This window comes from Rousettus aegyptiacus, unplaced genomic scaffold (assembly GCF_014176215.1).
Source record: "Rousettus aegyptiacus isolate mRouAeg1 unplaced genomic scaffold, mRouAeg1.p scaffold_m13_p_14, whole genome shotgun sequence".
NCBI classification, from domain to species: domain Eukaryota; kingdom Metazoa; phylum Chordata; class Mammalia; order Chiroptera; family Pteropodidae; genus Rousettus; species Rousettus aegyptiacus.
The window spans coordinates 39,296,651-39,555,936 of NW_023416289.1; the positions used below are offsets into that span (position 1 = coordinate 39,296,651).

The following is a 259,286-nucleotide window of genomic DNA, read 5'->3' on the forward strand; positions in this document are numbered from 1 at the left end:
TTCTTGTTTCTTTTATACTTAGTTTAGTCTTAATAATACCATTTATATCCCAGAAAACATTTCACTTTATTACTTTTATTGTAACAAACCTTTATGTAGTGTTTACTGTATACCACACACTTCTAAGGGTTTTTTAAATATTAGCTCATTTAATCCTCACACAATCTTAAAGACTGTTACCTTGTTATGGAAACATCAGAGCTGGAGATAAACCATCTGGGAGCCCCTTCCCCAACCCACTTTTCTTATACAGGAGCAACCAATATCAGATGTATTTGTATTTCATCTGATCTGTTGGTTGTGTGTTTGTTCAGGTTCTTTGAATATGTGCTTTTTGTTTGTTTGTTTCCGTGTTTTTTCTTGTACCTATATGTGTCATGCTTGACATATTTTTTAACTGATTTACAAGAAAGAGCACAAATCATAAGTGTTTAGGTTGGTGAATTGTGACAAAATGCATATCCATACGACAGTCACACAAATCAAGAAAGAGAACATCCCCATCCCTTACCAACCCCTCAAGCCCCTCCCCATGGCTACCTCTCAAAACATAACCACCAGCCTGGTTTCTAGCAGAGTAGTTCTGCCTGGTTTTGAACGGAATAATTTATGTTGTATAAATTAGTATATAAATTGGCTAATTTATCGTTTCTGGCTTCTGTCATTCATCATCTTGTCTTTGTGATTCTTCCATGTTATTATATTTGGCTATAGCTCATTCCTTTGTGTTGCTGTGTAATCTTCCTTCGTGGGACTATTCTATGACTTACCAATAGGTTTTTCCTGCGATGGGCATTTGAGTTGTGTCCAGTTTGGAACTGTTGTGAATATTGCTGCTGTGAACATTCTGGCTCCTGTCTTTTGATGAACAAAGTGTGCAGTTCTGCAGGGTAGATACCTAGGAGAGGAATAAATAGGTCATAGTAATTAACATGATTCTGCCAAACTGGTATGTCAGTTAAAAAATATGATTCTGTCAATTCAGCCAAAGCTCTCTTCGAGTTTTTTGTTTTTTTTTTAGCTCTTTTCTTTTTTTCACTAAATGAAGTCACCATGGATTTTTTTTCACACTAGAACATTTAGCTTTACTGTCACATGATGTATCATGTAGCTTCGGAGCTTCTCTCTGCATCTATTCTTCTTCCTGCTTCTTTTTCCTTCTCTCTCAAGCTGTGCTCTCCACAACGTGCTGTCTGTCTGTCTGTCTCCAGCCTATCTCCTCAGCACCTGCATCTCATGGGGTAACACGGTAACGATCCTGGCTGACCCAAGCTCGTGGTGTGAGAGTGTCTCCAGGTTCCCGGGGGAGGTGGTGGGTGGGGAGCCTCAGGGAGGGAGGGGCTTGGAAAAGGCCCTGGCACCTGTATATTCTCTTGAGGCCCAAGGGGATGGTTAATACTAACAATAACACCGACAACCACAAAGGAAAAGATTTCTGAGGCAAACCACAAAAACTCATATGGCAGAAAAAGGATGCACTTGATAACATGCAAATAACGAGGACACCATGGGACAAATATCAGATGATAGAGCGAGGATAGGTATTTACAACATCTGAAATCAATGAGACATCACTACCTGGAACATATGTGAACAGCTGCAAATCAGCAAGAAGAGAAGAAGGCAACACTGATAGAAAAGTGGGCAGAGTATAAGCAGGTAATGAGGACATGCAAAACTCTGACAGACACCTGAGAAGATGCTAGAAATTATTGGCAACTGATCAGGGAAGAGCAAATTAAAACAACAGTGAGTCATCCAACTGGTCTGGTAAAAATGAGAGGTTGTAATGTAGGGAGGAGGCAAGAGAACTAAAATGTTCAATCAAGCTATATTCAGAGACTGCGATGCTGATCAGCTCTGCAGCCAGGCCAGGAGGTCACCTGTGGAACACAGGGAGATGTCTTCTGGGATTGCTAACAACTCATTTCCCCACACCATGAAAGGAGAAGGGGAAAAAGAGAGTATTTAAGTGGTGCCCTACACACAATAAAATTATTTATTCCCTATGGCTAAAACCATGCGAACCTATGGGCTGAAGCCTGGGGACTGCCAGCACCCCTTCCCGCGACTAACTTTACCTTTACTGCTGCATACTCTTCTCCTTCCTCACTGTATGTCCACATCAAAGGAAATGGGTAAATAAAATCTTTAAACTGTAACTCACAGTAACTAAAGAATGATATACAAACTGAACCCCGCCCCCAACACTTGGGGTCTTTTTTTCCTTGTCTTGGCTTTTCATCTTTGCTTTCTTAATCTTTGCTTTTCCCCTTCTTTAATAAACTTTCTTTTTGGCGCGTGTTTAAATTCTTCCTACACTCTCCGCCAAGAGCCCTCTTCTCTCTCGGTGCTGAGCTTGGTCTCCCCATGACTTGCAGGAATTTACTGCGTCCTGCATCAGTTGGGGATGTGAGACCTAGGTACCCTCACACAGTTAGTGGGCAGCCATTTCTCAGAGGCCACTTGGCAATTACCTCCTGGGTGTGCATACCGAGACATTCTCCCTCAATTCCATAAGGGAACATGTACTAGGATGTTCACTGCAATGTTAGTTTTGGGAGCTGGGGGCAGCCTGGATATCCATCCCTAGAGGAGTGGGTAGATAAACAGAAAGGTACAGTCACCAGGGAGCCCTGCGAAGCCCCCGCCACAGCCCAGGAGTCCACAGAGCAACGTGGCTAGGCCTTAAAACACATAATATTGACTGACAAAAAAAGAAACACTATTAATATCTTATGATGCACAATGACAGAATAATTTTATATTACATATAAACTTAAAGAAAAATTTGATATTTAGTATACATGTGTGTATTACATAATGTACAATAGATAGACATATAACTGTATTGTACTATGTAATTATATTGGCCTAAATATATAATTATGCATTATATAATTCAATAACATGGTACAAACTTATGTGCTATGTTACAATTGTATCAATATATCAATATATATGTAACACATAGCAACTTATTATACATTTAACATTATATATATAATTTTATTAAACTGCAAGATTTTGTTTTGTATAACTCAGTAGATACCATTATGTGTTAATAATTTAATAGACCTATGTATCAGTTGGTTACCATGTAGTAGCCTCTAATTGGTTTCCTCATGTAATCTTCCCCAGGACCCCAGAAGGTGGGAACTATTCCAAATTAGCTCAGTTGACAGATGAGGAAACTGAGGCCCAGAGACATGAAGCTGTCCACCTGGCAGGAGGCCCAGGTGTATGTGGCCTCCTGCGTTGGGCCTCCAGGCTTCACAGCTGCATTTTTTAGGGAACTGAAGAGGCCGTCCACCAGGGCTCCTAGGAAGAAGCTGGTTATCCTTCTTAGACCTCCCCTATTTACAAGCTCAGGACACCCATCTGCACAAAAGGGTGGCCCAGCTAGTAGCCTTCAGTGGCTTAGGTGGCCCCTGGAGAGAGGGAGGGTTAGAACTCTAGGGACAGGGCTTGGCCCTGGGGAAGTGGGTTTTTGTTATAATTAGTAGATTTTATGCAAATAATGAGACAGTAAAGCAGAATGTTTAAGAACCTTGTGCCGGGGTCTGAATCCCCTTCTTAGCCTCTGCAGGATCCTGGACAAGTTGCTCCACCTCTCTGTGCTCAGCTTTCCTCACCTGTAAGAGTACCGTCATCACAAGGTCATCGTGAGAACTACATCATTTATTCTGGTCATGTCCTTAAAACTATACTTGGTAAGGACCACACATTTTTATTTCCTCCTCTAAACCATGTGAATTGTTCAGCAGGATTGTTGTGAGAACTAAATGAGATGCAGTAAAAAGATCTTAGCTCAGGGGCTGAAATGCAAGAGACATGCAAAAGACATCTGCTATGGCTATTATTCATGCCTCACAGTTCTGATGATGATGATGATGATGGCGATGATGATGATGATGAAGATGATGATGATAGCAACACCTCTACAACATTTACTGTGCACTGGTATTGTTTTAAGTGCTGTAAATAAATGATATCATTTAATCCTTGCAACAGTCCTGTGAGATGGGTACTATAAATATCCTCCTTATCAGGTGGGGAATCTGAGGCAAGGAGAAGCGAAATGAATTCTCCAAGGTCACACAAAGGAGTGACAAGACTGGGACTCGGATCCGGACTGTTTGGCTCAGAGTCCTTGTTTTTAATCACTACGTACGCTGCTTTTTAAAGTCTGGAGACTTGGTGCATATCCTGGCTCTGCTGTATGACATCAAACAGGGGCTCCCCGCTCAGCGCTTCAGTTCGCAATCTGTGAAATGGGAGAATGATGACCTCTTTACAGTGGAGGTGGAGAGAGGATAGCTAGCTGTGTTCTAGAAGCTCCTCCTTAGCCCCGCCCCACCCAACGCATGCTTCAGGGACAGGTTTGGGGTCTGTGGGAGGGGCTCCGGCAAAGGGCGTGGCCTGGGTCGTCCTGGCCCAATGAGGACGGAGGGGACGGGTACCTCCTCCCGGCTCTGTCCAGCACGCGCATCCTCCTCGCAGTTCCATCTGCCACGCGGGCGCCTCTGACGTCCCCTGAGGTCTCCGACCCCAGCCCACCCCCAGCCCGCCCGCCCAGTCTGAGTCCATCCTATTCTTCGACCTTAGCGCCGGCCCCTCGGGCCTCGACATCATGGGTGACGGAGGAGAGGGTGAGGATGAGGTGCAGTTCCTGAGAACGGTGCGTACCTGTGTTAGGGGTCTCTGGGGCTGTCTTTCCGGTTCCTCTGAGCGTCTCTCTGTCTCCGATGTCTCTGTCCTGATCGCTGATAGTCTCTGAAACTCGGGGTCTCTTCCTCTCCCGTTGGGTGACTGTCACTCTGTCTTTCTCAGTTTTTGTCTATCTTCGTCCCCCTGCCACCTTTCTCACCACAGAGAATTAGCAGGATTTGGGACTGCAGAATGAGTAAAGAGATCTTCCGCCACCATCTCTTCTGATGCTAGTGATTTGTCCCGGGGACGGGGGCGGGGGGCAGCGATGAGGCAGCACCCCCTCCCACCACCCTGGAAGCAGGCACTTGGGGAAAGTGGTTCTAATTCCTGAGCTTAATTTAGCTGCCCCCTCCCTCCCCCACTAGCCTTAATTTTCTCCTTGCTCCAGACTCTGACCTATTTAAATTCTTGGGAAGGGGGCTGGGGTGGGGTGGAAGACCCAACTCCTTTGAACTCCTAGCCCTTGAGGGTCTCCTGGGGGTCCCTCAGGTTCTGGGTCTTCTTTCTTTCCCCCTTTGTTTTTTTGAGGGGGGGTCAAATATGGCTGTTAATGGTCTATGGATGATGTCTGTCTATCAGTCTCCTTGAGTTGTCTATGTCTCCCTGTTTCTGTCTTTGTCTGTTTTTTGGCTTCAGGCCCTTGCATTTCACTCTGCCTCTCTAGCTCTGTCTCTCCCTGCATCTCTGATCCCCCACTGGGGGCAGGGATGGGAATTGGAACAACAGGTGTCTCTCCCAGAATAGCCTGCTTTTCTGGGGCCTGGGCAGGGGATGGGGAGATGGGGGAGGGGATGCCCATCTCGGAGTCCTTCCCACTTTTCCTTTCCAGTGGCTCAGCTGGATGTGGGGTCTGAGTATGGGAGATGTTCTCTCTTTTGGGCCAGGTCTGCTGACCCTGTACTAGCCCCTCTCCTCCTGCTCTGGGCTCTGAGAAATGCTGACACAGCATTCTGGCCCCAGAATAGGGCCCTGGTGAACAGGTCTGGTTTCCTGTGAGGGAGGAACAAACAACTGGGCTGATAATGAAGGATAGGGACAGCTGGACATTTAGCCATGGGAGAAGGCCTGGTTTCACCCTAGACTCTTGCTTCAGCTCCAGTCCCTTAGCAGATACCATGGGTTGGGCTCACCCCTCCTCCTGGCCCTAATAAGACATGGCCATGGCCATCAGCCCCTGAGCCACTCTGCGTCAGGACCTGTGCCCAGGGCCTTGGCCTTCTGAGGCGTCTAATTATATCCTTGCTGCCCTATCTTCTGAGGTAAGGCCCTATCTTTATCTCCCTGGGAGATCTGAGGGAAACCAAAGCCTAAGTGGTAGAGTCATTCGCCCAAGGTCAAGGCCAGGAAGTGTCATCTCTGGATGCCCCTGGGGCTCAGCCCTCCTGCTTTCACAAGAGGAAAACTGAGCTCAGACTTGCCAAGGCAGTCAGTGTCAGGTTCTAGGGGCCCGGCCCTGGCATCTCTTGGGTGCAGGTTCGGTGTGTTTCCTTGAACTTTATTGAAGTGTGTATGGTGGCCTCATCCCAGCAGTAAGAAATATACTTCATATTGCAACTCAGTACATGCATGTACATACATTATAAAAATTAACTTCATTGAAGTAAAATTGATGAGTGGTAGTTGCACCCATTTTAGGTGTTACAGTTCAATGAGTTTTGACAAACTGTACACAGTTATGTACCTACCATCATAATCAAGACAAAACATTTCCTTTACCCCAGAAAGTTCCCTCTCGCTCTTTGCAGTGATCACTCTGCCCATCTGCTTTATGTCACTGTGGATTCCATTAGTCATTCTAGTGTTTGTATACAGTGCATGCTCATTTGTCTTGCTTCTTTTGCTCAGCATAACACCTTTGACGTTCATCCATGTAGCATGTATCAAAAGTTCATCTCCTTTTGGCGCCAAGTAGTGTTCCATTGTGCGAATGTGGCACAATTTATTGATCAGTTCACCTGTGGATGAACATCAGGTTGCCTCCAATTCACACTACTATGGATGAATTATGTGCATTTACACACACATGCAGACACACACACACACACACACACACACACACACACCTATTTTTGACTGAAACAAGTTTCAAAAAATGAAGATAGCCAGCTCTTAGAACACAAGGAGCATGTTGCATGTTCTGTTCTTGCTCTACTTATTTCCCTTTTTAATTGTAGTGACTATAGTCCCCAAACTGATTTCATTTCACTTTGATGGGTGGCAACCTCTAGCCCACCCTGCCTGGGTTTCTCAAAGCATGCCGTATGTCAGAACCTCCTGAGGACTGGTTGATGGTCCAGATTCCCTGCTCTCCTCAACGCCACTGAAGCAGGCTTCTGGTGTTGGGGTGGGGAGGGGCAGGGGGACTGGGGCAGCAAGTTCTGATGCAGGAAAAGGTTAGAGGATCACTGGTGTGGTGATGAGGCCCCTGTCTCTGGTTTATACCCTGGCTTGCCTGCTTCCTAACTTGGGGCAAGAGATTTTTTGTTTTCTCTCTAGCCTCAATTCTCTAATCTGAAAAACAGGGTCAGTGCTCACTGCAGCATCACATAGACTAAAATTGAACAATGAGGAGAAAAAATATGTGCCATAAGGATTCGAGGGGTCCATGCACAATCTCTCTGAGCTCATCTCCTCCCAGCCTTGCCCTCACTCCTGCTGCCACGGCCGTCCTGACCCCTTTGCTATTTCTCAGCACCCTCTGCTCCTCCAGCTACAGGACTTTGCACATGCCGTCCCCTCTCCCTGGAATGTTCTTCTCACAGAGACCACCAGGCCTGATTCCTTCTCATTATTTGGATAAGGTTTATGGTTTAGAATAGAGTGTTAGGCTCTGCTCAAATGTCACCTCTTTGGAGAAGCTAACACTTCTCCCCGCCCCCCCAACACACTGATGTCATCCCTACCCCAAAAGCCGCTCTCTTACGTCACCCTGGATAATTTTTTCCCATTACACTTATCACTGAACTTAAAATTCTGAAGCTATTCACCTTTTTTTGCATCTCCCCCCACAGATGTCAGCTCCTTGAGGACAAGGATTCTGTCTGTTTTATGTGCTGCTCTATATCCATTGCTTAGATCAGTGCCTGGTAATAGTTGGTGCTCAATAGGTGTCTATCAAATGAATGTAAAGCCCTGAGCATAGGGTCTAGCAGACAGTGGTGCTTAGTAAGTGCAAGCTATATGATTCCTATGAATACATGCACGTCAGGATGTCACAGTTGAGGGTTACAGAATAGAGCAGTTGTGGGGCTCCCTGCCAGGAAGTCGACTCTCCGTCCTTCTTCCTAGGCTGGATAGACAGACTGAGGGCTGCCAGTGGGGATCGAAGCTGAAGACTGGAATGTTTGTGTGATATGCTGGAAGGGCTAGAGGCTGTGTGACCTCGGGTGGGATGCCTAAGCTCCTTGAAACTGTTTCTTCCGCTGTAAAAAGGAGTAACCACTGCCTTCCTCAGCAGTTAAGGGCTGTGGTCTCCATCACTTTTGACTGAGACTTTATCAGTGAAAACATTGAGCACTCTCCATGTACACTTACACTAGTTATAAATGTCGATGTAGGCTACTATAGTAATATATTAAGAGGTGGTCTAGTGTTCTAAGAGTGTGACACATAGAACCACAGAGTTGGGATCAAATACCAGCTATGCCGTATGCCAGCTGTGTGACTTCAGGCAAGTTGCTTTCCCTCGCTGGGCCTCAGTTTCCACAGGTTCACATAATAACATTTACCTCAGCAGATTGTTGTGGATTAAATGAGTAATGCATGTTAAGTTCTTGGAATGGGACATTCCAAGACATAGAAGATGCTTCTATTTTACTTAAATTTTAATTTATAATCTTGAAATTATTTCAGACTTAGAGAAAAGTTGCAAGGTTAGTTCAGAGAATTCTCACGCAGCCTTCAGTCACTTTCCCCAGATGTTAACATCTGGCACATCTGCTCTCCTCTCCTCTCCTCTCCTCTCCTCTTCTCTTCTCTCTCCATCTTCATATTTTTTTCCTGAGTAAGTTGTGGGCCTCATACCCTTAATCCTTAAATACTTCAGTGTCTATTTCCTATAAAACAGGCCGGTCTCTTACAAAGCACAGTAGTTATAAAAATCAGGGAATTTAGTATCGCAATGATACCACTGTCTAATTTACAGCCCTTATTCAGCTTTGACCAGTGGCTACATGGCCATCCTTTGTGGCATTTCCCCTCCATCCAGGATCCAGTCCAGGCTCTGGTATCTCATTCACATGTTGTTAGAAAGAGCCCCTTAAATGATAACAATTTTTAAGATGATACACAAAAGATAAATTAGAGAAGGCTGAGTTTAGAAGCCATTGAACTGATACTTTCCACCCTCTGATGGTTCACCTTGCGAACCCCATTCGGGAGGCCTCTGGAGCCAGCTGGGTTCAAATCCCAGTCCCTCCCCTTATCAGCCATGTCCCCTCTTTGAGCCTCAGTTTCCCTGTTTTAAAATAGAGATGACATGGGCTCCTATCTCATGGAGATGTTAGAAGTATGCGGAATACTCAGCACAGGCTCAGACTTGAAAAATTCTCTTTCATGAGAAGTGGGGGGTGGGGCGGGAGGGGGTGAGTGGCCCTGATTCGCCTTGTCTGTGAGGTGCCGGCAGGCGCCAGCCGGCCCTGACCCCTGGTCCCGCCCCCAGGACGACGAAGTGGTCCTGCAGTGCAGCGCCACGGTGCTCAAGGAGCAGCTCAAACTCTGCCTGGCCGCCGAGGGCTTCGGCAACCGCCTCTGCTTCCTGGAGCCCACCAGCAATGCCCAGGTCTGCTCCCAAGGGGGCCAGGGCCAGGGAACGAGGGGCTCTGAAGGGGCACAGAGTTTGGGGTTCAAAGAACAGGGCTCTAGGGGTCTGAAAAGGGGGTGCTGACAGGAAAGAAAACAGGGAGGGAGCTAAGAGGGAAAGGGGGCTGGAAGTCTGAGGTGGGTAAAGAGGAGGTCTGAGGATGGAGGGCAAGGGGGCCCAGGGGTCTTAGGAGGCAAGTGTCTGAGGGGGAAGAGGGCCTTGGATCCAAGGTGGCAGGGCCTGGAGGGTCGAGGGGAGTGTAGCAGAGGCCTGACTGGGAAGTGAGTGGTGGCTGAGAGGCAGAAGGAGCCTGGGGCCTGAGGGTGAGGTGGACTCAGGGTCTGAGAGAGAAGGCAACCTGGGGGGATGTGGCAGGGATTGGGAGAGAGAGTCCTGGAGTTTCTTGGGGGAAGAGGCAGGGGTCTGCAGGGGGCAGAGAGTCTTGGGTACAAGGTGGAGGGTGGGAGATTGAGGAGGGCGGTCAAGGGTGCCCTCCTGTGATTCTGAAGCAGTGTTCACAGGCAGGAATTGGGGCTGCACTGGTGATGGCAGGAAGTGGGGCTCCCTCTGAGGTTGGTGAGATTTGGGTTACTTGCAGGGGAAGCTGGAAGCGCCTCTTGGAGTTGGGTTGGGTGGGCACACTGTGTCTGAGGATAGAGGCATGGGATGAGGTTTCCTCCAAGATTAGGTGGGGTTTGGGGCACCCGAGTTGGAGTGTAGTGTGGAAGCTTCTGTGAGGTTTGGGTGGGGTTCAGTTGTGAGGGAGGAGGCACAGCAGAGGCGTTTTCTGTGGCATTGGTGAGGATTCAGGGTGTCTGAAGCGGGTGGCAGAGGGCAGGGCTTCTTGGGGGACTGGGCTTGGGTCTAGATATCTAAGAGGAGCAGGTATTTAGACTATGGGCAGGGAGTGCACCGGGTCTCCGGGCTTTCAGGCTCCCCAATCACATCTCCTCCCCCAGAATGTGCCCCCCGATCTGGCCATCTGCTGCTTCGTCTTGGAGCAATCCCTGTCTGTCCGAGCCCTGCAGGAGATGCTGGCCAACACTGTGGAGGCCGGCGTGGAGGTGAGGCTCCCACCACAGGCTAGATGGGTGGCAGGGATGGGTGGGAGGACCTGGGGTCATTTACTATCTGCTCTTCTTCCTCCTCTCTCTGCCCCGCCCCCCACAGGCCCTCAATTTGGATAAGTGGGTAGGTCTGGCCTTGGGTGTCACCTGTCTTGCCCACCTCTCCTGACCTCAGGCCTGTCTCTCGGGCCCACATCCTGCACACAGGGGGTGGGGATCTCCCCCACCCTTGTTGTCAGGGGCTGCGGAGACCAGAACAGGCCAGGAAGGAAGAAAGGAAGGAAGGGGGTTGGGGCTTCTGAGCCCCTGGCTTCCTTTGCTCCTTCCTTCTCTTTCTCATCCTTTCCCCCACCGATTCCGGCTCTTCTCTGCATGGGACCTCTCCCTTCACCTCCCCCATCCCAAGTGTGGGTCCCCTCCAGTCCAGGAGTGGGTCCGCCATGTGATCTCGTGGCTCCATCACATGGCACCCTCAGAGCATGGGCATGTGAGAGCTGGGATGGGAGGCCCAGTGCCAATGGGTGACGGGGTGTCACGCCCCCAAGAGGGCTGAGTCTCCCTGTGCTCGAGGTGTGTGGCAGCACTGGGCAGTTCCCTATGGGTGGTGTTCAAGTCTTTACCAATGGGTAGGGCTGCACCAGTGCACGCCAGCCGCAGCCCGGCCGTGTTGTGACAGGTGAGAGCAGAGGGGGCCGAGGTCCATGGAGCATGAGATACTGGGGCTTGCCTGAGTGTCCCTAATACCAAGCAGAGATATCCAGCCACCCCGAGTGACTTTGGGGCCTGGTTAACAAGGTGAAGGCAGCAGAGAGGAGAAATGGGTTTTGAGGGACGTAGACATCCTCGTCCACAGGCTTCTCAGGGACAGAGTCCCTGCTTCCACAGGTGGGGACCTGAGGCAGTGGGTCTGCTGAGTGTCTGAACTGAAGTTTTCTCATGTCCAGGCCTGAGCATGGTATTTCATGGGGAGCATATTCCCACTTGGGATAGGCCAGATGTGTCAGGGGGGGCCTATTCTCACTCTGTGCCCTCTCTTCCTGCCCCCCACAGTCGTCCCAGGGTGGGGGACACAGGACACTCCTGTACGGCCATGCCATCCTGCTCCGGCACGCACACAGCGGCATGGTGAGTGCATCGGCGAGGGGGAGCGGGGGCAGGGAGTGCAGTGTCTGCCAGGAGGAGGCTGACCATCCTCTACTCTACGCCCCTAGTACCTGAGCTGCCTCACCACCTCCCGCTCCATGACTGACAAACTGGCCTTTGATGTGGGACTGCAGGAGGATGCAACAGGTGCAGGGGCTGGAGGCGGCGGCAGGGTGTGATGGGACAGGGCGGGCAGGGAGCCGGGGTGCAGAAGGTCTGCAGAACTATAAGGGTGAGCACAGGAATGTCCTGGGGACAGCAATGGGGGCTTTGAGGCAGTCTGGGGCATGGATGGGGAGACTTGGGTAGTAATGGGGGCTTTGGGGCAGTCTGGGGTGTGGATGGGGAGACTTGGGAAAGCATGGGGAACAGTGAGGCAGAGAGTTGGTAGCAATAGAAGAATTTGGGGCAGAAGGCTTGGGAGCCTGAAGGCTGGGAATGGCTTGGGGAAGAGCATTGTGGGCAGCCATCATTCTGACAGCCCTGAACTGCCCCCTTCACCCCCGCCCAGGAGAGGCCTGTTGGTGGACAATGCACCCAGCCTCCAAGCAGAGGTCTGAAGGAGAAAAGGTCCGCGTTGGGGATGACCTCATTCTCGTTAGTGTCTCCTCTGAGCGCTACCTGGTGAGCAATCCCACCTCGTCACAGCTGCTACTACCCCCGAGGCTGGAGGCACACGGGGTCAGCCCCAGCTCCTCACTAGTTAGCCTGGTTTCTGACCTCACCGTCCTGATCCCCGTTTTCCAGTTTCCTGACCTTTGACATCCAGTTGCTGGTTTTCGATGCCCCATTTCCCAACTCCATGCCTCTTTTCTGACCTGTAACCTCTAATTTTCTGTCTCCCATCTGCTGCTTTCCTGGCTTCCACCCCTTGGTTTTTGGCCTCTGCCTCTGGAACTATTGTCCCCACCACCTTCACCTCTGGCTGCCATCTCCTGGCTGCCCCCAGCACCTGTCAACGGCCAGTGGGGAGCTCCAGGTTGACGCCTCCTTCATGCAGACACTGTGGAACATGAACCCCATCTCCTCTGGCTGCGAAGAGGGTGAGGGCCCCAGACTTCTAGCCCCCAAACAGGCCTCCCACACTGCCCCTCAGGTGCATCCAGACTGAGTCCTGTAACCTCAGACCCCAAACTATGACCCTCACACTTAGATCTCCAGCTGAACCCAAATCCAGAACTCAGCATCAGATTCCCAAAATATTGGTCCTTAAAACTCAAGTCCTGGAGGCCAGACCCCTAAACTCAGATTGAAGCTTAGAACATCAAATTTAGAGTTATCCCTGACCTCAAACCTCAGTCAGATGACAAGCACAGATAGTGACCTCAGCCCTCAAACCCGGACCCCCAAATTCAAACCCAGATCCCTAAACCAAGACCTCCTAATTCAGACCCCAAACTTCATCCAACCCACCTCGGTCCTCCAACTTTAACCTCAGATCTCCAAAGTCATCTTTGGATTCAGATCCCCATGCCTGGCCCCAGAACTTTGACTTCAACTCTCACACCCCAAACCTCAAAACCTTAAACCAGATCTGAGCCGAGACTCAGCGCAGATCACAAAATTCAGGCCTGAATCTCAGATCCACCAACTTCCAACTGCAAAGTTTGGATCTCTCCAAACTCAAGGCCCCAAAGTTCAGATATCAGCTTCAGAGCTCCAAAATCACACTCAAAATGCAGACCCCTGCTTCCAAGCCAGCCATCATACCGCTAAACCCAGATCTCCAAGTTCAGCCCTGGAACTCAGACTCCAGTATCAGGGAACATGAAACCCAAACCTCTAACGCCAACCTCAAAAATCCAAACTCAAACTCACAAATCCCCCAACCTCAGCTTTTCACACCCAGACCCCAAACCTCAGACCCAAAATTTTATACTTCGACTTCAGGCCTCAAACTTAACCCAAATCTCAGATTTCTAGCTGCAGACCCTAACCCAGCCCCCAGCTCCTACAGGAGAGAAGCAGGTCCCCAGACCCACCTCGGGTCCCAGGCCTGCCTGGGGCTCTAGCTTTCCCTTGCTCTTCTCCAGGTTATGTGACTGGAGGCCATGTCCTCCGCCTCTTTCATGGACACATGGATGAGTGTCTGACTATCTCCTCCGCTGACAGTGATGACCAGCGCAGGTCTGCGTGGAAGACAAGAGGGCCTGGGGCCTCAGGGTGGGGGTAGGGGTGGCGAGGGAGTGCAAAGGCCAGCTGGGAGGCCAGGGCCCTACGAGTGGGGTTAGGGATCCTATTCTGGGGGACTGGGACCTGAACCCCTGACCTCTCTCCCATGTCCCCAGACTCGTCCATTACGAGGGAGGAGCTGTGTGTACCCATGCTCGGTCCCTCTGGAGACTGGAGCCTCTGAGAATCAGGTGAGGGCGGTGGGGCTGGACTGGGGGAGGGCCTAGGTGCTGAAGGGGGGCTAAGAGGGGAGGAAGGATCTTGAAGGAAGAACTAAGAAAAAGACTGGAGGATTTTGAGGGAAAATCTGGGGAGCTCAAGAAAGCAATGAGGTCCTTAGGGTCCTAGAATCCTGGAGGAAAAGGTCTTGGGGGATGGTGGGAGGCTTCTGAGGGGGAGATCGGGGTGGGGTCCCAAGTGAAGATGTGGAGAGTAGAGGGGGAGAAAATGACAGGTCTAGGAAAACTGGAGCCATCTGGGGAGCCCAAAGGAAGCTGTGAGGGCCCACAAGGACTAGGGGTCCTGAGGGAAGCTCAGGCTCCTAAGAAAGATTTGAGGCCCTGAAGAAGGTCTGGGGCTGGGAAGAGGGCTGGGGCTTGAGGAGGTTTAGACCAAGACTGTGGTGTCCATGGGAGGATTAGAGGTTCCTCTGACCCCCTTGCCCTCACCCTCTGCAGCTGGAGTGGGAGCCACCTGCGCTGGGGCCAGCCGCTTCGCATCCGGCATGTCACCACAGGGCGCTACCTGGCGCTCACTGAGGACCAGGGCCTGGTGGTGGTTGACGCCAGCAAAGCCCACACCAAGGCGACCTCCTTCTGTTTTCGTATCTCCAAGGTTGGTGGGGTCAGGGCGCCCTCCCTCCCTCCAATGGAGCTCCAAATCCCACCGCAGGCCTCACTGTGCAGTCTGTCAGTGGGATCCCCCATTAAATGCACAGGTAGAGGAGGCTGACCTCTGTCCTCTGCCCCTGCAGGAAAAGCTGGATATGGCCCCCAAGCGGGATGTAGAAGGCATGGGGCCCCCCGAGATCAAGTATGGAGAGTCACTGTGCTTCGTGCAGCATGTGGCCTCAGGCCTGTGGCTCACCTATGCTGCCCCGGACCCCAAGGCCCTGCGGCTCGGCGTGCTCAAGAGGAAGGTGGGCTCCTAGTAGGGGGAGGGGTGGGTAGGGGAAGGAAGGAGGGTGGTCAGACTTGAGCCTTCAGAAGTCTGAGGACAAGACTGAGAGAAAGACACAGGCTGAGAGAGAAACAGATTGAGAGAGACAGGAAAAAAGAAAGAGGGATATCTGTTCATGTATATGCATAAGAGAGAGAAATACAGACAGAGACATGGAAAGACAGAGACAAAGAGATATGGAGACAGAAAAATACAGAAAGATAGAGACAGAGGGACAGAGATGGAAAAGACAGATAAACAGACTGAGAATAACATTCAACAAATTAATTTGTATCTGAGTTGTTTTGGATTTGTGTGTGGAAAAAATAGGCAAGCTATACAGACCTGTTCCCTGCCCTCCCAGTGCACTGAAAAGTGGGAAAGCTACTTTTGACAGAGGGAAGAGCATGTGCAAAGGCCCTGAGGTTGAAATGAGGTTGATTTGTTGTAATAACAGAAAGAAGGTCCAGTTTGGCTGGAGCAGAGTTAGTGAGGGGCTAGTGGAGGGGCAAGATGAGGACAGAGATGGTACAGGAGCAGACGATGCAGGGCCTCGTGGGCAATGAGGAGGGTCCTGGCTGTTACTTTGTATGAGGTTGAACCCACAAGAGAGTTTTGAGCATTCCAAGGAGTTAACCTGACTCAGGTTCACAGGGTTCCTTAGCGGCTTGTGGGGGTGGGGGACAAAAGCTGGAGTAGAAACACCAGGGAGGAGATTGCTGCAAGGGTACAGGGTAATGGCTAGAACTGGGGCCAGGGGCCTGCGGAACGGGGAAAGATGGCAGATTCTGTTTGTATTTTGAGGATTGAGCCAATAGGGTTTTCTGACAGGTTGCATGTCCAGGTGAGAAAGAGATGAGTTGAGGATGGTGCCATGATATTTGCCCTGAGCAACTGGAAGATTGGAAACGCCATTAACCAAGTTGGGGACAGTCAAATGTCAGCACAGGAAGATAGGGATCTGAAGTTTTACCTTCAATGTCTAGTACAGAGCCACTCAATAAAGACTTGCCGAGTGAATGAGTAGGAAGACTAGGGAGGCACTTGTTTGCAAAAAACAAACAAACAAACAAACAAATGAAAACAAGACTTGTGGTTGGAAACATGAGCGGGGATATTTACAGCTACAGGACTGGACAGGGCCTTGGGGAGCTCAGCTCAGGGGAAAGCCGGCACTGCGATGGCCTCAGCTCACAGAGGGGTGGTCAGGCGGTCTGTCTGGGACATGTTAACTTTGGGTTGCCATTAGAGCGCTGTGGTGGGCGAATGTTAAGTCGGTTAGTAGATACGAGTGGAGAGGATCCCGTCTAGACATAGACAGGATAAGCGAGAGAAAAGGAGAAAGAGAGGGAGAGAGGGAGGGAGGTAGACAGACAGAGAGAGAGACTCAGAGAAAAAGAGACAAAAGTGTGGGATAGAGGTGAGAGATAAGGATAGAGACAGCGAGAAACAAAGAGAGATAGAGAAATAGAGACATAGACAGAGACGAAGGGGCAAAGACAGCATGAAAGTCAGAAAGAGGGATAGAAAGAGAGGAGACTGGTAGAGAGATTTTGTGGAGGAAGGAGGCAGCTTCAGGGCTAGAGTCTGGGTCTCATGGTCCTGGGTGGTTGGGCCCCCTCCTGACTTCTGTGTCCCCCCACTGCCAGGCCATGCTGCACCAGGAAGGCCACATGGATGATGCGCTGTCGCTGACCCGCTGCCAGCAGGAGGAGTCCCAGGCTGCCCGTATGATCTACAGCACTGCTGGCCTGTACAACCAGTTCATCAAGTGAGCGACCTGCCTGCTCTGCCCACGGTGCCAGGCCACACCTCGAATCTCATGCTCCTGGTGTTCAGGCACCTGACCCCACTTATCTCTACCTCTGACAGCCACACTCCTAACATGACCACTAACCTCTGAACTCCCGACCTCTATATACTTGACCCTTAATCTGACCTCGACAACCATGACTTTGACCTCGCACTCCTGACCACTACCCTCACTTACACATCCACGACACCCAGACCCCTGACCCTGACTCTCCCCATCCTTGACTCCTGCTTCCAAGAACCCCCTGTGCCTACACAGGCGTGAGTCCTAGTTCCAGCTCTGCTCTTGGCCACAATGTGACTTCAGGCCAATGCCCTTCTCTCTCTGCGTCTCAGTCTCTCTGTTAAATAGATGTGTCTGTGGCAGAACCGTGGGACAGGGGGTGGTACTTGAGAGAGCGCTTCACGGACAGTCAGCGCTCCAGGCCTCTGGCTGACAAGTGCGTGGTTCCCGCAGAGGCCTGGATAGCTTCAGCGGGAAGCCGCGGGGCTCAGGGCCACCGGCTGGCACAGCGCTGCCCATCGAGGGCGTCATCCTGAGCCTGCAAGACCTCATCGGCTACTTCGAACCACCCTCCGAGGAGCTGCAGCACGAGGAGAAGCAGAGCAAACTGCGCAGCTTGCGCAACCGCCAGAGCCTCTTCCAGGAGGAGGTGAAGGAGGGACGCGGTCTGTGAGCGTCGGGGGCGGGGCCTGAGGGAGGGGTGGGGCCGCGGGGCGGGGCAGGGCCAGAGGGACGAAGAAGTAGAGGTCTGAGAGAGTCAGGAGTGCGGAAAGGCACGCGGAAGGACCGCGACTGTGCCAACTGGCAGGGGCGGAGGGTCTTGAGAGATACGCGAGGAGGCGGGGCCTTGGCGGGGCGGGGCAGCGTTTGTGGGCGGAGCCTCGAGGGGCGGGGTGTACAGCGGAGCGGGGGCGCGGCCTGTGACAGGCGGGGTCTGAGTGCGAGGGGTTGAAGAGTTGGAGGAGGGGGTTGGACAAAGATCGGGGGTCTGATGTCTCCACTAGGTGGTGGGGGCACATGTTCATTCAAAGGCTTCCAACTTGGTCTCCATCCTCTCCGAGGGCTCCCAGTCTGATGGGGGAGGCAGACCCAGAAATGATAATAGTAACAATAATGAAACTTACTTACAGAGTGGAGTTAGTTAATGGAAATTGCTTAAAACAGAGCCGGCGCATAGTAGATGCTGTCAGCGGTTATTATTACCTTGAATTTAGCCCTTATTATGTTTTAAGAGCTCTATCTACATGACATCCTCCGATAGCCCTATAGGGGATTGTAATTTCCATATTACAGATAGGTCGCTGAAGCTCAGAGAGGTTACAAAAACCTCTTTTGCTCAATAAATATGCAAGGAGATATGGCTGTTAACAAAACGGACAAAATCCCTGTCCTTATGGAGTTGACGTGCGGAGGACAGATAGCCAATAAGAAAATTATTATTTTTTTTTTTTTAAAAAAAAGGTAGTTATATGGTGTAGTAGATGATGATAAGTGCTCAGCAGAAAAGTAAAGCAGGGAAGCAGTAAGGAGGGCTACGGGTGTTGCAATTTAAAACAGAGAGGTCAATGCACATCTGAAACTAGTACAATATCGTATGTTAGCGACATTTTAATAAATTTTTTTTTAAAAAAACTAAACTAAAATAAAATAAAATAGAGAGGTCAAGAAAGGTAACCTGAACGAAGGGAGGGCGCCACGTGGAGAAAGGATAGAGAAGAGACAGAGGGGTGAGCAAGTGCTCAGGCCCTTGGTGGGGTGTGCTTGGCGTGTTCCAGAACAGCGAGGAGGCTGCTAGTGCAACTGGAACAGAGTAAGCTGGGCAGAGTGGGAGGAGATGAGGGCGGAGAGGCGACAAGGGCCAGGCCATGGTGAGGACTTGGGCTTTGGGAGCCGCAAGAGGGTTAGGTTTCTAAAGTCACAACTGGTTAGTGGCAGAGCCAGTCCGTGTGACTCCAACCTGGTTGTGCTCTGAACCATGATACACTGCCTCTCTTCATGGTGATATGGGCCCTAAGGTATAGATACAATCATCACAGCAGCACTGTTTGTAACAGCCTACAACTAGAAACAGTGCAAATGTCCACATTACTAGAATGAACTCACAAATGTGGCATATCTGGACAATGGGTATGAATATACTCAGCAGTGAAGATGAACAAACAACAGCCACATGCAACAATGGTCTTGAATCTTAAACCATAATATTGATAAAGAGAATCCATATACAAACGAATGCTTACTTTATATCCCAAGTTCAAAGACAGGCAAAAGTCAATTAGATGGTTTACTGATGCATACATAGGTGGTAAAAATAGAAAAGCAAGGAAAGGATTTCCATAAAAGTCAGGATGATGGTTTATCCCTAGCAGAGAGAGTTGTGTAATCAGAACAGCATCCAGGCAACTCCTGGGTGGCTGGCAATGTTCTCTTTCTTGGCCTGGGTCATGGTTACACAGGTGTTCTTGACGTTGGTTTATTAAAACATACATATTCAATCTTTATCATGTGCAGATTCTGTATTTGAAAATTTGCTTGCTTTCTAAAATTTATTTGTAATACCCAAATTAATACTAGCAGCACATTTGTGGCCATGTGCAGAGTGGCAAAAAATTTGAATCATCTGACATGCATGTTGCTGGCTGAGGTTGAACAAGGAGACACTCTGCCTTCTTGTTTTAGCTCCCATGTCGTAAACAAGTGTCCTTTTCACTGTAAGTTTAGTGCCATGTTTTTTTGCATTTGGGGGCTTTTTGTTGACTTTGCTGTTTAAAATGGCCCCTAAGTGCAAATAAATAAATAAATAAATAAATAAATAAATAAATAAATAAATAAAAAGAGAGAGAGAATAAATAAATAAGTAAATAAATACATGAATAAATAAATAAATAAAATGGCCCCTATGTGTACTGCTGAATTGCTGTCGGGTTCTAAGCACAAGAAGCTGTAATGTGCCTTATTGACAGAATGCCTGTGAGATAAGCTTTATTCAAATATCAGTTAGAGTGCTGTTAGCTGTGAATTTAATGTTAATGAATCAGAAATACATATTAAATCACTGCCTTTAAACAGAAACGCACATAAACCAAGAGTGTGTATGGATTGATGAAAATGTTGTGACAGAGACTCAGAGGCACTAACTGCCTGCGTTTCCTCCAGGAGCCATGGTTGTGTATTCACTAATTCAGTACTCACAGTGACTTTACAGAACCCAGATACCACAAGTAATGGTTGACTGTATATGTTTTATGTGCTTTTCTGTCTGTCTGTTATGATGCACAATAAAAAATAAGATAAAAGAGTAAAATGTATAAAAACAAGTGAAAGTGAAAAAACCTCTCTGATGGTTGGTCTGGAGAGTGAAGTGGGCCAACTGGGACCAGGAGTGGGGTGCTTGGAGGTGGAAAAGATAGAAAGAAAACTATGGAAAGAGAAGCACAAATTCAATCCTGGTATTAATAAAGCTGTGTTCTGTTGGGGACAGAGGCACAGAGGACAAGGACCGATGCTAAGGAGGAGAGGAGGGTGATTGGAGTGAAGGGGAACATGGAGCTAATGGCGCCGGTTTAGATCTGGAACTCACAGTCACTAGTCGTTGAAGAAATAAGAATTAGTAAATCCAAGAAAGGCAAGGAAGGGGGGGCTTGGGACTCCTGAGGTGACCCCTTTGTTTTTCCCACCTCAGGGGATGCTCTCCCTGGTCCTGAATTGCATCGACCGCCTAAATGTCTACACCACAGCTGCCCACTTTGCTGAATTTGCCGGGGAGGAGGCAGCCGAGTCCTGGAAAGAGATTGTGAACCTGCTCTATGAACTCCTGGGTAAGGGGCCCTAGTCCTGAGCCCCCTAGAGCTCCCCAGGTCCCCAGTCCCATTGGGTCTGACCCCTCTTTACATCCTCAGCTTCTCTGATCCGTGGCAATCGTACCAACTGTGCCCTCTTCTCCACCAACTTGGATTGGTTGGTCAGCAAGCTGGATAGGCTGGAGGCCTCATCTGGTAAGAGAACCCAGGGGAAGGGACAGGGACTTGGGGGAGGGAAGGGCTGCAGCCATCTCACCTCTCACTCTGATATCCGTGCAGGGATCCTGGAAGTGCTATACTGTGTCCTGATTGAGAGTCCTGAGGTCCTGAACATCATCCAAGAGAACCACATCAAGTCAATCATCTCACTCCTGGACAAACATGGGAGGAACCACAAGGTCAGCCCCTCACTCCTGACCTATCGATCATCCTCTGAACTCTGAACCCTGACCTCTTCTCACAGTCCCAAAACGCCCCACTCTCCTCCCCCATCTTAACTCTTACCTGGACTTCTCTTCCATGTGCTCCCATTGCAACACAATGGTCTTCAACTCATGGTTCTTAAATGGGTTCTGGGCCACAGATGTGCTTCATTAGATCTCTGAAATATATGTTTTAAATTTCCTATAATTTTCCAGTTGTATTCCCTTTAGATTGGGTGCATATTGCTCTCCACCTTGCCACAGGCTCTACCAGTTCTCAATGCATTATTCGTAACCATTTCACAGATGTACATAATCCATCTGGCCCCTGAAGACACAAGTTTGCAAACCCTGCCCATCTCAAATCTCATCCGGACACCTGTGCTCTTTCACTGACCTGACTTTTTCACTCTTCCCCTGACCTCTGACCTCTTACCTCTTATTCCAGTCTCTTTTTTCTTATATTGCCAATGCTTTACCTTAACTTGTATGGCTCCAGACTCTCGCCTGACCTATCTCTTTGATGCTTGACCTTTGTGATCCCTGACCTCCCACTTTATTCACCTTCTCTCAGTCAAAATCCCCATGTCCTTCCCTGACTCTTAGCTTCCCACCTAGGGACTCCCCTAAACCCCTGCCCTGGTGCTCTTGCATTCTAACCTCTGACCTTCACCTCCAGGTGCTGGATGTGCTGTGTTCCCTGTGTGTGTGTAATGGCGTGGCTGTGCGCTCCAATCAAGATCTCATTACTGAGAACTTACTCCCTGGCCGCGAGCTTCTGCTCCAGACAAACCTCATCAACTATGTCACCAGGTCTGGCCCCTAAACCCTGTTCCCACACTGATCTTACCGCAACTCAGAGACCCCACACTCAGGTGGATGTCCCTTCCTCCATCTCTCACCCTGGACTTAACATCCAGTCCTCACAAATGTCTGCTCTTGCCCCAGCTCAGCTGGCTCCCCATTCTTGGCCTCTCTCTCTGCTCCATTTCTGCCTCTGTCTTTTCTCTCATTCTCTCTCTCTCTCTCTCTCTCTCTCTCTCTCTCTCTCTCTCTCTCTCTCTCTCTGTCTCTCTCTCTCTCCCTCCTTCCCTCCCCCACCCTGTTTCTGTTTCTGTCTATCTGTTTTCCCCATCTGTCTTTCTTGTCTCTCTCTTCTCTATCCGTCTTTGATGTCTCTCTGTCTCTGTCTCTGCTTTCTCTCTGTCTCTTACTCTCTATCTCCATGTCTCTTCCTCTCTGTTTTTCCTGTGTATACATCTCTTTCTTCTCCATCTTTCTTTTTCTCTCCCTCTCCCTGCTACCCCACAACAACCTGGCTCTCTTCTCCTCCACCCCGCCCCCCTCATGCCCTCTCCTATCTTGTCTCTCCTGCAGCATCCGCCCTAACATCTTTGTGGGCCGAGCAGAGGGCACCACGCAATACAGCAAATGGTACTTTGAGGTGATGGTGGATGAAGTGGCTCCATTCCTGACAGCTCAGGCCACCCACCTACGGGTGGGCTGGGCCCTCACTGAGGGCTACAGCCCCTACCCAGGGGGCGGCGAGGGCTGGGGCGGCAACGGGGTTGGCGACGATCTCTATTCCTACGGCTTTGATGGGCTGCATCTCTGGACAGGTACCTAGACCCTTCCAGGGGACCCTCAACCCTGACCACTGACCCCAGAATTTCCAAGCCTTTCACCACACACCTTGGGGTTCTTGAGATCCTGATGCCCCAAACAAACAAACTTTTGACACTTTATTCCTCATTTCCCAAGACCCTAACCCTGGAGCTTCCACATTTCTTCACAGTCTCCAGAACCCTGACCCCAGAGAATATATAACCCTAGAGATCTCAGAAAACTGCCCATTTATGACCTCTGCTCTTTGACTTCTGACCCCCAAGGGTCCAGGATCCTAATTTCATGAGGGCTTTAATTTCTGGTCCCACAGCTCTCAGGATTCTAACCTCAGGGGAACCTCGACCTCTGCCCCTGATCAAAGAGATATCAGACCCTCCAATAGGAACACTTAACCTTAGGGTCTCCAGGATCCAGACCCCATAGGATCCCTTAATATCTATCTGCCCCTTGTCTCTCGAGATCATTGGTCCAATGGGACCTCTGACTTCTGACTCCTCCCTGGTGACCCTGGTGCAGGACATGTGGCACGGCTGGTAACTTCTCCAGGGCAGCACCTCCTGGCCCCCGAGGATGTGGTCAGTTGCTGCTTGGATCTCAGTGTTCCATCCATCTCCTTCCGCATCAATGGATGTCCTGTGCAGGGTGTCTTTGAGGCCTTCAACCTTGATGGGCTTTTCTTCCCTGTTGTCAGCTTCTCAGCCGGTGTCAAGTAAGGATTTGGGTTGCTCCTTTGCCAGTCCCCAGACCTGGGACTATCTTGAGACAGCTTCCCCAAGCACTCATAGACTCATCTGAGGCCAGGATCCAGCTGCCTCCCCTCAGGACTGACTGGTCAGACCACCCCCCTTGAAGGTCCCAGTAACCTCTACATGATCCCAGACACTCTCAGTGTCTTCCCAATGACCCAGACCCTCCCAATGACCTCAGTTTCTCCCCAACTCCGTGTCCTTTTGGCGACATCCAGATGTCCTCAAAATTTCACAATTACCTTCTAATAACTCCAGACTCTCCCAGTGATCTCTTAAGTGACCTCAGACTGTCCCAGTGACTGACTCTATGCCATTCTAATGATCTTCAAACGACTTCAGAATCTGATAGTGATCTTCTAATGACCCCAACCCCTCCTAATGATCTTGGACTCTCCTAGCGACTCCATGTTCTTAACAAGTTCTCAGTGACCCCAGCATCTCCCAATGATCTTCCAGTCATTCCATAATCTCCCAGTGACCACTCAGTGACTCTAGTATTTCAAAGACCTCTCTATAACTCAGTCTTTTCCCAATGACCTCAAGCTCTGTGAATGACTTCCCAATCACTATTTAGTGGCAATTATGGTTTTCTCACAGTTATACCAGATTCTTGGGGACTCCCAAATCACTTCCTTTTTGGTTTCCCCAAAACCTTACAATATCTCCAAATACTCTATTGGCCCAGCTCCCTCAAAAGGCCTTCTTGTAACCTTGCATTAACTCCCCAATGACCCTACATTTTCTTTTTTTAATCTTTCGATGATTCCTATTGGCCTCGGATATTCTCTTTGACCTTAGAATTTCCTTTCTGACTTCTAAATGGCCTCCATTAGCCTATGACTGCCCAGTGACCTCAGATCTCCCCAGAACCTTCCACTGATCCCAGGATTTCTCCCTCACCCCCACTGAGCATAGACTCTTCCCTATAAGCTGCCCCACCAGTGACCCTGTTCTCCCATCCAGGGTGCGGTTCCTCCTTGGTGGCCGCCACGGTGAATTTAAGTTCCTTCCCCCGCCTGGCTATGCCCCATGCCATGAGGCTGTTCTCCCTCGAGATCGACTCCACCTGGAACCCATCAAGGAATACCGGCGGGAGGGGCCAAGAGGGCCACACCTGGTGGGCCCCAGCCGCTGCCTCTCACACACCGACTTTGTGCCCTGCCCCGTGGACACTGTCCAGGTACTGTTGGCCCTGCAAGAGTTCTGGGTGAGGTAGACTTCCTTAGGAGGGGGGAGGGGAAGCTGAACTGGAAATTGGGAGCCTTATTGCTTAACAGGTAGGGAAACTGAGGTAGAGAGGAGACAAAGAACTCTTTCAAGGCAGACTCCCAGTTTCAGGGAGTCTTCACTATAGCTCCCTAAAGAAAGGACTATTATTACCCCTAATTTACAGTTGAGGAAAGCAAGGCCCAGAGAGGTTAAGCACCCAGTACAAGTCATACTGATGGGAACACAGGTTGTCTGATTCCAAAGCCTACAATTTGTTGGGCACCTCTTCTATCCCAGGCCTCTTCCACTCCTATTATCCCAACCCAAATTCTCTGCTTTCCTTCCAAGCATGTCCCTATAGGAGCAGAAGTAAGTCATGTTCAAGAGCCTGACCATCAGGTTTGATTTTCACTGTGTCACTTAGGCAACTTGGGAAACTGGGTGCTTCAGTTTCTTCATCCGAGGAAAAGAGGGTAACAATAGAACCTCCTTTGTAGCGTTGCCATGACGATTAGATGAATTAATGTATGTGAAGGGCTTAATACAGTCCCAAGTAAATAGTAGTACTCAATACAGTTCCTGTCAGTAGTAGTAGTAATATTATTTTAGGATGAACTTGCAGTCCCTCCTGTAGCCAGGCCAGAGCCCTGGACCTCCTCCTGGATGTCTCCTTCCCCCTTGTCCCCCCTTATCAGCCTCATGAACTATTCATTTGGCTTCTTGGATGTCACTCCATCCATTTCCTCTCCTTTTTATTGTTCACCCGGACCCAAGCATCACCACTTCTTGCCTGCGGAACAGCAACAATGTAATGTTTATTAGGCATCTACCATGTGTCAGGCATTTCTATAAACTACAAAACATTTAGTAGTTTATGGAAATGACTTCACTGAATCCTTATGAAGTAAGTATTATGAGTTAAGTAATGTTCAGATCCTCACTGTACAGGAAAAGGAAAGAGACTCATCCATTTGTTCAGCAAATATTTCCTAAACATCTCCTCTGGGCCCAGCTCTAGGCTGGGCAGGCCTGAGAAAAAGGCAGAAACTTAGGAGGCTCCAGGTCCTGTCCTCTTGGAGCTCCCAGGACATGGGGGAGATAGACGCATTCCCAGGTAATCCCTTAATTCTGACGATGCTAAGTCCTTACGCAGCAGGGTGTCAGTCCTGCAGTCAGGGTGAGGTGATGGGGAGCAGGGCTCAGAATAGCAAGCGAGGTCAGAGGAGTGTGCTGGTGGACTGTTCTCTACAAGAAGGGTCACCGTGCAGGCTGGAGGGAACTCAGAGACTCATGAACATCCCCTGCCCCCAGATTGTCCTGCCTCCCCATCTGGAGCGTATTCGGGAGAAGCTGGCAGAGAACATTCATGAACTCTGGGCACTGACTCGCATTGAGCAGGGATGGACTTATGGCCCGGTGAGGGAGTCAGGCGGGGAGGGGACAGTGGCTGGGGGAAGGGCCTTTTGGGCACTGGGGGGTCCTTGGGTTTTGGATAGCAGAACTAAGGGGGGAGGTCAAGGGTTGTAGTCTGAGAGTGTTGGGGGGAGGGAAGAGGAACGGAAGACTTGACCCGGGGTTTCTCCAGGTTCGGGATGACAATAAGAGGCTGCACCCATGTCTTGTGAACTTCCACAGCCTACCAGAGCCGGAGAGGAATTACAACCTGCAGATGTCAGGGGAGACGCTCAAGTGAGGGGGACACCGTGGAGCTGGGGGCTGGGCCCACTTTCTGATGGGGAGGAAGGCAAGGAGAGACAGGAAGAGTTAGACAGAGACTGAGAGAGAGGATGAGAGAGAGACAAAATGAGAGACAGAGAGAGAAGAAGGAAGAGATTGTGAGGCAGAAACTGACAGAGGGCAGAGGAAGGCAGAAAGTGGGATGGTCAACAAGTGAGAGAGAGAAGCAGAAAGAGACAGAAAGAGGCAGATGGGAAAAGATGGACATAGTCAAAGAGATACAGAGACAGAAACAGGGAAATACAGGAGTCAGAGAGAGACTAAGAGAGAAAGGTGGGGGTCAAAGACACCCAGAAAGCCTGGGAAGAGCTATGGAGAGAGCCAGAGTTCCAGATGAGGCAACAGGGGCTGTGGGGGAGGGGCCAGGGGAAGGAGGCTGTGTGGTATGACTGTCTCCTGCCCCCGCCCTGCCCCCACCCCAGGACACTGCTGGCGCTGGGCTGCCACGTGGGCATGGCAGATGAGAAGGCAGAGGACAACCTAAAGAAGACGAAACTCCCCAAGACGTGAGTGCGGGCAGCAGGGTGCCACCTGGGTGAGGGCTGGGTGGTTGAGGGGTCTTGTGGGGAGGCTGGGGTCAGAGAAGACGGGGCTGCAGGTTAGAGTGAAGGTCATAGGGTCAGGGGTCAGGGCTCTGGAGTCAGTGGTGAGTGTTCCAGGTGGGTGTTAGAGTTGTGAAGCCAAGAGTTTCAGAGAGAGTGGGAGTGAGTCAAGACCCAGGGTCAGACTCTACCATGGAGGCAGGAAAATGAGAGAGCAGAGGTTGTTTCTCTAAGTTAGAGGCCAGGGAATCAATGGAAAGAGATAAGAAGTTGTTATAGGGATACTAAAATTATAGGTGAGAGGTCAAAGGTCTTGGTGATAGAGGCTCGGTTTCAGAGGTCAAGGACTCCCAGGGGTCTGGAGCAATAGGGTCCTGTGGTCAGAGGTAAGAAACTTCAAAACTGGAGGTAAGAGGTCAGATCATTCCAGGGTCAGAGATGAAGCTCCCAAAATCAAAATGAAAAGGTCACAGAGGCCAGAGGTCAATGAAGTCACAGCCACTGCTAGGGTCACAGGATCCTGGGTTTCAGAGGTCAGGTATCTCAAAGCTTATTCAAGGGAGTCATATAACCCTCATGTCAGAGATCAAAGGCCAGAAATTCCCAAACTCAGGGCTCCTGGGATCCTGGGAACAAGGGTCAGTTAGAGCCCAGAGTGGAGGGGGAGCTTTCCTCACCATCCCCGCCACACCCACAGGTATATGATGAGCAATGGGTACAAACCAGCGCCCCTGGACCTGAGCCACGTGCGGCTGACACCGGCGCAGACGACGTTGGTGGACAGGCTGGCAGAAAATGGGCACAACGTGTGGGCACGAGACCGTGTGGCCCAGGGCTGGAGCTACAGTGCTGTGCAGGACATCCCCGCACGCCGAAACCCTCGCCTCGTGCCCTACCGCCTACTGGACGAGGCCACCAAGCGCAGCAACAGGGACAGCCTCTGCCAGGCCGTGCGCACCCTGCTGGGCTATGGCTACAACATTGAGCCACCTGACCAGGAGCCCAGTGAGTGTTGACCTCTAGCCCATGACCCTGGCGCCTACCCTGACCCTGACCACTGATCTCTGACCCAACTCAGTCCTTGGATGGGCTACATCTGCAACAATGATCCTCTCTCCCCAACCCTGACCCTTACTCTGACCCGGACCCTGAATCCTATCTTGACTACTGACCTTGACCTAACTCAAGCTTTGCCTGGGCTATGGCTACAACACCAAGCTGCCAGACCAGGAGCCCAGTGAGTAGTACTGACCCTGACCTCTGACCTCTGATTCCAGTCCCTGACCCTGCCCCCCCAGCTATGACCCCTTAACCCCTAACCTCTGGACTATAGCTACAACATGGAGCCACCCAACCAAAGATTCAGCCTCTAACCCCATCCATTACCTAACTTTGATCCCTAACCCTGATTGTGGTCCCCAGTTCAATTTCTCAACCCCTGGTCTCAACCCCAATTTCTATCCTTTCCCTGATCCTAACTCTAATTTCCTCTCTCTGATCCAGCTCTCAACCCTTGATTCTAAACTTCGAACTTAATCTTGACCCTTACGCCAGACTATGACCATGACTAACCCAACTGTCTCCCTCTATGTCTGTCAGTATCTTCTGTGAGAGCTCTGGCTGCTAAAGACAAAAAGGAAGGAGTCTCACTCAGTAGGTCCCTCCTGCCTTTCTCTGACTAGTCTGAGATCCCCCAGTTCTTCTCCTCTAACACCAAGAAACTGGCCCTATTCCCCCAAGCCGCTCAAGGTCTTTCCCTTCTCTGGTGTCTCCCATCATCCTCTTGGTATTTGGGAATCCACTCCCCACCCAGTCTCTCTGACTCTGCCTGGCCCCGTGTGTAGGTCTGGTGGAGAGCCAGTCTCGCTGGGACCGCGTGCGCATCTTCCGGGCAGAGAAATCCTATGTGGTGCAGAGCGGCCGCTGGTACTTCGAGTTTGAGGCGGTCACCACGGGCGAGATGCGAGTGGGCTGGGCGAGGCCCGAGCTGCGGCCTGACGTGGAGCTGGGAGCTGATGAGCTGGCCTATGTCTTCAACGGGCACCGTGTAGGTACTTCCTTGGGCTCCATCCTGCCAGGCCCTGTAGTCTCTCCCACAGCATTCATCAATTCATCTATTTATCTACCCATCCATCCATTCACATACTTGCTCTTCCATCCATACACACATACATCCACTTATCTATTTGTCTGTCTTTACCTTCTTCCTTCCCTGTTAATACATGTAAACCCAACTTTCGTTCTAATCTTTCATCCAGCCAAACCCCTGCTCCCATCCATCCTTCTCATTATTCATTTACCTATTTGGGGGGCATGTGGGTAGATATGGGTCTATGTGAAGGACACTGATAGGCTTCTTTTTCCCTTTTATTCCTCTACTTGCTGCTGCCCCGAAGTCCCCACTTCTGCTTTGGGTATCTGCATAACCCCAGCCTCAGCCATGAACACTGCAGAGAACCCAGGCAGAAGGGATGAGATACAGAGATTAGTGGGAAACGACAGCATGAAAACCTGTCCTTTACATTCTGGATCATAGATGCAAATGTGGGAAAAGATGGGGGACACTGTGGGGGTGACGTCTCTTCTGTCTCACTGGCTTGCATGTGTATCTTTACATGTCTCTCCTTGCTTCCATTTCTCTGTACATCTCCATTTCTCTATATGTCTCTCCCACACCACGACGTCCCCTTGCCTCTTCACAGGGCCAGCGCTGGCACTTGGGCAGTGAACCATTTGGGCGCCCCTGGCAGTCGGGTGATGTCGTGGGTTGCATGATCGACCTCACAGAGAACACCATTATCTTCACCCTCAATGGCGAGATCCTCATGTCCGATTCAGGCTCCGAAACAGCCTTCCGGGATATTGAGATTGGGGACGGTGAGGGCTGGCCTCACGGCCCCTTTCTGGTTTTCTTCTACCTCACCTGACCCTACACTGACCCCTCCAACCTCCTACTCTTCCATTGCTTCCTTTCACAGTACCTCTCCCCCTGACTGCCTATGCTCACTCCTGCCCATCCACCCCCTCCCACCAGGCTTCCTGCCCGTGTGCAGCTTGGGACCTGGCCAGGTGGGTCACCTGAATCTGGGTCAGGACGTGAGCTCCCTGCGGTTCTTTGCCATCTGCGGTCTCCAAGAAGGCTTCGAGCCATTCGCCATCAACATGCAGCGCCCGGTCACCACCTGGTTCAGCAAAAGCCTTCCCCAGTTTGAGGCTGTGCCCCTTGAGCACCCCCACTATGAGGTGAGGACTGACTCCACTTAATACCCTCTGCTCTGCCCCAACCCTTATTCTTCTCACAGTTCTCTTCCCTAAGTTTCTCCCTTCCTTCCACGTTAGCCCACAAGCTGTGTACCAGGGGGTGACAGGGGTAATGGGCTCCCAGGGCTACCTTGCAGGGTGTAACCTTGGCAAACCATAACCTTTCTGAGCTCTGGGTACCTCGCCTGTAAAGTGAGGGAAGAGAGAAAAGAGATGCTGGATTAAGTGACCCCAGTGGAAATTCCCAGTCCTTATAATGATCTGATCCTAGAACAAGATGTAAAGAAATATCAATCCTTGGGTACATTTTAACGGCTTCCTTACTAATTGTTATGTTTGTTTGTTAGTTTGTTTTTAGTAGTTCTTCATTAATCCGGACATCCTGATTTTTAGCCTCTAGTGCTTCTCTTTCCCAAGGTTTAACCCAAGGTCACACTCTGACCATAGGTACCCCACATAGCCCGAAGTGATAGTCCTTCTCTCCCGGAAACAACTGGAGTTCTATGCGACTGAGGCTCAGCCTTAGAATCAGACTGACCCGGACTTGGCCTCTTACTGTGGGCATGTGACCATCTCTTGCTGAGGCTCAGTTTTCCCATCTGTGGCATTGTTCGAATCGTTCTCTCACATAATCTTCCTCTTTCTCTTTTCTGAATCATCTGAGTAAGTCAGAGCCATCATGCCTTTTTACCCCCAAATATTTCGATGTACATTTCTTTAGAACAGGCTATGCTCTTACAGAGCTGCATGCAGTACAGTTATGAAAATCAGAAAATTTAACATTGACACACACTATCACCTAATTTATAGTCCATATTCAAAAATTTTAAATTATGGTAATAATAATGTCCTTTGTTATTTTTATGGTCCAATCCAGGAATACATGTCACATTTAGTTGTTACATCTTTTGAGCCTTAAAATAGAATGTTTCCGAATCTTTCTTGGTCTTTCATGGCACTGACATTTTTTTGAAGGGTATAGGCCAGTTATTTTGCAGACTATTCCTCAATTCTGGTTTGTCCAATGTTTCCTCATATTTAGGTTCAGCCTCTGCATATTTGGTAGGAACACCTTGGCAGCGATGCTGTGCCCTGCCTAATGCAGGATACCGGGAGGCATCTGATGTCACTTTATCTTATTACTACTAATCATGTTAACATTCACTGTTTGATTGAAATGTTATCTGCCAGGTTTCTGCACTGAAAAGTTACTATCTTCTCTTTGTAATTACAAAGTAATTTGGGGAGGCATTTTAAAACAAAGTAAAAATGGGAGGGTTTTAAGCAGGGAATATCCAGTTTTGATTTGGGTGTTGGAAAGGTCCCTATTGACAGTGGATTGTAGGAGGGAGGAGTGGAGGCAGGTAGACCAGAGAGGTAGCTGGGGTAGGAGAGGATTTGGAATAGATCTGAACTTCCCAATTCCTGCCACTGCCAGATGATGTTCTCAACCCAAAGACCAGAACGCTAGATGATAGTGAGAACGAATAAACTCACATACACACAACCATATGGATGACTCTCACAGACATAACTAAAAGAAGTCAGACGCAAAAAGAGCACAGACTATGGGATTCCATCTGTACATAGATCAAGAACAGGCAAAGATAATCTGTGGTTTGATAAGTCAGGAGAGTGTTACTTTGAAAATAACTCATAGACATTTAGTTACTTCGCGCACAGATCACAGGAGGGAGACAGTCAATGGACTGTTGTCAAGAAGTAAAGGCCGAACAGGATTTATGAGAGAGCGGAGACCCCACAGACAGTGTGAGAACAGCCAACTTTGGTTATACAGTTTTAGGGTGAATTCTTTGGCTGGTGAGGAGCACAGAGGTCTATCTCAGCAATCAGTCCTTGAGGAGGTCAATTTAGAGAGGGCATCAAAGAAGGGAAATTGCTCCATCTGGTTACGGAGTCTCCAGAAAACTTTTGAGAGTCTGTACTTAGAGGGCACAGGACATGCATCTGTCCTCTACCAGTTCCAGTCTCTCGTTCAGGCCAGAATCCCTCATGGTCTTTGGGAAGGTGGTGACGAAACAGGCAGCAAGGGGGCTCCAGGGGGCTTGGCTGTGCTCTGTTTCTCCTTCTGAGTGCTGGACACACAGGCGTGTTTGCTCTGAAAACTCACTTTCCTGTTCACTTATGATGTGTGCACTTTTCTGAGTGTCATATTTCCACATACAAGTTTAACAAGAATTTTTCTGGGGAGGCTTTGCATAACTCTAATCCTTCTGGGCTGCTCTCCCTGGAGATCAGGATGGCAAGGTCTTTGTTTTGTCCACTGCTGTGTTTCCAGCACTTGGAACAGTACCTGACACAAAGTAGGTACTCAGTAAATATTTGTAGAATGGACAGGTGGACAGGTGGATGGATGGACAGGTGGATAGGTGGATAGATGTGTGAACAGGTGGATAGGTGGGTGGATGGATGGATTGATGGATGGGTGGGGGGATGACTTGGTCTGGAGTAAGCCCTGTGCATAAGTAGGTTTTGAAAGCTCCCCAAGTGATCCTAGTGTCTGACCAGGACTGCCACTGCACTAGGTGCCCAGACAAAGGTTGACAGAGGGCTGAACATACCCTCTGGTCAAGCTGTGTGCCCCATGGGGAGCTCACCCACCCAGAGGAGGGGATACCTTTGGCTGACTCTCTCACAGGTGCTCTTAAGGCCTAATGGTTGCTCTGTGTGAAACCAGGCTTAGGACAATAGCTTAGCCCACCCACCAAGCTCCGTGCTTCCTGCCCCTCCCATAGGTGGCCCGTGTGGACGGCACTGTGGACACTCCCCCCTGCCTGCGCCTGAGCCACCGCACCTGGGGCTCCCAGAACAGCCTGGTGGAGATGCTCTTCCTCCGGCTGAGCCTTCCAGTCCAGTTCCACCAGCACTTCCGCTGCACTGCAGGGGCCACCCCGCTGGCTTCCCCCGGCCTGCAGCCCCCAGCCGAGGATGAGGCCCGGGCAGCGGAACCGGACACCGACTATGAAAACCTGCGCCGCTCTGCTGGGCGCTGGGGCGAGACCGAAGGGGGCAAAGAGGGAACTGCCAAAGAGGGGCTGCCTGGGGGCACCTCCCAGGCTGGGGTAGAGGCCCAACCTGTCAGGGCAGAGAATGAGAAGGACGCCACCACAGAGAAGAACAAGAAGAGAGGGTGAGTCAAGGGCGGGGCAGGATGGAGCCTGCTGTCTGTCCAGGACCCCAGTTAGGTAGCCTCAATAATTTGAGAAACCTCATTGTATCCTAAAGTGGCCCCATATACTCTAAGTGAGTCAGAGTACTCAGAGAGCCTTTCATATCTCTAGTGAATGCCATATTTCCTGAGAAGCTCTAATTTCCCTGAGAATGTAAAATCAGGTACCATACTATACCTATGGAGAAGTTCACTGTCCTTGGGGTACCTGGTGGGCCTTAAAGCATTTCACCCAATGGGAGTCATTAACCATGGACACTAAAGGGGGAATATTATTTTCTTGGGAGAGCTAACCATACCCTAAGGTATCCTGGTGAACACTAGTGGCCTTCTAAATTAAGGTCATTTCTGTGTCCCAAATGTACCCCCAAAAAACTACTTCAGGGGAGACCTTCAAAAGGCATTAAACTTGAATTGAAATGAAATCTGCTTTCCCACTTCCTTGGTGGTGATTTTCAATGGGATGTAGCTCTGTGTCTTTTGAGGGATGTTTAGAAATGGAAGATTCTGGTTACCATAGTTTCAGGGGTGCTGCTGCTGGGGTCTCCAAGGATTCTACCTGCCTTCAGAGCACAAGATGGTGCCACACATGAAGAATTGACCTTTCCCAAATTCCTTTAGCACCTATCTGAGAAATGCTGACTTGGGGAGCCACTGTATGCCCTAAAGGGTACCTCTGAATTTGAGTTACCAAACATCCATAAGCACAGCACCTCCAGAATGGATTAGGCTGACACAGCTGGAAATCATTCTTCTAGAAGCAAGGCCTTGGAGAACAGATGGGGGACATGAATGTTGTGGTGGGGAGGTTGGGGGGCTGGGCTTGAGATATGGTTTTTACACAACCTCTCCCCACCACTAGGTTCTTATTCAAGGCCAAGAAGGCCGCCATGATGACTCAGACGCCAGCCACCCCTGCTCTGCCCCGACTCCCTCGCGAAGTGGTGCCCGCCGATGACCGTGATGACCCTGAGATCATCCTCAACACCACCACGGTGTGAACTGGGGACCTTCAACTTTGGGGACCCTTCAGCTTCCCAAATTCCATGCTCTGATCCACAGTAACTGCCCGTACCTGGAAACATATCGATATGTACCAGAGATCCCCAAATATAGCACACTCCGATTTAATCCTTTGGACCCCTAAATCCATAGAGCTAGGGGCCTAAATATTGCTGGGAACACTGTGAAGCTATAAGGCACATTGCTATAACTCCCAGGGATCCAAAAATTCAAGGGATAAACCAATATGGACTTGGGACCCCAACTTTACCCATGTAAACTCAATACCTCCAAATTTGATAGCTATTCTAGTATATTCCTGGGAACCAAAATTCACAATTATCCCAATATAGTTTTGAGATTCCCCAAATCTAGAATATTTCCTGAGACAAACGGCCTAATGGTCGGGATCATAGGTGAGCTGGGTGCCACTCAGGTAAGTCACATGTTCGCTGTATGTTTTCTTGTCTACGGAAGCTCCATGGTTTTCCCATCAGCAAAATGGGAATAGAAATTATACCAACATGATGGTGATTGTCAGGATTAAGTGATTTAATTTGGAAGCTAATCGGTGAGCTATTCGTCAGTCTTTGTTAATAACTTTGCTGTAAGCTAGGGAGGGATTCAAATTTGGGCATATAACAAAATTGTCCCAAAGGATTCCCAAATTTAGAAGTATCTCAGTAGATACAGAAACAAAAGGACATAGATCCAATGGTTCTCAAATCTGGCTACTTCTTGTTCAACCACCAGAAGACACTGAGAATCCAGAGAAACCCACTAAGAGTCCCAGGGAAGTCCTGTGTCACCTTTCTTTTGAACTGACCGCTGGTTCCTCCTTTGTCTCTCCAGTACTATTACTCCGTGAGGGTCTTTGCTGGTCAGGAGCCCAGCTGCGTGTGGGTGGGCTGGGTCACCCCCGATTACCATCAGCACGACATGAACTTCGACCTCAGCAAGGTCCGAGCAGTGACGGTGACGATGGGGGACGAACAAGGCAACATCCACAGCAGGTGCCAGGGAGGTGTGGGCACTGTGGGGGGTGGGAGGTCAGCGCTGGGCACCTGGCTCAGAAGATTTCATGTTCCTTCTTCTCCTCTCTTCCTGTTTATTTTCCTACAATGGCTCCTGCTCTGTTTTTTCCCTCCTCTCCTTTTTCCATTTCTTCTTTTCTGTTTACTCTTCCTTTGTCATCTCACCCTCCTCTTTCTACATGACCACCCTCCTCTGTTCTCTCCTCCTGCTCCCCTTCCTTCTCCTCCTTCCAGAATCCTCCACCAGCTCCTAAGAATTCTAGCTCCAAGGGGCTCAGGGTCTGGGGTGAGAGCTTCAGTGCGCATGTCTGCAGGTGGTAAGAGTTTGAGGATGGGCTCTGAGGTCATGGTATTCTAGGAGCTCAGGGAAGTGGGTGTCCAGGGTCCAAAAGCCTCTGCTGAGGATCTCTGTACTGACCACCTCTGTCTCCTCCAGCCTCAAGTGCAGCAACTGCTACATGGTGTGGGGCGGGGACTTCGTGAGCTCTGGGCAGCAGGGCCGGATCAGCCACACAGACCTTGTCATTGGCTGCCTGGTGGACTTGGCCACTGGCTTAATGACCTTTACAGCCAATGGCAAGGAGAGCAACACCTTTTTCCAGGTGAGACCAGCCTTGTGCTGTAGCACTCTTATGTCCCAGTATCCTGGGACAGCCCTCTCAGATACCCCTGGAGGCCAGATCCCAGAAAGACGGGACAAAAATAGCACCTAGTCTGCCCTCAGGAGGAGCCAGAACTGGGAGGCCCCTGGGAGACTTCTTCATTGAACTACCCATTGAACTGAGGCCCAGAAATAAGGAGGCAGAGCCTTGACCTTAGAGAGAGGTCTGTATCCCCTGTTAGGCTGGGTGCCACCAGTTGCCAATCAGGGTGGGCCAGAATCCTAATGTGGGCTTTTCCCTTTTAACATTTTATTACAGAAAGTTTATAACATAACACAAAATGAAAGGAATTGTACAGTGAACTCTCATACACCCACTACCAAGAATCTACCACCCACATTTACTACACTGGCTTTATCACATATTCATTCATCTACCATCCATTAATCCATCTAAGTTGGATGTTTAAAAACTTTACTTTGAATGGAAAACTTCAAAAATATACAAAAATAGAATAGCATAATGAGCCTTCATGTTCCCATATCACAGCTTTAATTATCACCCGTTCACAGCCAGTCTTCCTCCATCCTTACCCTCATTCCCGCCCTCACTCCCACACCAACCAGATAACTTTAAAGGAGATCCCAGACTTCATATCACTTCATCTCTTTTCAGTATGCATCTCTAAAAGATAAAGCATAACTGCAATACTATTATCATCTTCTAAAAACTGTAATAATTCTTAAATATCATCAAATATCCAGGCCATGTTCAGATTTCTGTCTCAAAAAGGTCTTTTTACCATTTGTTTGTTTGAATTGGAATCAAAATTACATCATATATTTTAATTAGTTGTGATGTCCTTTGATTCTCTTTTCATATGTATATTTCTCCATCCACCCCACCCTCTTTCTTTGACATGTATTTGTCGAAGAAACCAGGCTGTCTGTCTTTAGAGCTTTGTTCCTCAAAATGTGGTCCTTGGACCAGCAGAGTCTGCATCAACTGGGAACTCGTTAGAAATGTAGAATCTCTATGAAAAGATGCTCAACATCACTAGTCATCAGGGAAATGCAAATTAAAACCACAATGAGATATCATCATGCGCCTATCAGAATGGCTATCATTAATGAATCTACAAACAATAAGTGCTGGTGAGGATGTGGAGAAAAATGTGCACTGTTGGTGGGACTGCGAAGTGGTGCAGCCACTATGGAAAACAATATGGAGGTTCCTCAAAAAATTAAGAGAAATACTACCATATTACCCAGCAATTCCACTTCTGGGTATTATTTATCAGAATAAATCCAAAACACTGATTTGCAAAGATATATGCACCTCTATGTTCATCGTAGCATTATTTACAATAGCCAAGATATAGAAGCAACCTAAGTGGCCATCAATTTACAAATGGATAAAGAAGGTGTGGTACATATACACAATATAATATTACTCATCCATACAAAAAAAAAAGAATGAAATCTTGCCCTTTGCGACAACATGCATGGACCTAGAGTTATTATGCTAAGTGAAATAAGTCAGACAGAGGAAGAAAAATATTGTATGATTTCAGTTATATGTGGAATCTAAAAACAAAACATGCAAACAAGCAAAACACAAACAAACTCATATACAGAGAACAACCTGATGGTCGCCTACTGGAAGCGGGGTGGGGGCTGGATGGTGAAGGTGAGGGGATGAAGTACAAACTGGCAGCTATAAAAACAGTCACGGGGGTGTAAAGTACAGCATAGGGAGCATAGTCAGTAATATTGTAATTACTGTGTGGGGTCAGATGGGTACTAGACTTATCAGGGTGATCCCTTGGTAAGATATATAATATCTAATCATTATATTATACACCTGAAACTAGTATAATATTGTACGTCAACTGTAACTTAAAAAATCTTTTTTAAAAATTCAGAATCTTAGGTCCCACCCTAGACCCACTGACTCAAATCTGCATTTTAACAAATCCCAAGAGATTCTTGTGTATGTTGCCGTCTGAACAGTGCTGGCCTAGTCTCCCACAGACATGATCTGGCTGCCGCATCTCTGTGGTGTCATTTTAACATTTTCCTCTGTCTCTTGTATTTCTTGGAAACTGGAAACTGGGTCCAGAGGTTAGATTAGATCAGCTTTGGTTTGGGCAAAACTGCTTCCCAGATGGTGGAGGCTGGATGGGTTCCACTGGGAGGATCGGAAAGGGCAGTCAGAGGGCACTTTCTGGATTTTAGAGAACGAGTACACTTGGGAGAGAAACAGGAATGGCACTTGTGGTAGTGTTGCAGAAAAATCAGACTGGTTAGAAACCAAGCACCACTCAGAGAGTTGGAGAAATCAGGTTTATTACACCAGCTGTCTTAGAAGAGCTAGCACTCTGAAGATCTGGGCCCTGAGCTCTGGGGTAACCTTGCTTTACAGACCATGGGAGTTGCTATGGGTTACAGAGAGTCACAGAGCTTGGGAGTTGCTATGGGTTACAGGCAGTCACAGAGCGCAAGATTTTCAGACAGGAACTTAGGCAATACATCTGTTATTTAGACAGAACAAGCAAAAGGGAGAATGAGCCTCTAGTTAATTTCGAGGTTACCTGCCCTTCAGCCTATGTGGCAAGCATATCTACAGAAGCAGAACAAAAAGCTGATTATAAGGTTAGCCTTTTGAGTGGAAAATTCCTCTTCAGTAGGAGGCATGATGTTCACAGAGGCCCAGGCAACAGGTTGACCCAGGGGAGTTGGAGGAGGTTGTCCCAGCTGGATCAGAAGTAGTGCATCCCAAGGGTGACCTCAAGGCCATTGTGGAGCCTGCAGTGGCCGAGCTTGGATCTGCAGACACCAGCAGGATCGGGATAGGGCAGTCAGCCCCTGGGGTTTGGGTTCCAGAGTCCACCCTTCCTCACACTGCCCTCTTCTCCCTTGCCAGGTGGAACCCAACACAAAGCTCTTTCCTGCCGTCTTTGTCCTGCCCACCCACCAGAATGTCATCCAGTTTGAGCTGGGGAAGCAGAAGGTAAGAGTGCAGTGATGGGGCAAGGCAGGAGGTGTGGCAGGTCAGGCTGGCAGAGTAGCTAAAGGGGAGGGGGCCATCCAGGAGGTATCTCCCTGGAAACAGGGTGGCAGGACAGAGGGCTGGGAATCCTGACCCATGTCCTGTGCCCCCAGAACATCATGCCACTGTCGGCCGCCATGTTTCTGAGTGAGCGCAAGAACCCAGCTCCACAGTGCCCGCCGCGGCTCGAGGTGCAGATGCTGATGCCCATCTCTTGGAGCCGCATGCCCAACCGCTTCCTGCAGGTGGAGACACAGCGAGCCGGCGAGCGGCTGGGCTGGGCCGTGCAGTGCCAGGAGCCGCTGATCATGATGGCACTGCACATCCCTGAGGAGAACCGGTCAGGGCCAGCCCAACCACCCTGGGATTGGGGGAGGTTCTGCAAGCCCCCTGAGGCCTGGGTCCAACTCAGTGCCCCCCATCACTACCTCAGGATTCCAGGCAACACCCCAGAAGGCCCTAGACCTACCTTACTAGCCCCAGAGAACACCCCAAGGCTCCTTAGATCCATCACAGTGGACCCCTGACCTATCTCAGGGGACCCTAGACCTTTCTCAGTAGACCACAGACAACATCTCAGGGTCCCAGACCCACATTATGGGGCTCCAAACCCATCATAGGGAGCCCAGACCCACATCGAAGAGCCCACACAACACCCTAGGGCCTCAAGTGCACCTCAAAGTGTCCCAGACATGACTCAGAGAGGCCTGGATGTATCCCAGGGCCTCTCAGACACACCCACGGGAACTTTGGATGTGTTCCGTGGAGCTCCCCAACCCACTCCAGGTGACCCAGACACACTTGGGTGGTGATATATTTGCATGGATGCAGGAATGCTCTTAGGACTGAGGACAGTCTGGGATCTCAGGCTCACCCCGGGTGGCTTCTGACATGTCTCATCTTTCCTTTATTCATTCATTCGACAAACAGCTCTAAATTCCTATGTGACTGGTGTCATTCTGGGCTCGAGACACCAAGCCCTTGTGAAAAGATATTCTAGTAATGCGCATCTACAACTCAGTGGGCTCAGACTCATCCTCAGGGGCCTAGACACACTCATTTAGTCATGTGATAAACATTTATTGAGCACTTACCATATGCTAAACCTTGCTTAGTTAGGTGCTAGGAATATAGCAACAAAATAAAAGAAGAAGAAGAAGAAAAAAAAACAGGCAGAAATATCCTGCCCCAGTGGCATTTACATTCCAGTGGTGCTCAGACATTACCCAGGTACTCAGACCTGCCAGAGAGGAGCTCAGGCCCAATCCCAGCTTCCCAGGTACATCTCACCAGATCTTCTCTGTGCAGTGTGATACCTGAGAGCGCCAGACCTTCTCAGGGCTTCCTCAGACCCCTTAGAGATTTCCAGAACCATTGAGAGACTCCTAGACCCAGCTCTACAGACCTCACATAACCCTGGCCCAGCAGAACACTGGAATTCCCTGCTGGGACCAGCAACACTCACCTAAAAGCCTCTTTTCCTTTCTGTGGTCCGCGTCTGTCTCCCGCCTCCTCTGCCCGCTCTGTCCCTGTTTGTGGCTCATCTCCCCTGCAGGTGCATGGACATCCTGGAGCTGTCCGAGCGCCTGAACCTGCAGCGGTTCCATTCCCACACCCTCCGCCTCTATCGCGCTGTGTGCGCCCTAGGCAACAACCGCGTGGCGCATGCTCTGTGCAGCCACGTGGACCAGGCGCAGCTGCTGCACGCGCTGGAGGACGCGCACCTGCCTGGCCCGCTGCGTGCTGGCTACTACGACCTCCTCATCAGCATCCACCTCGAAAGTGCCTGCCGCAGCCGCCGCTCTATGCTCTCCGAGTATATCGTACCCCTCACGCCTGAGACCCGCGCCATCACACTCTTCCCATCTGCAAAAAGCACAGATAATGGGCCCCGCCGCCACGGCCTGCCTGGCGTTGGCGTCACCACCTCGCTGCGGCCTCCACACCATTTCTCACCCCCCTGTTTCGTGGTTGCCCTGCCAGTTGCTGGGGTGGCAGAAGCCCCTGCCCGCCTCAGTCCCAGCATCCCTCTGGAGGCCCTGAGGGACAAAGCGCTGAGGATGCTGGGGGAGGCGGTGCGAGATGGCGGCCAGCACGCACGCGACCCTGTTGGGGGGTCTGTGGAGTTCCAGTTTGTGCCCGTGCTCAAGCTTGTGTCCACCCTGCTGGTAATGGCTTCTTCCTATTTCCTTCTGTCCCACCCTTCCACATTTCAAATAATTGGTTCATACAAACATCAACCCCCCTCCGATTTATACATCCAACCACCCATTTGTCTCCGCATCCATACATCCTCCACCTTTCAATTTTTCCCTCAATCATTTATTCATGCTTCATTCACTTTTTCTTCAATCCATTCATCTGTCATCTGTTCATGTTTATTAATCTCTTCTTTCTATTCATCTATCCAACCAGCCATCATCCATCCATCCATCGATCCATCCATTCTCCACTCCCCTTCCATCCATCCAACCATCTGTTCATTCAAACATACCCCTATCTTCCCATATGCATCTATATCTATTTATCCTTCCATTTCCACCCACATATCCATCCAGCCAGCCATCCATCCACCTATCCCATCCAGCCATCCATCCAGCCATTCCCAATCTATCCAGCTTTCAATCTAGTTTTCTATCCAGCCTTCCATTTATTCATACAATCAGTCCATCTACCCATTCATCCATCTAGCCATTTATTTATTAATCTATATTTCCTTTTATACAACTGGTCGTCATCTTCCATTCCACCTGTGCATCCATCCATCCACCCATCTACAGACCATCCTTTCTTTCATCTTTTACATACCTGTTCATCCATTCATGCATTTCTCTATTCATATGCATGCATACCAATCCACCTACTCACAAATCCATCCAGCCACCTACACCCATTCATCCACTCACCAATCTACCCATTCTCCAACCTTCTATTCATTCTTTATTTCATGTACCTTTTCATTCATATACCCATTCTAATAACTCATTTATATATCCATCTATCCAACTTTTTATACATGAACCTATTCACCATCCATCCATTCTAACCTCCTCATGGCTATTTACCCATCTATTTATTTACCTATCTACTAATTTACTTGCTCGTGCATCTATCAAACCACCTATCCACCTACCCCCCGATGCATCATTTATCATTTGTCATCCATCCACCCATATTTTCTCCACTTTTACTTTCACCTCTCTATCCATTACCCACCCCTCCACCCATCTCCCCTTTAAACTCCTACTATTCCATCTATTAATTCAGCCACCCAGCAACCCTGTCCTTCTCCCATTCATCCATCTCTCTCTTCCTTAACCAACTCTTCTTCCCTTTTCCACTTTCCTTCCATCTGTTAGCATTTTCATTATGTTGACTGAGAGCTGGCATATGCTAGGAGTCATAAAGGCCTCCATTGGGTATAGGTGTGTTCCAGAGTCACATATGCTCAAGCTTAGGCAAAAAGATACTTACTTGTGAAGAAAGAGGTGCTCATATTTGTATATATAGTCTGGGCCATGTTGGTGGGACACAGGGTGTGGATCTGGAGAAATCTTAAGGAAGATGGATGGCAAGGCGGGGGGATGCCATTCCTGCCTGTGGGGGGGGACCATATAGCCAATGCAGGAATGAATCTGGCAAGTGCAGAAGAAGCAGGTACGGAAAGGGGACTTAATTATGGAGGCTCTGCAGGCTGCGGTGAAGGACCCAGGCTTTCTCTTGTAGGTGATGGGTATCTTTGGTGACGAGGATGTGAAACAGATATTGAAAATGATTGAGCCTGAAGTATTCACTGAGGAAGAGGAGGAGGAAAAGGAAGAGGAGGAGGAAGAGGAAGATGAAGAGGAGAAGGAGGAGGATGAGGAGGAGGAGGCACAGGAGAAGGAAGATGAAGAAAAGGAGGAAGAGGAGACAGCAGAAGGGGAAAAAGAAGAAAGCTTGGAGGAAGGGCTGCTCCAGATGAAATTGCCAGAGTCTGTGAAATTACAGGTGGGCTAGTTCTTCCCATTTCCCTCCATCCATCTGGGCTGAGAGGCACAAGGTCCAGTAAAGTGTGAGCCTGGGCGTGTCCCCAGGCAGTGGGGAGCCGTGGGAGTGCATAAAGCAGTGGAGTGCTGCTGGCTCGAAATGATCTCTCTGGTTTCCAAATGGGATGTGAATTAGAGGGATGAGACCTTGGAGAAGTCTGGCTTAAGGATCCAGGCACAAGACGTGGTGGCTGGACCAGGGCAGAGCCATGGAGAGGGGAGAGAGAGCAAGAAAAATTTCAAGGAATTCCTAATGGTGTCACTACCATCCCTCCTATGCATGGCTGTCCACACAGATGTGCCACCTACTGGAGTATTTCTGTGACCAAGAGCTGCAGCACCGCGTAGAGTCTCTGGCAGCCTTTGCAGAGCGCTATGTGGACAGGCTCCAGGGCAACCAGCGAGACCGCTACAACCTCCTCATGAAAGCCTTCACCATGTCTGCAGCTGAGACTGCCCGACGTACCCGAGAGTTCCGCTCGCCACCCCAGGAGCAGGTCCTCTGACCCCAGGCCCCAGTCGGCCTTATTGTCTAAACCCCAGCCTCACCCCCTCCCTTACTCTGATTACTCTGTGCTTGATCTCTGACCCTACTGATTTGCTTATCTCTTACTCTCTTGCCTCTCTCTGAATCGACCTGACCTCTAAGTCATCCAGACTGACCCTGACCTCTTTCACACCTCTAGTCTCCCAGATATTCTTCATTAACTCACATTCGAATCACGACCTTAGGCAGGGACTCACAGTAAGGTCTTTGATCCTTGACCACAACATTCTTTTTCTGGGCCTCTGACCTTCATTTTCACCTTTGACCTTCTCCTAGATCAACATGCTAGTGCACTTCAAAGATGGTGAGGAAGTGGAAGATTGTCCTCTTCCTGAAGAGATTCGACAGGATTTGCTTGAATTTCATCAAGACCTGCTGGCTCACTGTGGTAAGGAGAGGGGATCATAAAACCCTCCTCCCGAACTTTCTCTTGAGACTTCTCCTGAAGTTTCCCTGAAGATTTCCTAATCTTAAACAGCTGTAGTATTGGTTATGTAACTGTTGGTTGGTTGCATGAATGAATGAATGAATGAATGAATGAATGAATAGGTGTATTAGTAAATAATGATGAGAGAAAGGATCTAGGATCTGTTAATATGGATATTTGGTGGATATGTATATAGATGGATGGCTATAGGCAAATGGATGAGAGCAGAGACGTGGTTGGCTAGAGGGAGGGATGGATGACCTTCATTGTTTCTGATGAGAAGTCAGTTGACAATCCTTCTGAGATTTCCTTATAATGTGTGGTTTTCCTCTGGCTGGCTTTCAAATTTTTCTCTTCGCCTTTGCCTTTTAAACAGTTTGAGTACCGGTGTCTAGGTGTGGAGCTCTTTGAATTTATCCTGCTTAGAGTTTGTTTAGTGTCTTGGATGTGCAGATTAACATTTTCCATCAAATTTAGGACTTTTTGGTCATATTTCTTCAAGGATTTTTCTGCCCCTTTCCCTTCTGGGATTCTCATTATGCATATATTGGTACATTGGATGGTGTCCCACAGGTTTCTGAGGCCCTGTTAGTTTTTCTTCCTTATTTTTCTGTTCTTCAGACTGGATAATCTCTATCGTCCTACCTTCCAGTTCATTGATTCTTTCTCCACCAGCTCAAATATGTGGCCTTATCACTCTAGTGATTTTTAAATTTGTTACTGTACTTTTCAACTCCAGAATTTTTATATTACCTACCTCTTTATTGATATTCTCTATTTGATGAGTCGTTGTCATCATACCTCTCTTTAATACTTTAGATATGGTTTCTTTTAGTTCTTCAAAGATATGTACAGTAGCTGATTTAAAAGACAAAGGCTTCAAAAGTGAATAAATGAACAAACATATGGATATATTAAGAAATGAAAAACTCCATGAATGCACACATGAGTGAATGAACAGATGAAGGACTGAAGAAGTAAATGATTAAGCAAGCAGATGAGTGACACACCCTCCTTTCTTGACCACCTCCAGGAATTCAGCTGGAGGGGGAAGAGGAGGAACCAGAGGAAGAGGCCACCCTGGGCAGCCGCCTGATGAGCCTGTTGGAGAAAGTACGGCTGGTGAAGAAGAAGGAGAAGAAACCTGAGGAGGAGCTGCCTGCTGAGGAGAGCAAACCCGGTGAGGCCTGGGCCATCAGGGAGGGGGCAGGGTGGGCTGTGGCCCAAACGTGGGGCCTGCGTAGTGTGTGTGTTGGACCAGGGTGGCATACAGCCTTCCAGAGCAGAGACATGTCCAACCTTGGGATGATGGTGTTGTAGCCGCCAGCCCCCGAGAGACATAAGGACCACCAGAACTCAGTGAGTGATAGGAAACACTCTTTATTCAGCCAGCTGGGTCTGCCAGGGGTATGCAGACCCCAAATTAAGCAGCCCCGAAATGCAGAGGTACAGGGTTTTTAAGCCCCAAATCCCATTCTTCGTTCTGTCTAAACACAAAGGGCTGGCTATCTTTCTTCTATTCACTACCTGTCAACTCATAGGTCAGGTGCGTAAGCGGGGTTACAGAAGCAGAAAGCTTGTTTAGAATGTTATGTTCCTATGGGTGACAGCCTGTGTTCCCATGGACATAGCCAAGCAGTAATTTTCCAGCCAGCACAATGGCAACTCCTGCACCACTGTGGCTCCCATGTCCTTCTGGCTTTTTGTTTTTCTTTTCTTTCTTGGCGAAATGATTACCAAGCTGAGGGATTAGAAAAGCAGTTATGCTTAATGTTGGGTCATTATGCGAACTATAGATTAGCCCCATCTAATAAGGATAGAGTCCCTGGCATTGGTACAGGGCTTATTCTACGACATTCATGAAACTTCTATTGGGCCAACTCTGGGCCAGGCACTGGTGGCGGGGCTGGAAAATACAGTAGGGGGAAGAGTCAATGCCCCTGTCCTCAAAGAGTTTAGAATATTATGACAGATACACATATACATAAACCACAGTGTCAGTGGCCATGGTGCTAAGAAGAAAAATAAAGTTGAGTGAGAGGAGAGAGAGGGACAAAGATGGAGGGGTCAGAGTGAGGGAGTGAGGTGTGCAAAGGTTTAGGGAAGGATGATTGGTACAGAGGAAATAGCTAGTGCAAAGGCCCTGAGGCAGGATCTTACTTGGTGCCTTTAGAGGTCACTGTGGCTGGAGCAGGGGGAGCAGGGGGAGAGGAGCAGAAGATGAGGTCAGAAGTGACAGGCCAGATTGTAGGGCTGCTGGAAGGAAGGTAGGATTAGCACGTCGCAAGTCATGAATTAACACCATCATTCAATGACAGCACCTAGAGGTTTTTCTTAACCCTGAGACACAGGAGACATCTGTCTTCTTCCCTGGAAATCCTGGGAAGGAAAAAGGTTGGGAGAGAAAGAGAGATAAATGAATGGTGGCTGTAGGAAAGGCAAGGCCCCGAGAGAGCCAGGGAAAAGAAAAATGAGTTGTTTTGACATCATTTTCAAATAATTCTGAAATCTTCATAGTCTGTTGATTCTTAGGATAAAACACTGGTGGTATTCTTACAGAGTAAATGGAATTGAGGCTCATGCTTTCAGAGGGGCATAGTGGAGTGTTTATTATAATAGTGATCTGGTGTTCTGTAGTAATTTAATTTCTTTTTCCTCTTGAAATTTGTAGGGGTATTAGGGTGAAGAGAACAGAGAGATTCCTTGGGCAATAGCAAAAAATCTGCCAGGATCCATGTACTCCTTGGCAGGTGGAGGATGGGGGCAGTTAGTAACTGAGAAGCCTCTGGAAATAGGGGCACCTTCTTCACTGTTCAGGTTCAAGGCCCTGGCCAGGCAGAGTGTTCCAACCCTTGTGTCCTCATCCTAGAGTCACTACAGGAACTGGTGTCCCACACAGTGGTGCGCTGGGCCCAGGAAGACTTTGTGCAGAGCCCCGAGCTGGTACGGGCCATGTTCAGCCTCCTGCACCGGCAGTATGACGGGCTCGGGGAGCTGCTGCGTGCCCTGCCCCGGGCGTACACCATCTCGCCCTCCTCCATGGAGGACACCATGAGCCTGCTCGAGTGCCTCGGCCAGATCCGCTCGCTGCTCATCGTGCAGATGGGCCCCCAGGAGGAGAACCTCATGATCCAGAGCATCGGGTGAGGCACCGCGCCCTCCCTTGACTCTGCACGGCTCTGGGGAAGGGTGGGGAGTCTTCCTAGCTCCAGCTGGTCCCCCTGGATCATGACCTCTGGATACAATCATGTCTCCTTTCCCCACTTCTGCCCCATCATATTCCTTATCCCAGCAGCTAGTCCATCTTCCTGAGTAATGTCCCCTCCCCTAATCTTTCCACCCACCCCCAGGGTAACAGCTCCCACTCACCTGTGACTCTTGGCACAAAGTTCACCCTCGCTGAGCCTCAGTTTCCTCATCTCAAGCGAGGCGGAGCCATGCCCACCTCGTAGGGCCGCAGCGCATCTTTAGTGAGCTCATGCTCATAGTAGTAGCAGTAATAATCATGGTATTGAGCGCTCACTCATCATCAAATGTGCCTCATTCATTCACTCGGCAAACATTTATCGAGCTCCTTCTGTGTGCCAGGCCCTTTATAGGAACTTGGGGATGGGCAGCATGACAAAGGCTCCCTCCTTAGGGGAGCCCACCTGGTGACAGCTTTCCCAAGGGTCTGGGAGCTCTCCCTGGACTTGGGCCCGGCCGGCCCCTGGTCGTGACCCCACGCACTCCACCGTCCACAGGAACATCATGAACAACAAAGTCTTTTACCAGCACCCGAACCTGATGCGGGCACTGGGCATGCATGAGACAGTCATGGAAGTCATGGTGAACGTCCTCGGGGGTGGTGAATCCAAGGTGAGGGGCCTGGATGGGCCGAGGGGTCAGGGAAGTGAACCATAGAAGGCAAGTGCTGACCACTGGCCCACCCTGCCTGGCCCAGGAGATCCGCTTCCCCAAGATGGTGACGAGCTGCTGCCGCTTCCTCTGCTACTTCTGTCGCATCAGCCGGCAGAACCAGCGCTCCATGTTCGACCACTTGAGCTACCTGCTGGAGAACAGCAGCATCGGCCTGGGTGAGAACCCTCAAACCCGGGCTGCCCCCCAGAGTCCACTCTTGGCAATGCACCAGGCCCGCCCTGTCTCGCTCACTCATTCATTCAGCACTCACTGCCCTGTAATGGCAGTGCTGGAGACACCCAGACAGCCCTGGGTCTGGCCCTCATGGGGCTCACAGTGCAGCGGAGAAGACAGACCCATCCCAGACAGCAACAGCCCAGAGTGATCAGGCCAGGCACAAAGAAGCACAAGCTAGAGTAGGCACTGGACCCACCCTGGAAAGGGGTGGTCAAGGAGGGCTTCCCAGTGGGGGTAAGACAGGTGGTTACTCACCTCCAAAGAGCATTCTCGCCACCTCTTGCCCCCACAGGCATGCAGGGCTCCACACCCCTGGACGTGGCAGCTGCCTCTGTCATTGACAACAACGAGCTGGCCTTGGCATTGCAGGAGCAGGACCTGGAGAAGGTGTGGAAGGGGAAGGCCTGGGTACTGGTGCACCTGCTGATTCAGGACCCATTCTGAGGGGTGATTCTGGAGGGTCCAGGACCAGATCAGAAGGGGAATAATTTTCAGGGAAAGAACAGGACCCAGACACTCATTCATGGGGCTGGGGGCAAATCCTCACTCCACTCCACTGGCTGTGTGGCCTTGGCACACTTCTTGGCCCTAGTGCCCCTGCTTCTGTGTGCAGTGGCAAAGGGCATGGGCTCTCGAGTTCAGCACCTTAGATTCAACTCTCTTCGCTTCTTTGCTGTGTGTGGCCTTGAACAAATGACCTAAATTCTTCGAGCTTCTATCTCCTCATCTTCAGAGGGAATATAATAACAAAAACAACTTAATAGAGTTGTTCTAAGGATTCAATGAGTTAATCTGTGAAAGCATTTACAAAACAGTAAGCACTCAATAACAGTTATCCACTATTATATTATTATTTATTTAACAAATATTTATTGAGCAAGTTCTATATGTCAGGACCTGTCCAAGGCAGCAAGGGTCTGACAGTGATTGAGGAAGTCAAAAATCTTTGTCCTCATGAAGCTGACATTTTAGCTGGGATTATAAAGAAGATGAATAAGTGAAATACATGATACAGGAGCTTGTGAAAGTGGTAAGGAGGAAAAAAGTGAGCAGGGGAGAGAAACATCAAGTGTCAGAAGGGTGTCCAAGCTGAGCCAAGAGTGGTCAGAAAAAGCCTCACCAAGAAAGTAGCATTTAGGTAAAGCTCTGATGGAGGGGAGGGGCCGTATAGAAATCAGGAGGAAGAGCATTCCAGACAGGGGGAACAGCCGGTGCAAAGGTCCTGAAGCAGGAGCATGAACTTCATGAGTTTGAGGAACAGCAAAGAGACCAGTGTGATTGGAGCAGAGAGAGCAAGGGGTGAGTGGTGGGAGGTGAGGGCAGGAGGTGACCGGGGCAGATTGTGTGGAGGGTCCTGTGGGCCACAGCGAAGGTTCTGGCTTTTGCGCTAAGTGAGGGTTCTGAGCAGGGGTAACACGGGACCTGATTCAGGTGTCTGCAGGGTCCCTCTGACTATGTGTTGGACAGCCTGAGGGGAGCAGGGAGCCCAGGGAGGAGGCCACTGCAATGGTCCAGGTGGGGGACAAGGATGGACGATGAGCATCATTGTTTGCTGAAGGATGGGAGATAAATCAGACTGTGGACTTCCAGGGATGGGCAGACCAGAACCTTGGGGAGGAAGATAGTGTGGATCTGGCCTCCAGCTGAGCCCCCCTCTGCCCCCAGGTGGTATCCTACCTGGCGGGCTGTGGCCTTCAGAGCTGCCCTATGCTCCTGGCCAAAGGATACCCGGATATCGGCTGGAACCCCTGCGGCGGTGAGCGCTACCTGGACTTCCTGCGCTTCGCTGTCTTTGTCAACGGTGAGGCAGGTGGTGGCGGTGGTGGGTCGGACGGTTGCGGTCACCGGCCAAAGCCTCCCTTGGGTGTGACCCACTTCTTGAGCCACAAGCCTGGGCAGGGGGCAGGTTCTGGAGGCAGACGGGGGCATGGTGTGAACCCTTGAGGTTCTGGGTTCTGGGCTGCCCAGGAAGGACCCCTGGGTGGTGGCTTACGAAGCCCCTGACCCTTCCCGCACCGCCAGGCGAGAGCGTGGAGGAGAACGCCAACGTGGTGGTGCGGCTGCTCATCCGCAAGCCTGAGTGCTTCGGGCCGGCCCTGCGGGGCGAGGGCGGCTCGGGGCTGCTGGCTGCCATCGAGGAGGCCATCCGCATCTCCGAGGACCCTGCGCGGGATGGCCCAGGCGTCCGCAGGGATCGGCGGAGGGAACAGTGAGTCTCGGGCCCACTCCACAACAGAACAACCTGCCCTCCTGTGCCCCTTGCCACCTCCCCCACATCACCCACCTTCCCGCGCAGCTTCGGGGAGGAGCCCCCTGAGGAAAACCGGGTGCACCTGGGACACGCTATCATGTCCTTCTATGCTGCCTTGATCGACCTGCTTGGACGCTGTGCACCAGAGATGCATGTGAGACCCGAGGACCAGAGGGGTGGGATGGGCCATGGCCAACCCAACCTTGAACCTCTTCATTCAGGCAGTCAGTAACGCTGGTTAAGCTCTCACTACGTGGGTGGTCTTGGGCTAAGCAATGCTGAGGACACACCAGTAACCAAGATAGCCCTCAGGCCCTGCTCTCCCAGAACTCACAGTTCAGTGGGGAAGGAGAGGAGACCTGGCCATGAGAGCCAGGTTGGTCAGGGCTGTAATGGAGAAGCAGAGGCAAGGGTCAGGGTTGGGACTCCCACAAGAAGGAGTCCTGCTCCATCTGCCAGAGGGTCAGGGAGGGATAGAATGGGGTAATGACCAAATGGGGCACAGGCACCCCAGTGACACGGCCCCCTCCCCCTTCAGTTAATCCAAGCTGGCAAGGGTGAGGCCCTGCGGATCCGTGCCATCCTGCGCTCCCTAGTGCCCCTGGACGACCTTGTAGGCATCATCAGCCTCCCGCTGCAGATCCCCACCCTGGGCAAAGGTGTGAAGGGGCGGGACTCAGCAAGGGAGTGATGCCTGATGCTGGGGAGGGGGTGGCTGGGTCTGAAGGGCATCCCTGACCCCCTGCATCCTTGCCCCCAGATGGAGCTCTGGTACAGCCAAAGATGTCAGCATCCTTTGTGCCGGACCACAAGGCGTCCATGGTGCTCTTCCTGGACCGTGTGTATGGCATCGAGAACCAGGAATTCTTGCTGCATGTGCTGGACGTGGGGTTCCTGCCAGACATGAGGGCAGCCGCCTCGCTGGACACGGTGAGCAGCTGGCCACTTCCCTCCCTCCAGCGTGGGAAGAGCAGCGGCACACTTGTTTGTTCTGAAATCGTATACATATTCTGATTCTCCCTTTCCCACCATCAAGATAGAAAACAAAAACCAAGAAAAACTCTGAGTTCTGTGAAAAGGGGAATGGAAATCTCCAGCACCTCAGGTTATAAGAAATAATCATTCTCAGTGATCACTCAGCATCATGTCAACACAAAGACCGATGCACAAAACAGTATGATTAACAGAAGGTGACAGGCCAAATAAGATGAGGACTGAGAACTGACCACTGGTTTGGCTAGATGGAGGTCACTGGTGACCTTGACAGGCAGTTTCAGTGAGGCAGTGGGTTGAAAGCCTTACCGGAGAGGATTTAAGGAGCCTGAGAAATGAGGTATGGGGGACGCTGAGTGTTCACAGTTTTTACACAGGTTGGTGACAGAGGAGGCAGAGGAATGGAGATGTGCTGGAGGGATCAAGAAAAGGCTCTTCTTAAGATGGGAGAAATAACAGAAATAACTGTTGGCCATTAACTGGGAAAGCAAACACAGGAACTTGAATCTATAACTACCAGTTTGTCAGAAATACAGGGGGCAGAGGAACAAGTTTTACTGACACCACCAGGAAGCGACTAGCAAAAGCCAAAATTATGAAATGACCTAGTTTCTTCAGCAAATAAATAGTATTTTAAAAGGGAGGAAAAAGGACAGTTACAAATGAAAAGATCCAAGAGACCCATCGACCAAATATAGTTTGTTGACCTTCCTGGGGCCCTGATCCAAACAACCCCTGTTAAACACAAAGCAATTTCGAGACAATTGGAGAAAGTGTATCATGAGTATTAAGACTGGTAATTCTGTGAGATGTGATAACGGCAGCATGGAATGTTAAATAGAAGTGCTTGTCTGAATGGAGATGCATTCTATATTTAAATATCTTTGGGCAAAATAGCATATGGCTGGGGATTGCATGGAAATATTACAGAAAAAAAGGGTGGAGTTAGAGGAAATAAACATGCCGAAAGTGGAAATCTGCAGAACAGTCTAATCTGGGTAATGGAGGCTTCCACACTTGTGGCTTCACATACTTTTGTGTGTGTTTGAAATTCACATAGTTCAAAGTAATAAGGAAGTAGAGACTGGGAGCAGCAGGTTTGGGGGTAAGATCAGAAGTGTGGGTCATTTGCCTAGAGTTGTCCTAGTGTGGTTGCCAGGGCAACCCCAGGAGCCTGCAGCGGGCCTGATGTCTCCACTCTGCGCCCCAGGCCACCTTCAGCACCACCGAGATGGCGCTGGCGCTTAACCGCTACCTGTGCCTGGCGGTGCTGCCGCTCATCACCAAATGTGCGCCACTGTTTGCGGGAACCGAGCACCGCGCCATCATGGTGGACTCCATGCTTCACACGGTGTACCGCCTTTCCCGTGGCCGCTCGCTCACCAAGGCACAGCGCGACGTCATCGAGGATTGCCTCATGGCACTCTGCAGGTGGGACGCGACCCAGGGGCGTGAGCCTGGCCATGCGGTGGGGCCTGCCTTCGGGTGAGAGCCCATCGCCCGCTGAACATCCCCGCAGGTACATCCGGCCGTCCATGCTGCAGCACCTGCTGCGGCGCCTGGTGTTTGACGTGCCCATCCTTAACGAGTTCGCCAAGATGCCGCTCAAGGTGAGGGCAGGTGCCCTTTAGAGTATTCATTTACATGCCCCGCCCACCCGCCTTCTCTGCCCTCCGACTTTGGGACTCATTTGATTGGCACTTCCCAGGCCAGTTAACCTGGGAATGTGAGGGCATTCTTTAGCATTTCATTTGCACACTGGGATTCCCAGGACATTCACTTTGCGTCATTAGTGCCTCTAACACTCCCTAATTAGCGTCCAATTTCCCTAACAGTGAGCCAGCCTACACCTAAATTAGCATATATTTGCATGGGACACACTACTTTTCCTAATTAGCTTGCTTATTCTCTTGCCCAGACCACCAACCTCCTACTATTTAAATGAGTGCTTTCATTTAAATAAACAGTACCACAGCCATTCTGAATATTTGCACACTGTCTCTCCTATTATTTTGCATAAGGAGATACCCCCAACTTCGATATTGTCACTATTTTGCATAACACATCTAAATCAGCTCCTCTTTCAAATTTGCAGATTGGATGTGGAGGCTCTCTTCCCAATTACCACATATTTGCATGGGGTGCCACTTATGTTTCTATTTGGCATGATTTACATAAGAGCAGATCACTGTATCCATATGCCCCTTTACTCAAGACCCTATTCATGGATTAATGTTAGCATGCTTATTTGTGTAAAGCAACACCAGACAGATCCAGTTCTTGTTTAATGCTCATCCCGACTCCAAATCAGAATGTTAAATTTGCATAATAAATTGTCCAGGACCACTCCCCAGTAAGCATAGCCTTCCCCTTCATTAACATATCACTTGCACCCATCCCTCCCTCAAAATATAAAAGCACCGGCAGCTTCCCTGGGCTTCCCTGGACCTTTATTTGCCTGCCAACTCTTTCCACCACCGTCATTGTGTGTCCCTTTCTTGCTCCCACCCAGCTCCTCACCAACCACTATGAGCGGTGTTGGAAATATTACTGCTTGCCCACGGGCTGGGCCAACTTTGGCATCACCTCGGAGGAAGAGCTGCACCTCACAAGGAAACTCTTCTGGGGCATCTTTGACTCGCTGGCCCACAAGGTCTGGGCATCCAGGGGGGCCTGAGAGGAGCTTATTTCTAGGGGTTGGGGTCCAAAGTTAGGATCCAGACTGAAATCTCCAACTCTGGAGTTTGCATCTGAATATGTGAGGTCTCTGGTTTGGGTGTCGTGAAAGAGAGGATGGGCCTCTCATTTGGGGGCTTAGAGAAATATAGGGGTGGTTTGAGGGTCCAGATGGGGCTAAGGGAAAAGAGATTATAATTCATGTCTGAAGGCTCAGGGCAGATAGTTGCTGATGGGAGGAATGAGTTTGAAGTCCTAGGGCTCCAGGATCTGAAGGCGCAGCCAGACCTGCAGTGACTCCTCCACCCCTGGCATCCCCAGAAGTATGACTCAGAGCTGTACCGCATGGCTATGCCGTGTCTATGCGCCATCGCAGGAGCCCTGCCCCCAGACTATGTAGACGCCTCATACTCATCGAAGGCTGAGAAAAAAGCCACAGTGGATGCTGAAGGCAACTTTGATCCTCGACCTGTGGAGACCCTCAAGTGAGGCCTAGGGAAAGGAAGGGGTGAAGACTGGGGGATGGGAGGAGAATGTGTCAGAGATGGAAGAAGGGGCCAGTCCCAATATCTGCTGACCCTCTCCCCCAATAGCGTGATCATTCCAGAGAAGCTGGACTCCTTCATTAACAAGTTTGCGGAGTACACACATGAGAAGTGGGCCTTTGATAAGGTTGGCATTGGGATCCTCCCCTCCCCAGGAACCTCCACCCTTGCCAACCTTCTTCAAGACCCCAGCTTTCCTGAGCCCCCTTAACTCTTCCGAAGCCCTCAGCTGCTCCAGGGTTCTGCTTCTGTGCCCCCTGGGCTGCTTTCTACACCTCTTCCTACCCCCATCCCAAGCCCCAAAGTGGCACTGCCTTGACCCGTCTCCTTCCCACCTTCAGATCCAGAACAACTGGTCCTACGGGGAGAACATAGATGAGGACCTGAAGACCCACCCCATGCTGAGGCCTTACAAGACCTTCTCGGAGAAGGTGACCAAGCCCTGGGGGGGTCCAAAATGAAACCTTAAAATTTGGGGGTTCAGGGATGAGTGAGTCTGCTCCATGGGCTTGGATCTAGCTGGGCCCCCCTCTATGGACGTGCCTTCCCTCGAACATAGTTACCTCCCCTAGACCCGGGACTCCTAGTGTTCCTTCTGGAAGAGTCGGAGAGACTGGGTTTTATTTCCTGATCATACAACTTAACTTCTCTGAGTCTCGTGTGTAAGATGGAGTAATGAGAATTTGTTTGGGAGGCCCTGGTACAGAACAGGGAAGAGACCTGGCTTCGAATCTGACTGGACCACTTCTTAGCCATGTCCTCAGGGCTTTCCCCCTTCTTGGGCACTGGAAGTCAGAGAAGCTGAGCCATGGGCTCCTACCTCCACCCCACTCTCACCCTGTTCCACCAACTTCACTCCCTTCTGTCCACCGCAGGACAAAGAGATTTACCGCTGGCCCATCAAGGAATCCTTGAAGGCCATGATTGCCTGGGAATGGACGATAGAGAAGGCCAGGGAGGGTGAGGAGGAGAAGGTGGAGAAGAAGAAGACTCGGAAGATCTCCCAAAGTGCTCAGGTGGAAGCGGGGCCTGCGGGGAGGGCAGGGTCGTGGAGGGGCGGTGAGAGGCTAGAATAAGGGGCGGGGCCAGGAGAGTATGGGGCCAGGAAGGAGGTGAGGTCAGGGGAAGGGGATAGGCCAGGAGAGGGGTGCAGGTGAAGGCCCAGAGGTCCGGGAAAGGAGAGAGCTTGGTCTGAAGAACTGCAAAGGGCAGAGGTGAGGGAGGGGGTAGCTCAGAGACAGGGCCTTAAGGAGAGGGCGCAAAGCAGGGGTCTAGGGCCAGGTGAGGCGGAGTTGGGGCTTGGACTTACTGTTAGTCCATCAACCGCCTCATCACTCCCTTATCCTCCCAGACTTACGATCCGCGAGAAGGCTACAACCCTCAGCCTCCTGACCTCAGCGGAGTTACCCTGTCCCGGGAGCTGCAGGTGAGACCCCAGATCCTTTATTTGAGGGCATGGAAGTGTCTGCTGGGGTGGGAGAGGTCATCCTCTCGATATTGGTCTTGACTCTATGCATCCACTCCCAGGCCATGGCGGAACAACTGGCGGAAAATTACCATAACACCTGGGGGCGGAAGAAGAAGCAGGAACTTGAGACCAAGGGTGAGAGCACCCGTCCGACCCCGGCACAGACCCCCTCCTTCGCAGCCCCTAGTTACAGGTTCCGGAATCATAAAGGACCCACCTTAGAGTTGTAGGGCTTTCATCTTCAACAATTGCTTTTACACTCCAGAACGTCCGTTTCTGCGTTTGTGCAGTGGGGATAACAGCGTTTACTACGTAGGGTTGTGGTGAGGCTGTGCGGGCATCGGAAAGCAGTGTTTTGATTATGCTTATCTTTGTCTTTATTACTATAATTATACAAACCCTCAACTGAAGGACCCACTTCAGTGCGAGCAGGTCCCTCCCAGCACCCTGATTTCTGGTCTTTGCCGCCCCAGGTGGCGGGACCCACCCCCTGCTGGTCCCCTATGACACGCTCACGGCCAAGGAGAAAGCACGAGATCGAGAGAAGGCCCAGGAGCTCCTGAAGTTCCTGCAGATGAACGGTTATGCGGTCACCAGGCACGTGGGCTGAGCCCTGGGCCTGGGAGCGGTGGGGAGCAGGGGCAGAACCTGCAGGGCAGAAGCTGGGAGAACCCAGGTCAGGGTGGCGGAGGAGGGGCCAAAGAGGGGAAGAGGCTAAGAGCGCGGGGACTGGAGCGTGGGGGCGGGGCCAGAGGGAGGCGGAGGCTCAGGGGGCGGGGCCTGGAGAACCGAAGTGAGTCCAGTCCAGGGAGGAGCTAGAAACTTTGGGGGACCCAGGATGAAGCAGAAGTCTGTAGACGCGGGGCCTAGGGGAGCAGGCGCGGAGCTGGAGGAGGGTGGGGAACGGCGTTCTTGGTTTAGGCTGACCCCTCCCGCCGCCTTTCCACGCAGAGGCCTTAAGGACATGGAGCTGGATACGTCTTCCATTGAGAAACGGTTCGCCTTTGGCTTCCTGCAGCAGTTGCTGCGCTGGATGGACATTTCCCAGGAGTTTATCGCCCACCTCGGTACGGAGAAGCCCCTCCCTGATGCCTTCCCTACCTGGGACCCAGTTCATGCATGTCTCCTTCCCCTCCTCATCTAATTGCTGTGCCAAACAGTGTTCTCAGTGTCGATAATAAACAGTGAACAAGACAAAGATCCCTGTCTTGCAACTTGCAATCCTGTGGGTGGAGTCAGACAATTAACATCAGAAATAACTAATCGCTTGGCATGCGAAAAGGTGGATAGTGTTATGGGAAGAAGAGCCAGCTGAGGGGTGTGGGGAGGGGAGGATTCCAGGGTGACCCCAAAGGAGCCAGGGAGGGGGCAGTGGGAGCAGTGGGGACGTCTGGGGAGAGTATTCCAGGCAGAAAAACAGCCAGTGCAAAGGCTCTGAGAGCTCCCTGCTATCAGTATTAGGCCCGTGTGGCTGCATTAGAGTGACTGAGAAGAAGAATGAGAGCAAATGGGGTCAGAGAGGCAACAGCGGCAGCTCCAAGAGTGGGGTTTCCTGAAAATATGTAGAGCTCACATTTATTTCAACATTTAATATTAGAAATGTTTGGGGTCTTTATTTAGAAGTTTGGTGATGTTTTTGTGATCAGAAATATGCCGTAGGAACTCAACCCTTCTTTATGTTATTTAGCCTATGGTCAAATTGGTTTCCTCATACACCGTTTTGCTTAGAGTCATGGTTTCTAAGAACCTGACGAGGATGTTAAGTGAGGACTTACTGTACACAGACCTCCAAGGTGGGAGGAGATGGTGCAAGGACTTTCTCACAGTGCCAGGGACATAGCAAGTGTTTAATAATTGAAGTCAGCATTATTGTTTTAATAGTATTAATTATTACTATCACAATTATTATGTTTGAAAATGATTTCTGCTTTAAATTTAATGGTGTCAACTTCTTGCTTCATTTGGTTCATCATTCCTTTATTCCAAATTTACCCAGTTCTGGGTATTGGTGTTCAGGAAGAAAAAGGCTTGTGATAGGTGAGGAGGGGGGTGGTCCATGGCCTTACCCCACCCCAGTTTGTCCTCTTTCCCATTTGCAGCCTCAGGAAGGGTTTAATCAAGGAGTTAGGGGAGCCAAAGAAAAGTAGGAGAGAGAAGTTTATTTCAAAGATAACAGAGGTGATTTCATGTCAAGAGTTTATTTCCCATCATATCCTAACTGCCCCATCAGAATACCCTGAGTTCCTTAGCCTTGAACCCACCATGACCCCTATTTGCCCTCCCCCACCAGAGGCTGTGGTCAGCAGTGGACGAGTGGAAAAGTCCCCACATGAACAAGAGATTAAATTCTTTGCCAAGGTCAGAGCTGGGCTCAGAAGCTGGAGGGGGCTGGAGACTGGGTGGGCTCTCATCATCTTTTATCTCCACCCCACCCCCAGATCCTGCTCCCTTTGATCAACCAGTACTTCACCAACCACTGCTTGTATTTCCTGTCCACACCTGCCAAAGTGCTGGGCAGTGGTGGCCACGCCTCCAACAAGGAGAAGGAAATGATCACCAGGTGGGCTGCCCTGTGCTCTCTGACCCAGCCCCCTGACCTCATAGCATTGTATTCCTGGACCTTTTACTCTCAACCTTGAACCTTAAAGGTTCTGTCCTGGGTACTGGGCACTGACTGCTCTACCTGCAGAGGTGATTAAAGAGCTAGGGTGACCAGCCATCCTGGTGTGCCCAGGACCGAGGGGTTTCCCAGGACACGGGACTTTCAGGCAAACTGGGATGAACTAGTTGCCCTGTCAGAAGGACAGACCTGCCTCCCCACCCCACAACATGCCAGCTGTTGCCCCGTGACTTTCAGGCTTGCTCATCCCTCTGCCCTTCCCCACCCCTTCTGTCTCCTTTGTTTTCTTCCCTATCATCCTACGTCCTCCTGGCTCTGTCTTCTGCCCCTCTTTCCCTGTCCCTGCCTCTAATTGTGTCACCACTGTTCTTGTCCCTTTGGAGTCCTCAATCTCAGTTTCTCTTGTCCTTCCATTCCTTTCTCTATCGTCAGCCTCTTCTGCAAGCTTGCCGCTCTTGTCCGTCACCGAGTCTCTCTCTTTGGTAAGTAGTTCTGCCTGAGCCCTTCTTCCTAATCTCCCTTCTCTTCCTCTCATCATCAACCCCACCCTGAAGAAATATGGCCCAGGTTTAAGCTTAATTTGAAGAACCTACACTGTGTTCTCCTTCTGGACCCGGCATGGGCTGGGTAGTTCTGAGGACAGGGCAGAGACTGGGACAGTCTTTGGACTTGCCCTCATTGAGCTTCCAGGCTGGTGGGGGAAACAGACTCATCACCAGACAGCGATGGCCTGAGGGGTCAGGGCTGGAACTGGGGAGGGTCAGACAGAGGGGTCAAAGCCTGGATGGGGAAAGAGGAGGGCCTTTGGGAGTCCGGGCAGGGTGGGGTGGATGTGGGGAGAGATCAGTCGGGGTGGATGTAGAGAGAGGTACTGTCCTTCAACCCTTCCTTCAGCCTGTACTGTCATCTTGCCTTAGGGACGGATGCCCCAGCTGTGGTCAACTGTCTTCACATCCTGGCACGCTCTCTGGATGCCAGGTAGGGCAACAGGTCATGGTTCCCACTCCTAGACTCTCTGAAATCTAGACTCCCAGATTCTAGAACTGGGGTGTCCCCGCTTCCCTCCTAGGACGGTGATGAAGTCAGGCCCTGAGATTGTGAAGGCTGGCCTTCGTTCCTTCTTTGAGAGTGCCTCGGAGGACATCGAGAAGATGGTGGAGAACCTGAGGCTAGGCAAAGTGTCACAGGCGCGCACACAAGTGAAGGGCGTGGGCCAGAACCTCACCTACACCACCGTGGCCCTGCTGCCTGTCCTCACCACCCTCTTCCAGCACATCGCCCAGCACCAGTTTGGAGATGATGTCATCTGTAAGGGCTCCTGACCCCGAGGGCAGGGGTTAGGGGGCCAGTTCAGCCACCACCACCCATTCCTGTGTGTCTGATAGAATCCTCGGGTGTTTAAGTGTGTATTTATTGGGTGGATTTACTGCTGTAAGCAAAGTGTGCATTCAGTAAATTAGTAGGTGATAGAATGAGTTTATTAGGATGTGAGTCCAGCAGCTCTAAATCACCATAGCTCAAGCAAGATAGAAGTGTATTTTCTTCTCATGTAACAATCTACTTGTAAGTGGATCATAATGTTAGAATCCCAGGTTCCCTCCATCTTGTCGCTCTGCCATCTCTGAAGTACTGCCTTTATCCATATGGTCCAAGATGGCATTAAGTCCTCATTCTAGCCAGCAGGAAAGGAGAAAAAGCAAAGAGGGGGGGGGGGCCTCAGTTCTTTAAAAGGAACAACCTAAAAGTGGTCCAATCGCTCCTGCCCACATCCATCCCATGGGCCAGAACTTAGAACGTGGCCCCGTGTTGCTGCAGGGAGGCTGGGAATTAGCCTTTATCTTGGGAGGTCACATGAGATCTATTACTAGGAAGAAGATAAGAACGAAAGAAGGTAAGAGCCCTCTGGAAGTCAATTAGCAGTGTCCGCCATATTTATCCAACCAAATGGCACCTACGGTATGTGACCTTGCCTGAGATCTCGTGACAGGTCACACAATGTGTAACGTAGTGTTGTTAAAGAGACACAGGCAAGGTGAACACCTAGTGGGATGTCATGACATTCTGTGTTCGGGTGCTCGAAGAGCCGTATAAGCTGTGGCTTGGACCTTAGCGGAGCCGAGAAAAGGGCAGGAAGGGCTGGTGGCAGAGGCGCTCAGAAGCCGTTCAGCGTGAGGCTCAAGGCCCTGGCCTGGGGACCTGGGGACAGTGGGGCCTCCAAGAGACAGACTGGAAGAAGTAACAAGTTTGTGGGAGAAGGAACAGTTTGGGACTCAGTGTTGTGAGGGGCCCAGGGGAGGTGACCAGGATAGCGTGTAGGGCCAATGGGCTGTGGGGATGGGGGGAGAGTGGAGCCACGTCTCAGCTCGCTGTCTGCTGGAAATTAGAACCTAGTGATAAAAGTAAGAAAGGTAGCGCCCAGATGGGTGTTCCTCTCACTCCAACATTTTATTTTGAAAATTTAAAAACATACAGAGAAGTTGAAGGAAGAGAGTTATGAATTTGCCCCATTTGCTTTACCTTTCACTTTATGGGTAAAAGGATCTGCAGACTTTTTTGTTAAACTTTTGAATCTGACATCCACACACAGTGACATCTCGTCCCTAAATATTCAGCCTGCACCTCCTGGTGTAAGAACCTTCTCTCACGTAAACACAGTGTCAGTATCACTCCTAGCTTGACTGTATTTAAGTTTCCCTATTACTCTCAAAATGTCTTCGAATTTTTTTGAGTCAGAATCCGGCGAAGTTTCTCTCGTGGCTCCATAGTCTCTTTTCAGTCTAGAACAGCTCCCCTGCCCTCCCTTTGCTTCGTGACACTTGTGAAGTTGATGAGGTTCTTATCCTGGCCCCCTGGGGAGGGGGTGGCCAACCTAAAGTTGTAGTCAGGGTTGCACGTTCGTTTGCAGTTTTCCAGAGAGTGTCCCTCACTATCATCGAAAAGGTCTATGACTCCCCTCCGAAGGGAGAACAGAACTAGCTTCTACTGAGTGCCTGCTGGGTACCTTGTTTTAATTGCTTTCTAAGTATTAACTCATTTGATCTTCACAACGACCTCCATGAAGAAGATACTATAATTATCCCCATTTTACAGATAAGAAAACTGAGGCCAAGAGTGTGGTATTTGCTTGAATCACAAAACTAGTAAATGGCAGGCTGGCTTTACAGCCCCTGCTGTTACCCACCACTCGGAGACAAGGGAGGGGGGAGGGGAGACTGGTATGGTAGGCGCATCCCTGACCCTCACACCCAGCCTCGCCCTGCTCTCTCCTTCAGTGGACGATGTCCAGGTCTCGTGCTACCGAACGCTGTGCAGCATTTACTCTCTAGGAACAACCAGGAACTCTTATGTGGAAAAGTAAGGAGGGAGAGCCATAGTTTGGGACTGTGGGGGCTCAGGGAAGGGTGGGGCACAGGAGAAGATGGTGGGGTGAAAAGCAGGGGAGATGTTCAGAGTCTTCAACAGCAAACATGTGCACGGTGGCAGCTGCAATTCCCCAAGGTGGCCACGTGAGGGAAGTCGGGGGAAGGCCAGTGAAGGACGCCGAGGCCACTGGCTGGAGCAGAGGCGGGCAGGTGGGCACAGGGACCAGGTTGTTTTCCACTGGGAAATAAGCTTGCCCTAGCAGGGGGCCCAAGTAACAAGGGTGACACACAGGAGCCACTGCACGCTGGGGACACGGGCGGGCCTTGGTAGTGCCCACGTGGGCCCTCCTGAGGCGGGATCACCTGTGGAGCAAGAGGGCACTCAGGAAGCCTGGTGCAAAAATGCTGAGTGGCAGCTCTGCTCTAAAAGGCGCTGGGGAACTGGGCCCCAGGTCTGTGCAAGCTGGGCCAGGTCCCAGGTATGGGCGGGGGATGCCTGGCAGCTGAGGACCCCCCTCTTTCAGGCTGCGGCCAGCGCTTGGGGAGTGCCTGGCCCGCCTGGCAGCGGCCATGCCGGTGGCGTTCCTGGAGCCTCAGCTGAATGAGTATAACGCCTGCTCGGTGTACACCACCAAGTCCCCCCGGGAGCGGGCCAGTAAGTTGTGCGGACTGGGGCAGCTGCTGGCATTCCGTTCCCCCCAGCACAGGGCCCGGTGAAAGCCTACTATGAGGGGGGTGGTATGGCCCAGTCTGGGCTCTGAGGGGCTGAGGATTGGGGGTGCTCCAGATTGGGAAATCCCAGAGTTTGTGAGGGCCCTGGTTTGTGGTATGGGCACTGAGGTCTGGGGGTGATAAGTTGGCATGCCCTGACCCCTCTCTGCACCCCAGTCTTGGGGCTCCCCAACAGCGTGGAAGAGATGTGTCCTGACATCCCAGTGCTGGAGCGGCTCATGGCAGACATCGGGGGGCTGGCCGAGTCGGGGGCCCGCTACACGGAGATGCCACACGTCATTGAGATAACACTGCCCATGCTGTGCAGCTATCTGCCCCGCTGGTGGGAGCGCGGACCTGAGATGCCCCCACCCGCCTTGCCTGCTGGGGCCCCCCCGCCCTGCACAGCTGTCACCTCTGACCACCTCAACTCCCTGCTGGGTAATATCTTGCGAATCATCGTCAACAACCTGGGCATCGATGAGGCCTCCTGGATGAAGCGGCTCGCTGGTGCGTCTATGGGGCATTGACTCTGAGTGCCGGGGCCCCTCGATCTGATGGTCTGAGCGGGAGATGCTGGCTTCTATAGTCTCCTGGAAGTTCGGGGGTCAAGGTCAAGGTTGTCTCAGGGTGAAAGGCCAAAGGTTATAGCGAGAGGTCAGAATCTCAGACTCAGAGGGTCTGGGGTGGATGGATGGGTCTGGGAAGTCCTCCAAGCTGGATTCTGAATTTCTGGAACCTTGGAGCCTTAGGTCAGGGGTAAGGAGCTGGGTCAGAGCCTGGGTTCCTTAGACAAAGGGTCAGAGGATGAGGTTAAGGTCCCTGATACGAAAGGGATTATAGATCAGAGATCAAGAAATGAGTCTTTAAAGGGTTGAGATTCCTGGTTCAGAAGTTCTGTGTTGAAAATTGGGTCAAACTAGAGATCAGGGCTGGGATCAGAGGCCAGAGTTGGGGGTCAGAGGCTGGGGCAGGAAGCCAGAGGTCATAGTCAGAAATCATGCAGTGAGGGAAGAGTCTGGGTTTGAGCCAGCTCAGAGGTTACAGACTGGGGTGAGAAGTCATGAGCTAGGGTAAGATATTAAATTAGATTCATTTGTTGGGGTCAGAGGTCAGGGGCTTGTGTCAGACTAGGGTCACAGGTTTAGGTCAGGTTCAGGGGCTATGTCAGAGGTTAGGGCCCAAGATCAGGAGTGGGATTGGAGGTAGTGCTGGTGCCAGAGGCCAGGGTCACGCCAGGGTCAATGATAGCTGCTGGGATGGGATGGGAGCAGAGAGGTCAAGGGGCGAGATCAGAGGTCTTAGGTCAGATGCTGTAGTCAGAGGCCAGCCAGCAGAGAGTGCCCCCCGTTTGCTTCTGCAGTGTTTGCTCAGCCTATTGTGAGCCGGGCCAGGCCCGAGCTCCTGCACTCGCACTTCATCCCGACCATCGGGCGGCTGTGCAAGCGGGCGGGGAAGGTGGTGGCCGAGGAGGAGCAGCTGCGCCTGGAGGCCAAGGCAGAAGCTGAGGAGGGCGAGCTCCTGGTGCGGGATGAGTTCTCTGTGCTCTGCCGGGACCTGTACGCTCTCTACCCACTGCTCATCCGCTACGTGGACAACAACAGGTCAGCACGTCCCCAGCCGTCCCCCCATACACACTGCGGCCTGACCTCTGGCTTCCCCAAACCCCAGCTGACCCCTCGCCTTCTGGCTCGTTATAAACTTCTTGCAGTTCTCATTTAACCATCTTTCCGTTGTCCCCATTGCTTCTGACCCCCCAAAATCCAGCCTGCTGCTGTTTGCTCCCCTCCTGCCCCTTGCACCTCCTGAATCTGAGCCCCCGAGTGGTTGCCGTGTCAACAGTAAGGAGCCTGCTTCTCCCTCCAGCACTGGGTCTCCAGGCTGGGTAGATGGGGGTGTCTGAAACTTGTGCAGTGAAGCCCAATCATCGGGCCTTCCTCCAATGTCGGGAGAAGAAAGGAAGATAGTCCAGATGTGACCAGCCTCATTTTCCCCAGAAACTCGATCTTTAATAAAAGGGCAAGTGCGGGTATCCACCAAGTGCTAACATCTCCCAAAATTAGAAGCATTGTTTAAAGAATATTTACTCCTGGGTGCAGCCTAATCCAGGGTTAGCGAATAAGTTTCAATTCCAAGTTCCATCCTGGCTGAAAAAGATTTTAAGGTTGTCCCAGGGCTTCGTGAAAAAGGGCGCTCCCCATCCATGAGCCATGTCTGTCAGGAAGCAGAAATGGGAAGTGGTGGCATGCATGCCGGACACCTACTTGCACATCTGTCTTTGTGCTCACCAGAGGGTACTGCTGTAGGGTAGATTCCTAGGAGCGGGATGCTGGTCGAAGAGTTTGAACAGTAAATTGTGGTATATTTACACAATGGAATACTACACAGCACCGTAACCACACAGCAATGAAAATGAACAACGTCGCAGCACACATCAATGCAATGAATCTCACAAATGTCAGGTTAAATGAAAGAAGCCAAGAAAATAAGAAATAGAATACATATTGTATCATGATTTATGTAACATTCAAGGACAGACAAAAATAATTCACAGTCCATGACTCAAGACAAGGGTCACTTTTCAAGAGGAAGGAAGGGGGAGTGGCTGGGAGGGGCACTTGGGCGCTAGTGGGGACTGGAAGTACGCCATTTCTTGACTTGGGTAGTGGTTACACAGTGTATTTATTTTGTGATAATTCATCAAGTTGACAGTTCATATGTATGTTGTACTTCAACAGAAAGGTTAAAGAAAAAAAATTTTAAAGGAATGGTCGTTCAAAAATTTTAAATCATCTGAATGGCCAGATGACCATGGAAAACTCCTGCCTCCCGTTGCAGTCTACTGGTCCCCTTGATCCCTTTCCCTGAGATCTCTGTGGCCCCCTCTCCTGTGTGTCCCACCCCCCATGCCTCACCAGCCCCTTTCCCACCACCCAGGGCCCACTGGCTGACAGAGCCTGACCCCAGTGCTGAGGAGCTGTTCAGGATGGTGGGCGAGATCTTCATCTACTGGTCCAAGTCCCACGTGAGTCCCCCCCACTCCACCCTCTTCGCCTTACCCAAGAAGCTGCTGCCCTGAGGTGCCCTTCCCTCCCCGCCATGGCCGTCTGACCCCCTACACACACACTGCCTCCCCCACCAGAACTTTAAGCGTGAGGAGCAGAACTTCGTGGTCCAGAATGAGATCAACAACATGTCATTTCTGACTGCCGACAACAAGAGTAAAATGGCCAAGGTGGGTGCTTTGCTCTGGGAGGTGGACTTAGCAGGGAGGGAGGGAACACCCCCTAGGGCTTCCTACGAACCCCTCCAGCTGCCCCATCCTGGTCACATTCCCTGCAGCCCTCACAGCTTCCTCCTCTCTCATGTCCCATTTCCTCTCAAGTCCCCCTTATCCCATGTCACCCTTTCCCCTCTCCTTACACTTCCCACTGAGTCAGGGTCTGGGAGTGCCCGGCTGGGGGATGTGTGTCGGGTGGGGCAGAGGGGCCAGGGTCGGGTCAACTTGCAGTTGGGCCTGGGGTTCTCTGAGGGACTGGGGTAACCCTTCTTGTCTCTGTCTGCCACCTGATGAAGCAGGCGGGAGACGTACAGGTCAGCCCCTCATCTGGAACCTTCTGCATGGTGGCTCTTGGCTAATACCTTGTTCCCCACAAGTCCCAGCCTCTGCACTCCCTCCAGAACACCCCTGCCCCGGTTCCCCACCCTCACCATGGCGCCCAGCTGTCATCCTCTTCTCTCCCCATGCCTTCCCCCTTGTCCCCAACCATCCATTCCCTTCCCTACCCTCAGCTTTGGGCAATTTCACTTTTTTTTTTTAACTTTTGTTAAAAAACAAAAAAAACAAACAAAAAAACCCCCTCTCAGCTTTCCCCAAAGCATTGAAGCATTGTGGGCTGAGGTCTTGAGGAACAGAAATGGGGGTGGGACGGGCATGCGCATGGTGGGTTTAAAGCTTGGGCTCTGGAATCAGACACACTTGGATTAGAATCCTGATTCTGACAGTTGGCTGTTGGTCAACAGTCTTATCCTTTGAGCCTCTGCTGGCCTTCAGCCAGCGGCCTGGCCCAGGGCGCTGCGAGGACTCAGTGAGATGCTGCATGTGCGGCCTCCACATTGTGGATGTGGCACTGGCCGAAGCTTGTTACCAGGGCTTCTCATTGGCATGACCAGGTGGCCTCAACCACAGGGCTGCACCCAAGGCTTCAGAACACGGCTGGGGGACACTGAACCCCGTGCTCCTGCTTCCAGATCTTTCAGGATCTCTCTTGCTTCTCTGTCTTCCCGTCTCCTTGTCAGTCTCAGTCTCTCGGTGTTTCTCTGTTTCTTCCAACTTCTCGTCTCTTGGAACGCTGTGGTTCTGCATCTTTCATTCTTGGGGACTCAGTTTCGGGATATGAAGTGTGGGGTTGTGCATGTTTTTTGAGGGTTGTATTGGTTGTTCTTATGGGATTCTAGGAGAAGACTGCCAGAGGTTGAGAAAGGCCTGGGATTTGGGAGGAATCCGGAAGGTGTGGGATAGAAGTTGGAAATTTGGGATAGGGCATGGGTCTGGGAGGGCCAGGGCTGGGGGTCTGAAGTGAAAGATCAGCAAAGTATGGGGTGGCTCTGAGATCGAGGAGGGGCTGCCTGGTGTCCAGGCAGGGGGCTGGAGTGTGGAGTGGGGCTGGAGCCTGGGGCCTGGCTGGGACTCAGGCTAGTACTGAGCCCCATGTCCCCACAGTCAGGTGGCTCAGACCAGGAACGCACGAAGAAGAAGCGCCGAGGGGACCGGTACTCTGTGCAGACGTCGCTGATTGTGGCCACACTCAAGAAGATGCTGCCCATTGGCCTGAACATGTGTGCACCCACTGACCAGGACCTCATCACGCTGGCCAAGACCCGCTACGCCCTGGTGCCTGCCCAGCCCCATTCTGGAAACCTGCCAGGATCCCGCTCAGCACCCCACAAGCCCCTGAGACTCTGCTGAACCCCAGGATCCCACTGGGAGCCCCCCTTTAAAATCCTCCAGGACTCTGAGGGTTCATGGGGCCCCTAGGATGCCCTGAGCTTTCCCCCAGGATGCTGAGGACCCCACTTGGGGTACTGCCAGAGCCCTGGAACTTAAGGACCTTCCCTGAAACCCAGAAATGCCACTAAGACCCCAGGACCCAAGGAACAGGTTGAGGCTTCAGGGATCCTCAACTGAACACCCTCCCCCAGAACTATACCAAACCCATTATGACTCTGAGGACCCCACCTGAGATACCATTGGCACCCCTGAAACTCTGAGCCTTCTACCAGGACCTCACCAAACTTGTTGGGGCCCACTGAGCCCCTCATGACTCCACTGGTCCTCCCCTGAGCCTCTGGGTCCCCACTGAGCCCTCCAGCTCACCACCTCTTTCCCTCAGAGCCCTGCTGGCCCCTCCCTCTGGACTCTGTTGACATCAACTGAGCCCTGCAAAACTCTCAGGGGCCCAGTGAGCACCCTGTGACCCTAAGTAGCCCTGCAGAATTCTAATGGCCCCTTCTCCAGGTCCACACCTAATCCCTCTGAGGTCACAACAATCCCAGGGATCAATTGACCCTGCCCCCGGACTCTGTTAAACCTTCTGGGACCCCAAGGAGGCCTCCCAGGACCCTATTTATCCTTTGTATGGGATAACGACCCCCTAATCCTTTTCAGCCTCAGAGACCCTAAGAAACCCTCCCAGTATCCTGCCTGAGACCCCCTAGAACCTCCCCCCAGCACCCTGCTATGCACCTTGACAACCTACTAACCCTCGCCCCCCCGGGGGGGCCTGAAGACCACTGACTTTTCCCCTTGTATCACAAGCACCTCCTTTCCTAGAATCTTAAAGTCTCCTTCCTTCAGGACCTCAAGCTCCTCTCAGGAAGTGTTGGGTCCTGCCAAGACTTCAAAGAGCCCTCCAGGGCCCCTTTGACCCTTTGACCTGGTCCTGGAGGGCCCCCATCTCCTAGGACCCTAGGGAACCCCCACCCTGCTGACCCTCACTTTGGCCTCCATGTCAACACCATGACCTCTGCTGACCTGGCCATCTCCCTTATAACCCCCCTCACCCCTCTGATCTTCCAAAACTCCCTGCCCATTTTTCACTTACTCGAAGCCCAACTCTGACCCTCCTCTGACTTCCAGTAATCCCTCTGTGGCCTTATTTGACCTTTGAGGATATCCTTGTGTCACCTCTACCTCCTCTCAGCCCCACGAGGCCCCTCTGATCCTTACTGTCTCTTCGAGGTGCTTCTGTGGCCTCTAAGACCCCTCACCCCCTAACCACTCCTGACTTTTGAATCCTTTGGTTTCTCTCAGATCCTTCCCACACAAACTTCTCACCAGCTGCTGGGGTGACAGGCCTAGGAATGAAAGGGTTGTGGGTCAAGGAGGATACTGGGTCCTCCAAAGTGACCCAGCCTGGTCATGTTTCCCCAGAAAGACACAGATGAGGAAGTCCGGGAATTTTTGCAAAACAACCTTCACCTTCAGGGAAAGGTACGCCTCCTTAATCTGCATCTGGGCACGTCAGGATAATAGCAACAATAATAGGCAACGTTTGAGCACTTACTACGTACCAAGCATCGAAAGAAGCACCTTACTTGTACTCCTTATCAAATCGTGACAGCACTAAAAGAGGGGCGGGACAGCCGGAGAAGGGAGCGGGCAGGGGAGAGGCCCTCACGCCGGCCGCCTGCCCTTTCTCCTCTCAGGTCGAAGGCTCCCCTTCTCTGCGCTGGCAGATGGCCCTGTACCGAGGCCTACCGGGCCGCGAGGAGGACGCCGACGACCCGGAGAAGATCGTGCGCAGAGTCCAGGAGGTGTCCGCGGTGCTCTATCATCTGGAGCAGGTGGGCGGGGAGGAGACGGTCTTACTGCTGAGTGGCCGAAGCTTGGGTCTTTGGGCGGGGCAAGGGGCGGGCCTTGGGGCTGTGGGTGGGACCTGAGTGGAGCTTTGAGTTTAAATCGAGGTTTAGATCGGAAACTTGAATTGGGGACGCGACCTGGTGCTCGATCTTCGGCCAGGTACGGAACCGTGGGTCCAGGAATGCGGCCGGTTGGAGACTCCTTGACTCTGTGGGCAGGACCTGGGGGAGAGGGGGGCTTGGCCTTGGGGAGGGGCCTTGGCCTGTGGGTAGGACAAAGGGGAGAAATTTTGGTTTGGAAGTAGAGTCTAGGTCGGATTTTGACTCTATTGGTGGCGCTAAGGTGTTCCTTTGGCCCTGTGAGTCGGCCTGAATTTGGACTGGGGCACAGACGGCAGTTTCACTTGGAGCTGAAAGTGGGGATCGGGCCAGGGGCTGAGTCTGGGGACATGACAGATTGTCTTGCCCTCAGGTTGAGCACCCTTACAAGTCTAAGAAGGCTGTGTGGCACAAGCTCTTGTCCAAGCAGCGCCGAAGGGCGGTTGTTGCCTGTTTCCGCATGACTCCCCTGTACAACCTGCCGACGTAAGACTCCCAGGGAGGAAGAGAGCTAACGGGGTGGTGGGGAAGGAGTGGCTGAGCAGGCAGGAGGATGGAAGCCAACCCGATGCGGTCCTGAGAAATGGTCGGGGGAGGCAGATGCGTGGGAAGTCAGAGGCGGCGTGGAGCCAAGAAGGTCCCACTTCACCCCACACCCTCCCCTTGCAGGCACCGGGCATGTAACATGTTCCTGGAGAGCTACAAGGCCACATGGATCCTGACTGAAGACCACAGTTTTGAGGACCGCATGATAGATGACCTTTCAGTGAGCTGGGGCCTGTCTGGGAATGTGGGGGCAGAGAGGGCTAGGGCCGGAGGCGAGGCTGCCCATTGCACACCTCCGGGGTTCGTCCTTCGCATTGAGGGGTATGGGAAAGGCATCCCCTGGCTTGGGTAGAAGAGAGGGAGGGTGCAAGATGTGAGGGAAGAAAAAAGCATCCAGCCCAGAAGGGCTTTGGGGGAGACAGGAGAGGACTCCAGAAGCCCCTCCCCTAAGTCTTACCCCTCCCCCCAGAAAGCAGGGGAGCAGGAGGAGGAAGAGGAGGAGGTGGAAGAGAAGAAGCCAGACCCCCTGCACCAGCTCGTCCTGCACTTCAGCCGCACAGCCCTGACTGAAAAGAGGTGAGAACCCTTTCTCCATCTCTGAAAGGAACCCTCTACCTCCCTGCCCCCAGCAACCTCTCTGTTCCTCAAGAGAGACCCTCTGTGTCCTAGGGGAGCTCCACAGCTGATCTTCCAATGTTACTTTACTGGGACAGTCAGGGCTACCATGTACCGTTGGGTAGCTGAGCCCTTTACAAGGCCATCTCTTCTGAAGGGATCACATCACAGGCAATATTGATTTGAGTTTTTCTAGAAGAAAATGTCTTGCTCAAACAATATCAGTATATTAGAGGGAACAAATCAGTATATTATGACACATTTTCAGCAAATAAAAGTGAAGAAGGGGGGCCTTTTTCTAATTCACACAGTCTTCATATGGGCTAATGGCAGTCTTGGGAATAAATAACATAATAAGGGCTCTGCTGCTGCTGCTGCTAACAGGTGACATTTAGCAAGAGCTTATTATGAGTCAGGCACAATGCTAAGCACTTGACATCTGTATTCTCTCACTTAATCCTCATGCTGTGAGATAGATACTGTTACCAACTCCTTTCTGTGGATGAGGAAATGGACGCACAGGGATTTATTTTTCTCATATAAAGTGAAGTCAGGAGGTAGAAAGTCCAGGCCCGGGCAGTGACACACAGTGACAGTCACAGGGTCATTCAGGCTGACAGACTTGTTCAGGCTTTGTGCACTGCTGTTCTGAGCGTTTGCCTTATGATCACAAGATGGATGCTGAACTTCCGGACACGACCACGTGCCAGGCAGAAAGAAGAGGAGAGGCTTTTTTTTCTCTCTAAGCAATATCAAGATCTTTTTATCCAAGACGAGAAGCCCTCTTTGCTGGGCTTCTGCACATATCTCATCAGCCAGAATTTTGATATCAGGCTACCACTTACTATTAGCTACCGGGGAGGCTGGGAAGCTAAGGGCCCTGTTTTCCATCCTCTGGGAAAGCAGTGACTCTGGAGTTAGACTATCCAGGTTTGAATTCTGATACAAGCTGCGTAACGTTAGCCCAGAAGGTTCTTTGTGCCTCAGTTTCCTCACTGGTAAAATGGAGTTAGAAATATTTCTGTGAGCATTAATTTGTTAATATATATGAAGCACTCAGAACAAGGATTAACATAGGATAAATATTTAATAGGTCATGGGTATTTAATAGGTCTTCTACTACTACTACTATTACTGTTATTATTATTATTAACATTGAGGAGACCCAAGGGCAAGGTGGTTGGCTATAGTTGTCAAGTGAGCCATCAGGTGGTAAGATGGACCCAGAAACTCCAGGCTTCCGTCACGCCATTTTAGCAATCCCAGTGGAAAGGGAGCGCCTCCACTAATAGTTCCAGCAAAACTCCTAAAATGAGTTTCCCTGGACCAGCCAGACCACATGACCGTTTCTGACCTGTTACTGTGGCCGAGCAGATAAAAGTGCTGATTGGCTCAGCCTTGATCACAGGCCCACTCTGGCCATGGACAGTCTACTCCACGGGAACCACACAGCTTGAGCGTGGACCGGGGTGACTTTCCAAAGGAAAACTGGAAGCTGCTATAAGATGGGGGTCCTCTCTCCTGGGTTCTGATGATCTCCTCAATTACTTCCTCAGCAAACTGGATGAGGATTTTCTGTATATGGCATATGCGGATATCATGGCAAAGGTGAGACCCTGCCCCCATCCAGGGCAGGTCCCCTTTTCCCCAGCTGCCATGCCTGCCCACTGAAAGGGCTGGGGGTGAACTGGGGTATCTCCTCTGTTCCCCATCACCCGTAACTGATGCTCTGTCCCCAGAGCTGCCACCTGGAGGAGGGAGCGGAGAACAGTGAAGCTGAAGAAGAGGCTGAGGTTTCTTTCGAGGTAGGTGGGATCAGGAGGTGCTGGAGGAAAGGGACAGGGGACCCTGATTTTGGTCATCCCCTTCCATTCACTAAGTGTAAACAGATCAAAGCTGGCCTGACTCTGTGCTTTGTGATGTTGGGGACACTGCAGTTACGAAGTCAGTTCATGCATCAGACAGTAACAGCACAGAGTACTCGTGGTGGTGATGAAGGGAGCTCAGGAAGAGTGGTCAGGGCTGGGATGGGGGGACATAGGCAGGGGGACCAGGGCTGGGAAAGCCAGAGAAGCTTATGGAGCTATGAGGAAAGTTCGGGTAGCCCAGGTAAGGCTGCTGACCCAGCCAGGGGGGCAGTGCGTCAGGAGGGCTTCTCAGAGGAGGGGATGTCTGAGCGGGATGAAAGGAGTTGAAGAAAAGGAAAAAGATGTTCCAGGTAGGGGATACAGCACTTGCAAAGGCCAAGCAGTGAGAAAGAGCTAGTAAACATACAACACATCCATTCATCATTAAGGCAATCAAGCATTTCCCTGAATCCCTTAACTTCTTTTGTGACAGGGTTCCTTTTGATATCTGGTAAAGCTTTTCTCAGAATCATATTTTTAGATGTAGAACACGAATTCATAACATTGGAAATAAGCATATTAAAACTTATTGGGGATAACTTTGTAAATTTTATAAATGTCTAACCATTATGCTGCACACCCAAAACTAATATAAAACAATAGTGAATGTCAAAAAATAGTTATCAAAATATTATTTAAATTTTTTTATATAGTAATATCTGTACTTCTTTATTAATCTACCAAATAGCAAGATCTAACAGTGGGTCCAATAGCTACTGTAATTGATAAGTAGTGATGAATATAAGTGGTATTTTGGATACCTACAAAAATGTGACATGGAAAGATCTGTGATCCTTATTGGTGACACGACCATGAGTTATGATAATATTGCTATGATTTATGGCCTCATCCATAACGGGAGAAAATACTACATTTCAGTTAGAGGGTGGCAAACATAAAAATATAACTTTTTTCCTCGTTTAAGTTCACATACTGCCTGGATTTTATCCATCGACCTCTTGGAGGTCTGTGGGCCCAGAATAAGATTGCACCATGCCCAGCCCTGACTAGGCACAAGAGGCAAATCACAGACTTCAGTCCCAAGGGCTAGAGGGGGGGTCACAGCTGAAAGAATGAACCAGCAGATGTGGCTGGAGCAGGAACACAGGGAAGAGGGACGAGTCTGTGAGGGGAAAGGCTGGGCTGGAGAGCCTGAACTCACTCAGCCCCGTGGGCCTGGCTCTGCCCCAGGAGAAAGAGATGGAGAAGCAGAGGCTCCTATACCAGCAGGCGCGGCTGCACAACCGGGGGGCTGCAGAGATGGTGCTCCAGATGATCAGTGCCTGCAAAGGTGTTCTCCACATGCATCCGGCTCCTCCTAAGCACACTCACTGTTCCTGTCTTCACTCTCCCTAACCCATCCGTTTCCTGTGGACCCAATGTGCTATGCTGCCACTCCCTCCCGCCTATGGTTTGCACACACACCCCAGCCCTTGCATGTTCCACTTGCCTTGCGATTTCTCATGCATCCTTCAGTCACAATCTCCCTTGCACACTCCTTCGCCCCCTTCTCTCACATCTTCTGGATGGCTGTTTTCTGGTGGATGGAGAATACAGCTCCCAAACTGATCAGACCATCTTTTGTCCCACGCCCCCTCCAGGAGAGACTGGTGCCATGGTGTCCTCTACCCTGAAGCTGGGCATCTCCATCTTAAATGGGGGCAATGCTGATGTGCAGCAGGTAACAGAAAGGACTAGGGAGGAGGACCAAAAAAGGTGGGAGGTTCCTGCGTGACTCCCAGCTCCTCCTCCTCTCCCGCCTCCTCTGCAGAAAATGTTGGATTATCTGAAGGACAAGAAGGAAGTTGGCTTCTTCCAGAGTATACAGGCGCTGATGCAGACATGCAGGTAGGCTCTAGTGCATACCTTTCAGTGAAACTGTTTGGTGTGGCTGTGCCCCCACCCCTGGTACCATTTCCAGTTCCAGTTCTACTATTGGTTCCAGGAACAGAGACCTACTCAGACCAGCTCAATGATAAGGAGTTTATAATAAGAATTCACACGCAACAATGAGGGAGGTAAAATGCCACTGCTTTAACAATGAGTTATATTAAGGACCCAGGCATCTGGAATCAGAGGTTGTTGAAAATTCAAGAGGCACCTGCCCCAGGGAATCTGGGTTCTCTCCGATGACGCCTATTAATGTGACTCTACAACTGTCTGCCTTTGTGCCCCTCTTGCTGTTGACTGACTTTCTCTACCCCTCTGAATGAAGCGTTTGCTGATTGATTATTTCTGTATCCTCCCGATTTCAATTTGTACATATTTCATCCTCGCCCCACATTACTTCATGGCCGCACAGCTTCTGCCAGCTCTTAGTTTCTGCTTCCTCTTCCTCTCTGTTCATTCACGGTTTACCATGGCTCTCCACCTTCCACTGTGGGGCGCTGCAGGGCTCTGGAAGAAAGAAGGGCAGAGGCCTCGGCACATCTCCCTGTCTCTCCTTTCTTTCCCTCAGCGTCCTGGATCTCAATGCATTCGAGAGACAGAACAAGGCAGAGGGGCTGGGCATGGTGAACGAGGATGGAACTGGTGAGGCCCTCTCTTGGGCTTCCCTCTCCCTGGGATATCCTCTTCCTTCAGGATCCGCCCCCTCCCCCAACACTGCTCAGAGCTCCCTTTCTCCAAGGCATCCCCTCCCCAAGAGCATCCCCAGGTCTCCCCCTCCCCTTCCCTGTGCAGTGGTCCCCGGTCCTGCCTCTGCCCCATTCCTCCAGGGTCTTCCTCCCCGTGGTCCCCACCCTTGGGTGTCTTTTCATCCTGGGTTCTCCTATCCATCATCACTTGGACTCCGCCCATCACGTACCCCAAATCCCCCGCCCTGGTTGCTGTTCTCTCATTAATGTCCCTAATCCGGGTTAATCGAGTCTCCTCTTTGCCGTGTTGTGACGTGTCTAACCTTTCTGCCCTGATCCTTGCCTCCTGCCTCTCCACCTCTACCTGTCTATCTCTTTCTCGTCATTCTTCATTCTTTCCCAATGCTTTTACTATCATTTCCCACTCTTTTTGTGGCTTCCTTCTGTCTCCTTATCGCTCTGTCTTTCACTCTGTTGTTTCTTTCTCCATGTCTGTCTTCATCCCTGATCGTGTGTCACTGTGTGTTTTTCTGTGTCTGTCTCCTTCTGTCTCTCTTTTTCCTCTTTTCTCCTGCTTCCTCCTCCCATCCTGTTGGCTGCCCCAGTCATCAACCGCCAGAACGGTAATTCCCCTACCCATTCCCCTTGCTGTGCTACGCTGCCACGCCCCCCTTCTAACCCCCATCGCCCCCTCCACCTGGGGGCTGAGGATCTGGGACATCCAGGGAGGGAGGAACCCTTCAGTGGGTCACCGTGTCGGCAGAAAGTCTTGAAGCCAGGGTCCAGAGCCCAAGATTCAGGTCCCAGATTAGCCGCTAACAACCTGGGACTATGAACAACTCACTTACCTTCCGTTGGCCTCAGTCTTCCCATTTGTAAAGTAGAAGCTAGAGAAGATGGCAAAGACCCCTTTCCAGATGGATGTTCTCGGACTTCCAGACCCAGATTCGCAGTCCCGGGGTGGGGTGATTCCCACTCCCATCCACCCTGCTGTCTGAACCATGACCTGGATTGGTCGGGTCAGCGGTTCCCATCAACCAACTGAATTGTTTGGCCCCAGCTTCCACTCCGATTGGTGTGTGTGCGGCCTCCGCGCCTGCTCTGGTTGGCCCATTCACTGTCTAGCCTCCCCCTCTCTCTTTCCTGCAGCCCTCCATGATTGGCTTCTTTCAGATTCCAGTTCCAATAGGCCCATGTTTACACGCCTCCTCTTCTGCTTCTCCTGGGTTGGCTGCTCTCAAGGCATCTGAGCCAATATGGCTGGCTTTCAATCCCATCACCCTCTGCTCAGAGCCTTAGCATGAAAGTGACCCCAACCCCATAACCCATTAACCCCACAGCCCTGGACTGGGGCTGTGGGAGATACCAGCTGCTTGAACCTCTGCTGGGTCAGGTATACACTCCTGGATGTCACATAAGTGGTGACATCAGAGTGACACTGATGTTGTATAAAGACCCCGGCTTCATGACTCAGGGCCCCTCGGGTCTCCTTGTGCTGATGTCATGGATTCTGAGATTGGGACCCCCTGGTGTCATGGATGTCCATGGCCCTCACAATGTGTTTGAGGTGGTGGCTGTTCCTCCCAGTGCCCCTGTGCTTTGTGCATGTGTGTGCAGTGTGCATGGGCAGTGCTGCATGCATGTACTGTGTCCTGGAGCATCTGACCCCTTCTGGGTCCTGCCCCGCTCTTCCACCCAGGAGAAAAGGTCATGGCAGATGACGAATTCACCCAAGACCTGTTCCGATTCCTGCAATTGCTCTGCGAGGGGCATAATAATGGTGAGGAGGAGGGGTGGGTGGGGTGTAAGGGAGATGGAGGTTTAGGGTCAGTCTGGAAGGGTTGCCTGAGTTCATCTCCAGCCCCTTCCTCCCCTTATCAGTGATGACCTCACCACTCATCCTTGACCCCATTGTCCTTCATCCTTTACTTTCACCCAGGGTCAAGCCCAGTCCACCCACCTCCCTAAATCTCTCTTGAATTTCTGGAATCTAGCCACTTAGCTTCACTTTCACTTCTTCTGGCTAGTCCAATACCCCAAAAGCAATCTGCCAAAAGCCAATTTGGCCAAATGAGCAATGCCATTTTATAATAACATGCCATTTTCCCATGGCTGCTTTGAAATTGAGCAAATGTGGTGGATTTCCAAACTCTGGATCTGTAGAGGGAAGGAAAAAAAAAAATCACAAGCATTTTTCAATGACTCTATTAGAATCACTAATTTCGCTTATAATATGCTTTGCCCAGAGGAAGGACCACAGAGTTTTTCCTTACTTAAACAAGAGTTTCCACAACATTTGCTCTGGTTCAGGCAGTTTAACCAGACCAAGGGTGACAAATTAATTAAACACACTGTTGGTGAGAAAATATAACCCCAAATGGCACGCATAGCTTACGACATTAAAGGAACAGCCCAAATTCTGTCAAACATTCTACCCAAGGCCGTTTCAATCTCAAGGTTGTGGTTGCGACACTTAGCAGGTGATTATGAAACCACAGACTTACCAGAAATTAGCCTTCATTACAAGAATGGGAGTAATTATAAATCTAACTTCCATAGAAGCTACACCCCACTTGGCTAGTGTTCTTTAGGGTAACAGATTTGTGACCATCTCTAACCTTCACTCCTTTCTTTTCAACAAAGGATAAAGCATGATCTGTTGCTTTACATTATCAAAAGCTCTTAGGTCCACAACTAGTTTTTCCTCAAGGTTTATTACCTCTGTGCCACATGTTCAGGGTTTCCTTTCCTGAAGTTTTACTAAGGTGGAATCGGACTTTGGGTTTAAAATGAATTTTATTCCCTGGGTCTATGAACTTTTGGAAATGAGAACATTCTTATGGGTGGGATTTCTCTCCCAAAAAGTTTGCAGTCCAGTCCTCTGCCTAAATTTGTTGATTTTATGAACCAGACCAATCAAATAAATATTTGAAGTATCTTTCAAATCTCACATGCCTTACATGTCTTTAGTATTCAATGCCATTCAAAGCAGACAAAAGGTTTGTCTCTTGCTCATTTGCACATGTCTTTGACAGTGTTCTCAGCTGACAGAGTTCTTTTCAAGAGTGGGAGCTGTATATCTAACCATTTACACATGTAGTCTGACTTAAATGAACACAAAGGGTTTAGAAAACAGGGTTGGTGAGAAAACCTGTACATTTGCTTATAAAATCTTGAATATTTGAATATACTCTTTGTCTATAATGTGAAACCAGGCGAAATGAATACTCAGCCTGCTACAGTGATTATGAAGTGGCTATAGGGAAATCAGGTGGAAAATAAGAGTTTGGGAGAAGGGGAAACCTTAACGGGCTGTTAAAGCCATTCCGTGCACCATGGCATTGCTATGAACATTAAAAGGACTTCACTGAAGTTTGTGTTTATTGCCTTGATAACTGACAAATGGGTTCACAGAGGTGGTTCTCAAACTTAAGCAGGCCTAAGAGTCACCTGGAGGCCTTGTTAAAATACAGACTTCTAGGCCTTACCCTAGAATTTATGTTTAGTATTTCTGGAGTGGAGCCCAGGACTGTGAATTTCTAACAGGTTCCAGGAAACTAAATCCTTTATGTATGCCTGGGGTCCCCAAACCCTGGGCCACAGACCGATACCGGTCCGTGGCCTGTTAGGAAATAAGGAGGCAAGCATGCAAAGCTTCATCTGTATTTGCAGCTGCCCCCTAGTGCCAGCATCACCGCCTCAGACCACTGGGCATTAGATTCTCATAGGAGAACCAGTCCCTGGTGCCCCAAAAGTTGGGAACTGCTGATGTATGCTAAAGCATTAAAACCTCATAACAGCTCTATAGCCTGCTGTGACCACCATGTTACATATGAGGAAACTGATGCAAGTCTGTGACACACAGAGAGGTTCAATAACTCGCCTGAGGTCGCACAGCTGGGAATTCATGCAGCCAACTCCTACTTATCTTTCAGGTCTCAGCTCACAGGAGCCTTCGCTGTCTACCCAGGCTGGGCCAGCCACCTCCCCTGGCTTCTCTGGCTCCCTGGGTTTTTCCCATCACAACCCTGATCATTCTGCCCAGTATTCCTCACTACCATCCCTGTCACCCATGAACAATGTTTTATTTTTATTATCATCATCATCATTCCCAAACTTCTCAACCACACACTGAAGTAGAGAATGGTCTAATAAACCTCCAAGTACCCATCACTCAGCTCTAACAGTTATCAGCTATCTGCCATAGAATAACATTTTTCAAATAATGAAAACCAGCGCACCAAGAGGGTTGTAAATCAGTTTATTGCAGAGATTATTGCCTTAATTGCACATTGGTATGCCCGGGCAGCTCTAAAGTGTTCTAAAGCCCAGGTTTCACCCTCCAGAGATTCTAATTCAATTGGTTTGGGGTGGGGCCTGATGATTGGGATTTTTTTTTTTTTTTAAAGCCTCCAGGTAATTCTAATGGGCAGCTAAAGTTGAGAAGTTGAGACCTACAGATTCAGTGGGTTGAGATCAGAATCCTTATAGTTACTGAGACCAGTACAGGACAAAAACTACCACAGTGTATGGCACATAGTAAGGGTATGTGAGACTTCTGTTCCAGGTGTACGGAAATATAAACGCATGTACTGGGTCTCAATGTAAAATGAATTTCCTATCGTAGGTTGCAGTTAGGAAAGATTGAAAATTACAACATGAGAATATAAGCTTCACAAGGGCAGGGATTTTGTTTCTTTTGTTTTCTTTCGCTGCTGTATCCTTAGGGCCTAGAACAGTGCCTGGCACATAGTAAATGCTGAAAAGATGAATAAACGATAGATGCTCATCTCCTCTGGCTTTTGGTAGACACTCAATAAATATTTGTTGGATAAACGAATAAAGAAATAACCAACCTTCCATCACCCCTAGCACATAGTAAGCATTCAATAAAAATTTTGGAAATGGAGGACTAAATCTCCATTTCCCTCTGCTACATTGTAAGGTGCTCAACAAACATATTCTGGGAAAAAAAAATCAATGAATAAACGACTGGCCCTCCACCACATCTGCCATGTAGTAGGCTCTCAATAAATATTTATGACATAAATGAGTAAATGATCCTCCCTCTTCCTCTGGCACAAAATAGGTACTTGATAAAAAGTTAATAAATTAATGATTACATGCCGTCTGGCATACAACAGGCACTCTATTTAAACACTAACTGCATAAATGGATAACTGTTCACCTCCCCCAGCACATGGTAGATTCTCAATAAATGAATGACTCTTCATCTCCCTAGATTTCCAAAACTACCTACGGACACAGACAGGGAACACGACCACTATTAACATCATCATCTGCACAGTGGACTACCTTCTGCGGCTGCAGGTGAGGATGTGAGGCTGTCCGCGTGTGACCTGGGGTCGAGGACTGGGGGGCCATCGTTGGCCCAGCCACCACCTCACACCGTGTCGGCCCCCCAGGAGTCCATCAGCGACTTCTACTGGTACTACTCCGGCAAGGATGTTATTGAGGAGCAAGGCAAGAGGAACTTTTCTAAGGCCATGTCGGTGGCTAAACAGGTGTTCAACAGTCTCACCGAGTACATCCAGGTAGGACCCGCCTGCTGGGGCAGGGCGGGGCAGTCCCGCATCGCGCGCGGGGCCTGGCTCTCACGCTGCGCTCTGCTCCCCCACCCTCACCCCACAGGGCCCCTGCACTGGGAACCAGCAGAGCTTGGCGCACAGCCGCCTCTGGGACGCCGTGGTGGGATTCCTGCACGTGTTTGCCCACATGATGATGAAACTCGCTCAGGTTCGGGCACCTCTGTTCTTCACCTAGCTGCTTCCGGGCACCCCCAACCGGCCCGTTTCCAAGTCCTGCCCTATCCACCATTTTCTCACCAAAACGCTCCGGGAGTGTTCCAGACTAGCTCCCTTGCCCAGGCCTAACCCCTCTTCCTTAGGGATTGTGTCTCTGCATGACCGCGCCTCCTCCTCTGCCCCCACCAATCGGATGGTTTTCCATCCACACTTCAATTGGTCTGACATTTGGGCCCGCCTCCTATGGCCCGGAGCGCCTCTATGATTGGTTGGTGTTCTTTTCTCTCTGATGAGATCGTGTCAGATTTGGACCGCCCTGGCGATAGGATATCCGCGGGCTTCTAGGTCAGGGTCTGAGACTGAAGGACTGTTTTGCTTCTTTATTTTGCCTGCGGCAGATGACGCCCATCCCGGGCATCCATGATGTAAGGTGCCTGTCGAGCCCCACCTCCCATCTCTAGAATCTTCGTGTTCCCCTTTTTCCACCGTCCGCGCCTCTTTGCAGCCTTGTCAGTGTTCCATGAACACCTTATCCATTTGCTCTGCTTGCGTCTGGTAAACATACTCGAAGCTGCCATGTACACTGCGCCGGGCTAACCATCTTAAGGAACACCACCCGCATCCTAGACATCGCATATCCGTGTATTTATTACAGTAGTTTTCCAGCAGATGGCAGAAAAGTATTCTGTATATTTATTATAATTTTCTAACAGGAAGCTGTCTTGAAAAGGGGAGCCTTTTTAAAATTTACTCAAATGTGCCACAGAAGCTGGCAGAAACCCTGTCTACTATCATCTGATTTTTTGAAAGGAATTGAACTTGGGAATGCAGTTCCTCAGTGGCAGTGCAGTTGAGGTCAGGCTGTGGGTGTAATCTTAAAATTCTAGAGACTGTTGTTATCTTAAGCGTAGAGTTCTCAACCCTTCAGTGTTAATTCATTACCCATGGTTAAGTGGTAAAGGCTAGAAATTCAATGCAAAGTGGGGGAGAATTTATAAGTTCACATCTCAGATCCAGGGCCTAGAGTGATATCAGCAGAAATATTTCTCTCTTGTCTGGCTTCCTTCTTAAGCAGGGATTGGAAAAATGGTGCCCTAGGCTTCCATGCACCCTGCTAACCGCTCCAGAGGGAAGAGAACCTCTCTCATGGGAGCTCCAGGAAAAGACCTGCAATTCTCTCTGATTGGGCTAATGGTCATATGCCCATCCCTGAATCAATCATGTGGCCAGGAGAAAGAAGGCTCTGATTGGCCAGACCTTAGAATCAGGAAGGCAGGTTTTGCCCCACACTCTCTGAAAGTGGAATTAAGAGCAGTAAGGGCTGGATCCTAGGCAGGCACACCATAGGTGCCCATCTATCTTAGGATCTTGAGATATTGAAATGTTGGAATGTTAGAGTCAGCTTGGAGCTATGGAAACGTGTTAGGATTAGAATCAGCAACTCTAGAACCAGCATTGGGGTAGAAGGAGCCTTACATCTCATTTCTCCGCTATCCTTCCACCGCCTCTATTTTATTAGATAGAACCATATGAAATCATATCTTTGTGGGTCAAAATGGTTGAATATTGGCAGCTTTATATAACTCAACCTAATACAAATTGGGACCATGAGGCAGAATTTTGACCATGTTAGAAGCTTCTGTGGGCCCAACATAAGGCACTATGACAGGGGAGGCAGTGTATCCCCACATTCTTCTCAGATGGCTAACTGGAAAGCACATGGCTGTGTCCTCCAGTCTTCTTCCCAGAGTCCCACTCTTTCCACCACACGTTTATTCAAAAAACATGTGTCAAACACCCATCAGAGGCCAGTCACAGTGCTCAGCTCCTATTCCTTTCAGATCTGTCTTTGATCCCAGTATTTGCCCCTGTCTGTCTCTGTCTGTCTCAACCCCAAGCGTCTGCTCCCTGAGCCCCATACTCCTCTCAGTCCTCCTTGTCTGCCAGATCCTTGCCCCCACACATCACCCACTGGGCCTGCTTTCCCCGAAATGCCAAACCCACCTCCACACTCTTGTCTCTTGCCCCTTCCCCTGCTTCCGAGGAACATGTCTGGACTCGGGTCCCCTCGGAGGTAAGAGGGGAGAAAAAAGAGGTCTTAGGCCCTGCTGGGTGGGTGAGGAGGGACAGAAGCAGCTGGAGGTGGCGAAGGCATCTCTGCATGAACCAGCCCTCATGTAGCTGGGATGTGGCATCTCTAGGACTCGAGCCAGATCGAGCTGTTGAAGGAGCTGCTGGATCTACAGAAGGACATGGTGGTGATGTTACTGTCACTACTGGAAGGTAAACAGCCAGTGGATGGGGAAAGGGGAGGGTACGAAGGTACAGACAAGCCCAAGAATGGCCCTTGGAGACCCAGGAAACCCCAACCTTCAACCCCCATCTGACATCATGTCAGGGTTGATGAGTTGATGAAAGTCACATTAATGAGCTTGGCAACACTGAGCACTTATTACGTTCCAGGCCTTGATTGTACATATATTAGTTTATTGAATCCCCAGAGAAATCTTAATAAGGTAGGTGGGCTGGACACTTTTTAAATTTATGTACTTAATAATTATTTAGTTATTTGCAAAATGTTTCAGTTAACTTTTGCTGCCTAACAAGTATCCCCACAACTTAGTGATTACTAATTTATTATTAATTAATAAAGCAATTTAACTAGTAGACAGAATTTTTTCTATACAGGTTAGTTCATAAAGAGTGTCCTCATTCTTTTATATGCCTTCATAGTGCTCCATCGTGTCAGTTATACCGATTCATTTAACCATACCCCTACTGATAGACATTCAAGTTTTTAAAAATATTTTGCTGTTACAATGTTGTGATGATTAATTCTCCTACAGTGTTTCAGCTTTTTTTGAACTAGTTATTAGCTTTTAAAGAATCAGAAGGTTTCCTTTAAACATCAGATTTCCAGCTTTTCTTGAAAAATTGAAAGATTTGGTGACTCTGGGCCCACATTCTCACATGACAAAAATCAGCTGGACTGAATTAAAGAGCTGGATTATATCAGTGTTAAATCGGACTTTGATGACTTACTAAAATTATATAAGAGAATGTTTTGTCTTTTAAGGCATATGAACTGAAATGGTTAGGGATAAAAAAGGTCTCATGCCTGCAGCTTACCCTCACATGGTTCAGGGAAGAGGGTGGGGCAGGGAAGAGAGAAGGAGAAAGAGAGAGAAAATTGTAAAGCAAATGTGGTAAAATATAAACAATTGGTGAATGTGGAACATATGAGGGTTCCCTTGCGCAATTTTTGCAACTCACATCTAAAATCGAAAGGTACAAAAAGAATCTTAAGCCAGTTTGCTTTAGAGGAATGTATGGGATCCCAGCTAGTCACAGCCTTCACCTCTCCCTTGCTGCCTTACCTTTGGCCTGCCTCCCTCATTTATGGACCCGCTTGGCCTCTGTGGGCTAATGGAAGGCTTAGTTGTGTGAGCTCTGAGGTCATTCATTTCTGGGTTCAAATCCTCACCCCCTTACTGGCTATGTGACTTTCCCTGAGTCTCAGTTTATATACCTGTAAAGCCAGATGGTAGCACACTTTTCTTACAAGGACGAGATCCTGCCAGCACAGCACTTGGCATAACATCTGTCACCTGCCGTTAGCTTTTGCCATTGTTATCTTTATTGATGACTCCTCCAGCTATCGGGGGAGGTGGACAAAGACAGGATCAGCCAAGTTCACACATGATGCTGATGCAGATCAGGAAGTGACCCATGCCCTTTGAGGGGAGGCTTAGGAGCTGGCAGGGAAGCTTCCACCAGCACAGTGGATCCTGGGGAGCCATAGGGGACTCCCAAGCTAGGGAGGGAGGCAAGCCATGGGACTCCAGAGTGGAGGCTCTGCCTAATGGAACTGACCTCGGGCTGCCCACAGGGAACGTGGTGAACGGCATGATTGCCCGGCAGATGGTAGACATGCTGGTGGAATCTTCATCCAACGTTGAGATGATCCTCAAGTTCTTCGACATGTTCCTGAAACTCAAGGACATAGTGGGCTCAGAGGCCTTCCAAGACTACGTCACTGATCCCCGTGGCCTCATCTCCAAGAAGGACTTCCAGAAGGTGGGTGCTGAAAGTAGATGAGTTGGGGTGCCAGGTGCCAGTCATGCTCTTCCTGGCTGCCTGCCTTGGGCAAGAGACTTCTCTGTGAGCCTCAGTTACCTTATCTGTGAAATGGGCTAAAACAGTCCTTGGGGGTGTTTTGAAGATGAAATACATCTATTATTTCTATTATTGTTGTTAATGGTTATAATGGTATTATTGTTATAAATAGAGATCAGGTATTTAGTTGGTAAACTTACTGGGTTTCTCCTCTGTGCTGGGCCCTGGGATGGTACCATGGACATAGCAATGACCGAGACACAGCCCCAGCTTCCTGAGACTTATAATCTAATGGGAGAGGCAGTCACCATGACCACGGCAGGTCAAAATAGTGGGGCCGTTAGGAAGGAAATGCAGGAACCTGCTTTATCCAATAGCCCATTCATCGGCCTGTCTCTTGCACCCCAGCTCTCCCTATGTAACTCCAGGTAAGTCACTCATCTGCTCTGAGCCTCAGTTTCCTCCTCAGTGAAATGGGGCTAGCATAATAACATTCACTGTCTCACAGGGCTGCTGGGAGAGTGGACAGTGCCTGGAACACAGGAGCACTCAAGGGATGTTAGGTACTATTTTTACAGGCATACCTGAAAGATATCGCGGGTTTGGTTCCAGACCACCGCAATAAAGCTAATATTGCAATAAAATGAGTCACGCAGTTTTTTAAATTTTCCAGTGCATATGAAAGTTTATGTTTACACTATACTGTAGTCTATAAAGTGTGCAATCGCATTATGTTTAAAACATGTATATACTTTAAAATCCATAATATCTGCAAAGCACAATAAAGTGAGATACGCCTGTCTTTATTACTGCCAGATTTGTTTCCAACACCATTTTGTTAACTTTTCTTTTGAAATAACTTCAGGCTGACAGAGAAATTACAAGAACAGTACATAAAATTTCTAAATACCATTCACCTAGATTGCCCAAATACTAACTTTTTACCATGTTTACTCCATCATGATTCCCCTTCACTGCTAAATACGTCTGTGTGTATCTCCGAGAACACGTTCATTCTCTTATGTAACCATGGGGCAGTTAGCAAACCAGGAAATTACCACTGACAGGGTGCTGCTGTGTCCAGGGCCTATTCAGTTTTCATTCATTAAAGATGTTCTTCTTCACTGTCAAACATCCAGTCCAGGATCAGGGATCGCATTTCAGCACCCTGTCTCTTTAGCTTCCTTCAATCCGGAACCTTTTCTTGGTCTGTTTGTGTTTTTCATGACCTTGCCATTCTTGAAGAACGGAGGCCGGTTGTGTTCTAGAGTGTCCCTCAGTGTGGGTTAGTCTGAGTTTTCGTCATGATTCAAGTCAGGTCACACATCTTTGGCAGGAATGTCGTAGGAACGATGCGTCCTCAGTGCACCGTATCAGGAGGCACGTGCTGCTGGTTCTTCCCATCACTCTTGGTGTCAGCCTGAATCATTTGGTTAAGGTGGTGTTTACCAGGGTCTCCACTGTAAAGATACTGTCATTCCCTTCAGTATCTTGCGAGGTCGAGCTATGAGACCATGTAAAATCTGTTCATCCTCTAGGATTAGCATTTATTTATGATTCTTGTCTGAAACGATTGTTACTATGGTAGTTGACAAATGGTGGTTTTCCACTTTTAGCATACTCTTTTACCTTTATGTGGTACCATTTTACTGTAAGAAAAATTTTTTCCTTCTCCACTTGTTTACTTACTTATTTACTTATTCGCTTATTTATTTATATCAGCATAGACTCATTGCTTTTTCTTTTATTCTAGGAGTTGCAATCACTACTGCTTTATCAGCATTTAAATAAGCTCAGGGTCTCCTGAGCTAAAAATAAAATGCCCCATGTCTCCTAGTTGCCCTTGGGGCCTCCCTGCATCTCTTCCCCACTCTCAGCCACTCCTCCCAAGAGATGTCTGCCTTCGCTCACTCCTTTCTCACCTCCCACTCCTTCTCTGATTCAGGGTTTGCTGGCTTCTGTCCCTGTCGCTCTCCTGAAACTACCCCAATATCATCGTTGACCTCCGCCCCTGAATTTCTCCTCTGACTTGTTGTCTTGGCGGCATTTGCCATCGTCGACCATTTCCTTCCCCCAGCAATGCCTGCTGACTTGGGCATCTGTGCCACACACTTCTGGGACCCCCACCTTTTCTGCCAATCACTCGCATCCTCTTAAACACTGCTGTCCCTGAGCCCTCTACCTTCCGAAAGAAGAGCTAATATGTATTGTTCTCTCACTTTGTGCCAGGTCCTGTGTATACATGAATCACAACTGAGCTTTGAACAACACAGGGCGAAACTGTGCAGATCTACTTCTATGCAGATTTTTCTCAGTAAATATAGAGTCAGCCCTCCATATCCCGGTTTCACATCCTCAGATTCAACCAGCCATGGATCAGAAACAGTATTTTCAATCCATGGTTGGGAATCTGCAGATGCAGAGGGCTGGCTGGCTGTATGCGGCATTCTGCGCCATTTTATATAAGAGACTTGAGCATCCAAAGATTTGGGTGTCTGTGGGGGTCCTGGAACCAGTCCCTTGAGTTCCTGAGGAACGACTAAAGTGTTCAGAGAGTAGGAAGTTATGGTCAGATTTTCAACGGGGCAGGAGGTTGATGCTCCTAACCCCTGTGTTGCTCACAGGTCAACTGTAGTTCATTTAACCCTTACAGCAACCTTACATGGTAACGATTTCTTTTTATTACTAGTTTAAAGAAGTGGAAACTGAGGCACAGCAGGTGAAGCGGTGTGCTTCAGGCCACACTGTTAGTAAATGACAAAGCTGGGATGAGAACTCAGGCAGTCTGGCTCCAGAGTTCACACCTCTGGAGTCATCCATTACGCTAGTCCAAAAAATAGTCAGTGAACACCTTCTCCTGGGAGCCCAGGCCTACTTTCAAGGCTGGCAGGTTTAGGGGGAGAGTGTCAGCGAGAGCTGCAAGAGAACCAGAAAGCGCCATGCAGGAACTAAAGTGCACATCATTCAGAATTTCAAAATGATTCTGCTCAGCGAAGGAAACTATCAACATGAAAAGGCAGCCTATGGAATGGGAGAAAATATTTGCAAACCATATATCTGATGAAGGGTTAACATCCAAAATAGACAAAGTATTCCTACAACTCAAAAACAATAAAACCAATAACCCAATTTAAAAATGGGCAAAGGACCAAATAGACGTTCGGCCAACGAGTACATAAAAAGGCGTTGAACAGCAGTAATGATCAGGGAAATGCAAGTCAAAACCACAGTGAGATATCACCTCATACCCGTTAGAATGGCTATTATTAAAAAGAGTTAACGAATGTTGGCGAGGATGGAGAAAAAGGGACCTATGTTCATGTTGGCAGAAATGTAAATTGGTGCAGACACTGCGGAAAGTGTTGTGGAGGTTCCTCAAGACATTAAAAATAATTAATTTAAAGTTGAAAATAGAACTACCATATGTTCCAGCAATCCCACTTCTGGGTTTTTATCCAAAGGAAACAAAACCATTATCTCAAAGAGAGATGTGCACTCCCATGTTTACTGCAGCATTATTCACAGCAGCCAGGATATGGAAGCAACCTAAGTGTCCATCAGTGGATGAATGGATATATATGTATAATGGAACATTATTCAGCCTTAAAAAAAGGGAAATCCTCTCATTTGCAGCAACATGAATGAACCCAGAGGGCATTGTGCTAAGTGAAATAAGCCAGTTAGAGAAAGACAAATACCGCATGGTATCACTTGTAAGTGGAATCTGAAAACAAAACAAACAAACAAAAAAACATCAAATTTACAGAAAGAGAGAGCAGAAAAGTGAGTGGTTTCCAGAGGCTGGGAGGGAGGCGTGGGGGTGAAGTAGAGAGAGGTTTGTCAAACAGTACAGACGTTCAGTTATAAGACAAATGTTTTTTAAATGGGTAAAGGTCCCTCCCAACGGTTCAGGGCTTCACAAATCACAAGATCGGACGGCGTACATCCAACTGTACACAACAGTTTTGTAGGTCAGTATCTCTGTTTCGCAAAGTTTCATTCTATAACTTTAAAAGCGCATTGGTTTTATTTTTGAAAAGATAATAACAGTGTATGAGGTGAGAAGCCTCACTCTCAGCCCGCTCTCCACCTACCCTCCCCCCACTGCCACTGCCGTAAGCATTCATTTCTCTTGTATTCCTCCATCATATTTTTGCACATACTGTTATTGTCCTCCTTTCTTACATAATAGGTAATGTTCTATACACACTACTCTATAGCACTTAACAATTTATTCTGGAGATACAGGGAGTGTCCTCATTGTTTTTGACAGGTGCCCAGTATTCTGCTTTGTATATATTATGGTTCATTTGATTATTCCCTGCTGATGGACACTTGCTTTGTTCCCGATCTTTTGTTATTACAACACATGCTGCAGTCAGAGGCGCAGTCTATAGCACAGGTACTGTAAATTTGTACTGCAGATTTCTAGCAGAGGAAAGTAAGTGTGCTAAGGAAGGCTCCCATGGGCTGCCAGCGATGCTGGCTACGGTTACCCTCGTACATAGGTCATTCTGTATGTGCACTTATATCCAAGGATAAACTTCTGAAAGTGACATTCTGGGTGGAAGTAAATGCATTCGTCATTTGGACAGATTTTGCCTTCTATTTTCCTCTCTTATTAGCAACATGTGAGAGTACCTGTTTCCCCACAGCCTCACCGCCAGACCACACTGTCAAATATTTGGGTTTTTGCCAATCTGATAGGTGAGAAATGGTATTGCATTGCAGTTTTAATTCACATTTAATTCACATTCTCCTGTTATGAGAACAGTTAAATCATCTTTTCATGTTATTTCTTTTACATTACTTGTTTCGTGAAATGACCGTGCCCTTGGATTTATTTTTCTATTGGGATGTTGCTATTTTTCTTCTTAATTTCTAGGAGTTCTTTATGTATTCACTAATTATAACTTTGTTAGTGACAGAAGCTGCACCTATTTTTCCAGATTCATCATTTGTCTTTGCTTATGGTGGATTCGTTGTTGTCGTTTTGTTTTGTTTTTGGCCACGCAGAATAGTTGATTTTTACGTAGAAAATTATTTAAAAGATTTTAAGAGTTTCCCCCCACCCCCCATGAAATAGATAATACAGGAATACATTCCTCTTGTGAAAAAAAATTCAGAACTTAGAGCTCTGGTCGATGTCTCTGTCAGCCCCCAGCCCCAGTCCTGTTCTCACCCCACCTCTCCGAAGGCCGCCACTGTTATCCCCTTGGTGTACATATCTCCAGTTCTCTAGTCCTGCATTTTTGTTCATGTGCATTTAAAAAATATGGCATCGTTGCATGGGTTCCCAAGTTTTCATGGTTGACAGAGTTCTTGACAGTTTGCAAAGCACATCTCCATTGAAAAGCACCGTCTGATAAACACATTCCAGGCTGCTAATGTATCGTTCTTAGTCAGTATCGTTTTGTGGTTTCCTTTACTTTTTTTAATCTGAAAATATTTTTGTATGTATCTCTAAATTAAGACTTTTTTTTTAAAAAAAAAATAGTCTTTGTGGAGATATAATTCACATACCATGAAATTCACCTATTTAAAACATAGCATTCGATGATTTTTTTAGTATATTCACAGAATTGTCCAACCATCCTTACAATCTAATTTTAGAATGTTTTAATCACCCCCAGAAAGAAACCCATTACCCTGAGCAGTCACTTCCCATTTCTCCTACCCAGGCCACTGGCAGCCACTAATCTACTTTCTGTCTCTATAGATTTGCCTATTCTGGACACTCCTTGTGCAATACATGGTCTTAAAAGGCTTTCCTTTTATTTAAGAAGCCGCAATGTCATTATCACTCCTAGCCAAAAGCAAAATGAAAAACATATACAGTTCTTTAATTCATCAAATATCTAGTTGGTATTAAAATTCCAAATCTCATAAATATTATATATAACTTTTTGCAACTTCTTTGCACCAGGATCCAAACAAATCCTACCCATTGCAATTGGTTCATATTTCTTTAAACCTCCTTTAATCTACTGCTTCGCCCCCATCACTTTCCCTTTTCCTGGCCATTTATCTGCTGGAGATCTGGGTTGTTGGTCCTGTTGAGCAGCACTGCCCAGCAGAAATACGATGTAAGCAACATGTATAAATTAACATTTTTCTAGTACCCACGCTTTAGAAAAAGTAAAAAGAAACATGTGAAATCATTTTTAACAATGTTTTATTTAGCCTAGTATATCCAACATGTAATTAATTTAACGTGTGATTAATTTAAAAATTATTAGATATTTCAACATGTAATTAATTTAAAAATGATTAGATATTTTACATTCATTTGTTCATACTAAGTCTTCAAAATCCAGAATGTGTTTTACACTGAGCACATCTCAGTTTACTCTGGCCATGACTCAAATTCAACATGTAATTAATTTAAAAATTATTAGATATTTTACATTCATTTGTTCATACTAAGTCTTCAAAATCCAGAATGTGTTTTACACTGTGAGCACATCTCAGTTTACTCCGGCCATGACTCAAATGCTCGGTAGCCACACGCGGCTTGTGGCAATCATTCGCTAGCGGTTTCTAAGTTGTAGAGTTTCCCACAGTTTGGATCTGGCCGATGCAACCTTAGGGTGTCACTTAATGCGTTCCCCTGTTCCCTGGGTTCCCTGTAAATTTGGACTTAGGTCGAGAAGGTTGATCAGGCTCAAGTGTGAAGGTTTTGTTTGTTGTTGCTAGCGCCTTCCTTTGTGGTGCTGCATCCGTCCATCAAGAGGCACATCCTGTCCCTTCATGTCTCCTTCTGTGATGTCAGCAGCCGTTCATGTCGATGCCCAGATACATTGGTTCATTAGAGATTGCATAATGGCGATCATATCATTTCTGAATGTTTGACCGCTTACCAAGCATCATGTGGTTTCCCGAACTCTTCACAAATATTTGTATTTTTACAACATGCTTTTCGGTTTCTCTACGATTTAAATGACAAGCTCACATTTTTTTAAAGGACTTTTTAATTTTCAAAAATCGTAACAGCTATAAATCATTCTCAGTTTTCAAGATTCGTTTGACAAATACGTTTTGAGCACCTACTGTGTGCAGCAGTAAGCAAAACAGAGATACTACCCTCAGAGCTGATGGCCCAGCGGGGAGGGGTGGATGAAAATAAGTAAATAAACAAAATAACTCCAGATTATAATCTGCGGTTTGAAGGAAATGAGCAGGGTGGCGTTTGAGAGAGAATGAGTGGAGTAAGCCCTGTAAACCAGGTGGTCAGGGAAGGTCTTTCCAGAAGAGGACACTGAAGCTGAACGTTGAAAGGTACCAGGTGAAGGTCGAGGGAGAGGTTGTGGCATCCCATGTGAAGAGGACAGCAAGTATAAAGGCTAAAAGGTAGAAAAAGGGATGCAAAAAAGGCTGTGTGGCTGCAAAGGGCTGTTGAGGGGGAGAGAGGAAGAAATCAAATCTGAGAGGTGGTGGGGGAGGCGTCCTGGGCATGGTCAGCTGTAGGGAGGACTTTGACTTTTAACCTGAATGAGATGGAGCCAAGGGAGGATTTTTAGAAGGGTGGGGTTGAGGGATGTTTCCAGGGTGCCTCGGGCTGTGCATAAGGAATGTACTATGGGGACAGAGGGGGAGCAGGCAAACCAGGAAGGTGGTTGCTGTGATAGTCTAATGGGAGATAATGGCAGTGGGCAAAGTCAGGGGGACCTGGAAGAGGCAGAAATGTGTATGTGTTAGATCTGTTGAAAGCAGAGCTGACAGATTTGCTGATGGATCAGGTGTGGGTGGTGAGATAAAAAGGAAATCAAGGATGACTCAAAGATTTTAGCTTAAGCACCTGGGTGGGTGGTGATGCTATTCCTGAGATGGGTAAGACTGTAGGAGGAGAGGTTTTGAAATCGAGTTCAGTTTTGGCCATTTCCAATTTAAGTTAAAGATCCACAAAGAGATGTCAGGTAGGGCTCAGCTGTAAATGTCTGGATTCTGGAGAACAGTCAGAAATGGGATGCATTCAGAGCCTGGGGTCAATCAAATCTTCATGGAGGGTGTAAAGAAAAGGGTATGCATTCCAGGTCTGGAGCCCCCCAACTTTTAGATGTCTGGAAGAGAAGATTTCAGTAAAGGATACTGATCAGTCAGAGAAGGTATTTAAAAAAAGGAGGGGGATGGAGTGGGTAAATGGACAATGACAAAGAGAGAGCAGCAAATCATGAGTCCAGGACTCCATGGAGGGGATGGAGTCCCAGGCTTCTGCGGCATGGGGCGGGGGGCGGGGGGGGGGGGGAGGGCGCTTTTAAGAAGAGCAGTGTCACACTGCATTATAAGGGTAGGAGGTAGTTCAGTGGAGGGAGGGCAGAAGGTAAGGAGTTCCTGTGTGTGATCATGTCTCCTCGCTCTGCGGTTTCTAGAGCCCTTTATAATTTGCAAAGCATGTTACTCATTTAGAAAGCATTTTGCAAAGTTCTTGGCTACAAAGCACTTTTCAGAGACAGAAAATTTCGCTTTTGTTCATACCCCAGAGCGGCATTTCTGAAACTGTATGTTGCAACTTACCTGTGGGTCATGAAATTAATTTAGTCGAGTCATGACCAACATCTTTAAAAATAAAATAGAACATTACAGAGTGTGTTGCACAGCGTTAAGTCAGAGTTGTGTCATGAAACCTTTTTTTTTTTTGTAAAATGTATTCTTACTGTAGATGTGGTCAAAACATTTGAAAAACTTCCCTAGAGAACCTCTTGCTAAAAGTGCATAGGAGATCAGCACTAGAATGTTCAGTGAAACTAGAAATGACCTCAATGTGCATCATCAGGAGGAGATAAAAAGTGTTATATATTTACAAAACAGGAATATTACACAGCAGTGAATTCATTTGATCTCTATATCAACATGTGTAGCTCTTGAAAGTTGAGTGAAAAAAGCAAGTTTCAAATTACATGATTATAATAAGAATTCTTTAAAAAAAAAAAAAAACAGGACACTGTGTGTGTGCGTGTGCGTGAGAGAGCGAGAGAGAGAGAGACAGACAGACAGACAGACAGACAGTGATGGGATATAGGTAGTATATGTTTGGAAGGATATACCAGCTCTGGGATAGTGGTTACCTTGGGGGAGGGGGAGGGGCGTGGACCAAGAGAAGGATACAGAGGGCTCCAATCATACCTTATTTTAATTCTTAAATATATAATATTCGAAAAACATGTCATCATGAGCATTTGTTAACTCTGGATAAATGGGCATATGACTCTGTTCCCAAGTGACATTCAGAGGCCTCCGCTGTATCAGGTGTCAATTATATAGTTGCTGGAAATGGTGGTATTGGGGGGTCCTTGGGAATGGGGCAGAGGTGGTGGCTCGTATCAGTCAGGGCCCTAGCCTGGAGGCAGCTGGCCTGGAGGGAAGAGTAATAACCTAACTTGGAGATAGAAGTTGCTGTGTGGACAGGGCTGTAGGACCCACCTTGCAAGGGACACAGCCAGCACAGAGAGGGAGCCAGGGCTGGGGAGAGAAACACCACAGCTTAATTCTCCTCCTGCTCCCTGACCCCAACTGGATGGACCCCATCTACAGCCAGAGGGCCAAGAGCGTCTCCAGTGCAGACCATGGGTGCCATCAAGTGGGCGAAGGGGGGAGGAAGGAGGGGTGGATCGCGGGCCTGCATGGGCATGTCAGGATGGCACATGAGGTAGCATCTCTTGCCACTTGCTACCCAAGCACTGAGTTTCATCAGTTCACATGGTAATCTCTGAAAATGGAATGTGTCTTACAGTGGATGGACAGCAGCTCAGCTTTGTGGAAATGAAGCATTTCAGTATTTTAATGGTTGGCAAAGCCTTGCCCATGCCAACCTGCTGAGTGTCAGCCTTGGGTGCTGGTGATGTGGTTCTGGACTTTTCTGTCTTTATGAAAAGTCCATAGTTGTTTTAAGAAGAGCATGAGGCTCCCTAGGCCATCCCTTTGACCTCCAACCTGCCCTCCCCAACCTCTGCCCACCTCCAGGCCATGGACAGCCAGAAGCAGTTCACTGGTCCAGAAATCCAGTTCCTGCTTTCGTGCTCTGAGGCGGATGAGAATGAGATGATCAACTGTGAGGAGTTTGCCAACCGTTTCCAGGAGCCAGCCCGTGAAATCGGCTTTAACGTGGCAGTACTGCTGACCAATCTGTCTGAGCACGTGCCCCATGACCCGCGCCTGCGCAACTTCCTAGAGCTGGCTGAGAGCATCCTCGAGTACTTCCGGCCCTACCTGGGTCGCATCGAGATCATGGGCGCCTCTCGCCGCATTGAGCGCATCTACTTTGAGATATCGGAGACCAACCGCGCCCAGTGGGAGATGCCGCAGGTCAGAGAGCCTAAGCGCGTGCATGCTGGCTTCCTGGGACTTCCGGCATGCTCCTCGCACTCTTGGACCCCACATGGGGCTGTGCACACTTTGCACATCTGCTCTGCAGGCCTTGGTGGGCCCTTGCTCTCCTTGTGCAAACTCATGCCCACCCTTTTCTCACATTTTCTGGGCCCTGCTGTGCCCTTGCACGTCCTTGGTTCTCCCTTGCCCACCTCTTGCAGCCTTGGCGCACACGTGGATGTGCACCTCTTGTACATGCAGCATCAGTGTGCCCTCACTGTGGCTGCTCACACACCGTGCCCACCACTTGCACACTCACCCTGGGAACCCTTATAGTCCTAATGTAACCACAACCAAAGCCTTGCCCACGTACTGGAATACATTTAGTTATATTCCGTGACTTGCTCACCTTCTCGGCAGCCCCTGGTGTGCCCACTCTTTTGCACACTCACCTTGGGGGCCCTAGGGAGCCCTGGTATGCTGGCTAGCCCTCACCAGTCACTATATATGGCCCCAGGTCCTGGCACACAATGCCCATCACACTTATTCTGGGCCTACATGTGTGCACATCACTTGCACACTCAGAGGACGCAGCCCCAGCATACCACATGGTTTCCCAACTGTCACTCATTCACCTCTCACGTGCTCTCACTTTAGCCCTGGCACACTCATGACCATCCATGCATACTTAGATCACCCTCTCAAACTCCCCCACAAGGAACCCCTGTGTGTCCTTGGCAGCCAAGCCTATTCCTTGACCTGATGTGCCCTGTCTCAGCCTCCCCTATGCCCAGCTCACCCATGAATGCTCCTTACACACTCATTTGCCTCAAGAGTACACTCATAGGGCCCTGGCACACTCCTGTCCACCTTACACACTTAGCTTGAATGTGGTTCCCACTGCCCACTTTCTCACATTCCCATATGCCCCTCACACACCAATTAGTCCTCAGCCCTGCCCCTGGTGGCCTTCTGCCCGCACACATATTGCACACCGGCCTGCATACCCCTTGCATGCTAAGCCTGCCTACTCCTTGCACACCACTTGAACTCACACTTCCATTTCGTTCCTCAGATGCTCCCAGGCACCTGCACACTCCTCCCGCATGCTCGTGTATGCATCTCCTCACTTCATACTTGCAGCCCATGGGGCTTGTACTCCCATCACTGTTAACAATCAGGCCCCTCATGCCTCTCCTCATCAGACACCTGGCTCATGCACACTTGGGCTCATGTCCTACACTGAGCCCTTTCTTCATGCCCGGGGTGCTCTCGAACTGACTCCCTAGTCCCCCTTGCACACTCATGCCTGCCTCACATGCACTGACCCCATGAATTGTAGACCCCTCCCACACTAACACTACCCAAGGCGCTTGCTGGCCTGCCCCACGAGCCCGTGTCTGCCCCACATGCTCGCATACTTCCTAGTCCTCCGATGCCTCCATGCCGTCCTCACACCCACGTCCTCCCTTAGTCCTTGGTGCCTTCTCTCAAGACTCTTGCACGTTGGCCGCCACACATATTCTACAAGAAACCTCGAGTTTGCACACTCACCTGTGTCCCTTGGGGTACCATTGCACACTCACCTCCAAAATCTGACATAAATGTGGTTGAACCATCCTTGCACCCAGATGTCTGCCACATCCCTTTATCTGTGGGAGGCTCAGACTCACCGCTGGCCCTTCACACTCCTGTCCACGTGTAGGAGCTCTGCCCTCCCCTTTGCCGGCCAGGTGCTCCTCATGTGACATTCATTCCCTTAGTGTCTTTCCTCCAAACAGGCACTTGTTTGCTCCCCCCTTCCCACTCCACTTTCCCCTGTGGGTCACGAGTCCCTGTATGTCTTCCTGGACCTGGAGCACGTGTACAGCAGTGTAATAATAGTGGACACCAGGTGTGCCAGGCGCTGTTCCAATCCTTCAGCATCTATTAACCTTCACACCAACCCTATAACGTAGGCCCTGCTATCATCCTCCAGTTTAGAGAGGGGGAAACTGAGGCCCAGAGTGTCCGTCTAAATCACCCAGCTTCTCAATGGCTGACAGGATTCGAACCCAGGCAGGCTGGTTGCAGAACCTTTGCACTTAAGCACTATGCTCTGTCTCTCTGAGAGGCTAACATCATCAATTCTGGGCCAGCTCGTTGGGAATTTCAATCCCACATCTGCTACCCCAGCTGTATTCTCCGGGGCACGTGACTTTCTGGGTCTCCATTTCCTCATCTATAAAACAGAGTTAAGAGGCCCTACGGGTTGTTTGTAGGGATTCAAGGAGATGATATATGTAAAATGCGTGGTCCAAGGACTGGCCTTGTTCTTACGAGAGGACCACAGCAAGAGCTAGTATATATTTGCTATTAATAACAAAAACTATTACTTTGCTTTAAACTATTAAAATTCAATTAGTAAGTATAAAATTAATATTGCTATTAATAACGATGCGGCTGCTGCTCCGGTGACCCCTCGCGCCCCACCCCGCCCCCCGCTGCAGGTGAAGGAGTCCAAGCGCCAGTTCATCTTCGACGTGGTGAACGAGGGCGGCGAGTCGGAGAAGATGGAGCTCTTCGTGAGCTTCTGCGAGGACACCATCTTCGAGATGCAGATCGCCGCGCAGATCTCGGAGCCCGAGGGCGAGCCCGAGGAGGACGACGACGAGGGCGCGGCCGAGGCGGGCGCCGAGGGCGCGGAGGACGGCGCGGCGGGGCCCGAGGGCTCAGCGGGGCCGGCGGCTGCGGGCGCGGCGGCGCGCGTGGCGGCGGCGGCGGCTCGGGCCCTGCGCGGGCTCAGCTACCGCGGGCTGCGGCGGCGCGTGCGGCGGCTGCGGCGGCTGACGGCGCGCGAGGCGGCGGCGGCGGCGGGCGCGCTCCTCTGGGCGGTGGTGGCGCGTGCGGGGGCGGCGGGCGCGGGGGCGGCAGCGGGCGCTCTGCGTCTGCTCTGGGGCTCCCTCTTCGGGGGCGGCCTCGTGGAGGGGGCCAAGAAGGTGACTGTGACCGAGCTGCTGGCCGGCATGCCCGACCCCACGGGCGACGAGGTGCATGGCGAGCAGCCGTCCGGGCCCGGCAGCGACGCAGACGGCGAGGGCGAGGGCGAGGGCGCGGGCGACGCCTCGGAGGGCGCGGGCGACGAGGAGGCGGCGGCACATGAGGCCGGTCCGGGAGGCGCTGACCGGGCCGTGGCGGTGGCCGACGGGGGACCTTTCCGGCCGGACGGGGCCCCGGGAGGCCTCGGGGACATGGGTGACACGACGCCAGCGGAGCCACCCACGCCCGAGGGCTCCCCCATCCTCAAGAGGAAGCTGGGGGTAAGAGCGCAGGCGGTGGGGGAGGGGACTTTGGGGTTTGGGAGAGATGGGGGTAGGAGGAACGAGAAGTGGGGAGACAGGCTGAGATACAGGGTTTCCCAGAGAGAGATGGAGGCGGAGTCCTGGAGAGAGGCTCCGAGTGAAAAAGGTGGTGGTTCTTGGGGAGACAAAACGTTATCTGGAGCCACAGAGCGCGAGAGACCAAATTAAAGGGGAAACGGGGCCAAGAACTAAAAAGATCCCAGATTAGGTCGGGTCGCTGGGAAAGACCCTCTGAGATGCAGATGTGACAGCAACCGCAGGCCCTCGGCTAGATGAGTGCGCCATGCGCCATGCGGTTGTCAAGGCCGTGAGAAGCTGAGGGAGAAGAACTCCATTTGGAGTCAGCCTGACCCTGAACAAGCTTGGGGAAGGCACTCTACTTTTCTGAGCCTCAGTTTCCCCTCTGTAAAGTGAGAGTCCTACTCCCTTTTCATTCTGGTGGGGGAAGAGTAAAACGCAGATGGCCCGGGGAAAATGACCCCAAAGACACAGAGAGGAGCCTCCAAGTCAGGGGTGGGGCTTGGCCCCTGATGCTTGCCCTGCCACCAGGTGGATGGAGAGGAAGAGGAAGTGCCTCCAGAACCAGAGCCCGAGCCGGAGCCTGAGAAAACTGAGTAAGTGGCTTTGGAGTCCAAGGGTCCCAGCCCCTATTACTGCCTCCCTCCTGGACTGGGAGCCTCCTGAGGTCTGGCCTGAGCCAGGAGGCTGTGTCTTCAGCTTCCCAGCCCAGGCCCAGCCAGAGGAGGGACTCTGAAAGGAGGGAGAAAAGCAAACTCTCTCTTGCCGCCAAACCTTTGCACAGCCTTCTCCGCTGCCCCTACCTCCCCCCATGCTTCATCTCAGTCTTCCTCATCCTCCCCATTTTGGCTGCATATCTCCTCTCCAGGAAGCCTACCTTGACATCACCCCCCTAGGTTGAAGAGGCATCTCCTCCAGGCTCCCACAACTCCCTGAGCTTCCCTCATGTGGGCCTTGACCGGACTTGGTTGCCACTGCGTTGTGGCAAGTCTGTACCTTATTAGATTGGAGCCCCATGAGGACAGGGGCTGAGGTTGTTTCATCACTATGTCCCCAGCACCATCTACACCTGGACCAGGCATGAGGGTGGGCCGCTGGTGCATGGCTTCGAATGAATGAATGAATGAACAAATGAACAAATGAATTGCCCAGGCACCTCCTCACTCTGTCCTGCTTTGCAGTGCGGAGAATGGGGAGAAGGAAGACGTTCCCGAGCCCGCGCCAGAGCCCCCCAAGAAGACAGCACCTCCTCCACCCCCTCCAAAGAAGGAGGAAGCCGGAGGTGGGGGCCTGGAATTTTGGGGAGAGCTGGAAGTGCAGAGGGTGAAGTTCTTGGTGAGGACCCAGCAAGGGCACACCTGTCCGCCCCAACCTGTTCTTGAGCTCACCTGTGCCTGGCTGGAGAAAGGGCAGAGATTTCCCAAACAGAGCCAGGACAAGGCAGCGTTTTCAGGGCGTCCCCACTTGCCTCCTCGGTCTCTTCCTGCTCACAATCCTATTCCAACCTCCACACCTTTGCTCATCTGAGACCTCCTGCCAGGCTTCCCACCCCCGTCTTCTCTCTGGAGCTAACTGCCATTGAGGCCGCAGCTCTGTACTTCCCAACATGGCCTATTTCTTGGCTGTCAGCCTCCAGGTTGGAGCCACCACACCAGCCCCAGCTACTCCTGTTGCGGGGACAACTCGTCTCATCCAGGCCAGGAAGAAGGGAGGGCAAAGCCCAGGGCTTCGCCTGACCTGTCTCCTCTCTGGGTCCAGCCTGACACAAGGGGATGAGGGAAACATGCTGGACAGAAGGTGGTTCAGTGAGAGTTTGTGGGAAGAGTGAGGGATGGAGAGAGAGGAGGAAGGGAGAAAGGAAAGTAGATGTGCTCTGCCTGGAGTAAAGCAGACAGGGAGCAGCAGAGCAGAGTGGTTGGGTGTGTAGACTTGAGCTTGACTGCCTGGCTTAAAATCCCAAGGTCTGCCACTCTTTGGCCATGTTACCTTGAGTAAGACATTTCACCTCCCTAAGCCTCAGTTTCCCCATCTGTAACATGGGCATATCAGCATGTCATAGGTTGTGGTGAGAATTAAACAAGTTCATGCAAATAAAGCTCTTAGCCTAGGACTTGGTCTAGGGTAAGCACTCAATAAATAGGTTGTGGGGCCAGGTATTAAGGCCCTGGGTGCTAGGATTGTGGGTGAACGATGGGATGAATTCTCTAGGGAAGAGGGTAGACTGTGAGCTCTGCTCTCTTTCTCTTTCTGTTTCTCTTTCATCTTAGAACTACCTCTCCCGGAATTTTTACACCCTGCGATTCCTTGCCCTCTTCTTGGCATTTGCCATCAACTTCATCTTGCTGTTTTATAAGGTGCCAATCATGAGAATCCAGGAGGATCTGGGCTGAGGGGTGGGAAGTTCAGCCCCCAACAGGTTCCCAGGGCCCCTGAAGCTCACCAGACAAGGTGTTGTGCTCAGAGTTCCCAAGAGGGTTGCGGCTGGACACCTGGATCTTGGGCCCCCTGTGGGTGTGTGTGGGTGTGTCTGGTCCATGGATAGATGCCTGAATTCCTATGGGAGTTAGAACAGGGATCCAGTTCTGGGTTCCCTGCTCAGCTCTGCCACTTGCCAGCCCTTTACCCCTGGGTGCAGGCCTTTGCCTCTGCAACGCCTGATTCAGTTAAGCTTCTTGGCTTTCATGGATGCTAAAGAGAAATTTGTGGGCATGAGGAAATGGGCAGCTCATGGAATGGAAGGAAAGGGCTAAGAACCAGGCCTCCTGAAGGACAAAGACCCTTGGGGTCTTGCCAGGGACCTAGATAACAGGACAGAGAGACAGTCTAGCAGAGTGATCAGAGCATGACTTCTGTGAGATCAAATCCTGACTCCACCATCTGCATGATAATTAAGCAAGGTGCTTAACCTCCCTGTGCCTCAATTTCCTCATCTGTAAAATGAGATAACAGTATCTGTCTCTTAGAGCTGTGGGGATTAAAAGTGGATTAACGTGTAAAACACTTAGTACCTGGTATACGGAAAATGCTATATAAACTTCAGCTACTACTAATTATAGTATCAATGTTAATATTAGTGGTCAGCCTCTTTAGTGCTCCACTATCAAGATGATCAGTTCTGTTTTCAGTTCCTGTTACTCAGTTCAGCAGTCAGATTCCCAGGACAGAGTCTGATTTGCTAGCTAGCCTCCTAGGCCCACCCCTCAGTCATGATTGACAGTCTTGCCACAACTATATCTGACAGGGGCCCAGTCTGACCTTAAAAATGGAGGCTGTTAATTTTGTTAGTGGGTTCTGGATATGGCAGACCGGGTACCAGGACACCAGGGTCCTTGTCTTGACTGACCTCTGCTCCCCTTCAGGTCTCAGACTCTCCACCAGGGGAGGATGACATGGAGGGCTCAGCAGCTGGGGACCTGGCAGGTGCTGGGTCTGGTGGTGGCTCTGGCTGGGGTTCAGGAGTTGGTGAGGAAGCAGAGGATGACGAGGATGAGAACATGGTGTACTACTTCCTGGAGGAGAGCACGGGCTACATGGAGCCTGCCTTGCGTTGCTTAAGCCTACTACATACACTGGTGGCCTTTCTCTGCATCATTGGCTACAACTGCCTCAAGGTGGGCCATGACCCTGGTTCTGGGCAGGGGCTTGTGTATTGTGGAGAGGGGTGTGGGGGCACTGGCCTGGGGCAGGGACTAGGGGACCTCACACAGTGGTTGGGATGGAGGAGGCCTGGAGTTGGGGGTAAATGCTCAGGGACTGGGTACAGGATTGGGGTCTTCAGCAAGGATGATATTCAAACTGGGAGCTGATGCGGGTCATAACTGAGGAGCCGAGTCCGGTGACTATGTTAGTTTCTGGATCAAGAGGCAAAATTTGTCATTGGGAATAGTGTTTTCTGTATGTTCATCAGTAGGTGAATTAAGATCTGTGGGGATCTGTGAAGTCTTAGACATAAAATGGGTGCTGGGGGGTGGCGCGCGGGGGAGGGGTTGGATTCTGACATCAATGATGCCTGAGGTTTGTGGTGCCCCAAAAGGAATGTTTTAAGAGTTTCAATTTAGATTCCATAAGATCTGACTGTTTTTTTTTTTTAGCAAATCTGGATAATTTATGATCGATGAACAGAGTGCTTTTTACTTAAAACTTGTGCATACACTGTTCCCTCTGCTTAGGTTGCTTGTCCCCACTTCTACCTCCCTTCACCTGCCTCTATTTTATTCATTCTTAAGGTCTGAGTTCAGACCTCTCTCCCTTGGGAAGCTCCAGGCACTACTTCTGGGCCCTTGCATTTTTTTTTTCCATCCCAGCCCTGACCCCTCTGCCCACGCTTTCCCATACCTCCCCTGATCCCTCCAGGAAGGCTTCCCGATGTGTGGGCTCACATGGCCTCCAGCAAGACCTCCTGACTCCTGCTGAGGCTGTGGTCTCCTGTGGTGCCTGATGCACACCCTTTTGCCTCCCTGCACAATCTAGGTACCCCTGGTGATCTTTAAGAGGGAGAAGGAGCTGGCCCGGAAGCTGGAGTTTGACGGCCTCTATATTACCGAGCAGCCTGAGGACGACGACGTGAAGGGGCAGTGGAACCGACTGGTGCTCAATACACCGTATGGGCCCAGCCTCCATCTTGGGGTGGGTGGGAGGAGGAGAGCTGGGCTTCCACTCCAGTCCAGGCCAGGGCCTCAAAAAACTGGCGTTCCAATTATTGCTGGCCCTGACTCATTCACCCAAGCCATGGTCTTTGTCTCTTAAACATAGCCACAGTTCCTGTGCATTAAAGTGCCCGTGTGGGTGCTGTTGACACATGGAGATTCCTGGGCTCTGGCCTTGGAGAGTCTGGTTCAGGGAGTCCAGGGTAGAGCCCAGGAACCTGCATTCTGAACCCTGCCCCCATGTAGGGTTCTCACCCAGCTGCCAGGAGTGGGAGATGTGAAGTCATTTGGTTTTTAAACTGAGCCCAGAGAGGGAGTAGGGGTGTGTGAGGGCAATGCAGTAGAACCATGAACCCCCAAAGTGCACTCCCAGCCCACTCCATTTCCCCGCCAGATCGAGTCCCATTTCACGTGTACATACAGCGGGGCGGCATCATTAGAAGGGAGACAGCTCTAGAATAAGAACACCAGGTCAGGTGTGAACCCTGGGTTGGCCACACCCTAGCTAGGAATTCTTGGTCAAGTCACTTAGCCTCTCTGTGCCTCAGTTGCTTCATCTGTAAAGTGGGGATAAGTAATAGCACCAACCTCACAAGTATCCTGTAACCATGAAATGAGTTAATGTATTTTCTAGGACATAGTAAGTCCTAGGTAAGGGTGGGAAGTTATTTTATTACAAGGCCTTGCCTTAGCAGAGGTGATGTGGGAATGAATGAAGCCAACCCAAGCACATCTTATGCTCTCATTGTCACCATCAAAGGCACTTTTAACTTATACACATTCAAGTACATGTGCTTAACAAAGAGAGAAGCACCTGTTTAAAATAGTGTCTGCCCAAGACCTTGATTTCTGAATACCATTTCCCATGAAAAAGAACCAAGCTCCTTGGTGAAGTGGCAGAGTTCAGGGCTGGGGAGGGCAAGTGCAGGAGGAGCCTGGATGATGATTCTGTTGTGTCAGAAAGCAAGGGTGTGCTCAATGAAAACTGGCGCTGTGCTGAGAGGACCTAGCCACCAGCTAGAGGGGCTCCTGCTGGACAAATCAGGAACAATGTGAGCATCAATTAAGGGTAGGTAGTGCCATGAATTGATGTGTTTCACATCAGATAGGTCTAAATCTATGGAGTCATTATAAATCTCAAAAAAAAACCCCAAAGTTCATTAGCCACCTTTGCAGGGTGCTAGGACATCAATGCGTCAATCAGAAAACTGGTAAATAAAAGGCCAGGATCATCAAATAAAATAATAAAACAGTGCGAGAAAGCACAGCACTCCCCAGGAGCTGGAGCAGGGCCAGGCTGCTGGTTCAGAGACCTTCCTGCCCTTCACACACAGGAGCCTCCTCATCCGAATGCAGGTCTGTGTCTTCATTCCTAGGCTCTGAAGGCAGGCCCGCTGCCCTACTGTGGTTCCACCAAAGATGGCAGTGTGGGTAATGGTTGGCCTGGGCAAACTTCGCCAGGCCTGAGGTCTCTAGAGCCTGACCCTGAGTGTGAGTGCAGGGTTCCCTGGGAGAAAAACATTGGGAGTTTTGAACCACCCTGGCCTGACTGGCGGCTCCTAGTCCTTCCTGCCCTACATCTTGTGGTCTCTCTCCCTTGGCAGGTCATTCCCCAGCAACTATTGGGACAAGTTTGTCAAGCGGAAGGTGAGAGGACATGGATGGGGAGGTGGCAGGGCTTCCTGGGGTGGGTCCCTTGCTGCCACCAGGCCATCCCAGCCCTATCAAGGACTTGCTTTGTGTGCAACCTCGGGCAAGGAGCACCTCAGTTTGCCCATCTGGAAATGGGTGTGATAATCACTCCTCCCTCTCTGTAATGCGATGATGCATGTAATGAGTCTAGCATCATTCCTGGTGCAGAGTACGTACTCAATATATATTAGTTTCGAGGGAGGAAGTGAGGCATACTCTTTTAAGCACACAGACTCTGGAGCCGGATTGCCTGCTTTTCTAGCTGTGTCAATCTGTGCCTCAGTTTCCCTCATATTCAAAGTGAGATAATATACACCTGACTCCACAGGGTTGCTGTAGAGATTATTATGACCTATTTCATGAACAGTATCTGGCATACAGGAAAAATTAGATAAGTGTTGACTGTTACCATCATTCATTCACTCAGCAAATGTTTATTGTGCACCTACTATGTGCCAAGAATCGTGTTAGGGACCCAGCAGTAAACATAAGAAAGTGGTTATGACACTCGTGTCAGAAAGAAGATGAACACATTTCTAATGTTCATGTGTTGATAGTAGAAGGAAAAACAGCAGTGAAGAGGTGTGTGTTGGCCGAGAGGTTGCTCTTTCACGTAGGGTGGTCAGGAAAGGGCACATTAATTAAAAAGGTGGTGACGGAGTGAGCCAGTGGAAATCTGGGGGAAGGATGTCTGGGAGACTAGCCAGTGCAAAGGCCCCGAGGCAGGAATGTGCTGGTGTATTTGAGGAACAGTGAGGAAGTCGGCGTCTGGAGCAGAGCGAGTGAAGGTGTGAGTGGGAGGAAAGGTCGCAGATGACAGGGACTCAGTTGTATAGGATTTTCGCCTACTTATCGAATAATAAGAAATTATCTCAACTAATTTGGCTAATGAATTAGCTGGACCTTTATCACTTTTGGACCCTCCTGAGGATCTGAACAAAGTTTTGGCCCATCCCTCCCCCCACACCAGGAAAAAAGGCACCCCCAATTTCTCACATAAAGTTCAAAGTGTCCCCAGAACCCCCCATTCTGGCCATGGCCCTCCCGCACTCCAGCCGTGTTTGCACGGCCCCACGCGCTCCCGTGCAGGTCCTGGACAAGCACGGGGACATCTTTGGGCGGGAGCGGATCGCTGAGCTGCTGGGCATGGATCTAGCCACGCTGGAGATCACAGCTCACAACGAGCGCAAGCCAGAACCACCGCCGGGGCTGCTTACCTGGTGAGCAGTGTGGACCCTGCTCAGGCCCGGGGCAGGCGGGGGCGTGGCCAGGGGCGGGCCTTCAACCTTAAGCATGGCGCCATGCACTCTCCCATCTCTCTCCCCCCACTCCAGGCTCATGTCCATCGACGTCAAGTACCAGATTTGGAAGTTCGGGGTCATCTTCACAGACAATGTGAGGAGGGGCCTGCAGGGAAGTGGCCCTAGGAGCACTGGGAGCTCCACTACCAGGTGTCCCTGACCGGGGACTGACTCCGGAGCCCCTGTGCACCTCTGAGGCTGGGGTACTCTCTGACCGACCCCCTAAGGCCCCTTGTTGCCCAGAGCACTCTTGAATTTGCAGACTATGCTCTTCGGTGGAGAGTTTCCCACCTCCCCCCAGGGTGGCATCTTTCCCAGAGTGCTCCCAGTCCTCTGAGTCCTCCCCAGCCAGAGATGGCACTCAAACCCTCAGAGCACTCCCAACCCCATGAATGTTCCTGGACCCCCTGGGCGTTCTGTTTCCCAGAGTGCTCCCCACGAACCCCTACATGCTCCCGACCCCCAACCCTGTGTGCCCACAGTCCTTCCTGTACCTGGGCTGGTACATGGTGATGTCCCTCCTTGGGCACTACAACAACTTCTTCTTTGCTGCCCACCTCCTGGACATCGCCATGGGGGTCAAGACACTGCGAACCATCCTCTCCTCTGTCACCCACAACGGGAAACAGGTGCAGAGAGGACCTGACATTGGGGTGTGAGCCCCACAGGGATGAGCTAAGCAGCCTGAGTAGGGGCGGAGGGGTGAGGGCTGGGAAGCAGGGGAGAAGGAGGTACAAGGCTGGGCCACAGAGCCAGGGTGGGTGAGAGAGGGCCACATGGGCTGCACCCAGGTAAGGACTAGGAAGGCTGGGTGGGGGGTGGTGGGGTAGAGGCAATTCAAGCACAGAGCTGATCGCCCCTGCCTGCCCCCAGCTGGTAATGACCGTGGGCCTCCTGGCAGTGGTGGTCTACCTGTACACTGTGGTGGCCTTCAACTTCTTCCGCAAATTCTACAACAAAAGCGAGGATGAGGATGAGCCTGACATGAAATGTGATGACATGATGACGGTGAGCCCCTCCCCCCAGTGCTCTGGTTGACCATTGCTGACCCTTAGTTTTCCCATCCATAAAAGGGGTTGATAATAGTACCTGTCTCGTAGATTTACTGTGAGGGTTTGGTGAGCTGATACTTGTGAGGTGCTTTGAACAGTACCAGGCACTTTATCGGTACTTGAAAAATGTCAGCCGTCTATGGCCATGCCACCCTGAACGTGCCTGATCTCATTTGATCTTGGAAGCAAAGCAGGGTCGGGCTTGGTTAGTACTTGGATGGGAGACCACCTTGGAAGACTGGGTGCTGTAGGCTTTAAAAAAGAAAAGAAAAAAATGTCAGCCACTGGTGCACTATTATCTGATCCTTTAAAGTTGTTATTATTAGAAAGGTGCTCAGGCAGAGTGCCCCTGCCAGTTACGAGCCATGGTTTGGGGTGGGTTACTCAATCTCCCATGCTCTGGTGTCCCCGCCTATCAAATGGGTATAACAGTGTTTGCAACCTAGGGTTGCTTTTAGGATTCAGTGGTACTTCTCGACCATCTAAGACTTAGAAGCCTGAGAATACAGGCTGCTATGTGTTAAGGATTACATAGGTGTTAGCTACCGTCGTCATTATTTATAATTAAAAGTTTCACCAAAGTACCAGCATTCCACATATGTTTATATTTTCTCTTCTGCTCGAATAATGGCGGTCATAACCCAAACCGAGTTTAAGCTACCAGAGGCATGGGTCACAGGGATAGATGTTCTATCTGAGAAGATGTCCTATAATCTGTCACCATGCTCTCGGGGCACAGTCTAGCTCCTCAAGCTGACATATGACACCCCACCAGACCTGGTTTTGCCACTCATAGCCTAGTTCCATCACAGCCACTGGCCTGAGCACCTCATTTCTCTCACTTCCTGGGGACACAGAGAGAACAAGTGCGAAGTCTCTCCCAAATGCCAGGCACTCATTAGCCAAATTAATCGAGATAATTTCTTATGTCCCCCACTCTTCTCAGAACTTCTTGTGGCTCCCCAGTGCCATGTGAGTGAAACCAAATCCTCTTACCATGGCTTACGAAGCCAGGGACAGAGAAGCTAGCCTTGCCTGAGTCTAACCACATTCTTTCTTGCTTTTTTCTCTCTGGCTGCCTAGTCCCCTTTCACTTCCCCTAAGACCATATGTTTCCTCCTGACTTAAAGCTTTGCTTCTGACATTCTCTCTGCCTCCCACCTTGGCCCTATGTGCACACACACCCCTTCGCTTGATACCTCACCTTTCAACTTAAATGCTGCCTCCTACAGGAAGCCCTCCCTAACCATTGGCTGGGTCTCATCTCTCTCCCTGCCCTTGTTCATGGGTGCTCTATTTTCTAGCCTCTCCAAACCTCTTTCAGTTCCTCTCAGGAGCAAAATTTAATCTTTCCTCCCCAGTGGTGACATAGCACATGTGATTTTCTCTGCCTGGAACACTCTCTCCCACCTAACACCTCCTTCAGGTTCCAACTCACGCATGTGCTCTTTTCCAGGAAGCCTTGGCTGATCATCCAGGCTGAGTCAGGCTTTCAAAGCTTCAAAACTTCCTGTGCTTCCCTATCTCACCCCTGATCACACAGTGCCTCCCTCTTCCCAGCCATGACCCCTCTGCCTGTGCTCTCTCTATCACAGCCCTGATCATTTCTGAGCTGTCACTGTGTGACGCCATGTTTGTGAGCCCTGTGAGGTAGGGGCCCAGGGCTGTCTCAGTCACTGCTGTCTTCTGCCCCCCAGTGAGGGCCCTGTAAGTACTCAGTGACTGTTGGATGATTGAATGCATGACCAACGTGCTTCTCACCCTCTCTCCGCAGTGTTACCTGTTTCACATGTACGTGGGTGTCCGAGCTGGTGGGGGCATTGGGGATGAGATTGAGGACCCAGCAGGTGATGAATATGAGCTGTACCGGGTGGTCTTCGACATCACCTTCTTCTTCTTCGTCATCATCATCCTGCTGGCCATCATCCAGGGTCAGTACTGGTTGTGGCTGTGGGAGTGGGGATCATTGCCCAGAGGCAGAATAGATTCTCTAAAACTGCAGGTCCAGGATCCAGTCTGCCCAGATACATATCCCAGTTCTGTCTCACCCACTGTGAGACTTTGGGCAAGTCATTTCTCTGAACCTCGGCTTCTCCATCTATAAAATGGGGTTGTTAATGAAACTAACTTCATAGAGTGATTGTGAAAATTAAGTCAATTCATAGGTATTAAGCGTCTGGCTCACAATAAGTGTTTAATGAACGCTAGGTATTAGTATTTTTAGGAAGCAGGGTGAGATTAGGGAGATGGGGTTAGGGGAGGGTCAGAGGTAGGTGGTCAGAACTGGGCCAGAGGTTGGGCTCTGACTTATGTCCTGCTACCCTAGGTCTGATCATTGATGCTTTTGGCGAGCTCCGAGACCAACAAGAGCAAGTGAAGGAAGATATGGAGGTAAGTCATGTCTGGGGGCAACCCAGAGGGATAATGGGACCCTGGGGGTCAAATAGGCCTTGACTCTAATGTCTCCCACCACCCACAGACCAAGTGCTTCATCTGCGGCATTGGCAGCGATTACTTTGACACCACACCACATGGGTTCGAGACCCACACGCTGGAAGAGCACAACCTGGCCAATTACATGTGAGCATGGGCCGACTGGCCAATCAGGAGGTTGGAGGCATGGCCGTCAACAGCTAGGTTGGGATACTGGGCCTTGGCCAGTTAGGGAGGGGAGTATGGTTCCATGTGTGGATTCCCAGCCACCCATCAGAATAAGGTAAGGGTGGTCCTGACCTATACATCGCTGCCCTCCCATCCCCAGGTTTTTCCTGATGTACCTGATAAACAAGGACAAGACAGAATACACGGGTCAGGTAAGGGTGTGTTAATGGGAGGACGATGGACAGGGACATTAAGTTTCAATATAAGGTCAATCAGCAGGTGGCAGTAAAAAAGCTCATGTCAATATCAGGCGTCTGAAGATGTGACCAACCCTGCTGTTCCCATTCCCCAACCCTAGGAGTCTTATGTTTGGAAGATGTACCAAGAGAGATGCTGGGACTTCTTCCCGGCTGGTGACTGTTTCCGCAAGCAGTACGAGGACCAGCTCAGCTGAGTCACCCCCAGCCAGCCCTTCACTGCCTCAAGTGCCTTATTCTTACGGCAACACCCTTAGCCCCCAAACCCCTCCCTCCAAGGTGCCTGGGGGAGGGTGACCATGTACTGGAGAAATAAAATCTGTGCTACACCCCTGACATCACTCGGTTGGATTGTTGACATTTTGGGGGGCATCCAGGAAATCTGCTCTCCCCCCAACCCCAGAAAAACAAGATGACAGCAGAGGTTGAAGTCATGTTTATTGGGAGACGGGCATGTCATGACCACTAATGTGTGTCCATGGGGGAAGGGGTGGTGGTGCAAGGATGGGTTCTTGACACCCCCCCAGGGACTCATTCCTGGATGTAGAGGTTGCTGGGGGCGGTAGGATCATCTGCTGGGCGTGTCTCCACCACCACAGGTCTGGGGAAGGGAAAGAGAAGTCAGTTCATTCATTCATTCAGTCAGTCAGTCACAAAGGAGTTAATAGAGGCTGTGCTGACATAATGCTGGGCTATAGCAGTGGTCCCTGCCCTTGGGGAGCTCAATCTAGAGTGGGAGACCAACATGGATCAGTGAATTACATGTATGCAAAGAAGCAAGGTACACACAGCAGGGACACCTAGCCCAAGGGGTCAGCCTGAGCAAGGCTCAGGAAGGAACTTGGTGAAAGGGCCGGGAAGAGTGTTCTAGGCAGAGAGAACAGTCCTTGCAAAGGCCGTGAGGTGGGAGAGAGCCTGGGGCTTGGCTGTAGAAGTCAGAACTGGGTATTTATCTTGAAGCCGCAGGAAGGTTTTAAACATGGGGAGAGTGACAAATTCAGATCTGGAATTTAAATGACCCCTCTGGCATGTCAAAGATCACAGGGGATCCTTGAAGGGGTCTCACTGGCTAATCTGGGAGTATTTGTGCTTCGAAAGAAATGACAGTAATAGAATATAACCCACAGAATAAAATGGACATCCATGAGACTATGCTGACATACATATATACATACATAAATGGTTGAGAAGGGAAAGCTCTTCTCTATAGTAGAATGCCAACTAGTAAATGTAGAAGGAATGATAAAAATAGAAAATCATCATTTAGTAACCATCCTAATAATAGATTCAGGCAAAAATCACCAATAGATGCTAAAACTAGCAGGTGAAAATCTAATTTGAAACAGTAGCCTCAACAAATTGCCCAAAAAGATACAGTAGTCTCCCCCTCCCCATCCGTGGTTTCCCTCTCCAAGCTTTCAGTTACCTGAGGTCAACTGCAGTCCAAAAATAGTCAATGGAAAATTCCAGAAGTAATTCATAAGTTTTAAATTGCGTACTGTTCTAAGTAATGTGATGAAATCTTGTGCTGTCCTGCTTTGTCCTACCTGGGACGCGAATCATCCCTCTTTGTCCAGTGTACTCACACTGTATACGCTATTCTCCCATTAGTCACTTAGTAGCCTTCTCTGTGATCAGATCAACTGTCATGGCGTCACAGTGCTCTTGTTCAGGTAACCTTTATAGTACCCTACTGCTATCACAATGCCTACATCATTCACCTCACTTCATCCCATCACGTAGGGATCGTATCATCTCACATCATCATAAGAAAGGTATGTACGGTATAATATTTTGAGAGAAAGATCACATTCATGTAACTTTTTAATTGTATATTATAATTGTTCTATTTTATTATTAATTTCTTACTGTGCCTATAATTAAACTTTATCATAGATATGTATGTATAGGGGAAAAACATAATGTATATAGGGTTCAATACTATCTGTGGTTTCAAGACAGGGGGTCTTAGAATGTATCCCCCACAGAAAAGGGGACTACTGTACTTAATACAAAGGAAAAAAGAGTTACTTTATAGTGGATAAACCTGGCTGACTGCACCTTAACCAAATGATCAAAGATAACATGACCAGTAATAAGACAAACTGACATGTGCCTTCTGATACAATGCACTGAGAAAGACACACCATCACTTCTTGCCCAAAAACCTCAACCCTAACTGAGGGACATTCTACTCTTCAAAAGTCTCAGGGTCATGAAAAACAAAGTATGAAAAATTGTTCCAGGCCAAAGGCTAAAGAAACATAAATCCTTCGTCTGGATCGTATCCCTGGCCAGAAGAAGAAAACTATTATTTTTTGGTTGAGTATCACTGGGACAACTGGTGAGACGTGAATGGGTGTGTGGATTAGAAAGTAGTCATGTCTCGGTCTTATTTTCCTGTTATTGACAGCTGCACCGTGGTTTGTCCTTGCCTGATTTAGTAAATATTCACTGAAAAAGTTAGGGGTAAATGGACAGCATGTCTACAACTCACATCCACATAGTCAAAAAAAATTACATACATAATTTTAATATGGAAGAGGAAAATAAAGCAAATGTGGTTAAAAAAAAAAAAGTTTACATCCAGGGAATCTGGGTGGAGATACAGACCTTTAAATCTATTTTTGCAACTTCTCTGCGAGTATAAATTTATGTCAAAATAAAAAAGTTAAAATAAAATAAAAAATGAAAATGCTCCCTTGGGTGCTATGTAGGGAATGAACTATAAGGGGTAGAAAGGGAAGCAGGGAGACCAGGTGAGAGAATATCCACGCCAAAAGATACAGGTGACTGGAGACACCTCAGGATGCCTTCTCCACAACAGAAGCTCCCTCCCTTGTCCTCTGTCCCCTTCCCCAAGTCCGTACCTGGGGGAGCCAAGCAGACGGAAGGTGAGGGTGGGGTCTCTCAGCTCCTGCAGCAGCTGAGGGAAAAGATGCGTGTCAATATCTCAAAGACCCCTCCCTCTCCCTTAAAGTGAGCAGGGGGCAGTTCTCTGAGCCTCACGTCCAGAAATGATCACTCTTTTCACCACTCGCCAGCCATCTGACCTCAACCAAGTTCCCTAACCTCTCTATGCTTCAGATGGCTAACCCAGGAAATCACAGTGCCTACGTGACAGGTGATCACAAAGACTGAATAAAATACAAACACATGAGGACAGAGTATGACACATAGTGTACTCTGAGCTAAGCAATATTTTTCACTCCATTTTCCAGATTTGAAAAGTAAGGCACAGGTAGGTTGAGTCAGTTTGCCTAAGGCCACTCAACTGGATTCCAACCCAAGCAATCTGGCCTATGCTTTTAAACACCCACATACCTCTATAGTGACCCCCATTCTATAGCTAGAAAGCTGTGGTTCATAGAGAAGCAAAGTCCCTTGCACAAGGTCACTCAATGGCCTGGAATGAGCTCTGGACACAAGAGACCCTGAGGTATAGAGGGGACCTGTCTGAACTGACACTGGAGGAAGCCTCTCCTTCAGGACTTCACACCCTGACTCAGTTCTCCTAGCCATTTCATGAATGAGATGACTGAGGTGGGGCGGTTGTGGGCCTTGGGATGGAGGAGCTTACCTGGTCAGAGCCTAGAGCCCACACCTGCACTCCATGCTTCCAGAAGGCCTGGAGCTGCCCCTTGACCAAAGCTGGGAGGAAAGCAGTGCCTGTTACCCTTGGGTATCACTTGAGCCTCCACCTGGGACCCTGGGCCCTCCCATCCCTCCACGTACCCACGGCCTCCACGGCTTCTGTCATCGGAATCTCTGAAGTTCGAAGACCCCGGACTGGGGTCCCCTCCAGAGTCACTAGCTTCAGGGACCCTAGAAGGGGGTAGACAGAGGGCTTAAAGACCAGGGCTTACAAGGTTATCCAGGAACTGGAAAATAAATTCAGTGTGAGATGCAAAGCACAACAGAGGCAAGGCTTGGAGGGGCTCTGTTTCTGGGAGACACAGGATCCAGGGGGCAGAGATCCAGGAGCAGTGAGGGAGAGGGAGGAGGGTCCTTACCGTCCATCAATACCATCACCTTGTCTTCCTCTACCTGGGTCACCTGTACTGGTCCCTTGTGCTCTGTTTGAGAGGAGGGTGTTCAAGGACTGATTCCACTGCATTCCACCTTCCTCCGCCAGGCACCTTCTCCATTCCCAAGCAAGTAAGCTAAACTCCGCCCATCATAGAGGCCCCGCGAGGTCGTGGATCTCATCAGTTGTTTTGATATTTCTCCCCGCCTTGTCCCCACCCCAGGTTCAACCCCCGTTCCAATTACACCTCAAGCTAAGTACCGCCCAGCCACCCAGACCCACCCACCCCAGCAGGTCCGCCCCCAGCGAGACCCTGCCCCACTCACGCGTGCTCATCTCGCCCAACCAGCAGGAAAGCGCGCCGAAGCGCACGGTGTGGAAGAGCACCGACTTTGCAGGCCGCCCGGGGCTCACGCCGATGCACACGGCAGGCAGCTCGGAGCCTGGCCCGGTCAGCAGAGCGAACACCGGCAGAGGTGTGGGTAGCGGGAACAGCACCTGCTGCGGAGCGCACGGGGAAGGGCCGCTCAGAGTCTTGGGGCGGGGCGTGAGAGGGACAGGGTCTGGCAGGAGAGCGGGTCTGGGGCTTCCCAAGTATTTCCCGGGTGCTCGGTCTTGGGAGGAGCCGCCTAGAAATTTCAGAGGGTTAAGGTGGTGCCTCCATAGAAATAGACGGCTGTGGCCCTAGAGTGGGCGTGGCTTTGGGGGCGTGCCGCCCTGGTGACCTAAAGGAAAGGCCACCGCGGAGGTAGGGGGTGGCCTCAAAGGCAGCAAAGTCTCCTAAGACGCTCAAAGGAGCTGAAGAGGTTTTCCTTAGAGACAAGGGAGGGGGGTTGGGGGCATAGGGCCTGAAGAAGAATTAGGCCAGGGGTGAGGGGCGGAACTTAGGGATAGGAAAGACCTCAGAAAGGGAAACTCTAGCACCTGCAGCAGATGGGAGGGACCTTGGGGAGGATAGGGTCGGGGCCACGAGTGGAAACGATGGTGTTTTAGAGCTCTTTACAGAAGCCAGCCTCTCCAGGCCCCCTACCCGGACCAGCAGGAACTTGTTCATAGGCTGGTACCACTGAAGAAGGACCACAGACATCTCCAAAGCCCCGCACAGGAAAGGGCCCCCCGAGCTCGCGGCCTCCGCTGTGGGAGTGGGTAAGGATGGGTTAAAGTCAATCCTCTCTCCCCTTGCCCGCCCACTCCCCAAAAGGCCACATATTTTTTCCTCAGCTCTGGACACCCTGCCTTAACTCAAACCCTCTCGAGTGGACGCAGCCCAAGCCGTGCCCTGGCCCCGCCCCCTCTCTGCACGTGCAGGGCCGTCTCTCTCACCCACACAACATGCCCGGCAGCCTTTGGTGTCCTGGATCTTGGTGGAGACCATGTTCTTCCTACAGAAGAAGGTAGGTATGAATGGAAGGTAGGCAGGAAGAGGGGACACCAAGGGCCATTGGGGTCTGGTACCTTGCCAGTAGCCGATGGGGACTAATGTGAGCGATCGGGCTTCCTGCCCTGGTCTCTTTCCGTTCCAGCAGGCCCAGGATGCTATGAGAATACAGGTGGGGGGTCTTTCCTGCAGTGTGTGTGTATGTAGGGGGAAGCAGGTAGTTATAGGACGCAGGACACTCCCACCTTTCCCCATAGCTTCACTAGACCCGATTGCTTTGTCCAAAATTTTCAAGTCTCAAGCACTTTTCATTTATTCATGTTTCACTCAACGTATTTTAAACACCCACTGTTGGGCAGGCCCTGTGCTAAGCCCCAGTGACCAGTGGTAAGTAAAATAAATGCAATTCCCTACCCTTTGGTGCTTGTCGCCACGTGAGAAACTATGGGCAGTTACCCAGTCAGATGAAGTTACACACGTTATGAAGTTTAAGAAGAAACCCATCTAGAAATTCTTTTAAAGTTTGTCATCACAGGCATGATATTAACTAACTAGCTCACAAATCCTATTTGGATTGGAGTTTCCCTATAAATTAGAAAATCTTTTACATAAAATATTGATAAAACAATGACAAAATATTAATTTATAACTTGCTCACTCTATTTTAGTAAAGTGTGGGACAAGTTCTAATTAACATCAAACATCAAAGAAATGTAAAGACAAACTTATTCTAGACATTCCCTCAAAACTGATTTGAGAGGTGGGGGCCATTGTGAGCCCCATTTTATAGATGGGAAAACTGAGGTTGAGGGATAAGTCTCTTGCCCCACAGTCCAAAGGTAAAGAGTAGGTGGAATTTGAACCATGAGCTCCGGGAAAGGGGACCCTAAGTTTTTATCATCTGTGCCCATCTCCCTCCCAACCCTCTAACCCTTGATTCCTTAACTTCTGGCCCCCACCCACCCCACAGCCAGACCTGAGAGAGACATGAGGACATTGTTGATGGAGTATACCCAGGTAGTCCGGCTAGAAAAGAGCTGCAGAGAGTGGAGGAGATGGCTCCTGTAAGACCCTAGCAATCCCCGACTCCAGCCCCCCACCTTTGGCCCACCCCGGAGGGGCTGTCTCTCACCATCTCCAGTGTGGCCTCCTGATCATTCCGGTTCAAGATGAAAATGCCTTCCTCTGCCCCCAGAATCAAGTGCTGGTCTGGGGATAGGGGGCGGAAAAGAACATGCTGGGACTTGTCTCATCCTGGGGGACCTCCTAGATCACCACATGGACTGACCCCGAACACTGGCACTCTGTCCCCCAGCCCTGGCCTTTAGTTCTCTAACTCTCACCCCCACCTCAACAATCCCATTCTCGGTCTCCCCAGATCTCACCTACCTCTGACTTACCATGTTCTGGTGGCTCTTCCATCTGTGATCCGCAAATCCTGACCCTCTGTCCCCCAATGCTGACCCAAACATTAGACATGCCTCCCCAGATAGCCCTCTAAGTTCTGTCCCTCTTTCTCCCTTCCTAGTTCTGGTCCCTGAAGGCAAATCCTGTCTCAAAATTGACCCTCAAACTCAAAGCCCCCTAAATATGGCTTTTTCTATCCAGTGTAACCCTCCCCAAACTCTATGCCGTTTAACATTTACCCCTCACTGATCTTGTCTACACATCTTTGAGCCCCAGACACTCTCCCTTTTTGCTACATTCTAATCCCTAACACTCCTGACTCCACTCAACCAACCATCCCCATTTTGTACTCCAAACTGACCGGTCTACTATAGCTGATACTCATGGCCCTCAAACTCTAATTTTCCTAGTTTTTACTCTCAAACATATCTTTGCTCTGCCCATCTTTGGTCCTCAGACACAATCTTAACTCCAGGCCCTGCCCCTGCCTCAGCTCTATTTAAAGCCTCCCCACTCGTTGCCTTTGCACCTTCCATGAAGGCCCCTCCCCACCCCCATGCTCTCCGTGGCCCTCCTGAATGCCCACCCTTGGTGGAGGGATGTGTCCAGGCGGCCGTGCTGTGGATCCGGAGGGGGCAGCCATTGAACAGCTTTACGAGAAGGGCACATCCCTAGGCAGGCCACGGGGAGCAGAGCAGATCCAGCAGAAAGGAGGAGGGGACAGGAAGGTACAGTGGTTAAGACTCTGGAGCAAGAGTGCCAGGGTTCAAATCCTGCCTCTGCCTCCTCAAAGGTTTATGGCCTTGGCAAGCTACCCTGTCTGCCTCCGTTTCCTCCTCTGTGGGGGATAATATCCACCTCCATCTGTGAAGGTTTACGCCACATAAAGACATGAGATCAGTGTCTGGCACAGAGGAACTGCTCCACAGATGTCACCTATTATCATAATTAGTCTTCCCACTCCCACCCCCACCCGGCATCCCCAGCCCCACCCAGAAATGTGAGCCCTCCGCATAGCTGGCCTCACCTTTCTCTTCATCTTTTCTTTCTTGGGGGGCAACAGTGGGGGTTGGTCAGGTTCCCGGGGGGCTGGGTTCCAGAGTGAGGGTTCTGAGACAGGGCGGGGAGAAATCAGCCCCCAGACCTCCCCACCCCTGCCCACCTCCCACCTCAGCCTGCCCCATTACCTGAATGAGCAGTTAGGTGGGGGCTTCGGGTGGCTGTGGGAGGCCCAAGATGCGGGGTGCGTGGAGGAGGCCCACTAGCACACCGGACCAGCACCCCTGGGCTCAGCTGTCCCTCCTCCACAGTCCCCTCGGGACCCTCGTCCGACGGAGAACGGAACTTGGGCTTTGGAGACAGAGAAGGGGGGTGAGTCACACATTAGATGACCTCAGAGAGAGGGCTCCCTGCATCCCAACCCTGCCACCGCCGGAACTGACGTTTGGTCACAGCCCTGACCCTCCCCATAATGTCCTGGCACAACCCAGCCCTCCCCTCTAACCGACCCTCAAACATCGACACACTCCAGCAGCTAACAGGTCACGCTAGGTGCACCAGCTGCTGCCCGGTGTCCATCAGTCTAATGTGAGTTACACCCCTAGGTTCTGGGATGCTGCTTCCAGATCCCAGTGTGCTCTCATCCCGTCTCCCAGACTTCGCGGGACTTGGAGTCCCAGACTCCAGCACCAGAGCACCCAGTATCCCAGCATCTGAGGACCCTGACCTCCCAAACTCCCAGCCCAGCCCTGGCTCAGGGCCTTACCTTGGGCGGTAGCGGAGGAGGTGTGTCCTCTGAAGGGGTGGGGCTGAAACACAAAGACCAGGTAAGCAGGTGGGAGTGTGGGGAACAAGGACAGGGGTGAGTTGGGGCTGGAAGTCAGCTCAGAAGGGTCAGGGGTGGCTAGGTCTGCACCGGAGCTGAGGACTAAAGGATGAATAATTGTGATGACAATAGTAACAGCAACTCTTGGAGATCAAGTGCTGACAAAGGTGTCAAGTCTAAATCTTTACAGCCACCTGGTAACACAAACCATTGCTCTCTCGGGGATCAGGTGCTCACCTGGTGCTCGGCAGCGCATGTGAGCCCATTACAGGCACAACGTGGGCCCTGAGGCTGACACTGGGCCTGGGGGCTGGACGGGGTCTGACTGTGGGGGTTGAGGTTGGGGTCTGAATGGGGGAATTCCCCAGAGTCAAAGTTCAGTCTGAGGGTGCATGAGAAGATGGGGAAAGATGAAGGCCTGTGGCTGAGGTCTGAGGGTTGGAGCAACATCTGGGAGAAGCTGGGGGCTGGGATGTGGCAGAGGGTCCAGGGCTGAGCCCGATAGGTGGGGAAAGGGCTCAGGCTGGAGCACAAGGGCATTCTGGAAGGAACCAGATTGAGGGCAGGTGGGGGCTGGAGTTGAGTCAGGTCATAGGTCATACTCGAAGGTGGAAGAAAGGTGGGGCTGGAGCTGGGGAGGGGTTGGCAGTCAGAGGTCTGAGGTGAGGTAAGGTGAAGGGTTGAGGTTTGGTGGGGTTAGGGAACAGGTAGAGCAGGAAGGAGAGTGGGACTGGGGTAGGTCAGGGTCATGGGCTGGGGATAAAGGAAAGCGGGGGTTGCACTGAGGTCCAGTCAGGGGTCCGAGATGAGTGGCAGGAGGAGAGTAGGGGCTGAGGGTGGGGTTGAGGTGGAAGCAAGGTGAGGGCTGTAGGGAGGCAAGGCCAGGCAAAGGCCTGAGTGGCTGAGGCCCGGCTCTCTTACATGTCCACGTCATCGTAGTCATCGTCGGACTCTGACAGGTGCCTCCTGTGGATTGACAGGCATGGGCCTCAGGTGATTCCCGCACATATGCCAGCCCCCTCCCCTCCCAGCCTGAGGGTCTCTGACCTAGGACTGTTGCTCCTAAAGTCTCCGGGTGGCTGTAAGTGAGCCTGTGGGATACAGGTCAGAGTCAGCAGTGGCCTAGGGGGAGGGGAGGGAGTCTGGGGCGAGCAGGGAGTGACATCTCACTGTGTCCGTTGTGGGTCTGGACTCCATTCCTCTGAGTTTCCTGAATTCTATGTGCCTCCCTGAAAGGAGGGAGGGGTGGGTGGAGAGATAACACACAGTGAGCTGAGGAGATGGATTTGGAACAGAAAATAAACTTGGGAGTTTTGGGGTCGGGCTCTTAGGATTGGAGCTATCCCAAAAGGGGAGGGATCTTGATTTACAGGGGTCTCATTTGGGGATCTGGATTTGAGATCAGGGAGGTGGGGGCTCAAAGTAGTGATAGAGGGTTTGTTTTCAGGTTCCATTTGGGTATCGGGGTCTGCTATATTTCTGAGGTCTCTTTGGGGGTCAGAGCAATGACTGGAAGTCTCACAGGGTATGTTTATAGGTCAAACAGGCAAGGTCTCTACAGTCGCCTCATGGGGCAGGTGGTGATGGAGCCTCTGGGGATCTGTTTGGAAGTGATAAGTGATGCAGGGGTGAAGGGGGTCTCTTGGAGCTACCATATGGTCAGTGTCCCAGGCTTAAGGACTCTACTCACGACAGCAGTCCGCATCTGGAATCCCCAGGGAGCTGGACCGGTGGGTGGATCTGATCCGCCGAGGGATGGCAGGGGGTGGCTGGGCAGAGCAGCAGCCACATCAGGCCATGGCCTCCATTAGCCCCACCATCCCGTGGGCCCAGCCTGGAGCCTTTGGCTGTCCCATAACCTCTGTACCAAGTTCCCCATCCTCCCGCCCTTTTTCCTTCCAAGAGAGGCAGCAGGAAGGTACCCCAGGCAGGGCGCACAGCCTGGGCAAGGCCAGCGGGCTCCAGGGCTTTTGGAATCCAGGGCCTCTCACCTCAGGCTCCTCATCTTCTATCTCCCCAATGGAGGTCCCCTTCCCTGGGTTCCTCAGTTTGTCAAGAAGATCTAGGATCAGGCCTCTGTTTAGCCCAGGCTGAGAGACCAGCTGATGCTGGGGAAAGAGAAAAGGGTGTCGGCAGACAGAGGGCTGGTGCGGAGGGAGAGGGCGGGACAGGGGCTTGAGAACTGTCTAGGGGGACAGGGAGAAGGCAGGGAACTCTGGGAACTGTGACTGGGCAATTCTGAATTTGAAAGGATTAAAAGAATTCAGGGAGCCTGGTGGGGGGCGCTCGGAGAACTAAACCATCACTGTCCTGGGGAGCCATGGGGCCCTGGGGAATTCTAGGATATGAGTCTGGAAAGGGCTTCCGGGAGGGGAGGTTTACGCTGAGCATCTTGGTGGCGCCGGGTCTTTTCTTGGGGCTCTTGGTAAGGGTGACTTTGACAAAGTTGTGGAAGGCGGCTGACCTTGGGAGGAAGGAACCAAGTTCTAGGGTGAGGGGACCAGAGACTTTTCCATCAGACCATCAGCCCTGGCTCTCTGCATCCTCGCATCCCCTGCTCCTACCATTTGCCTTTCTCCTTTAGCCGCGGGGGCTGGTAGCCACTCTTCGTCATGAGGAAGAGAACCCTAAAAGAGTAAGGGGGAGAACATGTGGTTTGGACTCCCAGTGGGGGCTTGAGGGGCCCCTAATAGCACTGAGGTCAGCAGAGAACACTTAAGGGACAGAATGAGAAGGAGGCTTGGGTTTTACAATGCACTGGGCTGCCCCTTCAAGGGAACACTGCTTATGACATTATAGAGCCACGGCAGTCACTGAGGGAGGCTCGAGATGGGCATCCCTGAGTTGAGAGTTCTTGATATAGAAGGCTGAAAAAAAGGCTTTCTGAGGGGATCCTCAAACTGGGCTTGGAAGAAGCAGGGTCTTCTGTGTGGGGGTCTTGATGTGGGGAAGGAGGCCGGGGGTATATTCAGGGTCAGGGCTAGGCAGGGTCTCTGGGCCCGGGGGGCCCTGCTCCATCCGTCTACCTGAGAGGGTGCACATCAAAGAGTGGTGGCTGGAGCTCGGCTAGCTCGATGGCAGTGATGCCCAGGGACCAGATGTCACACAGCTCGTTGTATCCCCCCTTCAGGGCCACAGCTGCCACTTCTGGAGCCATCCTGGGGGTAGAGACCCTCAGAGAGCCCGGGGTGACACACGAAGGGGGAGGGGAGACTCGCTGGTGTGGGCAGTTGGGGGAGGAAGAGAGCGAGAGTGGGACACAGAGAGAGCCAGATGCAGAGAGAATCATAAAGATGAAGAGAAAGATGGGAATAAAGATGAGATACAGAGACAGATGGGAAAAGAGGGAGACAGAGAGTGAGAGACATAGAAACAAAGAGACAAAGGAAGCCATACTGAGACAGGGAAAAGAGAAATTGACAGATAGAGGGAGACAGATCAGAATAAAAATCAATACAAACACTGGGTGAAACAGGCAGAGAGGCCCCAGGAGACCAAGGTAAACGGGAAACTCAAGAGAGAGCCGAAGGGAAGACGGAGTGTTCAACAGAGCAAGGCAGAGGCAGAGACAAGGAGCCAGAAGCGGACTCGCGGAGGTTGGGGTGGGAAAAGCCTCTGCCCCTCACCCCGTCCCTAGCTGCCCTCCGGGCACCCCTCACCAGTATGGTGTCCCAATGAAAGAGAGGCGTCGAGCCAGTGTTGCCCCAATCTGGGCCGAGATACCAAAGTCAGCTGCAGGCAGAGAGAAAGACAGAGTGACCTGGGCTCCCCGTCCCCTGGGCCACACGCCAGTCCACCTTCCCAACCCTCCCAGCGATACTCACCCAGCCTGACCTCCCCAGAGTCATTGATAAGGATGTTGGCTCCCTGTGGACAAGAGGGAGGGATTAGAGGTTGTCAGAGAGCACACCCTCCCCCAGCCTACAATTGCCTCCATACCTCACAGCTCAATGCCACCCTAGGCCCTCCAAATACCACTCCCACCTCCTGGGCCCCCCACCCACCAAGGCCACCTTTCTGTCACTAGACCACCTTAATGTCCCGGTGTATCTTCTTCTGTGAGTGCAGATAGGCCAGTCCCTAGAGAAGAGGAAGGGCATGGGGGCTGTGAGAGCCTGGGGGCTGGCAGGGCCCTGCCCCCACCCAGGCCCACCAGGCCTCCCCTCACCTGGAGTACTTCCCGGCAGACGTAGCTGATCTGGAGCTCTGACAGGGGCCCTGTCACTGCAAAGGTCACCCCAGGGCTGTTGGCTGGGAACCAGGAAATCTGGCCCCAGGAGCCCCTGGCCCCCACTCACACTGGCTGAGAGGGTGCTATGTGGGGAGGGGAATACACAATGGGACAGGTGGGTGGGGAGATGGAGGGGTAGTCATCAAAAGAGCAGGGAACCAGAGGACAGAGGAAGACGGAGATTTATTCAACAGACATTTACTGTGTGTCTGCTGTGTGGCAGGCACTGTGGTAGACATTGGGGACACAGCTGTGAATAAGAGAGACAGATCCCTGTCCTTTGGAGAGAGCATTCCAATGGGGGAGACCAGATAAGCCAGATAATTAAGTAAAACACATACACAGTATGCGAGATGCTCATAAGAAAAACCAAGCAAGAAAGGACGATGCGTGGGAAGGCTGTGACATTTTACACAGGCTGGCCAGTGAAGCCTACTCTGCAAAAATGACAGGATGAAAATGTGAGCGGTCCCATTCAGAGGGGGAACAAGATCCAGTGCAGAGGCTAGGAGGTAGGAGAGTGCCCAGTGGGTGGAGTGAGGAGTCAAGGACAGTAGATGAGGTCGTTCAGCTCGGGGAGCGGTGGTGGTCAGACTTGTGGGCCACAATGAGGAGCCTGGGCTTTTCTTTAGAGGGAAATAGAAGCCACGGGAGGGCTCTGAATGGCGGGTGATGGGACTGCAAAATGAGGAAAGGCAGAGAGACACAGAGACAGAGAAGCAGGAACAAATCCAAACTGAGACAGAAAGAGGATGGTTAGAGACCAAAACGTGGGAAGACCAACATACTGAGAAAGAGATAGAGAGGGTGGAGAGGGAACGACAGAGGGAGGCAAGAGACAGAGACGATCAGGGAGCAGGTCTGACAGTCTGGCTGTGTGAGTCGCTTCCTTTCTGTTGGCCTCAGTTTCCCCACTAAAGACTTAATAAAGTCCTTCCTTTAGTGACATTTGAGGTGTTGGGTTGGAAGGAGACAGGGCGATGGTCCAAGAGAGGTGGGCATCAGAAATCGAGAAGTGATCAGAGGCCACTCCGCCCCCACCCTCAAATTCTCCAAGAGAGTGAAAAGTAGGCTGAGAGAGAGAATCCGAAATTCATTCACTCACTCAATGAAAATGTGGGCACCTACTATCAGCCAAAAGTGCAGAAATACTCAAACACATGAATAGACAGTGAGAAAATGCAGACACAGGGGAAGATGGGGAGGGGGAGTAGAGGGGATCGTAATGTGCAGAAAGAGTGGGGCTGGACTGTCAGGTCCTGGAAAGCAGGGCCCAGAAAAGGAGTTGTGTGAAATATGGACCAGAAAAAAGGTCCCAGGAGACACAAACACAGCGACGAGAGAGGTGGAATGGAGGGACAGGGGCTGCCTGGATGCCCTTGCCCTTCCCCTTACCTTGGTAGATGTCTTGAAGAGAACCAGCCCCACAGAATTCCATGCAGATCCAGAGCTTCTGCAGCCTACAGCAGTTCAAGAGTAGTAATTACAACAGCAATAATAATCATGATAAGTTATCATTTATAGGACAGCCTCTGGCTCACTGTCTTGTTCTGAACTTTAACAGCTGTCATCTCTCTAGCTCCCTTTGCCCACCAGAGTGAGATTGTCCCACTTCCGTTTTATAGACAGGGAAGTTGAGGCTCAAAGAGGAAATGTGTTCAGGATCAACTGGACTCGAACCCAGGTCTTTGGGCTCCTAACCCCAGGGCATTCTCTGCCGTACCATGCTAACCTAGAAAACAGGGCAGAGATCTCACAGGTTGCAGAGGTTTGGAGGAGACACAGAAGTACCAAGTTGCCAGGTCTGGGGGACAGAGTTCATTACTGGAGCATGTGGGATATTAAATTGGGGGTCGGGGAATTTAGGAGTTGATATTGAAAGAGGAGGGAAACTGGGGGACCCGGAGGACAGGATGATGAAAGATTAGTTTTAGGAGACTTAGTTTCAGATTTGGTTACGATGAAGAGATCAATTTTGGGGACCCATGGTCAGAAATTGGAGTCAGAATTGGAGGTTAGATTAGGGGGTGTTTGGTCAGAAAAGTGAGACTTTGGACCAGGGATCAAGTTAGGAGTGCTCCAGTGAGAATTGGAGTCCAGGATTAGAGATCAGGTTAGGGGGTGCCCTGGTTAGGCATGGAGGTTGTGGGGTAGGGTTTGGGCTGGGTCCCAGGCAGGTCTGAGGCTCATCACCAGAGATAACTCCCATGGTAGGCCACGATGTTGGCGTGCCGGCAAGTTTGCAAGATGAGGATTTCCTTCTGAAGTGTGGAAACGTCGTCATCTGCGAGGAGGGGCAGAAGAGAAAAACCGCTGCAGGAAGGGAATATAGGGGCAATCCCAGTGTTCCAGGAGATGGAAGGGGTGGGGTGGGTAAGAAGCTCCTGGGTCCTCTCTCACCAGGCTCCATCTTCACCATCTTCAATGCCACCAGGTCCCCAGTCACCTTGTCTCGAGCCTTGGAAAGGGAAGTTGACAGTCAAACAGGCTCCGTCCCCCTGAATTCCACCTCAGCATCGCTGAGCCAATGCCAGGGAATGGGACCCTCTCTCATCCCCTTCCCTTCTTGGATCTCACCCCACAGGTCACTGGTTGAAGGGTGATGGAGGAGGGGGATCCTCACCTTGAAGACTTCCCCATAGGTGCCGCCACCCAGCCGCTGCAGCAGGTCATAGTGGTCCCGGGGGTCCCTATTAAAGATGTCAGGGCCCACGAGGTCCATTCCTGGCAGCCGGAGCTGGGCCTGCGCCCAGGGGCCAGCAGGGCCTCAGGGCTCAAGTGCTGGCACCTCCCTCCCTCCCCACACGCCCTGCACCCGCCTTGCCTGCACCGGCTGTGGCCTCCCCCTTCCCCACTCTCGCTTCCTGCCCTAGCTGCAGGCTGTGCAGCCAGCTCCACCCCCTGTCCCCTGGGCCCTGAAAGCCTGTGAGGGGCATCTTGCTTTGGGACCCAGGGGACCCACTCCACCTTTAGAGCCCTGGGCTGAATGTAAACCAGATGCAAACTATCTGAAGTGTGACCTGGTGGGCGCCTTAGCAGCCCCTCCCCCGTTCTGGGTGGTGGCTGAAAACCACCTTCGAACCTCTGCTGAGTGCTCGAGTTTGGCCACAACCTAGACATGGCAGGTCTGCACAGGGATGATCATGCAGTGTAGTGTACTTTACTGTTCACCGGGCACATACATGCAGTTAGTGATAACTCCGTGCGAGGCGCAGACTTGCCGACGTGCACATGCCTGGATATCCGTATGCACACATGTGGATGTACCCAGAGCACATACCCGTGCATTCAAGCTCGTAGTGTGCAGAATCTGTACCCACATAACTTAAGACAGCACACATGGGCGCTCGCCTTCACCCACAAGACTGGTGTCTATGCGGGGACTGGGTGCAATGATGCAGAGTCCAAGACCCCCTAAAACTCCAGTCCTTGCCGGGCAGAGCACAATAGCTTGGCGGGCCCCTAGTCCTGGAGTTAGAGTGAAGCGTAGGGACGGTTTAGGACTTGAGACTGCATTGCTCAGGACTCCAGCTCAGGGGTCCAGGCCTCGGGGAGAGGGGCCCTCGGAGAGCACCCGCCTCTGGACTTGGCCGTGGCCCAGAGGGAAGACTACTACGTGCATTCCAACACAGTTTTGTGAGTTCACCGATGCGTGAGTCCACCGGTCAGAGATCCGTTTCCTTCCCAAAGTTCGCGCGCAAGCGCGGGGAGGTAGAGCGCAAAGCCCGGGAAGAGCTTTGCCCCGCCTCCGCGCCCCGAGAAGGCGCGGGCGCACTGGGCTAGACGGAGCTTTTTCTCACGCTGATGGTCCGGCTCGGGCGGGGCGTATGCGCACGCGCCGACTGCGCCTGCTGGGAAGAAGTCACGTGGCAGCCAGGCAGCGTGGCGGCCGCGAGAGAGAGCTTTTCCCCTACACCGGCCCCGGGGCTGGGGAGAAAACAGTGACGTAGTTCCGTTTCCGCCACCATTTCCTTTTCCGGTCCTCGAGGACGCCGCGCCGGCCGGGACCTCAGCTCCACCCGGGTGTGGGGCGCGACAGCAGCTATGGCGATGTTTGAGCAGATGAGAGCGAACGTGGGCAAGTTGCTCAAGGGTATCGACAGGTCTGAGCCCGGTCTGAGGGAACGCGTCAGGCGGCCAGGCGGGGTGGAGGTGACAGGGGTGGTCAGGATCCTGGGTTTGCTCGGGGTGGGACTTCCCAGTCATCCTGGGGGAGATGTTTAAGTCAACAGCGCTGCAAAAGCCTTGAGGCAGGAGATAGCCTTGCCTACCACTCAGCTCCCCTCTTCAGTGGCGTTAAGGCCTCTCTCGGCTCCTCAGTTTCCTCTCTGTTTCTCAGCCTCTCACTGTGCCTCTCAGTGCCTCTTCGTCTTTCTCATCTTTCCTCCTCTTGTCATTCATTCAACTTAGGTACACTAAAATCTGTCAGTGCTGAGCAATGCTGGGGACCAAGAGGTGACCAAGACAGCCGCAGGCCATGCTTTCACGGAGTTCTCAGTTCAGAGTCCACACAAAACTGACAATAGACAGTGATAGCTGGGAGCAGTCAGAGCTATGGTAGGGGAAGCGCAGGCAGATTGGTCAGGATTGGAGTGGGGGAAGCTAGGGAGGCGAGGATGGGGCTAGACCAGAGCGAGGGCCTGGGAAGGGGAGGAAGGGATGGATGGCAAGATGTCCAGGAGGCCAGGTATACAGGCTGCAGTGACTGGTTGTCCGAGAGGTTGGGGAGGCATCCCAGGCTCTGAGGGAGTTTAGAGCTTAGACTCAGGTCTGGGATGTGGATAAGTTTTTTTAGAGTTTATATAGCTGATTCAGGATTTAGATAGAGCTAGTGGCCAGTGCCAGATTTAAAGGGAAGAAAGGAAATGGAGAGTAGCAGGTTACTGTGCCCACCCCCAATAAAGTGGCTGGCCTCAGCTCGTCTCCTCTCAGCTCACCCATCTCGATTCTCCTCTAGGTACAATCCTGAGAATCTGGCCACCCTGGAGCGCTATGTGGAGACACAGGCCAAGGAGAATGCCTATGATCTGGAAGCCAACCTGGCTGTCCTGAAGCTGTGAGTGTTTGCCTCCAACCCCACCCCCATGCCAGCAGCCAGCAGGGTACCGCTCCCAACACTGGGTGGAGTGGGAGTTGGGTGTAGCCTGCAGGATGTAGCTTCTTTTGGTGTGCACGACCAGGAAGCTAAGGAAGTTACGGCAGGAGGAAGGATGGTTTTCAAAAAATAATGACGAAACAAATATAGGCTAGTACGTAAAACAAATAGAGCCAACCCTCCAAATCCATGGGTTCTGCATCCATGGATTCGACTCACTGAAGACTGAAAATATTCCCCCCAAAATAGGATGTTGCTGATATATACTATGTAGGTTGGCCTACGTGGCTGTGTCTGTATTGAACAGGTACAGATTCTTGTCATTATTCCCTGAATAATACAGTGTAACTACTCTTTACTTAGTAGTTACATTATATTGGGTATTTTAAGTAATCAAGGGATGGTTTAAAGTATATGAGAGGATGTGCTTAGGTTATATGTAAATACTGTGCCATTTCATAAAAGGGACTTGGGCATCTGTGGAATTCAGTATGCACAAGTACTCCTGAAACCAATCTCTTGTGAATGCCAAGGGATTGTATATAGCTTAACAAGTAATTATAAGTGAATGCCCCTGTGATCACTATTCATATTGCAAAAGTGAGTGTTGCTAGTGCCCCAGGCCCTTTGCCCCATGTTTTGTGCTGGCCACCCCCACCACTCACCCTGGTAACCACTCTTATACTCTCATGGCCTGGCTTTATGTGAGTTTACTACACACATTCATCCCGATGAGCTTAGTTCAGGTTCGCTTGCTTTGAACTTGATACAAATGTAGTCCTACAGCACGAGCTCTTCTGCATCTGGCATCTTCCCCTCAGCACTGGGTTTGTGAGACCCACCCATTTCCCATGTGGCTGCGGTTTGCTTGTCATTGCTGTATAGTGTTCCGCTGTGTGGCTGTGTCCTAATTATCCGTGCTGTTGACGGATGCTTGGGTTCTTCCCCCTCAGTGCTTTGTTCACACACTACCAGCTGTGTAATTTTTATAGCTTGCAGAGCTTTGGTTTTGACGTCTGGAAAGTGGTGATAACAGCACTTGTATTTGTGGGGCTAGATAGATGGTTATCGTGGTGACAGCCGCTTAGCGCTCACTCTGGTAGCTGCTGTGCTTTGTATCTGTTAACTCAGATGCTCTCTTGCCCTTGCGAGGTAGATAAGGTTGTTATTGTCCCATTTTTCAAAGGAGGAAACTGATGTACAGAGAATTTATAATTAGTAGTCCAAGGTCACTCCTCAGGGAAGTTTAAACCTAAGCCGTCTGGCTCCAGAGCCTTGACCACTGCTCCAGACTGCTACTTATGTACACATTTGTGAGTCACCTAACAGTGTCTGCCTCATTGGGTGGTTGTGAGGACTAACTGTCTCTGTCTACAGGGCAGGAAAGTGGGGTCAGGGAGGGTAAGGTCACACAGCCAGAAAGTGTTGTACTTGAGATCAGAGTCCGGGCATGTCCAGCTCCTGCCTAGCACCTAGTGAGGCTCTGGGACCTGGTGATCCACTCTTACTATGTTTTCATTCTCCTTCCCAGGTACCAGTTCAACCCAGCCTTCTTTCAGACCACAGTCACCGCCCAGATCCTGCTAAAGGCCCTCACCAACCTTCCCCATACCGATTTCACGCTGTGCAAGTGCATGATCGACCAGGCACATGTATCCTTCCAGCTCCTGGGCCTGGGCGGATGCAGGAGGGCAGGCGCAGGGGAGTGTTGTGTGAGTTCAGCCACAAATCCTGAGTACCTGCCTACTCCGGGAGTGGCCTGGTGCTGGGTGGGGCTGGGACTCTTGTGGCTGAGACCAACTTGGCCCCTGCCCTCACAGAGCTCACAGTCCAGTGGAAGAGACAGGTCCCCTGTCAGTGACAGCTTGGAGTAGTCAGGGCATAGGGTTAGAGGGGCCAGAGGACGGGTCATTTGATAAATGGGTTAAGCAAAGCCTTAGGGAAGACAGATCCAGGCAGAAGGAACAGTATGTAGGGAGGCCTGGAGGCAAAGCAGAGCTCAGTGCTGTCTTTCAGAGGCTGTAGAAGAAGTTGGGCGTAGTCGTGCCACATTTCAAAATGGGTTTCAGACTCAGAAAAGGCATATTGGAAGGCTTTAATGCTACAGAGTGATAGGGGTGGATTTAATGCTTTAGAAAGAATCCCATGACCGTATATGTCCTCAGTGCCTGGCCCAGTACTGGCCTTCAGTGAGAAATATTAAATGAAAGTCAGTGAACTGGGTTCTCCCCTCCCCGCCCCCCAGCCGACCCACTTGCTTTGCTGCTGGTCCAACACTTGGCCAGATGAGTCTCCAGCTATTCCTTAATCACTTGAGAAAGTTGGCAGAGTCCCCCACCCATGCTGGCCCTGTGCTTGTAGCACTCACAGTCCCAAGGCTGTCACACCTACCTGCACATTAGTGGCTAAGAAATGGCAGCTTACTCATTGAGCCTTCTCTGCTAGGTAGGTCCATGGGAATGCCTGCCTCTGAGATATTGTCCACCTTCCCCAGGGGTCTGTTCTGGTGGCTTAAAAATATAGGCATATGATATCGTTAAAAGTACAAAAAAGTATAGAGTAAAAATAATAAGGCTTTTTTTCCCCCTCCCCTGTCCCACAGCAACCCCACATCCCTCCCAGGAGGCAACAGTTGTTTACAGCTCTTGGGGACCTGTCCCCAGATTCTGCAGACATGTAGGTGTGTGTTTATATCCATGTACGTCGCCCATCCAAATGGTAGGCTGTTAAGCGCACGGTTCTGCATCTTGGGTTTTTCATATCACAGTGCGTCATGTCACGTTCTCCATATCAGTTCTCTATGAGTTGGCTCAATCTCTGTGGGTGGACCATTGATATAATTGTCCCCCTCAATGGATGATTAGGTTGTTCTGTCACCTTTTGCCATTATAACCCAGCTGCAGTGAACAGAAGGAGGTGGGCGGGAAGGGCTGGTCCAGGACTCGGCAGCAGCCTCCCGGGGCTCCGTGGAAATTTGCCCTTAATGCGGCCTCCTCCAGCAAGAAGAACGGCCCATCCGGCAGATTTTGTACCTTGGAGACTTGCTGGAGACATGCCACTTCCAGGCCTTCTGGGTAAATTCCCTTGGGTTCAGGGGCGGAGTGGGTTTCTGGGCCACACAGCGAACTGCTATAAGTAAGGCCCACTCACACTGATTGGTCATGCGCGGCGATGGGCCCAGTGCTCACGGCTTTGCGAATGTGGTCTCATGGAATCGTCATCCTCACATGGAGCCAGGGTTCCCAGGTAGTCCCCTGTGCCCACAGGGCTGGGGCTGACACGTTTTTCCAGCAAAAACCTCCATGGCCTGAACGTTCTCTCTGTCCTGCTCTTCCACTCCTGCAGCTTCCCAAGTGGGAACCGCTGCTCTAGACTTGTCTTTATCAGTAATTGTTTCTTCCTCTGGCCATGAATGTTAGATGTTTCCACCCTCTGACCACACTCTAGCTTCCCAGCTCACCCCTTTGAGGTCTCCAAGCCGACATTCTCAGGCTGACCAGCGCCCCCAGTCCTCTGTTCTGCTTCCTCCTTTAGCATAAGCTGTGCATTTCCACCCCCCACCCCGCACCCCCATACACATATCCGAGATGATCAGCGAGGTTGGGGAAAAGGCCGTCGAGACTGTGATTGCCCAGGTCCATGGACCTTGGCCCCTCTGGCCTACTCTTTGCTTCCCTCCTCAGTGTTCCCTTACCCGCTCTGCTAGACAGCTTCACGCCTTCTCCCCTGCCCCCTTGTCACCTCAGCTTCTGGTCCAGCATCCTGCTGCAAAGGAAGACAGAAGCTGCCAGAGACCTCACGCCCCTGGCCCGGCCCTGCCGTCCATCACAGCCGACTGAGCACTTTTCTGTTTTAATGGACGCATTGTCCCTCTCAGGCCACCACCCCCTACCCCTCTGGTGCACCGACCCCTTTTCCTTGTGCCCACTTAGTGGTGTCACAACAGCAGTTTTCCCCATCATCTTATAACAGCAGATGTGGCCTTTCTTGGTTATTTCTGTCATCATTGAACACATCTCCCTTGTGTTAGTTCTAGCCTGAAAAAAAGTGCTCACTGACCTCCACATTCCCCCCCGCCCCACCCCGGTCTGCCTCCTACCCCCTTCTCTGCTCCCCTTTAGCCTCAGGGAACCAGCTGTCCCAGTTTTCCCGGGTCTTTCCTGGTTTTAAAACTGGAAGTCTCAAGTTCCTGGAAACCCTTCAGTCTCAGGCAACTTGTGACTGTCGGTCACCTGCTCCTGTGACAGCTTGCCTGTGCTCAGTCTCCCTGGCTCCCCATGCTCGCTCGAACCCACTTTACTTAGGCTTTTGTAACCAACCTTCTGTCCCACCCTCACCCCCCGGTTCCCAACATGAACACTCTGTGACAGACGCCTCCCTGGTGCTAGGCCCAGTAGGTCGTTTTCAGGCCCCGTCTTATGTGTCCTGTCAGCCCCTTTGACAGGGCAGTCATCCACTGCTCCCTCAAACCGTTCCTTCACTTGGCTCCAGGAGTGTCCTGGCTTTCCTCCCGCCTCACCGGCTGCTGCTCCTCATCCTGTGGCTTCCTCATTTCCCTCACTAATGTTGGCAGGAGCCCTTGCTGAGAAGGTGACATTTGAGCAGAGACCTGAAGGAAGTGAGGGTGCTAGCCACGGGGGAGAAGAGTTCCAGACACAAGAACAGGCAGTGCAAAGGCCCTGAGGCAGGCCGGTGCCTGGTGTGACTGAGGGAGTGAGGAGGCCCCTGTGACTGGATTGGGGGTGAATGGGTGGGGGCAAGGGCACAGTGAAGGACAGACCCTGCGGGGCCCCGTGGGCTGTGCGTGGCAGGCCTTTTCTCAGCGAAACAGCAAGGGCAGGTGGTTGAATGCAATTAGCTAATCTGTACCTATCCCCTCTCGTGGGTTCTGCCTGCCAGGTCAAACCCAGCTCTGTGATATTAACATTGTCACCATTGTCACTCCTCCTCTCACAGCAAGCCCTGGATGAAAACATGGACCTCTTGGAAGGTATAACTGGTTTTGAAGATTCTGTCCGGAAATGTAAGTCCCTCGCTGAGCCTGGGCTCCCCAGCAGGGGGAAGGCAGAGGGAGTGGCAGCGCTCTGGAAAGTGGCTCTTTACCATCTTTGTCCCTGACCTCCATAGTTATCTGCCATGTCGTGGGCATCACTTACCAGCACATTGATCGCTGGCTGCTGGCTGAGATGCTCGGAGACCTGACAGGTAAGGTCCTTGCTGGGTCCCCCTTGCCAGTCCAGGGGAGGTCAGGGTGGTCAGGGCAGTAGGCTTCAGCCAGCTCCTCCAATGGATGCACCCCAGCCCCGCCTGCTCATTAGCGAAAGCCCAGCCCAGAGATGAAGTAAGGACTCTGTATAAAACATTCCCTTCGTTGGGAGAGATCAGTGACATTCATTCTTTTTTTTTTTTTTTTTTTTTTTTTGCATAAATTATTGAATGTCTACTCTGCCAGACACTGTTTTTGGCCCTGGGGACACAGCAGTGAACAAACAAAATGGCTCAGATTTATTCTCACCGAGGTAGCATAACAGATAACAAATTGAGATGTACATGTCTAGTGACAAGTCTTTCAAGACAGCTTGTAGAGTGGGACAGGGTGTAGCTTCGGTGGAATGATGCGGGCAGCCCGAGGGCAGAGCAAATGTGAGGATCCTGTGGCAGGAGCATGTCTGTCATGTTCAACTAGAGGCTGAAGCAGAGTGAGTTGCAGGGAGCCAGGGCAGAGGGGCGCCGGTAGGAGTGAGATCTCCAGATAAAGCGGGGCCACCTGAGGACTTCGACCTTTACCCCGAGTGAGGTAGAGCCATAGAAGGGTTCTGAGCAGGGAGGGACGTGATCAATTTATGTTATTGAAAGATCCTTCCAAAAAGAAAAAAATAGCGTGTATGTATGTGTAAAGGAGTTGCTCATTTTTGCAAAACTAAACACAGGAAAATTTTTTGGAAACTAATGGGGCAGAAGTGAGGGGTGAGAACAGGCAGTAGAGGGGTAGGTTGAAGGTGAGATTCTCTGAGTACCTTAGTTTTGTCTTTGATCCAGGTAGTTTTTGTGGGATATTTGTTTTTGGGTTTTTGTTTGTTTTTTAGTGGAAGCTAACTTTTATTGGATACTTTGTGTCAGGCACTATGCTAAGTGTTTTACATCAGAGAGGTGTTTTACTTACTTAAAAGTGAAATTAGCCTTTTGGCCAGAACCTCTATCTTTCAGTGATTCATCAAAAATGGCCAACACAAAAAGAAAGAGGACAACCCCCTGCTATGTGTTCTCTAGGCCTTTTAGAAAACATGGAGTTATTCTTTTGGCTATGTACATGCGAATCTTCAAGAAAGGTGATCGCAGACATCAGGGGAATAGGCACTGTTCAAAAAAGAACTCCCCACCAGTGTTCCCATGGCAAAACTGGAGGAGTCTGCAGTGTTACCCAGCATGCACTTGGCATTGATGTAAACAAACAAGGGCACGATTCTTGCCGAGAGAATTAATGTTTGTATTGAGCGTATTAAGCACTCTAAGAGCAGAGGTGGCTTCCTGAAACATGTTAGGAAAAATGATCAAAGAAAGAAGGAAACCAAAGTGGAAGGTGTCTGGGTTCAGCTGAAGCACCAGCCTGCTCCACCCAGAAAAACACACTGTGAGAATGAATGGAAAGGAACATGAGCTGCTGGAGCCCATTCCCTAGGAATTCATGTAAAAAAAAAAAAAAAACAAATAAAAGACCTCCAATTGAGTAGGTACCCCTCCCCCAAATAAATATTTAAAGAAAACTGTCTTTTTTAAAAAAAGTGAAATTAAGTCAAAAGAAGATGAAACAACCCTTAAAATTGAAAATAAAAGGAAGCAGATGAATCTGTATCAAATTGGTGATAATTATGCAGAAAATAATTCTTTCAAGTAGCAGAGCAGTACACTGTCTGGCCCTACATCCCAAGTGGCATATTTTCTAAGAGCGAAAAAGAACTGCAAAGAAATTTCAAACCTGGTGCCATAGGCTTATTGTTAGTGGTAGTGATAACATGATTTTTAACCATTTCATGTTTGTTGTGGGAGAAAGCAAATAAGTAAATACACTGATGTTATTAGGAACCAAGGGTTGCTCTGGGAGGTAAAAGAGGTGCATTTAGAATAAAAGAAGCTAAAACAAAGCCCAGGTGTTGGTAAGGGTCTAAAAGCGAAAAAGCTCCCCCTGGCGGCCATTTGGATAATGAACTGTAAGCGCGGGGCTGGCACAGGGAAAAAGTCTGGCTGCTGCTGCTGCTTCCCAGACAGAAGATACTGGTAGTTTCTGAAGCAGTTAGGCAAGGAGGGTGCCCTGGCCTTTGCCTCTCAGGCCCCCTGGGGCTGTGGGATCTGAGTGACTGAGGCGCCTGTGCTGTCTGTGTCACCTGCAGACAGCCAGCTAAAGGTGTGGATGAGCAAGTATGGCTGGAGCGCCGATGAGTCGGGCCAGATCTTCATCTGTAGCCAGGAAGAGAGCATTAAGCCCAAGAACATCGTGGAGAAGATTGACTTTGACAGTGAGTGATGGCCCAAGGCCTTAGGCTGTGGGTCTAAGGGGGAGCCCTTCCACAGAGTCCGGGCCTGGGGCTCCCCAGGACCTGGAATGATTTGTTCTGGTTCAGGGCTGGGAAATCTGCATCTTCCAGACTCTCCTGACCTCTTCTGTCACAGGGCTGCCACTCAAGGAGGAATGACAGGGTGGTGCTTGGCGTCCTCCCCTGGGACTTCCAGGCCCTGTGTCACGCCCTGCTGCACTCAAGATTTCCCAGGGCCCGGAAGGGCCTTATGAAGTTTCCCCACACCCTTACTGGTCTCAGGGGCTCTATCCCATTATCTGTCATTTGTCCTCAGGGCTCCTAGGCCTCAGCCCTGGCGTCTGCTGAGATGCAGCAATTACCAGAAAGTGCAGGAGCCAAGTTGGCTGGTTGGGGATCTTGGTTCTCTGCTTTTTAGCTGCGTGACTTTGCGCAAGTGATTTCACTGCTCTGTGCTTTGGTTTTCTCATCTAAAAAATAGGGAAGACAGTACCAATAATTATGATGGATACTGTGACATTGTAGTTCCTTATACTTAAGTCCTTGGGTCCTCATATCACCCTTCAAGGTGGGTGCCATTAAAGGTTCACATTGGTACAGTGTGGTTTCTCAGTACAAATCAGTTAATGTGGTACTTCACTGAGGAACCAAATTGAGTGGACAGTCATCTCCACACTTGGGGACCATGGACCCTTGCTCTAAATGAGATGTACCCATTGTGTTGTGGTTCTGCAATGAGGAGATGCAGGCCTAGCACTCAGTATCTTTCAAAAACTGTGTTATTATGATAGCAATGAATAACACTCAGTACCAGGAATTGTTCTAATCATGTCGCTCAATCCTATGCTCCTGTGGGTAGATGCTTTGTACAGATGGGGAAGCTGATGTACCTGGTACGTAGCAAAGCTGAGATCTGAACCTAGGCCTCCTTACCTCAAAGTCCAGTTTTTAACGACTTCAAACTGCTTTTGTGATGGTGACTAAGGCCCAGAAGAGGGTTGTGATCTGCTGCTCAGTAGTTTGGGTGCTGTGGTTGTTCTCCCATTCTTCTCACACTGATGCTGGTCCCCACTTCTCTTCTCAACAGGTGTGTCCAGCATCATGGCCTCCTCCCAGTAAATTTGCTGGCGTTTAATAAAAGATTCGTTGACTTCTTAGTCTTGTAGTCTCCTCCTCGTTGGCTTCCTGCCTCTGCCCTTTGCCCACCAGAGGGCGCCCAGGAGCTGGCCTTTTGCTGGAACCCCCCCAGTGGCAGGGCTTCTACCTCCTTTTTTCTCTTCCAACACAGTCATCCGACTCTTAACCACATGAAGACTATGTATGACATTACACTCCTTCCCTGAGTTGTACATACAGTTCCTGAATTACGATTTTCAACTTTACAGTTGTGCGAAAGCAATACGCAGTAGAAACCGTGCTTCCAGTTTTGAACTTTTTTCTTTCCTGGACTGGCAATATGTGGTACAAAACTCTCATGATGCTGGGCAATCTCAGCCGTAGGCTAATATATGTGTTCTGAGCAGTTTAAGGTCAGCCAGCTGAGCTATGATGTTCCGATGGTTAGGCATCTTAAATGCCTTTTCAACTTAATGATATTTTGAACTTTATCAGGATGTAACCCCATTGTATGCAGAGAGGCACATGTGTGCAAGAAAGTCTTGCTCGCAGCTTGACTTCCTCCCCGGCTGGGCCTCAGCAGAGGACCTTCCACCCTCACTTCCTGACCTGTCCTGTCATCAGTGCAGGTCAGGTGTCCATGAGTGAGTCAGCAAGAAGGAGGACGAAGTGAATGAGACAGGAGCCCAGCCCTGCAGCTGGCCCTAGCCTGGGTTTTTCTGCCTTTGTGAAAATAGCCCGAGATTCCTGGTGAGGGGAGGCACACCTGTGCCCTTGGGCCTCACAGGTACAGGCACTAGTGGCCCAGGGCAGTGGCTGGAAGGGTGAATGGGGGAGGATTCTGGCCGCAGCCAATCCTGGATGCTACTCAACCCATTACGTGTCCTTGATTATGAGGATTTTAAGACCTTTGCCAGTAAAGGTCTCAAACAAGGTCCTTGCCTGTTCTTGGTGCATAGAAAACAGGAGTCGTTAATTTCAGACTCAGAAGAGTTTGTCTCCAAGGTTGCAAACTAGTCCCAGCGTTCTTAATCTTATTTGGAGAGACTTCACAAGAAATTTAGAATTTTCAGCCAGGCTATGTACCCCAGCTCCCATTTCCTGCTTGTGCCTGCCGGAGGCCTAGCTCATGTCACTGATCCGTAACTGGGTTTATCTTTCCCATTTTACACACAGGCATTCTGGCAGAGTGACCTTAGGCTAATGCCTTCCCCTCTGTGCCTATTATCTAGAGGAAGGGGATGGGGACAGCAGGAACTACCTTTGGGGAAAGAAGGAGGAAGTGAAATTCCATGATAGGTGCAGTCCTTAGTGTGGGCTGGCAGCTGCCTATGAGGGAGCTCTTCATTCTCCTATGACTCAACTTTGCCTACAGATAGGGAGCAGTGGCAGTGCCCAAGCTGCCAGCCCTGCCAACCCTGCCTGATCCACCTGCACTCACACCCATCCATCAGCAAGGACTTGGGAAGCCATGGCAGGGTGGGACACCCTTTGCCCTGGGTTCCAAACCCGAGCAGGAGCCAGGAACTAGGGCGTGTCCAAATCCTAGGACAGAGTGTACTTCTGCAGCTCAGGCCTGGGAGCCAGCTCAAGGCAGCAGGAGGGAGACGGATGCTGCTCTCCTCCTATTTGCATGGTTATCAAAAGGCGCCCCTCGGGGTGGGCACAGTTCCCACTCACCCACTTGTCAGGTACCCTTACATAGGACACAACCTGCACAACTGGCCGTGGCCCCAGTGGGGAAGAGGAAATGACTGTCTCTTTTGGAAGACACATCCTGTCCCGCTCTGCCGACCTGCGTTTGCTCCAAGAGGATCATCCTTTGAGCAGCAAAGAGGCCAAGCTCTGGTGGAGGACTGCCTGAAATCAGGCCCCAGCCTAGTGGCCTTTGGGCTTGTTAGCCCAGTGCCTCGCCTCAGTCTTCCAGCTGCGGGAGTGCTCACTTCAGTAGCTGCCATGAGTTAATGACCAGAGCACCTTGGCACGCAGTAAGAGATCTTGAACTTGTTACCCGTCTTGCTTGCTCAGGTTCAGAGCTGCTATTTTAGCTGCTTCGTAGTCACCTCAAGACATCCCAGTATCTGTTCAGGTTCCCACCCTGGGAGGACAGGGCCTCCTTTGTTTTGCTTAAGTAGCATACATAATGGGACAACCCTTAATCAGTTCTGACTGCCTTCCGGAGAATGCCGAGAAGTGGTGAGGAATTGGTGAACCTAAAGCTAGGGCCCATTGATCATACCCCTTCTCTCAGTGCCCCTTCCAGTCTCTTCCTGGCCCTCTGAGCCTCTGCGCTGCTGCCTCTTGACCCTCAACAGAGAGCAGCTGCTACTACTGTACTGGCAGTGGATGGCCTCAGGGAAATGACCTCAGCTGACTAAGGGAATCCTTAGTTTAAACATTGCCTTGTCTCTGCGCCCTAGGTCTGGGCGGTTTCTCTGTGATCACAGGGAGAGGCAGGGAGGAGCAGGTGGCCTGTCGCCTGAGGGCCTTTCCCTGCTGACCAGGCCCAGCATAGGAGTCCTGGGCTTGTTCACCAAGTCAGGCAGGAAGAGGCTGCCTGCCCAAACCCAGCCCAGCCAGCCTTAGCAACTGCCAACACTCCCAGGTCTTTGGCCAGGCCCTGGCTTCTCCTGGGAAAATGGGCTACTGCCCGGGTATTGTCCCCTTCCTTTGCTTCCCATTGGATCTCTTCTAGTGTCTTTGAGAAAGCTAGGGAGAGATCCTTGCAGCACCCGTACTTGAAGGAAACGTGTTTTCTAATCCACCCCAGTTACCTGTGACACAATTCCCTTTCATGCTGTCGGCCAGTTCCCGCTCTGGTCCAGCTCAAACCCTCATCTTCTTCTTACCTTCCCTGACAACCATTCCCTTCAAGCCCTTCCCTGAATTCAATAAAGATTTTTACACTCTGTTGCTCAGGTCCAAAACCTAGGAGCCATTCTGCATCTTGATTCTTCTCTCTCATTCCTGCGTTCACTCACCCTTAATCAAATTTATGGCAGTAAGTCACATCAGCTCCAGTTCCCCAAATCCTCTCACTGCCCCTGTGACACGGCTCTCTGCTCCAAGATCCTGGTCCTGTCCACCCACGTCTTGACAATTGTAGCAGCTTCCTCACTGGTCTTGTGCTCACTCCACCTTCTACAGCCTTTTTCCCTCGTGGGGCCAGGGGCACCCTGTGAACAGCTGAACCAGATCTTAGCCCTGTTTAAAATCCTTAACTTCCCATTGCCTTTAGAATAAAATCCATTGTATGTCAATCTTATTTCAATAAAAAAAAAATTCAAATTCCTCGCCATGGTTTTAAGTCCATTCGTTCATTCACCTAGGGTTTATTAAATTTCTTTCTTGAGCCAGATATTGCTTCAGGGACTAGGGATACAGCAATGGCCAAAACAAAGAGCCCCACTCTCACGGGTTGACATTCTTGGGAGGAAGACATAAATATAATAATCGTAGTAAGTTCAATGGTGATCAGTAGTCTGGAAAAGGTAAAGCATGAAAGGTGTGGGATGCTATTTTAAATAAGGTAGTCAGGGAAGGTCTCCCTGGGGAGGTGATGTTGCTGCAGAGACCTGCAGAAGAGGAGGCAGAGAGCCCTAGGGATCGAATATCTGGAGAAAGTGATCCAGGCTGTGGTAACAAGGCATCACCAAGTACAAAGGCTCTGAAGCTGGAGCATGCCCGGTGTATTCCAGAAAGAGCAAGGAGGTCTGCAGCGTGTTGTGGCGGGAGCTCAGCCAGGGGCAGAGTAGGAGGTGAGCTGGGAGGGGAAATGGGGACCAGGACAACCAGGACACAGAAGACCTTCCGTGTCTGGTTGATGCCACAAGAGTCACAGTTGTTTCAAAAGCTGGCTGGGCTGGGCCGGGCCGGGCCAGGGGAGACTACAGCCTTTCCTCTTAATCTTGACTTGTACTCTGAGTGTGGTGCGATGGGAGGGTTCTAGGCAGAGGAGGCAGAGACTTAATCTTACTCAGGTGTTCACAGGCTCCCTCTCTGGTCTCTTTGGGAAGGGGCTGGGGGAACAGGGAGCAATGGGGAGGCTGTTGCAGTGGTCCAAGCTAAGACAAGATTGAGGGTGGATGGGACCAGGGTGGGGCTATGGGGACAGGGGAAAGTGGGTGGATTCTGGATATACTTTGAAGATGGAACTAACAGTTTCCTGAAGGTTGTGGGCTGTGAAGACAAAGAGGAGTCGAGAACGATGCAGCTGGAAGCGTGGGAGCAGTCACTGAGATGGGGATGATTGGGGTTTGATCTGGGATTTTTTTGGAGGGAACCATCAGGAGCTTAGCTGTAGAGATTTAAATTTGAGGTGCCTATTAATGTGGCAATGTCATTTTTTTGCTTATTTATTGTTTCCTCCTCCAGTATTAGCCACTTAAGAACTAATCACATGTAGCATGCTCAGCATTGTATCCTCAGCACCCAAAAATAGTTCCTAGCACACAATAAGTGCTCAGTGAACGTTTGTTGAATGAATAAAGATAAGTCCAAAAAAATCCCCTACCTTCCCACTTAGCCAATATCTATTCCAATTTTCCTAACCCCATGTCTGTTTGGTGTATATTTCAGGTCCTTGTTCAAATGTCCTCCTCCACGGAGCGTATTCTACTTTATTTACACTTCAGCTCATGCTTGATTTTTCTCCGTAACATTAATCATCTTAGAATATTCTATATATATGTCTTAAAATTTTGTTGTCTCCCTTCACTAGAAAGTAGTTCCACGAAGGCAAAGATTTTTGTCTACCTTGTTTAGTGCCAATGTGTAAAACATGGCCTGGTACACAGTAGGCGTTTAATAAATATTTGTTGAATTCGTGTTGCTGAGTGGGACTACATTCCATCCCTAAGCAGAGTAAGGCCTGGAGGCGAGACCCGCCTTATGAATCATTTATAACCTGGCTCCGCCCACACGCGAAGAGGGGGCGTGGCTCGTACTAGAGCTGAGGGGTAGCGGGGAGTGGACTCTGCGCAGGCGCCGAGCTTCCCCAGGGCGGCGTGTCTCAGCGCCTTTCTGGTTTGAAGGCGCCTGCGTGCGGGAGGGCGGAGGCGGAGGCGGAGGCGCCGCGGTGCGCAAGCGCGGCGCAGTGCGCAGGCGCGGGCGCGGGCGTAGGGCGGGTCAACGCAGCTGAAGCGGCGGCGGCGGCGGCGGCAGCTCGGCCAGAGGGGCGGGAGCTGAGGCGGGAGCGGACGGACTGGTGGGCGAGCGAGAGGCGGCGGAATGGTGGACTACCACGCGGCGAACCAGCCGTACCAGTACGGCCCCAGCAGCGCGGGCAATGGCGCCGGCGGCGGAGGCAGCATGGGCGACTACATGGCTCAGGAGGACGACTGGGACCGGGACCTGCTGCTGGACCCGGCCTGGGAGAAGCAGCAGCGCAAGGTGCGCGGCCCGCGGGCCGGACAGGCTGTAGGGGGTACTTCGCAGGGAGGCTGGGGAGTGTTTGATGCGAACTGGGGGTCCTCAGAAGGAATTGGCGGGTTTGGGAAGGGGTGTGGAGTCCTGAAAAGGAATTGCAGGACTTGAACAAGGAATTGGGAGTCTGAAAAAATAATTGGCGGTAGAGTAAGGAATATGGAAGTAAAAAAAAAAAAAAAAGAGCACCGGGATCTCGATAAAGGAATTGGAGGGTCAGGGCGGGGAATGGAGAAACCGAGGAGATGATTGGAGAATCTAAAATGGAATTGGGATTTGAGGCGAAATTGAAAGGTCAGAGGATGGGTTGGGGTCCTGAGAGAAATGGAGTCTGGAGTTTGTGAGTCGGTACAGAATTAGGGTTCGGGGGAGTCTGAAGAAGAGCTGGAGGATGGAGAGGGTAATTTGGAGTACAGAAGGGTCTGAGGAGGATTGGAATTTGGGAGACTCAGGATGGGGGTGTTCTAAAGAGGATGAAGATTCTGGAAGCCTGAAATGGAGTAGGAGTAGTAAGGAGGGGCTCGTGGAGTCTGAAGAGTAGTAGGATGGCTAGGAGACTGGGAAGAGGAAAGGAAGAGGAGCCGAGGAAAGTAGCGGGTGTGAAAAGACGGGGCTTGGTTGTGAGGATGGGTAGGGGCGCGAAGGAGGTCTGGGACTAGGGGTCTGAAGAGAGAAGTCACGGGCCTATGAATAAGTTTTTGAAGGGGGTGAGATTTATTCGGGGTTGCCGCGTTTTAAAGGGAAGTAGGAATAAGAGGAATAAATGAGGGATGGAGAGGCCAAAAGAGGTACAGAGAATTTGGAGTGATTTGAGGCCAGGTTTCTGAAGAACTGATGGAAGGTTGAAAAGAGCAGCAAAGGGCTGGAGGAGCCTGAGGGAAAGGGCTAGAAAAGGTGAGATTAGTGGGAGGGAATATGAACTGGAATGGCGGCGGATAATGGGAGGGAGGTTAGTTTAGGAAAATGAAAGTCTCATTAGGAAGGAAGTATGTGATAGACTGAGAACGGAGGTTTTGTTTGTTTGTTTTTAGTGGGGAGGGGTAATTTCTGGAGCTGGAGATGCAGGTCCGGGACTGGAAGTGGATTTGTGTTGTGAAGGGAGCAAAAGTTCTGGGAGGAAGAGATGAGTCTGCAGGAAGAATTGTGTCTTTTGGGGGGACCCGGGAGCATGAAGAGCCTCTAAGGCAGGGTCTGTTTTCAGGTGGCACTTTGGGATGTGGAAGCAATTTAGGAGGGACTCACAGTAGTGAAAGGGAGATGAGAAGTAGTGCGAGGCCCAGAGAAGGTGTCATGTGTGTTGGAAATGGGGAGCCCTGAGCTGATATGAGAGGGTTTGAGTGTGTGCAGGAAGAGCTAAGGGGGTGCGTTGAGTGGGTATGTGTGGGAGGGGGTCCTTCAGAGGTGTTGTGTGAGAGGGGGTTGGGAGGTCCTTGGATTTAGAGGCATTTGCTGTGTTCTGGAGATGTGAATTTTCTTCCAGCTCCGTGGTCCTGGGCAAGACCCTTGATCTCTACATTTCTGTCATCTGCAGTTCTACAAAGATGGACATGTATGGTGTTAGGACTCTGGGAGGGTGGGCTTGATAGAGCTTTTTCGGGAATACAGGGGCAGGAGTGGAGAGAGTGACTAGAAGCCTCTGGAGGGTGTGAGTCGGTGCCCTGGGGCTCGGCCTGCCACCCTGTCTGGAGGGGAAAGGGTGAAAGGAACAGCTGTTCCAGGCTGTCCCTGGGGTGGGGCCTGGCATAACCTTGGGCAAATTACCAGCCTCTGCTTGAATTTCCTCATCAGTGGGGGTGGCATACTTATCCATTGTCCCATCTACCGCAGGGTGGCAGGTTGAGATAATCTGACATCACAGTGCTTTTTGAGGGAAAAAGGAGATCTAGTCTTCATTAAATCTGAACAATATGTGTTACCTGAGGCAGTGCCGGGTTGAAAATGGTTAAGAGCTGGCAAGAGACATGGAAAATTGGGGAGGGAACAGGGGCCAAGGGATTGTTATGAAGAATGTCTGGGATCTGTCTTCTCCCGCTCCAGGTACTTGAGCCCCTGACCCTTTTTTCTCAGGTGAAGGAAGTGGGGGACCTCCCTTCTCCCTCCCTTCCTGTGTTCTACCACTCCCCCAAATGACTCCTTTGCTAGCTCAGTTCCACTCCCTTCTGGGAGTTAGGGTGTGTGCAACTTCGTGGTCATAGTCTCCCTTGCACACCAGGTGAGGCTGGGGCACCGTTCAGGCCTTGGGTGGCAACCAGGACTCACCGGAACCCCAAGGCCTTGTCACTGTGTGTCATTCTCCCTCCTCCCTTCCTCAAGGACCAGGCAAAACTAAGGGAAAGGGTGGCTCACAGCATGTTCTGGTACCAGTGCTTTAGGGCCAGATTCCAGTATGTCCTGCTTTATACCTACTGCAGCAAATGTTTACACTTAAATGTTCTTTGGGGGAAAATATTGCTTCACTCCTGTGCACTTTCCTATTACGGGGTAGAGATCCCTTATGAAATGGGGAAGGCGTTTTGGGAAGGAATATATGCACAAATTTGTGCTGTTCTCTCCTTTCTCAGAGGAATCCTCAACCCCTAAACAGACTGAGTTTTTCTACGTCGGAGTGTTGCCTTAGTGAATGACATATTGTGTTTCTCTCTGAGGCTGAGCCACTGGACTCTGGGAGAGAGGCAGTCCTGTGAGTGTCCTGTGTATATTCACTCTAAAAGTCTGTGTCCAAGACAGCTGTCGACCCTTAAAGAATGTGGAATTGAATTCTAGGAATTAAGCAAGGGTTAGCCCAATGGAGAGGGGGGCTGTGCGGGTCCTGGGGGTTCTCACTTTTACCTGAAGCCTTTGCTTTGACTTGTAGGGAAGTAACCAAGGCGTTCCCTGATAAGTAGGTTGTGTGACGGTTCTGACATGAGAAGACCCTAAGTGTGCTCCTGGGGATGGGGGAACGACAGGTCTAATTTTTGAGCAAGTTCTTGATCAATTGTAGTTCTGGGCCACGGTTTCCTCTCCTGATTTCTGAACAGGGCTTAAGCAGCCTTGCTGCCCCACTCCCTGGGTGGCTGCCCCAGCAGGAGGAGCTGCCTCTGTCACCAGGCTTGTGGCCCATTGAATCACCGCTGCTAACAGGTCCCCTGTATTCTGACCCTGACCTTTGGCTCGGGCTGTATTAGGTATGAGTTAATTATTCGAAAGTTGTGGTGGTTTGATTTTCTCCAAGTAGGGGTTTTTTTGTTTGTTTGTTTTTTGTTTTTAAATGCTGATGGTGGAGACCCCAAAGTAGCCTTCTGTTATTTTATTCCATTACTCTAATTGCTTGCCTCTTAGGATCTGGCTAAGACTTAAGGGGTCCCTAACAGTTTTCTAAATTGAGTAATATACTTAACAAAAAAACAAAGCACAGTACAACCACCGCCACCACCCCCAGACTCGTTGTCATCTAGAGATGTTAGGGGAGCACGTATACTCTGCCTTCTTGGGAGAGGAGTAAGGGAAGCTACTTAGCTGCTAGCACTCTTTCCCCCTCCCCCCATGTGTTTTAGAACAGGGCTTTTCTGATGACTGCAGAAGAGGTGAGGTGTGGGAGGATAGCCAGGGAGAGCTGCACCTCTTGTCCACTCACTTTCATTTGGTTGAAAGCTGAACTCTGGTTGGTGCCATGGATGGCGCCTGCTGCTTCACCTAATACCTGTGGTCCAGGGCGTGGGCCCAGGGTTGCCCTACGCCTTTTGAAACACGCTCCCTGGTTCAGGCTTCCGAGACCAATAAGGAGGCTGCTTTGGCAGCAGGGAGCTGACTCACTCTCCCGTTGGAACTGGTGCTAAATGGTTTCATTTAATGGCAGCTGATTGCCTGGCCTCCCAGTGGGCTGCTGTATTGAGAAAATTTGGTGAAAGTGTTGGAGGAAAACAACCCAGGAAGTGAGAGTGGTGTTTTAATATCTAGGTGTTGCTGGTGCTATTAAACTTCTAAGATACAGTCAGGGAGGCCAGTGAATATATAGGCTTACATTCTCCAAATGTCCTCTTAATCAAATGTCAGGGCAGCAGGAACAAGTCTAGATTCCAGTCTTAAACCCCTGGAGGTGGGGGAGTTCTGCCGTTTAAACATATACTTTAGTCATGGCAGACTTTGGCCAGACAGCGCCCATTTTCAGAGTTAACTGAGTGAGTGGTACAAGTTATCTGGCAGTGCTATTTAGCAGATGACTGCAGAGAGAATGGAGCCAAAAAAGAATTGATTTGGGAAGGCTCAAGGAATTTCTGAGACTGTTGAGGCGAACACTTTAGTCTTTTGTTATGTTGATTTATAATGTGCTGGGACTTGTGCAAGCCGTTGACCAGATCTAAGGGCTGTTTTTTTTTTTTTTTTTAAATAACAACAACAACAACAACAAAAAAACGGTTTTCTTGCTGCTTTTATAGTGGAGGAGGTGAAGGGCAAAAATAATTAGCAAATAGCTATCTTAAAGTTTTTGGAATAGCTAAACTATCAATATGTTTATCTCTTCCCTGACATTTGTATATTCTAGATGACTATTATTCCCAGCTTTATTCCTGTTTCCTTCACTTAGTGATGTCCATCCATGGTCTCATCAGTCACATCAGTTCCCTTCCCTCAGTTTCCTTCCGCTGCCTTTGTTTATGTATTTATTTTGAAGAACAACAAAAGCACTCCTGTTGCCTTAAAGTCCTCCTGTCCCCCTTTTCTTTTTTCATGGAAATAGGAGGCAAATGATAGCAAGATGGTAATTCAATGGCAGTGGTAACTGAAACACTGACCTACTAAAAGGTAGGTGGAAGTTTCTGGTGGGTAGATACAGATCCTGTCATCCATGGAGGTTTGAAAGAAGTCTTTATATCATAGGTGGTTTGAGTCTCCTTTAGGATAAGTTTAAACTTTGAAACATCAAAGGGCAGTCAGTTATAAGGAAACGTAGTTTTACAATGTTGGCAGTCTAGGCACCAGGAATTTGTTATAAAGTGAAAGTGGCACAAGTAACACTTGCTTTTCTTTAAGAAGGTTTATGAGTTACAGTTTAGTCACTATCCCTGGTATCAAGGAGTGTAAGGTCCAGTGAATCAAAAGAAACAGAATCATTTTAAGATTCCAATCTCTGTTAAAAGAGTGATCTTATGGTGTGGGAATTAACGGACTGGCTGGGAGGAGAAGGATTTCACCTCCTTCAAGTAAGAAAGTGAAGTCTTTGAATGCATTTAACAGGCAAGAGTGTCTTGACCTCAGTGCTTGGGAAGTTCTATCCAAGTAGAGGTCTCCCTGGGGTCATAAAAATCCCCTAGACATTCGCCTTGGTGTTGTGCCTTTTTTGGTTGTGTTGTTCTTTCATGTCCTCCCCATCCCCTTTCCCTCGTAAACAACAGATGCCTTGACTTGGAATGTCCGTGGAAAGTCTTTAAAAGCTGCTTGGTGTAAGTCAGTCGCCTTCTCTTTCGTCTTAAGCAGCAGTTACTCTGAAAGAGTCCAGTGGCCTTTTTCTTCGATGTAATTTATCAAAGTTCTATCTAAAAGTGAGCGGATTGAGCCTACTTGAGACTTGCTATTTGCCACCTGTTTCTGTGCTGTCTCCTGCCTTCCCGGACCGAGAGCCCCATCCCTGCAAGAGTGAGGGACCATCCCGTGTTTCCAGAAGTGACAGTGGTTTTCCAGGCAGAACAGGCCCTCTGGCCTTATCTCCATATGTCGTAAACGTCATCATTTGTGATTTTTCCATGCCCACTTTTACTTTATATACTTAATAACCTTGCCTTTTTAAAGCTTTAAAAGGAAAAATTATCTGACTATTGTTAATAGAAAACCCATCTTCTGTGGCCACAGATAGAAGGAAACCGCAAGAATAAACAGGCTGAAAACAACAATTGCTAAATTCTAACTAGGTACTATTTCTACTGAAGGCTCCCAGCCTGAGGCCTGCTGCCTTTGCTAAAAGGGGTTTGGCAGGTGTTGGTGAGGTGCTTCAAGACCCAGGGCACTAGCCAGTAGATTTCTCTGAAGTAATCAGGTTTACAAGAGAATCAAAGGAAATAACCTTCTCACTGTGATTCAAGGTTTAATGTAGGGTGTGGATAAGCTTAAACTCTCCCCTGTGTGCATGCTACACTTGGAAAAACCTTATCTCATTTCACCTGGAAACATTCCATGACTGGCAGGGCAGAGTGATGTACCCAGAAACCCCATCTTGCTTGCCCAGTATCCCACTATATTAGACTTGAACATGTCACTCCGATTGGTTGGCACTGTATTTATCTTTGCTTCCAAATGTTAGGGTTTCTTTTTAAATTTTTGTTTTCAAGGAAACGTATGTAAGAATTGTGGGTTCATCACTTGCTCTTCACACAGCCTTTTGAAGACTCCAGCTTTCTTACACATATACACTTAAAGTTTGGCTGCCTCTATGAATAAACTACACTGCTACCCCCATTTGGGTAATTGAATCCTAAATTCTGAAAGGAGAGCAGCGCCCTCCTGCAGAGTTGAAAAAGGCTTATTTAAATGTTTTTCTTCCAAATATCAGAGCAGAACAGATACTTTGTCTTCTAGTGGAACTATCCACACAAGGAAGAAATAGTTGGAAGTGGCAGTTTCTACTCTGCAGAATGCAATGAAGTCATCTTGGGAAATATCGTTGACTGTGTTGAAATGTTTGAATGGGATGCTGGAACACCAGCAGTACAATAAATAGCATTTGTGTCTTCAGCTTTGGGTAGGAATAAAGAAGACCTTGTGGTTTGTTTTATGCTTTTTAAAGTCCCCCCCCCGCCCCCCTCCCGAAGGTGTGGGGCTGAGTGATGTCTGTCACTGGCTTTCTAGTGGGTTTTTCTTTTCATCTTTTCCCCTGTCCCTGGCGGCTTTTGAGAGTGGGTAGAAGCCACAATCTAGGTGGATGGGAGGCATTGCGCAAAACAGGCAGAACACCTTACTCCTTGTTCTCCACATGTAAGGGAACACGTTTGGTTTTTTAATATTCAAAAAGCCCAAGGTGAAGAGTTTTCATATCTTACCTTCTGAGCAGTAATGACTCTGATTCCAGCTCTAAAAATGTCTCAATTAGCAGCCATCCAGGATGGGTCACAGCAGGAAGTAATATAGATGCATTTCCTTCTTTCATTTTGGCTGAGAGGCCAATTTGAGGTTAGAAGAGACATCACAGGAGGAAGCTGGAAAGTGATTCAATAGCCAGACATGCTATGGAGGGTGCTTGAGGGAGTGTCACACACAGAGAGTTTGTAGGTCTTCAGCTTGCCTTATTGAAATGACAGGCATTCCTTTACCAAGCCTTCCTTCACCCGGACAGTGCTGGAAGTCTTCGGCCTCAGTGTATGGTGTGTTAACTGTCAACACATTAGTTCTCTACTATCAGTCTGAATCTGGGTGTGACCAAAAGGTATTCAGTTGTTATTACTATGGAAACTGAGTCGCTTCCTTACTGTTTTGGGGAGTGCCTCTGAAGCAGAGGCAGCACTAATGGTGGAATATTGGGCTGCTAGGCAGAAATTCGATGCTGTCAGCTAGTCTCACAGGAAAATATTCTCCTGCACGGTGGCCATGCTGGGAAGGTTCACTGCCACTGGAACCCTCCCAGTCCATTTTACCAATGAGGGGTGTGTGTGCATGAGAGAGGAAGAAGAAAAAGGAGAGTACACTACGAAAGCCACTGTTGGCTTTGCAGCTGGGACGTGCTCTTTTTCATTAGGCATTTAAAGTTGGAATCTCAACTATGTGACTTCTTAATAGCAGGGCAAAATATGCTTGCATCTTTTGCCTGCTTTCATAAACACTGACAAAAAAACTCAAGTTTCCAGCAAATCCCAAGCGCAGTTTATTCCATGATAACATTTTTTAAAAATCCACATCCTTCCTACCCCAGCTCTGACAGTGAATAAACCTTCTCCCCCATTCTTTATTTTAAGGAAGTGAGCATCTTCGCATTAGACTTTGTCTGATAAAAATATTAAATGCTTTTACGAAGTGCCGCTTTGGCTGTTGCTGGTATGGCTTGTGTTTGGAAGAGTCAGTTTTGTTTTGTTTTAGTTTTATTAGGCTTGTGTGATCTTCCAGATCTGGCCTATGAAATAAACTCACTTTCAGAATTCAAAATGTCTAGAAGCAGCCAGCTTGCCAGGCTGGTTCAAGGGCAGTCTGATGAATCAACCCTTCTTACAGGCTGTCTGCTAACCAGTCCTGGAAGGTATCCAGACAGTAAACATCACCAGGATTGTGAGGCAGTTATTTTTCATTTCATTTATTTATTTAATTTTGATCATTTGAGCTATGCTGCCAAGTCTGGTAGGATTTGACTTTCTGTAAAACAGAAAGGTCTGTATCAAGATGGTTTTTTCAGAGATGTCAGCCTTGTGGTTCACCCAGCACTGTGTCTACTAGTGGGGTTACCTAGACCAGTTAAGGGGGCCTTCGTGACTATTTTGAGGAACTTTTTCTTTTGTGGCTTTTATTAACTCAAACTCAGGGACAACCCAGAGAAGTCAATTAATTGAGAGTTATGAACCAGTTTAGAAATAACTAGTTAATGAATCGGGGCCCAAAGCTGTGGAAGGTCAAGGAGTGGCACTCAGTTCCTATCTGCTACACAGAAACATCCCAGAGATTCAAAAGGAACGAGCTTTGACCGTAAAAATAGACTCACAGCGAACTTAGTTTTCTTAGCAGCTACCTTAGATTTGAGACCGTTTGGGGTCTCTTTACTAAGCAACCACAAAGCAGCCAGCCCTTGCCAAATACGGCCTGCTCCAGGGCCATGGGGTCAGCTTAGGGGACAGCTTTCTCTCCTAAAAATAAATGCGTGTTCCTTTCGAGCATTCCAAGCCTGGTTTAAACATGAGACCTCTGGGTAGCAGTTGAGGTTCTGTGGGTTCAGTTATGTCAGAGTGTGGGCAGTTGAGGGGCTTTGGGGAGCTTGCTCCTTGCTTTGGGATTGGCCACTGGCCATTCAGGAAATCGGATAACCAAATGCAAATCATCTCCCATCCTGTTTCTGTATGTTCTTGATCTACTCACAGGCTGATGGGGAAAACAAAGCAAGCGTGTAAACAAGACAGTATTTTCAGATAGGATTATGTACTATGAAATAATAATAGTAGCCAGCATATTACTCTGCTAGACATTATTCTCAGTGCTTTACATGGGCTGACTTGTGTAATCCTGTGAGGTAGGTGTTGTTACCTTTACAGAACAGGTGCAGATATGAATCCATGGATGTTTAAGCCACTTGCCCAAGTGACAGTGCCAGAATTTGAAGCTAGGTCTGGCTTTCAAGCCTGTGCTCACTTCCCCATTATAGTCTGTTGATTGGGAATGGCCTAGGGAGAGGTCGGTGAGGGGAAGGGGGGGCAGTGCAGGCATTTCAGATCAAGAGGAAGATCCCTTGGCATGACATTTAAGCTGTTCTCTAAGAGAAAGCCTAGAGAAAGGTGAGAGCGAGGGAGCCAAGAGAGCACTAGGGGAAGGCTGTACCAAGCAGAGGGCACAAAAGTGTGGAGGCTCCGAGGAGCAGGAAAAAGCCAGAGCGGTTGAGAGCAGGGCCTGTAGAGAAGATGGGCTCAGCCAGATCTCTTAGAGCGTTGCTGTTGAAAATGGTATTGAGGCCTAGAGTCTGAAATTCAGTCCCTCTTTGACTCCAGTAGGCCAGGAACCTTCGTGCTTCCAGAACTATCATTGCAACCCTTTCCACTCAGGCCCCCTGGACGGGCCAAACCAGAACTGACTTCTAAAGTGGGAACCCCAGGACCGAAGAACATTAAACCAAACAAAAGCTTCAATTATCTCTGTGATCATTGCTGCGGGAGACACCTGTGTTTGATTAAAGCCTTGGTAACTTTTAAATCTGGAGTTTTACTGCACTGTGTACTCATATGGCTTTGTAGTGTCTCTCTTAGAGAGCTTAACTTTTACCCCATGAACAAATTCCAGCCTCCTTCAGTCCCATCAAGAGGCTGCTTGATTTACAAAGCATCTCTGCTAAAATGTTGTGTCTCTCTCTTTGAAGTGGGAAGCCAGGAAGCCTGATTAAACTGGCTCTTCTCCTGTCTCCTCTCCCCTTCTCTGTAAATCCCTCTTCCATTTACTCAGTATTTCCCCCCTTGTTTCCTTTGGTTAGGGGGTGGTGGTTCTAGTTTAGAGAGAGAGAGAGACATGCAGGCTGATTCACTCTGGGGCGTTCAGCTTTCCAGGCCCCACTGAAAGCCAATCCAGGAACAGGATAGATTTCATTTGGCCCATGGCTCCCCCATTTGAAGGCACACCTTGTCAAACTAGTTATGTGGCTTTTACTCAAGGAGGGAGGAACAGTGACAGAGCTGGGGACTATCAGTAGACACTCCTGACTCTGTACACACAGCACCCAGCAAGAAGCTAAATTCAAGTTCACGGATCATAAAGTGGCCATTGTGAACATGGGCTGAGATTCTTTTTGGCCTGCCTTTGATGTGATTTGCAGCAAAAAATCATCGCTGTCAACAGAATATAAAGGAGGGAATGAATATGATGGTGTCCTATAATAGTGTGGCCAGCCCAGCTGCTTCAGCTGGAAAGAAGATGGCGAGGTTTCCATTCTCCTGGCAGCATATACATGTGAACTCGTTAAATCTTTTAAGTAGCTATATAGGAGGGAAGATGTGTGTGTTTGTGTTTACTCCTTTAAGTACAAAAATAAAACTTCCCCTTTATAAAACTGACTCAGAATGGGAAGAAAGTATGGTGAATAGCAAATGTGTCCGATTATGTTGATTCCTGCTCCACATTTGAGATACAGCTGTGAGTTTCCACGGTGGCTGGCTTATTATGCATTTATGCTGAGCTGAACCTGTTCCAAGCTCTTCCTCCAGATAGAAAAGGCTTTCTTGTGGGGAAGTTGTCTCTTTCCATCACACTTTACTTAGAAGGTCTTTTGAAAGACTTAAGCAGTCATCATTTGGGTGGCAGAATTAGGGGCCCTGACTGAAGTGGGTCTGTGTTTTATAGCCAACCAGCATCTTGTGTAACATGAGTTGGCGCTTCGTGGGCCCTGGAGTCCAGCACTCAGGTAGAAACATGACCGCCAGGGCCAGACGACAGCCCTCGCAGGGCCCCTCCACAGCGTGGAGCTCCGCACTGAGCCTTTGGGGGTTTGAGAGAAACCGGAGACCCGACCCGAGCTCTCAAGGAGCTCACAAGGAGCTCGTCGGGGAGTGAGCAGAGCCACATGAGACCTCAGAAGGATACTAAGCAGCACACCGACAAGCCCACAGCACTCTAGCCGTGTCCTGGGAGAGGAAAGGGGTGAATAAGGGCAGGTGGGGTCAGTCATGGAAACTTTCATAAAGGAGGTGAGTGTGCAGAAGGGGTGAGACTTTATCCCACCTGTGGGCAGGTTTCTGGGGGCAAGTGTCAGGGAACCCTGTGTGTGCCATTGAATAGCTTTCCTTAGCCGCCTCTTCTGAGCAGTCCTGCCAGTTCCTTCTCCTGGTCCACATTGCCTTTGGGGAGTTTCACATTTGAGGCACCATGTTGGGTATTTTGTAGCCACGCCTTGGAACTTCCGAATAGCAAGAGCGCCCCCCACCCCTTCTGAATCTGTATCCATTCATAGATCTTGTTGCTTTCACCGCTATAGTGGGTAGGTCATATCCCTCCCGGGTGGGGTGGGAGTCTGCTCTGACTGATCCTTTTGAGGCATTTGCTTTCATCTTGCTGATGGTCCCTTTAGAATAAGCACAGGCTTCAGAAAAAGAGGAACAGAGAGACTCCCTTCTTTTGTCCAAGGGTCTCTCCAAGCCTTGTGCCTTATGGCCCCTCTGGCATGTGATGCCACCACTGCCTCCTAGTCCAGATGACCACTTAGCTGGGACCGAAATGCATGAGGTCAGCTCCCGACAGGCTGGCTGGTTTGATGTGCCACAGTTAACACGCGGTTTCTGGAATGATGGGAGCCTAGAAGTGTTCTGCCTTGGGAGTTTATTCTTGACTGCCAAGCTTAGCTTCCAGGTGCTGTTCTTTTTTCTAAATAAATGCCTTAGAGCTGGCCTATGGAACTTAGAATTCCCATCCCAGGAAATACTCCAGTGTGTTAAAAACAAAGAAACTCCCACCACCACCACCACCTGATTCAGATGCTCGTGGCCAAATGTGACTCAAATACTGCATCGCCTATATGTTTTCCCTAAATTGACGTATTCAAGTTGCGCTACGGCCCCACTGCAAGAGAAGGCTGGGGTGCTGGCTCATGCCTCTTCGTGTGGCTCAGGTTGGTTTTTTCCTCCATAGATGATGCTCGAGAGCCATGACATAGCTCAGCAAGTAAAGTAGTGGCTGAAATCATCCAGTAGAATCTGGCCTCCAGGACTGCCTGGGACCAGTAGGTTTGCCGTGGGAGGATTTGTTGGAGATGATGAGGGTGTCTCCTGGAATGAACCGGTCTCTGTATCCTGGGCACCTGGAGTTTATAGAGAGAGAGGCAGAGTTGGGAAATGCATTGCTCTACCCACATTTAAGTAGAGGTTTCTGGGGGAGACACTGCAGAATATTCAGGGTCAGAAAGTTTCTTGCATGAACCCAGGCCCTGGGAGGAGACGCCTGTTAGCCAGTGGGTTAGTCAGTAACACCCAGCCTACCCACCAGACGACAGGAGGAAGCTCAGATGTCACCGGAGTTCAGGCTGTCTCCTGGCCCTAGCAGCTGCAACCCGGGTTGGTGTGGTAGGGAGGGGGGTCGAGAGCACTGAAGCTCCTGTAGGAAGGTGCTTCTGGTGACAACCAGGAAGTAGTGAAAGGTGTGGGGTGGGAAGAGGGCCGCGTTGGAGCACCTAGACTCCCACCTCCTAACACCTACTGGCTGCACGGCCGTGGGCAAGTGTCCTTGAAAAAGGCCATCATCCTACCTCACAGATAGTGAGATAGTGTATGTGAAGCACTTGGCACAGCACTTGGTCGATCGTCAGTGCTCAATACATGTAGCCTCTCAAAATTATTTTAGCAGCTCACTATTCTATGGCCAGGTAGGGTCTGCTGCCTGAGCCACTCCCTTAAAGAAGCTGAAAGGGTCCACTGAAATGTACAGCTAAGCAGAAAGTCGAGTCATACACCCCCTTCCTGAAGTCCTCTCCCAGGGAGCTCCAAACCCAGCCAGCAACTTCAAAGAAGCAGCCTCTGTTAAGTGGCAGCTGGCACTTGAGCTGCAAGTGACATAATGTAGCCCTCTCGTCCCCCTCTGGGTCCATCTGGGCCTCATTACCTGGGTGCTTCTTGTTTCAGGGTCGCAAGCCTGGAACAGTTTTGTGTCTGGATGAGCCTTGCTGGCAAGCCTCTTTCATGAGTAACTCAGTTTGTTACTAAGTTTGGGATCAGCCAAGGGGCTCTTTCCCTGGGTCCCCGTCTTTCCCCTTCCCCCAAAACAATAACAAACAAAAACTATCAACTCAAGTTAGAAACAGCCCACAGCCTTGAGTCAGGCTGCCATCTCTCAACTGGTAATGATGTGGAAACAGGAAGGGCTTCCCACTGATAGCCCCCAAAATAGCTGCCCCAAAATGCTCTCACGAGGGGCCTCAAGGTGTGCAGGAGCTATGCCCAGCACTTAACCGGGCCAGGCCTCTTCCAGGCCTCCCTCCCCAGCACTTGTCACGCCTGCTGCTTTAGCCTCTCTTCCCCTTCCTCCTGCCCCACCCCCCAGGTCACTTCCTGATGCCATTCCTCATCTTAGTCTCTATCCCCCCAAAAGCAAGCAGATTCACAACCTAATAAGGCAGAAGAATGAAGAGAATGTCCGCCTCCCAGCCTCTCCCCTAACAGGGCGCAGGCCTGAAGCGAATTTGGAAAATGTTATGAGAGTGACAACTGACTGATGTTGGGGGAGCTGGTTCAGGAGCTGCCCGTCGGTGGACCCTGCGGGAAGGCCACCCGAGTTGTGCTTTTCTAGCCAGGCAGTTGACACCCTCTCACAGAGAAAAGGGCATGGAAAGTAACAGCCCAGGTCAGCTGCACCTTCGTTGAGATTCACACCCAGGAGCACTGGGCGCATGCGAGAAGAGTCTGCCCGGGGAGATCTCCTTTGTAAGGATTAGGCAAAGCCAAACACTTTCTGCCTCTGAGATGAGCAGTTTTCCTCCCCGTGATTGTGCCAGGGTTAAATTAGCCTTGGCTTTAATTAAAACTTGTCGGCACTTAGAGTGGGGCCCCCAGAAACCTGTCACCCCTCCTACATCATTATCCCAGGCAGATCAGCCCTCTCCAATGCACAGTTTCCATGAGGGAGAAGGAGGAACTAGCCCCTCTCACCTGGGGAGCCCTGGCGAAGGCGCTCTGACTGGCCAGACCTGCCTCGTGAGCTTAGTAATTAACCTGAGCACTTCGGGGAGGGGATAAAGGAGCCATCTAAGGATGGGCCAGGTCTTTCAAATTGCTAATTATCAGCAGGCATGAGGTCATCCGTAAATCTATCTAATTCTTTAGCTGTAATTAAGGTGTTTGTTAAAAGTGCTGGGAAGTTTTTTATTTTTATTTTTTTAAAGAAAAAACACAAAAAGTCTTTGTTTCAACCTGACAGGATGGCTCAGAACGGGCGAGGACTCAAGGCACAGGACTAGTTTCCTGTCTTAAGAGCCTTTACAGGAAATTTGCTCCAAACAATATTGGTGACCCTGCCAAAGAGGCAAACCTGGGGTGATGTCATTGTTCAGAGCTGTCACTGCCAAGCATGGCCTTGGGGGAGGAGGGTTGGTGGGATTAAAGCGGGGGGGGGGCGGTGAGGGGGAGCGTATGTGTGTCTCTAGAAAAAGCAAGTCACTGGGAAAGCTGGGCAGGAGAGCAATCACGGGGTGGGGTCTTTGAAATATTCTTAGCTAGGTTCAACTTTCCTTGTTTTTCCAAGTTAAAAAAAATTCTCTCACTATATTTGCTCCTCAAAATGCTACTGCTTTTTCAGAGACAGCCTTTTTTGAGCCATTTCCCATTTGGTGCTTTCTTGGGTAACTAGCTGTTATAGTCGGATTTGTGGCCCACAAGGCAGGGTGCTAAGTTAGGCACTAGGTAAATGCTGCTGTTCTCCGAGGATGAAAGGCGGCTCCATCATTAAAAAGTATGGAAACTGAGACACTGGACTAGTGTAAATATATCTGTTTCTTCCGTGGAAACCATTTTGGAAGACTATCCAATGCCAGTGAGCTGGCATCTAGGAGTTGTTAATCTTCCCAGGAACCGTCTGGAGCATCTTTGAAAAAGGCAAGCTTTGCATCTTGTCATTTTTCTTCTGGCTGGAAGTCTAACAGAGGCATAAACACAGTCTCAAAATGAAAGCAACAAAAATAAACTCGAACCAGCCCTGCGTGAAGACATTAATGCAAAATATGCAAGCTGACTTACTATTTATATGGCAGAAGGCAGTCATAAGAAGATCCAGGCTTGGTTGAGACTTACGTCTTTTGAGGTGCCTGTTCTTTAGAATTCCAAATAAACCACGGATAATTTACTCAGATTGGGTTATAATGCAGTTTCTCATTTCATGCTTTTGCACAGTCCATTTTCTTGATGAAACCTTTGAATTGCTAATGCAGGATCAGAATACAATTGAGAGTACCTCTTGCACCCTCCTCTCCTTAGAAAACATCCTAATAGCTTTAGAAGGAAGTTCTATGATTAAATAGGAGAGCCAATGTAAGTTTCCTGTGGTTTACATCCTATGATGTGTTAGTGTCCCACCCCCCACCCCCCACCCCCCATTCAGGTGACATTTACGCAGACACTGTTAGGCTTAGAGATAACAACAAGCAAGCAAGCCAACATAGCTCTTGTCCTTATAGCAGTTACGTTCTTGAGGGGAAGATGGACAATGAGGGAAATGATGGAAGTGAACCTAATGTTCGGGTGACATTTAGACTGAATGTGGTCTTTGGCTTACTGCTTACAGTCTAACTGAAATAGGCCCATTGACATTGCTTTCCTAGGTTTGGAAAGGATCTTCCCAACATGCTCTATGCATCGAGCCCAGGTGTCCAGGGCTGCCTCCCTTATAAGTCAACTCTCAGATGAGTCCTGAGTGTTTGGTCCTTAGCATGAGGTTTTACAAGCCTCCAAGGACTGAGGAGTCACCTTGCAATTCAGCTTTTCCTGAAACTGCCCTGGCTTGGGACATGTTGCTGGAAAGAGATGAACAATCTAGGCAAGAAGGATGCATCTCCTGGCCAAGGACACCAGGCTTTACAGGTGTCCCTCATCAAGGGCATCTAGAATTTCCATGTGGGAAAAGCTTAGGTGGCCCAGTCTTTTCTCGAGTGGATGGGTAGGGGACTAGTCTGGAAGCTGCAAGTATGCTATTTTTACTTAGATTGCGTGGGTATTTGCGGCAGCTGGGAAGGAGCTGGTGGAGATCATGGTGGGGATGGGGGGCGGCAAAAGCCACAGCTCTTGCCTGGAAATGGTTGCCCTTGGATTGCTTGAGCTGCTGCTTGATTCCAGAACTGCCTTGTGCGCTTGGAGCCACTTTTTTGTGGTAACTGCCAGGAAGCTGAGTCCCGTGTGGCCTCAGGAGGTTGGTGAGGTTAGTGCCACTTTTTTATGTGGGCTGGTAACAGTACCAGGGCTGACACCTCCTGGCCATATCCCTGGGGTCTTGTTTTTGGGGACACTTGGGAAATCGTCTCTGGGATTGCTCATTAGGTAGCGTGTAGCAGGAGTTTAGGGAAGAGCCAAAAATCTCCAGGCTGAGTCTCAGCGTATGGAAACTTTAATGCTTTTCTGATCTTTAGTGGAAATAGCTGTTCACTCCTCACCCCAATTAGAAATCGTTGGCAGCTGAAGGGGGTCCTTCCTCCAGGGCCCTGTGCAGAGCCTGTGTGTCTGGTGTTCCTAACATTTTCCTAATGGTGTCTTTCTCCTCCATTTGCCCCATCTCATCCTCCCAACCCCAACATTTGGATAGGGTACCTGGAAAGAGTGTCTCCTAGGCCCCTCAGAAAATTTGGTGTTTCCACTCAGGGGAGTTGGGGACCACATAACATCTTCCACGTACTCTCACCCAGGATTTTAGGCCATCTATGGGAGTGTAGGAGCATGGTGGGATGCAGGTTAAAGGCGGATGGAAACTGAGCTGGGGCATCGGACCCTTTTCAGGAATAGTAAGAATGGGTGGCCTCATCTTGACATGTAACTTGTCACTCTTGAGCTGTCGTGAGGTGAATGGATGTGAGTGCTCCTGGTTTTCATCTGTAGCTGACGAACCAATGAATTAGCCCGGGTAGGGTTGGGGCAGCCTAAGCAGCTTCAGTGGGTTAGGACCTGGGGCTTCATTTTCCAAGCATTTAGAAACCCAGAGTTTTATGGGGGTAATTAATTCAACTTAAAAGAAAAAAGAAAAAAATAACTTAAAACCCTGCAGGCTATACAAAATGGAGCCACTTTGGTCCCAAGAGCTACCCCCATTCGTGGCACCTGACCTTGGACATTTGCATGGTTTTGATTTTGTCCTTGCCTCTCCTTTAGTTCCTTCTTTCCCCTGGACTGGATTGCTGCTGCTTACTGGGAAGGAGAAAATAACATATTCTTCTGCTTCTTGGTGACAGCTCTGACAAAAGGTGGTTGACATGAATAGCAGTAAAAGGGGGTTACCTTATCTGTGGTTTTCCATCTCTGGATTCCTCCCTTTTTCTCATTATCATAGCTAATTAAGAGTCGACTCCTCAAAATTCCTCTTACACATATTTTTAGGGTCTGGCTCCATGTTTCTGCGAACAAAAATAGTGGGAAGTTTTTTGTTTTTGTTTTTTGAAGAATCCAAACAACACTTTGATACAAAGGCAGCTATTCTGCACACACAATAACCTAGTAAACAATGCTAGCCTTCAGAATTAACTGCCAGTTCAAAATTTGCCCCCAAGTGGCAGATGGACAGAAATACTCACTTAGGACGATCACTTCAATTTGACTTCTGAGAGATACTGACAGTCCAGGTTTTGTGAGAGAGATCAGTTTTAAGATCTGTATAGATAGAAAAAAACGGAACACTGCACTAATTGCTATGAAAGAGTAATGAGTTTCAGAAAAGTGGGATATAATAGGTGTGCAATAAGTTTGTTGACCTTTAAAGAAAAAAATGGCATTTATCTGAAAAATTCATGTAGGTTTTTTTTTTTTTTTTTCTTTCCTAAGCTCTAATCGAGCCCCCCTGTTAATGGGATTAATGGCCCCAAAGAAAAGAATCCTTATCGGACTTTGCATTTGGCCCTGTCTGTCTGGGAAAAGCCAGGAAATTCTCCCATAAAGGCATCGCCCTCAACTCTAACTTTTTTGGGCTCTGTTGCTTCAGCACTGGTTTGAGTATTTCCTGGCCCGATTGTTTTCTCAAGCTGGCCTTGAGTCCTTAGATATTATTTGTGTGCCTAGAAATAGCTAGAGGAAAAATGGTTGTCATGCTTTGCATTGCTCACTGCCTCTCTGTGGATGGAAACTGCAAGGGAAAGGGCTTTCCACCCAGAAAAACAGCTGGGCGGAGGAGACTGCATCGCCCAGCTGGTCCATCCCATTATGCCAGCAGGGCTGTCACTTTGCCACAGCGATTAGGATGTTTCTAGTTCTCCACAAATTGGCAGCCCCATGGTTCATTAGAGTAGAGGTCAGAGCCATGAGAGTTCTCCTACATGTGAACTGCAGGCCATATGGGCCACACAGGGGTGTTTATTATGTGAGGTTCTGTTTTTTGATCTGTTTCCCTTTTGGTGGATTTGGAATGAATGGAGGAGGAAGGAAATGAATTACAGAGGGGAAGGGGAGAGGTAGAGCAACAGATTAATAAGGAGGTGAAGCCCTCTCACCATTGTTTAATAACTGATCCCAGTGTGATTGATGAGGAAGATGGGTCCATCCATCCATTCAGCATTTATATTTAGCATTTATCCAGCATGTGCAATAAATATGGTACCAGGTAAAGAGATATGAATGAAACATTTGTTCCTGTCCTCATGGAGCTTATAGCCCAGTGGGGAAGAGAGGCATTAAACAGCAACAATAGAAATCCAAAATATATGGTGTTCCAAATTGTGATCATTGTTACATAGGAAAAGAGCAGAGCACTTTAAGAAGGTAGAGTGGGGAACTTGCCATAGATTGGGCAAGAGCTATTAGAGGAGCCCTTTCTGAGATGAGACCTGGAGGGTGAGCAGGAGCTAAGCTGAAGGAAGAGTGTCCCAGGCAGGAGACCTGAGGGGTGTGGGAGGAGAGAAATAGAAGTTGGGGCCGAAAGGGGTGGGTGATTTGAGATGTGGTCAGGAAGGTGACCTCTTAAATGTGCCTCCAGCGAGGATCGTGGATTTTATTCTAAATGCAACAAGGAAGCACGGGTTCCACTAATATTTATTTCATGCCAGTTACTGTTTTAGGCGCTGAGTATACAGCTGGGAAGAAAACAACCACCCTTGCCCTCATGGAGCTCCCTGTCAAGTGGAGCGCTAGGGAAGCGTGCCCTTTTTTGATGCTGGGATAGACCCCGTGACAGCTCATAAAGCACGTAGCACTTCCCATTTGTTCCTTCAGCTTATCCCTACATCAGCCTTGTGTTGTTTTCCCAACCTTAGAGATGAGGAAACAAATTCAGAGAAGTTACTTGACTTACTCAAAGTCAGCCAATAAACAACAACCAAATATCAAACCGTACTCTTCTCCTTTTAGCTTATTTCTCCCATGTCAGGGCTGAGTGATTCGTTCTCTTCCCTCTCACTTCAGACCCCCAGTAGTGAGACTCCGGGGCTCTCAGTGGTCCTTGGACTTCAGGCATGGGAGAGCATCAAAGCACCTACGATTCAGGTCCTGGAGGATGGGGTGTGGTGAAAGGACAGAGGTGTTGGTATCTATACTTCAGTAGCCTGGAGTCAGGCCAGTCCATGGTCTTTCACCTTCCCCTCAGCATCTCAGATTAGCATGCCTTTGACCGAGGGACACCTCTGAGGGAACCTGTCTAAACAGTGGTGTGAAGTTGGGGAGTTGACTTGGCTCTCTAGCCAAACCTGGGTGCAGCCTGCCTATATATGGCTTCCTCTCAAAGAACAGGTGATGGCAGTGGGAGTTGTTTCTATGTTGCTGGTGGGAGGTACCCAGCTACATTCCTTTGTAGACAAGCACAAACTAGATATTTTTGAAATTGAAGGTCTGAAACCAGCCAAAGAATGAATCCTGGTCTGAAAAGCATGTGGTGAGAGTAAGCCAATCTGGCTTGGGTGTTGCCTTTTCGACTTTGTTGCTTTTTAATAAGCCTAGAATTCTCTCAAGAGGGAGGATCTTTGTGAACATCTCAAGCGCGTTTTCTGTGGCCGACAGAGGAGGCCTCCGACTATCAGGAGGGCTCAAGTCCACCCTGCTGTTGTGTACACTCTGACTGATGAGGTGTTGGACCGAGGTTTCAGCCATTATCAGAGTGTTTCCTGTTGAAAGGTCAGCTGGATAGGCCCAGGTCTGTCGCCGGGCTGAGAGGCCTCGTAGTGCAGAGGGAGAGAGAGCAGGGCCTGGGCTCCCGAGGTGCGTGGCCAGGCCGAGCAGAGGGTGCAGCTGGGCCCACACGTGTGCTCTGGTTTTCTCCTGCATTGGAGGCTATAGACTTGGCTTCTCACGAACACAGACCATGAAGCCAGAGAGGGTCAGGTGCTGATCCTGGTCCAGTAATTAACTGCCTGAGGGACCTTGGGCGAGAAAGCCTCCATCTCCTCATCAACAAAACAGGGTCAATAATGTATCTATGTCGAGGTTGTCAGGACTCAGCAAAGTGACAGAGTGGACTTCTCTGGCACATTGTAAAGATCAGTAAATGGTGGCTCTTTTAAATATTACTCTGTCTGCTGAGGTGGTGGTTTGGGATGGAGTCTTATGAGGTCCTGTGGGATCGGGATCTGGGGTCCCAATGGGAGTAATTGATTGGGGGGTGAGTGTTGAGGAAACTTTCTTCAACAAGGAAACATAGCCAAAGAACTAAGCATTAGAGCTGTCTTCTGATGTCTAACTTCGAGGCCAGCTGGTTTTTGAATATTGACACTGAGTTCTAGCAAGTTCAGTGACTAGTTACATAGGCAATTAAGCATTTAAAGGGTCCTGGAAGCAAGATTCTTAAAGGTAGCAATCTCTTACTTATCGTGATTGTCCCAGATAAAGGGTAGTGGATGGAGCCCCTGTGATTTGGGAGCAGACTGGGTGCTGCTGGGCCAGAAAGCTAATCCAGGAGAGGGTAGTGCCTTGTTCAGTGTCCTGCGAGCAGGTTGGAGGCTTTGCTGCTGGAGGCCAGTGGGCCCCGTGTAGCCTCTGAGGAGGCTTTATGTGCCCCGCAGAATGCCACACACGTGTGCCCTTCCCTCTGGGAAGCCTTCCACCCGTGCAGGGCCTCAGGGGCCGGATGTGGAAGGTAAACAGGGCAGCCTTTCTGTTCTTCACCACAAACAGTTCCGGAAAGGTCTGAGATGTAGCTTTTCATCACAGGAAGCCCTGAGGTCCCCCCAGCTCTCCTGAAGCAGCCTCATTGTCCAAAACCAGGTGTTCCAGCTCCTGAGGCACCCGTGGGAAACCACTGTGGCCCAGGTGCTGACGCTGAAGTTTGAGCAGCCATTCCTGGATGCCTCCAGTCCAGTCTCCACACAGGAGTTGAATAATGTCCTGCTTAAACTCTTGATTGAGATCCCTTGCCCTCAGGATCAACTCATAAGTTCACTGGGCCCTCCAAGGTCTGTTCTCTCCTCTCCAGCTTCCTCTCCTCCTTCCATCCTATCACTCACTGAATGCCAGCACTCCGCCCGCCTCCTGCCTCCTTGCTCTTTTCTACCTGCGGATCTCTCTTTCTTTTCTAAATCCTCACCCAGCTTCTCATACTCTAGTTCTGAGGTTATACTCCCATTTGTAGGGAAGTCGGGCATGACCCCTCCAGCTTAGGTTCCACTCCTCCCAATAGCATGCCTGTTCCCTCTCCTTTTACCTCTAGCCATGCTTTGCTCTCTCCATCCTCCCTCCCCCATGAGACTGCGAGAGCCACGAGAGCAGAGACTGAATCTGTTTCTTCCCTTGCTGTGTCCCTAGCATGTGGGACAGTGTCTGGCAGATATTTTATCGAATGAGCAGATCCTTAGCCAGCGGATCAGGCAGATGGAACGGACCTGCCATGCATCTGTCCATCCACTTATTTGAGTGCCTCCCGTAGGACAGTGCCTCTGTTTGGCATTAGGGGCAGAGATTGATCACTGACAGTTCCTCCTGTGAAAAAGAGCGTGCTGTCACTTTTCAGGCCCAGGTCAGCTCTTCAGGCCAGTTGAGTCACATCTAAAAGCTGGCTCTGTGCACTGGAGGGGCATAAGAAGTACTCCCATGGGACACCTCAAGGCAGCCAGCAGTCCTCAGAGTATCAGTGCCTGCCATTTGCGGGACACAAATAGGATACCTTTAGAATGGGGAAAAAAGGGGAGACATCACTGGCACCTGGAGAGGTGGGAGAGTCATCGTTAGAACAGAATTCCTCCTGTTTTGTACAAATATTTACCAGGCTAGGTGTGCCAGGCACAGGTCTAGCTAGGCAGCAGGCACATAGCGGTAATTGAGATGAGGAGGTACCTGCCCTCTAAATGATACATGTGGCTAAAAGCAGGAAGACCTTTTTTTAAAAAAACTTTTTCCTTTTATACAGAAATTGCTACCTATAGGTTAAATTAACTCATATAGTAAGAGACAATAAAGTGTTTTGTTTCTAGGGGTAGCTAAAAACATAGAAACAGCCCTGTGGTTTAGCCGGCTGGCCACCTTCCTGCATTGCAGCTCACCGTTGTGCTGAGTTCTGGGGCAGCCCCCTCTCCCTGCCCTGGGCTGAGCCTGAGGTGTGTCATACCAGGAAAGGAGGTGCCGTCCGGGCTGTCTTCGGTGGCCATTGTTATTTATGGGGCATTGGCAGAGAAGTCAGTACCGTGGAAAATATAGAGTAGAGGCCATGTGGTATGGCTGAGCAGAATTCGATAGTTCCTTTGGCTCTCCAGGCCATGGGACCCAAAATGACACTGCCGCCCTGTCTCTGCTGTTGGGCTTGGCCTTGGGCTTTGTCTGCCGTGTCCCTCCACGCCTTAACTATCAGCTGGAGCAGTGCTGGGGGAATCAGCCCCCACTCTGTGTTCCGAGTCCGTGCCCCTGGGACCTTCTCTCTGTTCAGGAGACAAAACCTGAGACTGTTTCTCCTTTTAAATGCAACGTTGTTCAGCAGGAGTGGGGAAGAGCGAGAAAGAGTGGTTTGTTCACTTGTCCATAGTAAGGTGTGCTTCTATATGCCTTTGAAAACGGCCCATTTGCCTCAGCAGCCTTTACTGGATAATGAGATGAGGGACACAGAAGCTTAGTGGGAATCTAAAGCTGGGGGAGGAATGGGAGCAGTCAAGTCTGTCTCTTGTAGGAAAATAGAATGAGGCTGGATAGTCCACAAGCTGGACTCTATCCTGGGGAAAAGAAATGTGCTTGGATATTGGACTTGCTGCTCAGCGATTCCATTTCCTCACTTCCCACATGCTTCTTAGCTCCCACAGCTCCCCTGAATCTGCTCTCTCAAAAATCTTTAGAGACTTTCATCCCCAAGGGTGTGCACAGCACTGCCTAGTCAGAACATACTTGGCACATACTGGGTGCTGCATTAGGTGTTGAAGATACAGCTGGTGGTCCCTGGCCTCTCCTCAACCTCTCTGCAATGGATGATTCTTTCAAAAAACCACACACACACATTTATGAACATAGGCGAAAGGAGGGAGAATCCTTATTCAGCCATCACCCAGCATCGGCGATTATCAACATTTTGCTAAACTTGCTTCATCAGCTTCTCCCAACACAATGCCCCCCAGGCTATTTTAAAGACAACCCCAGATATCATGCATAAATGCTTCAGTATGTTTCTCTAATAGATATACATGTATATTTTGATATAACCACATACTCTTATATTTGATGCTTCTGACCATGTCTCAGGGAAAAAAACCAAAATGCCTCCCTTAGCCTTACTTAACATTACCTTCTCTCTGGTTCTCCTACTCTTCCTTATCATCCCCTTTTCTGAATTCTTTTCCTCTCCCTGCCTCTTAAATGTGGGGATTTCACATATCCTTTTCTTTAGAGGATTTTATCTGCCCATCTTCCCCTGGCCATAAGTCTCCCATCTCTGTGGATGGCTCCTGTATCTCTAGTCCCAACATACTTTTCACTCTCTAGAGCAGTGGCTTTTACTAACATGTTCCTGTCCCCTGTTAGACTGGGAGGTCCTTCATGCGGAACCTTGTCTTATTTCTCCCTGCTTCCCCAGCAACAGCACCATGTCCAACCATAGGAACAGTTCAGGAACTGTCTGCAGGAGTGACTGAATGAAGCCACGTGTGAATAAGTGACCTTTTTGCTGAGATTTAGACTTCAGTTTCTGAACACCAGCTGGTTGGGCAGCACATAACACACGTCCAGCATGTCCCAGACCACGCTCCTCAGTTCCTCTCTGAGTTCCCCATACCTAGGTTTGACCTTGCCCCATCCATAAGTCATCCAAGTCCAAAACCTTGAAATCATCTTTTGAGTCCTCACCTTTTAATGAGAGAATTTCTTTTTCTCAAAAGTCTCTCTACCATATAGCAGATTCTCAGAAGTCAGATGGCCTGGGTGTAAACTACAATGCCACCTTTCACTACCTTGAGCTGTGTGACTTCAGGGAAATGCCTTAACCACTCTGTGGGGATAAAGTCTGCCTCCAAGGCCTGTGGTGAGACTTCAGCATGTGCATGCCTTTTGCACCACGCCTGCCTGGCACAGTAGAAGTGTGCTGATGTTGGCTCCCACGGCCATCGTCGTCATCATCCCTGTTACACCATCTGTGTTCAGGTCTCCCACAGTGGCCTCCCAGTCTCCTAGTTCATCTCAGTGGCTCCATGATGAACACTATCTCTCCAAGACTCATGTCTAACCAGGTCACTCTGAGAAACTGTCGCATCCCCCACTACCCAGAGAACAAGTCTTAAGTTCTTCAGCCCCTCTGCCATCTGATGCCAAACGACACCATCTCCTGCGTATTTGTGGAGTTTGCTCTTGGTGTTCCCACTATGTGGAACGACCTTCTTCCCAGGTCACCACCTATCAGAATAGCTCTCCTCTTTCACAGCCCAGATCGGGTGCCATCTGACCACTGCTGTCCTCAGATCACACTGTCCTGTAGGGACTGGCTCATAAGAATACCTCTCCAGCTGGACCACGCACCCCTCCAGGGTAAGAGTGACAGGTGCTGTGGGTCTCCCCAGACCCTTGGTTGTGATTCTCTTTACTTGTCCTGAAGTTCTGTTCCCTAGAAAGCTAGGTACCTGAAGGCCAGTTTCACCTTAGATATTTAGTTAAATAAATGGAGGTTTTCTCATTCTCTCTGCCTTTAGTTCTCTTTTCTTTGTTTTCTAGTCCAAGAGGAGAGGATACTGTGGAGGTTAGAAACTCATAGTAGGGCTTTGCCTCCCGCAGGGGAAAATAGCTGCTTACTTTGGGCAATTCTACCATGAATTCAGGTTGCCTTTCCCTGGTTCTCCCTGTCACATTCCATCCATAGGCAGGAGGCCAGACACTGGGGACCTTGAAGACACAGGCCACCTTACCTTCCCCTTTGTTTATTGCTCTACCTTACAGAGGGAGCAGGCCTCAGCCATCTCAGACTGGAACAGCAGCACATGTGGTATCTGCCTTCCTCCAGCCTCCCGCCACCCACAGAGCAGAGAGGATCAAAGGCTTGACTTGGGAAGGAGAGGGACAGAGAGAGACAGTCTCATGGCAGTGGAACCAGAAGCTCCTCTTTCTCCTTCCACAGCTCGGCCTAACAGAGCCGTGTCCCTCTTGATTGGGTGGGATGTAGGGACTTCCACGGAAGAGGCCAAAGCCATTCAGAATCAATTTAGCGTGGAGGATTTAAGATTTAAAGATTTAAAGCAGTGGTATTTTTCAGCAGCACAGGTCTTCAGATTGATTCTCATGCGGATCTGCCATATTTGTAAAATTGATAAAGATCTGCTGAGGTTAAATTTGAATAGAGGGCACCTACCCTCATACCTGATACCCCTCAAGGCAGAGCTCTTTTGGGAACGGTATTCGAAAATTACTCCTTGGTACACCTTCCACTTCTCTGCTGGAGGAAGTGTTCTACTGCTGTTGCCTTTGGAGCGTCTTTTGTGAAGTCCATTGTTCCGCCTCAGGCCTTGTGAGTTTCTGAGGAAGGTGGTAGGGGTGGGATCCGAGGTCTGCACGTTGGATGCAGCTTCATGCTGTGGGGCCTTTTGCTTCTGTGTGTTGCGGGGAGGGGTACTTTGACAGAGAACAGTAAGTCCTAGCGGTTCTGCCTTGAGAGTTCTCACCATCTTCATTGCTCCAGGGATGTCATCCCACATTGCAAACCTGGTCATGGTCCTCCTCCAGCGAGGCCCTCCAGAGGCTTCTCATTTGTCTTAGAATGAGACTCTCCCCGAGCCTGTGAGGTGCAGTGTGAACAGCCCCTGCTCCAGCCACGCCCCGTGGAGTGAGCTTCCTTCTGCTTGTCAGTTGGTGAGCTCTTTCTATTTGTTCAGGCTCAGATGTCACCTACATAGAGAGATCTTCCTCGACTTGCTGGACTTGATTCCCTCTCCCCAGCTGTTCCCCTCCTCCAGTTAGTCTTTGCTACATTGCCCTGTTTTGTTGTACCATCACTGTCTAATATCCTCTTTTACTATGCATATTCTCCCCCACTAGAATGTAAGCTTCCTGAGGGCAGGGATGTTTAATTCCAGTGTTCAGAATAGTACGTGGCATGTGGTAGATACCCAGTACATTTTAAAATTGGAATGAACAAATGAAGTTTGGGAGAGGCTCAGAGCCATGAGTCTCTCCTTTTGAGGGACTGGGGGCTACCTGGGAGAGGGTGTCTAATGCCAGCATTTTGGGCCCAGGCTGGGAAGACTCTGGAATCCTGTGAGGTCCAGTCAAGTTCTTTGGTTCTCATGCAGTGCAGGGCACTCAGACCTAACCATCTGGTCTCCTGCTGGCCTGAAAGGCTGTGCCTCCCAGTGCTGCCCCTGCCTCTCTTCTTTCAGAGAGAAAGCAGGTGGTTGGGCTCTCTGAACCCAGACAGCACTTGCTGTTCAGCTCCAGCCTGAAATTGATGTCCTTCAGGTCTTGGCCTGGGAGCCACCAGCCTCCCCCCACCTCTTCACTATAGGCACACATTGGCGGTTGGGCTGCACCTTTGTTTTATGAGTCACCAATGATAGCCTGTCATAAATTGTTTCCTATACTTTCAGAGAAGCTTTATCTTCTATACAGTCTGGGAAGGGATTTGATACAGGGTCAGTTAACACGTTGTCGTGTCGAAATCTGTCATTGTGCCCATATAAGGCAAACTCCTCAGGTTACTTTTTACCTTGGCAGAATCACAGGAATGTCAAAGTAACCAGGCCACCTCAGCATAGCTCTGATTCTCGCAGGTCACCTGATTTGCCCTCCCCTCTCCCATGACTCACCCTGAAGCCTAGCCCTTGGCCTGCTGCGTTTGTGGCAGAAGGAATTGGCCCAGGGCCTCCTGGATGGCACTAGGTTTTGTGTCTTCCTTAGACTGGATCAAATGAGAGAAACTGTGAGGTACCTCACATGGGGCCTGACAAGATAAGAAATAGAAATGGAAAGCAGCCTTGGCCAGATTTGGGATTAGTTAGGGGATGAGGTGGGTCCGGCTCTGACACCTACCAGCTGTGTGACGATGGACAGATCACATAAGCATTTGGAGCCTTATCTATAAAATGTAGAACACTCAGGCCAGATCCTGGTACACAGAAAGTGCTCAATAAATGTGAGTCATTTATGTAGGTATATTAGAGTAAGCCCACCCCACCCAGTTATAAAAGCACCTCTTGCTGTCTTCATTTAAGGCTCAGTCCCTCGGGAGCCTTAATGGGGCATTGAGCTGATACTGGGTCCCTCCCTGGAAAACAGCCCCAGCTCCATGATGGCACCCTATTACAGCGCCCCCACCCATACACAAAGCCAGCCACTCCTTGGTCGCTACAGGGCCAGGAGTCAGATCTGCCCCTGAAAGTGGCGGGGGCCCCCTTCTCCTCTGACATCACACTGCTTTTGGAGACAGCCAACCCTTATGACTGCTGTGTGGTTTGGCCAGGCTTTAGTACCAGCCCAGGAAGGCCTGTAGGTGGGGCGAGCCAGGGTGAGAGTCTAGCCCTGTCACTCTGCCAGGGCAAACGGTTTCACCATTTTTAATGGAGCAATTATGAGTCAGGTTTCAGTCTCTCTTTACTGGTTCCTCCCAATCCTATAATTATCCTTTAGCTATAGAACCTTATTTTGGGTTTTCTTTTTTAAAATCCTCCCAATACACTGTTAATATTATCCATCTCATGTACCCAAGTGTCTATGATGGAGTGCATATGACAAAGAAAAAGAGTCCCTAAATCCAGAATGATTTCTTAACCCACAGAAACTGCCCCCCACAGCATCCTAGTGCCATGCCAGGAAGTAGAGCCAGTGACTGCTTACACAAGGCTGAGGGCAAGAGTGGATAATTCTGAACACCACCAGAGTTACCTCTTAGCAAATTCCAGACTCCAAGTCAGAAATTTCTGGTCTGAGGCACCGCCTAGATTGACTGATGGGTTCATCCACTCCCTCATCCAGTACTCACTGAGTCCCTGCTTGCTGCCAGCCCCAAAGAAAAGCTGGGCTGAGCTGCAGCAAAGGCAGGCAGGCAGGCTGACAAGCACTCAATACCTCCGCGGGCCCCCTGCCATGCTCATCCACTCAGATGAGAGGAATGATCATGCAACAGATAATGCTCTATATTCTCTCAGCCTCCAAACTCACCCTGCTTCTCAAAGGGATTATCTTACACTAGGCTCTGAGAGTGGGAAGCCAGTGGGCCAGAGTATATGTGAAATAAGGGCATGTCTCTGAGTGCTGCCCCAGGCTCTGGTTTCCCCCAGTGTGTCAAGAGCACAGATTTTTTAGACCAACCTGCTGTGCCCTAGCTATGGTGCCCACCCCCAAGACACCCCTTCCCTGCTTTCACTGGAGCAAGAGGCAGCCTCTGACCTGACCAGCAGACCGTTGAGTCAGAACATCCCAGAACAGGAAAAAGGAAAAAGACAACCAAGAAGGAGCTTCAAGTTGTCAAAGGCGAAGCCTGCACCAGCTGTTAGAGCTCATTCCTCGCCTGGCATAATTGCCCTTCTGCCAACAAGGCCCAGTTTATAGATCTTGTGAATTCCAGCAGAAAACAAGCTGTCTACCAGAAAGTGAACAGAGGGAGCAATGGGGGTGTTTGCCCTGCCTCCAGATGCCCCTCGCCTATAGCATTCTTTGCACCTATCAGTTTTGTTGGGGAGTTCCTAGGGTGGCCCTGGTGACTCAGGGCAGAAGTAGCACTTGCTCAGCAACACTTGAGTCCCATCAGTGCCCTCCCTCTGACTTTTGCCTCCCCAAATGCCAAATGCCTGTTATCTGGATGAGCAAGTCCATGGGCAGATTTGTCCAGGCTGAAACGTTAATTCGAAAGACTGGACCTCTGAGGTACTTGTTAGGATTCCAAGCCACACAGTCTCAAGGCCAGAATTAGCTCACTTGGCCATCCTTTTGAAGGATCAAAGTTTAAACTAGACGATCTTTAATCTCCCCACCCCGAAACCTGAGCTGAGCTGTAAGCCATTGAAAGTAAATGGAGTTTTTGTAGCTCAGACGCCTTGTTCTCCAGGTGAAGGGCCCCCTGTGCCCGATCATTTCACAGCAAAATGCCAGATGGGGCCAGAGGAGGCGGAGGGCAGGTCCCCAGCCTTTGCTGCTGCCCTAATTTAAAAACTGCCTTTTGGGAGTAGAAGTTTTCTCTTTTAAAGGTAGTTATTTCAAGGTAGGCCTCACCCATCTCCTTCCTGCTGAAAAGCTCTCCTTTGAGAGCAGAGCACTGCCTCCTACCTCTACCCTGTGGGCTCCACCTACCTTAGTTCAGATGCTTATCTCCCTATAGACTATGGAGAGGGCAGGCTCTTCCTCCTGGGTGCTCAGAGAACCGGATTTTCACATGGAAGAATGGAGTTGAACCCCTAGTTCATACCATATACAGAAGAGTTAACTCTAGCTGGATCAAAGACCTAAATATAAGGGCTAAAACTATAAAATTTAGAAGAAAACATAGTCATAAATCTTTACGATCATGGATTAGGCAATGGTTTATTAGATAGGACACCAAAAACAAGCTACCAAAGAAAAAGTTAAATTAGACCTCCTGATTAAACAGTTACCATATGATCCTGCAGTCACACACAGAGGCATATAACCAAGAGAACTAGAAACATACCCACACAAAAACTTGTATATGAATGTTAGTAACAGCATTATTCATAATAGCAGAAGCATATAATAGCATAGGCAGAATAATTCAAATGTCCATCAACTTGTGAATGGATAAAATGTGGTACATTTATACAGTGGAATAGTCAGACAAAAAGGAATTATTGACACATGCTATATAATATAGACGAAACTTGAGTACATGCTGAATGAAAGAAGCCAGTCATAAAGGCCACATAGTATACGATTCTATTTATATGAAATGTCCAGAATAGGTAAATGCATAGAGACAGTAAATTGGTGGTTTCCATGGGGTGAGGGGAAAGGGAAAGGGAAAGGGAAGGAGAGAGTGCTCACTCACAGTTTTGGGGTGATGGAAATGGTTAGGAACTGGATGGTGGTGATAGTTGTACAACTTCATGAATGTACTAACACTCACTGATTTTTATAGTTTAAAGGGGGCGAATTTTATGGTATGTGAATTAAAAGTATAAAATAATGATTTTTCAAATTGTTGCACTTGATTAAAAAGAGTACACATACACCTGTGACCCAGCAACTCTGTCTCTGTGTTGTATCAGTTACCTGTCACTGCATACAAATTGTTTGAAAGCTGAGGGGTTTAAAAAAATATTCATTATCTCAAAAAAGAGAAAAACCAGAAAAGCTCCTGGGTAGTTCTCATGTACAGCCAGGAGTGAGAACACTGGATTGGAAGTCTCTCTGGAAGCAAGAAGATGGTCGATAATGGTATTCTTCCACTTATTTTGTAGTCAGGTGGCCAGGTTGAGGGAGGGGAGGTTTAGGGGAAGATTGCTTTGTGCCAGCCACCAGGGTGCAGCCAGCAACTTGTCAGACCCTAGAGGCGTCTGGCTTTACCAGCTGCAGTGCTGATACCAAGGATGTCACTTTCTGGAACAGGAATGAGGTAGTAATGAGTATCTGCTGATCACTCCCTCTCCGCCTGGCGGTGTGCGCAGTGAGTGCTACTCCATATTACCCTGTCGAGCACTCATATGGTATCTGTTATCCTCATTTTATAGAGGAGGAAACTGAAGCTTAGGTGAAGTTTGTTTTCTGAGGCCTCACACAATAAGTGGTGAAGAGAGGGGTTGAACCCACACTTGTTAAGATTTGAGAGCCCTTGCTCTAGAGCACTGTCACGTTACTCTCCTCGGCCTGCCCTCTTCTGGCCCATCCACTGCTGCCCACTGTCTAGGTCCAGCCCTTGAACCAGAGTCTCAGCAAGTCCAGGGGCCTCATGCCTAAGCAAACAGGGCTGCTGAGGACTCCTTCCATTGGACTGGCAAGCCGAGAGCAATGTCTTCCCTGGCTTACTTTTGGAATAGCTGCTGCTCTAGGATTATTTTTGTGAACTCCTGAAAGCCATCAGTTTTATCACTAAGGAGGGACCCTCTCCAGTACAAAATGAGATTTAAAACCATGAAGTCATAAATGGCTGGACATGAGAAGCCCCAGCACTATTCAGTTCATTCTAGGATTTACTGTGCACCGACTTAGGCTCAAGCCTATAGGCTGCAGGGTCCCCTCTCGTGTTATGTTATACTTGGGAGGGAGGCTGGTTATGGACAAAGCATTTCTGACAGTGTGAAGTACAGTGGATAAGACAAAACAGAGTAAAGAGACGGCATGGAGACAGTAAGGCCAGGAAAGGCCTTCTGGCATGGCGACATCTGAGGGACGTCCTGAGTGATGAAGTCCTGAGTCCGGCACTGCAGAGCTAAGCAGAAAGTCTTAGACCAGTGTTTCTCACGAGGAGGGGGCTGCCCTCCAAAGTCAGTCTGTTGAGCCAACGACATACTTGCCTTCTGGTGCCTCGCAGGAACTTTGACTACTGGACGGGGCAGCAGGGAAAGGGCTGCTTTCTGGGTGGACACGCAGGGCCTTTGGAATGCTCACTACTCCACTCATTATTTATACCTCTCCGCCAACTGGGAAGTTGGAGATTTTTCATGTAGGCTGAGAAACTCCGAATAAGGCAACTTCAGGCCAGGGCATAAGAAGCATTCCATATTCCCTGTAATTGCTTTCAAATTAGCTTATGTCGTCATGGGGCAGGCACACACAGCATGCCTACTCTGCCCCTGGCTAGAAATGGAGTTGGGTCCTGGACAGGCAGCCTCTTGTGTCCCCACGCTGCATACCACCAGTCTCAATCATCCCTGCTAGTGGGGCTGGCTGAGTCTTATGTTGCTGCACCCACCTAAATTGTGGCCGTGTCTTAGTGACTGGTTCATTTTCTGTCTCTCAACCTGGTCCCTGGTTTTTATCTCCTTTGGATCTGGTAACAGCAGTGGGCCTTTAACCAAGCGCTCACGTGTACCATCTCACAACCATTCCAGACACTTCACAGACTCCCGAGACGGATCTATGGATATCGCCAGGACAGTCGCCTTTTTGCTTGGGCCACTGGTAACCCAGATTCCAGAAGGCTCAGCCATCGGCCCTGAAAACACCTTTACAGCTGGTGAGGAAGCCCAGGCCAGGGAGCAGTCTCCACTTTCAGGAACTGAAAAGGTGTCCCACTGGGGCCAGGCCTTGCCTGAGGCCTGGCAGTAGCCTGGCAGATGGGTGATAAGGGTAGATGCCTACCCTAGGAATAAATAGCTGTCCCTCCCCTGTGTCCAAGCCCCAGACACCCTTCTTGAGGACCTATGGAAGCAGGAACCATGGGCAGCGTCAGAGGCCACAGCAGGCAAGGTGGGGGTTCAGGTGGGACGGCACCCTCTCCCTCACAGCAGCTGATACCCCAGCGGAGCAGCAGACCCAACACGGTATTTCATAGATGAGGTTTGAAAATTCCCAGCACCCTGAGAGCCCTGTCTTGCCTCTGTGTACCCTGAGGGAGTTTGCTGTGGCCAGTTCCATTCAGCCTGGGTCTAGGGGAAAGTCGTGGAGCTGGTCCTGGGTCAGCTGTTGGCCCATGACCTCCGGCTAAGGAGGTTCATGGTGTGCCCAGCAAAAGGCAAGGGGGTGCAGCACGAGGAAGCAAACAGGTTTTCCTAAAATCTTGTCAATCGTGGAGTCAACGGAATCTGCATGGGAGCCTCTGCTGGATGGGCAGGCAGAGTACAGTCTCTGACCTTGGTCCGTAATCAAAGCCAGCTCCTGGTCTCCCCAGTCTAGAGGCTCGGGGGTGGGGGTGAGGGGAAGGGGAGGGCCGTTTCTAGGCCCAAACTGACTTTGCAAGAGACTTGCTTTATTCTGGGCTTAGTGGAATTCCAGCTTCCACCAGACATTTCTCTCCACACTACCGTCTTCGGCAGTGAGAACGTGTTTTGTAGCAAGAAGTCATTGGGAAGAAAAAGGAAGAAAAGCTTTCTGGCTGGGTCAGGCACATCCCACCAGGATTCTTCTTGCATTCTCCATCCCTCTGCCCACTGGACTGCCACTTCTTACCTGTGTCTTTCAGATGTTTAGTTCTTATTCAGTGACCACACCAGAGTAGAGAGGGTGTACCTCCTTGGGTTGGGGGAGGGAGTCATCAATGAATGGCTCATTAAAGCCCACTGCTGCCACATTCCTGGCTGCTTAGGTCACCTCCCAAACAATATCCATCATTCATTCACCCAGCCGCCCCACATCCTGGCCGCTGGGAGGGGTCCCTGTGACACAGGAAGGACTTTATGACCAGTGATGCCAGGCCTCCTCACCCTCCCTCTGCATACAGAGTGACAAAGCAGAAACAGCTCTGGGACCCCTGTGTAGCTTGCCTTCTCGGGTGCACCATGGGACCTCGGCCTCAGTACAGGGAGTGGTGATGGTGGATCCCAAACGAACCAACAAGCCCCTCTTTCTCTCTTCTTCCACCCCTCCCTCTCTCCCACTCAAACTCCGTGCTATTTTAGCAACCAGAGAGGAGTCTAACAGGCTGCCAGTGTGCTGGGGCATGTTTGGGAGGCTCTTTGTGGTTTTGTTCACATTCTCAAAGACAGACGAGTCCATATCCTTCCTTCCTCCCTAGATAGGTCAAGGGTTGGGTGTAAGCTCCTGTCGCAGGACAGGGGCTGGCTGGGAGAAGCAGGGGCCCCACTGGCGTTGTGCCTGCCTCACACACAGCCTGGGCCACCCTTTAAGGGCCTGTGAGCTTTCGGAGGCTGTGCACTCAGGGACTGAGGTGGGGCTGGAGCCCTTGCTGACTTGGTTCTGCTGGCTATACTTTGTCAGGCTGCTGTCTGGCACTCCACTCAGGCACTGTGGAACGAGTGTGACTGTGTGCTGATCACCTGTGTGGCCTTAAGTCACTTAACCTCCCTTTGCCTCAGTTTCCTCCTCCGCAAGATGGCGGTGATAATATCTCACATGATCACGGGGTTGGAGGCTTTAAAGAGTTGCTAGGTGTGTATAGTAAGAACTAGCCATTAGCAGTTATTGCTAATCACCTTTAGCTGCCCTCTCCCCATCAGAATGTAAATTCTGTGTCTCTTTTGCTTCCCAGTACCTAATGGGGGATCAAGTCAGACCTTGTCAGCCAGGTAAATGCATTGAGCCTCCTAGGTGAGGTTCTGGAGACATGGCCACTGTCCAGTCATTGCCGCCCCTGGAAAATGACTCTTGACAATAAAACCCAGATGAGTGCAACACTTTTAAGCCTTTCCCTTCAACCAGAGAAGCCAGTAGCTCTGGGCCCTCCCTCCCAAACCAAATCGAAACCTTGAGCTGGCATTTCTCAGTTGTGATAGTCGGCATCTCCAGTGTGGTTCCTCTTCCTCCTGTCACGTTTTCATCGGAGCGCTTTACCCTCTTTTCTTGTCATCCCACACTGACCCTTGCCCCCTTCAGCCCAATCTCCATGCAGCAGCAACCAGCATGACCTATTGAAGGCTCTGTGAGGCTGGCTCTACCTCCCTCCCAGCACATCTTACTCTGCCTTCTCTCCTCTCCAACCTGCTGTTTGCACATTGCTAGTCCCATTATCCGAAAAGCGTCTCTTATTTTTGTACTACTAACTCACTCTCAGCTCAGAGTTGGAGAATCACCTCCTTAGGGAATCTGCCCTGTGTCTGCCCCTGCCGCTGGGTCAGGAGCTGTCCCCCAGCGCACAGAGCCCTCTCTCCAGCTCCTTTTCTGAGCGTGGGAGGGAGGACAGGTACAGCATAATACCTCAAAGTGTGGCCTCTGGAGCTCAGCACCTGGCTTTAAATCCAGCTCTGGAATTTTCTAGGTGTGTGTCTGCCTGTGGGCAAGTCACGTTATCCCTCACACCCTTGGTTTCCTCCTCTATAAAATGGGGCAGTAATAGCAATGACCTCAGAAGATAGTTCTGGAGGATGAGAGGAGTTAGTGCACAACAGTGCCCGGCCCATAGTTAGCTGTATAGAGGCATCTGCTGTGGTGGTTACTCTTACCATTTTTCCTTCTGTAGTTGAGTAATTTGCTTGATTGACAAGGCCCTCTCAACAGACTGGGAGCACCATAGAGTGCAGCCTGTGTCCATTTTGGCTCACAACTATGTACTCAGCACAGGGCCTGGCCCAGGGTTGACACTGCAAATGCTTGTCAAAGGAATGGATGTGTGCCAACCCCATGGTGGTCTGGGGCATAGGGAGGGAGCAGATGGTACCTGTCGGCAGTCACACTCTTGAGAATTTTACATAGCGGAGGTGGGTGCAGTGGGCGCATGAGGCCTCCATCTATAGAAACCACCCCTCCACTCTGTCCACCCCACATATCTTAGTCTAAACGGGGTAGGGAGAAGAAGTATATGAGCAGGATGTTATTTTTGTAACTAAACTAGAAAAAAGCTATGACTTTTTTAATGTCCCATTTGAATTTCAGCTTCTCACCAATCACGCTGCTTGGAGAAGTGGCTGTTCATGGTTGACTTGTTCCCCGAGATGGCCTTATGAGGTCATGCTCTCCTTGCCCAGAGCTCAGGGTTCCTTGAACCTCAGGTGTCAGTAGACACCTCTCATCTTCCAGGAGGAGAAAACAGTGCCACGCAGGACATGTAGTAAAGGTGGGAGGCTTGTTTATGGATTCCCATTTTGTGTCTGTCAGGTTCAAGAAAGAGGTCTTCCCCACCACTGAAGCCAGGCAAGTGGATATTCTCCCCAAGCAGCTGCTCTGTGCTCTGCTTGGGACTCGGCCTTCTTCCAGCCAGAGAGGCAGAGGTGCATGGCAGAGTTGCCACTTATTTAAAAATAGACCTTTCTTTGACACATGTATAACACTGAGTACTTAATCTGCGCCAGGCACAGTCCTAAGTGGTTTACTTGCATTGTTTTGTTTAATCTTCATTAAGTGAAGGGATTATTGCCTTTATTTCATCATCAAGGAAGCCTAGGCTCAGTGCTTGCCCAAAGTTACCCTGTTGGCAGGCTGCCTTAACAGCAGAGCCCGGATCTGTGTGATTGCTAAGCCAGAGCTCTTGTTTACTGTCCAGAGATGATGAGCAAAGGTGCAGAGATGCAGCATGCCTTTGGAGGGTGGGTAGCATAGTGACCTTGTGAGGGCAGATGATCTGAACCCAATGAAGTGAGGTTTGTTTGGAGCCTCCACAGGTTGGAGTGGGGACTGTCTTGAGAGGGTCTCCTGCAGTCTCATTTCCATTCCAAACCATGGAGTCGGTTAAAGGCCTTTGGCAAGAGGGAGGCAGCAGTGTGGATATATGTGCATGTATGTGCGCACACAGTTCATCTGGCACTTTATGTCGGCACTGTCAGATGTCTTACAGCATCTTCCCCTCCCCATTTCATCGTTCCAGCAACCACAGGCGGTAGATTCTGATAAGTTTATCCTACAGCAAAGGAAAGTGAGGTCAAGTCACTTGGTTGGAAACAAAACAAGTAAGCCGAGGAGCTGTCCTTCAGACCCAGACCTGTGTCCCTTCAGAGCACTCAGGCGTAACCCAGGCAGGCTGAGGTGGCGAGGGTGCAATTTAGATGGGTGCCCTGCCCTGCTTGCAGACCAGGGGCTGACCCTCTGGGAATTGCTCCCTTGCATCCTCGGCCATGGGATGTGATTGGCCATGTTGCTGCCCAGCGTCATCTTTGAGCACATACAAGAACAGAGGCCCAGATCCCCTTCCACTTCCTGCCCCGGCGTGACCTGCTGCTGCCCTCACTTTACAGGACAGCTGAGTGCCATATCTGCTCACTGCCCACCACCAAGGCTGGCTGTGCTTTGGGCATTATAAAGGCACATGATACATTAAGTAATTCCTACCCCTTGGGAGTGTGCACATATGCATAGAACCTCCAGTAAGACCCAAGATGTCAGCTGCCAAGGGCTTTGTGTGCCAGAGAGGGCCAGCAGCACACAGAGAAAGCACTGTGGAGGAGGCAGGCAGGATTTGGGCGAAGAGATCCTGGGAGTCACAGAGACATCTCAAGAATTGCCGTTCATTGAGCACCTGCCATGCGCTCTACAGGCATTGTCACCTCAATCCTCACACAGGCCACGATCTCAGTTGTACCTTTGCCACACTACAGATGAGGAAATGGGCATTAGGAAGGCTGGATGACTTACCCACATGAGTGGTATAATGAGCAGTCTGGTCCTGGTTTGTCTGAATTCAGAGTGTTAAAGGGGAGGCGTGGGAAATGGGTGAGGGAAGGAGAATTCGTACGTATCTTAGTGAGAATCTGCGTGGTGGCCAGAGCAAAGTAGCTCAGTTGTGGGAGGTGGAGGACCAGGACGACCATGTTGCGATGAGAGCTGCACAGAGGAGGGGATAGCCGAGTCAGAACCAGGTTTGGGCAAGCAGGTTGGCTCAGGCCTCCTGGGCGAGCTTCCTTTCCAGCTGATTCTGAGGGAGGGATAGGTGCCGGCTTCGGCGAGGCAGGCGCAGACACACAGGAAAGGGGGCCTCTGTCTCCTGAGCTGAGGAATTCTTCTTTGTGTGGAGAGGCGGATTGGGGAGCCATGGGCCACCGACAGTCCCCCGCCAATCCCTATGCCAACCCCTGCTCTTGGGTTTGGAAGGAAACCTCATGTGGTCCCCACTGGTGAGTGTGTTAATTAGACAGCTTCTTTGTCTGGGAGGGGCCCTGTGTTGAGTCTGAATGAACAGGACTGTTGACAGTCATCAGAACACATGGTGCTTGGCCAGAGGCTCCTTGGAAGTCCCTCCCCCCGCCCATGTGGCCGCGCTGGTGCCCGGACATGGAGTGCACGCTTGCGTGTACCTGGCTGTGTGCACACTGGCCTCTATAGAATGGGGGGGGGGGGGCTCCAATGAGAAACGGGCATGAGGTTTTTCCCAGACCCTGCTGCAGGAGGCTGAGTGGGCCGATTTCCCCAGGAGTCTAGGCACGTCTACCTTAACTGATGTGACAGTGCTCCCCTGGCGTTGATGTCTGATATCCAGGTGCAGGGCACCTGGATAGTCTGTTTTAGGGATCTGGGCTTGGTTGTGGCCCTCTTGACTCAAAAATGCCCTTTGACCTTCCAGCACCTTTATGACCCCTGGTCCTCAGAAACTTGCTCTCAGGTACAGCTGCCTGACCCTGGGGGATGAGCGCACCCTCTCACTTGCCTCTCAGCCCTTCTGAGATACATTAATCTTAAGATTTAAAAGGGCGTGGCATGGAATGCTCCCCAGGACATGTGGCCTATGGGGAAACAAATTGTGGGATAGTCACAGGCTGGAGGATCCAAGCCCCTGGTCTCAGGGCCAGTGCTTGCTGCTGGGCCCTCCAGAGCTCCAAGGGAAACTAACTCGAGAAGACCTTGAATTTATAGGAGAATTTTCTTTTCCCATTGCTTTCCTGTCCCAGGTCATCTCTGTGTCAGCAATAGGGAAATCACTGCCTGAGCTCCTACCCAAGGGGCCAGGGGGAGGGAGCAGTGTCGGCTGGGACCCAAGGTCTGGTCTGTCTGCTGGCTGGATGAGGGCCGGCTGTGCCTGTCCAAGAGAATGTAAGCTCCATGAGAGCAGGGTCCCTGCCTCTTGTTTCCGCAGTTGGGCCTGGCGCTCAGTCAGATTTGCGTGACTAAATGGACAGATGGCAGGCTGTCCGCTGTGTGTGCCAGCCCACGCAGTGTCACAGAGAGAGAACACTGCTCTAGGGTGGGAGACTTGGGTTCCGGGCTGCGCCCAGCTGCTTATCAACCATGTGGTTTTGCAGTGAGTCTGTTAACTACCCTGAGCCTCAGTTTCCTCAGATCGACTTGTCTGGGTGGTTGCGAAGATCAGGAACAGTGTATCTGAAGGGTAGAGTCCTCGGCCTGGCCCTGAGCGAAGGCCCTGTGGTGGCCATGTTGTCCCAGGGCCAGGTTATGGCCCAGCCCCTTTTCTAGAAGCCCTGACAGCCATGCTGACCCTCCTGGCCACTCTGCTCTGCCTCCTCAGACCTTCACAGCCTGGTGCAACTCCCACCTGCGGAAGGCCGGCACGCAGATCGAGAACATCGATGAGGACTTTCGAGACGGGCTCAAGCTGATGCTCCTCCTGGAAGTCATTTCAGGTGAGGTTCCTTTTGGATGAAGTGCAACTCACACCTGGAACAGCAGGTCCCTGGGACATAGCCCACCCAATCTGTCCCGTTGCTGCTAGGAAGAGTGAGGCCTTTAATGGCTGCAGTGACAGCATGTCTGAGCATGGGCCTGTCGGGGTGGGACCACAGTACTGTGGCGGCCGGTTCTGGAGAGCATTCGGGACCCTAATGCTTCTCTTTCTCTTCCTCTTTCTCAGGGGAGCGGTTACCTAAGCCGGAGCGGGGCAAGATGAGGGTGCACAAAATCAACAACGTGAACAAAGCCCTGGACTTCATCGCCAGCAAAGGAGTCAAGCTGGTCTCCATCGGGGCAGAAGGTGAGCTGGGGGTGGGAGCTCAGCTCCTGACCTGCAGGCTTTGAGGCCCAACCTCTGCCTTCTCAACAGAAGTTGTGTTGGTGGCAGAGCACTCAGGGTGCTTAAAGCTCCTGTGTATCATCAGTAGTGATCACAGTGACTGCTTCAATGTGATGTTGGGCCCCAAGTTCCCCTTCCTGTCTACCCACAGAATAATCCAGTCCAAGACTTGGGACTCCAGCACCCCGATCACACAGGGCAGGATCCTTCTGCAGTGGGGAGGAGTGGCTTTGAGTTGGGTCCTGGATACCCTCATTCAGCGTCCCCACGCTGGGCCTGGGAGACACTGACAGGCATGCATCATGGCTTCTCTATGTGCCAGGAGCACCTTAGCCCTTGAGGCCCCGCCCAGTCTGGTATCTGGGTGGGAGGGGATACGGAAAGAGAAGGGTGCTTGAGGCTCAGTGTCAGGGCTCCGGGCAGAGAGTGCAAGTCCAGAGGTCAGTGACCAGACTTTGCTGGCTGTGTGGCTGGGAGAGTTTGGCCTCTGACTAGATACCCAGGATCCTTCTGTGCCCCGTGGGGATACTCAGGACTGTGATCCTCTACTCCAGGCCTTCCCATGAGAGCAACAGCATGCTGTCCTCCAGCAGCAGGCTCTTGTCTTGGCCCACAAGCATCTGTGGAGACTGGACCAGGTCTGATGGAGCCCAGCAGCCTGGGCTCATGGCTCTGCTCATTAGTTAGAGCAGCGTATGCACCAGCATCCGTGTTGTCCCAGCTTTTAGAAAAACAAAGAAAACTAATTGCCATTAATGACAAGGCTCTGAAAGTTTGGCCAAGACTCTAGGCCAGAATGCGTATACTGGGTTCCAAGACACTGTCTCCTCCTGGGACCTTTCCAGAGAGGGGTGCCAAGCCTCACATGCCACAGTCGAGGTGGTTGGTGTTTGTTTAAAAGAATCAAAACTCAAAAATTCAATCAGGCCCTGAGATTTTTTTGTGCTTGCATGGGTCTATCCTCCTGGCTGCACTCCAGCCTTCTGCTTCCCACAGCTGCATTTATTTTTCTCAGATACTGGCCTGTAAATACAGAAGGGGTTAGAGGAGAGACCCATGGTGGTCATCAGTTTTTGTTTGGAGAAAAACCCAGTCTAAAAATGTTTCTGTTCATGCCCAAATTGGTTTACTCCCAATCCCTGTGACCACTGGGCCTTGGGACAAAGCTGGAAGGCAGCCTACTGGAGACCTCCTGAGGGCTTTAGAATACCTGAGAGCCTCAGTCCCACCCTGCCCCCATCTCCGTATCCCACCACGTGATCCTGGCAGTTGCAGGAACATGGCTTCCTTGTGGAGGTTGTAAGAGGGGGCAAGAGTTGGAGGCACAGCTATAGTCTTAAGAAGCAGCTGGTGGGTGTCGTGAGAGGAGCCATCTTCCTCCCTTCACAGGAGCTCTCAGCCCTCCATAACTGGCCAGGGTTGGGAGCTGTGGCCTATCCTTACTCCCCCTGGCTCTGGGTGTCCGACACTTGGGAAGAATGCAGCATAAATTGCCTTTGCCCCACACCGGGGAAGACTTTGCCTGGTATCCGGGTCTAGCGTTCTTAGCCCTGGGGAAGGGCTGGCTTAGCCCTGAGGAAGGGCTGGCGGATACTATGTCCTATCCCTGCCTCCAGGCTACGCATATTTCCTTATCCTGAAACTAAAGCCACAAGTTGCCCTCGGCCATAGCCTGTGGCTTCACCTCAAGGAGCTTCTTCATCTTGGCTAATAGAGCCCCCACCCTTTCCTCTTTATTCTGGAATGTGGGAAGGTTGAGCCCTCTTCTCTGGATGACCACTGTACCTCCCCTCCTTTTCAAATCAAGCCCACCCTAGACTTTTCTGTTTTTGTAGGTCAGTGAACAGGGTCTCTTGAAGTATCCCTCCATTCTCCCCACTCTTTCTCCTTGCATCTGGTATGCTGAGGTGTGCAGGGGGGCACAGAACGCATTTAAAGGTCTGCCAAGGACACGTGTGACTGATGGACTCCCAGAATGAGGCCACTTGCACTTCTGTCACCCAGCAATAGACACATGGTACTCTGAGTGTTGCACAGATGACTTTTTCTGAGTTACTGAAACTGAAGACTATATGGTTCAGAACCTTCTCTCACACTCCCAGAAGTATGAGAGAGTAGCTGGTTTTCGGTCACTTAAGAAAGCATGCACCTGTCAGCTGGGCCCTGTGTCCCCCGCTCCCCTTCCTTTGGCAGCAGCATATCCTAAGTACCAGGTCTAGGTACTGGGGATGCAGTGGTAATCACGAAGGCAGATGGTGAACAAGTAAACTAATAGGTATGGGGTTCCAGCTGACAGCCGGGTGGGGGAGGCAAGGTCCTGTGGAGAGAGGCCCTAGGATGGGCGCAGGGAGTGCCTTTAGTTAGACTGGTGGTCAGAGAAGCCATTTTGGAGGGGTGACATAAGCAGAATGGGAAAGACCAGCCAGCTGAGGAAAGGGCTGAGAGATACACTTTGTGGGTAGACAGAAGATGCGAGATCCTTAAAGCAAGAAAGAGCCTGGCTTGCCCAAAGCACACAGCTAGAGGGTGCTGGAGAGGAAGGGCAGATCACCCAGAGCAGGCCTCGTAAGCCGGACTCCAGATCGAGGGCTTCGTTTTAGGCATAGTGGGGATCTAAGTTGGTGAGTGGCACAAATCTGATGTACTTTTTAAAGGGACTGCCCTAGCACCTGTGAGGAGGTATACTGCAGAAGGTGCAGGAGGCAGCGAGCATGCTAAGCTCTGGGGGAGATGACAGTGGTGTGGACAAAGGTGGGACCAAAAGGTTGGAATGGAAGGAAGTAGACAGGCTCTCAACAAACAGTAGCAGAGCACACACCCGCTGGTGGGGAGATGTGCCCATGAGGCTGCGATGGAGGTATCGACAGAGGGCCAGGAACAAGCCTCGAAGAGGAGCAAGCAGTCTTTTGAGCTGGGTTAGGAGAATGAGCTGGCCAGGTGGGAAGAGGCCTGCCTGGCTGAGGACACACATGTGCAGAGGCTTTTAGGACAGTGCTTCCCAAAGTGTTCAGAAGACAACATCTATCTCCCGGTGAGGATGGTGGAGGACAGGCCTGGGCAGCTTTGTCGGACAGTTGGAGCTAACTCTAGACGAGTCAGGAGGGTAGCCTGATGGCGTCTTACTCTGGTTTGACAACCATCTCACCCTTCGCCCCCTTGTTGCATGCAGAGATTGTGGACGGCAACGCAAAGATGACTCTAGGGATGATCTGGACCATCATCCTCAGGTTCGCCATCCAAGATATCTCTGTGGAAGGTAAGAGCCAAGAGCCTGCTGACAGCAAAGAACTGCCTTTTCCCCATCCTGGTTCCACCCACGTTGGAGAAAGTTAGATTAGGGTTTTGGGCATTTTGTCTTCATTCTTCAAGGCTCTTCTATGTCTCCTGGTGTCACTCACAGGGCCATGCGGCCCGGGCTGCAGGCGAAGGGGAGCCCCCATCATGGCTGCCCAGCTGTGGTACCCATCCAGGGTCCTTAGCTCTCACAGCCTCCATCTTGATGGACCCTCACACCACCCTTGTCAAGATGGCATGATAGGCCCCATTTTAGTCAAGAAACTTGCATTGCAGAGCACGCTAGTGACAAAGTCAGGCCTTACCTGGTTTTCCTGAGTGTCATTGCTTACACCACCACCCTTTGCCTCCATGGACCTGGAGTCAGTGCAAGCCACCCAAGAATGAGCAGCTTCACTTCCTACAAGTACCAGGGTGCAGCACAGGACGAGAAAAGCCACCTGGGCCAGTGTGTGGAGGGGGCCTCTGGCAACAGGCCACAGAGATTGACCAGGACATATGTGTTCCCTGCCCCCATAGCATGGCTAGTTTGTTAAAGGCAGCAGAGCCCAGGCCCTTTGGCTGACTCCTTGCTCTGTTCAGAAGCGGCCAAGGTCAGCATGAAAGACTTGTTGGACGTTACATTCTGGCAGTTAAAGGCACAGGCTTTGTGGTCAGAAACATGGCACAGGTTCAGACCCTGACACTGTCCTGTCGCTGCCACTTCCTGGAGTAACCCTGGCAGTGACTTCATGGGGTCATGGTTGCGATCGGCGGTCAGGCTCAGCAGAGGCCTGCCCGTGTCTGGAATGAGAAAGGCTGTCACTGCTTTCACTGCTGTTGCTGCCATGTCTGGTGCCCTCTGCCCCAAGTTCTGCCCGAACCAAAAGGATGGGCTGGGTTCCGAGGGTTTTTCATCGGGCCCCATGCTCACTGTCCACGTGTGTTTCGCAGAGACCTCTGCCAAGGAAGGACTCCTGCTCTGGTGCCAGAGAAAGACGGCGCCATACAAGAACGTCAACGTGCAGAACTTCCACATCAGGTGGGCACCGGCCAGAGCCCTGGCCCAGCTCGTCCCCTCCCCACTCCCCTGCAGTGCTGTCCTCCTACCTGCCCTCTTCCTGTGTTGTCATCATCTCTGAGATGCCAGCCCTCAAGGGATCCCTTTCCCTGCCACTGGCCTCTGGGAGCCGTTGTAAGGTCCCTGCGTCCTCTCCTGGGGGAGGAGGTGGCGGCGGCAGTTGCCTGGCTGGCCTGGGCTAAAGGTTTCAAGGCCTGGCTCTCCAGCAGGCCTTACATTCTCCTTCTCCCCAAGCACAGCGACTCCCAGAGGCAATAACAGAGCTCTTTCTTTGTTTTGACTTCAAGAAGGACTCATCCTTAGAGTGGCTAGTGAATTGAGTGTTGGGGAAGGTGTACTCTCTCCGCTGAGAGGAACAAGACTCAGCCCTGCTGTGACACTGCTCTCAGACGAGGGAGGAAGATGAGACATGTCCACTGTCACTGGGATACAGACAAGTGTGGTCAGTGCCACATGAGACCCAAGTGTGGCAGGAGGCAGTGTGGCCTAATGTTAGGAGCGAGGATTTAGGGGTGGCCCTGTGACTTCACTTCTCCGAGCCTCTGGTGTCCTCTCAGGGTGGACGAACTAGGGAGGGGCACACATAGGAATAAAGAATGGGGCCTCACAGGGTCCACAGAAGTCCTCTGTATCCCTGGGCTCTCCAGGGCTCTGGCTGGGTGTTTGGGGACTTTCTGATTGTGCTCTGCCATTGATAGGACATGGTCCCTCCCTTGAGCTCCTACTACCAACTGGCTGGTTCTTCGTGTACTTCTTGTTCATTTATTTATTCAATTGGTAAATATCCACGTAGCACCTGCTACATGCCAAAGGTGGGGATACAGCAGCAGCAAAATGGGTCCCGATCCTTGGAAAGTTACCCTACAGCAAAGGGGACGAATAGTTGACAAAGGTTCAAATAAACTAATAACATAATTTCAGGTAATGAGAAGTGCTATACAAAGACCATCAAATAGGTGAGGTGATAGAAAGTAACCTGGAGAGTACCTTGGACAGGGGTGGCCTTCCTAAGGAGGTGACATTAAGCTTGACCCCAGAAGGAACCAGCCCTTAGAAGATCTCGGAGAGGAAAACGTGACTAGTCTAGCTTGTGACGAGCTGTCATTTTGCTCTGAACAGAGACTGTCATGCCAAACCACACCACGTTCTGGTATTTAGTCAGCCCGTGGGTCAGGTCAACCAAGGTATGAAGGTCACACTGCACTGGCGCTGACCTTCTGTGATGGACCATCTCTTCTCAGTGGGCCTGTCCAGTTCAGTTCAGTGGAGCTTTGCGTGAACGGCGCTCTGCAGGGCATGGTGCTCCCCGTAGCTAGCAGAGAAAGGATTTCTCCTATGTCAGGCACTGGTCTAGGTATTTCCATATTGACATATTTAATTCTCATGACAGCAGCCCTGTGAAGTAGGTACCATTTTATAGATGTGGAAACTGAGGGAGCACATCACAGGACTTGCTCACTGTCACACTGACAATAAGTGGAAAAGCCAGGATTTGATCACAGGTCTCCCAGCTCCAGCAGTCAGCCACCCTGCCATGCCTTCTCCCTGCAGTGCCTAGCACATCCCCTAAACTGCTTCAGTAAACGGGCGTAAATTATTGCCCATGGTGCCCGGGGTCTTTCCACACTCCCATCATGAGTGGCCTCGTAATCTTTGCCTTTCTACCTCTAGCTGGAAAGACGGTCTTGCCTTCAATGCTCTGATCCACCGGCACCGGCCCGAGCTGATCGAGTATGACAAGCTAAGGAAGGTACGCTTCTCACACTCCCCTCAGTGGCCCACAGACACACCGAGTCTCACCCTAACTTGGGTGATACCCCCCAAGTCTGTCCATGGCTGGCCTCCAAAACAAGTCTGCTCAAATGGGCAGGCTCGGGGAGCTTGTGCCAGCTGTCACCAGACCCCTGGTTTAGTTCTCGCCTTTCTTGTTCCCCTCGGAGACTGTCCCCTTCTTCCAATGGGCATTGTGACCCGGCTAGCCATGCCTTCCAGTTCCCCATCCCTGACTTTCTCAGATTCTGGAAGCATTCCTTCTCTGCCCATGGGGAGGAAGGGTAAAGAATTCCAAACCACCACCGCTAGCAAACAGTTCCCAGGCAGGGTCCTGGTCTGAGTTGCCTGTACAAAGCTTGTGACTCTGAAAGGCTCAGGCCCTGCCCTCTAGGAGCTTCTAGCCTGGAGGGGAGGCAGGATAGTATGTCAGAGCAAACCAGCAGCACAAGGCCATGCACCAGTGAATGGGGTGGTGAAGGGCTAGGGCCAGACAGTGCTGCAGAGAAAGGGTGGCGCACCTGGGCTGGCACGTGCGGAGGGGCCACTGGAGGAGGGCGCAGCCTAGACCAGGGAGAGGGCATTCTGGGCGGGGGAGGCAAGGCATCGCGAGTCCATTCAAGCCACAGTGAATGATGGAATTGGGCTCTACCTGGGAAGCAGTGAAAGCTGATGAGGGCGGGTCCCAGTGAAGTGGGCTGTAACCCCACGCACAGTGGGAGATAGTGGGAAGGAATGGCTTGGGGAGGTTGGAATGTGGAGACGCCCAGATTTGCTCCCCGCCCGCCTCCGCCTCCCTCCACCCCCAGTGCTATCTCACGTCTGGACCACACTTTCCAGGCTTCAGAACAGGGTGCTTAATCTGGGGTCAGTGGATAGTTGGAAATTGTACGAAAAGAACACACCTGCATTTTTTTCTGGAGAAAGGGCTCCTGGGTTACGTCACCAGGATTTCTAGAGGTGTTCCTTTGGGTTGGAATTGACTTTTTCCAGGTGTCCCTGCTCCCCACAGTAGCACAGGTGGCTGAGAACTGCCTCAAGGACGCTTTCCAGTCCTACTCCTTCCCTGACCCAGGCCAGCCCTGGTGCCCTTCTGCTTCTGCATCCTGCCGCTGACGGAGCTCCCCCTTCCCTTACCTCCCTCCTCCTAGGACGACCCAGTCACCAACCTGAACAATGCCTTCGAAGTGGCTGAGAAATACCTAGATATCCCCAAAATGTTGGATGCAGAGGGTAAGTGCGTCCCTCTTGTTGACTCAGCACTTTGTTTTGTGAGTATGTTGTACAGCAACTTCAGAGAGCTGGCCGAGCCAGCAAGGGTGGCTGAAGGAATCCTGATAAACTGGGGACAGGGCCTGAGCAGGCCGGACATGTTCAGGGATGGAGCTGGGTAAAGGTGGGGGTGCGGTTGAGGAAGACCCCTGCCCAACCCAGTCCCACCCCTCCCTAAATGGGGATCAGTGAGGTGGCCAGGGAGGGCCGACTCCTGCGAATAAGCAAGGTCTCTACCTGCCCTTCCTGCCACAGGCTCTTAGTCCAGAGCCCACCAAAGTGGAGTGTTTTGTTTTTTCCTTTTCCGGTTCGGCTGTTTCCCAGTCATGTACCACCCCCATCCAAGACCTATGCCTCTGGCCTCTGGTGGCCCTTGGGGTTTAACTGTCCAGCAGCCCCTTGAGGCCATTCTCAGAGAGAGGAAGTGGCCTCGTTTTAATTCAGTTCCCACAGCCTTGGCCTTCCCAGAGACGATAGGGGAAAGAGGGGCCAAAGGGTGGTGTTAAGCCCCCCAGAGTCACCAGGGGTCACTGAATCAGCTCTCAGGGTCCTCCCGGGATGGCGGTGGCCTTGGGAGCCTTTGGATCATAGCGAGTTCCCCCCCCCCCACCCCAACTTGGGCAGTTTAACCCTTGTCGTTCACTTGCAGACATCGTGAACACGGCCCGGCCCGACGAGAAGGCCATAATGACCTATGTGTCCAGCTTCTACCATGCCTTTTCGGGAGCGCAGAAGGTACCGGGCAGGGCCAGGCAGGCCCATCTTGCCGCCACTGCCCAATGCCACCGCTGCCTCTCGCCTCCCATGCTCAACTCATTTCTCTTGCAGACGGCAGTGGCCTCTCTCTGACTGGAAGCCACCCTTCTCCTAACTCTTTGGCAATGCTGCCCATTCAGTCTTCCCTCACACCGTCTATTGAGTGCTCGGTCTGTGCCGGGCTCTGTTCTAGGCGCTGAGTACATAGCAGTGACCAAGTCAGGCAAGGTTCCCACTCTCGTGGAGATTACATTCTAGTGGGTGAGGCAGACCATGGCCTGTCTACAGATCAGGTCATGTGGTGATGAGCACAGTAGAGAATATGGGACAAGATAGTGGGATAGAGATGCCTCAGGGCTGCTTTAGCGGGGCTGTCAGGAAGCTTCTGAAAGACGATGTGAGCAGGTTTTTGGAGTGATAAACAGGAGCTGTCATGTGAAAAGCTGTAGAAGAGCATTCCAAGCAGCGGTTAGAGCAAGTACAAAGGCCCTGAGGCAGAAATGAGCTTGGCTTATTAAAGGAATGGCTGGAGCCGAGTGGGTAAGAAGAGGAGAGTTAAAAAACAAGGTTGGAGAAGGAGATAGGGCCAGGCCATGAGGACCACTAAGGTCTGGGATCCAGGTTTATTCTAGGGCCATAGGAGACCATTAGACGATTTATGCTAAGGACATAGGTGGTTGTGCAAGATGTGATCTTACTCACATTTTCAGAAAGATCAATTAGGGTTTGACCCCTCCAGCCCCAAACCAAGCTTCCTTTGTAGAGCCGATGCCTAGTGTTACAAACCCAGGCCTGGTTAGGAGAGAAATCCACCTATTCAGATCCCTTTCCCCTTTTCAAAAACTCAGCAAGATGGGCCTGCACTGCTAGAACCAGGGTTTGGCTTCCAGTCCAGAGCAAGCGCTATTTCTCCCGCATGAGCCTAGGGCCTGGCCCCGGCCGCCCTCCCTGCATCTTTCACTCTCTCTTGCTTCTCTCTCTCTCTCTTTCTCCCTCTGCGCAGATATTGTAGGCACTCTGAGGCCAGATGAGAAAGCCATCATGACTTACGTGTCCTGCTTCTACCACGCTTTCTCGGGGGCTCAAAAGGTGAGCTGGGCAGGAGCACCCCTGCTGCTGAGGCCTGCCCTTGCCATCCTCCTCATGTCCCCAGCGCCCATCTTTGTTTGGGATCCAGGCCAGACCAAGGGCCACTGCAGGATGAGGACTGGCCCAGTCAGGCAGGTTTCCTGTGACCATGGGCTTCAGTGCCACCACTGAGCCAGTGCTGGTCCAATGCTGACACACCACAGATGTTCCCTCTGTGAATACAGCTCGCCCTGTGAGGTGGGTGATGGCACCCCAGTTTCTCAGGGCAGTCGAGTCCCAGCATCACAGCTGAGCAGCAGAGCTGCAGCTTGGGCCTGTGCTCGATCACTCCGCTGCCCCGCCCCTCTCTTCCTGTGGTCCTTGCTGGACCACTTGCATGCTGCATGGGTTCTTCTAGCCCTCTCTGCAGCCTCTGCCCCTCCCAAATGGTCCAGGAAAGTACCGGCCTGAGCAGGTTAGACTTCTCAGCTTGTTTTTTGCTGACCCAGCAACCTTGCTGATGCAGGCAGAGCAGTCAGAAGTGTGTTCCCGGTGGCGGCTCTCCCTGAGCCTGGCCGGCCTCACACTGCCCCTGCTGTGCCCCTGCTGACCCTCTGCTTCCATGGGAGGACACCCAGCTACCTCTGAGGAGAGAGGCCTGCACAGAGGCCTCAGCACCTTTGTCCCCACTGCTTGCTTCCTGGTCTCTGGTCTTGGGCAGCAGGGCAGCCCTCGCGACCTAAGTTTTTGTCACCAGTTACCAAGTGGTTAGGGAGAACAAACTAACTAGGTACTCCTCTAAGTACTTCAAGCTCAGGCCCTTAGTCCCTTAGTCCCTCACACACTCCTTACAGGGTGGGGTGGGTGCCATTAGCCAGTTTAAAAGAGGAGGACGTTGAGGTTCAGGGTGATAGGACCCACCCTGAGAGTAATAGGACAGGGGCTGTTCCTGTTGCCTCTGCGGGATACCTTCTTCAGAGCCCCAGGTCAGCAGGTTCCTCTCTGCGGGCAGTGTGCCCTGCCCTGACACCACTTAGTGGTGTGACTTTGGATGAGTCACTTCACTTCAGTTTTCCCATTTCTCAAGTGGGGTTTATACTGGACCCATCTCACAGGATTGTTCTGAGGAAATGAGCTCATGCAGGTCCATGCCTGCCCCTGTCAGGGCTCCACGTGGTCAGGTAGTCGGAGCAGCCTTGCCCCTGCCCGCCCTGATTCTTCACAGCCCAGGCCGGAGCCCTGTTTCATAGCGTCCCACCACCTTCCTAGAATGCCGTTGGAGCTTGTGTTTGGAGTGTTTGCTGGAGGGCACAGGCAGGGAGAGTGGGTGGGGGTGAGCAGAGACGGAAGATTCCTATCCACAGACCCCTACTGACAGCACACGTGTGGGCCCCGTACCAGCCTCCCTCCCTTCCACATTGCCCTTGCAAGAGTGCTTACTTTCCTGCCCACCTATGCTCCTGTGCTTATTGCTGAGCTCCATGTGGTGGGGGACAGGAGGCCTGGAGGGATCTGTGAGAGCGGAAGGCCCAGGTCAGAGCATTTGCGGGATTTGAGGTGGCCAGAGCCCTCTTGGGAGGAAATGAAGGCGAGGCCCCTGGGCAGTGCAAGGTCCATGCTTCGCAAGCTCCAGTCTGGCCTCTCCCAGCCTGTATCCGCTGCTTAGGCAAGCCTTAGCGTGTTCTTATTACTGCTGCTGTTTTTCCCCCAGAGACTCAAGCCCGTCTCTTAAAAGGGTGCTCCCTGGGGTGTGTTTCCTTCTGTAAAAGCAAGGTGAACCCCAGGCCTGGCACAAGTATGCCTATTCTCATCTAATAGTCTCTAGTCACTGAAGCATTTATTCCTTGTTCACTCATTCATTCATCAACCCCTAGTGCCTAAAACACACCGAGTCCTGAGCTGGGTGCCAAGAATTTATCAGTGAAATAAAACCTCTGCCCGGCAGCCGGTAGCTTCGTGAGTCTGCATAGCAGAGTGGGTTTCAGCCAGGGATACCATTGTCTCTTTCAAGTTAGGAGGCAGGACTAACCTCCACAGCTTCCCCTCAAGCTGCAACCTTGGGTCTGCTTCCTGTACTCCCTTGGGGCCTAGTGTTCACTGTCCAAGGCCCTCAAAGGAATAGTGCCGGGGCCATTGGTGTGTGTCCTACAGCATGATGCAGGGTGTGTGTCTGTGTGTGCGTGTGCGTGTGCGTGTACGCCAACTTTGGCTGGTCCCCCACTCACCGCCCCCCGCTGCCTGTCCCAGAAGCAGTGTGGATGGGAGAGGCAGGGCGTCAGTGCCTGCAGCTACCTGGGTCTGGAGCCATCCCCAAGCCTCTCTTTTCCTTCCCCACCACTCTGTAGACCCTCCTCACTATTTCTGTTCCTGTTCTGTTGCCGTTTCAACTCTTCTCTTGGACCCTTTCTGTGATTCCTGAAAGGTACCTGGTCTTTCCTCTCTCTGTGTGGCACCCCTCTCCCTCCTTCACTCTGCACATTCCTCCCCAGCAGGACAGGGCAGGACACTGTCCTCTAGTTTGGGGCAGAGACTAGTCCCTGTCTCCCATGGGCCCTGCTCTTTGAAGCCCTTGCCTCGTCCTGCCCAGTGAGCGGTCAAGCCCCTCTACAGGGAAGAATAGGAGGTGTCTCAGCTTGCTCCGCCTATGCCCCAACCACTAGGCTTCTCTGGGGACACCAGCATTTCCTCCCTCTGCCCTCCCTGCAACCTACCTCACCACCCAGGGCTTGGCCCGCTGGAGGACCCCACCCAACCCTCCTCTTGGGCCACTAGTGAGTCTGTTAATTCATCTTCTTCACCGTGGGAGGGCTCCCCAACCCCACCTCAGCACCTCCAGGGGCCAGGCCAAGATAGCTTGGGGCCTGGCTATCTGGGCGGGGGCCTGAGCCGTGAGCCGTGGGGACATGGCAAGGGCTGTCGGAACACAGGCACTCAGGGCACCATCTCACTGGAGCTGCGCTTCCTCTCCATACCTCCTCGGGGACTTCTTTGTGGGCCAAGGATGAGCCAGCTTTCACGGGACATGCCTGTCAGGAGGGAGGGTCACTGGCCCCCAGGCAGCCCTGACTGTACTTTCCCCGCCCCAGGCTGAGACTGCAGCCAACCGGATCTGCAAGGTGCTGGCTGTCAATCAGGAGAACGAACACCTGATGGAAGATTATGAGAGGCTGGCCAGTGATGTAAGTGTGTCACTCACCCCCAGCCCCGGTGACCCCGTTGGGACAGAAAGCTCTGGTCACCTTTGTTACCCTTGGCCAAAGGTCTGGGAGGAAAGAGGGAGAGCAGATATGGTAGTGAGACTTTCTAGAAAAGGTGGTAAGATTACAGACTCTGGAGTTTGTCCAAGCCAGTATATGACCTTTTGGGTTAGTTTCACAAGGCTAAGGGTCAAACTGGTGTGTCACCATGCTAGCTGGCTTCTGGGGTCTGCCCTCTCCACAGTAGCCCTGTGAGGTGGGAGTACATGTCACCCCCATTTCCAGGTAAGGAAACTGAGGTCCAGGTAAGGTCAGGTGTAGGTCCACTTTCCCACAGCTGGTAGGGCAGAGAGTGGGACTCAAACCCAGGCACCCCCGCCCCAGAGCCTGGCTCGGAATGCCGGCTGGGAGTGTGGGAGTTCAGCATATCACAGCTCTTCTGGATTCTCTCTCTCAAAAGTTTTCATACTAAAAAAATAAAACATTTAAGTTCCCAAAAGGTAGTGATTCAACTGCTCTTCCAGGCGGTGGTTCCCAGACTCTGAGATTTCATGGACCAGGAAAGCTTGGAAAAGTCTTTAGCAGCCAACTTAACAGTGACCAGCTTTTTATTTTGCCAAGTTAAGGGGGTATTTGAAAAAGAAAAGGCTGCCATTTATTACCACCACCATCATTTCTAACACCAAGAAAAGGTTAAACATTTATATATCTTCGAATCCTAGCCCTTTCCAAGAAAGGGCAGTTGGCACCATTTATCAAGATGGAGACACACAAAGATACCCTTGTCCTTGGCTTTCTCATTTTACCAGAGGTAGTTGCTCGAATCACTTCTCTGAGTATTTCTGCTGCACAGTAACTAATTTTCCTGGGATTGTCCTAGAATGTTCACTTTGTTTGTACCTTGTCCTCACCCCATCAGAGACATGAGTGGCTCATAAAAACTCGTCACCTTTGCCAGACTGACTTTCTAGTTTTTAAGGTCCCAGGCCCTGAGCGTGGCGCTGGCTACCCCGCCCCCTAGTGAGCCAGACACTGACAGTGAACATGGAAGCAGTGAGACTCTCAGGTAGTGCTCAGCTCAGTAGCGATGGTGTTAGTGGGGCCACGTGGTGGGGTGTGGTAGGGGAGACCCCCTGAGGAGGTCCCCTGCTTGCATCTGAGGAAAAGGAAGACCGAGAACAAAGGCACGAACAGGAAGTAACCAAAGAACAGCACAATGGTTCTAAGGGGCACACGTTCCCAGAATTCCCTGCTGTGGAATCTCAATAGGAATCATGGAGAAGTTGGGCTGGGGAGCAGGGGTGATCCCCAGTATGGGACCCTCAAAGATCCAAATCCCGTGTGCACATGAACTGGGGGTTGCCGTGTTGGCACTCTGAGGGCCCCCTGCAAAGGCTACATGGTTTTTCGTGGGCCTGCAGCTCCTAGAGTGGATCCGGCGCACCATTCCCTGGCTGGAAGATCGCGTGCCCCAAAAGACCATTCAAGAGATGCAACAGAAGCTGGAGGACTTCCGTGACTACCGGCGCGTCCATAAGCCTCCCAAGGTGCAGGAGAAATGCCAGCTGGAGATCAACTTCAACACGCTGCAGACCAAGCTTCGCCTCAGCAACCGGCCCGCCTTCATGCCCTCTGAGGGCAGGATGGTCTCGGTGAGGACCGGGCTCTGGGGCCAAAGGGGTCAGGGCCTAGGAGGCGCAGCCTAGCTTCTGAGCCCAGCCTGCCCCCTATGGGGCTGCAGAGTCTCCAGACTTCCCCTAGACTTATTATTGGCCAGCATAGTCTTTCTTAACTAAAATGCACAGCCTTTGGGGTGCAGAGGTTGGGCAGGGATACAGTTGACACTTTACCACCATCCCCTTATCATTCCCTAGAGTTTCATACCCATCCTCAAACCACAGATAGTTTGTGTGGAATTATTTGAATTTGGAACCCCAGATAGCCATGGCTCTCAGGGAGGGAAAATATGCCCTATCCGCACATTTATTCTTTCATGTAATTCAAAGAACTTATTTTCACCTGCTGCTACGTGCTGGGCCCTGTCTGGGCACAAGGTTATAGCAAAGCAGCAGGTAGATGTGATCCAGCCCATTTCTGCTGCATTCCCGTCAGTGTTCCTCAGGGAGGCATCGTCACACTGGGTATCCTGGCCCCTGTGATAGCCCTGCACTCACCTCCCTCCCTCCGCAGGACATCAACAACTGCTGGCAGCACCTGGAGCAGGCCGAGAAGGGCTACGAGGAGTGGCTGCTGAATGAGATTCGTAGGCTGGAACGGCTCGACCACCTGGCAGAGAAGTTTCGGCAGAAGGCCTCCATCCATGAGGCCTGGACCGATGGTATGTCCTCTCAGCTGTCTTGCTCCCTTCCTGTCCCTCAGAAGCGCGCGCGCGCGCGCACACACACACACACACACACACACCACAAGACTTCCCCTTTCCTGCTGCTCGGGGGCATGCATGTCAGAAATGCTGCTTTAGGTTCATCCAGCCCCAGGCAGCAAGAAGCAGTTTGAGGCCTGGTCCTCCCATTGCCTCTGCTCTGGCCTCAGTGATTACTTACAAGGGGTCCCTTCCTGAGTCAGCAGAGACTGGCTATCCAGGAATGCAGCTGAGCCCCATCCAGGTCTATCAGGAAGTGACCCCTGTCCCCATCTGCAGTGCCATGTCTTCCATGCCAGGGGGAGGTGGGGGTGGGCTCTCCCACCCCGCAGCCTGCATGCTGACTGTCTGCCTTCCCCCTCCCATACGCTCTGTGACCAGGAGCCTCACCCTGAGGAACCCCGCTGCTGGGTGTGTCTGGACTCCCCGGCACAGTTCTGAAAGACGAGGTCCAGAGCCTCCTTCTGAGGGGCCTGGCCCCCTGCGGGATGGCTTCTCCCAGAAGGGCAACGGTGCCTCCTGCGTCTCGGCAGCCCTGTAGCTGCCTGTTCCCTTGGCTTAGGATGCGGAATCCCATCACGTCCCTGGCCCTGGGTCAGGACCCACAGCATGGGTGGGATTGCAGATACCAGGGGCCCGAAAGCCTCAGGAAATGGCCAGTGCCTGGGAAAGCCGAGCCACCTTATAGGCCTTTCGCCACCCCCTCACCCCCCCAACACACATACTTCCTTCCCAACTCTGTCTCTACCCTCCTGCCACCACTCTGCCCAGCTGATTTGCTCAGGGTGATTTTTATCCCTCCCACCCCCACATTTCACCGTGAGATCCTCACTCAGCCTCTGGGGGATTCTCCAGTGCCCCCCTGCCAGCTGTTTGTCAGGCCACCCCACCACTGGCCAGATGCTGAGACCTACCCAGATGCCGCACCCCGACTAGCATGGGAACACACAGCTCTGCATGAACTGTAGACCTAGGCCCATGTCACCACGTCTCTGGCTGCAGCCCCATCAGTGCCCTCCTCACATTGGCTCAGGCCAGCTGTTTGCAGCAGCAGCTGCCAGATCCAGGGCCTCTAACGCCTCCTCTGCCGGGATTAGAATGCGGGGTGGGGGAGAAGCCAGGAGGTGAGGCGAGGATGCCTTGCAGAAATGGTGCCCATGGCCTCACTCCCCACCAGGAGGAGGCAGTGCTGGCATTTACTTCATTTGTTCCTTCCACAAACACCTTGAACTTCTTTCATGTACACAGACAGTATTTTCCCAAGTGGGTAAGGTCCCTACCCAGGGACCTTACCAGGCCATCAGAGTTTGGCGTTTCTCGTATCGGAGGGCCCCTGTGCACTTCAGTAGATTCATAGCACCTGTGTCCTGCGCTTTGACTAAACCTTTCCCTATCACTGTCACGGCTCCACGGGCTCTGGGCATCACTCTCTGCATTTTCCTCTGGGGTCTCCCGGCCTGTGTTATTAGCATTCCCGTCATTTGCCTGCAGCTCTTGGAAGCCCTGGGAAGGTGGTCTTCTGGGGCCTGAGGGTGGGGTGTGATGGCCCCCTGGAATTCCTTCCCTGGGAATGACTGGGGTTGGCCTTAATGTGAAGGTGTTTAGAAGGTGGCCCGACCCCGCTCCAGGGTGGCCTCCACAGGTCCCTGCCCCACCCATGGCTCACCTGGCCTCCTCCACTAGGGGCTTTGGCATCTGGCTCTGCTTCTGAGTCAGCGCAGAGCCCCCAGGCAAGCCTGCTCACTCATTCAGAAGACCTGAATGAGTAAAACCAATGCAAAACAGGTAGACAGACCAGCCTCCTGGCTTCTTACCATCCCCCACGGCCTTCAGGGCTGCGGGTCCATGTGGATGCTTCTCAGATGGTCTTAGGTCATCTGGGAAAAAAATGGAAAGGAGCCTTGCACTACTTCTGTGGCTGCCCCGAGGCCCGCATCCAGGGTGCCCGTGGCATCCTCCTCTCAGCACCCCTTGCGGGCCGCTGCCTAGGCAGAAGAGTGGTGACATGCTATTTTGGGTTCCCGCCCTTGGGAGGAGGGAATTGCAAGCTTGCCTTTGTGGCTAAGCCTCCTACCCCAGGGCCAGGGGGGCAGGGCCAGCCGAGTCAGTCTCCCAAGCCGCTGTCTCCTGCCTGCCAGTGCCCAGCCCTGTCCTTGGGGTGACTGGCTCTGTGCCCACCCTTCTCAAACAGCACCTCACAGAGACTGTAGACTACATGCTAGTGCTGGCCCCATTTCACAGATGAGGGAACAGGCCAGGAGAGACTGCGCCATCCCACTGCAATGGGAGGGCAGCTGTTGCTTTGACCACAAGCCTGGGGGGTGGAAGGAGTCTCTGAGCTGCCATTCCAAGGGCAGGCCGAGGTGGCTTTACTTGAAGTAGCACTCCTTCCCAGGCTGGCTTTTTTCCTCATTTCTGCAATACCTTACTATGCTTACAGGGCTGCCTTGAGCTTCTGGCCTGGGGCATGTAATTAGCCAGGCTCCAGAACTAATGACAGTGTTGCTCCCTTTCCGCCTGCCTCACTGCCAGCGGGAAGCCCTTGGGACGGTGCAGGGCCAGCAGATGTTTATTGGACCACCACCCCAAACACCAGGGGGCAGCAGAGGGTGGGGCCCCAGAAGAACCTGACTGGAACACTTCTGTTTTTCCTACCCGAGCCCAGCAGGTAGGGGAAACAGCCACTTCTCCAGATCAGGGCTCTTCGCACATGGTGTCTGTCCACGATCCAGCTCTCGTGGTCTCCTACCACTAAAGGACCCTGATTTTAGAGCACAGTTTGAATTGGAATATTTAGCTCATGCCCACCAACACCACAGTGTCTTCCAGCTCCGTCCAGGACTTGGTTGGGCTCAGAGATCCCTGGAAAGTGCTAGGGAAAATGTTCCAGAAGTGGCACCATTCTCTGCTAGGCAGGATGTGGGATCTGCCCCATTCCCCTCCTGATGGTTGGATAGGCCTGTGGTGGACTCCTGCTGTGCTGTGTTCTCTGAGTGCCTCCTGCCCACTGCCCTGCCCCCAGGGAAGGAAGCCATGCTGAAGCACCGGGACTACGAGACGGCCACCCTGTCAGACATCAAAGCCCTCATCCGAAAGCACGAGGCCTTCGAGAGCGACCTGGCCGCACATCAGGACCGCGTGGAGCAGATCGCAGCTATTGCGCAGGAGCTCAAGTAAGTGTGGGTTCGCGGTGTCTCGTCACCTGCTTCCCCCCAGAGCAGTAAGGGGCAGCACCCAAGGCCTGGCTGCCCCTGGACTCCACCTCCTTGCTGGATAGGGCAGGCAGCTGGCCTGCACCCCCACCCCCCACGAACTGTACTGCAGGGTGCACAGAGAGCCCATTGTTCACAGCCCTTCCCTACACTGCTCAGAATACACTATTGTAAGAGCTTCCAGCCAGCCGTGTTCTTTGCCCTCCCTTCCCTGCCCAAGTCAGATAAACTTGTGCACACAGTTAGTACACTGAACCTCCAGAGTCAGTGAATGGGGCCCTTATTCTACCAGGCGACGGCCAGCAGCAGGGAGGATCCAGGGAGTGGGAGGCCCAGGCTGTTACTTCATGGAAAATCCACAGGTCCTGGAGGAGTGGCAGGTCTCCCAAAGTAGCCATCTGCTCAAAAATGGGATCCTCAGCTAGTACTGCTCTTTCCACAGACACCCCAACCCCACCACAGCCATCCCCAGAGTTCTGCTTATGCCTGCAGGGGTTCCCGGCATGTTCCTAGTAGAGCCTCGTGCCCCATTCCAGGGAGGGCCAGTTTCCTCCCTGACTCCCTCCCTGTACGTTGCCCAGTCGCTTGGGCTAGGGGGTCGCCATGTGCTCACCCAGAGGCAGAAGTACCATGAAGCCTTCACAGTACTGGGAACACTGCAACCCTGTTGGAGGTGCCCCTTCGTGTCCTACAGCCTCTCTTAGGACGTAGCCCCTGCACTTGGCATCCCCAGGACAAGGTGACAGGCGCAGATATCTGCAGAGGTTGTGGGGGTGGTACATGGGGAGGTTCCGCAGTTGACAGGCGAGCCCTTGGAAGCTGCTAAGCAACAGACTTTGACCAGACCCTAGGCCAGCCACTTCTCAGGCACTGGAGGACAGCTGAGTGGAACCCATCACCCGAAGCCAGGGAGTAGGCGGACCCCGAAGCAGCTTTCTGGACAGTAGCCCTGGAGGAGAGAAAGGGGGCTGTGTAGGGTGCTGTTGCTTCCCCCAAAGATAAGTCAGGACCGAGGGGGCCAGCCAGGACAAGTCTGGAGGGACATCCTGGGTGAGAGTTGTTTAATGACACTGACAAAAACCCACGGAGCACTCAGTGCTCTGCCTGTGCCAGCTCATTTAATCCCCAGCATGGACGCCTGGTAGTGTTAAATGTGGTGTTTGCCCCTCCCCCCCCCCAATACAGAGGGGAAACCGAGGTCCAGAGAAGCCAAGGGCCTTGCCCAAGGTCACATAGGTGGGAGGTGATCAGGACAGAAGTGGAACCCAGGCCAGCTGGCCCTCTGGATCAGCCTTGCTCCCTCTCCCAGTCTTGTCTCCCCCGACCCCTCACCAGGCCCCCAAGCTTTTGGCCTCACACTAACTCCCTAGAGCCCTGCTGCTGAGAGCATCTAAGTATCTGGACCACAGGAGACCAGCCCTGGGGCTGCGGGGGGCGCATGGAGAGGCGGGGAGTGAGTGCGGGCTGGAGCCAGGAGTGTCTGCGGCAGCCTGGTGTTTCCCAAACCTTGGTCATTCGAGTAATACTTATACCCTAATCAGCTCACTGATTTCTTAAATATATTATTAGTTGCTGAGAATGAGATTGCAGGCTAATTTATATATTTTTTTCTTAATACCCATTGAAATACGTACACAATCTTTCATGAGTAGCTGTTGCTACTTCTCACCTACTGGGTGCCAAGGACTGCTCTCAGCACAGGCACCAAGTGACTCGCTCTCTGTGATAACCCTCCACACCTTCACAGGAGAGAACAGGTCTCCATAGTAGGGTGTCCCTTACCCCAGGCTAGAGCCACACAAATACAAAATGATGCCACCAGAATTCAGACCTGGGAGCTCGGCCCCAGGGCCTGTGCTCTAGCTGCGCTTCTGCTAGACTTCTTTCTGGGAAAGGCAGTCCACGTGCAGGCTTGGTGGGGGCCCCCAGTGAGCCTGCTGTAGCAGAGCAAGTCATGAAGTGAGCAGGTAGGAGGAAGCCCCTGCTCTCTGCTGTGTCCTCCCCCACCCCACCTCTCGAATTCCTCCTACCTGGGGGCCATGGGCCAAAGGGGTAATGGATGACTAATAACCTTCAACGTTGATGTCCCCTGGCCCCAGGGCCTGGGACACCTGGGGATAAGTGGGTCTAGGCACACCCTTGACTGCCCCCTGGAACGTCTCACCGCTCTCTACCCTGTCTGCCCACAGTGAGCTGGATTACTATGACTCCCATAATGTCAACACCCGGTGCCAGAAGATTTGCGACCAGTGGGACGCCCTTGGCTCTCTGACTCACAGTCGCAGGGAAGCTTTAGAGGTGAGTAAGGGGCAATATCACCTTGGAATGCAGTGCCCCTTCTGTCCCCGAGGACATTCTCTGATCCCTCAGGGACCCCGGACCATCCACCCGCTCTTGCTCGCTGACTAACCTCCGCCATCTTTCCCTCTCTACCCATGCCAGAAAACAGAGAAGCAGCTGGAGACCATTGACCAGCTGCATCTGGAATATGCCAAGCGAGCAGCCCCCTTCAACAACTGGATGGAGAGTGCCATGGAGGACCTCCAGGACATGTTCATTGTCCACACCATTGAGGAGATCGAGGTCCGCCCCCACCCACCCCTCTCCCAGAGCCTCCTGGGGGCTGGGCTGCCCCTCACCCCTTCTCTTTCCCCAGGGCCTGATCTCTGCCCACGACCAGTTCAAATCAACACTGCCAGATGCCGACAGGGAACGGGAGGCCATCCTGGCCATCCACAAGGAGGCCCAGAGGATCGCCGAGAGCAACCACATCAAACTCTCAGGCAGCAATCCCTACACCACCGTCACCCCCCAGATTATCAACTCCAAGTGGGAGAAGGTGGGCGGTGCCCGTTGGCAGGCTGGGGCGGGACAGAGCCAGGCGCCAGGTGAGGGGACCGCCACCCTGACTGCTCTTGATTGGTCCCCTCCCCCAGGTGCAGCAGCTGGTGCCTAAGCGGGACCACGCCCTCCTGGAGGAACAGAGCAAGCAGCAGTCCAACGAGCACCTCCGCCGCCAGTTCGCCAGCCAGGCCAACATTGTGGGGCCCTGGATCCAGACCAAGATGGAGGTGAGGGCCATTGCCGCAGCCCTGCTGTGCTCAGGGCCAAGCGGGAAGGAGCCCCCAGTGCGCAGGAGGCCTCCAGCCCCTGGGGGAAAGTGGGGCCCAGCTTTCACCGGCCTGGTGAGACTAAGAGGGTGGATAACGTGATATGGGTAGGAACAGCAGCACTACCCAGGGCGCTGCCTGGCTGAGGAGTCAGATTGAGGTGGGTTCCAGTTTAATCTCCACCCAACATGGTCGCAAGCTCAGGCCAAGTTTAACCTTGCACTTCAGTTTTCTTGTCTCTAAAATGGGGGTGAAAGTTATTTCTTTCCCTCAATAAATGCTTCCATGTGTCGTGCGCTACCCGTCATCAGCCCTTATGTGAGCCCTGTGGCATAGCTGTGACCAGGATATTCTGAGCTCGGACCCTCACAGTGTGCTCACAGTGACCCTCATGACCCAGTGACAGAAAGGCTTGTAATGATGCCAGTTGTGACTCTGGCTGCCACTCACCAAGCGCTCACTACATGCCAGCCACATGCTAAAACAGTAGCCTGGGAGGGGTGTAGGCAAGGCGGCCTCGGCTCGGTGCCGGCTACACAGCAAGGCCACTGTGGAAACCATGGCACGAGGGTGTCTGTGCCCATGACCCGCAGGCTCTGGAGTCAGCCGGGTCTGAGTGTCTCTTATTGTGAGAGGCTGCACTCTTGGGCCTTGTTGCCACATCTATAGACAGGGTCTATCACAGCGAGTGGGGGATGCAGTGAGGTTAGGCATGCCCTGAGCTTGGCACAGAAACTCTGCAGTGTGGCTGCTTTTTCACTAGAGGGCAGCACTGGAGGGGACAGTGAGCCACAGACCTAGGAGGGGCACCCCCGGGCAAAGGCTGGGGGTCCACCAGACCCCCACCAGTGCCATCCGCCTTCTGTGCAGGAGATTGGGCGCATCTCCATTGAAATGAACGGGACCTTGGAGGACCAGCTGAGCCACCTGAAGCAGTACGAGCGCAGCATTGTGGACTACAAGCCGAACCTGGACCTGCTCGAGCAGCAGCACCAGCTCATCCAGGAGGCCCTCATCTTCGACAACAAGCACACCAACTACACCATGGAGGTATGCCGCGCCCCGTGCAGCTCTTCCACCTCCTCTTCACTCTGACTGCAAGGCTAGGTCAGCACGTTTACAGCTTTCCCACCACCCTGACAGCACACATCTCAGGACATGCTCCTGGGAAAGCAGGGACGGCGGCACCTGCCCCACGGTGGCCTCAGGATTAGGGACAAGATCCAGGCAGCCTGTGCTAGAGTCTGTGTGCACAGGCGCTCTATAGCCAGGTTGTGTTGTCAGGGCTGGTCACCCTCATGTTGGTAGTTTGATATCATCCGTGTTGACAGTATTTAGAGCACACACACCACAGATGCCACAAAAAAAAAAAACAGGTCCCCCTTCCCCCAAAGCTGGTTAACATTGCCCGGCATACCTCGGCAAAGTTTCCATGTGGATTCTGGCACAAGCATTGGGCCCTGGCCCTCTGCTGCATTCATCACCAGGACATATACTAAGGTGACATGAATCCTACTGCTTGGCAGAGGCAGCAGGTGAGTGCCACACCTGGGTCCCTGTGTGCACTTGAGGTACACGGAAGAGCATGGATCTTGACTGGCAATTGGGAGACAGAGTCAGGGCAAGCCTGACTCCAGGCCACATACACACATGTGTGGGGAGAACTCAGAACCCTCAGCTGTGGTGGTCCCAGCACCCCCCACCCCACCCCACCCACACACACACACATATACACATCCTAGCCCACAGTCACACCCTGGCTCCTTCCCCAGCACATCCGTGTGGGCTGGGAGCAGCTGCTCACCACCATCGCCCGCACCATCAACGAGGTCGAGAACCAGATCCTCACCCGCGATGCCAAGGGCATCAGCCAGGAACAGATGCAGGAGTTCCGGGCATCCTTCAACCACTTTGACAAGGTGAGCCGCTCCCTCTGCCACTTGGAGTCGTCCCTTCCCGCTGTCACCACTGTCACTGTCCCATCTTGCCCCCTTCTGTCTTTGCATCTGTCAGTTCTTCACATCACAGTTGCTGAGTATCAGCTGCTGCTCACAGGGGCTGGCGGGGCCCCAGCCAGGGAAAGGGGTACAGAGGTGACCACCCTAACCAGCAGCATGAGCAGTCTCCCTCGGGGGCGGTCCCAAGTCCTGCCTCTGAGGCTGTGCCGATGAGGCTCTGGGACAGACGAAGCCCCTAGCACACCAGGGTTGGAGACCTGGCCTGTGCATCTGGCCCACACACACAGTGTTCTTAAAATTAAGGTTTGGGCTGGCAGCCCCTTTAAAAGGGTCTGAGTGCCAGAGTGCCCCAGTCCCCATTGACCCTGCTGAGCCTGATGTGTCGGCTTGCCGCCTTCTCGTGGGTAGGAGTGTGCAACCTCAGCCCCGCTCTGTCAAGCAGGGACCCGGATGTCCCAAGCAGGGGGAAGTGAAGTCCCTTTCTCCTGCCCTAAACCTGGGAGGCGGGCGCACCCCTCCCCCAAGCCCTAGTCCTCAGTCTGCACTGCTCAGGTCCCATCCACCTCTGGCACAGAGGTGGTAGAGAAGGCCTCTGACTGCCCCGCAGGCCACCCACGCCCTTACACCTGTCCCAGCTGTCCTTGGCCATCACCTTGTCCACATCACCTCTAACTCTGTGTTCCCCCCAACCCTCCGCATGTGACCCGGGCCCCCCTCCCCACCTCTGTGCCGGCCTGGTCTCCACACTGCCCCTTGCACGCCTGCCTCTGACGCCCGGCAGGACCACGGCGGGGCGCTGGGGCCGGAGGAGTTCAAGGCCTGCCTCATCAGCCTGGGCTACGACGTGGAGAATGACCGGCAGGTACGCGCCCTTGGGCCCAGCGGACCGTGGCATTAACTGCTCTTCTCTCTCTCTCTCTCCTCTGTCTCCCTCGCCATTCCGCCCCTTGCCATTGTATGTGCCATCTCACCGGTTCTCTCACCAACTCCCTACCTGTGTCTCTCTGGACACCTTCCCCCTTACCTGGTCTCTCGGGGCCGCCTCTGTCTCTCCCACTCCTGCCACTGTCCTGTTTCCCTGCTGTGCACATGGGGCGGCCCCTCTTGCCTACTCTGGGCCTGGCCTCCTCTGCTGTCCCTGCGTCCTCGAGCAGAAGCAGACAGGCAGCATGGACTCCGATGACTTCAGGGCTCTGCTTATCTCCACAGGATACAGCCTGGTATGCAGCCTCTGCCTCCCTCGCTGCTGTGCCACTCCTCCCCTCCTCCTGCCTCCCCTTCCTGTTCCTCCTCCCGCTCCCTCTCCTGTCCCGCCCCCTTTCTCTCCCTCCTACTCTTTGTGCCACCCCCTCCAGAGTTTCCAGGTCCTCGGGGACACCCCTCCACCAGCAGTGCAGCCCCTTGTCCCTCCTGCTGCTGCATCTGCTGGGCTGGGGTCCCTCCGATGACTCCCTGAGCCTCCCTCTTTTCTTGGAAGTCTCTGGAGAGAGGAGGTCAGTCCTGCGGCTCTCCCCCTTTCCTTTCTCTTTCTTTCTTTCTTTCTTCCCCATCCTCCAGAGCTAACTTGTGAGCCTAGGGCTGAGGAGCAGCAGACCTGTTTGATCTACACCCCACTCCCCACTTTCCAAAAACAAGGGAGGGGAGGAGCAGAGGGGGCCCATCCCCAGTTTGGGGCGCATGGGACAGTCGGCCTGGGGAGCCAAGACTCTTGGAGACAGGCCGATGACAAAGTGTGTATGCCGGGGTCAGGCCCTGCCTTCCAGGCTTGGTTCTGCCCGCTGTGCCCAGCCCCCCTGCCCCACTCAGAAGCTGCCTGTCCCCTACCCTGCTCCTGCCTCACAGGGCGACGCTGAGTTCAACCGAATCATGAGCGTGGTTGACCCCAACCACAGCGGCCTCGTGACCTTCCAAGCCTTCATCGACTTCATGTCCAGGGAGACCACCGACACAGACACAGCTGACCAGGTCATTGCCTCCTTCAAGGTCCTGGCTGGAGACAAGGTAAGCCAGACACCTCCGCGCACCTGGGCTGGTAGGGAGGGGCTGGGGGACCAGTGCGGGGTGCAGGTGGCCTAGAGTCCTGCCCTGCCGTCTCCAGAACTTCATCACGGCCGAGGAGCTGCGGAGAGAGCTGCCTCCGGACCAGGCTGAGTACTGCATCGCCCGCATGGCGCCATATCAGGGGCCCGACGCCGCACCGGGCGCCCTCGACTACAAGTCCTTCTCCACAGCCCTGTATGGCGAGAGCGACCTGTGAGGCCCTGGCCCGACACCCCTCCTCAGCCTCCAGGAGGGGCTGGTGGGGCCCCTCTGCCCCCTCCCCAGCTGCGCCCCTCTCTGGTCCGTTCCTCTGACTCTGTATCTATGCAAAGCACTCTGTCATTCCTTCCTGGGGTGGGCGGGGTGGGCAGGGGTGGGCAGGGAGGGGCTGGGGCCGGCTCTCTCCTCTCTCTCTCTCTGGTTGGCCAGGAGGTTCTCTACCCCTCCCCATGGCTAGGGGGATGGGAGACTCCGGGTCAGCACTTCTGGTTTGGTAAATATATATATTGTTTTGTTTTGTTTTTTTAACTGTGTGGAGGGGACGGTGGATCCCCACAGCAAAACAGGTCCCCTCTGAGCTCTAGGAACGCCCTCCACACCCCACCCCTTCCTTTGCTCCCGAGGTCCCTTCAAAGCCTCCCACATCCAGGCCAAAGCCCTACGTGCCTTGTCCAGGAACCACCCGCACCTGAGATGGGCCTAGCAGGGTGCGCCACAGCTACCCAACAGGAAAGAGGACCCACCTGCTCCCTGCTCTCTTCCCCCTCCTTTGTGAGTGTCCAGAGATGAGGGGGTGCTGCTCAGCACCCCCACTTTCCTGCAGCAGAGGACTAGGGTTGGGCAGACCAGCCTTTTCCCCTTGCCCCCAACCAGCTCCCACCTTGCTTTGTCTGGACCTGAGTCTGATTTTCTAAGGACCAAAAACCAAAAAAAAAAAAAAAAAAAAAAAAAAAAAAATGCTATAAAAAAAAAAAAAAGAAATAAAAACATCCAGAGAATTACTATTTACTTTATTAACTTACGGATTTATTATATAAATATATATTCACCTAGCAACATATCCTTGCCGCCTCTTGCTCTCGTAATGAAGACATAGCTGATTCGTAACCGTCCCCCAGCCCCTTACTGATTTCTTTGTTGTTTGTCATCAGGCGTGGGTCTCTGGGGACCCTCCTGAGGTGGAGGGGGCTGCTGGCCTGGCTGCCTGTTAGTTGATGGATTTGCGCCTATCTTCCCCCACCCTCCCCCCTTTTTTTGAGTTTATTCTGATTGATTATTTTTCTTGGTTTCTGGATAAACCACCCCTCTGGGGACAGGATAATAAAACATGTAATATTTTTAAGAAGGAGTCTTGCAGCGTCCTCTCTTTCTCCTGTCTTTGCTGTCTACTTAGCAGAGCAGTGACAGAACCCCTCGTCCCAGAGTGAGGCGAGGCCTAGACGTGCCATGACCCCCATTCCCATGAGTGTGTGAAAATGAGACCCACCCAGTCTGCGCCAGGCCCTGTGCTGAGTAACGCTGACTGACTCACGTAGCCAGCACAAGGAAGATGCCCTTGCCATCACTGTGTGCAGGTGAGGTGAGCAAAGCACAGAGAAGTGCAGGGACTTGCCCCACTGGTGAGTGGTGGGGCCAGGGATGGGCTCCAGGCAGCCTGGCTCCCAAGGCCATGCTCTCAACCTCTGTGTGTAGAACGTCAGCCCCCATGCCAGGCAGAGAGGTGGAGGGATGGCGGAGGTTGGTTTTGCTCAGACCCCCACTTGCTGTGGAATAAACCCTGGTCCAGGCTGGCAGAGGGACAGGCGCGGCTCCCGGGAGCTCTCCTGCCTCCAGCCGCAGGCGCTCCCATGTGAGATCCTAGGAGAAGGTGGCCACTGCCAGCCACTGGGCGAGAGAAAAGAAGGCTGGAGTCGGGACTCTCGTGGGACGCCCGCCTTCGCCGCCCTGTACCCCCATCTCCTTGCAGCCCAGACTTACCTGGCTGCGGGTCAGGCAGATGACCCCCTCACCCCCATCCAGGTGCTGGCTGCAGTGGCCTGTGCAGAGAAGAGCAGGAGGCTTAAGCACCTACCACCCCAGTCCCCCTGCCATGGGAGACAGCCTCCCTCTGCCCCACCCATGCCAGGGTGACCCTCACGGAAGATGCAGGTGAGCTGTGCCACGCAGGAAACAAAGCGCTCAAAGTCCACACGTAGACGGCTGTCCCGGTAGCGGCTAGTGAGGGCCTGGGTCAGCTGGTTGTTGAGGTGGAAGCCTAGGGGGAAGCCACTTCTGAGGGAGGCACCGAGACACCACGGAGGCCTGTTGCCACCTCCCAAATCCCAGCTTGGCCTCAACCCAGCTATGTGGCTACAGGCAGCTCCCTTGATCACCCTGGGCTTCATTTGCCTCATTTGTCAAATGGGGACTATGTCTGACCCCATACGGATGTATGATAATTTCTGGAGAGAGCTTAGGCCAATGTCTGGCCTATAACTGTGTCAGTGTTACTACTTCAGACTGCAGAATTTCTACCAGTGGACACAGGAATATTTCTGCACAGCAGAACATTCTCGTCGGTCCAATATGGAGTCTATTTCTTCACACTGCCCAGCAGGGGCAATTTCTAAAGTTCAGAAAACATCTCCGATGAGGAATCTCAATAGAACTTCTGAAAAGCCACAGACACTGGTTCTCCCAGGTCATAGGTCCCTTCCGGGCCTCAACTGCAGGGTGATTCCCTTCCTCCATGCTCCACAGGTAAACAGTCCCAGGATAATTCCATGAACCTCTGCTGCCTCCTAAAGCCCACTCTCCCCCTACTCTGCACTGATACGACAAGTGTCAAGTGCCGTCATGTGCTGTGGGTGGTCTAGGTGAAGCTGAACAGTCTTGGGTGGGGCCTGTGGCCTCACCCTGGTCATGTGACCTCCCAAGGGTCTTTTTGGATTTCATCTACTCTCGAACTGGGGAAAAAGTGCTGCTGTGCCCAGGGCCGTGGGAAAGCCCAGGCGAAGGAGGCGGAAGGGCCAAGAGCCCCTCAGCTGTCCCTCTGGAATTCCTGTTGTCCTTCATGAAAACTGCCTACTTCCTCTGACCCCTCTCAAGGGTTCTTTGGCCCCTAGTGCCTTGGTTTGGGGTCCTGCCTACGGTCCCCTGGTACTGGTGAAGCCCCTCACCAGATTTACTGGGCCCTAGTGACTGTGGCCTCCTAGTTAACCTATCCCCAGGGCCTGATTGTCCTGAGCCTCCTGGTGGCCCTCATGGACTGCACCTCATCTCCCACTCCCCTCCCCACCACTTGGACTTTGCCTTTCCTCCTTTGCACATGCTGCTCCCTCTGCCCAGAACACCTTGTCCTCTCGGCCCGGGCATCCCTACTCATCACACACCCCCTCAAAAAGCCCTCGAAGACACCCCCACATGCAGCATTGAGCACTCTGGGCTCCCACAGCTCCCTGCGCCTCTCCGTCCCCACCCTGACCACTCTGGCCTCTCATTGCCATTGGTGGCTCCGGCTGCCCCTGGACTGGAAGCCATGAGAGATCAAGAAAGGGTTCGTGGTGACCACTGAATCCCCAGCGTCAGATGGCCCAGGGCTGAAGGCAAAGTGGGTGTCCGGGGAATCAGCAAGGCCTTCCCTGACCGCCTCTGTCACGCCACCACCCGCCCCACGTGCCCTAGCGTCTTGGCCTGCCTAGGTGTCCTATTTGTTGTCTGCCTATCCCACCAGAACACCTGCACCTCAAAAGCACTTGATCAGCTTCCCGCCTAGAATGACCGGCACATACCAGGCACTCTTGACAATGAATGGAACGAAATCGTCCCCTTGTTCTCTCACCCCTGCTTCTGTCTGAGATTCATGTCTCACTGTTCCATGTCACTCCATCTTCTGACTCCATCTCCCTCCCCTGCCTGTCTTGGGCTCCTTTCTTTCCTTGCACGTCCCTGGACCTTCGACCTCTCCATGTCTCACTGTGGCAGACCAGCCCCGGGGTAGGTGGGGATCTGAGACTTTCTGTCTAATCCTCCCCACCAGCCCTCTCCACACAAGGGGAAGGTCACACTTGCAGCCCCTCTGTGTCGCAGCCACTTTACAGAGGGAAACAGAGGCCCAAGGAGATGGACTTGTGTACCCAGGGCTACCCAGGAGTAAGTGTCATGAGGATTCCAACCCAAGCTCAGGAAAAATCCGGGACACTCCGCCACAGTGCCCTGGTGACACCAGCTCCTAGGAGGCCCTGTGCCCTGCCCGGCACACTCCCACACTTCACCTTTCCTCACACAGAGAGGATTCTCCCCTTGGCCTCTCAGGGTCACCCAGTCCTTGCCAAGAGCTGGCAACAAGTTAAGGTGTTGGCTTTGTGGGTGGTGGCAGCTAAGTGGACAGCTGGGACTCCGGGAGGACAGGGGGAGGAAGGAGAGCCAGTCCCTTTCCCACGACCCACTCCAGAACCTCTGTCCAAACCTGCGGCATTCAGCGCCAGCCTCAGCTCATGGGAGTTCATGGTTCCAGAGGCATCCCGATCGAATTTGTCAAATATGGCCTGGGCAGGAGGGAAGAGGTCAGTCTCACCCCCCAGGCCCCTGAGCTTCCTGAAGAGGGCTCAGAGGGGACCTCGGGGCCAGACAGCCTGAGTTCCCACCGCAGCTCCCCTTCTTCCTGGCTACACGCCCTGGGCAAACATCTTTACCACTTTGGGCATTTCCCAATCTGTAAAATGGAATCAAATGTAAAGCAGTAACAAGGTTGTTGTGAGGATGACTTAAGACTCCCCTTGTGGCCTAGTGAGGGCTCAGTAAACAGGGGCTTATCGCTATTAGCATGGAGAAGCCTTGGACCATTTTCTCCTCACACAGATGTGGCGGGTAGGAAACACCACCTCCCATTGGTAGACACTCAAAGGCCAGTCATTTGGAAGGGAGGTGACTGGCTTGAGGTCACACAGCCAGAAAGGGGCTAAGCTTGGAGCTGGGATGCCAACCCAGGACCAGAGCCCTGTGCTCTTCTTGATCCTTGAGCTATTTAGTACCTCTGAGGGACCACGGAGGGTGATGGGGCAGGGATGTCTCAGCCAGACCCTTCCCAGTTGGCGTGGTGTGGTCCAGTACCTATTTTCCCTTGGGGCCCTGCTAGCCCACAGAGTACCCATGTCCCTATTAGTAAAGTGCCTCTCCTTCCAAGAGGAGGTGTCTCCATCCAGTCCCTCCCTCTTACCTGCCACCTCTGAAGGTAGCTCCAGAGCTGCTGGAAGTGGTGCAAGGCCAGGCTTTGCCCATGCTGGGGATGGGACATCTGGTTAAAGTCAATGTCCCCAGAAGGGGAGCAGAGGCCTCAACACGCCCAGCCTCCCTACCCAGGCACAGTTGCCATCATGTACCACAAAGCACTGCAGCAGCTGCTCACAGGTCCTGAGCCCGATGTCCGCGGGGGCGCGGGGGTGGACACTGGCTACAGGAAGCAAACAAAGCCCTGAACTCCTTGTGGGCCAGCTGTCATCGTGAGTGCTTGGGGTTACCGTCTCCCCCGCCCCCATTTTACAGAAATTGAGGCACAGAGAGTCAAAAGGCTGCAGGTAACTAACAGCTGGGATTTGAAGCCAGGCAAGTGGGTTCCAAGAGCTAGCAGCCAGGCTCCCTGCCTCTCCCTCGGAGGAAAGGGGCTTATGAGAGGCCATGGTCTTGGCCACCAGTCCCGCCACAGGGCCCACGTGTGGGGAGGCGCTGTCTGGTTGAGCCCAGGTTTCCCAAGGCCTGACTCCCAGCAGCATCCTGGATTAACACACAGGGGGCTCCGAGGGGTCTGCTCTGGTCCCCAACTCACCAGGCTCCAGAGCAATGCTTAGTAAGGCCTGGAGCTGAGGGGCGCCGAGTTCTTCCTCCTAGTAAAGGAGAGAGCCGCGTGTGAGGCCATTGACAGGAAGCCCCATCAACCGCCGGCTCTGCACCCGGCCCAAACAGCATGCCGGCTGTTGCTGGGGACACAGCACAGACCAAGCGAGCCCAGGCCTGCCGGCTCCGAGCTCTCCGCGGCCAGGGTGGTCAGGGCTGCGGTGGGGAAGCGCTGGGAGGTGGGAGCCCACAGCGGGCATGCGCTGACCAGCCTGGGGGAGGGGGAGGAGTGTGTGTGTGTGTGTGTGTGTGTGTGTGTGTGTGTGCGCGCGCGCTCGCGCGCGCGGGTTTGTAGGGAGAGAAAGCCAGGCAGTTACAGGCCGACAAAGTCTCTGAGGCAAGGAAGACTGCATTTTGAGAAATCATGAAATTTAAGCACGGGGAGGGGGAAGTAAAGCAAAATGAGGCATTCGGGGTGAGAGAGGAGTCCAAGGGGAAGGGCAGGATGCTCCGTCCCCCTCCTCACCTCTCCCGCCAGCTCCTTAAACAGCTGCTCCAACCCCAGCTCCAGGGGAACGCAGGGGGCCTGCAGGGTGGGGGGAGTTTAGTACTGGCCAAGAGGGTCTCCACCCCCACCCCGTCGTGCCCCCTCTAGGAACAGCCCCTCACCGCGAGGGCGTGCACATCCGCGCTGATCACGTCGTCGATCTCCCTGCAAATTACAGACCGGGAGTGGGGGAGGGGCCGCTTCCCTCGCGCCTGGGGCTCGGGGGCAGGTGGGGTCTCAGTGGAGGGCTAGAGTGGGGTCACGACAGGAATTCTGGGTCTCTGGGCTGGGGCTGGGGATTCTGGAGGCGGGTCAAGGGGCCTCGGCTCACACGGCGGTGTGGCGGCGCTCAGAGAAGATGCGCAGCGTGAAGTCAGCCTCGTCGCCCGCGCCGGCAGCACTGGGCACCACCAGGTAGTGGCCGGGGCGCAGGCGGCAGCGGCGGCTCACGTCGCGGCGGGCGCAGAAGGGCGAGCGGTCGGCACGCAGCAGGCCCGGCAGGAGCGTGCGACTGTGCGGGGTGTCCCAGAGGCTCAGCAGCTGGGGGAAAAGGAGCAGCGGCAGCGTGACCATAGCCACCCAAGGCCACCCCACCCGGCCGCCCTTCCACCGCACCCCTGCAGACCGCCCGGTGCTGGCCCACTCGTCCACCCAGCAGCCCCACGCAACCCAGGCCCTCCCGGCCCTGGTGCAGGTTGTCCGAGCCCCAGGGGCTGGCTCAGGGGTGGACGGAGCCTGGGATCTGGGGTCCCACGTGAGACCCACCTCCTCTGGGATCTGTAAGAAGGACGAGCAATGTAAGTCAGGAGGGAGGCGCCACCCCACAGAGTCCCCTCCTTGCCCCCTTCCTCTCTTTTCTTCCCATTCTACCCTCATTAAGTCCCTGGCCCTCAGTCCCTGTCTTAGCCCTTCTTTGACCCCTCCTGGGCCACTTCCTCCCATCTGTGCCTCTGTGCATCTCCTCTCCTCCCCTGACCCCCTTCTCTGCCCTCCCTAGCCCCTCGGTCTCTCTTTGACCCGCCCCCCCTTCTGATTCCCTCTGCTGCTAGGCCAGGGGCCCCACCTGGAACACATGGAAACCCACAGTGAGGTATGTGAGGCCCTGGGCCCTCAGGGAACGCCGGTTGCGCTGGATGAGTGACAGGAGGACAGTGCACTTGGGAACTCGTCTCCCTCGAGCAGGGCCGTTTGCCCCCGCAGCCCCCCAGCCTCCCCAGGGCCCCTCCTCATCGTCCTCTTCATCATCAGGCTCCAGCAGGGTCAGCCGGAACTGGGGGTTAGTCCAGAAGGTTTCTAGTAGAAGAAAAAGAAGTGGGGTTACCCCACCTGCCATAGCTTTCTCCCCACCCCCGCTTGCCTCTCAGGGACCCTCCAGGCCTCACCGGCAGCAGGCTGGCTCCCACCAGAGTTGAAGCCTCGCACCCAGCGGCCTTGGAAGGTGTGGATGTGCCAGCCGCCTCCAGCAGGGTGGGGGCCCAGCACCTCAGGGCTCAACGAGCAGATCTGGACTGTGTTGAAGTGGCAAAGGAAGTCCCGCAGCTCCATCCTGGACAGTGGCCAGCGGTCAGACCTTGCCCGGCCCCCACCGTCCCAGGGGCTCGGCCTCCCAAATATCTCAAGTCCCCAGTGTGACCGCCAAATGACAAAGCCTCCCAAATTCCTCAAGTATTGCCAAGTACCCTTCAGTTCACCAAACAGTACCCTGTTTCCTGAATCACCGAGCCCTCCAGCTCCCTTGGACTTCTCCAAGTGAGATAGATGCCTCACAAATAGCCAAGACCCACAAATTCCCCTCAAATGTCGTCAAATAGTCTTCAATCTCCTGAAGATCAAGACCCTTAGAATCTCAATGACGAACAAGTATCCTTCAGTCCCTCAATATTGCCAAGTCTCAAGAAATGCCCCAGGTCTCACCAAGCCCCCTCAATTGCCCTAAATATTACCCATCCACTTTCAACCCCCAGGAGGTTACTAATATTCAAATTCAAACCCCAATTCCCCTAATATTACTGCTAATTCTCTCTGTACTCCCCAGATAGAACACTACCCCCAAATTAGCACGCATATAGGCAGATTCTCCCAATTACGACCCATCCCCATGAACTTCCGCCACGTCCCTTCACTCAGGGCTTGCCCGCTCCCCAAGCCCCACTGGCTGCGACCCTGCCCTGCTCACCAGAACTCGCCATCCTCCTTTTTCACCAGCAGGGCATCTCGCCACTCTCCGGGGAGCGCGTCCCAGCGTGGGCAGCTGGGGAGACCAGGGTGTGAGGTGCGGGCCGGGGGGGCTGAGCGCCCACCACCACCCCGGTGCATCCCACCTGTCACTCCAGGCCCCAGTCCACTCCACGCGGCCCCACGGGTTCCGCAGCCGCAGCAGCCGCACTTTGGTGAAGCCCAGCGACACCTGAGGGTAGCATCGTCAGTGGGGGTGGCACCTGGACAACCCCTGCCAGCCCATCCATAGGGGGTGCTCACCTTGTGTGTGCCTGTGACTGAATATGCATGTCCCTTCACCAGCCCATCTTCTGTACGGTACTCGCCCCGATCACTCTGGGCCGAGGACAAGGAATGGTGAGGCCACAGTGGGGGACAGGAGGGTGGTTGTTCCTCTCTGCCCCCCTACCTCTTGCCACCAAAGCAGGAATCAGCCAGGGCACCCAACTTAATATCACAGTGCTCTGAGGGTGGGTAGGAGTTGGTGAGGGTGAGAGAGGGAGACAGACAAGAGACAAAAATAAGATGGAAAGAGGAGAGACAGAGATGCAGAGATGAAGAAAGCTACAGAACAGATGGAGGGAGATGGAAGGGACAGAGAAACAAAAGACAAAGCGAGTTAGTAACAGAGCATAGGATCAGGTAGATGAACGAGTGAATGGTTATACCGACTCAGTGAGTGAATATGTAATTGGGTCACAAATGAACATAAGACCCAAGCTGAGTCCATGAAAACGAATCCTGGGACTTTTGCAGAAGTTCTCAGAAAGAGGCACTCTCCCTTCCCCCTCACCCCCCGGGTGGAGGGAGGTGCCTGTGGGTGCTTCTTTTGTGCCCAAGAGGGGAAAGCCTGCCTGAGCGAAGCTAACGCAGGATCAGGAATAAAAAAAAAAAACACGATTACAACATCTGCTAAGCACCTGGATCCAGCTGTGCCTGAAGCTCATTAGTCATGAACACGAATATCCTTTTGACTTTTTTGTATTTGATTTGTGAGAGAAAATAAGCCAACAGTGAAAGACAAGAGAAGGACACAGAACACCCCCCTCAGTTGTGACTGTGTGCTGGTTGGTCCTGGTGTGTGTGTATGATGGGGGGCGGGGGTCTCCGTGGGAATCTGACTCTCACCAGGGCGGTGGCACCCACGAGGGACTCCTTGGCCAGGGCGTGACGCAGGGCCGAGAAGAGGCCTGGGGTGTCCTGCCTCAGGTAGAGCACCTCGCCCACGCCGCCTGTGAAGTCCACGAAAGCCTCGTTCATGTGGCCGCCCCGCATCACTTCATAGGAGCCGTGTAGCCTGTGGGAGCAGGTGTGGGATGGAGGCGTCTCAGGCATGTCTGAGCATCTCAGGTCTGGGGGCCTCTGTCCCAGGGTTTCAGGTCCCAGGGGCTATCCCTGAAATTCGCAGACTCTTGAAATGGAAGACTATGACACACTGTGGAAGTCTCGAGTCCCTGGGCCACCAAGACTGCATGATTTGGGGGTCAAAGGTGAGCCCTGTCAGAATTCTGGGCATCATGGGGGCTGTGTCTGAAGCTTTAAGTCTCTGAGAGAAAGATGTCTGCTTTGGGGATAATCCCCATGGGGCTTGTTAAGGATTTTAGATTCAAAGGATGAGGAAAAGTAAATATTTGAGAGTCCAAGGTCTTACATTCAATATTTTGGGGGTGCTTTGGGTTTCTGATGGATCAGAAGAGATTGTCTGAGATTACAGTTCCCCTAATAAATCTTAGACTTAGTGACTCCAGTGCCTGATGAGAGAATTCAAGCTCCTTAAGAATTCTAGGAATATTTGTGTGCATGCGATAGAAGGGTGTTTACGGTTTGGAGAGCCTCAGTGGGTGGTGTGACATTAGTGTCCCAGGGTCTGTGACCTGGTTTGGGGTCCTTAGCGGGATGCCTAGAGGATCTCAGAAGTTGGGGGCTCTAGGGGTCCCATGTGGCTAGGGCCTTTGGCTGGGTAGGGGGTCCTTACTTGGCATAGGCCTTTTCCAAGAGGGGGGCCCAGAACTCGTTCCGCTGTTCTGAGCGCACGAACATCAGCTTCCCCTCACGCACGGGCAGCCTGTCGTCCACCACCACGTCCACCCAGCTGCCAAACTGCCAGAGCTGGCGGGGGGAGGGGCAGGGACTGGGCTCGGCTCCCAAGCTCCAGCCCTGCCCGGGCCCCAGCCCCTGACCCCCCACCCTTCCCTACCTTCTAAGAACTCCAGCCCCAAGGGAAATGTCAGCAATGAAATTCATGTCACCGGGGGGAAACCAAGGTATGAACAGAGGAGACAAGCTTTACCTGGAAGTGAAAGACACCTGCATAGCCATCTCGGAAACCCTGTCCAGGGGGGACCACCTGCCGCAGGAGTCGGGGGTGCAGAGTGAGGGAGGCAGCGGCCGCAAGAAACCAGCAGTTACCTAGGAAGAAAAAGGAAGACTGATGCCCAGGGAGAGGAGGAGGGGGGCGGGCGCGGCATGGGGTCAGGAGACGGTAGACTGGGGGCAGAGGTCAGGGTCCCAGCTGCAACTTGCCGGATCTGGGGGCTCAAGATGGATTCAGTGGTCTCACCCAGGCTCCCCTGGCACACGTCGGTCCGGCTCATGTCCTCACAGATGAACTGGGGCTCAGCACAAAACTCCTGGGGCGATGGGGATTCCAGGCCTCAGCCAGGAAAGGGAGGGAGGGAGCAACTGGGCGGCCAAACACCTGGGTCCCCTCCTGCCCTCTGCTCCATAGTAATGAGCACCCCCAACCCTATGAGAGGTTGCCTTCCCTGGACCTCCCCAGAGCCTGCTCTGAGCTGGTCCCACAGTGGCCCCCTCTCCCTCAGACCCAGAGCCCAGCCTCCCAGCACCCTCCTCCCTCAGACCCAGAGCCCAGCCCCCCAGCCACACTTTACATGGGGCCTCATCCATTTCACCCCTTTGGCCTTCTCCGAGTCTGGCCCCAGCTGGTCATAGCCAAGGGCATCGGGGCCAGCAGGAAAGTAAGGGTCTCGGAACAGGATCCCCTCATACAAGCAGGCTGCTCGGATTGCCTCATAGCTCTGGCCTCGGAAGGGCTTCGGGCCCCCAACTCCGGGTCCTGCCTCCTCATCTACCAGCTGGATGGTGACCTTCCCGCTGCCACACGCCATCTGGAAACTCTGGACTCACAGGCTGGCCCTAGACCCTTTAACCTCCTGAGTCACAGGGGCGGGGACTTCCCTCCATCTGAGCTTCGGTGGGGGTCTTTAGGCAGTGAGTAGCCTTCCCTCATTAATACTAATTGATGGTTTGAGGTGGAGGGAGCAGGGACGCCTCTTCAGTGGATTCCTCCCTGGGGCGTGGGACCTTCAGTTGTGGCCAGAGTAGCAGCTTAATGGGCTTGGACAGCAGCAGGAGGGAAGGTGGCAGAGCTGAGGGAGGACTGGCTGCCACTGTGGGAGTGCCCAGAAGGAGGTCATGTGGGAGGGGATGCCTTTCTGTCAACTTGCCCCTGCGTGTCTCCCCGTTTGGCTGGGAGGGCGGTATGTCTACTGCTGTGTGTCTCTCTCCCTCTCTGCGTCTGACAGTTTCTCTCTCTGCCTGCCGCGTATCTCTTTTCTCCATCTTGGCCTCACTGCCTGCCTCCATCCAACTCTCTCATCTCCTTTTGTCTTTCTCTGTGTTTCGTTTGTTTTTCTCTGTCTGTGCCTGTGTCTCTCTCTGTATCTCCCTCATCTCCATCCCTCTCTATTTGTCTCTCTTTCTATGTCTCTGTTTTTCTCCATACCTGTCTTGCGCATGCCTCACTGTCTGTCCCTCTCCATCTTCCTCTTTGTCCTTGTAACTCCTCAGTCACCATGGCAGGACTCTGAGGCGTCAGGACCCTCATCTCCTGCCTCCCTGACAAGCCAGACCTCAACCTGGTTGCCCCAGGCAGGGCTGGCCATGGAAGGGCTGCTCTGCGCCCCCTGCCTCAGGCTGAGAGCCGAGCCCCTCGTTGGTCATGACACCCTGCTCTGCCCACACTAGGTTCAGGGTCCAGTGGAGCAGTATTTCCCCCAAAGGATGCCGAAGCTTTTGGAGAAGATGGGAGAAATAAGTTTCAAGAGGCCAGAGCTTCACCGGCGTTTGTCCCAGGAGACCTTCCATCCTCAGTGAGGGTCTCCTGCCCTAGAAGAACTGTGTTACCTCTGCAGCACCCAGATGTCCCTCAGCCCTCTGGCACCCTTCCCTCCAAATGGACCAACAGATGGTATCTGAGCCTCCCAGCTGTGTGGCCACCAAAAGGGCTATAAAACAGGTTTTCTTTTCGTAGAATTACCAAGACCCCCTCCCCCATTGTGAGGCAGGTGACAGTGATTAGGAGCACATGCCAAAGGTGGGACCCAGAGGGCCTGGGTTCGAATCCTAGCTCTACCACTGAGAACCTGTGTCTTGGGCAGTCACTTAGCCTCTCTGTGCTTCATCTCTGCAGTGGGGGAACTAATAGGACCTACTTGTTGTGAGAAGCAAATGGGTTAATATGTGGGACACGTTCAGAGCAGTGCCTAACACAGAATAGGTGCTCAATAAACATTAGATGTTATGACTACACCCTAAGGTCCCATCCATGATCACCTGTCACCTCTGCCCGCTGTTTCTGCCACTTCCACAGTCACCTCCACTGTCCTGCTACCTTTTCTCCACATTCCCACCCCGTGAGGTCACAGCCCTCTCCCTTTTATTTGCCCCAAAGTACCACTAACAGTAGGAGGAAGCTTTTAGTAAACCTGACTGACATCTTGCAGTGACCAGGAAATGACTACTTGTGAAAACTGCCTGTCAGGTCATCTGGCAGTTTGTCCGCTGCTTCCTGCTTTGTTTTGGTCCCGGTCCGCAGGCCCCTCCTGGCCTCTGCTCCTATGACGTCCCTGCTGCCCACCGAGTTGCAGGGCTCTGGGCACATGCCACAAAAAAGCGTTCTCTCAATCATTACATCCAGAGTACCAAATATGCTTTCCCTGGCCAAGGTAAGAAAGCGTACTGATGCTATCATAGTGGATTTCTGCTGCATTGTGAGCCCAGCGTCCCCTATCTTTTTATGGAATCAGCATCCTCATTCCGTTTTAAAGATCCACCTTATTCTCAAGCCAAGCGGCTCTGGTAGGGCTGGCCCCGCCCACCAGCTCCATGGAAAGGCGTTTGACTAATACCAGCCAATCGGAGCAGCGCAGGCTCTGGCCACACCCCTGCCGTACCTCGTGGCCACACTCCTCGTTTGCGGGCAGACTCAGGGCGGAGCTACTTTTTCCCATCCCGAAGCCACTAAACTGGTGGGATGTAAACCCGATGTAGCAGGATTCTACGTGGCCACGTTGTCAGGAGACCCTGTCTGAAAATGACGACGCGGAGGGAAGCAGAGCCAGGCAATGGGGAGAGAGACGAGACCCCCCAGAAGCACAGAGCCCATCAATCCAGTCGTGCTGAAAATCAGACTTTTACATTAAAGGAGCCACTAAATTCTACTTTTCTCTTTTTCCAAGTTTTTATCATTTTATTTTATTTCGTTTTGTTTTGTTTTACTTTACAAAAGCCACTGACAACCAGAAGAAGCTTTCCTAATTCATCGGCATGAGTTCTGCAGCAATGCACCAACCCGAAGGTCCCCATATGCAACAAGAGACCCGACTGAGCCACGGAGTGAGCAGTCTGGTGCCCGTTTACTCCATTCCGCCCCCCCCTCCCCCCACCCTCCGTCTCCTCACCTAACGAACGGCAAAGTGCAGATATTCCTGCTTCACCAAGTTAAGGCTGCACTCGGGCCATAAAAAAAAAAAAAAAAAAAAAAAAAAAAAAAAAGATTCTTCCTAAAACACTATCACGAAAACGAAAGGCCCCCCTGACCCAGGAGAGAGCAGACAGATGCTCACTACTGTCCAAACTCTTGCTCTGACTGCAGCAGGCACTGTTCAAAGCACTTCAAAATCTGATCTCCTTTATCCCTCACAGGGCCCCATGAGAGGCGTCCAGGCAGCTCCAGCTGCCACAGCAAATACCAGAGACTTGGGGCTCAGACAACACACATTTATCTATCACTCAGTTCTGGAGTCTGGAAGTCGCAAATCAGGGTGCCAGAGCGGTTGGGTTCTGGCGAGAGCTCTCTTCCAGGCTTGCAGACTGCAGCCTTCATACTGCATCTTCCCAAGGTGGAGACGGAGTTGTGCTCTTTCTCTCCTTATCAGGACGCTAATCCCATGATGAGGGCCCCACCCTCATCACCTCATCTAAACCTAACTACTTCCCAAAACCCTCCCCTCCATCACATTGAGGATTAGGGCTTCCAACATATAAATTTGGGGAGGAAGGGGTAGAAACACGATCAGTCCATTACAAGAGGTAAGCCCTAGAGTGAGCCCTATTTTACAGATAAGAAAACTGAGGTGCAGAGAAGTGTGGTGCTTTGTCCATGCTCTCACAGTTGCAGAATTAAGATTTGAATCCGAGTCTTCAGCCATGCCACCCTGAACGTGCCTGATCCCATCTGGTTTCGGAAGCTAAGCAGGGTCGGGCCTGGTTAGTACTTGGATGGGAGACCACCTAGGCATACCAGATGCTGTAGGCAATAAGAAAAAAAAAAAAGATTTGAATCCGGTGGTCTTGCTTACTGATTCTACTATATTGTCTCTCAAAGGATAGTATTCAGAATATATAAAGAGCTCCTACAAATAAACAACAGCTAACTCAATAGACAATGGGCAAAAGACATGAATGAATAAGGAATTGTAGAATCAGTGACCAATAAGCATATGAAATGCTAATTAAGACCATTTAAAATACCATTATACTTACCAGGATAGGAAGAAAGTTAAGGTCCGAGAATGCCAAACATTGGCAGGAATGTGGAACAACCGTGCTGACAGAGAGGTGTAACTTGGTTCAAACACCTTGAAAGACAACTTGACATTACTCAGTTAGTGCCTACCTCCCCTGTAACCCAGCTATTCCGCTCCCAGGCAAATGTATCCTAGAGAAATGCATGCACATGTGTCCCAGGAGACACATGCAAAAACATTCATAGCACAGTTTGTGACAGCAAAAACCTGAAAACGACGAAAATATCCTTTGTCAGCCAAATGAGAAAATTGCTTTATTCACACAAGGGAAGACAACACAGAACTCAAAACTGGATGTAATGCAGCTACAACCTGGGAGACGCTTAGAAACATAATGTCGAGTGAAAATAACAAGCCTCAGAAGAATATCCATGGTACTTTTTAAAAAAGTATTTATTGTTGCAGAAGATTTAAAACACAAACAAAAGGAGACGGAATGTTGTAATGAACTCCGACATCCCCATTACCCAGTTTCAACAATCGTTAACTCAGGCAAATCCTACCCCACCCTCTTATATCATTTTGAGGCAAATCCCAGACATCATTTAATTTCTTCAGTAAACATTTCAATATATTTCTCTAAAAATATAAACATTCTTAAAGAAAACCAAAATCCAAGAAAATTATCCATATACAATAACTCCTTAAAATCATCAAATATTCACTTGGTATCCTCATTTCCAATCATCTCATAATGTTATAAAATTGTTAGTAATTTATTTGAGTTAAAGTCCAAAAAAGGTGGATTCCCTGCAATTGATTGAGATGTCTCTTAAATCCTTTTTAATCTATAGGGTTTTTTTTTTCTTTCAGCTCTTTTTATTTTCCTTATAATTTTTTGCTGAAGACCCAGATCATTTGTCCTGGAGAGTTTCCCACACTCTGGATCTGGGCGATGCACCCCCTAGTAGCATTTAGCATGTGAATCTGTCTCCTGTCATCCTTGTAAATTGGGTCTCAGGTCCAGAAGCTTCCTCAGTTGCAGGCTCAGTTATTTGGAAAGATGACTTCCTGGAAGGTGTTTGGCTTTTCTGTCTGGTCGTCTCATTTGTGATGTTAGCAGTAGGTGCTCACTGCCTACACTCATTGATGCAAGATGGGGATAGCAAAAAGGTGACGTTCTAATTCCAGTGTTTCATCTTCATGTAGTAGCTGGAATGTAAAGGGACACTTCCTCTCATCTGCTGTTTAGTTGCTCTGAAGTGTAGTTCATAGAAGAAAGACAGGATCCTTCATTGACCTTTTCCCTTTATTTACCACTTTGCAGAGCAAATCTGGTTTATTAAGTATCTGTATATGTGTCAGAATTCCTTTTGAGCTCTTTCATTGCAACAAATTACCTGATAGTGAGGTTGTGTGTGGGAGAAAACCTACCTTCAGTTCTTGGCAGCTATTCTTCCAAAAAGAACTGATACCTGAACATGACTAAATTATCCATCAGAAGGCCAGTGTTCTGGAGAATGAAGGTGAGGCAGAAGGAGGTAGGGCTGAGACCTGACCAGCCTAGACAAGTTAGAGACAAAGCAGTTGTTGATGAGTAATAGCAGGCAGGAACTCAAATGGGTTCACAACCTGTTCTGTAAGTTTGATGCAGTTTTAGCAGGCTAGTTTTCTAGGCTCTCTGAACCCTATCATAAAAGGTGCATTTGAAGTGAGCTTGACCGCATTCTTGAGGACCATATTCAGTTAGCCTTATAGCTAGCATAAGTGACCAGAATCCTTCTGACTGAACGAAGGGTCATTTAAGACTCAGGTCTCGGGCGCCATTCTGATGGTGGATGATGAAGGTTTAGTAGATTCTTATACACTGTTCAAACAAGGGGGGGAAGTGGGATGTTTTAGCCAACTTTGCATGCTACCAATTTCACCAACAACAGCTCATTTTTAACACACACAATGCTAATTATTAAGAGGCCATATAATACACAAATGGAAGCCCATTCCTAACATTCATCATGCTAATTAATAAAGTCTCTGGTGTTTCTCGGCATCAAAGCCCTTGTAGTGATTGCCTATTTGGCTTTTGATCAGATGCTGGCTGATTATTCTGGAAGTGTGTACTCTAGCTCTGGCCAACTGATGGCCCATAGAGTGTCACTTAAATGACACATATATTTATATCACTTTGTGTCTTAAGTTGAGTTCCTTAGTAAGAGACCATAAGACAAAGAGTTGTATGTTACAGGGTCATTGGGGAGTGGCCTCAGGAGATACCCTCAAGAGGAAATGAGGGGGACAGGATTGGAGAGAGAAGAAAGCTGACACACAACCGGCTTGGAAGAAGGCCTCAGATAACGCTGTGGAGAGCTCTGGAGCTGAGATGCCACTCAGAGTTGTCGCGTATTGAGGCAAGGGGACCAGGCCTTTGTATCCCAGTACCCTCAGTCATCGGCATGGGCACAATGACAGATGGCATTCCCCAGCAAGGGATGCAGTTGTAAGGTGTGAATTGCCCGAAGCTCCAGTGTTTCCTAACTCTGTCCATTAAGAGGGCCCATCTGGGGAACTTTTCTATAAGTGTGTGATTGTTTCCAAAGCAGAACAAATGTTATCTTATGGCGATTCCGCTGATTATTAAAAAATGATTCCATGGACTGCTTTGGTGGCCTCATAGAGGCTACCAAATACTGGGACAGGAGGGGCAAAGAATAATGATAAAACCCTAAACTGTATTAACAAAAACTGGAATGAGTTACCGGGAAAAAAGAATACTTATATTATTTCCCTCATAATACATGGGAAGAGTTAAGTGATAACATTAAATTCTTGACATTGATAATTAAGTAACCATAGGTTCAAGTAGGGGTATGGGCTTTAAGAAATCTATAGTTAATCACCAGTAAAATAAGAATAGGACATACAACTTTCAAGTCAGTGGAATAACTTAAAAAGGAAATGTAATTCATTTGGCAAAGGTCAAAAAACAAAGAAAAATGCTGGGAATTATAAGAAATAAAAACAGAAAGGGTGAAACGATGACCAAAGGAAAGCCAAGCATATCGTTTACAACAAAATTATAACATCGATTTATACCAATGTGTACAAGTTACTAGGGTAAGTCAACAAACAAAATTATATTGTAATAATAGTTGCACAACCCAGTGAATATGCTGGAAAAACACTGACTCATACACTTTATATGAGTGAACTGTATGGTGTGTGAACCATATCTCAATAAAGCTGTTACTTAAAATATCGAATGAAATTGAAATTGATGGGAAGATGAGTTGAAACATTCACTCCAAAGTGTCTCTGAAGAAAAAGTCAATAAGTAGGACTTATCCTACTAGATATCAGTATGTCTTATCAAACTAAAATAAGTAGCGTTACAGTAACACAAACAGAACAAAGGAAGAGAGAACCTAAAAATACGCTCCATCATATTTGAGAATTTGCTGTCTACTTTAGGTGTCAACTCTCATCAATGACACAGTGACCAAGTTGTTCAGTTAACACTTTGAAAAAATATAGCAATTTTAGATGGAATGAAAAATGAAATTTAAAATTTACAAAGAACTGAAAATGTCTGAGTTGAAAAAAAATTATAAGCATAATAATGATGTATGCAATTGCAAGGGAAAAATCAGTAAATCTGACTATGAAGAAAATTAAAAGTTTCTGTGCATCGGAAAAACAGTGAAACAATATTTAAAAGCAAGTGACAATAGGAAATGGGGAAGTATGTGTAACATACTTGTAACATATGTGACAGAAAAGAGTTTAGAGTCCTTCATTAATAAATAAAGAATTCTGAAAAACGAATACTCAAAACTCCATAATAATAAAATAGACACACAAAATCAATAAAATTGACAGATTAAAATGTGAAAAAATATCCATACAAACACATTAATAAAAATTTCAAAATAAAACAACAGTGAGATATTTTTGGCTATAATATTCAACATTGACAGGGTTCTCCATGGAAACAGAACCAGTAGGAGATGGAGATATGTACATATTTTTTCTTTTAATTTTTTTTAATAGAAATTGGCTCATGCAGTTATGGAGGCCAAGAAGTCCCACAATCTGCTTGCCATCTGCAAACTGGAGAACCATGAAAGCCTGCAGTATAGTTCAGTCTGAGGCTGAAGACCTAAGAACCAGGGGAGCAATTGCAAGGGAAATTGTAACTTCCCGGCCAAGGCCGAAGGCCTGAGAAGAGTAGGGGTGACACTGTATATGCTTCAGAGTCCCAAGTCCCAGGAACCAGGAGTTCCGATGTCCTGAGGATAGAGGTCCCAGCTCAAGAAGAGAGAGAATTCCTTCCTCCTGTGCCCTTTCATTTTATTTGGGCCTCTAAGGACTAGTTAATTTCAACCCACGTTGCTCAGGGTGGATCTTCTTTACTCAGTCTGCTGATTCTAACCCTAATCTCTTCTAGAACACTCTCACAGACACACCCAGAAATAACATTTCACCAGCTATCTGGGCATCCTTCAGTCCAGTCAAGTCGACACATAACCATCTCAGCAAATTCATCTTTTAGGTGACTGCAACTTCACTGACAGGTTGACTATAACTTTATGAAAACTTTTGAGCCTCAATCATCAGGTTCCTAATTTCAGAAACTGTGTTAGATAATTGCGTTGTTTCATGATACTAAGTTAGAGTGTTATTTGTTATACAGCAATACGTAACTAATACATTTTCAGATCAGATAAGAAAGCAAGATCCATACTATCTACAAAAGACACAATTTAGATCTAAAGAGACAGTATGTTGAAAGAAAAAATATGTACAACGCAAATAGCAAACATAAGAGGGTTAGAAAGACAATATTAATATCAGACACAATAGATGTTAAAAGAAAATTTACTAGAGACAAAGTGAGACATTTCATAATAATAAAATGGTCATCATGTCACATACATATAGCAAGTATAAACATACTATAACAAAGCCCCAAAATACATAACAGAATTAAAACGACAAATAGAAAATTAACAATTATAATTGTAGATTTCAATACACCTATTTCAGTAATTGATAGAACAAACCAACAGAAAGTAGTAAGGATATAGAAGACATAACACTGTCAATAAGTTTGACTTAAAACTCCACCTTAGCAAAAGCAGAATGTACATTATTTTCATGCACACTTGGAAAATTCTCAAGGCCGCAATATAAGCCCCCATAACTTTATACAAATCAAAATCATACAAAGTATATTCTCTAACCATAATTGAATTAAACTAGAATCTACCTCATAAAAAGAAATTTAGGAGTCTCAATTGGCAATTCCTTATGAAGTTAAGCATGCGCCAATCACATGACCCAGCAACTCGGCTCCTGGGTATGTATCCAAAACAAATCAAAACATGTCCACATAGCGACCTGTTCATACCGTCCTATTCGTGATCGTCAGCTCGGCGAACAAACCCAGCGTCCACCAGCAAGCGAACGGATAAACACACCGCGGTGCAGTCACACGTGGATAACCACTCAGACCGGAAGGAGAGAGTTATCGATATGGGCAAACACGTGAATGAACCTCAGAAACATTCCGCTGAGATAAAGGAGCCAGGCAGAAAGGAGCACGGGCCTGACTTTCACACAAAATTTGAGAGCAGGAACAACTACTTTAGGCTGACAGAGAGCAGATCAGCCGCTGCCAGGTGCCAGGGCCGTGCTTGGGCAGGCGATGCAGACATCCTGTGCCTTGACTGCGGTGCCGGGCACACACCACGTGGGCTTGTCAAAATTCATGGGCCTGTACACACAGAAAGGGCGGACTTGCTGTATTACATTGGACCCCAGTAAGGTTGATATTAAAAAACAAAGCAAACCACAATTTCCCAGGGGTTTAGACCCCAAGCCGTGGGGTCGCATTCACCTGGCTCTGGTCCCTCCTGTTCCGACATCTACGTGACGTGTGACTTCGAACAGGTCACTTAGCCTCCTTGTGCATCAGACGCCGCATTTACAAAATAGGAACAATTAGTGTCACCTCAGAGGGTCGTTGTAAGGACTGAAAGAATGGCAGCACAGTGACCACACAGAGCAGGGACTCAGGAAATGTTAGCTACTGACACACATAATATGAATTTCAATTTTCCCCAAAATATATCAAGTAGATAAATTATTACAGAAAAAAAGACTAGAAGGAACATGCTAATATATCAAGCATGATTATTTCAAGGTGGTAAAATTGAGTGATTTTAAATTTCTTACTCAAATCCTGCAATAAGTATGCAGACATTTTATAATCTGAATGGAGATTATAAAATAAGGTAAAAAACTATTGGCTGACATAGGTCCCAGGACAGTGTAGTTTGGAAGTAGTGGGTGATGTGACACCACCACACATCTAGGAAGGGCTGAAGTGACATTCATTGTGTTCCTCCTCACGATGGAGCGTTCGGCTGCCAGCAAAGTGAATGGAGTTGGACCCATAGACTTTGCTAAGTGACAAAAATGAGGTCACTGGGCGGAGAACACTACTGTTTATGCGAGGAGGGAAAAGAAATTGCATATACATGTGTTTATAGGAGCATAAAAGATCTTTTGAAAGATACATAAGACATGAGTAACAGCAGTTTCCTCCCAAAAAGGATATATTTATTTTTACATATAATTTTCCTAATTTTTAAATCGTGAAAAAATACACATAACACAAAATTTACCATCTTAACCATCTTTACCTGTAGAGATCAGTGGTACTAAGTACATTCATAATGTCCAACCATTCCTACCGTCCACCCCCAGAATTCTTTCCATCTTGTAAAACTGAAATTCTATGCCCATTAAATAATTACTCTCCAGTCCCTCTGTCTTCCAGCCCCTGGCATCCAACATGCTACTTTCTGTCACTATGATTTTTACTACTCTAAGTACCTCTGAGGGGAGTCGCACAGTATTTGTCTTTTCGTGGCTGGCTTATTTCACTTAGCACAATGTCCGTAAGGTTTTTTCATGTTGTAGCCTGACTGGGAATTTCCTTCCTTTTGAAAGCTGAATAAAATTCCATCATTTGTATATAACATGTTTTGCTCATCCACTGGCTTGCTTCCACATTTTAGCCATTATGAATAATACTGCTGTGAACACAGGTGTATGAATATTTATTTAAGACTCTGCTTTCAATTCTTTGGGGAAATATACCCAGAAATGAAATTACTGGATAATATAGTAATTCTATGTTTAATCTTTGAGGAATCACCATACTGTTTTTCACAGCAACTATACCATTTTACATTCTCAAAAACAGTGCACAAGTGTTCCAATTTCTCCATATCCTCTCCAACACTTGTTTTTTTCTATTTTCTCTTTTTTTGATGGTAGCCATCCTAATGGGTGTGATGTGGTATCTCGTAGTTTTGATTTGCATCTCCCTAATGATTAGTGATCTTGATCTGTGATATAGCATCTTTTAATGTGCTTATTGGCCATTTGTATATCTTCTTTGAAGAAATGTCTGTTTTAGCCCTTTACCCATTTGTGAATATTGTTGTTGAGTTTTAAGATTTCACTATATATTCTGGATATTAATCCTCTATCAGATATACAATTTGAAAATATTTTCTCCCATTTTGTGCATTGCCTTTTTGCTCTATGGGTAGTGTCTTTTGATGCACAAAAAATTTTAATTTTCATGAAGTCCAATTTGTGTACTTTTTCTTTTGTCGCTTGTGTCTTGCTGTCTAAAACAAGAAATCACTTTTAAGTCCAAAGTCGTGAAGATATTATCCTATGTTTTCTTCCAATAATTTTATAGTTTTACCTCTTATATTTAGCTCTTTGACACATTTTGGATTTAGTTTTGTATATGGTGTTAAGTAAGGGTCCAACTTCATTCTTTGGCATGTGGATATCTAGTCTTCTCAGTACTATTTGTTGAAAAGATTATCGTTTTGCCCATTGAATGATCTTGGAATCCTTATCAAAAATCATTTGACCATACATATGAGGGTTGTTCCAGGTTCTTCATTCTATTCCATTGGTCTATATAGCCATCTTTATGTCAATACCCACTGCTTTGATTACTGTAGCTTTATAGTAAGTTTCAAAATCAGAAAGTGTGAGTCCTCCAGCTTTGTTCTTTTTTTTTTTAAAAAAAAAGTTTATTTATTAAAATTAGTTTCAAGTATACAGTACATTGCCTAGACATCTATAATGTTCATAAAACAATCCCCCCAATTGCTCCCTCCCTCCCCTGGCCCTCCACTTAGCCATCATATTAATGCTAACTGCATTCCCTCCTCCGTGCTCCCTAATCCCCATGCCCAACTATCAACTACTAATTAGTACTTCTTTAACACCACTCCATTCCTCCAGCCCCCTGTCCCCTCCCCTCTGTCCATCACCAAATTGTCCAATATATTTGTGAGTCTGTTTTTTATTAGTTTGTTCTTTTTGTTTCTTAGATACTGCATATAAGTGAAATCATATGATATTTATCTTTCTCTGTATGACTCATTTCACTCAGCATAATAACCTCTAGGTCCACCCATGTTGTTGCAAATGGTAGGTTTTCATTTTTTTTAATGACTGAGTAACATTTCATTATATACATGAACCATAATTTCTATATCTAGTCATCTGTTGATGGGCATTTAGGTTGCTTTCATATCTTGGCTATTGTAAACTGTACTGCCATGAATATTGGAGTGCATAGATCTTTATGAATTATTGTTTTGGTTTTCTTTGGATAAATACCCCAAAGTGCAATTACGGGGTCAAAAGGTATATCCATTTTTAATTTTTTGAGAAACCTCCATACTGTTTTCCATAGTGGCTATACCAATTTGCAATCCTACCAACAATGTATGAAGGTTCCCTTTTCTCTGCATCCTCACCAACACCTGCTGTTTTTTGATTATTGATGATAGCCATTCTAACAGGTCTGAGGTGATATCTCACTGTAGTTTTAATTTGCATTTATCTGATGATTAGCAACCTTGAGCATTTTTTCATGTCTGTTAGCCATCTATACTTCCTCTTTGGAGAAATATATCTGTTCAAGTCTCCTGCTCATTTTTTAATTGGATTTTTTTTTTTTATTGTTGAGTTGTATAAGTTCTTTATAAATTTTGGATATCAACCCTTTATCAGACGTACCATTAACGAATATCTTCTCCCAAACAGTTGGTTGTTTTTTTGTTTTGTTGATGGTTTTCTTTGCTGTACGAAAATTTTTTAGTTGGATGTAGTCTCATTTGTTTATTTTTTCTTTTGTTTCCTTTGCCCAAGGAGATATATCTGAAAAGAAATTCCTGTTAGTAATATCAGAGAGTTTACTGCCTGTTTTCTTCTAAAAGTTTTATAGTTTCAGGTCTTACATTTAAGTCTTTAATACATTTTGAGTCTATTCTTGTATACAGTGTAGGAAGGTGGTCCAGCTTCTTCTTTTTTTGGATGTATCTGTCCAGTTTTCCCAGCACCATTTATTGAAGAGACTGTCTTTACCCCATTGTATAGTCTTACTTCCTTTGTCATATATTAACTGAGCTTATAGGTGTGGATTTATTTCTGGGCTATTCTGTTTCATTAATCAATGTATTTGTTTTTATGCCAGTACCACGCTGTTTTTATTACTGTAAACTTGTAGTATAGTTTCATATCAAGTAGTGTGATACTTCCAACTTTATTCTTCTTTCTCAAGATTGCCATGGCTATTTGGGGTTTTTATGGCTCCATGTAAATTTTAGGATTATTTATTCTAGCTTTCTGAAAAATGCCATTGGTATTTTGATAGGAATTGCATTGAATCTATGGATGGCTTTGGCTAGTATGGCCATTTTAATGATGTTGATTCTTCCTACCCATGAACAGGGTATATGCTTCCATTTATTTGTATCTTCTTCAATTTCTTTTTCAATGACTTACGATTTTCTGAAAATAAGTCTTTTACCTTCTTGAGTAATTTGATTCCTAGGTATTTTATAGTTTTTGAAGCAATTGTAAGTGGGATTGTTTTCTTAATTTCTCTTTCTGAAATTTCATCAGTGGTGTATAAAAATGTCACAGACTACTGAATATTTATTTTGTAATTTGCTACTTTACTGAATTCATTGATAAGTTCTAACATTTTTTTGGTGGAATCTTTAGGGTTCTCTATATATAGTATCATGTCATTGGCAAATAATGAGAGTTTTACTTCTTTCTTTCCAATTTGAATGCCTTTTATTTCTCTTTTTTGTCTTATTGCTGTGGTTTGTTCTTCTTTTTCAAGATTATCTATATTCAGATTCCCCTCAGATTCCATATGAATTTTAAGATGGTTTTTTTCTATTTCAGCAAAAAGTCATTGAGATTTTGACTGGGATTGCATTATGGATATTAACCCCTTATCAGATGTACCATTAGATGTATCTTCTCCCAAACAGCTGGTTGTCTTTTTGTTTTGAGTGCTATTAACATCTTAAAAATATTGTCTCCCAATCAATGAATATAAGATGTTTTTCTATATTTTTATGTCTTCTTTAATGTCTTTTAGCAACGTTTTATAGTTTTCATTGTACATGTCTTTTACCTCCTTGGTTAACTCCTAAGTTTTTTCTTTCCGGTATTATTGTGAAAGGACATTGTTTCTTTAATTTCATTTTCAGAGTATTCATTGTTAATGTAGAAAAATGCAACTGATTTTTTGTATGTTGACTACGTATCCTGAACTTCGCTGAACGAGTTTTTTTTTTGTTTGTTTAAATAATTTTGGAGGAAATCTTTGGGGGAACTATATAAGATCATACTATACATATGTGATATAGATCATATACTATATCAATTGTGAAGTGACGAACAAAAAGTTTTAGTACAGTGCAAACTTCAGTTTTTTTCCTGAATAAGTCACCAAGGGGCTTTCTCTTCATCTTCAAATACTTTACTCTGATTTTCACCTTTGTCGTGTCATGTGTAAGAGCATGCTGCACTATACGTACACCACGAAGGAGGTGAAAATCAGGGCACTAACACAGATGGGTCACTATCTAATCTGCAGAACCCGACTTACCTTTACCAGGTGTGCCAATGTCTTACTTTTCACTGTGCTTTTTAAAATTTGTCCCGTATGGCTCTGTTATAGTTACGAATTTTTTTCAATGTTCAAAAATTACATAACAGACAAGTAAAATAAAAATTAATTCATTTAACAATAAGGCATAAGTACCAATGGACGCCACTTTCTCCAGTCTCAGATGGAGGGAGGGGGGCTCCTCATTCCTCTGCACACCCAGAAATATCCTCCAGATGAGAGGGACGATCCAGGTGGAGGCTCCAAAGTGCAGGAATTCCGGTACCGAAAGCGCTCGAACCTCGACCAGGCTTGGTGGTCCCACATGATTTTGCACTCCTCCGCAGTCGAAATCAAGGTTACAGATCTGGCTCCTGCACAGGTCGCCGAGACTGCAATGTGGCCACTAGGGGGCGACAAGTCACAAGCCTCCCAAGATGGCAGATGCTAGGACGGAGACAGACACCTCTCGCCCCGGCAGGGCTCCAGACATTCCCTGGACCCCGGGACCGACCGACTGTGCAGGGCTGGCATGCTGCCACCGGCCAGGCTCCGTGCCACAGTCCTGACACACGCCTGTCAGAGCGCCTCGCGGAAGATAAGGGACTCGGGACACACCTGCTGGCTGTTTGGTGGCGACTAGGGACGCAGCTACACCAGTTAATCACCTCCTGGAGGTTGGGAATGAACTGGGCATCCGTCCTTGGGCGCCCGCTCCCCTTCCTCTCCAAAACAACTCTGGGAAGCCAAGGGAGAATTGTGGGAACGGAGCTGTCGGGCACACAGTAGCCTTGCTCTTTGCGTCACCCGCCGGTCGGCAATCCTGCTGCCGCTTCCGTGTGCGTCTGCTCCCGGGCAATCTCAGGCGGGGCCTGTCCCGACTCGGCGACGCACGTGAGATTGCTGACACCGTAATCTGCTCCCCAGACCAGCTCGAGGCCAGGGACTGGGAGAGGTGGGCACTAGAGGAGCAGTGCGGCGCCTGAAAGCTTTCATGCCCCATGTCCTCGAGGTGGGGGTCCCCAAGAATCCAGGCGTGTGGGACTTCGTCCCCCTGCTTGCAGAGGGACCGCTGTGGAGCTCCGTTAGATCCGCGGAGAGGGCACTGGGGAGGGTGCGAGCCCCCCGAGCTCCACGGGATCGCCGCTACCGCTGACAACATGCTGCTTTGCCAAGTGCTGCAGCAGGACCAGCCCAAGACCCGGCCCCCAAATCGCGACCCTCCTAAGGCGTCCAGACCCGAGCTGCCTGGATCCGCCTCGGCCGAGCGATCGCTGTGTGACCCTAGGCAGTGGCCTCGCCTCTCTGAACTGCTTTCCTCGTCTACATGAAGGAGACACAGACACAGGTGAGGGGCTAAGTCTTTATTTGCCATCCAGCGGGGACTCCGCGCTCCAGCGCCCTCGCCGGGCTCAGAAGATCTTCACCGACTCCAGCTGCAGGTCCCCGCCCACCTCCACCACGCGCACGCGCTCGGGCGGGATGCGGTAGTGGAAGTGGTGGTACTCCGAGTCCCCGACCACCGTCTGCGGGGCGCAAGGGTCGGTGCTCACACCCAGGTCGCCCAGGCCGTCGCGGACCCGCGCCCTGTGACCCGAGCAACCACGTACCCCGCCGGGCCCCAGGACCCCAGCGGGAGAACGGCGGATGTTCAGTGTAACCCCTCGTCCCGAGGGCGCGGTGAGTGTCCCCATGGTCCCCGAGTGCTTCGTAAGTGGTGGCGGTGGCTGTCATGACCACGACCACTCACGGCCTTGACCGCCTCCCTCGGGACGCATAGATTTAAAGTGCCGAACGGCTGGGTGGTGGAGGGTCTGCAGCGACCACCGCGGCTGGCGCTTGTTTCTAGGTCGCGTCTCCCCGTGCATCCTTGTCCCTGCCTCAGACCCCGACCTCAGGCGAGAATGAACTCGGAGTAGGGTCCGGGGTGGAAGTCGGGGCCACACCTCTCTGCTAGGACGCCCACTCTCTGGACACTTCACTTTTGCTCCCTTTGTCCTTGCCCCTGACACTAGAGGTGCTGCGTGCCCCACGGAGGGAAGGGGACTGGGGACAACCTGCCCAGCTTTGGCCACGCCCTTGCTCCCCACCTCCACCAAGGGCCCTGCTGGCCTTCCGCAGCCACAGGAGTGACCCGGGTCCTGGCGCCCGCCCGTGTGGCAGAGACACACCTTGAAGCCGTCTTGGGTGGGGATGAGGAGCACTTCGAAGGGCTGCCCGCGCTGGAAGGGGAAGCCGCGCCCGCGCTCCTCGCGGCCCCAGGCGCCGCCCTCCTTGGTGTTGAAGACCACCACGGACTCGTCCAGCCGCGGGTTGAAATGCAGAGCGGCCTCGCTCCCCTCCTCGCTGCACAGCAGGTTCACATAAAACCTGGAGGGTGGGGGAGCGGACAGGTCAGGAGCCTAGAAGCCCCAGACTAGGTCACTGGCTGGCCACCGGGCCTCACCATTGCCAGAGCACATCCAAACTGACAAGGACCCGAGTGTGCCACGTGCGCCACACAAGGCGGGCTTGTGGCCAGGTGGCCAGGGAGCCCAGATTCCGGGGCGGCCACACCCTCAGCGGGGGCCTGGACACATCCACCCCGCAAGGCTCATGCCATGCTATGGCCTGCGTGCCCCTCATTTCCAAAGAGTCTGGGAGTTGCCAAGGAGTCTGGTGCAGATGGCCAGGACGCTCCCGATTTCCAGGGCACCCCCAGTTCCTAGAGGGGTGGGAACAAAGCCTGGGAACCGAGTATTTGTAGGCAGTCTAGGTTCCCAAGAAGCCTGAAGCTGCCAGGGCCAGGCAGTCATCGGAGTGCTTGCTCAGGCCTCCCACATGCCCAGGCATCTCCAGATCTCAGCACGTATTTCCAGAGCTTTTCCAGAGCTCCTGGGGGACTCAGTCTGGAAGTCATAAGACCGTAGGCAGGACCCCTGAAGAGCCCAGGGACACCCAGAAAATCAGGGACCGCAACTCCGCAATCAGGGGACAAATTTGTGAAGACGTCAGATTCCGGAAGGTTGGAAATGGCCCCGGGGGTTCCAAGACTCTGGAGGGCAAAGGCGGCCCTGGGCTCTCGTTTCCCAGCTGTAAGAAGTCAGGTTCAGCCTAGCCTGGGGAGCCTGGGGACCTCCCACCCTTTGCCGCAGGGAGGGGGGTCACCCGCGGTCTCACCTGCCAGCCTTGTCAGGAACGACACCACGAATTCTCATCACGGTGCCAACTCTGACGCCCTCGGGCAGCGGGGTCTTGTGGGGCACGCTCTACAAGAGCCGAGGAGTAGTGGGGGTCAGTGAACCGGACACCAGAGGAGAGAGACAGATGGGACAGTCCAGGGAGAAAACTGCTGGGACCCAGACCCGCAGAACCAGGGAGAAGGAAGGAGTCGAGACAAAAAAGGAGCTGGAGAGTGAAACACAAAGAATTCGCAGAAAAATCTCCTAAGGAGAGAAACCAAGAGGAGATGGGAGCATTGGGGTGGGGCGGGTCCACCCAGAAGCCTGCGCCCAGACACTCACGGCACACGCGAAGCCCCTCTTCCTCTCTTGAAATGAGAGACCTGGGCCAGGCCCCAGCCCCTCCCCTGTCTGGTGCAGCCTTGGGGCAAAGACCTTCACAAACCCCAGGCCCCCAAACACTCACAGAGCTCCCTGCCATGGCTGGGACACGAGACAGGCAATGCTGGTGGTGGGTATGGCTGCTGGGACCTCAAGTAGAAGCAGGGCGTGACCGGCCCTGCCAAGGACTCGGCTCCACCCATTTCACGCCCACGCCTGTGCCAGGCACAGGCCCTGGCCCTGGGGCCTGGGAGGCCTGGCACCCCCTTCCCGAGGCCTCTGAGCCACCTCCACTCACCGAGGGTTCCCAAGTGAACTGCCCCTCTCCTTTGGGCTAATGACAGGCACAGTTAAAAATAACAGAGAAGGCTCGTCGTGCCACTGTCCTATCTCCCTGCTCTGCGGCAGAGAGAAAAGCTCTGATGCTCATTTGGTCACGGGAAACCCGAGTCCTGAGGGGCTGAGCTGGGACCCCTCCCTCCCAGGCTAGCAGCTGCTGCGTGGGGCTGAGGCTGTGTCTCCACCCAAATCCCACGTTATGCCTCTGTAATACGTGGATAACCGTGGCAACACGACCACACAGGAAAAGGGAGCTAGCTGCAAGGGGCAGGGCTCTGGCCTGATGTGCAGCGCTGTGCCCTGGTGCCTGGGGCAGTGCCTGGCACACGGCAGTGCTCAGTAAATACGGGCGAAAGGAAGAGAAAGTAACGTCGGCTGCCGTTTCCTAAGCCTCTGGGTGTGCCCGGCATGTGGCTGAGATCACTGATGCTCGCTCGGGCCCAGAGCGGCGGGCGCAGATAGACCCATTTTACAGGCAGACACTGAGGCTCGAGAGGGGAAGCCATCCGCCCAAAGCGCATGGCTGTGCAGTACCGTGGCGACTGTGTCTCTGGCTGTCCTCATGTCACTCGTCGTGTCTCTGGGAACGCCCTAGTGTCTGTCACTCCGCCTCTGCGTCTCTGTCTCCGTGTCTCCGACTCGGCCGTCCGCGTGTTCCTCCCTGTTTCTGTCCTTTACCTCTGTCCTGCTCCGCTTCCCAGAACCACCACCACCCTCCTGCCTCTTTTTCAGGACAAGGGGGCGGAGTGTGGGGGTGTCCTAGGACCCACCCAACCCCCACACCAAGGAAGAGAACAAGGTGGGACCCTCAGCCCAGGCCCATTTCCAGCCCCCAAAGCCCAGGAATCAGAGGAATCCAGGGTAGGAAGGAAGGGGTGCGGGGTGCGGAGCAGTGGTGGATGATGGTTCTGAAAGGCAGGGAAGAGGGGATGGGGAGCTGAGCAGAAACCCCTCCTCCGGCCCAGGCCCACCTCTCCATTTCCATCGCTCGCCCTCACCCCGACTCTGCCTCAGCCCACAGCGGGCAGGGCCCTGGGGCAGACACTGCCTGGGAATGGAAACTCTGGGTGGAGACAAGCAGACTCTGCACCTGGTCCGCTGCCCTCCCGCACTGCCCCCCAGGCCTCCCAGACTCTCCCCACCCCCCTCACCACCCCCCAGACACACACATGCACACACACACACACACACACACACACACACACACGGCACCCAGGTGGTAGTGCCATTGGGGGACCAAGCACCTTGAGGCTTAGAGATGGGCAGCCATTAGCCAGGGCCACCCAGCGAGGCAAGGGCCAGGGCCAGGGGGAGCCCGTCTGTGCGAAGGACACCTCGTTGGACTTTAAACGGAGAGGCCAGCGGGGTGTGAGGTTGTGACACCCACATCTCGGTTGGAGAGAATCCCAGAGTCCCATGGGCTCCATGGCTCCCACCCATGAGGGTGGCCATTTTTTGTCCCATTGTGTGGTGCTACTATATCCCTGTGACACATCTCCCTGATTTCCTCATCATGACTGGATGTTTCTTCCCAGGCTGCCAGCCTGCATGTCCAGGCTTGACTCTGGCTTTTGTGCAAATGTTCGCACCTGATCTGTTATCAGTTTGATTTATGGTCCATTTCTAGTTACTCAGATATGTGCATCTTTAATGATTCTCATTCATTTGTGTTACAGCCTACCACTTTGACTATAATAATATTAATTTATTCTCTTCCCCCCCACCCAGAGCAGACTCACTCCCTTTTCCAACAGAGCCACCCCAAAGCTCTCAGGGCAGCTCAGGGTTCTGAAACAAGAGTCCCAGTTCATAGGATCACAGCCTTTCTGACCCGGTATCACTCTGCTGCATTCCAGCGGTTATAAATGAGCCAGAAGCCCATTCTGACTCAATCGGAGGGGCACAGGACCCCCTGTCCTCTCTATGGTCAGAGTGGCAAGGTCATATCATAGAAGAGCACAAGGAACCGGAGATATTATTATAGCCATCTTTGGAACCTACAGTTGGCCACATTTCTCAAACCCTTCTTGATGAAGTCTAGAGTCTCAAGGCCATCCCCAACCAGCATCCCTTAGATTCAAATGACACATTCTCAAGTTCGATGTGTCAGCCACAAACACATCAGAGGACTTTTTGCCTGTCCAATACATCAGTGTTCCGTCTAGCTGAGTTCCTTTCCTGTTTTTCTTGCCTGGCACGGCCACAGCATTTATAAATAATGAAGTGACATCTGATTAGAGCTGCGCTTCTCCTCTCTTGTCTGGCTTCACAGTCAGACATTTCTCATGCTCTTTATTAGCATTGCTGGGAAAACTTTTTTCTGAGTTAATTGTCTATATCTGTAATTTTCATTATTATTATTATTATAGAGACTATCAAACATGTACATGGCTAGACAGCACATGGTATAATAAAAACTTCCTGTACCTCTCACCCAACACAATACTTGCCAAACCACAGCCAAGTTGGCCTCATCTGTAAGACTTTGTTTTTATTTTATATATATACCATAAAACCCAAAAATGTAAGTGCATAATTCAGTGGTTTTTACTACATTTACAAAGTTTCACAATCACCACTATCTAATTCCAAATATTTTGTCACCCCCCGAAACAACCTCCTGCCCATTATCAGACACTCTCTGTTGTCCCCTCCCTCCAGCCCCTGACAACCACCAATTCCTGTCTCCATGGATTTGTCTTTTCTGGACATTTCATATGGGATCATACAATATGTGGCCTTTGCGTCTGGCTTCTTTCACTTAGCATAGTGTTTTCAAGGTTCATCTGCGTTGTAGCATGCGTTAGCACTTCATTCCTTTCTATGGCCAAATACTCCCCCGTCGTATGGATATGTACCACGTTTGGTTTATCCACCATTAATGGATGGATAATTGGAATATTTCCACGTTTTGATAATGAATAATTAAACTATTACGAGCAATGCTTTATGAGCATGAATGTATAAGTTTTTGTGTGGTATGTGTCACCATTTCCCTTTCGTACACGGAAGAGTGGGATTGTTGGGTCGTATGGAAACTCTGTGTTTAATCTAAACCACCGGAGTGTTTCCAGAGCAGCGCCACCATCTCATAGTCCCCAAAAGCGACTAAGAGCGTTCTCCTTTCTCCACATCCTTACCTACACTTTTTATCGTCTTTCTTTTTTATCATAGTCATCTTAGTTCGAGTGGTTATAAAATGATTCTTTTAAAAGATGTTAATTTTTATCGATTAAGTCTGTGTAATGTTTTTAAAAACTTTGGCATATTAAAGCAGCTAACCGAGTAGACTTGTGGCTCCAACTTAAAGTACACAACTGAGTGATAATTTAGACTTGTGAATTTAATTTTAAAATATTTTGATTACATTAAAAATAGTACTGAACATTTTAAAGTACTTAAGGCTCACATATTGAAACACTTGCAAACTTACAGCAAATATAGCCCTATGGGGGCACTTTGCCCACAGGGAGCCCCACAACCCCCCATCACTCTAATGAGTATTGTCTATAAAGAGGACATTTACCTACACCCATCAGTATCAGGAAGTCAACACGGAGTCCCCATTGCCACCTGATCTTTAGACCCCATTCAGGTTCTGCCTGCTGATCTATAACTTCCCTTGAGGCAAAGAATTCAGTTCGGACCCAGCGTTGATCTGTCGTCACATCTTCTTAGTCTTGGTCTCCTTCTGTCTGGAGCAGTTCTCGGTCTTCCTTTGCCTTTCAAGCCCTGGACACTTTGAGAGGTTACAGGCTGTTGTATTCCCGTTGTTAGATTCAGGTTACGTACTTTTAGCAGAAGAACCACAGAAGTGACACTGTGTGCATCCTATCAAGCTGCCCACGAGCCCTCCACGTGTCTCACTGCCGGTGATGTTGATTTGGATCATGTGATCGGTGGGACTTGCCAGGCTTCTCCACCAAAAAGGTCCCCTCAATGCTTTGTCATGAGTAAGCATTTTGTGGGGAAGTGCTTGGAAATATGCAAATATCCTGTTCTTCATTAAACTTTTATCATTTCTATTTTTTAATTATCCACATCTGCTATACACTGACTGTTTGTGTCCCTACAATTTATTATGTTGAACCCTAATCCCAAAGGGATGGTTTTAGAAGGTTGGGCGTTGGGAGGAGATGAGGTCATAAAGCGGAACCCCCCTGCTTCCTGCGTGGGATCGGCGCTCATATAAAGGGGCCCAGAGAGCGGCTTTGCCCCTTCAGCCACGTGAGGACACAACAAGAAGGGTGTCCATGAACTTGGAATCGGGTTCTCAACAGACACCTAATACACCAGCGCCTGGATCCGGACTCCCCAGCTTCCAGAGCCTTGACAAATTTCCGCCGCCCAATTGATGATGGCTTTTTTGTTAGAACAGCCCTAACAGAGTAAGACAACATCAGTTTAGGCTAATAGCTTCTGTTTTATTCACAGAATTCTCATGGCTGACTATTGATTCCCAGATTCAGCCTGTGAGAGTCCTTCGGGTGAGCTAATGTACCATGCAACATGCTCTAGCACTTGGGGACCAACTCCTTCTCTGCCACAGTAAGTTGTTCCTGGCACATCTTACACATTCCCTGTCCGAGCCTTAGAGTGGCCATTTCCACAGGAATTCCTTGAGCAGAGAAAGGTACAGTCCTAGCCGCCAAGGTGTGGGCACAGGTGTGCTCACAGCTCTCAGGTGTCTGTCCCTGGGCCCTCTCGTGAGTCTGTCTGTACATTGTAGGGGAGGGAAAGTTTTATTTTACCCTCCACCCTCCTAGGATATTTCAGCTGGGCCTAAGGACTAAGCTGATGTGTCAAACTGACAGGTTAACAGGAGAAATTCACACTCATTTACTGAAGTTGTGTGTGACAACTGCAACCCTCATGAGGAACTGAAGTCCAACCTACATGCTTTTCTATTATTAAGTTGAACAATAGAAGCCATTGTGGAGAAGTAACTAAATTAATATTCAGGGAAGCCAACAAAAGATAAGAATTATTCTGAGGAGGCTTGTTTGTGTACAGTCCTCTAGGTCTGTATTACCTCCCTTCTGGCACTTCTGGGAAGGCACCTTTCACAGGGGACTTTCCATCACTTGATTTCAGGGAGAACAAGGGAGATAAGAATGCCCTTCATACATGTGCTGTTTTGCAGGTGCCTTTAGCTCAAAATAATCCTCACGTCAAAGGTGCCTATTTAGGGGTGGGGTGTTTTGCCACTTCGACACACACGTATTTACATTTGTATTTCTTTCTCATAAAAGAGAAATTTCATTCTCACAAAAGTGTATATCCTCATCAGACACAGGAGGGCATACATTGTATGATGCCGTTCATAAGGGTCCCTGAAGCCATCAAGTTTATAGAGAAAGAAGGCAGAAGGGGGCCCAGGGGCTGGGACAGGGGGATGGAGAGTTAGTGCTCAGTGGGCGCAGAGACTGAGCTGGGGTGTTATGCGACTCGTATCTCCACGAACCACCAAGAAGCCGACACCCATGCAAGAGCAAGAGGGAGTTTATTTCAGACTTGAGTCCCGACCACAGTCCGCACACTGACGCAGCAGTGAGTAGGAGGCGGTCCCGAACATGGGGCTTCAGGGGGATTTGAAGGGAAAAATCGTAAGCATGGGGAGCGATGTCTTGGCGTTACAGAATTGGTACAACGAGCTTGTCTCTTAGCCGGATTGGCTGGGTGATGGTGCCAAGGAACAAGGCAGGGAATTTGGAGAGTTACTTTCCATAGTTGCTCTGATTGGCTGAGTCTAGGGTGGGGTGATCGTCTCGCTATCTATGGTTTTTCCGGAACTGGCCTGTGCCTAAGATGGAGTCACCTAGGTTGTTCAGGGGAAAGTGAAAAAGTTCTGAAGATGGATGGTGTGATGGTTGCACAGCAATGGAGAAGGAGAAGCACTTAATCCCATAGTTTGCTCAAAAATGGTTAAAATGGTAAATATTATATTTTAACACAATGAAAACTTTTTAAAATTAGAGAAACCTGCTCCCACCATCAAATGAAACCCCCACTCGGGAAACCATTTGTTCACATGGGTTCCTCTAATGCCAATCCAGGGTCACAGGGTTCATGGACATTTTCCCTCCTCCATATCTGGAGCTCCCACCAGTGAGTGAGAGAGAATGGGCTCCTGTTGCCACACCCTGACACCCATGCCGCATTTCCTCAACAGTGGGTGGCTTCCCGGCCCAGCTTGGGTGATACTTCTCTCCCTCTAGGTGGGCCCTACCTCTACAAGGACGTTTCTCCCCTGCTGGGGGCTCAGCTCCCCCTCTTTTACTGCACTTCTTACCCCCAGAGTCCTGAGGGTCAGCCCTCGGCCGAGACCCTCCTCACCTGATCCTCTTATTCCCCAGATGTACCCAGCTAGCAAGAAGTACTCCCTCAGCACCCCCAGATCCCTTGGCCTCTCCACCCCCAGGAGGCAGAGCCTGCTTCCTGTATCAAGGTGGCGAGGGAATTAAAATGGTAATCAAGCTACATTCAGAGGCTGCAATGTGCTCAGATCAGCCCTGCAGCCAGGCCGGGAAGTCAGAGGTCACCTGCGAACACAGGGAGATGTCCGCTGGGACTAACAGCCGGTTCCCCACACATGTGAAGGGGAAACGGAACCAAGAGTCACTCCCTGTGGCTAAAACTATGGGGAACCTATGGATTAGAGGCCGGGAACTGCCAGCAGGTCTTTCACTCCACATATTCTTACCTTTTCAGGCTACAAACCCTTCCCCTTCCTCACTGTAAGTCCATATCAAAGGAAATGGGTTGACAAAGTCTTTTAAACTGTAACTCACAGGAACTAAAGAATGACATATAAATCGAATTCCCTGGGGGAAAAAAAACCTGACTTCCCTGGACACTTGAGATCTTTCTCAGTGCATTTACTATGTCTCTCTCACTGTCCCTCTTACTCTCTGCCTCTGAGAAGAGACCACACACTCTGTCTGTGTGTTGCAGGAAAATTGCAAAACTCAAATCAGCGAGAAACCAAGCAGCACTTAGAGGGTTTGGAAAACTGGAGTTTATTACACCGTCAGTCCCAGAAGAGGTAGTACTCTGCAAATCTGGGCCCCGAGCTTAGGGGCAATTTTGCTTTTATACTCATGTTGTTACAGTTGGCATGGGCTGGTTTACAGACCCCGGGAGTTGCTATGGGCTGCAGGCGGTTACAGAGCATGGGAATTTCAAACAGGCACTAAGGCAATACATCTGTTCAAACAGGCAGAGCAACCAAAGGGGAGGGTGAGGAGCTTCCAGTTGATTTTGAGACCACTCTGCCTTTTGGCCTATGCAACAAGCATGTCCACAAAAGCAGAAAGAGCTGTTTACAAGATGAGCCATTTGAGTGAAAAAAATTCCTCTTCATGCGGAGTGTCACCCCTTTTCTAATAAACTTTGGCGAGTGCGTCGGACTCGTTCTACAGTCTCCGCCAGAGGACCCTCTTCTCTGGACAGGGCTTGGTCTCATGCCCCGGCCTCCACTAGGGATAATTTGCCCTGTCCCGTACCACCTTTTCTAGAGGCCCCTAAGGGAACAAAGGACATAAACTTGCCCCATGCAAGTTTGCCATGGCTCCTGTCATCTGAGAGTGGCTGGGATTCATTTCCCTAAGCCATGCAGATCGGTTGGCCTTGGGCATATAGTCGATGAGATTTCTAGGAGGCAGTGAGAGGCTGGTTCTCTAAGCGGGCAGGAGTCTCCCGGTCCTGTCTGCTTTTCCTACTTTCCTTCCTCTAACTTCCCTGGCTCGGTGTCACCATCGAAATCACAAGGAAAACCTGCTGAGGGACCCCGTCCAAACTCTAAATTAAAAGACTGCACAGCACCTTTCATCTACAGCAGGACAGGTAAGGCCCGGTGGGACTCTTCTGTTCCTTCCTCTCGGCCCCGTGCTTTCATCTTCACCGGGGGCTCGCAACCCGGGCAGCGGCGGGCTGTGGAAGCTTGCCCGGGCTCTCTCTCCGACCTTGCCCCGTAGCCTTTCCCTCCTTCCCTGCCCTCTCCAGCGGGAACTCTGGTGGGAAGGAGGCGGGTCACGGTAGCAGCTCCACTGAACTCTCCTACCTGTGCTGTCCCCATGTGTTGATTGGCTCTGAGACGCTGGACCAATCTCAGAAGGGGCACAAACGGCTCAGAGCTGAGCACCAGGCTGGCCAGCCACGACTGCGCGGGGTCCACTGGCCTGTGTCCCCTACAGTGATGGACTTCACGATGGTTTTGCTCCCTGAAAAACTAGCCTTCTGTTGCTATCTCTGAATTTTTGTGTCTGTCCGGCTGTCTGTCCTTCCCTTGGAGCTGCAGGAGCGGCGGGCCTAGACTCGTGCTGCCATGCACCCACTTCTGCCTTTCCAGGCAGAGCGGGTCACAGGGCGCTCTGTACCCCTCTCAAGGGGTGGAGTAATGTACTTTCGGATTCAGACACAGCTTCGATTGTGTCCCCTGCTAGCTTAAGGACTAAGGTTCAGTCCTTTGACCCAGAATACCCAGGTTCATTTTCCGGTAAGGGAAAAAATCTTTTTCTTCCTTCCTCCCCGCAGCACAACTGAGATGAGACATCACTTGTAAAATTCTTAATCTTTTAGCCGAAAACGAAACCGGACATCTCTTGCAGAGTTCTTAATCTTTTCAGTAAACCTAGTTTTCTTTCCTCTTTTCTTTGAAAAAAGGTCCTCCCCCTCAAATCCTGATAATTGCCCTGGGGACTCAGATCCTCTGGCTATTGATAAAGGTCATCAGTCCATTGTTAAGCAGAAATAGTTGTTAAACCAGGCTGGGCCCTTAGAGTCTGAGGGCGGAGGAGAGGACTTTAAGCCAAAGGTCTTTGTTTTTACTCTTTAAGAAATATATTAACCAAGCCCGTTTCCCTTTACTCGCTTAATAGGCAAATCAATAATAGAAATTAATAGATGTATGATTTAAATAACAAATTTGTATTTTCTTTTCCTTGTCTAGGGACTGAGGTGGCACTTCAGAAGGAAATCCAAGACCCCACCCTGACTGAGGCAGAAAAGGAAAGAGCTCCATGAAACCCCTGTAGGCAAGGACTACAGCCATTCTCAGCAGGAAGCGGATACGAAGAAGAGACCTCCCGTCCGTCAGCATCCATACTAAAAATAAGGGGTTTCATGGTGTAATGGCTGAAAAATGACTGCTAGAAATTTATTACTTGCAGGAAAATTACTGCTTGGCTATGCCCATGAGAACATGGCTATGTCCATAGAAAGATAGGCTGTTACCCATAAGAACATAACATTCTAAACACGCTTTCTGCTTCTGTAACCCAGCTTATGCACTTGACCTATGAGTTGACAGGTAATGAATAGAAGAAAGATAGCCCTTTGTGTTTAGACAGAATGAAGAATGGGATTTTGGGCTTAAAAACTCTGTACCTCTACATTTCGGGGCTGCTTAATTTGGGGTCTGCGTACCCCTGGCAGACCCAGCTGGCTGAATAAAGAGTGTTTCCTATAACTCACTCACAGAGTTCTGGTGGTCCGTGTGTCTTTCGGGGGGCTGGCGGCTACAACAATGGCTCTTAGAAAAGAGGTGGGCAAGAAAGTTAGTTTAGGGAGTTTGGGGTCTGCTTGCAAAGACACTGAGGTCATCCTATCCTAGAAGGGGTCCTCCCTAATCCACCCACAATTAACCAAGCCAGAAGGCATTTTTTTTTAACTCACATAAAGAAACCAGTAGGCAGAGATTTAGGTACCAGTTTAAGCCAGTCACTCACACCTGCGCAATGAAGACCCCAGCGACCTTCAACTCACCTGAATCTTATACCATCATTATAATATGATGCATATGCCCAGAAGTTTATTAATATCATTATAACAGACTGAATTTTGGGAACAAACATGCACAGAAGGCAAAATGATCAATTGCTGAGTCCTGTCAATTTAGTCGTCAATCAAGGAAGCCCACTATAAGTAACCACCCACAGCAAAAAGGGATAAAACCCTGAAGTCTTTGTTATCGGGCCTGAGCCACGCTTCTCTCGCTCAGGCCTGCTTCCACGTCTGGAAATGTACTTTCCCTTCTAAGAAAACTTTTCTACTGTATTTCGGTGTCTTGTGCAATTCATCGTTCGAAATATCAAGAACCTGGACAGTGCGCCAGGAGAGGACCCCACTCTCTGGTAACATGACCACTTTCCAGCTTGCGCCCCACGGGGCAGGCGGGGAACCGCAGCCCAAGCCCTAGGCCCAACTGTCAGAGAAACTAGCCGCTAGCAGTGGGGACCCATGGGGGCCTCTCCACACTAATGATGGGAGGGGGACCAAAGAGTCTGGCCTGTAAATGGTTCACTAAACTACAATACTACCCTACAGTTAGATCTTTTTTGCAAGAAACAGGAAAAGTGGAGAAAAGTCCTGTATGTACAAGCTTCTATGCTCCTTTACCAGACCCAGACTTATTAGATGGCCCAATGATAGGAGCATCTACCCAGAGATCTCAAAATAATCAGGAGTTTTCTCCTCCCCCTTCACCCTCGGACTCTGAGGAGGAACCGAGTTCTCTGGGGACCCCATCTATTTCATCGCTCCCTGAGGAAACTAGATATGCACCCCAGGGAAGTGAACAAATAGTGATGATGGAGAAATATGAGTATGGGCATGACCTCTGATCTGTAGCTGTTGGTGTTATATGTAATATGGTGGTTGACTTAAGAATTCTATTTTTTTTTAAAGAATTCTAATTATGATGGAAGGGAAAATGACTATTTTTGGTAACTGAAGGTATAAAGTTTGGAGATATATTCTGAAAGAAATTGAACGAAAGGTGTTTGTCTTAAAGGTGGTTATTTCTCAATGAGTGAGGAGAGGCAAACTGAAGGAATGAGGAAAGTTGCATGTTTGTGAAGAGAACTCCTGAGGAAATTTTATGTGATTAAGCTAAACAAGATTGGAAATTTAAATGTCAAAAGTAAGCTTATGCAAAATTGAGTCGTGTTTTAATATTTCTTAACTATTGTATTGGTCTGCTATTGATGTTATGGACAAGTTTTCTGAGTAGAAAACAAGGATTCTGTGCTTTATTAAAATAATTTCTGTGTTTTATGTTGCCTTAACCAGTTTTCTGAGGCTTTTAGAGAATATGCTAACATTGGCCCAAAGTCTGTGTGAGGGCCAAGACACTCCTGGCTATACATTTCATAACTTGGTCTGTGCCCAATATTCAAAAGAGGCTCCAAAAGTTGGGGCCTAAACCCCAACCCCTCAGGCTGCGTTGGTGCCAGAGGTCTTTGAGGTTTCCAATAACTGGGACTGGGCAGAGAAGGAAGCAGAGTACGAAAAAGGCACAAACTTTAGCTGCCATAATACAGGGACCATCTTGAGGTGACCCTAGGCCATTAAAACCTTTCAGGCCTGGAGGGCCTTGACCTTGGTTGGCCACAATTGGTATCATCAGGACTGGGGCATAATCCATGTGCAAACTGCAGAAGGAAGGACACTGGAAGTGTGAGTGTCCATCCAGTCCTGGGAAGCCAGGGAGGGGCGGACCTCATAAGCCCTCGCCCCACATAGCAAGCCTCTCATGAAGGGGCTGCTCTCTCCTCCAACAATGGAGGCCCAAGCTTCACTGGCTCCAGTCCTAGGAAAATCCACCACGATCATGTCAGTGGAGCCTCGGGTCACCCTCGACATGTAAGGAAGGGAAAACTGAACTTTTCTAGATACTTGAGCTGCCTACTCTGCCCTGACCCTTCCCATGGGCCTCTCTTCAATGTTGACTGCACAGTGACAGGAACAGCCAGCCTAATGTAAGATAATTTACTTTTCCCATTGTGAGACTGGGACTAGCCATGAAATTCTCTTCACACATCAGGACCAGGGTCCAGTGTGGAGAGCGCCTCATCCTGGGAAACTGAGATACAGCCAAAAAGAGGGGCAGCCCCCTTGCCCACCACACAGAGCACGTTTGTGGGGAACCTAAGGCTAAACCATCTGTACATGGCCTGCCTCAGTGTCAGGGTTTCCTAAGGGCAGAGCAGCTCCCTCCCTGCAATCTATTGAAATCAGCCCTCAATGCAAACAGAAAGGGCCACACCAAGTTTTGTTAAGTTCCCCAACTGCTGGCAAATTAAAGGTATCAACAGCTGGGTACCTTTACCTCAAATTAAACCAGTTCCTTATGAGTCCTTGCAGGTTCCTCCAGAAAATGAACCGGGAAGTCTGACCTATTTCTGTGAATCCATGGAAGATCTTAAGCTCTTGTTCCGGAAACCAGATAGGTCCACCAGATCGAGTCCCAGGAATCAGGGGACTTCTCTGAATAATTATTCTTTTAGCCTGGTGTCTATGCCACTACTCTCTTCAAAATGATTCAATTGCCTTTCACTAGATATCTTGACCTTGAATTAACAAACTGCCATGAAAAAGTAACTTCATTGTCAATTACCTCCACTATTGATATTGACTTTTGTCTTTTCAATCTTTTTGCTGAATTTATATCTTCTAGGCTGCAAGGCTTCCTGCCACTTCTACTGCTGGAACAATGTAGTCTTCTCTGCCTCTGGGGCGTTAGGATAGGCTTCCAGAGATTTCTGTTCCCATTTTGCAGAGACTACAGGCCTATCTCAGTTTTGAAGAAGTTACAGAAGACAGGCCTTCCTCCCTCAACACCCCTTTAAAATGAAGGTAATAAAATCTCTGAGGGGGAATAATGCAGGGAGGAGGCAAGAGAATTAAAATGTTAAATCAAGCCACATTCAGAGGCTGCCATGTGCTGACCAGCCCTGCAGCCAGGCCGGGACACCTGTGGACATAGGGAGATGTCCGCTGGGACTAACAGCCCGTTCCCCACACGTGAAGGGGAAACAAAACCAAGAGTCATTCCCTGTGGCTAAAACCACTAGGAACCTATGGATTAAAGGCTGGGAACTGCCAGCAGGCCTTTCACACTGTATATTCTTACTTTTTCATGCTGTATACTCTTCCCCATCCTCACTGTATGTTCATATTGAAGGAAGTGGGTTAACAATCTTTAAACTATAATTCACAGGAACTGAAGAATGACATATAAACTGAATTCCCTGAAAACAAAACAAAACAAAACAAAAACAAAAACCTGAATTCCCTAGACTCTTGGGGTCCCTCTCACTCTGCCTCTGACAGGAGACCACAGTCTCTCTGCGGAGTGGTACCCCTTTTCTAATAAACTTTCCTTTTGACTCTGACTTTGGCGTGTGTTTGAATCTCTTTCTCCGCCAAAGGACCCGCTGCTTCTCTCTGTGTGGGGCTTTGTCTCCCCGCCACTCGGGGGAATTCGCCCTGTCCTGCATCATGCTCACCCACGTAAGGACTATGGCACCCAACAGTCCAGCAGAGAAAGGAAAGGAGGAGGAACAAGATGGGGAGAAGGAGCAACAGCGTGTTTACGGTTCAGGCACGGAAACGTACAAGAATTCCTTACGGCTTGGGGACTTCATTGGACCATGGAAATACTTCAAACTGGATTCAAAGCAAACTCTCATGTGCAGCCAAAAATACTGAAGAGACGTTAATGAACTAAGTTTATCAAGGAAACAAATACGACAGAAAAGGACTTACTATATTCATAAATAGAACTGTAAGGTTGCCAACGGGCTTCCTAGCTTAAGAAATAAGCCAGGTATTTGATTGTGTCATTTATTTTTCATTTGGAAGTTCATTTACAACACCAAAGCAGCCCCTGGATTATCTTTGCTGTGTACAAAAACCAACCCAAAGCCATGAAGAAGCTAAACCTGGGACTTTTAATTCTTCCACCCCCGCTGGATGGAATTAGCTACTTTCCCTGCCAGTAGTTTCCTGGAGGAGGCGAAGTCAGCAAACGCAGCCTGCTTGTCGCCTCTTCCTTTCATGGCGAATGAACTTTGTGGCTATGAACGCTGAGGAATGACAGTGCTGTCCTGGAGCAGATGGAAGCCGGGAGAAAATGGATTGGGGTGGTGATTGCACAGGTCTACGAGCTGGACAAAACTCATCAAAGGATTCTGTAAAATTTACAAGGTTCGTGAACGTGAAGTGCAGTTTGCGAATAAAGTCCTGGGAAATAAATATGTGCAATATCTATCTGGATATGAAAAACGATGCTCTCAAAAGTTTATTTCTAGGTTTGATATGATGATGACAACACACACAAATGAGAATCATTAAAGATGCACATATCTGAGTAACTAGAAATGGACCATAAATCAAACTGATAACAGATCAGGTGCGAACATTTGCACAAAAGCCAGAGTCAAGCCTGGACTTGCAGGCTGGCAGCCTGGGAAGAAACATCCAGTCATGATGAGGAAATCAGGGAGATGTGTCACAGGGATACAGTAGCACCACACGGTGCGACAAAAAATGGCCACCCTCATGGGTGGGAGCCATGGAGCCCGTGGGACTCTGGGATTCTCTCCAACCGAGCTGTGGGTGTCACAACCTCACACCCCGCTGGCCTCTCCGTTTAAAGTCCAACGAGGTGTCCTTCGCACAGACGGGCTCCACCTGGCCCTGGCCCTTGCCTCGCTGGGTGGCCCTGGCTGATGGCTGCCCATCTCTAAGCCTCAAGGTGCTTGGTCCCCCAATGGCACCACCAACTGGGTGCCGTGTGTGTGTGTGTGCGTGCATGTGTGTGTCTGGAGGGTGGTGAGGCGGGTGGGGAGAGTCTGGGAGGCCTGGGGGGCAGTGTGGGAGGGCAGCGGACCAGGTGCAGAGTCTGCTTGTCTCCACCCAGAGTTTCCATTCCCAGGCAGTGTCTGCCCCAGGGCCCTGCCCGCTGTGGGCTGAGGCAGAGTCGGGGTGAGGGCGAGCGATGGAAATGGAGAGGTGGGCCTGGGCCGGAGGAGGGGTTTCTGCTCAGCTCCCCATCCCCTCTTCCCTGCCTTTCAGAACCATCATCCACCACTGCTCCGCACCCCGCACCCCTTCCTTCCTACCCTGGATTCCTCTGATTCCTGAGCTTTGGGGGCTGGAAATGGGCCTGGGCTGAGGGTCCCACCTTGTTCTCTTCCTTGGTGTGGGGGTTGGGTGGGTCCTAGGACACCCCCACACTCTGCCCCCTTGTCCTGAAAAAGAGGCAGGAGGGTGGTGGTGGTTCTGGGAAGCGGAGCAGGACAGAGGTAAAGGACAGAAACAGGGAGGAACACGCGGACGGCCGAGTCGGAGACACGGAGACAGAGACGCAGAGGCGCAGTGACAGACACTAGGGCGTTCCCAGAGACACGACGAGTGACATGAGGACAGCCAGAGACACAGTCGCCACGGTACTGCACAGCCATGCGCTTTGGGCGGATGGCTTCCCCTCTCGAGCCTCAGTGTCTGCCTGTAAAATGGGTCTATCTGCGCCCGCCGCTCTGGGCCCGAGCGAGCATCAGTGATCTCAGCCACATGCCGGGCACACCCAGAGGCTTAGGAAATGGCAGCCGACGTTACTTTCTCTTCCTTTCGCCCGTATTTACTGAGCACTGCCGTGTGCCAGGCACTGCCCCAGGCACCAGGGCACAGCGCTGCACATCAGGCCAGCCCTGCCCCCTGCAGCTAGCTCCCTTTTCCTGTGTGGTCGTGTTGCCACGGTTATCCACGTATTACAGAGGCATAACGTGGGATTTGGGTGGAGACACAGCCTCAGCCCCACGCAGCAGCTGCTAGCCTGGGAGGGAGGGGTCCCAGCTCAGCCCCTCAGGACTCGGGTTTCCCGTGACCAAATGAGCATCAGAGCTTCTCTCTCTGCCGCAGAGCAGGGAGATAGGACAGTGGCACAATGAGCCTTCTCTGTTATTTTTAACTGTGCCTGTCATTAGCCCAAAGGAGAGGGGCAGTTCACTTGGGAACCCTCGGTGAGTGGAGGTGGCTCAGAGGCCTCGGGAAGGGGGTGCCAGGCCTCCCAGGCCCCAGGGCCAGGGCCTGTGCCTGGCACAGGCGTGGGCGTGAAATGGGTGGAGCCGAGTCCTTGGCAGGGCCGGTCACGCCCTGCTTCTACTTGAGGTCCCAGCAGCCATACCCACCACCAGCATTGCCTGTCCCGTGTCCCAGCCATGGCAGGGAGCTCTGTGAGTGTTTGGGGGCCTGGGGTTTGTGAAGGTCTTTGCCCCAAGGCTGCACCAGACAGGGGAGGGGCTGGGGCCTGGCCCAGGTCTCTCATTTCAAGAGAGGAAGAGGGGCTTCGCGTGTGCCGTGAGTGTCTGGGCGCAGGCTTCTGGGTGGACCCGCCCCACCCCAATGCTCCCATCTCCTCTTGGTTTCTCTCCTTTGGAGATTTTTCTGCGAATTCTTTGTGTTTCACTCTCCAGCTCCTTTTTTGTCTCGACTCCTTCCTTCTCTCTGGTTCTGCGGGTCTGGGTCCCAGCAGTTTTCTCCCTGGACTGTCCCATCTGTCTCTCTCCTCTGGTGTCCGGTTCACTGACCCCCACTACTCCTCGGCTCTTGTAGAGCGTGCCCCACAAGACCCCGCTGCCCGAGGGCGTCAGAGTTGGCACCGTGATGAGAATTCGTGGTGTCGTTCCTGACAAGGCTGGCAGGTGAGACCCCGGGTGACCCCCCTCCCTGCGGCAAAGGGTGGGAGGTCCCCAGGCTCCGCAGACTAGGCTGAACCTGACTTCTTACAGCTGGGAAACGAGAGCCCAGGGCCGCCTTTGCCCTCCAGGGTCTTGGAACCCCCGGGGCCATTTCCAACCTTCCGGAATCTGATGTCTTCACAAATTTGCCCCCTGATTGCGGAGTTGCGGTCCCTAATTTTCTGGGTGTCCCCGGGCTCTTCAGGGGTCCTGCCTACGGTCTTATGACTTCCAGACTGAGTCCCCAGGAGCTCTGGAAAAGCTCTGGAAATACGTGCTGAGATCTGGAGATGCCTGGGCATGTGGGAGGCCTGAGCAAGCACTCCGATGACTGCCTGGCCCTGGCAGCTTCAGGCTTCTTGGGAACCTAGACTGCCTACAAATACTCGGTTCCCAGGCTTTGTTCCCAGCCCTCTAGGAACTGGGGGTGCCCTGGAAATCGGGAGCGTCCTGGCCATCTGCACCAGACTCCTTGGCAACTCCCAGACTCTTTGGAAATGAGGGGCACGCAGGCCATAGCATGGCATGAGCCTTGCGGGGTGGATGTGTCCAGGCCCCCGCTGAGGGTGTGGCCGCCCCGGAATCTGGGCTCCCTGGCCACCTGGCCACAAGCCCGCCTTGTGTGGCGCAGGCGGCACACTTGGGTCCTTGTCAGTTTGGATGTGCTCTGGCAATGGTGAGGCCCGGCGGCCAGCCAGTGACCTAGTCTGGGGCTTCTAGGCTCCTGACCTGTCCGCTCCCCCACCCTCCAGGTTTTATGTGAACCTGCTGTGCAGCGAGGAGGGGAGCGAGGCCGCTCTGCATTTCAACCCGCGGCTGGACGAGTCCGTGGTGGTCTTCAACACCAAGGAGGGCGGCGCCTGGGGCCGCGAGGAGCGCGGGCGCGGCTTCCCCTTCCAGCGCGGGCAGCCCTTCGAAGTGCTCCTCATCCCCACCCAAGACGGCTTCAAGGTGTGTCTCTGCCACACGGGCGGGCGCCAGGACCCGGGTCACTCCTGTGGCTGCGGAAGGCCAGCAGGGCCCTTGGTGGAGGTGGGGAGCAAGGGCGTGGCCAAAGCTGGGCAGGTTGTCCCCAGTCCCCTTCCCTCCGTGGGGCACGCAGCACCTCTAGTGTCAGGGGCAAGGACAAAGGGAGCAAAAGTGAAGTGTCCAGAGAGTGGGCGTCCTAGCAGAGAGGCGTGGCCCCGACTTCCACCCCGGACCCTACTCCGAGTTCATTCTCGCCTGAGGTCGGGGTCTGAGGCAGGGACAAGGATGCGCGGGGAGACGCGACCTAGAAACAAGCGCCAGCCGCGGTGGTCGCTGCAGACCCTCCACCACCCAGCCGTTCGGCACTTTAAATCTATGCGTCCCGAGGGAGGCGGTCAAGGCCGTGAGTGGTCGTGGTCATGACAGCCACCGCCACCACTTACGAAGCACTCGGGGGCCACGGGGACACTCACCGCGCCCTCGGGACGAGGGGTTACACTGAACATCCGCCGTTCTCCCGCTGGGGCCCTGGGGCCCGGCGGGGTACGTGGTTGCTCGGGTCACAGGGCGCGGGTCCGCGACGGCCTGGGCGACCTGGGTGTGAGCACCGACCCTTGCGCCCCGCAGACGGTGGTCGGGGACTCGGAGTACCACCACTTCCACTACCGCATCCCGCCCGAGCGCGTGCGCGTGGTGGAGGTGGGCGGGGACCTGCAGCTGGAGTCGGTGAAGATCTTCTGAGCCCGGCGAGGGCGCTGGAGCGCGGAGTCCCCGCTGGATGGCAAATAAAGGCTTAGCCCCTCACCTGTGTCTGTGTCTCCTTCATGTAGACGAGGAAAGCAGTTCAGAGAGGCGAGGCCACTGCCTAGGGTCACACAGCGATCGCTCGGCCGAGGCGGATCCAGGCAGCTCGGGTCTGGACGCCTTAGGAGGGTAGCGATTTGGGGGCCGGGTCTTGGGCTGGTCCTGCTGCAGCACTTGGCAAAGCAGCATGTTGTCAGCGGTAGCGGCGATCCTGTGGAGCTCGGGGGGCTCGCACCCTCCCCAGTGCCCTCTCCGCGGATCTAACGGAGCTCCACAGCGGTCCTTCTGCAAGCAGGGGGACGAAGTCCCACACGCCTGGATTTTTGGGGACCCCCTCCTCAAGGAGATGGGGCATGAAATCCCTCAGGTGCTGCACAGCCTTTCTAGTGCCCACCTCTCCCAGCCCCCCTGGCCCCTGGGTGCCTGGAGATGCTCGGATGCAGCTAGGCTGGGGAGAAGATTAGGGTGTCGCCAGTCTTGGTGTGTTCCCAAGTCACTGGCCCCCATCTGTGATCCGTGGTGGCCAGCGCAGGGGAAAGGGACCCCTTGGGCGGGGCTCCTGGGTTCCTGCTGCTGTGGCGGCCCCTTGCCCATTGTTCTTCCCCCTAGGCTTTCCTGAGCTGCTGTTATTAGCTCTGTCCAGGTTCTTGATGTCTCGAATAAAGAATTAAGACACTGAAATACTGCAGGAAAGAAACGCTTCATTAGAAGGGAAAGTACACTTCCGTACATGGAATCTGGCCTGAGGAAGAGAAACTTGGCTCAAAGACCTGATAACAAAGCTTTTGCGGTTTTTATTTTTATTTGCTCTGGGTAGTTACTTTTCTTAGAGGAGTGGGCTTCCTTGACTGACAACTAATATTGACAGAACTTGGTTATTCATCATTTGCTTTCTGCACATTTTTGTCCCCATCATTCATTCTTATATAATGATATTAATGAACTTCTGGGCATATGCATTATATTATAATTATGGTATAATGAGACTCTGGTGAATGATCATTGATGTCTTTATTGTGCAGGTGCAAGTGACTAGCTGAAACTAGTATCCAATTTCTTGCTCACTTGCTTCTTTATATGAGTTACTTGTAGCCCAATAATGCCTTCTGGGTAGCTTAATTGTGGGAGGACTAGAGCTGACTCATTCTAGGATAGGATGACCTCAGTATGTTTGCAGACAGACCCAAAACTGCCTAACTTTCCTGCCTAACTCTTTTCTAAGAGCCATGAACCCCCTTATTATTAGTATGGATGTTGAGAGGCAGGAGGTCTTTTCTGTATCTGCTTCCTACTGAGAAAGGTCACAGTCCCTACCTACAGGGGTTTCAAGGAGCTCTTTCTCTCTGCCTTAGTCAAGGTGGCGTCTTGGGTTTCCTCCTGAAGTGCCACCTCAGTCCCTAGACAAGGGAAAGAAGATACAAACTTGTTATTTAAATCATACATCTATTAATTTCTATCATTGATTTGCCTATTAAGCGAGTAAAGGGAAACACGCTTGGTTAATATATTTCTTAAAGAGTAAAAAAGATCTTTGGCCTGAAGTCCTTTCCTCTCAGACTCTAAGTGCTCTGGCCTAATGCCATTTCTGCTAACAATGGGCTGATGACCCTTATCAATAGCCAGAGGATCTGAGTCACCAGTTTCAGGGCAATTCTAGGGATTTGAGGGAGAGGACCTTTTTCCCAAAGAAAGGAGGAAAGAAAACATCTAGGTTTACTAAAAACATTAAGAACTCTGTAAGAGATATCCCGTTTCATTTCCTGCTAAAAGATTAAGAATTTTACAGGTGACAGCCCGTATCAGCTCTGGAGAGGAAAGCGAGCAGGCGCTTTTAGACAGAGGACAAGTTTTCCCCTTACCGCCAGGTAGTGATTATCTGGTGCCGATGGAGCTTTGCGGTGGGGACCACGCGAGCACCCCAAGTGCCGCACCCTCCTTCATGCGCTCAGACCTTCCGGAGTCCGGGTTGAGAGGTAGAGCCCTGTGGGGCAGCCTGCCGCCCATACTTGGGTTGAGTCCCGGATCCAGGAATGCCGGAGCCCCGCCCCTGAGCGGCGGGATTAGGCAGCAGGCCAAAAACCCACGCGCAGTGTGACAGACCTGCCCCTTCCCTGGGGGCCGCTGCCCACGTCTCAATCTGGATCCTGACTTAACATGAAACAAAACATTGGGTCGTGAGAATATCAGGCCCCGCCTGGGAGCTTGAGTCTTTTCATGACCCCCTTTGATACCCTTCGACTGCACCCAGCCCCATGCCGGGACCTTGAGAGTACATCTCTGGGTGGGTCGCAGCTTTGGGGTGTTAACCTAAAAATAAAAAGCCAAAATATAAAGCAACAAGCATTTGAAATCACAGAATTACAATTGGGGCATAGATAGAAGCAAAAAGCCAAATGGTGTCCTGATTTCAGGGTGAAGGCAAGGAGTTTTAAGAGAAAAATAATTACATAAATAGAAGAAACTTAGGTTGGTGGTAGCAAGCTAAGTTACTCTTCAGCTATAATACATGGATGGTTATTGATTCTAAAGAATGCTTATAATTACTGGTCCTTGTGGTCAGGATATCTGCTTCCCTGTTGGCTTTGCAAACAGTTGTAAGTCAATGTTAGCTTGGCACAGTCCAAAGGTCACTTAGCCCTGTTCAAACATTTTAAGAGGTCAGGGAGGAAGGCATGCTCCACTCATGTCAACTTTTCACAAAGGATCACCTCTCCCAGTGGAAAACCCAAGAAAGTCTGAATTTCCCTGGTCCCCCAGGGCTCCTTGTTGAATGACTTGTTTTTCACTTTTATTTGCCTTTGTCAAGTATTATAAATATATATATTTAAAAAATTTTAAAGATAACATGTACATATGATATATTTCAAAAGTGTACAGTGAAAAGTACAGTTATTGACAAAACT

At 50.7% G+C, this 259,286-nt stretch overlaps 7 protein-coding genes and 2 pseudogenes across 13 annotated transcripts; 6 read left to right on the top strand and 3 right to left on the bottom strand.

Annotated features, from left to right (window-relative positions):
* Positions 1 to 4,579: 4,579 nt before the first annotated feature.
* On the top strand, positions 4,580 to 110,900 carry RYR1 (ryanodine receptor 1). 3 transcript variants are annotated; one of them, XM_036231615.1, is made up of 107 exons: positions 4,580 to 4,681; positions 9,374 to 9,493; positions 10,474 to 10,578; positions 10,685 to 10,705; positions 11,632 to 11,706; positions 11,793 to 11,871; positions 12,236 to 12,348; positions 12,674 to 12,767; positions 13,758 to 13,851; positions 14,013 to 14,087; positions 14,574 to 14,730; positions 14,870 to 15,034; positions 16,704 to 16,825; positions 17,324 to 17,519; positions 20,553 to 20,688; positions 20,770 to 20,865; positions 20,950 to 21,068; positions 21,772 to 21,905; positions 22,470 to 22,711; positions 23,235 to 23,427; positions 24,431 to 24,647; positions 25,988 to 26,092; positions 26,262 to 26,365; positions 26,836 to 26,919; positions 27,653 to 27,960; positions 28,800 to 29,002; positions 29,658 to 29,832; positions 29,990 to 30,198; positions 32,973 to 33,367; positions 34,269 to 34,401; positions 35,261 to 35,421; positions 35,879 to 36,044; positions 38,970 to 39,056; positions 39,209 to 39,435; positions 40,651 to 41,263; positions 42,822 to 43,085; positions 43,420 to 43,620; positions 43,947 to 44,058; positions 45,131 to 45,277; positions 46,967 to 47,240; positions 47,841 to 47,955; positions 48,041 to 48,173; positions 48,527 to 48,621; positions 49,900 to 50,035; positions 50,257 to 50,443; positions 50,531 to 50,639; positions 51,024 to 51,144; positions 51,246 to 51,415; positions 52,689 to 52,909; positions 52,998 to 53,088; positions 53,991 to 54,131; positions 54,476 to 54,639; positions 54,748 to 54,826; positions 55,041 to 55,130; positions 55,575 to 55,715; positions 56,051 to 56,125; positions 56,227 to 56,302; positions 56,641 to 56,764; positions 57,119 to 57,234; positions 58,458 to 58,525; positions 58,606 to 58,727; positions 59,220 to 59,269; positions 59,705 to 59,765; positions 59,857 to 60,095; positions 62,060 to 62,141; positions 62,674 to 62,804; positions 63,038 to 63,370; positions 64,224 to 64,464; positions 65,798 to 65,885; positions 66,003 to 66,095; positions 66,440 to 66,454; positions 67,584 to 67,754; positions 69,294 to 69,353; positions 69,569 to 69,706; positions 70,194 to 70,306; positions 70,490 to 70,586; positions 70,836 to 70,942; positions 72,538 to 72,589; positions 72,721 to 72,786; positions 74,080 to 74,179; positions 74,490 to 74,569; positions 74,660 to 74,736; positions 75,347 to 75,420; positions 76,070 to 76,087; positions 77,164 to 77,244; positions 80,707 to 80,795; positions 80,891 to 81,019; positions 81,117 to 81,221; positions 83,431 to 83,512; positions 85,119 to 85,306; positions 95,306 to 95,647; positions 98,140 to 98,949; positions 99,541 to 99,605; positions 100,191 to 100,344; positions 101,277 to 101,363; positions 102,369 to 102,620; positions 103,480 to 103,610; positions 105,260 to 105,302; positions 106,437 to 106,567; positions 106,682 to 106,742; positions 107,131 to 107,277; positions 107,522 to 107,656; positions 109,475 to 109,631; positions 110,027 to 110,091; positions 110,180 to 110,280; positions 110,462 to 110,513; positions 110,660 to 110,900. In XM_036231615.1, the coding sequence occupies exons 1-107, from the start codon at positions 4,634 to 4,636 to the stop codon at positions 110,753 to 110,755; spliced, it is 15,132 nt and encodes a 5,043-aa protein (XP_036087508.1). In that variant the 5' UTR covers positions 4,580 to 4,633; the 3' UTR covers positions 110,756 to 110,900. The 3 variants fall into 3 exon arrangements, with proteins under 3 accessions (XP_036087508.1, XP_016020738.2, XP_036087509.1); XM_016165252.2 differs by lacking the exon at positions 10,685 to 10,705 and having other exon boundaries at positions 4,634 to 4,681; XM_036231616.1 differs by lacking the exons at positions 10,685 to 10,705; positions 66,440 to 66,454 and having other exon boundaries at positions 4,634 to 4,681.
* LOC118611507 lies at positions 107,836 to 107,954 on the top strand (annotated as a pseudogene).
* Positions 110,901 to 110,978: 78 nt separating the features above from the next.
* On the bottom strand, positions 110,979 to 127,119 carry MAP4K1 (mitogen-activated protein kinase kinase kinase kinase 1). Of its 3 annotated transcripts, none has more exons than XM_036231617.1 (32): positions 126,609 to 127,119; positions 126,050 to 126,116; positions 125,827 to 125,884; positions 125,620 to 125,710; positions 124,822 to 124,886; positions 123,364 to 123,419; positions 123,228 to 123,275; positions 123,020 to 123,062; positions 122,855 to 122,927; positions 122,222 to 122,353; positions 121,760 to 121,822; positions 121,578 to 121,659; positions 121,187 to 121,303; positions 120,886 to 120,964; positions 120,366 to 120,424; positions 120,243 to 120,286; positions 120,117 to 120,161; positions 119,136 to 119,178; positions 118,558 to 118,720; positions 118,398 to 118,480; positions 117,957 to 118,041; positions 117,096 to 117,172; positions 116,940 to 117,000; positions 116,041 to 116,149; positions 115,909 to 115,967; positions 115,616 to 115,719; positions 114,912 to 115,086; positions 114,572 to 114,634; positions 114,294 to 114,383; positions 114,139 to 114,209; positions 113,429 to 113,484; positions 110,979 to 111,159 (listed from the first exon to the last, which is right to left on the bottom strand). In XM_036231617.1, the coding sequence occupies exons 1-32, from the start codon at positions 126,746 to 126,748 to the stop codon at positions 111,090 to 111,092; spliced, it is 2,571 nt and encodes an 856-aa protein (XP_036087510.1). In that variant the 5' UTR covers positions 126,749 to 127,119; the 3' UTR covers positions 110,979 to 111,089. The 3 variants fall into 3 exon arrangements, with proteins under 3 accessions (XP_036087510.1, XP_036087511.1, XP_016020736.2); XM_036231618.1 differs by having other exon boundaries at positions 126,707 to 126,729; XM_016165250.2 differs by lacking the exon at positions 126,609 to 127,119 and having other exon boundaries at positions 110,984 to 111,159; positions 126,050 to 126,234.
* A 191-nt stretch (positions 127,120 to 127,310) lies between these two features.
* On the top strand, positions 127,311 to 137,210 carry EIF3K (eukaryotic translation initiation factor 3 subunit K). Its single transcript, XM_016165251.2, has 8 exons — positions 127,311 to 127,529; positions 128,384 to 128,482; positions 130,053 to 130,173; positions 131,521 to 131,595; positions 133,478 to 133,544; positions 133,649 to 133,726; positions 135,910 to 136,035; positions 137,141 to 137,210. The coding sequence occupies exons 1-8, from the start codon at positions 127,471 to 127,473 to the stop codon at positions 137,170 to 137,172; spliced, it is 657 nt and encodes a 218-aa protein (XP_016020737.1). The 5' UTR covers positions 127,311 to 127,470; the 3' UTR covers positions 137,173 to 137,210.
* Positions 137,211 to 142,306: 5,096 nt separating this feature from the next.
* On the top strand, positions 142,307 to 209,192 carry ACTN4 (actinin alpha 4). The gene is made up of 21 exons (XM_016165242.2): positions 142,307 to 142,560; positions 182,233 to 182,347; positions 182,575 to 182,694; positions 185,903 to 185,989; positions 186,961 to 187,048; positions 188,759 to 188,837; positions 190,009 to 190,090; positions 190,779 to 190,864; positions 195,040 to 195,132; positions 196,572 to 196,802; positions 197,341 to 197,488; positions 200,553 to 200,703; positions 202,932 to 203,040; positions 203,185 to 203,325; positions 203,399 to 203,581; positions 203,679 to 203,813; positions 204,723 to 204,902; positions 205,625 to 205,771; positions 206,592 to 206,672; positions 207,653 to 207,811; positions 207,909 to 209,192. Exons 1-21 carry the CDS (start codon positions 142,399 to 142,401, stop codon positions 208,065 to 208,067), a joined length of 2,736 nt encoding a protein of 911 aa, XP_016020728.1. The 5' UTR covers positions 142,307 to 142,398; the 3' UTR covers positions 208,068 to 209,192.
* Positions 209,193 to 209,314: 122 nt separating this feature from the next.
* Positions 209,315 to 219,553, bottom strand: CAPN12 (calpain 12). Its single transcript, XM_016165248.2, has 21 exons — positions 219,317 to 219,553; positions 218,986 to 219,055; positions 218,716 to 218,834; positions 218,401 to 218,534; positions 217,554 to 217,722; positions 216,687 to 216,761; positions 216,530 to 216,615; positions 216,385 to 216,459; positions 215,591 to 215,754; positions 215,272 to 215,501; positions 214,974 to 214,985; positions 214,540 to 214,748; positions 214,331 to 214,373; positions 214,188 to 214,247; positions 213,654 to 213,711; positions 213,211 to 213,281; positions 213,048 to 213,110; positions 212,298 to 212,376; positions 209,988 to 210,104; positions 209,828 to 209,886; positions 209,315 to 209,734 (listed from the first exon to the last, which is right to left on the bottom strand). The coding sequence occupies exons 1-21, from the start codon at positions 219,551 to 219,553 to the stop codon at positions 209,708 to 209,710; spliced, it is 2,157 nt and encodes a 718-aa protein (XP_016020734.2). The 3' UTR covers positions 209,315 to 209,707.
* Positions 219,554 to 222,865: 3,312 nt separating this feature from the next.
* LOC118611620 lies at positions 222,866 to 222,984 on the top strand (annotated as a pseudogene).
* Positions 222,985 to 235,555: 12,571 nt separating this feature from the next.
* LGALS7 (galectin 7) lies at positions 235,556 to 239,514 on the bottom strand. Of its 2 annotated transcripts, none has more exons than XM_016165286.2 (4): positions 239,332 to 239,514; positions 237,366 to 237,454; positions 236,378 to 236,576; positions 235,556 to 235,732 (listed from the first exon to the last, which is right to left on the bottom strand). In XM_016165286.2, the coding sequence occupies exons 1-4, from the start codon at positions 239,512 to 239,514 to the stop codon at positions 235,619 to 235,621; spliced, it is 585 nt and encodes a 194-aa protein (XP_016020772.2). In that variant the 3' UTR covers positions 235,556 to 235,618. The 2 variants fall into 2 exon arrangements, with proteins under 2 accessions (XP_016020772.2, XP_016020773.1); XM_016165287.2 differs by lacking the exon at positions 239,332 to 239,514 and adding an exon at positions 237,834 to 237,879.
* Positions 239,515 to 252,435: 12,921 nt separating this feature from the next.
* LOC107520984 (galectin-7) lies at positions 252,436 to 256,341 on the top strand. Of its 2 annotated transcripts, none has more exons than XM_036231619.1 (4): positions 252,436 to 252,626; positions 254,486 to 254,574; positions 255,363 to 255,561; positions 256,207 to 256,341. In XM_036231619.1, exons 1-4 carry the CDS (start codon positions 252,444 to 252,446, stop codon positions 256,318 to 256,320), a joined length of 585 nt encoding a protein of 194 aa, XP_036087512.1. In that variant the 5' UTR covers positions 252,436 to 252,443; the 3' UTR covers positions 256,321 to 256,341. The 2 variants fall into 2 exon arrangements, with proteins under 2 accessions (XP_036087512.1, XP_016020794.1); XM_016165308.2 differs by lacking the exon at positions 252,436 to 252,626 and adding an exon at positions 254,053 to 254,106.
* The last annotated feature ends 2,945 nt before the right edge of the window (positions 256,342 to 259,286 follow it).

Excerpts from the sequence above, each read along its gene's own strand:
- MAP4K1 (XM_036231617.1), bottom strand. The coding sequence starts at position 126,748 with ATGTGGGTACAGATTCTGCACACTACGAGCTTGAATGCACGGGTATGT. Across the intron at positions 120,425-120,885 it reads TCCAGATGCGGACTGCTGTC|GGAGGCACATAGAATTCAGG; the intron begins GTGAGTAGAGTC and ends CCCTCCTTTCAG. Across the intron at positions 114,635-114,911 it reads GTTGGGCGAGATGAGCACGC|AGCACAAGGGACCAGTACAG; the intron begins GTGAGTGGGGCA and ends CCTCTCAAACAG.
- ACTN4 (XM_016165242.2), top strand. The coding sequence starts at position 142,399 with ATGGTGGACTACCACGCGGCGAACCAGCCGTACCAGTACGGCCCCAGC. Across the intron at positions 182,348-182,574 it reads CCTCCTGGAAGTCATTTCAG|GGGAGCGGTTACCTAAGCCG; the intron begins GTGAGGTTCCTT and ends CCTCTTTCTCAG. Across the intron at positions 185,990-186,960 it reads CCAAGATATCTCTGTGGAAG|AGACCTCTGCCAAGGAAGGA; the intron begins GTAAGAGCCAAG and ends TGTGTTTCGCAG.
- LOC107520984 (XM_036231619.1), top strand. The coding sequence starts at position 252,444 with ATGGAGCCCGTGGGACTCTGGGATTCTCTCCAACCGAGCTGTGGGTGT. Across the intron at positions 254,575-255,362 it reads GTTCCTGACAAGGCTGGCAG|GTTTTATGTGAACCTGCTGT; the intron begins GTGAGACCCCGG and ends CCCACCCTCCAG. Across the intron at positions 255,562-256,206 it reads CCACCCAAGACGGCTTCAAG|ACGGTGGTCGGGGACTCGGA; the intron begins GTGTGTCTCTGC and ends TGCGCCCCGCAG.
- EIF3K (XM_016165251.2), top strand. The coding sequence starts at position 127,471 with ATGGCGATGTTTGAGCAGATGAGAGCGAACGTGGGCAAGTTGCTCAAG. Across the intron at positions 130,174-131,520 it reads GCATGATCGACCAGGCACAT|CAAGAAGAACGGCCCATCCG; the intron begins GTATCCTTCCAG and ends GGCCTCCTCCAG. Across the intron at positions 131,596-133,477 it reads GCCACTTCCAGGCCTTCTGG|CAAGCCCTGGATGAAAACAT; the intron begins GTAAATTCCCTT and ends CTCCTCTCACAG.
- CAPN12 (XM_016165248.2), bottom strand. The coding sequence starts at position 219,553 with ATGGCGTGTGGCAGCGGGAAGGTCACCATCCAGCTGGTAGATGAGGAG. Across the intron at positions 216,616-216,686 it reads CAGTCACAGGCACACACAAG|GTGTCGCTGGGCTTCACCAA; the intron begins GTGAGCACCCCC and ends TGCTACCCTCAG. Across the intron at positions 209,735-209,827 it reads TCTGCCTGACCCGCAGCCAG|TGGCTGGCAGTGGCCACCTT; the intron begins GTAAGTCTGGGC and ends TCTCTCGCCCAG.
- LGALS7 (XM_016165286.2), bottom strand. The coding sequence starts at position 239,514 with ATGGAGCCCATGGGACTCTGGGATTCTCTCCAACCGAGATGTGGGTGT. Across the intron at positions 237,455-239,331 it reads GCCCATCTCTAAGCCTCAAG|AGCGTGCCCCACAAGACCCC; the intron begins GTGCTTGGTCCC and ends CGGCTCTTGTAG. Across the intron at positions 235,733-236,377 it reads CCACCCAAGACGGCTTCAAG|ACGGTGGTCGGGGACTCGGA; the intron begins GTGTGTCTCTGC and ends TGCGCCCCGCAG.
- RYR1 (XM_036231615.1), top strand. The coding sequence starts at position 4,634 with ATGGGTGACGGAGGAGAGGGTGAGGATGAGGTGCAGTTCCTGAGAACG. Across the intron at positions 23,428-24,430 it reads AGCTTCTCAGCCGGTGTCAA|GGTGCGGTTCCTCCTTGGTG; the intron begins GTAAGGATTTGG and ends TCTCCCATCCAG. Across the intron at positions 26,920-27,652 it reads AAGACGAAACTCCCCAAGAC|GTATATGATGAGCAATGGGT; the intron begins GTGAGTGCGGGC and ends CCACACCCACAG.